Source organism: Diadema antillarum, unplaced genomic scaffold (genome assembly GCF_040938485.1).
Source record: "Diadema antillarum isolate AM-2024a unplaced genomic scaffold, OU_Dant_1.0 scf00000177, whole genome shotgun sequence".
NCBI lineage: Eukaryota > Metazoa > Echinodermata > Echinoidea > Diadematoida > Diadematidae > Diadema > Diadema antillarum.
In genome coordinates this window covers 454,624-714,041 of record NW_027271066.1, presented here as the reverse complement: position 1 = coordinate 714,041, position 259,418 = coordinate 454,624, and the positions used below count along the sequence as shown (strand labels likewise).

General features: G+C 39.4%; 4 protein-coding genes across 4 annotated transcripts; 3 read left to right on the top strand and 1 right to left on the bottom strand.

Moving 5' to 3' along the window:
- The first annotated feature begins 11,077 nt into the window (after positions 1–11,077).
- Positions 11,078–15,001, top strand: LOC139722924 (uncharacterized). Its single transcript, XM_071634207.1, has one exon. It carries the CDS (start codon positions 11,840–11,842, stop codon positions 14,516–14,518), a length of 2,679 nt encoding a protein of 892 aa, XP_071490308.1. The 5' UTR covers positions 11,078–11,839; the 3' UTR covers positions 14,519–15,001.
- A 40-nt stretch (positions 15,002–15,041) lies between these two features.
- LOC139722918 (uncharacterized) lies at positions 15,042–19,436 on the top strand. Its single transcript, XM_071634200.1, has 4 exons — positions 15,042–15,063; positions 15,573–15,854; positions 16,225–16,322; positions 16,483–19,436. The coding sequence occupies exons 1-4, from the start codon at positions 15,042–15,044 to the stop codon at positions 16,702–16,704; spliced, it is 624 nt and encodes a 207-aa protein (XP_071490301.1). The 3' UTR covers positions 16,705–19,436.
- Positions 19,437–55,120: 35,684 nt separating this feature from the next.
- LOC139722917 (pseudouridylate synthase PUS7L-like) lies at positions 55,121–58,554 on the bottom strand. The gene is made up of 4 exons (XM_071634199.1): positions 57,618–58,554; positions 56,049–56,233; positions 55,809–55,819; positions 55,121–55,496 (listed from the first exon to the last, which is right to left on the bottom strand). The coding sequence occupies exons 1-4, from the start codon at positions 58,552–58,554 to the stop codon at positions 55,121–55,123; spliced, it is 1,509 nt and encodes a 502-aa protein (XP_071490300.1).
- A 24,536-nt stretch (positions 58,555–83,090) lies between these two features.
- LOC139722916 (cilia- and flagella-associated protein 54-like) lies at positions 83,091–200,967 on the top strand. The gene is made up of 65 exons (XM_071634198.1): positions 83,091–83,275; positions 104,937–105,042; positions 105,793–105,936; positions 106,281–106,452; positions 106,626–106,684; positions 107,293–107,436; positions 107,863–107,976; positions 108,503–108,601; positions 109,273–109,377; positions 112,578–112,779; positions 113,377–113,588; positions 114,433–114,598; positions 117,108–117,187; positions 117,889–118,023; positions 118,416–118,557; positions 119,287–119,361; positions 120,112–120,335; positions 121,281–121,291; positions 122,452–122,710; positions 123,270–123,425; positions 124,035–124,211; positions 124,762–124,854; positions 125,697–125,879; positions 126,281–126,423; positions 127,301–127,448; positions 127,719–127,874; positions 128,598–128,798; positions 129,382–129,577; positions 131,477–131,569; positions 132,178–132,304; positions 133,876–133,990; positions 134,737–134,889; positions 135,332–135,436; positions 136,064–136,161; positions 137,253–137,476; positions 137,892–138,094; positions 138,497–138,724; positions 139,215–139,435; positions 139,895–140,148; positions 141,751–141,906; positions 142,682–142,873; positions 144,433–144,520; positions 145,287–145,466; positions 145,910–146,177; positions 146,545–146,631; positions 147,195–147,317; positions 147,994–148,047; positions 148,502–148,653; positions 176,995–177,122; positions 181,397–181,488; positions 181,833–181,896; positions 182,444–182,624; positions 189,190–189,395; positions 190,025–190,194; positions 190,772–190,963; positions 191,815–191,993; positions 192,621–192,869; positions 194,665–194,809; positions 195,278–195,554; positions 196,035–196,160; positions 196,209–196,339; positions 197,175–197,700; positions 198,146–198,420; positions 199,870–199,950; positions 200,827–200,967. Exons 1-65 carry the CDS (start codon positions 83,091–83,093, stop codon positions 200,965–200,967), a joined length of 10,371 nt encoding a protein of 3,456 aa, XP_071490299.1.
- The last annotated feature ends 58,451 nt before the right edge of the window (positions 200,968–259,418 follow it).

Here is a 259,418-nt window from a genome sequence, read left to right as displayed (position 1 = left end):
GTATCTTCAGGCAGCATACCGTGACATGTACTTTCCTACTATAGTACTTGCACATGCTTATTTGATAGTATTTATTCCTCGATAATTTTATTTTCCCCATCAAAATCAACAAGTATTAGTCTAGATTGGCACTGTTTTGCTGGCTGCTTATCGAATGTATTATTTCCTGTTCTGAAAACATCTGACGATGATCTAATGTGGTTAGACATAATGGATTTTCATTTCCCTGGAAAGCACCAAGATATGTGAAGTTTACACATGCTTTGGGTTGAATGTGGCTCCCATGTATCTACTGCACACCATATAAAAATCACACTCTTGCCTATGATATGTAGACAAATCACATGTTTTTGCAGAAACATCCACAAAAAAATATACATTCCAACACACACACACACACATGCACGCACATAAGCCCACACAAATATCTTGCCATATATAACTTCACACATATGGTGGAAACATGGACAAGAATTCCTACATTCCTCCTGCATGTATTTGATGTTTAGTGGAAAAATTCCATCAGCAGTTGAGACTTGAGGACTCTTGCCAACTAACCCTCAACTCTGTCATGCCTGATGCTTGCATGAAATGAGCTAATTTCATGGTTCTAATCATGAAGGGGTGCACAGAGCATTATATATCCATCGATTCCTGGAGTTGGTGGAGTTCAATGAGCTAGAAAAGTTTAAACTGCTACATGGTTCCATGCACACAGGTCTGTGTTTGCAGCTGAAAAAAAAAAGGGTTGATGTTTAATACCTGCGCCAATTGGACCAGGACATGCATATAGGCTACTATTGTTGATCTTTCCCAAGATTTGTAAGAAGGGAGCTGGCTTTCCCAGGGCACAGAAAGAAACTTTGCCCCAAATCTGGGGGTAGGAGAGGGGGAACCAAAGATTTGACCTGCATTCTTTGTATTTTTGTGACCAAAATTAGCATTTTGTTAATCCCTGTTTTTTTCGCTGTTCTGAGAAATATTATTTGTTTGTGGGGAGGGGGGATTTTGCTTTTTGAAATTGTTGATACTGATGAAATACAATATAAGCAATGATGATAGTAATTGTTAAAATGGTAATAACGATGATCATCATCATGATAATAGAATGAAAATGGTATTACTAAATAGAATAAGGCTTAAGCTGTACTTCAAAAAATTTGAGAAAGTCAGTGATCTGACATGATGATGCTAATAAGTACTTGGTGAAATTTTTGAAATGGCCATTGTGCTGTGCCCAACTAAAACAAATTTCTCCTATAGTGTATTACTATTTGTTCATTAATGTCCAATTTGCCTGACTTACCTCACAAACAAAAATTTCTTTTTCAGAAAGTTTTTACAAAAGTGAATAAAAAGAATAGATTCACAGTGATGTCATAATGAAAGGTCTCTGATACAGTCATCTTTTGAAAAATGTAAACCTGCAAATGCATGAAGATTACTATGATGCATTTTCTCTTTATAAGCAGCTGAGTTGTTGCTATTTGTGCCATGAGGAAACAGATAACCTGACAGAAATGATGTTCTACTCTACTTGGAATTTGAGCTCAGGTTTATCACCCAGCATGAGGGGTTATTTTTAGCTGCTTTGATGTCCAACAGTGAATGTGCTTCATTGACATTTTGCATGCACGGCAGGTGGAAAAAGATACATGCCCTTCTGTACTTTGGATGTGGTGAAGTGCAGGGGGGTTACAAGTCTACTGTGGGCTGTACTCTGTCATCATGACCCGTGTAATGGGAGAACAATGAAGTTTAAAGTGCAGTGTTACCACAGATGTGTTTCGTAAAAGGAGCACATCAGCAATTATGATGCAACAATGAATTACAAGGTTTCAACACAAAAATCAAATCTCAGAAGAGAAATGTTGAGTTTGCCTGCAGTCTGTACCTTTCTTATGCTTTTGCTCTGCATACAGCATAGAAAAGTTACATTTGTATACTGCAGAGTATGGATGTTCACTTTCCTGTTCAACCTACAAATTTTCTTGGTGTGTATTGCTCCTTACTAAGATTGATTCTATATGTACCACAAGGTGTAGCTATCCTGTTACATCCATGGATGTCTGGATTTTTTGTTTGTTTGTTTATTTGTACAATTATTCAAAATAACAACAGATCATCATCAGATATAATGCCATGGTAACCTATAATAGCAAATAGTAATCTGGATTTTCTATTGGAAATATTAGCGCATTGTCGACTGCCAAGGAGTAAATGTCGTGTGAAGTATGTATCACAATTTATGCATTGACTTGAAATAAGTTTGTTCATATCAAATCTAAGAGATCATGTACATCTAACCATCAGTGTGCGAGTGAGATGTATGACAGCAATGTGATAGAAAACTATAGGTCAAATGTCAGGTTATATCTCCAACGTTTGACTCTGTATTCAAAAGTCACACCCAGATGTTTTTTCATCTCGCTTTGTGCCAACTTGTTAGACACAGGCTTTTAATGACTGCCAGAAGTAGAGGTTAAAGTCTAGAATGTCACTGTTTACCCAATAACTAATAATGAGAAGATTTCAGTATAAGTTTATCAAATGTGATACTTTATGTCATTGATACTTTGATTAGCTTCTAGGCAAAACTAAATGAAAGTTAAGTAGGTAGGTAAATGTTCAATTTGGCTGTGAACATAAAAAGCACATGGCTTTGATGCAATTTCATCTTAAAGATGTTATATCATGCACAATTCAGGTGACCATTTTTAGCTGTTGCTGTAACATACTGTTGAATAGTCCTCTCTAGATCCATCTACTGTATACGCCATATATGTAGAGAGTCTAAATTTTTGCAAATCGGGACTTCCCGACGATTTTGCGAGTGGTTAAATTTGCGATCAGGGAGTACAGTACTGAATAGAGAAATTGTATACATGCACATCACATTCATATCGGGATCAGAGTCAATATTTTTGTGTATCTTTAAATTTGTGAATGGCACCTGACTCACAAAATTTGCAAAAATAAAAACTTGCGCAAATATTTGCTGTACACAGTATATGAATCTATATATCCTTCTCTTTCTCTAAAGTCTTTATGTATTTATAGTATGTAGAATATAGACTATATACATATGAGTATCTGAATATAAGAACGACCCAAGTCCATGGAAGACCATTTCGAGTAAACTTTTAAAAAATTCATATCTTTTTTATTTGTCCAATAATATTCTATTTAACTGTGATGGGAAGGCAACATTGTATATACAAATTAGAACATATATTATTATGACAATTAACATTTACATTAATTGTGGAAAGGCCATTTTGTGTGATGGACTTGGGTCGTTCTTTGAATCATATGGACTTGGGTTGTTCTTTGATTCATATACATGATATTCTGCTATAGAGATGAGAGAAGGACGAGAGAGGGCGCTATAATGTGAATGTAAGAATGATCCAAGTCCTTCATTCTTACTTTCATATAAGATTTAACTCATTCATTTCAGGCACTTCCGGAGGTAATTAGGATTTATCATTTATACACAAGATGAGTCCATGCATAGAAGCTACAATTTCCCATGTCAAACTGAATTTGGTCAAAAATTGGACTTGGGTCGTTCTTATATTCAGGTCTTCATATGTAAGTTTAGATTAAAGTGTATAGATTGTTTCAGAGTCAGTGAATATGGTTCTCACTTCAAAAGTGGAGACAAGAAATGTTTTCCTGCCTAGCAAAATAAGCTCGCCCAATCATGCTAGTCTATCCCGCTGGTCAAGACAGCTAGGCTCCCAACCTAGCGTGGCGGTCAGGCTAATGGGATGCCAATTACGTGTCTGCTTGTCCATCAAGCACATTAGGCCGGTCACTGGTCGTGCCAAGCAGATGTCAAGATTGCCACCTCAGTGACAGTATAAGTGGGAGAGGGCAGCCCAGCGGATTAGAACAGTGATTTGGCTGCAGATTAAAGGGCATGCTCAAGTACCATTTGTTCTATTTGGCCGCACGATCTTTGTTGATCATTTATCTATTCATTACATTTGTCCGGGGGTAGAATTATTCTTGTTGGTGGAAATTTGGTAGAGTTTGAGCTGAAAGGAAGTAGGTACTTCTCATTCAAAAACACAAACAATGTACAAAAAATGAAATAAAACACATCCAGTGAGTGACAAGCCCAGTTTATTAGCAAAGTCATTTAACTTTAGACTCCAGGGGTGTGTGGGTTTTTTTTCTAGCCTGTCCATACTTTACACAGATTATTGATTCTACTCTCTTTAAAGCTGAAGATTAGTAAGTATTCCTCATTGTAAGACATGATCAGTGGGATGGTAGCCCAGTGGATTGGGAAGAATGGTTTGATCACGTGTCTGTTTACTGTTTGCTTTATGTGGGATGCAGCTTATACGGTGATGCAGCCTTATTGCCAGCAAATATGGTGCATACCGTAATATTGCAGTGCACTCATGCAGATACATGTGCACTCTCAATTAGTTAGTATTGATTACTTTGATCAATTACTTCCTCATACAAGTTACTGTACCACTTGCCTTCCTTTAGAAATGGTTGCCAGTACCATACAATATATTCAGGCCTCAGCTTGGATGACACTCGTTAATGTCTGAGGCAGGGGCGGATCCAGGAATTCCGTAAAGGGGAAGCGTCTCTACAAAATTAAAGGGGGTGCATGTGCCCACCCCCATTTTTTTCTTTTTATTTATTTTGTTTTAACTAAAAATAAAGAGGGGGTGCATGCCCGGGGCGCCCCTCCCCCCCCCCCCCCCCCCCTTCAACCGCCACTATGAGGTGTTACATAAAACATATAGTGCATGGTTTTTAGTGAAAGATGAGATGCTCTGTTTAACTTGGCTGTACCTTGTTGAATGTAGTATCTCATCTGCCACCATGAGCAAAATCTTGTTCCATTGCACATGTGACCATGGACAATATATTCATAATATGGTGATACTTCATTTTGGAGTCTAAATTAGGAGAGAACCTGTCTTAGCCTGCCTGGAGAATAAATGAAATAAAACAGTAATAGAATCACTATGGCACAGCAGGTCTTCCCTCTCAACATAAGGGAGAATCCTATGTTGTAGATATCATTGTGCATTCAATGTGAATACCTGGTAATCTAAAGGATAAAAAAAAAGGAATGCAAGGCAGAAGGGATGAACAGTGTGAGCAAAGCACTCTGGGATATCATATTAGAAAAAAAAAAGTTATCCTCAAAATTATTGCAAGCAATACTAGATGACAGAACAATGATAATCTTAATACAATCAGTTGAATTGCTTCATTTTTTTTTCTTTGCATCTTAGACAGTGGTAAAATCTTAGAGTCCAAAGATTTATGAGGCATGGTGAGATGTGATTGAAATAAGCAGCGTGTAATACACTTGGGTGCTCACTGTGCACACAAGAGGTAAAAGCTGCATTATGCATGCTAAGTGACGACGCGAAAAATGGCTGCCATAGAAAGTTCACACAAGTTGAACGCATGTGTTACCCTCTGTGTAGTCTAACATGTCACGACTTTGTTGTCAGGAATGCACAAAATTTCTGTTCTATTATACAGATTTGAAATGTCATTTTGAAAGGTTATGAGTTCTACCCACCTCATCTTGGGATCCATAATCTTCCTTGATAGCATTTCATATCTGTGGGATGGAAAATTCTGTGTTTCCTCCCTCACAAGTTAGCATCTAGATGAAGAGTTTTATGTAAACGAAAAAAAAACCCAAACCACGAATCATCCCTTTTTATCAACTTGAGGTATTTGAGATTGAAGCTGCTGAAAAAACAACAATACACAAAACAAATATGCATAACATCTCCAAAAATATTTCTTGTTATGTAATGTCTGCCTTTTTTTTTTCTCTAATGTAAAACATGATATATTCGTGGCATGAAATTTTCGTGAATTGGTGCCAATGGCCTTTTTCGCGGCATGAAATTTTTGCGAATTGCCCCTGGCATTCAATGCATATAGTGAACACAAGAACTTTCGTGCGCACTTTAATAGCTCGTGCGAAATTTGCAAAATTAAAAAGCACGCAAACATTCCTTGTTCTACAGTATTTGATGATGATCTTATACACAAACTTTGAAAATTGCATTTATCTGTGTTTTACATTCAAACTCTTCACATATTGTATCAATCTGGCAATACTAAATGCTCGTATGATAAGATTACGGCTTTTGAGTGGATGGCTAGAAATGGTTTTGGCTGCTTCCTCAGTGCAAACACAGTGCTCTACGGATGTTTCTGTAGAATGGTTCATTAAAATTTTGCATTCCCATTGCAGTGGCGTTGCACATAGCCTGCGGTCCAGAATGTGCTAATGCACTGAATGTTTATAATACATTGGCAGATTGAAATATGACCAACAGTAATTACGCTTAGTATGTATGGGGCACAGACTGGGGAAGGTAATGAAAATCGCTAAAGATTTGCACCTCGGAAACATTTCCAGACCCTAATGAAGATGTGAATTAAGAGTGTTGTTTGGAATTGATGTACAGTGTAGACGAAAGATTTGTTCAACAAACTCAAATAATGAAAACCTGACAGTAAAACGGAGTTAAGCGTCGCTGGTTATTCTAACTTTTGAAGCCATGGATGACATTTCAGAGTGTTTCTTCGAGTGAAGTCGTGTGTGTATGCTGTAATTTATTTCAGCACTTCATGGGCGATTGCTTGGGTAATCGTGCTTTGTCAAAAGATGTTAAAAATGGCAAAATACCAGTATTAATCTTTGAAGCAATTTCATTATTCACATGACAGAATCCCTTTAATCATTCAAGGGTGTGTCTAATCCTATTGTGCATTCCACCTTGAGTGTCGTAAAACTCTAAAACAAAAAATGGGTTCCTTGTGTTCATGCATGTTGTGTTATAAATCTCAATCCATGATGTATAGGCTTAAACATTTCTCTTGATCTATCAATGGAACACAGTGAGGCATACACTGAAAAACATGAGAAAGAAATAGGATTCTTTTGTGTGCTTGCTTTTCAGATTTCACTCGTAATCTCCTGTTTATATGGGGTAAATACAGATGTAAATACACAAGCCATATTTTTTATCACAGACTTACAATCAGTGAAGTACAACTGTAACATTAATTTGCAAGTAAAGCAGTGAGTTAGACATTTTGATCTGTGTGGTCATTGCCAATGTAAGTGCATCGAAGCTGCAATTAATTTCAAGTTGCAGTCTCTGTTAAGTGTAGCTGTCAGATTTAAAAAAAAAGAAGAGACAAAACATATTTCCAAGAAAGATGAAAAGGAAAGGAAGACGGAAATGTTAATGTACATGTATATAGAAGCAAGTAAGCAAAAAACAACAACAACAAAACACTTTTATCATGAAATATTAAGAATGCTTAGTTTAGATGTAATAACACATCAGAGCACCTGAATGCATATGAAAGACATTTATCTTATTTCTGCGTGTAATGCATTCACTATGAAGGAATAGAACCCAAGGGAGCACATCAATAATGTTCTTCTATTTTCATCACCTCAAACAGCTTTTATTGTAGTATTTTGTGGGGTTTGGGTTCAAGCACACTTATTGTAAAATGGTAACCTCCACTGTAGGTGTTCAACCGTTATGCTGGATTGCGAACACCGCAAGCCTGGAACACTACTCCAATTTTTTTTTTCGTACAGTTACCTTGTAGCCGAAAGTGAAAAGACTGCATATTGAACCTATTTATAGCGTGCCAATCAACAACGTGAAGCCATGGCCAAGCCGGGAGTATTGCATGATGGGATACATTCAGTGAGCGTCCACACCGGAGCACGGTCCTATTAACGTCATGACGATGTGTCGGTCCATGGCTAGCCCTATTGTCAACATGTTGGCTGTATGCTTTACACATTATCATCCTCCGGGCTGATTGTTTACCAGTTCTGTGCAAATTTACACTTTCTACCCATTTCATCTCTCTCTTACTCTCTCTATCTCTTTCTGTCTCTCACCCGGACCCTTAAATATAAAATTGGGGACAGTTTGGTCCCATCGGGGAAGAGAGGGGGTCTGCCTAAAGGTCAATCGATTTGTTTTTCAAACGATTCACAATTTGCAGCAGCGGGTGCATGATTCTCGCTACCTTCTCCCCCTTCCACGGCTGGTGTTTGACAGGTCTTGCTTGATGTGGAAATGGTCACAGTGCTTGCTTCCAAGGTCATTTGATTCTCACGGGGGAAGCAGAAATCACTAAGCCTAGATGTCTTGACTGTCCTGCCATTACAGTGTTTACAGGAATATGAAATGTTACCATGTCCTTTGTCAGAGAACGTGGAACATTAGTTTGATTTTAAAGAAAAAGATCATGATATCTGGCAAAAGAGCATGGGGGTATTACAATTGTTGTGCTTCATTTGTGAAGAAAACTTTGTGGCAAGGAACAAAATTTCAACAAAATGCTTTTCCCTCGTGAAGAATGATCGAGATGTCAAGATTACATTAAATGAATCCCTTTTCTTAGTTCCTTTAAAAAATGTGCCTAGATTTGAATGGTATAGATTTATGTCAGTGAGAATGGTGTTGCAGGAAAGCAAATGTGACTATATATTTCATGGTGAAAATAGGTTTATGTTTACTCCTCAACACCATCTCTTCAGAATCTGACATTTGAATACTGCAAATGTCCATATTTTCACGCGATTACTTTTACATGCTGAGCGCAGCTTAAAAACATATTGACCGGTTCTTGAATTCTCGCTTCATGATTGTCAAACCATTGTGAAGATATTTTTGCAGGTTTTAGAATTCACGCTTGCCAAAAGTGGGGCGAAATGCACGAAAATTAATGCACCACAAAAATTTGTGCGTTTACGGTAAAGCGTAGATGACATGCATACACTGTCAACGTTCAGACAAGTATGAATGTACGTACAAGACACTGCCTTCTGCTCAGTGTCTCAAAGTTGTTGATGTACTACATGCACACTGTGTTTTGTAGTCTGTGGCATCCAATCTTACTACAGCTTCCACGGCTTCTTTTTTCTTTCGTCCTTTTTTTTTTCTTGCTGTGCTGCACTTTTACGACAGGCCTCTTTTTCTATTCCTTTGAAACGGTAATTGTGTTTGCTGGCGAGGCACAATCAGAGTTAACACTCGGAATGCAGTGAGTGAATGGCGGAGTAGACTCAGTCTCCCGTCTCCCATCTCTGATAGAACCTCTTTCTCTCTCCTCTCCTACCCGATGACATCACAACATCGAGATGACATCTCCATGAAATCGAGTCTGCTATGATCATCTGCGCAGCAGCGGGAGAAGTCATTTTGCGCGGTTCAATTTCATGGTCTGCAGACCAAGAGAAGATGCTGGAGAGAGAAGGGGGTGGCGGTAAACGGGAGCGGATCCCCTCTCTTGGTATAAACTTCTGACTCTCACATACCAGATCTTACTGGATATCACAGAATCCTCTATGTGCACCAATATCATGTCATGAATATGGGTGTTTCCATTTATTTGGGGGCCAGTTGTCAATTCATGGGTATGCAGTTTGTAATGGCCCTTTTCCCCTTCTGAACAATTACACACATTTTTAAAATATTTATATCTTTATTAAATACATATGAAGGTATTCCACCCCAAAATTGGAATTAATATAAATCTCGGGATTTTTATTTTTGGCGCCAAATAATCTGTGGTGTCCCATGTTTTTTTTAGGCTTTTTTGTGACATATAGATAATGTCCTTTGTTTTAAGTGCTGTAAAATATTCATATGATATTTGAATTTAATTGTTTTGCTTATAATGTGAAAAAATCACGAATAAACATATATCCTAAGAAGTTGCCTATTTTGCAACCCATCGTTATTGTGCAATCAATGAATCAACGTTGGGGTCGCTACGTAAATTTTCGTGTCCCAAACATTACGTAGGGATTCCCATTTTCCCACGGTCTGTAAATTTTTAAAATAACGATAGCAAGCGGCAAATCAGTTGTTCTTCACGTAGATAAACATAAATTAACTAATGGGTATATTTAGCAAAAACATCCAGCACCGTATGTCGAAAATATTACAACTTTATCGAAAAATACGAACATTCGTGTCCCAACGATTTATTTACGTCGTAAGAATTCGCTTGAGAATGGAGTAGTCCATCGGTCATTTTTATGAATGAACGACCACGTGATTCAACGCCCCGGAAGTGCTTCTTACAACGTACTTCTTGACAACGGTCGCCATTTTCTTCCTATCGACGGAGAACGAAAACAGTTTTCGTGTCCCATCATTTACGATGCCCCTGTGGAACCTTTTTACGGTTGGGATTTGCCTTTAAGCAAGAAATTCGTGAGTAATTTCGTTCTTCCTTTAACTTATGTATCGTATTTTTGTATTTATTGATGCTCTTAATTTGTTAAAAAGTGCCAAAATACGTCGCAAGCGCGTGTTCGTCTGAGAAGCTTCCAAAGGGGCATTGTCGTTGTTGAACAACGTAAATATGGACACGAAAATTTCCGTTTCCCGATTTACGCTGTCATCTTGTAGCCGCCCACTGTTTATCTTAATTGTGCTATTAATTAATGAATGATAAGTTTATGTGTAAGCGGTTAATTTTAATAGTTATATGAAGCGATTTGATGAAAATTGCGACGAATTGAAAGGCGTATTGAAAGGCAAATTGAAAGTTGTAAACCCATCGTAAATTGTGCAAAAGAAAACCAATTAAATCGTGTCCCGATTTACGTTGTGTATAATTTTGTCAATTGTAGCTTCTGGTTACATTTATGATTTATTATTCTGCATGTTCAGATATCTAGATCTAGACTATATACTTTGAGATACTACCAGTCGCATTTAATAAAGGATTTGTGATTAAAATCTCAACAAATTACCGTACATGTGGGACTGGGAGAACTCTGCACCTGTGCCTGTGGTAAACTCGGCCCCCGACAACAACTGGCTCAATAAAACCGGGTTTTTCGTGCTATTTCAATAATAATTCATACATCAACAACTTACTGAAAGCAATTGTAAGCTGTTGATGTATGAATTACAGGGGTGATATTCCTCAGATTTAAATCGGAATTCCGATTTTTAGTTTTTTTATTTTTTTATTTTTTATTTTTTTTTTTTTTGGTACAAGTTATTAACAAGATCTAGATCTATATGATTTCTTGTTTAAATCATAACATGTTTGTCCTGATACAGTAAATCTTAAGCCCAAATTTCCCCTCCAGGTATGCACAAAATTGCACAATTTAAAGTCCCAAAATGCAAAAAGTCCTTACCGTACGAGGGGGACACCCCCTCCCACACCCTCCCCCCTCCTCGGTCGCTCCGCTCCCTCGCGGAAGTAGACTTAGACCCTGTCTATTTTTTTTTTCAAGAGTGAATATCACCCCTGGAATTACTATTGCAATACCAAGAAAAACCTGATTTTATTTAGCCAGTTGTTGTCGGGGGCCGATTTTACGTGTGTATGCGGTGTATGTTAACGTGTGCAGGGCCAAAATATGCACGAAAAATTCCCTCTGTAAACGGGACACCAAAAGTCTTGACGTCCCATTTACACGTGGAACAAAAACCAATTTCAATGGAATATAGGTTTCCTGTGATAAAATTTAATTTGCATGTCTACACATACTTAATGAAGATTGTCAATAGCACAAAATTACTGAATTTGAAAATGCTAACAGCTCCACAACATGTACTAAAAGTTCCCCGTGTAAACGGGACACCAAGGTCTTGGCGTCCCATTTACATGTGGAACAAACACCCAATATACTTAAGTATAGGTCTATCGTATAGCATCTGTCTACGGATGAGGGGAGCTGACCGACGAAAGTCAATATATAAATGAGAAGCCCCCGAATTAGAGACAGATCTTATCGGTCTAATGATTATTAAGCTGTCCAGGAATGGTTCACATATTACTGCAGGCCTATGGTCCATTTTTGTCACAAAGTTTTCACATATTAATGTCAACCAATGTACTTTGCTGTTGTAGGTTTTGCTTGCGGTGCTCCAAAATGCGACCGTACACGGGGAATGGAAAAGCTTCCACAAGCACCACTGCAAATGGCTCGAAAGAAAAGCGTAAGAAAAAAAGGCAGCCACTACCATACACCTTACGAATTAGGTGCGAGCATAGGAATCTAGATGAAGGTACTTCCACTACTCCCTTGCCATCCAAATCAAAGGGAAAAGGAAAAACGCAAAATTGGCGAGACAATCTAAAACAGAAAAACCCTGAGAAGCATGCTGAATTGAAAAAACGTGACAAGACCTACAGTAGGTACTACCGGCTACAATGTGCCACTGCGGAAGAAACTTTGAAAAAAAGAAATCTTTCAAAAGAAGAAAGAGAAGAAGCCGAGATGTGGAAGAAAAGAAAAGAACGTAATAATGAAACTGCAAGAAACAGAATGAGAAAGATGAATGCAAGAAAGAAGGAAGATGAGAAGAATGGAAAAACAAAAAAAGCCATGACTAGAAGAGAGTGTGAGAAGAAAAGAGCATATGAAGCAGAGAGGAAGAGGAAACAACGTGCTAAAAAAAGTGCAGCAGAAATGGCCAAGATAAATCAAAAAAGAAGAGAGAAATATGCGGCAGAGAAATACATGGAGATTCAGAAGATAAACGAAGAAAAGGATCGAAAGTTGAAAGAGATGGAACAGAAGGTAAAAGATGTGGAAGAAAAGTTACGTGAAAAGGAGATTGAGATGCGTGAAAAGAACGCCGAGTTAGGTGAAGACGCTATCGATGTGAGATCTAATACTGCCAGACGAAAGAGCCTTCAACGCGTCAGAAGAGCTTTTCCAAAACAAAGATCGCATTTTGTTTCTACCACAGTTGACCTCGTACAGAAAGCTTCACCACTGAAAGCTGCTGCACTGGAGAAGGCAGGAATAACAGGCAGAAATCCATTGCATGAAGGAGTGATGGAAGCCGTCGCAGATGCCCTTTCAGGACCGAAAAAGTCTGCAAAACGGAAGCAAATGGCCATGTCTCTCGCTGCTATAAAGAAGTATAAACAACAAAGAGCGGCTGGAAGATACTTCGGTTGTAGCCGCAAACTTCTGGGAAATGCAATAAAAAAATCAGCAGGCCGAAGAGCGCTCTCATTGAAAACAATTAAACTCGTCCAAGAATTCTATGAAGCCAACTCAAATACTTTGCCAGATAAAAAACTCGTAAGTAAAAAAACCTACAAACCAAGACATGTAATGGAGTCATCCATAGCAAATCTATACCAGAAGTACACCAAAGCACATCCAGATAACCCAGTAAGTGCAGGGATGTTCTACAGCTACAGACCAAAACATGTAAAAACTAGAGGACAAGCCAAATATATCGGTTGTCTTTGTGAATACTGTGAAAACATAAATTTGAAAATACAAGCGATCAACAGCCTCCACAAAGGAACCTTCAAAGACGGCTATGATGTTGTCAAAGCAACAATGTGCCCGAAACCACCGGGATGGGATTTCAACCATCATTCCTGTATCAGCAGAAAGTGCAAGAAATGTGGCGTGGATATGTTAGACCAACGACTGCAACCTATCCTTGCAGACCTTGACAAGACCATGATTGTAAAGTGGAAACGGTGGACAATCATAAAAACAACATGCCACACCAAAAAGGGAACCAAGGAAGTGAAGAAACGTAAGCCAATAGAGAAACAAGGAACAGTGCAGGATTTGGTAAAGGAGCTTAAGGAGGAGATAGACCCATTCAGTGAACACTTGTTTAACAAGGATTGGCAAGGTAATCAAGAAAAAAATCTCCGAAAGAATCTGCAAATGAATGAGGTATTGGGGGTGTATGATTTTGCTGAAAATTTCAAGTGCGAGCATCAGCGAGAGGTTCAAAGCGCATATTATTCACACGATGCTGCAACAGTCCACCCTGTGGTCACATATTACATCTGTCCGACATGTTTGGAAACTGTGACGGAGAGTATTGTAATGGTTAGTGATGATTTAACCCACGACCACCATCTTGTGCACGAATTCCATCGCAGAGTCACCAAGCATTTAACTGCAACCAGGGGGTTGAACATTACTAAGTTTTACCGTTTCTCTGACGGCTGCAGTAGCCAATATAAAAGCAAGGGACCTATTTTGGACATAAGTTACGGGAGGGAGGATTTTGGACACATCATACATCACAACTATTCGGGGACTAGGCATGGTAAGGGCACCAGTGATGGCGAGAGTGGAGTTGTTAAGAGGAAAGCAAGTGAAGCAGTCAGAGCAGGAACTGCCACAATCAGCACCCCAGATCAACTATATCATTTTCTGAAATCCAATGTTACAAAAGAAGCTACCGAAGACAAATGCTGCTGTCCATTTAGGAGATCGGTTATTTTTGTAAAACATGAAGAAGTTTCGCGAGAGCGGCGAGACGGGAGGGCCCCAAGAACTGTTAAAGGAACAAGGAAGTTACACAGTATCAAGAGCACAAAGGGAGGAACAGTTGGCACAAGGAATCTCTCCTGCTTTTGTTACCCATGTCTCAGAGGTGGTGGTGGCAGATGTGCAAATGCAGCTTATGTACAGCCTTGGAAGCAAGTTCAACTAAGTACAGGTAAATAAACCCGGGGGAGGGGGGAGGGGGCCTCCATTGACAAGTGAATATCATGCGTGTCCAAGAAAACACGTAAAAAGGGTATCTTTTTCAAGGCTGGGCATGTAACGTACGTAACGTGATAAGGGTGTCAAAAACACTAAAATACTGAAAAAATGGTATACTTTTCGCACGGAATCTTACGTGTTAAGGGTTCGATTTGCGAGGGTATTAAAAAACACTATTATACCTAAAAGGGGGAACTTTTTGAGCCAAAACTACGCGTTTAGGGTCCGATTTGCGAGTGAGGTAGGCTTATAAATATAATAAAAAAGGGATCAGCGTGCACTTATAAAATGATGGGGTTGTTAAATTATCGTTGTAACCTACTTGCTTAGGGGGTCAAATTATCGGAATATGTGTTGAGGATACGATTTCGTACAAAATACTTGTTAAGGGTAAAGTTTCACACGCCAATACTTGTTAAGGGGTGCTTTTTCAGAACTGGGAAAATACGTGTTTAGGGTGCTTTTTGAAACCCCATGGACGCGCATGATATCCACCGTCACTGGAGGCGCCCCCCCCCCCCCCCCCCCCCCCCCGGTAAATAAACTTGTTATGCTAGATCAAAAAATGAATACTGTTAACCACTTAATAAAGTCATTTTGGGTAATTGCTTATTGTTCACATCAATTACCAAAGCATGTGGCCAGTAAGGGTAAATTTCAATGTAGATGCTCGAGTCATTGTAGTGAAAGAAATACAACTATTTATGTACTTTTTTGGGGAACAATTTTGTGTCTTAATTTTTACATGAAAAGTTCACTTTTGAAAGCTTGCACTTTATATCCAATGCTATATGTTACAGATGACTTCCTAGAAAGTTTGTTCAAGACATGTCAGAGCAGAGATTCTTAAAACTTACCGGTTTTATGCGGTGGTGGCCTGCGGCTGACATCTATCGACCTTCAATTCAAGACACTTCCAGTACAACCTGTAGGTCTATATTGTATCATGCACTGCTCACAACCTCCTATACACACAATTTATGTTTCTGTACAATTTATTTTGTTGTCATTACAGCAAAGGTGACCACTAGCCATGACGCCCCCAGCCATGACACAGCCAGGCGAGCTAGCCAAGACGTTGGAGCCAAGCAAGATGTCGCCCCCAAACTCCCTGATCATGATGATGCTCCCCATGTCACCCCCAAACTCCCTGATGATGATGAAGCTTCCCATATCAACCCCAAACTCCCTGATCTTGATGATGCTTCCCCATCTGTAGATGACACCGAGTCCGAGAGTAAATGCGACAACAGCGGAGTTGACCAAAGCCAGACCATGGCAGATGACAGTGATAAAGGTAATGTGCGACTAGTATGTATACACAATGTACAATGCTTTATTAGTAAAGATACACAACAAACTGTTAAAAAAATGCATTTTAAAGTGAATTTACTTCTGAAAATGTGGAAATGTCGTTATAGATCTGAAGGAAATGTCACGGTTATGTATGATGGGGTTAATAACTTTGCATCAGTCATTTTTCAGGCGGCATGAAAAATCTTAACAATTTGCTTTAGACCTCAGTTCCAAAGGCAAAATGGTTAGATTTTTCCACAATGCCCTCAAAATAACTGATGCGCAGTTATTAACCTCTAAGTAGTATTTTAGAACAACTTAATACAAATTGTTATTAATCTTGATTCAATTTGGTTGTGTTTATCAAATAGGTGGAGCTACTGATATGGTAAAGGTACATGATTTTGTAGCCGTCAGAGTGGAAAGTGCTGGCAAAAAGAACAAAGGAGATCAGATGCATGTTGCTAAGGTAAGTTCTCTTTAAATCATTGTCAGGACCTAACTCCCTACATCAAGTTACTCAGTATTTCATTGATACAGAGCTTCCATGATCATATTTATACAGCTACACTGTGTTCAGAAAGATTCAAAATTATATTTTACTCTTCATTTTTGTGTCTAAATTACAGGTTGCTTCGGTGCTTGAAGATGGATACAGCCTGTCATATATGGTACAAAGCAGCGGAAATCTTTATACCTGGCCACAAGGAGACGAAGTCTATTTCACCCATCCACAACGCGATATAATATGCAAACTTCCAGGACCAGAATATGTTTGGGTTGGGTCACGCCTTCTAAATAGAATGGACCTAACAGATGCTGAAAGACTTTTTCAAAAAATAGAACAATAGTACAATAGAAAAGTACTGAACTATTTACCAAGACAGCTCTGTGACATTTGTGTGCTTTTGTAGTAGTGCTAGTGCATATTGAAAAATGAAAACCTGTGCGGGTTTTGGTCCCTATTCTGTTATGAGACCATTCATACGCAGGCCTTGAGTTTTAAAAATGGTCTGGTGTGCTAAAAATTCCACTCCTCCAGATATTTAGGTGTGCTGTAGGTATGCATACGTAGCGGTAATAAACTGAATTAATAGGTTTTTAAACTTCTATGCTACTTAAATTGACGACCTCACGTCATGACGTCAAATGAGATGCCTGGGGTTGGAAATTGACCCCGTCTGGGACAACCTCTTGACCTCCCGCAACAAAGGGGGAGGGGACGAGACATCTCATTTGACGTCACCAACTTTGACGTCATCAGAGGTTTCCTAGAAACACTAGCAACAATCAGAGCAGTAACATCCGCTGAAGATGCTGGTTGATCCAGCGAAAACGTTCCAGTGAGTTCGTCAATTTAAGTAGCGTAGAAGTTTAAAAACCTATTAATTTAGTCTCAATATAATTCAAAATTAACTCCATGAAGTGTAAGTATGTTTAAAACTTGATGTTAGTTGAAACTTTTATGCTTGATAAGACTTGATGTTTGTTAATAATTGATGTTTGTTAAAATGTTAACATATTTGAGACTTCATCGGGTTAGTGCAATTGAGTTTTTTGATAAATATAGGAAAATACACACATTTTAAGGGGTGTTACAAGCCTTGAATGTATGCAGTTGTATTTGTATGATGGAAATAAGATGTCAAAAAACAAAGAAGAAGTAAAGAAATTGAAACACAAAATCGCTTCTTTCTCGATAACTATATTGCACTAACCCGACGACTTTCAGCTGACAATCCTATTTCTACCACAAATTTGAAATGTGGACACATGAAACTGAAATTTTTGAGGTAAAGAAATGCCTCTTGCTTACACAATTTTATTTCCATACTGTCAGACAAAATACAACCTGTTGGAAATGGTGTGGATTAACAAATCAGTATGAGACTGAAAGCTTTCTCTTTATTATACTTCATTAAGATACAGCTTTTTATTCGTTTTTCTATATTCACAAGGTGCTATGGTATTTTATTTTTACAGTATTAAGTTAGTAGGTCTATTACACATTATAGTCTGTCGTGTACATCCTAGAACAGTCGTCAACACTTGCAATGGCAAGCGCTGACTGTTCTAGGATGTACCCAAATTGCAAAATCAGGCTATAACAAACCAATATATTAGTATTTGAACTTGTATTTTTTTTCACACAGTACTAAAATATAACCAAGAGAGTGTACTATTGAAGTGCAGTAATCTTTTCTTTGTACAATGTATTAATATGAAATGCAATTTTAGTTTTACTGCTCAATTTAAGAAACTGCAAAACCTTGAATTTCCCCCAGATAGAGAACTGTCCACAGATCTATGTTAAACCTCATGGGCATAAAGAGACATGATGATCAGTGGAAGTTTAAATGGGTTTTACAGTTGATTTCTGAAATGGAATATTGTTATTATACTGAAATGGAATGTTATTATTGTATTGAGCACCATATTTTGTGCAATGGAATATTATTATTAACAATAATAATAGCTGCTGGTTCTTATATAGCGCATTTCAAGCTTGCAAAGAATTTCAATGCGCTTTACATTAGAAGCATAATCTACTTACAAATTACACTGTAAGTAGAAAACTATGATTAATTAAACAATAATCAAACATCAGTTCACACTTTTGAAGTAAAAGTTTTCTGTAAAAAGTGTAAGTTGAACTGCAATGTCCAATGTCCATTGTAAAGTTTCCTTCTGTATAAAGTTAAACTGCAATGTCCATTGTTTCCCATTAACTAAGTAGCACTTTGAGCTTGAAACAATGGTGAGTGCGCTTCATTCACCCAGGTGCTATTACAGCCTATACTAGCTGGGAGGCTAACTTAGTCTTGAGTCAGTTCTTCATGGTGTAGTTGTTTGCCTGAACTCTTGCTAATGGGTCTTGCATGCTAGGCAGGGAGATTAATCTTCTACATCTAATTCTCTCAAATGCTGGACTTCAGTCTTGCAGGACTTCACACTTCAGTCAGGTGCTATACTAGCTGGGAGGCTAACTTAGTCTTGAGTCAGTTCTTCATGGTGTAGTTGTTGCCTGAACTCTTGCTAATGGGTCTTGCATGCTAGGCAGGAAGATTAATCTTCTACATCTAATTCTCTCAAATGCTGGACTTCAGTCTTGCAGGACTTCACACTTCAGTCAGGTGCTATACTAGCTGGGAGGCTAACTTAGTCTTGAGTCAGTTCTTCATGGTGTAGTTGTTGCCTGAACTCTTGCTAATGGGTCTTGCATGCTAGGCAGGGAGATTAGTCTTCGACATCTTCTTCTCTCAAATGCTGGACTTCAGTCTTGTAAAAGTAAAACTATGATTGGGAGAAAAGGGAAAGGGAAAGCAGATCAGATAATTTGTTCTACAGTATAAGATTATGTTACTCAAGCATCTGATTATTAATTTGACCCTGTGAACATTTTCAAATTCAGTAATATTGTGCTATTGACAATCGTATTCAAGTATGTGCAGACGCGCAGATTTAATGTTATGACAGGAAACCTGAATTCCATTGAAATTAGGTGTTTGTTTCACATGTAAAGGGACGCCAAGACCTTGGTGTCACGTTTACACGGGGAACTTTTAGTACATGTTGTGGAGCTGTGAGCATTTTAAAATTCAGTAATTTTGTGCTATTGACAATCTTCATTAAGTATGTGTAGACATGCAAATTAAATTGTATCACAGGAAACCTATATTCCATTGAAATTGGTTTTTGTTCCACGTGTAAATGGGACGTCAAGACTTTTGGTGTCCCGTTTACAGAGGGAACCTTTTGTGCATATTTTGGCCCTATGTGCATTTTCCAATTCAGTAATTTGTGCTCCTGACTACCTAAGATGTATGCTTTCCAGTAGATTTAATTGTATCACAGGAAGCGGAAACTCCATTGAAATTGGGTGTTTGTTCCACGTGTAAATGGGACACCAAAACTTTGGTGTCCCATTTACACGGGGAACTTATTTTTTAATGCTTGATATTTCGCCATGTACATAATGCAATCAGTTGAATGCTTTCAAAATAGTTTGAATACATCCTATACCACAAATTAGAGTGTTCTTTAGTTGGGTATTATTCAGTTTTGGTGTTTAAAAAAATATGTTGAACCAAGATGGGCCACAAAATGACAATGTAAAGGCCTCAATTGTGAAAATGCGGTCGCCCAAATATGGTTTTGGTCGAAACGAACTTTGAAATTCGACCAAATGTCATTAAATTTTAAAAAGACAAACTTAATCGAGTCTGGAAGAAGTATTAATTTGGTGTAAACTTTAATAGTTTTACTTACTTATATATTTATGTATAAAAGACTTTTTTACATTTTGGTGTCCCGTTTACACGGGGAATTTGCCAGACGCGTGCCCATTTGAACTGTTCTTGCTCAGACAAACTTAATCGAATCTGGAAAAATTTACCGGTTTATAAAAATTAACACATTAGACCATCATTAGAAGAATTGTTTGAAAAGATTTAACCATTTTCAAATTTTGCACTCTATGTCACACATTGGTACCTTAATAAATGGAAACACCCATATCTCAGACAGTTAAAACCAATTTTTCATCAAATAATCTGTGAATTCCTCTCAGAACATATGCTATTTAATTCATATTTCATAAGAGGTTTCTCATTACCTAAAAAAAAAGAGAAAATCATCAGAAAACGTTGGAAACCTCTAGGTCCATCACAGCCAAAACTGAACCATCCACCCCAAAAGATAAACTTCAAAAGAAAGAGAAAAATATTCCCTACAGAATGATACAAAAATAACATAAGAAAAAAAGAAGATATGACATTTTCAAATTTCACATTTTGTTCGGAGAACATTTCTTGGCCAGTCCTTACATTCATGAGCGAGTTGGTGATGTCATACTCCCACCATTTTTTTTTTTGTGTGTGTGTGAGCAACCATCTTTGACAAGCTGTCAGGGAGGAGGCCAGAAGGATTTCCATCCATGGCACCTTCTCCCATCCTTTCTGTTGCCGAGGAAAAACGTGTGAAAGACTGGTCTCTAAGAATGAGTGCCATCGGGAAGAACAAAAGCTCAACTCCGAAGTGTAAGAAACAATAAAAATGATGATGATGATAATAATAATAACAATGAATAATTGTAATAATAATAATGATAATGAAAATAATGAGAATAATAATAATAACAATAATAATGAAAAGTAATTAGTTAACATTTGAATCTAATTGTTATACACAAAAAATATGAAAACTTCAATATAGAGTCTACATGACATTTTTGTGCATGTATTCTTTGTTTTTCTATAATCAAACTTTCACTGATGTGTTCTACTAATATTGTTGCATTCACTTGACCCACATGTCTATGAAGGTGAACTTGTCCTTTAACATGAATTAGACCAGATAGTAGAAATGGGTGTCATTACACCGGTGGAAGAACCTACAGATTAAGGGTGGTATTCCGAAAATCTTCCTAAGTTTCTTCCTAAGTTTCTTCCTAAGTCAGAAACTTAGGAAGTGCCTAGGAAAGATAAAATTGGTATTCTGAAATTTCTTCCTCTAGAGGCACTTCTTGATGCAAATTAGGCCATCCTTGTCCCCGCCCATGTCCTTTCCTGAGCCAATACGAAATGTCGTATCATAAGGAACTAACCAATGACAATCGCATATTACTATGACGTAGGGTCAAAAACACGAGTGCACAGCATGTCCCCTTTCTCACGCTCATTTCGCGCATCAAAGTACATGTGCGCGCATCAAAGTACATGTGCGCGCAATGACTGACAAGCGCGCCTATCACGATGCTTGCAGTTTGCTATTCTTAACAACGTACTTAGGACAGGGGTGGAGCTTTCCTAAATATTTTCCTACATATTTTCCTTAAATTCCTTCCTAAGTGCATTCTAGAATACCACCTTCTTCCCAAGTCAGAAATTTGCATATTCCCGCCCCCTCCCTAAGTTTCTTCCTAAGTCTACTTAGGAAGAAACTTAGGAAGATTTTCAGAATACCACTTAGGAAAAAATCCTGACTTTTAATAGGAAGAAATTTCTTCGTAGGAAGGATTTCAGAATACTACCCTAAGTATCCAGTTTGGTTTACACACAAAAACCCAATGGGAGATGGAGAATCTGCTTAGATCCAAGAGAGCTCAATAAAGCTATCAAACGCAGTCACGTGCCTATTCAAACATTGGATGAGGTTAGACATAAATTTATCGGCGCCACAACCTTCTCCACATTAGACGCAAAGCACAGATACTGGTCCGTAAAACTTGATGACGAATCAAGCAAGCTAACTACCTTTAACAGCCCCTTTGGAAGGTATTGCTTTAAGCGATTGCCATTCGGTCTGTGCACATCCCAGGATATCTTCCAGGCCAAGATGACACAGATCCTTGAAGGATGCCCTGGTGTAATCGCGATAGCAAACGACATCGCAGTCATAGGCAAAACTGAGGAAGACATGACGCAAATCTGCACAACCTGATGGAAGTTGCTCCACAGCATGGACTCATTTTCAACTGGGAGAAGTGCCGGATCAAACATGACCGCATACGCTTCTACGGACTTGTCTTTGACAAAGATGGCACCCATCCGGATCCCGAGAGGGTAGCTGCCATGAGAGCTATCGAACCACCTAGAAGCAAGAAAGAACTACAAGAGTTCTTGGGCATCGCCACATACATTTCACCCTTCCTCCCAATCTGTCAGCCCTGATAGCACCCCTACGGAACCAGTGAAGCAAAATAAAAAAAGAAGGAGATTGCTACTGCTACGAAGACAAGTCCAGAAGTACCAGTCACATGTTCTGTATCTCCACCCTCTTCTCCTGCTCCATCACATCCGACAAAATGCTGATATAAAAAGAAGCTTCTAAAATGTCTGCCATCCAAAAGAAAATTAAAAGCAGATGTTCCACATGACACAATCCAACAACAAACACCAATGTCAAGGAATGTAGTTCGTAAAAAAATTGGAATTTTTAGTCCAAGTTGCAGTAAGAAGTTGTCAGTTTGCAATTCCATTGCAACCACCATGGCTACCCTGAAGAAGAGAAGAAACAGTAAAGAAATCCGGAAGAAGCGCATGATCGCCCATGCTATCCTGCTATCAAACAGAGTATGAAAATACTGCGTAAGTGGGTGTATCGAAGAAGATTAAACAAATACTGAAGACCATTGATGAAAATCCTGACTGGGAGGATACCATCGTCAGCAAATAAAAGATGCATTCTCACATGAACACATAAAAACAATTCAGGACTTTTATTGTAGGGGAGACATAAGTGCAGACATTCCCAATGTCGGAAGCGGGATAAAGAAAGGCAATCAAGTCGTCAGAAGGCGAATTATGTCAGTGTCACTGTTGTGTGCCTACAAACAGTTCTGTGAAGAATGCCCTACAGAAAAGGTCAGTTTTTTGAAGTTCAAGAAATTGCAACCAAGGACTGTCCTACCTCACACACAAAATAAGTTCCGTGAGTGCCTGTGCAAGTATTGCGTGAACATAGAACTTAAAGGTGCAATGCATTGTGTATACTACACCAGTCCACGGAGTGGTGAATCTAATAAATCTGCTGGCTTGCCCCACACCATCAGCACGAGTTTTCGCGCTGGACATTGAAAGACCTCAATACAGTCTGCTCCCCAAAACTGCAAAACAAAATCAACATTCACTTTTCGTAACTGCTGGGCACACCCTTGTGAGGGCAGTCTCTGACTTGATTTGTATTGGAGGCACCTCAAAACAAATATCCTTGTTATCTGACGGAAACTTTGAACCAGAAGCTTGCGAACTTGTGGAATGGACATACAATGACATTCAGTGGGTTCAGTGTGAGACACCTAGATGTGCTAAATGGTTTCATTTGTATTGTCTGCAACTGAAAAAGAGTTCCTTCAAAATTTGTCCTGCGTGTAAAAAGGTAACATAATTATCGGTAGTAATTCATGCAGCTGATCATCTGTAAAGGGAACATGAAGTAAAGTTTGTAACCACTGAATTCATGATAATAATTCCAGAAATGTAAACAGTCGGTGAGTAACGAAGGATACGTATGAGAAATGAATGATTTATTTGATGGAAGTTACTCCTGTAAATGATATCAATGTTAGTTTGATATACTGACAGTTTGTTCATAAACTTGTAAGTTGTAAAGTTAACATGATGAGCAGTGAACAATAACCATAGACTTCTATGTACAAGCGCGTAGAAGTTATGATACGAGGCATTGTACGTTCTGACATATGCAATGTCAAAGAGCTTTTGATTGTTATACGTATGTGTTTAGGATAACTGCTGTGTAATGCACATTGTCAGGCAGAGTTATCAGAACGATAAAGTGCTCACAGATGGAAATAAGTTGTGTGTGTTGTGTTGCAAAGGAGGCACATCACAGTTCAGAAAGGGGGAAAATTATGTCAGATTGAGACATGAATGCTACTGTGTGAGCATGGATGACTGGTTGAGTTGAAGCATCACACTGAGTTATAGGGGTATAGTTCGCGTTGTAAATACACGTACAACCCATAATTGCTTATAACACAACTGAAGTTCAAGTTTGTATTGTTATCACATAGAGGGCTAGCATGGATATAAGCTACTACACTTGCAGTTGGTTAATAAATAGAGTCACTGTTGTTGTTTTATCTGTTTTATAGTTATTGTTCATTCATGCACTGGACTATTGTAAATGATAAATGGTAATTACACACTGTAGCAGATTTAGGGGCCTATTTATAGCATGGATGGCTGCATTTGTGTACTGGTAGATGTGATGATAGCAGATGACTGCATGATTGTCACATGATTGTCATGTGATCATACAGTGTTTGGTATAATGTGAAGTAGGCCTACACTAGTGCATATTGGATAACCAAGCATTAATATAATGTTGCTATGGTTACCTTCCACACACACACTCACAGTCGCCTTAAGACAGGTTAAGACAAGAATTCATGCACTCATACTCTCACATGAAATCAATTGTGTATCAGAGTGTTAAACTCACATAAAGATTGCTATTAGTATAAGTGCATACCGGTACTGTGCATCTGTATTGATAAGTAAAAGGTTTGTGTCAAGTGTTATTTTGACAAGTTGTGTATCATTTTCAGTGAACCGCTGATTGGGGAGAACCCAGTGAATAAACAGAGAGGAAAGTTTAAGAAAGGCTGTTGTTCAAATGTCTCCTCATTTGGCGCGTTTACATCAAGTTCACGACTGCTTGCATCTGAGAAGATTCCAGGTAGCAGTCTGCCTGAGGGAGCAGGGTCTGGAACAACGAAGGACGATGTGGAACAGGGTGCGAAGGCGACAAGTCCAGAAGAAAGGGCAGCAGTAACCAGCTCACCAGACGATGTCGAGGTGAGGTCAACTGCGCCGCCAAGGGTTTCCAGAACAAATGTCACTTCAAGTGTGAGACTGCGAGAAGTGCAAGTGAAGTAGAGGCTAGCAAAGCTGAAGTTGGAACAGTTTCAACAAGAACAGAGATTGAGAAAGGAACAATTTGAAATGAAAGAAAAACTGGAAAGACTAAAAATGGAACATGAACTGCAGAATGCCACAGTAGCAACTGAAATGTGGCAAGAAACAGCTGAATGTGGCAAGGTGCATGATGACTGTGATAAACCACCCTTACCACCAGATGATGATATCACACATTAAAGAACTGAAAGGTGGTGTGATAAGGTTAAGGTATAAAAGGTAGAAAATGTTGAAAATAGGTCTGTTCATAATGTATCTGTAACTGTAAGTAGGCCTGTGTATGAGGTTCCACGCATGCATAAGATCTCTCCACAAGCAGACGACGTTAGGCAGTATGTCATACCATAGGTTCTGTAATACGTTCTCAAGCGTACACGTACACCACTCTAGTCCCATGTCTACTTCTTCTTCTTCTTCTTCTTCTTCTTCTAGTCCTGCGTCCTTCATACTCGAAAATTATTACAGGCGTGAATACATACTTCTCACGCGCATTTTAGACATGGATAATCAGTCATGTATTCGCAAAATAGCGACCGAAATGTTTGGTGAAAGTTTTGCTCTCAAAACAAAACAAGCGGAGATTATCGACAGTCTGGCAGGAGGAAGTCACACCTTGGCCATTTTGCCTACCGCATACTGCAAAAGTATCCCGTACATTCTCTTTGGGCCACTCATGGACAAGGCAGCGCCAGTATGTTCTTTATTGTTATAATGTTGTTGATCTTAGCGCCATCTATCGGCAGTTGATACCGAGCCGACTTGAGCCGGGTAATAAAAAACCTCACCACTAAATACCTTGAGTCTTTGGGTGTTTTCCTAGTTAATGGCGTGGTAGCAGCGCTGGGTCGAATCTACAAGCCAATGAAAATAAGCTCATGTAGTGCCGAACCTGAGGAAATCTCGCTCTGTACATAGAGGCCCAGATTTCAGCTGTAATTGGTTGTGATAACGACAGGTATTTATCCTAGGTTTGAAGTTGTGGTTTGGTTAGTCCCGTGCATTCATTATGCCGTATGCGCCAACGAAAAGGTGCAGCCCAAGTCCGCTACCCCGGTGCCGACGAAGTGGCACAAATCGGCCCCACCCATGCAAGGGTTGTTTTCCAGTTCGGAAATCCGTAGTGTCAAGTCTGCTAGTAAGATTGCTAGTACTGATTCTACCCCTTACTTTCTCGGAGAGAAAGATGATCATGTGGTTCACGTGAGTTTGAAAAGCGGTTCACAGTTCAATTTGATAAGCGAGTCAATGGTTGTTGAGCTTGATTGCAACGTGTATGTGGATGAGTATAGTGAACAGGTTGAAGATGAACTAGGATGCAGTGTTTTAGGCCTCACAGAGTTCAGTTTATCTTGCAATGGCCTACAGCTACAGTGTGAAGGTGTTGTTGTGAATCATCTCGAGGGTGACATTGTGGCAGGTATGCCATTCATGGAAACAAATGACATCCTTGTCCGACCAGCAAGAAGGCTTGCCACATTTGGCGATGGCTCCACTTTCCAGTATGGTAGTGGAGTTCCAAATACAGGTACATCATCTGTTGATGTGAACTACCCCCTTCCTGATCATGGTGATCATGCTCATTGTCTCATTTCTGGTGTTAGTGGCAAGAGGTGGAATGATATTGTGAATTTTTCTGATGTTAGTAGCCCAGTGTCAGATAACAGTCATAGCCCTGAGTTAGCCGCAAGTCATTTTGGTTACTTCATTGAACATCCATGTGTGCTTGGTGAGACTTCTGAAGTTAAGGTCCTGAAGTAAGGGTCCAGTCTGTTATCTGTGCACATTCAAAGGAAATCGAAGGTGACTCGTTCTGTTCTTCGAACACGGTGATGGTAGAGTCCAATGGTAGTTCTGGCTGTGAAAGGCTGTGGTGCGTGTCGGCTGAATACGCACATGTAGCAACCTCCCTGAATGGTATTCCAGTTGCCTGTGATCTCCTGACCGAGGATGGTGAGACTTCCCTATTGTAGGTGATGTTGGCTTGCCTCACAGCAACCACAGCGTCAACATCTGTACCACCCCCGTAGTTGACTGCAACATTCCTGCAGATCCTGATAGTCCATCTACCACAGACAGTCATTCATCACCCAAGAATGACTCCCACACAGCCGATGACCCCCTGATCACCAATCGCCGGATCTGTACATATCAACCGCATGGTTTCAACAATGGTCCTGACGTCCTCAGTACTTCCCCCATCTTCTCCAATGATGGGAACCTGATCATCAACGACGACCCCCCTGTTCAAGATGAGGATTCCCAAGTCGATAAAGACAGCTGCCAGTCTGTAGGAGACACCCTCCTGCATGACCGTAAAGATAGCATCAAGACTCCTGGTACCAGAGTGATGTCTGATGACATCAGCATGCTCAGCAACGATCCTGTGCCGTCATGTCACCTGGTTAGCCATGCTGGTGATCGTACCCGTACAGACAAGAGTCTCCTGCTTCTAGAGTCTCCTGGACTTCCTCTCACCGATGATGACCATCCAGTCTATGAGGATCCACCGGTTCCTGAGCACCACCCCGTTGCTCCTGGTGGTCAGCTGATTGTTGATGGTGAGCTCCCACGTGATCATCCCACATCACTGGCCGCTGATTTCTCGGTCAGTGATGATCATGCCCTGGTCGCGGGATACGACACTGCTCCGAGGAATCTCCCACCTCCAGCGCCACCGAATGATGTCCCTGCACCCAATGACCATGAACGACCCCCTCAGCATGACCATGTGCCACGTACTGGTAGTCATTTTCCCTTTGGTCATCTACTGTGTAGCCTAGGCCACATCGATGCTCCTCCTTGCTCTCGTGAGCTTGGTTCTACCATTTCCCCTGGCTAGCACCCCCCCCCCCCCAGTTTTTGGACGTGAACTGATGTGAACTGCCTTTGTTTTGTATCATTTATTTTCCTGTTGTCATTTTTGCTCCACATGCGTAGTTAGGTACTTATCTACATGTACATGCTGTTTTCCTGATTTTGGTTGCACAGATTTACTAGTTGTTAGGTGTGTTTGAGTTCCTTCTGATTTAACTCAGTTAATTTTGTATCCATGTTACAATGTACCTTCCTACAGTGTATGCATTCCTCACATCCGTGGAATACTATATTTTTTTTACAAATATGCACCATGTTCGTTCACGTTGTTGATTGGCTATTGTGCACAGTATATTTACGCTAGAAAAGAAAGGTAAGATTTTTGGCTATTGTGCCCCTATACTTGTGTTTATTAACAGAAAAAGGTCACATTTTTGTTCAGTACATTAGCATACATAGTGGGAAGGACGGATGGTACATTGTAGTTATGCACATTATTTTTGTGTTGTAGTGAAGACGGATGTCAAGGAATCATTTCTTATACAATGTTACTGTATGTAGTGAAAATTGTGCCTTTTTTCATTTAACAAACCAATACAGTGTATATTAGGAAGTGTGTTTTGATGGGCATCAAGGCTTTTATGCAGCATATTATGTGATTGTGTGTCATGACTCATTATGTCTGTCAACATTGAATATCAAAATGTGTGTGGTTTGAGTACACATCATTTTTTGGATATTTATTGTAATATAGTATACACATGTAGTACAATGGTACATAATCAACTTGCATATCATATGTACAGAACATGTTATGTACATGCCATTCTTCTTATATCTTGCTTTGATATTGTAGTAAATCAGGGAACATTCAAGGTTGTTAGCTGATCCGGATTTATGCACCGACAATTTACAGCTCTTTCCAAAACCTGCCAACAAGGTCTTGCAAGAGAATGGACTTGATCCAGCATCAATCCAATCGGCAAACGAGGAGATTTGGAAGAAAGTTGAAGGAGAAGATCCACTGAATCAAACTCTTGGGTCTATGTTGTCTGCAGCTAGTTCCACTAGTGGCGGCAAAGTGAAACCCAAGCATGGTCCATATGGTGTCTATTCCAGCCAGCTTCGTGCGAAGATTGGTGAGGTAAGACTTAATATTATTGGAAAAGCAGTGATGTGTATGATATGTGAAAGTTTATAGAGGTATCACAACTTTTCATGAAGAAAGCACTCTAAAATCAAGAAAACGAAAGCACAACCCTGGTCGCCCACCTAATCCAAAACCTGATGCAACCAGAGAAGAAGTCAAAAGAACAATGCAACTACCAGACAAAGAATAAAGCAGTTTCAAAAATTTAAAAAAGAAGGTATGTATACCAAACTAACATTTAAGCATTAACTGGTGAATCAAGCCCAAATTTTCATCAAGAACGCCCGACCAGAACAAAGTGCCGCCTTGTCATGTGTGGGACTTGCCAGGGGTTTTATAGTTCTCGCTATATGGCAAGACATATGAAAAACTGTGTCAAGGAGTCTTGTCAAAGACAATCAAACATTCCTATAAACCTATAACAGAACTTTGGAGCAGAACATCGAGATGTTTCCTTTGTTGAAAATGTGCTATCTCCATTCAGAAGCGACAATATCGGCAACATCTGTCTTAACGATCCAATGATCTTGACCGTTGGTAAGAGACTGTGGCAGAAGGAAGGACACAAGATTGACAAGACAACAGAAGTAAGAAAAAGTGTGATGGCATCTACGAGGAGGCTAGCTTCTCTCTATGTTCATTTCAAAGAAGCAGAGAGGACCTAGGCCCATATGACATGTCTGAGGAGAATGCAGTTGACATGCTCTCTAGAAGAAATTACATACACTTGGAAGCTGCCATCAACTCCTACTGCAAAAAGTGAAGATGATCTCAAATATGGCCTGAAAAGTGCTTTATGTATATTACCTCATCAAGAAAGCCAGTAAAGTAATGAAAGGTGCATATCTCATTGAAGATAAAGATTCAAAAGCTGATGCCATTGACAAATTTGTTGAGGTGCTAGGTGCAAATCATGACTACCTGTCTGGTGATGCCATGTATGCTGTGAACAAATGTCAAAAAGAAAAACTGCAAAAACCAGAGTGTCTTCTGATTGACAAATATCTACAGCTGGTGCGAGAGTTTTCCATTCATCAAATGGACCACTTGGTGACAAAGGAGAAATATGAGCTGTATGAGAGCAGTAACTTCACTGAGCTACGTGATGTAACAGTTTGCCGGCTTACACTGTACAATATGCCAGAAGGGGAGGGGAACCATGTCGTCTAACACTAAATGAATGGAAGGAGGCAGAAAATGAAACCTGGATCAATTCAAGAGTTGTTCAAGATCTCAATCCATCTGAAAAGGAGCTGATTTAGGACTTCAGAATAACTTATCAAACAGGAAAAGGAAAACACTTAGTGCCAGTACTTATCCCACCAGACTGTCAGGAATCTCTGCGTATTCTTGCAGACAGAGAAACGAGAGCTGCTTCTGATGTTCTAGAAAGCAATGAATACTTGTTTCCATCCACCAAGCAGTCAAAGGAACATGTGTCTGGTTGGCACACAGTGCATAATGTGTGCTCAAGGGTATCCATTGTGGAGAGGGCTGATCTAATCACAGCGACCAAGAACCGGTACCGAGTCAGCACTACTTATGGTGCCATGGACGTCCCACAGTCACAAAGGCACTATTTTTATGCCCATATGGGACATAGTGAGAAGACAAACTCAGAAACATATACTCCGGGTTGGAGATGCACTGAAAAGAATAGATAGTAAGCTATACTTCTTATCATGACTCATTGCAATTGTAACCAAGATTTAGAACAACTTCAGTTCTATCCCATTCTTCTTTATCCCTTTGTCTCTTCATTATAATTGTCTATGTTCCACATTTGAAAGAATGATTACAAATTCAAGTATGGAAATGATTCTTTATCTGTAAAACCATTTATCTTTCATTTTGGGTCTGTTTTTACTGCTATTTGAATTATGAAGAGGACAGAACTTCAAACAAGTTGAAACACTGAACTTTAAAAGAGTTGTGAATTGAAACCTAGCATTCGAATTACTTACCTGAAAATTTGTATTTATGCAAATTACAAAGTGTCCTATATTGTGCATTCATGATGTACACACACTGCACTTACCTGTAATGTAATCTACACTGGACAGCAAAAGAAAGTACTCACTTCTGTCAAAGGCCGCAAACGAATATTCACCCCCTAGAAATAAACAATGTTTGTACACAGGCGTGCTACAATGCCCCTTACTAATCACATGCACATAAGCAAGTGAATGTCTTCATAACAAAGAACTTGACATGCACATCATCTTGGTCACTGAATCAAAAGTCCCACACAAAAGCACTTTCCACAACGCAAAAGTGGCTACTGAATGGACAACATTTTCAAACAATCAACATTGATCCAAGCTCTGCAGGACAAATGGACAGAACTTCCCCAGGACTACACCACACAGCTTGTCCAGAGAATGCGTCAGAGATGCCTGGAATGTGTCCAGGCACGAGGAGGACATACACATTATTGAAAATGGATGTTTGTGACGGCTTTTTTTTTTGTCCTGTGACACTGAGTTTCGCATAAAACTTGTAAGGCTCATTCTGTTTATACATTTTGTGACTTTTGATTCAGTGACCAAGATGCTGTGCATACATGACATTTTTTTCTTTGTAATAGAGATATTTACTTGCTATTGGGTATGTGATTACTAATGGATATTGCAGCATACAAATTGTTTATTTCTAGCTGGTGAATTTTTGTGTGCGGCCTTTGACAGGAGTGGGTACTTTCTTTTGCTGACCAGTGTATCTTCACTTGCTGCTTGCTATACTACATGTATGGGGCCTGACAAATTAGGAAAGGGAATTGTGTAGAATTTTTGGAATTTGAAAAGTACTTACAAAATGTAAATGTTCTACTGAACCAGGAACCAACTCGCAATCTCCTGATGAAAGAGATGCAGCTGAAGATTGTGATGAGGCAACAGCGTTGGGTCCTTGTGATGAAGGTTTGTATTTAACAACTGTTATCACTTCATAAATTGGTTGGTTTTATGTAGGGTTCCAAAATTGGTAGGGCATAAGTTTATTTCTGAACAGCAAATTTGGGTTAGTCTGCCAAAATACCATATGTGAATTCTTGAAATCCTTTTTTTTTTCTTACTTTAATCATCAGAAAAAAAAAATCATTTGGGCTTCATCATGCTTGTTTGGTATCAAAATACAACCTAACTTTTAATTTGACATTTGTAGATCACAGGTTGTTGCTCATGAATTATTTGAAAGTAACTTTTAAAAATGTGGTTTCGGTTTGATAACTTTACTAGAAATATGTCACAGATTTTGATGAAATTCAGTAAGTATTATGGCATTCAACCGACCCTACGTAAAGGTGCTGACGCTCTTTTTATTTATTATTCATTTATCACATTTAGGATCTTGCTGGAAATGCACATTTCTCTGTGATTTAGAGGAACATGCTATGTAAATATTTTTCAAATTTTCATTTCCTCAGATTTAGTAATTGCATCACCAGTACCTGCAAAATACATGATGTTGGTCAATAGTTTTGCTGGTTTTGTTGTGGCAGAGTATACTGGACACTGCTGTCTACCCAAATAAGCCATAGAGCGTGCTCACAGTGTTTCATTATGCTGTATCTTATTATGTAAAAAACAAAACAAAACAAACCAATGACTGACCCTAATTTGTTGGACAACCAAACAGTTTTTTAGGGCTAAGACTGAGCAGGACAAGCTTAGTATTCCGAAGCTCGTATTGGTAATAATTCCATTCCTACTGCAGATCTTTAATCCATTATGGACATTACAACCCAAATTTGTACATCACAACCCAAATTTGTACACTGTAATGAGTCTTGTTATTATTACCCACATGTACGATAAGAGAAAACAAAAACACTTATAGACAATGCATGTGAAACAAATATGATAAATGACATGTCCTCCTATTGGTATGTACAAGTGTATTTAAGACTGACTTTCCATACATGCATGTATAATATTGACCCTTTCCGCCCCTGAAGCCCGACAGATCAAGGGCATGAAATGTAACATTTTCTAAGTTAAAGTGACTGTTGTGGCAGAGCGATTAAAAAAATCTAGAACTGAGAGATCTAAGGTGTACAATTGTCTTTCACCAGGTGAATAAACCCCCAATACAGCAATTTTTTTTTTTTTTGTGGAGAATTATGCCTTAACTGTAAAGATATCTATGAATGAATAATAAACCATCCCCGAGATGGTTAATTCCAACACAGAAGCCTATGTGTAACTGATAATCACTGTACGGAGTTGATTTAAATCTACTTTAAATACCCTCCAGTCTGGGAGGAAGTGAATTTGCATATGAATTTATTCAAGTTGGAGGCATCCCACATACAGGTGTTTGACAGCTATTGTTTCCAAGCATAGTTAAGTTTGCAGCAGCCAGCGTATGTACAGGCAGGCTCACAAGGAGTGAAGCTGCCACACCCTGTCTTGCCACCAGACAGACCAGACGCTGCAGAGCCTTGTCTAGCAGTGATGCCACAACTGGGGTGTCCAAGGCCCAACTACGGCTGTTAAGGGTATAGTGGAGCTTCGTCCAGATAAGCTCACAAAATCGCCGGGTCGAGACTCCACAGGTGTCTCCTGTTCAGCCGCTGCCTGATCCGTTTGCCCGGATTTCCCTCGCCTAGTTCGAGACACACCCCCTCCACAATAACGCCGGTTGCACGGGGCTGGATCCGTCGCCTTCGCTGAACCGCGGTCGGCCGGTCGAAGGACGTCGTTGTCGCCCCGACATACTCTCCTAGCGCTCCGCGTTCGCCGTCTCCAAGGACACAAGGCTGTCGTCATATATATGGAGAACGCTGATTCGCGAAGCAAAGTCAGTATAATAACATTCTCCATTAACTGATAAACCGGAACCACAAGTTTGCACTGAACTGAACTTTGAATGCTGACCGACATTATGGTCAGGGATATGATTTGTTGTGGCAAGCCACATACCCACGCCATCTCATATTGAAGTTGATATTGTGATAAGTGCCATGGCACTTGGTTACTTAGTTTAAAAGTCAAAGGATGAATATTGAGAGTTGTTAGTCCAGGAGTTAGAAGGTTGTTGTATTTGATGTATGGGATAACAGTCATTTAATCCACGTGATATGTTTAAGTTCTGAGCTCAGAAGACTTTTATATTGTACGACCGGATAATATGATTTGAAGACTTGATTACACTTTAATAAATGCACACATAATTTCAACGGTACTTTATCTCTTCTTATATTTCATTTCGGGTGATCAAACTGCCTCATCTAGACTAATAAGCTAGTTCACGTGTAACACACTGTGACAATTTGGGGGCTTGTCCGGGAATTGTTTGATCATAACTTTACCTGAGCTTTGATGTATAATTGAAGGACAATTGTACTGACATATTTCATGTGTAACCATTTTCTAAGTTGCAGTTAGCAGAAGGGCTCTTGCAAGTACAGCTGGCCTAGCGGAACCACAGACACGCCAGTGCACCATCACTGCTAGCATCCGGCATGCACGACAAGCGCAAGCAATTAGCCCACTTCTGTTATTGGTGAGTTACCAAATTACGCAAGAATTGCTAACAATTGCGCTAGTTAACATAGTTTTCCAACACCTGATTGTGGGACACCCAGGGTAAAAAGTGAGATACTGATAATTCAAGCGGTATAAGTGTAATTTGTAGGGTTTATCAATTAATCAATGGGGAATTTCATGATACTGACTTTGCTTCGCGAATCGGCGTTCTCCATATATGTGACGACAGCCTTGCGTCCTTGGAGACAGCGAATGCGAAGCGGTGGAGAATGTGTCGGGGCGACAACGTCGTCCTTCAACCGGTCGACCGCGGTTCAGCGAAGGCGACCGATCCAGCCCCCAATACAGCAATTTTTTTTTTTTGAGAATTATGCCTTAACTGTAAAGATATCTATGAATGAATAATAAACCATCCCGAGATGGTTAATTCCAACACAGAAGCCTATGTGTAACTGATAATCACATTTTCACTTTTCTTTTGTTTTAAACTATCGTTTTAGACCGTTATTTTTTCAGGCTTAACTTTTACACAATATCAGATCTCCTGATAACATACAGGGCCACATATCTCACATTTTTTAAATACACAAATTGTTAGTTTATCACTTAAATAAAAGTCAGAGTTGCATGACCCTAAAACTGTCAGAATAGTCAGAAAGTGCACTATTGGAGTACCATCCATTGTTTTCCTAAGCCATTTTGGGCATTATATTCAAAAGTTAAGCCTGAACTGTATTGTTTGACACCAGGAGCCCTTCCAGAAGCAGGAGCTGAGGAGCTTGAGGGACCACCAAGAAAGCAGTCTGCTTCTGCCTGTAGCTCTGTATGCTCTAAAAAAAGGAAGCCTCAAAAGCACTGCTCTGAACCAAAGACGAAAGGTATACACGTAATTATGTAATCTTGTATTAAAGTTATTTTGGAAAAAAAATATTACAGTATTTTTTTTTATGCCTCCGCCCACCATATGATGCAGGTAGTGCTTGAGGCATTATGCTTTCGGGTCGTCTGTCCGTGCAGTTCTGGCTCTCGTGATAAATTCAGAACCGATTTACAGATCAGCTTCAGACTTGACTCGTATACACATATTGTATGGGAGGGGCAATGAACTGATTAGATTTTATGGTCATGAGGTTGAAGTTCAAGGTCACAGCATTCTTTCTGTAGAAACTGGATGTTTTCATTAATGCCGCATTTTCAAGGAAGATTAATTATTGAGAAGAGAATATACCTTCCTTGAATGGTTTGTAACTTCGGAAAATGATGGCACATGTATATGTGACTGTACATCACAAAACGAACAAAAAGTCGCACCCCTTGATTTTAAGTGAGGACTCAATAAAGGTGAAATGGGTGAACCAAGTCAAAATTAAGTTTTTCATATTTTCTGAAAGAGTTACCTTTCTTCTACATTATTCTTAAGTTTGGGGTCATAAAATGAATGGGAAAGTACATTTTCAGCAGTTTTTCTACAACCTTTTTTGTAGAGTAGTGAGATCAGGTATGTCTTAGCGGCCCCTTTTCATTTCTTGATAATCTTTTGCACACTCTTCACTTTCAAGTCTAATAACTTTTGAAGGGATAATGCAAATGCTTTGAAAGTTGGCATTGATCAAGGACAGAATGTGTTAATAAAGTATGCTCAATTTCAACTTAATCTGATAATCCCCTCATTGTTGTTACTCTATTGGTTTACATCCTGTTTTTTTGTCCAATTCATTGTACAGCAATGCACGGTTTGGTAAAGATTAATCGCTTGAATAGACAGATACACCCTGTACTTCAGAGCCTTTTTTCTCGGTTCACACTTTTCCAGAGTGTGTGCTTTCTTTCCAATATTTAGATAGGTTAGGAGAGTCCATTTCAGTTGAGCTATACATCAACTGTTGTAAAGCTTAGAGTCTGCTCTTTCAGAATCTGCCCTTAAACTAAAAATCCATGTTTGGCGACTTTTTATTGGTTTTGTGACGCAGGGTCACATAATATTTTCTGAATTTCCTGAAACTTGAGTTTATGAGGGTCATTTGATTCATTATTCTCCAATTCCTGCCTTTGATTATAAATACATCTATCAATTTAAAGGACAGTACAACCCAGGCATCAGTGTGCTCTCAGTGAATAAAGATTACCAAGAAGTGTTAATGGTGAAACTTTTAGCAAAATCAAACAATCTGTTCAAGAGTTATGAATCTTTAATACATACATGTAGGTAAATCCTTATTATGGGAATCCTTGCATTGGTAACTTTGTTAGCATCTGTGACATCACCGCAGACAACTCTCATTTCATTTTGTACATAATTCCTCCCCCCCCCCAAAAAAAAAAAAATGGTTTATGTGAAATTTCAAGCGTTGAATCAACAAAGTTCTTCCAAAATGATTGCAAAATTGATATAGCCACATCATACTAAAACAATAAATAAAAACAATTTTTATTTTTCATGAAAATAAAGAAAACAATGAATTCTGTGTACAAAATAAATTGATAGTTGTCCACAATGATGTCACAGATACTAGCAAAGTTGCCAGTTCAAGAATTCCACTAATAAGTGAGTTCGGTATTTCAGCTGCACATGCGTCAGTTACAGGTCATTTGACTTCCCCCGGGGTCTGTAATTGTTTGCGTACAATTCCCTTTTGTGCTTCATGCCCCTGGAACTCTATTCTTCATCCCAAATGACCCTTGAAAACTCCCAGGATTCGTTGCATGCTGGGAGATTGCAAACTGGCTTATAAGGATTTACTTTAATTTCCAAAGTTCACAACTCTTGAACAGAATGTCCGATTGTGCTCAAAGTTTCCATATTAAACATGGAAAATTTGAGCAAAATCAGATATTCCACGTGTGGGCTGGCATCTCAAGACGGGGTGCAACTAAGCTGCTTGTCTTTGACAGGATAATGCGAAAAGAATTTTTCACGGACACGATCTTGGCTCAATACCTTCTTCCATTCATCCGCAAGAAATACCCACAAGGATGCCGCCTAATGATGGATAAAGATCCGAAGCACTTTAGCAACTACGCCCGTGATTTCATGCAACGAAACGGCATCAACTGGAGGAAGACACCGGCAAAGAGTCCTGATGTGAACCCAATAGAGCACCTTTGGGGACATATGAAAGTGTACATCAGACGACGAGTCAAACCCCGCACCAAACAACAACGAGTAGACGGATTTAAAGAATACTGGAGGATGCAGCTCACTCGCGATCACCTGCAGCTCACTCGCAATCACCTGCAGCTCGTCAACTTGACAACATCTACCACAGCATCCCGGAGGTGATTCGACAGGTTGGTGACCGAACGAAATACTAGGAGCCACGCAGACATTGGACATGGTTGAACAATTATGACTGCTGAAAACCCCCCACATGTGAATGGTTTTTATTTGAAGTTGCAATAAATTTCTTGGGCAAAATTATCAAAGACATAAAGACAGCTAAGATACCGTGATGTTGAAAGTGTGTCTTTCTTTTCCGACAGAGCTGCATCACAGTTTAAGCAGCGGTTTCTATCTCATAACATTACTTACTTCGAAGAAGATTATGGTATGAAAGTCAGTTGGAACTTCTTCGCCACATCACATGGTAAAGGTGCTGTTGACGGCATTGGTGGAAATGTCAAACGGCTGGTTTGGAATGCTACGAGGGTTGAGGCATTTGTCAATAATGCACAGTCATTTGCAGTAGAAGCGGCGAATAGGGTACATGGTATTAACATCATCTATGTACCATCAGAGGAGATTATGGCTGAACAACAAATTCTCTCAGAGCGATGGAAAGACACCATAACCCTTCCTGGTACACATGCCATGCACATTGTCATTCCAGTCAAAAAGCACGTGGTGAAATATTCCACATATGCTGACAGTGATCATTACGAAACACATGCCTTCATTGCAGATGTAGATGAGCTGATACCTGTCGCTAATTCGCTGCCGTCTGAGGAGGATACTGTCAAGATTGGAGACTGCATCTTGGTCCAGTATGAAGGAGCACGTCAGAAGTCACTGAAGTATGTGGCACAGGTGATTGATATTCAAGATGGGGAATATCATGTCATATACACTTTCACAAGAGCGATGAAAGAGGAACTCTTTTTGTTGCCAAGGATGTCACAGACAAGTATGGTAGGATTGAAAAAAAAACCAAATTGTGCGAAAGTTGCCGGCACCTGTTATGGATAACAGAGAGCGGTATCATTTTGCGTCGTCAATCCAGGAAGCTAACTAGAAGGACAGATCTTCAACTGTATACACTTGAAGATAGGCATGATGTACAATGTAGATTGTCTGAGATAAAATGAAATCAAACATCCTGCTGGTTTTACGTACAAGAAACATACAAATTAGAGTGTAGCCCTGTAGCATATAGCTTATAGTTTGTATTTTGTTTACGTATACATCTGATAAACGTTCAGAGAAAGTTTATGAAGAATCAGTAATCAGAATACCGTCAGGGCCCGCCGTGTGGCGGTGACGCATAGAGGTAAACACAGAGCCGGCCGATATGGTAGCGACGTCATTTATAATATGCATAAGGTCTATTGTGAAGATTCGAAGATGGCGACATCAGGTCAAGGAAGTAGCACTAAAGCCAGAACCGTGAATTGCTTGGTAGTTGAAAAATTTGTCAAGAAAAGGAAATCTGCCCGAGAGTTTGTGCATGGCTATGTGCTCATAGAAAACACTTCGGAAGTGTATGAAATTTATTTCAATGACATGATCAACATGGAAGACCTGACGAAACTGCAAGAAGTGCACGAAGGTCAATTCATTGGCGTCAAACATGGACTGATAGATAAAGCATATACGAAAATGAGCATCAATCTTGGAAAGGCCAAGATCTATTATGGTGATAAGCACAATCAGGGTATGCAATCATGACTTTCTCACTTTAAAAAATTGTAACTTCTAAAAGAATGCACCAACTGACTTTAAAAATTCACATGCAGCATGCTAAGACATCAGTAATCACATGTGGTAAGACAATAACTAATTTCTTCTCATTTACTGTTAATTATTAAAGATTAATTCCCAAAAAGTCCCCCAAAACCCACGTAATGCGTCAAAAAAAGCATTTTACAACTTACGTAAAATGAAGATTTGAGGTCCATATCTTAAGTCTACCCCTATGTGCTTGGTATCAAATTAATGGACTTTTTCCTGGCATTGCTTGCATGCAATAAAAAACAGTGGTTCTTTCAGCTGGAGAAAGTTATGAGGTCTGAAGTCCCGTGTCTAGGCAAAACTGTATTGTGGACTGGGAGAAAGAGCAAAGTATGATGCCATTAGAGAAAATGATGGTGATCGCATAATCATACTTTAGTGATAGAGCAGCAAGCCAATATTAGAATCACAAGAACTTCACTAATCTGTGTCACCATGCAACAGATTTTTCAGTGAGTGCAGTATGGACATTTTTTGCAACGTCACATGGGAAAAATGTCTGTGATGGAATCAGGGAAAACAGTCAAAAGAGTAACCTCCCATGCTAGCCTGCAACACCCACATGGTGATCAAATCCTTAACTCCAGAGGATATGTTCAAGTTTTGTGATCAACACATACAGAAGGAATTACATTTTTCTTCCTGTCTAGCTCATCCATTGCTGATGTAGGCATCTCACTTCAAGCATGTTTTAAGAACAGCAAAACTGTTCAGGGTTCACGAGACCATCATCAGTTTGTGCCTGTAGACCATCGGACACTTAGAGTCAAACGAGTATCAACAGATGATGAGTCTGTCCTCACAACAGTTAGCAGTGTCTGTCCAGAGGATTCATCAGTGATTCATGATGAGACAGTGTTTTAATGTGGACAATTTCTTGCATGTGTGTATGACAGGAAGTGGTGGATTGGCCTGGTGAAAGAGATCTCCCAAGAATTTCAGGACATTCAAGAGCAGTTTATGCACACACAAGGATCCACAAAGACCAGGGTTCTCCACTAGCGGTTTTACCCGGGGGCTCCGCCCGGGGTAAAATTTGAAAAACCAGTTTAGCGCCCGGACAAAATTTCCCCTCCTGGACAAAAACTTGACGCGCCCGGATATGAAAATTGACATATTTTCACGCACAGACAAAACAGCATCAAATCAAGACCATGCGGCATTGCGCAATCAAGCATCGACTTAAAATAAAACCTTTACTTGCATGATCATGTCGGAAACCTGCAAGAACGCATTATCTCTTTGCATGAACCACGTTGAATTCTCATTGCGATCACGGCCACCTTCTCTGGATCGATCGCAATGAGTTCCGTCTGTGGATCCGCAGTGCACCTGCGTCGCCCACTCATTTGATGAATAAAAAAATGTTGTCTCGATCCCTGTCGATATTGAATTTCTTCTCAAAAGTATGTGATGCTAACGAAGCAGAAGCTGCTACAGCAGGCGATGAAGCCGCTGAGGAAACGCCGTCGACATCGAACCCAAAACGACTTTGTCGCCAGCATCGCTGGATGAGTGGATTCCGGGATGCTTGGTCAGAAAAATACAAGTGGGTTGACTACCAAGAAGGCATTGGTAAGTGAACTTAAAGCACAAAATGTTTAGAACCAACTTGATTTTGTAGATTTTATTGTAATAAACTGAACCTAAACAACATGCTATTGCTGATGTGTTGGCATAAAAATATTGGATTTTGATGTTGGCAAACTTGTCATTAAGAGTTCATATCTTATGAAGATATCATACGCGAGTGCCCTTTTGTGCTACTGCTTTCCAGCGCATGCAGCTCTGTGGCACGCCGGCCGCACCGGGCTCGCTGGCGTGCGAATTGTCGGGCACAGTCCAGTCATCAAGTTCCACGTGGCTGACTGATGTATGGACATTGCAGCATGCATGAATGTTTGTACGAAAGAGCGCAAATGCGCCAAATGTCTTTTTGATTTTAGGCGAAGCTATTTTTGAGTTTGAAACCATAATATATTCAGACTGGGAATAAATTTCTCATGTTGGCAATTTCTAAAGGGAGATCTGAATAGATAGAGATGTGTGAAAGTCTGTGCCAGTGACCAAAAGTGATGATGTCAAGTCTTCGTGAATTAGTTGACTCTGACCTAGAGATTATCTGGATGCCCGGCACCCCCCTCCCACATGTACCTGTAAACAAAGGGCAGATCCAGGGGTGTCCCGTTGTCCTGACCTCCCTTTTTTATCTTTTTATTTTATAAGGTTGTCGATTTTTAAAGGAGATCTATCTGATGGAGATGTGTGAAATTCTGTGCTAATCCTACTCCCCCCCCCTCTTTTTTTTGTTGTTGATAAATCCTGGGTCTGCCCTTGTAAACATCACTGAGTTAACCCATTCAGAGCATGAATTTTACAGCAAATCAAATCACTTTACTCCACAAATAGGAGACAGGAATTTCATTTTTCATTTTCTCATTAGGCCCCTGCTCCCCCTCCACTGCCCCCCCCCCAAAAAAAAAAAAATAAACAAAAATTTGGTCATCCTCCGACCAACACTTTTAAAGTGGCCCAACCAGAAATTTTTTCTTATTTTCATACACATAAAAAAAAAAAAAATCACAGTAAATCAATATTTTGGGCACCACATGTGAAACTTAACCTGAAAAGTCATTTTATAAGGTTTCTTGGCTTTTCTTTGCCTTCTAAGCCTCATTTTCCACATGAAATTTTACAGAAATAATAATAAAATAGGAAAACCCTTTCCGACCAACCAACCCTATTATCCCAAAATGGCACTCATTCAAGGGACACCTAAACTTTTTTTGGGGGGAAAAGAGTGGCTTATTTTGAATAAATGAAATGATTCTACATTAAATGTCTATTCGGCTGTCAGGAATGTGTTTAAAATTCTAAAAGGCAGTCAATATGCATAGAAAGCAATGATTTATGAATGATTATTCTTTTCACAATTTCGGGATTTTCAACCTCTTTAGTGCTTTCTGCCTTTTTTTAAAGAATTCCCTCCAACATCAAATGCAAAATATTTAGCCTGTAATCATTTCCTCTTTCTGCTAATCTATCTGGTAAAAATATGGAAATTACAGCATAATGAAAAGCTTAACAGTGCAGTGTGTTGAACCAGACTTCAGCCTGTTTCATTATAAATTAATCTTATTTCAAAAGGGATGAACTGCAAGCTGTGCATTAGATATGGCCAGCATTCAAAGGCAGTCAAATCCTGGACCCAAATTCCATGTACATCCTATCGTGAAGATCGTCTGCGGGAACACAGCCAGTCACCTCGTTGCCATCGGTCTGGAGGGAGAGAGGGAGGCTGCCAAGAAATCTGGTGGGATAAAAGCAGCCTTTGCCAAAGAAAATTACAGTTCAAGAAACAGTTTTCCTTGGTGCCATGCACTGTATGCATTGGCTGCTGAAGCAGGATGTAGCTTACACCACGAAGTACAAGAGTCTGCTGTCATTGGTGAAGGACTTGGGATGTAGCTCTACTTCAAAGCCCTGAATATAGACAATGTAACCAACTATACATCTGAGCGTACCATGAAGGAAATGGTATGGTGTGTCGGTAGGTACAGTTACACTTACCAGAAATTATTTAAAGTTGAAATAACAAAATACATATTAATTTATTGAAATTCATCCTCATAGACCAGGAAATATAAAAGGGTAATGCAAAAAAAAAAAAAACCCACACCAATATCTTATATTAAAAAAAATTATAAAATATTAAAGTAGTACATTCCAAATATCTCTTTAAAATAAAATAGATCATAGGCCTTATTAATCAATACTCAGTTATGTAATCATACTTGCTTTGTAGGCCACATTGACAAAAACAAATTTTATATTGTAGAATTTTATTTTATGCTTAGTTTTTTATGTTCATGTTACATGAAATTTAATTCAGCTCAAATGTCTTCTTTTATGCATTTCTTTATTCTTATTCTTGTAGAGTGAGAGCTTTTGCCGTTGTTGCTTTTTATTTCTCTAGATAAGATTTCTTGGCAGCTTTCCTGCCCCAAAACAAGTTCACCCCCCCCCCCCCCCAAAAAAAAAGAGAGCAAAAAACAAAACAAAACAAAAAACAGAGCATTTTTAGTGCTTAATATTTTCCATCCCAACTCGCAGGTCAGACAATCAAGGAGGAGCGTCTCCATGCAATAAAATCATCATCTGTCTTTGCCGTGCTTATAGATGAATCAACCGACATTTTCAACTGCGGCCAACTCTGGCGATAGAAAAAAGAGACGCAAAAATTGAAGAACGCATTCCATTGAGAAACGGCTAGCTATAACGTTGTGGCGGCTTGCTACTAATGCCGAGTTTCGCACAATCGGACATATTTTTGGAGTCAGTGAATCTTCTGCATGTGAAATCACTCACGAAATGTGTAGCGTTATCGTCAATGAACTCGGTTCATACGCGATGGCGTTTCAAAAAAACGAGCGTCTGCGTGAAGTCGTCGATGGTTTTGACAAAAACACCGGTTCCCTATGGGGGTGCCATCGATGGGACGCACATCCTGACAATCGCCCATCCTGAATTTCCTTCCGACTATTACAACAGAAAAGGTTGGCACAGCGTTGTGCTACAGGCCGTTTGCGATGATTCGTATAGTGGGCATGATGAAGCAGATCAAGAAGCTGAATATCAGGAGGTGAAGTCCACTCTTGGCATTCTAGGTCTGGATCTTGGCCGTGATGATGAGTCCTCGGATTCAGAAACTGAAGATTTGCAAATGGTTGTGCAAAATGCTATACAATTTAAAACATGTGTTACATTTAATAACTTGGGTAAACATTTGCAGTTTTTTGAACTATAATGATTATATTGATTTATAACTTTATTATAATAAGACGTCACAAGTCTCATTTCATCTATCTTGTTATCTCCCTTTGTTCATATTGTTTTTATATATCATAGTTTAAAGCCAAAGTATAGTTTTGGTAATTTATAAGAAAAATTAATCAACTCCATTACTGGTTTAATTATAGAGCTTTATATGAGCTAGAACAGCCCTGTAAATTATTTTCTAAAAATCTATCAAGTTTTAGGAACATCAGCAAAAATGTTAAATCTCGGGGGTCCCCTAAGATTTTTACCACAGCATTGTGTACACGGCTCCCTCTAGTGGTTGTTCATTTAAGATGATAAATTTGCCATTTACAGTAATTTATGTGTGCATGATTTTTTTCCTGGTCAGGTATCTGTAGTGATACTTCTGTCATTTTCAACAGATTGATGAAAACTTTTTTTCAATCATACCAAAACTATACTTGTGCTTTAAAAAAGTAAGTTTGGTGTTGTCATTTAAAAATAGACTAAGTCTTAATTTGACTTTTGCCCAAATATCTCAAATTTGTACTTTTTTAACATGTTTCCCCGACTAAAAAATTGCCAAGAAGTATAGCGCTGCGCGGACAAAAACAAATGTCAATTTCATGTTGATTTTTTGTAGTAAATATTCTGGATATAAGTCTGGATTGTGTAATTATATATCATTGAGATTTATGTTCCATTTTGCAGTTTGAAAATACCCCTATGTTCATATTATGACATCAAAAAGTACTGTAGACTAGTTCATGTGTTTAGAAATCTAAAGCAGTAGGAATAGGATGTAGACGGCACATCATGACAGGGTCATTGGAGATTGTAGAATTTTTTGCCTGCAGTTCTCCTTCTAAACTTGTGTATTTTTGTATGTCTCACAGTCTGTAGAGAGTGTAATTCTGGTGTCATTTTAAGCCACTAATGGCCCTCCAGAATGCTATTTTCCTTTCAGCTCCCGTCGGGGCGCTTCCCCTGAACCCCGCTGGGGGCTTAGGTGGTTCCCTGGACCCCCAGCCAACTTGGTGACTGCCTGTCTCTCTCTTTCTCTTTCATTAGATGGACGAATTACAGAAACATTATAACTGATGTTCCCACCAGCGACATGAGGGAGGCTGCCTTGAAGAGGCTCCAACCAAGACAAGTAAACAGGGACCTGTGGCCTGCTGCGACCCCTCTCACACTACAAATAGGGGACAAATGCCAACTGATTGGTGTGGACGGTTTGCGGGGCGAAATTGTCACCGTCTACACGAATGACCCTTTCAAAGGAATAGTAAGTTACTGAGGAAATCATGGTCTTGCGAGGGTGATGGTACAATTATAGCTAACATCGCTCATGGTAATCCGGGAGGTGTCCAAGCCGACAACGAATGTTGATAGACAGCTCAAGGATTACAGAGGCGATGTTAGATTGCATCTATTGCGCGAGAAATAGATGATTATTTGCTTTATATCCCACAGTGACAAACTTGGGATTTGACCAAAACGTATTCCATTAAGCACACAGATTTTTATTATTTAATCGTGCTGAATATAACACAGGCGATACAACCACGGTCAGCAGCAGTCGAATGAACGAGACTAATGTTGGATCAAAACGATAAGAAGCGACACATAGCACATAGCCGGGCAACATCTTACATTATTTTCTTTGCCTTTCGCCAAGATAATTACCACAAAGCACAAAGAAAGGGAGTTCAGATACGAACACATCGCTGAGGCACCACTGCGGCCACCATCACCTCAACAGGGTCCAGAACCTCCACCGCAACCAAGGCCACAGTCACCGGCTGTGGCGCCACATCGGGCATCAGCATCTAGAAAGAGGCCTACTACTGTGGGAACAACATCATGCCAGAAACCCAAAAGGACATGCAACGTAAGAAAGAAGGTGGGACATTTTGGTATATCGTAGTATTCTTAGAAACTGCTCATACAAGATTAACCTCATTACACTGAGCAACAAACTCCAAATACTGTATACGCGGTTATTTTCGCGAATTTCGCGAGTTTCGGGCTGATCGCGAAATTAAAAACACGTGAAAATATTACCCCGTCATACCTTATGTACAAATCGATGACAAAATGCATCCAACGCTGGCCAGACCAACACGGCTGTTACACCGGCCAGTACGTACACACACTCCTACTAGTACGTACGCTTTGGCCGTGGGGCTGCGGACTGTAGCATTTAGGATCACGACAGGGTAGAATCGCGTACAAATATCAACTTGATATCAAAAAATTTCTTCAATTTGAAGACTTACCAGTAAAGTTAAAGTATTGACAACAGGGTTCGTGCAACGTTTGGTTCTGCCAATAGTCCCTTTCTGTTCGAATTGATGACTTAATGTGACTCGGTCGAGAGGAACCTGGGAGAGCTTGAGAGCCACGCTGAATTGACAGCCAGCGCATATGCACACATCACATGCGCACAAATTTACAGATTTCTGTGTGAGTATGCGCTGGCCGTCAATTCAGTGTAGCTCTCCCAGGTTCCTCTGGACCGAGTTACATTAAGTCATCAATTCGAACAGAAAGGGACTATTGGCAGGACCAAACGTTGCACGAACCCTGTTTTCAATACTTCACCTTTACAAGTAAGTCTTCAAATTGAAAAGTTTTTCGATTTCAAGTTGATATTTGTCCGCGATATTCCCCTGTCATGATCCTGAATGCTACAGTCCGCGGCCTCATTATACGCTATGCGTACGGGGCTGCTGGTCGCAGTTACGTGCTACGTTTGCCTACGCGAACGAACACCGGCTCGACATGGTTGGGTGAGGCTGCCAAGGGATGCATGTAAAACTTTCGCTAGCGCTAGCGCAGCTCTGAAAATTTGTCATCTACATTTTGTTGCAACATTTGGTAGGTACTTGTGAATGCCGTGTGTGAGTGTCTCATTGCAAGTTCCCGTAATTGTTTCATTTTATAAATCTTCTACTGTGTCTTTTCTATTGTCATGTTTGGGAAGTCACAATGCAAATGGAAAAATGTTACGAGTACGTTGGCAAGTGTTTGAACGTGTTTCTCGGGCTTGGCAGTAGACCCTACTACTAACGCTACTAGTATCAATCGCGAATTTAACAATACGCGAAAATGCCACTGATACCGCGATTCGCGAAAATATCTGTACGCGAAAATATTGGCGTATACAGTAGTCTTGAAACTGGTGTCATCGGAGATGTCGAAGTGCCTTGTCAGACTGATACAAACTGGACAGTGGTAATGATGATGCATTTACTGAGGCAGTGAAAGCAGGCCGGTCAAAAGACGCCCAAGCCCTTGGACGAGCTCGACATGCAGGCGAGAACCTCATCCCGCAAATATTTATTAACATCATGCTTTCAAAACAGTCTACATGAAGAAATATACTTCTCATCAAATAGCGATCTTGAGATGTCTTGAAAATGCTAAGTTATTATTTTTTATGTGATCTTGCACACATTCGAACCAATTTCAGGCAACCCACTTCACAGCCCCCCCGGCCTGAAAGCGGCAAAACATTTTGAGCTTTACATCTATATGGTACGCGTAACACGACCGTCGAGTAAAACACATTGTATGCGCAATCGTTTAGTGGTTTTATTTTTCTTTCTCTCTCTCTTTCTCTTTCATTAGATGGACGAATTACAGAAATATCATATCGGATGTTCCCACCAGTGACATGAGGGAGGCTGCATTGAAGAGGCTCCTCCCCAGACAAGTAAATAGAGACCTGTGGCCTGCTGCGACCCCTTTCACCTTGCAAATAGGGAACAAATGCCAACTCATCGGTGTGGATGGTTCGCGGAGCGAAATTGTCACCGTCTACACGAATGACCCTTTCAAAGGAATTGTAAGTTACTGAGGAAATCATGGTCTCGCGAGGGCGATGGTACAATAGCCAACATCGCTCATGGTAATCCGGGAGGTGTCTATCAGGCCAAGCCCACAACGAGGGTTGATAGACAGCTCAAGGATTACAGAGGCGATGTTAGATTGCATCTATTGCGCGAGAAATAGATGATTATTTGCTTTATATCCCACAGTGACAAACTTGGGATTTGACAAAAACGTATTCCACTAACCACACAGATTTTTATTATATAATCGTGCTGAACATTACAACACAGGCGATACAACCGCGGTCAGCAGCAGTCGAATGAACGAGACTAATGTTGGATCAAAACGATAAGAAGCGACACATAGCACTAAGCCGGGCTACATCTTATATTATTTTCTTTGCCTTTCACCCAGATAATTACCACAGAGCCCAAAGAAAGGGAGTTCAGATATGAACACATCGCTGAGGCCCACTGCGGCCACCATCACCTCAACAGGGTCCAGAACCTCCACAGCCACCGGCGCCACAGCCACCGGCACCACATCAGGCAGTCAGCATCTAGAAAGAGGCCTACTACTGTGGGAACAACATCATGCCAGAAACCCAAGAAGGACATGCAAGGTAAGAAAGAAGGTGGGACATTTTGGTTATATCGTAGTATTGTTTAGAAACTGCTCATACAAGATTAATCTCATTACACTGAGCAACAAAACTCCAAATAGTCAACTGGTGTCATCGGGGATGTTGAAGCGCCTTGTCAGACTGATACAAACTGGACAGTGGTGATGATGATGCACTTACTGAGGCAGTGAAAGCAGGCCGGTCAAAAGACGCCCCAGCCCTTGGACGAGCTCGACATGCAGGCGAGTTCCTCATCCCGCAAACCATTCATTAACATCACGCTTTCAAAACAGTCTACATGAAGGAATATATGTATTTCTCATCAAATAGCGATCTTGAGATGTCTTGACGATGCTAAGTTATTATTTTTTTATATGATCTTGTACACATTCGAACCAATTCAGGCGACCCACTTCACAGCCCCCTCCCCGGCCTGAAAGCGGCAAAATATTTTGAGCTTTACATCTATATGGTACGTGTAACACGGACCGTCAAGTAAAACACATGCGCAATTGTTTGGTGGTTTAATTTTTTTCCTCTCTCTTTCTCTTTCATTAGATGGACGAATTACAGAAACATCATATCGGATGTTCCCACCAGCGACATGAGGGAGGCTGCCTTGAAGAGGATTCTTTCAAGACAAGTAAACAGGGACCTGTGGCCTGCTGCGACCCCTCTCACACTACAAATAGGGGACAAATGCCACCTGATCGGTGTGGACGGTTCGCGGGGCGAAATTGTCACCGTCTACACGAATGACCCTTTCAAAGGAATTGTAAGTTACTAAGCAAGAACCAAGTCCAGAACCTGGCCCGACGTCCATCCTTGACAACACCTCCCACTCCTACCTCCATCCAGCCTCCATCCCGGACAATACTCCGACTACAAGCACCCTGGAACATGTCCTTGTAGCAGGGGAAGCAATCGCTGCTAATAAAGCAAACTGTCTTCCAGGAGATGCTACCGTTTGCTCCCTGCCACAAGGATGTGGCCATGCGGCTCGTGAATTTGCTGTTCCTCAACAGTTTGCTTTCGCCATGTGGATCCTCACACTGGAGTTGCTGCAGACCGCAAGCTGAAGCCTCGTCCGAAGCACCCGACCAAAGTGCATGTTTGGGCGGGGATTTCCAAACGTGGCACCACCGAGCTCATGATCTTAGATGGAATCATGGACTAAGAGTTCTACCAGTCTCTCCTTCAAGACGGCTTGGTCCCATTCATCGCATCAAAGTATCCAGAGGGGCATCGTTTCATGCAAGATAATGATCCCAAGGTAAGTTAGAGCGTTAGTAAACATGCAATAAATGCCAAGTATACAGTATCTTCCATTGTAATATTTCTTCATAAGAACCTAATATCTGAATTCCGAAATCATCTGAACGTAAATTCAGATTTTTTTTTTTTATATACACAATTTGTTTTATTCGTCGTCATGAAATCATAAAATCAATACATGTAAATACACTAGTGGAAATCTAAAAGTTATGTGTAAATACAGCTGTATGTCATAATATGCTTACAGTATACATTTACAGGTAAATCACTATACATGTACTTATTTTTTTTTTGTATCTATTACTGTTTATTTCAGCATACGAGAAGACAGACTAAGGCCTTCATGGAAGCCAACGGCATCAACTGGTGGCCAACCCCTCCTAAGTCCCCCGATCTGAACCCCATAGAACATGTATGGCATGAGATGAAACACTTCCTAAGAAAGGTTAGTAAAGAGTTAGTAAGAAAAAAATCTGGTATCTTTGGCCTCCACATATGTAAATCTCTCGCCTCTTCCGCACATAGAGAAATTATTAAGTCGTTCCTTTTCTTATGTTACATGTATGTAAATTAATCTAGAGTGTCAACAGAAATGTGATATGACAATACTGGTGATGCAGGTAACAGTGCTTTCGTTCTTCTGCACACGTTTGCATTATTTGGACATCCAAATCGAACTATATACACTACTTAAATGCATTGCATTTTGATATTATAATTCTAGCAATAACAGTTGCCTTTTTTCTTTTTTTCGTTCCTTTTGCACACATCTAAACCAAATTTTCTTTTGTTTTACTCTACTTTTGCAGACACACAAACCGAAGACGAAGGACGAGCTGATCGCCGGGCTGAGGCAGTTTCGGAGGGAGCATATGACACCAGAGAAGTGCAGGAAGTACATCGGGAATCTCGCCAGGCCATTCCGAAAGTGATCGAGTGCGAGGGAAGGGCAACCAGCTACTAGCAAGACGCGGGCGATCGGAAACACAGGTTCTGCGTTTTTCCTTCATTCTGTATTATGTTGATTGTGTATACTAGTATATACACATGTACGTATTCATAATTCAAATCCTTGAATTGTGTACTATTCTTTCTAGACACATCAAAACCTATGAAGTACAATCTTCATGTATTTTGTACATATTTTATTAAAATTCAGTTTCATTTGAATTCAAACTGTTCCTGTAATGACTGTTTCATTATTTGACTTTATAATATTCTGATGACTGAGTTAGTAAGCATTTGGCTGCTATGTGCATGCACCTGGCTTGTTTGTATTCCGTGTACGTGTGTTAGTAGATTACTTCAAAAAAGTGATTGTGTACTTTTATGCTATGTCTGTTATGGTGCAAGCATTTTGATGTGGATGCCTGTAAAACCCAACCTGAAGTGTGTGTGTGTGTGTGTGTGTATATATATATATATATTATATATATATATATATATATATATATCAAGTGTGTGTGTGTGAGCCTGTATGGACCGACATGTGGGGGACATTTTTGTTATTTTTAACCCAACAAGTGTGGACACACGCAGAGTGGGGACGTCCCCGCTCGTAATGCACCCTTTTTTCAACCTTTTGAGTGATATGTAATGTAACAAAAATTTTACAAGAAATTGTCCCCAGTTAGTTGTAAAAAGTCAGAAATGAGTGTTTTCCACAAAGGACAATAGCGCCAGCTTGCGATAAGTAGAAACTGTAATAACTGTACATGCGTGACGATACCTGCAGCTCCATCGATCAAGGCCGCGTACATCGAGTTCTCGCCTCGCGCAGCTCGATGAATGAAAGTTCCCGTCTACAGTACTTGTACTCTGTGCAATGGAATACATACTTTTCGGTGTCTGTTTAATTTGATAATTACAGTCCTTTTTTTTTATGTATCCACTTTACACCCCGCATACAGGATCATGTCCCCGGAATGTTAGTGTGTTCAACAGTTCATTTCATTATGTATTATATCCTCAACAGAAGTACAAGGTAACAGTCCGGAGCTGCACACAGACACCATTTCTCATCATGGTTCTAACCAAGAATGCCCGGATAGCAGTGATCATGCGAGGAGTGAGGCTCCAGGTGTCAGAGACGGTTCGTATAATGCAGAATCATAGTTAAAGGGACTGTACAGTACTGGTTAAGGTGGGGATTCATGTTTTGAACATTCCTAAGTGAGATAATGAGAAACCTCTTATGAAATATGAAAGGACATGTAATTTTAAGAAGGATTCAACGTTTATTTGATGAAAATTGGTTTTCAATTTTCAAATTAGCTGAGATATCCAAAAAAGTGATGATAAAAGGCGACAGGCCATAACTTTATTAGGATCTCTTTGTTACCAGAGCTATTTTGAGAGCTTAAAGTCCTGGGGCCATTTGTCCCCCCCCCCCCCCCCCCCCCCCCCCCAGGAGTTTTATAGTTGAGTCTTTTTCAATAATTGTAAAAGTTCTGTAAAATGAGGTGTGTAGAAAGGAGGCATTTTGTTTTGAAATAATGAACTACATACTTTTTGGTGTCAGTCTTATTTGGTAATTACGGTCCTTCTTTTAACAGAAAATGTATCCACTTTACACCCCTAATACAGGATCATGTCCCTGGAATGTTAGTGTGTTCAACAGTTCATTTCATTATATATTATATCCTCAACAGAAGTACAAGGTAACAGTCCCGAGCTGCACACAGACATTTCTCATCATGATTCGAACCAAGCATGCCTAGATAGCAGTGATCACTCAGGGAGTGAGGCTTCAGTTGTCAGAGACGGTTCATATAATGCAGAATCATAGTTTAAACAGCCTTTTATACTGTAAAAATGTTCAATCCTTTTTATTCAGACAGAGTTGTGTGCACTCTTCTAGTGCATGTTTAGTTTGATTTCAACTTATAAAATGAAGTGTAATTTTACAAGGGTGTTCCTACTTTAAAAAAAAGAAGAAGAAGTAATGTCCCCTCCCTTCACATCTCATACAGAATGGTGACTCTGAAGTGTACACTCTCTCAGCATGTGTTTAGGTTGCGCAGGTCTAATTCAGTACACATACTGCAATTGTACTCTGTTCCTACGTTCAAAAAAGGAATCAGGTAGAACATCACGAAATCATTGTAGTTCAAGTCACTAAAACTAAAAAGGGGAAAAGGACATATGATAAGAAATACTATAATTGCTACTACTGTCACAAAGCCAATGCCAAAATAGCAAGGCACCTAAGAAATGTGCATCCAGACAAAACTGAAGTCATTGAGTACTTAAATGAATGTGATCCAAAGAAAAAAGAAAGCAAGCTCACAGTTCTTAGGAATATGGGGAATTACATTCACAATCGAGAGGTAGTCCTAAAAGGCAAGGGTGAATTTATTGTCTCTCACCGTCCTTCAGGAGAGAGTCAGCACAGTGATTACGACTACTGCAAATTTTGCTATGCCACACTTTTGAAAAGTAGTCTCTGGAAACATTCCTGTCCTGTGGGGCCAAGGGCTCAGGGAGAAGAAGAGTGTGCAAGCAAAAAGAAGAAGAGAGTAAGAAAGGCGAGTAAAGTCCTACGCACATACTCTAAGGACATGCAAGATATGTCAGCCTTGTTAGATGGCATGAGACAGATAAATGTGGACAAGAAGCACTAGGAGATGATCTGATCCTCCGTTTTGGTAGCCATTGGTTGGCAAAAGCCGGGGCAGATAAAGAACAGTTTTCAAACGTTAGGGGGAAAATGAGACAATTGGGCAGAATCATGATCTGTGTGAAAGAAAAAGACGCATCTTGTCGCAAGTTGTCAGATTGCATGAAACCAGAAAAGTTTTCAGTTCTTCTTGATGCAGCAAGAGAAATTGCTGGGTTTAACCCAACAACTCATACGTACAAGACACCCAGTCACATTCTAAGATCAGGACAAAACTTAAAGAAAGCAGCCGAAATCCACCTTGCCCATTCGCTAGAAAGTGGAGATGGAACCAAAGCAAGTGAATGCAGTGGCTTAATGAAAATCATAGAAGTGAGATGGCTGGAATTGTCGTCAAATGCACTGAGAAACCTAAACGAGAGAAAGAGGAATGGGGTTGAACTCATTCCACTGACGAAAGACATTGTGAATCTCAATCAGCATATAGATCACAAGATTCAACAGTGCTCTTCGAAATTGGCTGAAGACCCGTTAGATGAAGATGCATTCTTTGGCCTTGAAGAGGTCGTATTGTCGAAGCTCATAACGATCAATAGGAAGAGGCAAGGAGAAGCATCGAAATTGAAGCTCCATGACTGGGAAAAGAAGAAATGTGCCCAAGCATCTGAAGAAGTTCTCGCTTCACTGGATGAATGTGAAAAGCATCTTGTCATCTGTGAAGATAAGAATGCATCCTTCACAGGTGTGACAACTGCCCACTGAGGGAGGCTCCCCTCACACACATTGCAAGAGCGCTCAATAAGGGATTCTGCACTGATGAACTATCATACCGAGTGTGAAACAAATGTGGCTTATCTCTGTGACTGCACTTTTAAAATTTCTAATATCAATGTCTATTATTTCATCACATTTTGTGTTAATTTTTTTTTTCTATCTTGTCGCTCGCAATGAGTTCATGGAGGCTGTTTGATAGTTTGGTAACTTCACAAATATATCATTTACTCTTAAGGACCCCCCCCCCCCCCATCTCAGAGTACAACCTCTCAACTTGCTTTAACTATCATTGCTTGATAAATTTAACAGACGTTTCTTGGATTGCTTACTGTGGAGGACAATGTTATCACAAATAATGGAGGGGGGGGGGGGTGATGAGCAAATTCACTGTTGATTAGCTGCACATCCACCCGTAACACTAATATTGCACACAAGAAGATACGACAATTAAAGATGTTTCGGCACACAGGCATGGGGTTGGAAATGAGAGACAAACACATCAGCTTGCACTAATGTTCTCTAGCCTTTTTAGTCCACCATAGTAGTTTATAGCATTGTGGGAAACATAAAGCTGTCTTTCTCTACACTTTCTCAAGACGAAGATGCTGGCCCCAGTCCTAGATGGACCTGGCTCCTTTTCTTCACTGCAACTCGAGAGGTAACCACAAACCTGGACACATGCTATGCTCCTTGTGATGGCTTCCACCAACGGTGTCTCCTCCTCCAGCAAAGTCTCCCCTCCTTCCACACGTGGCAACCCTTTTTGAACTTGCACGTCCCTCAGCGCGATGTCAAAGTGATTTCCCCACAGCTGCCCGAGATGGATCGGTCCATTCCTCGAATGCACATCTCCTACTTGAAGACCAGCAGGCAGCCTAGTCTCTTCTGTAGAAGCTTGGAAACTAAGTACGAGAAAAGGCATACAAGTATGTGAACTTATCAGTGCTGCAATGATCATAATGGTGAAGCACCAATGTCTGTATACATCTGTATAGAGCTGATATTGGTATACTGTTTGTGTAATGCTACCTAATTGTGCAATAATTATGACTTATAGAATTTCGAACAGAGAATTCTGATTAGCACCAACCAGCAACGCAACACATATCATGAAGCATAGTATGCCTAAAACACCTCTAATGTCATAATACCAGTGAACCAGTGTATCCCATAATTTTACTGCGCACAGATTTGACAGCTAATACACACACATCATGGGTCTCAAGAAGCAGTTTGTTTTCAGAGTTGTCTAGCATTATTTCCAGATGACACTTTGAAAATGTCCTTTCTATTGTAACTGAGAAAGCTTAATCACTCACACAAACAGCTGTATAGTATTGAATTAAAGCAAAAAAGAACTGCTGGGCATAATGTGATGGGCACGGTTAGTATTGTTTTATTTTGTGCTTTCATTTGTGCCCTTGTACATCTTCAATGTGTACAATCACATACCGACTTGCAGGGATCCCTTTCACGCACATAAATTGAGTTGTGACAGCTTTCTTGTCTTTGATGCCTGCGTAGGAAAAGTCTGACGGGTGAAGACCCACTGCTTGACTAAGCTGCTGAATGGCATCCAGCGTCTCTATGTTCGTCTTCCGTAAGCAGAAGCCTGAAGAAGAATAGATCAGAATCATTAGAAACATGCTCACGAAATCAAGTCATACTGATGCACAAAGACATTTAGCAGATTTCCTTTTCAAGTTCATCCTCATAAAATCATTTGTCAGTCTACATATTCACCATTTATGATGCCTTCACAGTACAGTAGAGTGGGATTTTCAATTGTGCACTCAAGGTAATAACCTGTTCATTAATATTCTGGGAAACCATTGCAAATTGCTGACACTGCAGAGAGCAATAAAAATGACGACGAAGGTAGATATTTAATCCATAGTATCTTTAATGCAATATGGGCAAGTTGAGTAGAGAATATTAACGTGCAGAGTTAGAAGTGTAAAATGACTGTATAATGATGGAGGCTGCGAAGAACAGCATGCCACCAATACGATGCACAATATTGGATAGTAATAATTACATAGTTTCCAAAGTGCAAATGCTTACTGTGTCTTCATTCAGCATATTATGTAATATCTTTGAGGTTAGATACCATTAAACACTTGATATGTAAGCCAACCAAATTATTTGTGTCTTGTACTTGCTTGTGACAATGGGAAGAAAGCAACCACACAAATGTATCTCATGAATGTAAAATGACAGACAGAAATACTTCACCTGAACTTGGGGTCTCCTTTTCCACTATTCCCTAAACTTTGATCACCAGGTAAACAGGGATGTTACCAGCTTGCAAACGAACCTTAACTACTTCATGTTACCCATTAGAGCAATGCCTGACAAATTCCTAGTACTATAACTCTAAAACATGTCACTGCCTTTTTATACTCAACAGGATGAAGGACATAAAACCTCACCAATAAAAACGACATAAAAATGGCTTTCATATCAGATCTGAACATTTCCCGAGGAAACACAAAGTGACTGTGTGATTTTGTACTTTTTCATAGCTGAGTTCCAGAACCAACCAAGATTGATAGCCTCATCACCAGACTTTTACTGTGGAAAAAAAGTGGATGCACTTGCCAGCCCGTCCTCATTTTTGCTCTTCTACTAGTATCTGAATACTCCACATGATTTTTTGTTCTTTTTGTTCACGAGATTAAAAATAAGTTTTCAGACCTTTTTGCTCTATTCTGCTTTGTGTAAAAGTAGCTAAAAATTATAATATTCCACTAGCTATGACAAAATACTCAAAGAGCGTATTGACTGCAGATGGTGAACTTCCAAAGACTGCATCTTACTATGACACTATGGCATAGAATTTGATGCAAAATATCAGTACGAAAGCAAATTTATCAAACCTAACATTATTGAAACCTCCCTTCTAAGTTTTATTTTAAAATGCAACAGTCATGTGGATGATGCTTAGTATTAGGACAGATTTTTCACTGATTTCATTCCCCTCATCCAGCAGTTACCTGTAAAAATCACTGCACTGTCGTCCCCATGCTGCTCTCCCCTTTTTCTCTTCTTGCGATCCTTAAACTTCTGCCTGAATCGCACCACAATGTCTTGGTCCTCACCCGACTGACCGTCTCCAAACGTCTTGGTCTCCAGGAAAGAGCCGTAGTGCTTGGCGACCAGACGATGCAAACAGGTTCTTTGATCTTTGGAGTTCACGCTACCAAAAGTGAACGTCTGTTCGCTTTCTCTCGCCTCAACGTATCTGATGAATTCCAGCACTCGCGAGAGGGCAACTCTCGCTTCTTGGAATGCTAGAACTATGGGTTCTTGTGAGATGTGAATTTCTACTTCTCCACCACCAGGCACTTTGTGGTTCACTGTTCGTAGATGCGGGTACAGGTGTCGCACGGACCTGTGAATGATAGTCCGCACATCCTTTCTGGTGAAAGTTCCCAAGTTGAGATCGGCTCGAAGAGGTTTGGGATTCTTCCCATCAGGAAGAACTTTTCCAGCTTTTCCCTCCTGTGCATAAGTGGATTGAAGAATTTCCAGTTCCCTGGCTGCAAATTTTTGGAGCGCTGTCATCACATCTGCCCCAAGAATTTGATATAATTGTTTTTCTTGCTCTTCTGGTGTGTCAGACTGATATAATTTTGGCATTGAACATGAAGCAGATGTATGTGGATTACTTTCATTATCTTCCTCATCAATGCTATCTTCTGTGATTTCTATACTGTTTTGGTCCATGATGGCACAGTCAAAAGCTGGCCGATAGCTGTGTCTTTCTTTCTGCAGACCCACCTCTCGATGCACTTTGTCTTCATCCCTGCTTCCAACACATGCCAATTTTTCATCCTCTGCGATCTCGGTGACAACAAAGTCTTCAGGAAAACTCTTGATCCTACCCATGAAGCCCTCATGGGTGGACATGAAACGTTCAATGCCAAACATGGTTACTCCCCAACTCACCTGGACAACAGCTAGCAGTGAGAATACCAGTAGTAGCAGTGCTTGCAGTTGGAAGTATACCTGCAAGAGAAATTGGTGGTAAAAAAGTGGGCAGTTGCAGGGGCTACACAGTACTAGGAGTTAGGACCTGATTCAAATAGAACGATCATTGAATGTGATTAATACCCCCACCTAAACCTGAGGGAATTAATTCATTCCACAGTATTTTGGTAGGTTTTTTCATTGAACGAAAAAAAAGTGGTTACCATGGAAATGTATCACTCAACATTGAAAAAAAAAGATGTTTTGCTCATCTTACCCATTTCGTATGGGAACCTGGTGGCCTGTGTATTAAGTCTATAGATGGGCATTTTAGAATTTAATATGGAACGGGTTAAAACTGCATAGACCTAGGGCGGTAGGGGTTTGTTCGGGACATCTGTAAGTAGTTCAAGCGCGTATTAAAGGTAAATGACCCTTTTGCTACAAAATACCTGACCTCCTCAAAGAATAACTCATTGGGTACGCTTTCTCAACAAAGTGCTCAAACACTCCAAATCTGGCACAGTTCAGTACGGTACGCTTTAGTTTGTGGGAGCATTCCGTAACCGACTAATGGTTGGGTCAATCACAATGGCTCGTCTTTGTTCCTCATATTTGTTTAACTCTTTATGTGCCACGTTCGCACCTCTGACTCAGTTGATGGCGTGCCCACTTCGCATATTCTGCTCAAAAGCATAAACTCACGCAAACCGATGGATAAATCGCCAAATGTCACGATACAATGAAAGTGTTTCTCAATCGTGACTCCGTTCCTCTCACATACAGTTTGCATCTTATGTGGTGATTTTCCAGAAAGCAGTGTTCCCTGCTGAATTTGCTTGCAAATTTTACGTTTTTGTATTTGTTTTGTGTGCAAAAGTCATGCTTTTGCAATAATGTAGCTGCCGGTCATTTGAAAGAAAAACGATCAAAGAGATGACGTTCAATTTACATCAAACAAAGCTTGGCATTTTTTCTACAACTTTTCTCACAACATATCAAGTTTAAAAGAAATCTATATAAGCAATATAGATTTGAAAAACGGAATGTTTTCCCAAAGCATGACTATACATGTACGTTGGTGTACTCAAAATAATGTAGCACACAGGGGGTTTCCACCATAGCACATTTATAAAGAGTTAATGTGCTTGTAAATATCTGTACTACATCTACATTATAATGTGAATGACAGTCTGCAAGAATCTTCAGCTTATTTAATCTGTTGAAGGAGGCAGGCTTAACCAGAAGAAGTTCAGTTCGCTTTGGTTCGCTTTAGAGCACTCGAATGCACCCCAAGAGATCAGTGATTTCCACCCATACATATATTTATTGTGCTAAAATTTGCCCGATTTCCCAATATAGAAGAGGATACAAGCCTTTTGCTACATCATCAACTTCCAGCTGCGTGACCGCCTCGCCTTGGCAGAAACTAGAGCACACACTTTACTGTATGTAATTCATGAAAACCTTAAAAAACGCTCGGCTTGAACTCCCAATTTCATTGACCCTACCTGCCAAAATATTGAAAATCCATCATAAAATCTACAAAAATTGCCCGATCACTACCAAATTTAATCATCAGTTACTTCGTAAATGTGTTATATCAACGCTTCCTGTAACATTTCATTTAAATCTTCACAACTATTTGACTTATTTTGCACATGGACAAACGCCAAAGAAAACATAACCCCTCCTCGAACTGTGACTGGCCCAAACGCAAAGCATTCGGGCTGCAGAAAATAGGATTCAGGTCTTGTCGGAGTAGTATTGCTGCTAAAGCCCCCGTTCCACTATGCCGTTCTCGCTACGATTTGACAATTTTCTCAGGTCGGGAAGGATCGGGTAAAACCTGAGTCGATCTGGACACAGTACGATGTTAGAACGCTCTAAGTACGCTGCAGTTACGACTACCAAGTGCTTGCTACGCTCTTACTACGATGATCGGGAATTAGACATAGCGATCTCTGCCGCTGCCGGTACGCTTTAGAACGATGTAGCTACGCTGTTAGTGCGATGTTGCCGATGTTATCCGATCAATGCACGCTGTATCTACGCTCTGAACGATCTATACGATCTTATCACGCTCTTACCCCGTTCAGAGAGCTGAAAAGTGCCCGATGTGCCCCGATGTACCCCGATTCGACTGTGGGTCAGCAGTCAGTCAACTTATTAGCATGCAGAACCGAAGAAATATACTGTGGACCTCGAAGATTCATTCTTCTTTTTTTACTTTTGATTTTCAAAGTTGTTGTTGCTTCGTTATTCTCACTACTCTTTCTTCATCAGTGAGCCCGTGCTTCTGTGCCTCCAGTGCCCGGGTTATGACCCACCATTTCCCTCTCCTCTCCCCTCCCCCCCCCCCCCCCCCCCCCTTGTCCACCTCGGACTTACTACCTTCTTCACTACTATATCTTTCTATCCTCTCATCAATTTTTTCCTTACAAGAGAGCCGCCATGTGTTTGTTAATGTGCGTCCGTATGTGTGCATGTATGTGTGTATTACTCTGTCTGTCTTTTTTTTACTACCGCTTAGGGAAATTTGTTGCTGTTGTTTTTTGCAATTATGTATATTTCTCTATGAGGGGACTGCATTCTGATACTACAAGCTCTGCTTTTTAGCAGTCCCCTCCATTTCCAGCAATATTTTGTATGCATTTACCACAGTGACGTAACTGTTATTTGTATCTCTGTTGATGATTTGCCTGTATCTCTTTTACAATGTTATTCTGTTCATCGCATTGTGGTACTGATTTCATGACGTCTGTGTATATGAGTGTTTCTTTGTATTTTTTATTATTTGTTTGTTGGAAGACGTGAAGTGAAATAAATCAACTTGAACTTGAACTTGAAGAGCCTCCTCAACTCACGGTTCTTTTGCAGCAATGCATTGTATAAACAAAGACGTGCTGATTTTTCGAAGGATTTTTCTTGATGTCCTTGCTTTTATAGTCCGTCTTCCTCCAGTTGTAGATGATTTCATATTCTTCAAAATTCTGCTATGTCCTCTTCCTCCTCTTTCAGCATCACATGCAGTCTCTCTTTCTTCGCCTTTTGGGTAGCTGCTTCGCTGCTTTCTTCTCTTCTTTTTCTTCATCTCTTCTTCTTCTTCGAAAATTACAGCTAAAATTGCTTCCCGTTCTTGTGCCGATGTTACTACGCTCAGAAAGACCTTGTTACGCTCTTCCCGCTGCGTTTACGTCGTCATTACGCTCTCCCCGCTGCGTTTACGCTGTCACTACGCTCTCCCCGCTTGCCGTACGATTAAAAATATGTCAATTTTGATCGGGGAGATCGGGAAGAAATTTTGAACCGGTTCAAAATTTCTTCCCGATCTGAAAAACTGCCCGCTCCAACCCCGACCTCCACACGCTGCTGCTACGATGCTTCCGATCCCCGTACGCTTTTGCCGCTCTCTCCCGATCTGCTAGATCGGGACAGATCGGGGTCCAAATCGTGATAGTGGAACGGGGGCTTAAATTTCAACTTATACTTAACAGATGTAGTCCAATTATTTACAACAGGATACGATGACCATGAACAATTGGTTGGAACCGCTAATAGTCCATTTCTGTCCAAACTGACAACTTTAATTTATTAAATGACTCCGTCTTAGAGGAATCTGTGAGGACGACAACAGCTCCGTACAACGGATTGAAACCTGTGCACTTGAGCTGGCCAGTAGCAGTGTAGGGCTCAGATTCTTTTTAGTTCTCTAGCAACTCATCATACCAAAAGCAGACAGGGCAGCACACGTGTTACTTGGAAGGAGTCTCCTGGCTAACTGCCTTGTAGCCATTTTTTCTTCACATAATTTGGCATGGGTTTACATGTAAATTTGAGTTGTAACAAATATTCATACAAAATCATCATAACAAAACATGCAAATGAGGGAACAATGGTTAAGACTAAATATTCATAATATGTAAATGGGTGTGCAGGCTTGGATGATTTGGGCATGTTTTCAGTATTATACGGAAAATGGGTGAAAAGTGAAATGGCGGGAAAATGTCATGTGATGTATGGTGTGTCTGTGATAGGTAGGGTGCATGGATGCATGTGTGGCTGTGATGTACATGGGCTGGTGTGATGGTGTGTAGAGGGGTGGTACATGTAATAACAAGAAGGGGGGATACAGTGGTAATAAATGGTTCAAAATAAATCCCTACAGCAGTATAGCCTTATTGGCCAGGCACTCTTGCAGCGAGACACCGTCGTCCGTGTAGCGCCCAACCGCTCTCTGCTTGCGGACGTATTTCACTCGAACCCTTTCGCTCGCCACTACACAGAGCGCAGAAAATGGACCTTGTTCAAAGGCTAAGAACATAGTGACTCTAAATTCAATTGCTAATGCCTATTCATATCGCCGATGCGCAAAGTGCCACGTGCGCAAAGCAGGTTTCATCCAAAAATGAATGATTGAATGGGAGGTAGAATGGAAATCATGAACTTGTGTTTGTACAGTTGTAGGTTCTAGTCATACTCATACTGGAAAAACATTGTTTCAAGACCAAACAAGGGATGAATCTGAAAATAAGGAAGTGCGCAACTTGTATGAATTAATGTTAGATGTGGTCTATGGAATGTATCGTTTAGCCATTTTCTGGTAAAATAAGACACTTCTACTGGCGCTTAAATTTGTGTTTCTTTTTTCATTGTATGGTTGGACCAACTACTCATCGACCGCCTAATTTTTATTTGCTTGATAACAATATTTAACACTGAAATTCACATAAAAACTTAACCTACAACGCTCCGTGATTGAGAAAATCCAGCATTATCAAATGCCCTTGTTCCCTTTTCAATTCGAAGTTTCAGTGCAAAAATATCGCCGTCGAACTTGCGTGGCCTCTGTTCAGCTCCCCGCGGTGCGGCTCCTATTTTAAATCGACCGCTGTTTTTGCATTGACAATGCACACAAACCGAGTTGTATTGAACATCGTGTTGTACGAAGCTTTTCAGAAAATGCATGCCATTGACATTACATTACGATTCGGTTAAAATATTCATTCAAAATTTTGTCCTTGCATGATTAAAACCATTAAATTTAGGCTAATGAACAGTGAATTTTCGCGTTTTCCCACACATCCTCATCAACGCCCTATTATGGTCAAAGCCAATTCAATTTTATGTGCTCTGCGCGCAGTGCAGTGCGTATTATAAGATGGCTAAGTAATTTCCAGCTTGCTGATTGGTCAAAGCGTACCACGTGATCATTCGCGAAAAGTGTCTATCCCTGCACGCCCGTAGGATTTTCGCGCACCCAAATTGTCTAATGCACGGTTACTGTAAAAGTGGAAATTTTCACGGTGTTCAAATTTTCGCGCATTTCACGCAACCAGAAACTAGCGCGAAAATAAAAGCACGCGAATATTTTTGCTTGTCATATGTGCCTGTGCGTGATGTCTTGATTCCGTGGAATTAAAAACACACGAAACTCTTCCGACCCGGCCAAGCGCGAAAAATTAGTCACGCGAAAACATCCACTTTTACAGTATTCAGCACAAGCTGGGATAATCTCGGAGAAAGCCTACTCTGGACCATTTTCCAACGGTAAGTACAATTTCAAAATCTTTGATATTTGATTTATTTCATTATTTCTTTCTCATACAAGGTATATTCACCTCGCGTTTGAAATTACTTAACTTAGCCATCTTATAAAAGGAAAAACGCATTTTCCCGTCGTTGAACATTCAGCGATATGCAGTGCACTCGAGGTTTCTTCTTCGCATGCACACTCCACACTCGCCTCTGGCTCGTGTGGAGTGCGCATGCTCAGAAGAAACCTCTCCTGCACTGCATACTCGTTAAACAACTCCGCGGCATGCGTTATTCCTATACTAACCGTGTTAAGCATTCTGTAAAATTTATGCGGTCGGTTTCAAAAAGGGTGGTCGATATGTAGAACTCTAGTAAATTTAGACTAGGGCAACCAATTAGGCCAAAAAAAAAATATGTTGTATTGGCGTAACATGAGATTTTAAAATAGGGTTGGGCGGGCGGATTTTTTTTTTATTTATTTATTTATTTTTTCTAATGTTACCTGTATTTTACGTATAAAACCCCATTCGATAGAGAGGGTCTGTTGCATCAAAAGTTTGTTATATCACCGGTTTAAAAGCCGTCACGACATACCGGTCAGAATACGAACGAACAAATTCCTGGGCTAAATCACCCAGCGCCACAGACAAATCGATTCTCCGAATTATATTAAAGATAAAATGGAGTTCCTGTTAAGGTGCATTTCACCGAGTGAAACCATGATTCAAAGTATCAGGATATAACTGCTAGTCAGTATGATGCTTAGGGAGCATTATAACTCATGTTTGATTACTAGAACGTCAATTTAGATGAAAACTGCAATAGTGACTCTCGCAAAATAACGGCTCGTTTAAAACGGAAGGATTTGGTCTCGAGCGCATGATTCACAACGCCCCCTTGCGGTCCCGAGAAGAAAGTCGGTTTTCGGATACTACTGATACTATACTACAGTCAGTCCGCAGCGTGTGCGATAATGAGGCACGAACGACAATTTTATTCAGAATCACGTTTACGCAGTTTGTGCCCTTGAGACTGACGAGATTTCGCGATACTTTGCGAGAGTTTTTGCAGAGGTCGCAATAACAACTTTCATAGCTTTCACAGTGCATTGTTGTACCCAGGATGGTTGGGTAAGTTATAGAGCTGATTATGCTCATTAATTTGATACCTAATTTCCCTATTTTTGATGTCAATATAGTAGTCCATTTTAGCATCAAAGTAAACGATTATTTTGCCAATGTTCAAGAAGCTTTTAGATCATAGTTTGATGTTTTGCTAGTTCCTGACTGGTATTGAAAATAGATCTCCGTAATTTCTTCGATTTCACAATCGTGAAACTTGAGCGAGTATGATCAATTAAAAAACGAAGAGGGGCACCATTTTTAAGGTTGTGAATTTTCCTGTTGAAAACAAGGCAAATTATGTTTTCTTACTGGAAGTGGGGTAGTGAATGAACACGCGTGGAATGTGTTGTTGACACCCAGACAATGGTCGTGGACAATGGCCAGGATTGGAATGTTTCATGAGGAATTCCACTATCGCAGCTAGTCTTTGTTCATTCTGAAATGTGGTGTGTGCAAGCACATGGAAACATGTGCTTACTTCTTTCATGTGCATGCATTTCACCCTGTGTCAAGAATTCAGACTATTAGTGCTCGGGGCAATCCACATGAATAATTGATTAAGCATTCATGTGCCTTGCAGCAGAGCTCGGGACAGGTGGCAGCCAGGTCCATTGTTCAGGGTCATTGTAAGTGCACACTCACATACACATCATTGGTTCCTTTGTAAAGTTCAAGTTTTGTACAGAGAGTGAAAATTCGATCACAATCTGGAACCTAACATTTAAAACTCACAGCATTGAGTCAGCAGCCAATGGATACTACGCAATGCGACACGCCGCGTCTTGCGACAGATTTCGACCAATCACAGACCCGGAATTTCGGTGCGAATGCGAGGATAATCTTTTTAAACTCGACGCTAGACATGTCTCTGAATTTTGCTAGTTCCTGACCCGTATTGAAATGAAGATGGGAAAACGTGCCCTTATTGTGATACTATATACCTTAGCGGACATAGTCTTCACCATATTTTAGAGGGGCATGAAAATTTTCAGGTTAATTTTTTGGCGTCAAACGTGAAGGAATATTTTTGAATGCAATACCGAACTTCGAGAGGGATTTTGATATTCTTTATTCTTCTTTTCCGTTTATTTTGATCATGAGCATATTTGCTTATGTTTTCTCTTTCAGTCGATACTAAAAGTGTCGAAAACTGACGAGAAATACTCGTTCTACACGGATTTATTCATGACCATGTATCTGCTCATTACGTATGCAAGCACCGCTCAGCCGTGCATACGACTTGAATAAATACGTGCGTTTTCGCTCACGCTGCGGACTGACTGACTACTTACAGAAGTCTTGAGAGAGCTCTGTGATATACTACTGAAGTGTACTGTACACAAGCGCGATCGCATCCCAGAGGCTACGATCCGCGATCCGTTTATAGCAGAGCAAGCTGTCGACAACTGCGTACATTGTGTGTATAGCCACTGTGTGCGTTTTATGTCCGACGTCCAGTAGTGTACGATCGAACGATACCCCTGTGCGGTGTATGTTGTGTGTACGTATCATGGGGGCATGGATGGGCCAACCGTATACTGTGCACGTGGGTGGCCATGAGCATGCTATCTAGTACCCATATTGTACACATGCCCCACGCGCTTTCCCCACTCTTTGCCTTCCACCAGGGAGGTGAGACCTCCCTGCTTCCACCAAAAAGTCGATACTCTTTGCTAGTCATGCTTCCACCAAAGAGTGGATTCAGTCCACTGAACAATGTAGTCCGTGGCGATATTGTACTGGCTTCCGTTCGCTATGACAATGCCAATCACTGTACTAGTGGATGGTACATGCGTGGCCATGGCAAGCGAGCTGGCTTCGTTCGTTCGCCCCGTTGCAAGCTACTAACGTATTACACGTATTATGTACTTGGGTACTGTTAGTATTCATACGACCAGCTGCGAGCTGCGTGTTAGTGGACTGTTCTGCAGATCTATATAGAGGCGGTCCGAAATGCATGTTCAATTGCCATGTTTTCATGCTATAATAAACAATAAGATTCTCTCGCCATATTATGTGTTGACAAGAACAGATAAAATAACTGAAACAAACAATCAAAGGTAGCCCTCCCATTTTTCGTGTTTTTGTTATTCTGTCGATAAATGAGCTTCCAAGTAAAAAAAAAAAAAGAGTAAACAATAGTGGGCCTGTACGTTTTGTGAAGGACATGTTTGTTGTTCGTCGGGTGATTTGTTGACAGGCCATGGACCTAATATAGGCCTACTAGTACAAGGACATTCATCGTACACATTTTTGCACACGCATAATACCTTCCCTACAGGATATACCTGTCCTCTACGAATACCGATCCCTTTTTTTTTTCCTTCTTTTTTTTTTGTGCTCTGGAATATGCTACGGAAAAGTGAAATATTGAGATCACAAGTGACAATCATTCTTCCATTATTTCTTTTAAAAACTGCCTGCTTTTCCCTAGCGAAAGTGTTTGCTTTGAGGTATGATTTCCTAACATACACCTCAAGACTGCACATTCACTTCATTTGATTTTTCTGCGTTATTTTCTTCTGCGCATATAGTTTTAGATTTATCGAATCTCCATCTTGTTCTTCTCCCGGCTTGCTTGCGGTGACAATCATGGGATCAAAGCAGTACCCTAAAGCATGCTAAAACTGTCTTTGAGACGCTTTTGAGATGTAGGCCTACAGGTGGCCGTGCATGATTGACACAAAATTTCTCATGATCTCAGGTATTGCTGCTCCTCATCATCTGTATCTATTCAAAGACATTTCTGTCTGAAAAAGGCACATCTGCAAAACAAGACTGAAATGAGGGAAACGATCCTTTTGTTAGTGACGATACATGATCACACAATCAAGTAAAGAAAAAATGCCAAGTAAACCTAAGAAAGAACAACAGCTCTCATGTATTTATTACTGATTATCATCTACACAGCCAAAGTTGCCATGCAGTCGGTAGATGTTGACGCTTCCGCACGTACCACATGCTGTTCATTTCTAATCTTAATTTTTTTTATTTAATCTTTTAGTTGCATAGGCCTGATTGTCAGAGAAAGACATAATCCGAAATCGAAAGGATTTTTGTTTTGCCTTTTTTCTGTTTTTTTTTTTTTTTTACTGATTGTTTGTAATTTTCAAATTAGTGGGGCCTATTGAGATACGTTTTGCGATTGTAGGACATGTTTGTTGTTGGTCAGGTGATTTGTCGAGAGAACTGACAACCAAATTTGCTAATCCTGTTTGTGTTATTGTCGTTTTAGAGTTTTCTTGTTGTTTTTTTTCTTGATTTGTTTGTCCAGCATGGTAGGGCCTACCTGTGTTCTGTGCGTAGTTACTGCGGCCGGCGTGTAATGGCGACAGGGTCTTGTTCAATTTGCCATGGTTTTTACACTATATCATTTATGATGAAAGAAAAGCAATTCTCTCGCCGTAAGTGCTGACAAGCCAAATCAAAAAATCAATAACAATCTTTGCATCGTTTTTGCCAACTCTGTCCATAGCCTAAATGAGCAGTCCAATAAAAAAAAAAATGCACTAAATATCGTCAACTAAACCTACAGAAGTAAAAACAGCTTGATGATCTACACACGGTCAACGTTGCCATAGTTGACGCTTCAGCCTGTATATGCTGAGCATTTCTTTCTTAATTTCATTCCTTTTCTTCTTTTTTTCTCAGCGTACTTTTACTGATTGTTTTTCAAATTAGTTGGGCCTATATGCGTTTTATGGAAGACGTGTTTAATTGTGTTTTCGTTTTGTTTTGTTTTGTTTTGTCAGGCGATCTGTTGACAGAATAATATTGATGACCACTAATCCTGTTTTGATTACTATTAATATTATTTTGGGTTTTGTTGTTTGAAATCAAAAATTGTCTGCACTTTTTTTTCCTTTTTTTGGCCGATTATGTCGATAAATCAGCTGTCAAGTAAAAAAAGAAAACAATCGCCGACTAAACCTAACTAAAACATCAACAACAAACCAACAACAACAAAAACAAACCCAGCTCGGTTGTTACTGATGATCGTCTATACACTATACGTTGCCAGAGTTGGTGCAGTACATGACGCTTGGCACGAAGCATTAATTTTATTCAAATTCATGAAATTCTTCCGTCGAGATGTTTTCATTGCAGCTGATTGACAAATTGCCCTACATCGACGTATATCAGTTGCAACGTAGCATTTATGCTTGACATTTTTCCATTTGTCCATTTTTTCTTAGCGTAAATAGCATAGGTCTGAGTGTCAAAGAATTATATGGATTCCGAAAGGTTCGGGTTATTTATTTTGTTGTTGCTGTTTTACAGATTTAGTAGGGCCTATATGCGTTTTGTGCAGAACGCGACAATGTTTTTTGTTTGAGCAGATGATTTGTCGACAGATTGTACAGAAATGCTAATCCTGTTTAGATTATTATTGTTTTCGGGTTTTTGTTTTCGTTTTTGTTTGTTTTTGCTTCATTGCTCCATTCACGTGGTACCTGTGTACTGTGTGCAGTCAAAGAGTGTGTAACGGAACTGTGCTGCAAGATGGTATACATGTAGCGTTCTTCTAGAATAATGTTCAATTGCCATGTTTATATGCTTATCGAAGAAAAACACTTCTCTCGACATATGTGCTGTCAGGTCAAGATTTAAACAAAAAAATGAAAGAAATTATTTTTTAAAAAAGTCTTCACAGCCTTTTTTTTTGCTCATTCTGACAATGAATGGGCTGTCTAGTCAAAAAGAAAAAAAATCGCTAACTAACATAATATAGAAAATCCGATTGTTAATGACGATTATCTACATGGTCAACGTTGCCATCAGAGTAGGCATAGGCCTATCATGGATATTGACGCTTGGCATGTAGCATCTTATGCCGGACATTTTTTTCTTATTTTTTTTTTCGTAGCGTAGTATGCGAAGGCCTGATTGACCAAGAAAGACGTATTCCGAAATGTTATGTTTTCTAGTTGTTTTACTGACTGTTTGTTTTTACAATTAGTAGGGCCTAATATGCGTTTTATGTATAACATGTTTGCTTGTTGTTTGGGCAGGTGATTTGATGGAATTGATTACCACAGTCATGTGCTGGTTCTGTTTGTATTATTTTTTGTTGTTGTTTTTGCTTAGCGGCCAATTTTGTGGAGAGAATTGGCAGAAAAAAATTAATGTGAAGAGGACTGGTTTGTTTGCTTATCAGGTGATTCTGTGAGACAATTTTGTCAACAACAACAACAAAGCAAATCAAAGACCTCTTCCATCTGTGATTGTGCGACCGTCTTTTCCCTTTTTTCATGATGACAAATGTCATGACAAGAGCATAATCTTATGCAATCTCTTTCACATAACACAATCCCAATGGAGATCGAGGGGGCTTCGTGTTATAGTAAGCTATAATCAGTATAGTGATCGAGGTGGCTTCGTGTTCGACCGGTATAACAAGCAACGGTGGACAGCTCTACACGTATGCCATCAGGTATGTATCACACGTATATATATATATATATATATATATATATATAAGATATATATATTGCATCCTTTCTTTTTTATTTCTTTCTGGTGCCCCACTCGGGATTAATCGGCTGAATAGAAAAAAAAGGCTCCCCCATGCATTTTTTCCCCTTCAGTTTCTCGTGCCACCAATGCCCCCTCGTTATGGGGTTGTTTCCTTCCTAAAAACAAATATCAAAAAATAATATACCCGTGGTCACTGCAGAACCTTGATGATATACATTTTAAAAGAAAAGAGAACTAACTATACCCTATAGGGGGCATGGGGGCAGTTTTCTTTCGTTATAACGAAGTTTCGTTATAACCGAACAAATACAATATTACACGAAAACAAGGAAACCACGCATATAAATTATGATGTTCTGTTTGCTGAATACACTGGAAAGCTATGTAAAATGGAATGGGACCTTTTAAATTTCGTTTGAATATTACAATTAAAAGAGAGCATAAAGTTGTTTGTAATGTCCGAAGGTTCGTCGATCGGAAATTAAAATGATCAGGTTCGTCATTCCAAAGGTTTGTAATTTACTAACTGAGAAAGGATCACTATTCCGAAGGTTCGTTGTTGCGAAGGTTTTTTAATCCGAAAATGTAATAAAGTTTGTCATTCCGTGGAAGGTTTGTTAATTAAAAAAAAAAATGACACAGGTTACGTATTTCGAAGGTTCAGTTTTCTTATAAGACGATTATAAGGTTTGCAATTCCTAAGATTTGTTAGTGGACTTACCTTTTCTTTTCTGGATTAACGAAACGTTTTTTGTTTGTTTGTTTGTTTTTGGGTTTTTTTTTTGTTTTGTTGTTGTTTTAGGTTGTTGTTTTTTTAATGTTCCAATTAATGAATGTTTGGAATTCCTATCATTTTCGGACAAACACACCGTCGTAATAAGAACCATATTTTTGTTTTTTTTTCGGAATAACGAATCTTTGGAATAACGCCAAAATGTTCGTGAACAAACACTGTTTCATTTCCGAACTAACGGACATTTAGGTGTATCAGAATCTTTGTGTTTTGTAATAAGGAACCTTACTCAATTTCAGATTATTGTCAGATTGTTTAACAATAATGCAAGTTCTCCTCGAAAACTTGTGCGTGACGCACGGATCGAAAACGCAGTATTGTGAAGCATTCGCCCACGCAGAGACGCTATAAATGCTTGTTCCGCTACGTATTTTCGGAAGCGATCCGCATTTCGTTAATATAACAGAGCACATTTCTTTTGTTTTTCTTTGTCAGTGGCGCTCGGAAAAGACTTCGTTATAACGAAAATTTCGCTATAAACGTGTTCGTTATAAGCGAATCTTTTTAACACAGACTTTAATGGCGAACATTTTGGGAACAGAAGTTTTGCTTCGTTATTACCGTGTTCGTTGTAACGGGAGTGCAATGTATTGCAAATAAGCCATAAACATCACATCTCATTATTATTGTCATAAATTATCAGAGGATTGTAATTTCCTGTGCACATATCGTTATGTATGTTTTTATATTGTTTTTAACAGATTGAACAACGCTCCGTAAAAACATGACATGCTGTCCCTATATAGCACCAGTAAATGAACGTCACTGGAAACACGTCCTGATGAACTTCAAGATGATGTCAAGTCAAGTCGCATCAATGATCATTGATGTACCGCAAAAAATATGAATAACACATTATCCCTTCCCACACATTGTCATAATAGGAAATTAATCATGGTGACGTTATTTTGTTTTTCTTTAATCCGGAACAACAGAGAAAACGTAAACTTTTCACCTTTGTCACGCTGAGTGAAATAGGTCAGCTTCTAATTATTTTCAGCATCCAGAAATGTACGGTATGACATTAATTTTGGTGAATGTATGTTACTAAAATTTGTAGATTCTTTGCAAAATGGTAACATAAAGGCGATGGAAATGTCCGACCACTATACCCTTTATACCATTGGCTAATGTTTCTTTTGTGTCCATGAGTATACGTATGTATCAAAGAGAGGTCAGTCTTTATGCTCCACTGACATTAATTCGCTCCGCGAGAATGTGCTCCACAACATCACCCCAACGACATCTGCTCCGTCGACAATGATTGCTCCGCCGACGACTGAACCACCAACACTTGCTCCGGTGATGTTTCCTTCGAAGACACCACAATGAATTGTCCCGCGCCCCGGCGACATTTTACTCCAAGGATACGGCAATAACATTGATCTACCATTAGTTCCAGTGGAAATGGCTGCATTTCATTTACCCAAATTCTGCTGGCATGTCCTCATGAACGAGATCCGAAGATATTTCATGACATCTGCTGAACTCAGCTCAATATTGAAATTGTTCTTATAACTCACAATCTCATGTTCGCATTATATCTTGCCACATTCAAAAAATATGCAGGAATTGTTTTGCACAAGACATATAGTTGTTTCTTGAAATACTTGAGGGGTGCTGCCGATTATTTATAGGCAATTATTAATTCGTTTAAATGTTTTATTGGTTATTTAGAAGGCCTAGCTAGTATACATATGCTACGATTGTTTTGGTTTATAGGTAATGTTTAGGCACTAATCTTCAACATATATCCGAAGAGTGTTCTTCGTAAAATAGCATTGCGTAAGCTTGTGATTCTAATTCATCGGAGTATCAAGCCTTTGTACTTCATTGTCGGATATCACCTTCGGAATAAACATTCTACATCCGGCACTGGTGGATGTTTCAGAAAATTATTGTCAGACGGGAGGGGAAATCTTAAAAGCAAAAATGAATGTCATTCTTAGTTTGATATGTTTCCCCTTGGGCAGTGGGAGATATTTGATTGTCTGTTAATAAATGATTCACTGTAAAGTCCCAAGGTAACAATGATACATTTCAACTATAATAACATGGTATTATAACCAAAGGTAAACGTATGGATTGCCCTGCTCGCAACTCGGCATTCATGGTCGTGATGGTCTTCCGAGGAATCCAATTTGACATGAATAATAAAATTGATTGAAACTCCATTTAAAATGAAACTCTTATTATACGCACATAATCTACACATAACGAAATCATAATTATACAAAACAGTATTCGAATACCACCCACGAACAGCCCTCTTCATGTAACATAATCATTTACATTACGTCGGGATACCAGATCACATACATTTTCATAACATCCAGTGCAAAACATAATTATTAATTGCTTTCTTATATAGGAATTACACGATGGTGAGGGTGAGGATATCATCCAAGGTAACAGTATTGCATAGATGCCCCACGATAGGCGAACATGCGTTTATTCTGTTCTTGTTTATTTTGACGTTGTTCATTTCTTTTTCTTTTTCTTTATCGAGCAACGAGAGACAGACCTATACTTCCGAAGTAGGAGCCTTAGTATTGACGGAAGGGGGAATTGGCGGGAAACTAATCTCCCTTTTTGACATCGTTAATTTCTTTGCACGGTATCCATTACTTTGGGGGATAAGTACACGTCATGTATAAGGTTCGTCAATCCGGGTCCCCAAATTCCTGTTCCAGATCCATTTGTTGCTCCGAATATGAAGGCGTTAGTTATAATCCGAACATTTTTATTCTGAAAACGAATTAGGTCCTATACGTGGTACGAAATTTATTTCGTTTCAGGATGAACGAACACCCGTGTTCGAATCAAGGAACCATAAAAATAACGAAAGTGTTTCTCTCTCAGAACAACGAACTTGCAGAGTGACGAACAGTAACATGATTATCCCTTTTTATAATCAAGCACCTCTGAGTCACCGTCAGAAAAGAAAGAATAATGATAGAGAATCTTCCCCCTTTGGAGGGCAGTGGGATATATTTCAGGAAAGATATAAAGAAAATAGAAAAAATGACATTATTTTACGTCAATTGATTGAAAGAAATGTAGAATCAGGTAACGATTGCAATCCTGCCAGTGGTCTTCCCCGGAGTCTTCGACTTGAGCTCGCTTCGAAACATCCTTTTCATTCCCGCAGGCCCCAGACTGTTTATGACCTCAGCAGGAATGCGCCACCGCGCGGATTTGTGGTTTACCCCCCGCCCTCCCCCCTCCCCCTCCCCCTCCCCCTCCCCCTCTTTGCCAAGTCTGTGGCACCTTGCTATCGTGGGATTTTGCTCTTTTCTCTTTTCTCCGCCAACGAAGTGGCCGGAGGCATTGTTTTCGGGGCGTCCGTCCGTCCGTACGTCCGTCCGTACGTCCGTCCCGTTTTGTTTTTGTCAATATCTCAAGAACCGTGAGGTGGTTTTGCATCAAACTTGGTATGAGGGTATATCCTGGGGGATAATACTTTGTTTGGATTTTAGGGTCACGGGGTCAAAGGTCAAAGGTCACAGGTTATTTTCTGAAAAAAGGTTGAAATTTCATGTTTTTCTCCATATCTCGCAAATGGTTCAAGGTATCTTCATGGAACTTAGTATATATATGAACCGATGGGCAGTGATTATCTAGGGAAGTTGGGGATCATGGGTCAAAGGTCAGGGGTCAAAGTTCAAGGTCAACTCCTCAAAATATCACTACTTTTCTTATATTTATGCAATGCCTGGAGGATTTTTTTAACTTGATGTATGCATGTATAACCCAATATATATTCTGCGGGAAGTTTCGTGCCAAAAGTCAAAGGTCAAGTGAAAGTGCTAAATTGCACTTCTTCCTCCATATCTCCAAAGTAACTCAAGGTATTATCATGAAACTTACATATTTATGCATGTTCTACCTAACAGTGATTCTCTTTGGAACTGTGAGGTCAAAGGTCAAAGGCCAGGTTTAGATAATAATATTTTACCATTTGATACTGAATTTATATTTTTTCTCAATACCTTGAAAATTACTCAATGCATAAACTTATAAAAGGGTCAAAAGTCCAGTAAAAATCATCAGTTCCCCCAAATACCTGCACTCTGACGTTTTAATCATTCATCCAATTGATAGTTCTAGGAAAGTGAACATTCAGCACATTTGTGGCAAACCTGTCATTTTAATATCTTGCCAATTGTGTGAAACTGTCATCACACATGGTCAAGACATTGTACTATAGACCTGCATTATTGCGGAGGCATACACCTGTCGCCGTAGCGACATTTTTTATTTTTATTTTTTTTTATTTTTTTTTTATGAAGATGTTCGCACGCAGTGTCTTTTCCCCGTACCACTGCGCGTTCTGTTTCAATTCGTTTGGTTGTAGGTTTTTTTTTCCTTGAATTTTCACTATGCCCTATAAACACGTGGAACACGCACCAGCCATACACCACAGGTAGCTCACCGCAATTTTTGCAGCCAAATACTCGACTTTGTCAACACGAAACCCCCTAAAACAATAAAGAGATGATGGAGTACCTTGTATCGATGCATAAACGAAATACCATTGATGGAGAATAAAATATTCTTTAAAAAAAAATGAAATAGAGTTCAGCCAACATATGAGTTTGTCGTCCCACAAGTTTTACACGTGTTTTTCACAAATTTGATAACACTTATATAGTTAGAACATGCATGTCGCCAATTCTCGAGGATGTCGCACACAATGTTGCAGGCTTCTGTTGTGTCGCACAATATTATTACAGCGACATGCTCATACCCGTGGCTACACTGGCGTCGTAAATAGGTAGTTCATAACTACAATCAAACTGAAGCTTACTAAAGTACTAGTATACCACCCACAAGATCTTGCGATATTCCTCTGAAACTCACAGAACTTGGATTTACTTATGTTACCTCAACCTCGGTATGCGCAGCTTGATTTTCCTCCCTTTGGAGTTGAATGTGGAGGTTTTGTGTTTCTCTGAAGGAAGAAGAGCGTGTTCGAAAGAAAAAAATAATCCGGTAAGTCCATTTTCCTTGAAAATCAATCGATTAATGATTTACACTGTCAATCTGAATATAATCTGTATGTAAAAATAAAAAATAAAAAAACAAACACGTAACTCGGATTATTTTCAGTCTAAAATCATGTTTTGGGGCCAATAGGCCACTTATCATAGGCCTACTATAATGCACCATCTGCATAATGAAAACACCAACGTAACTTTGAAATACAAAAAAAAAAATAAAATAAAATAAATAAATGAATAAATTAGTGCAGGCCGAACTAAAGGCCAAAGAGTGACCTACATATCCTAAGCCCGCCGCACACTATTGGAATACGACTCACGACTATGACTGACCGACTTTGGATTTGAAAAAACAAAACAAAACAAAAAACAACTCGTTTATGCTGAAGCTGCTGTGACTTGTTCAGGATCCAAACTCTGTCAGTCCTATAGTCGTGAGTATGGGATGGGCTTTATTCCATCAAGGAGCTTCAAGCTCTGATTCCATCCTCGACTGTATCATGGAGCTACTGGCACTGTTCTCCACGATTGCGTCATAACGAGGCAGGTTTGTGAAAATGTGTCTTTCCCTCTTCCTCTCTCTCTCTCTCTCTCTCTCTCCCTGCAATCTGATCACTCCATCTCTGGCGTGGTTTCTTCTTCCTCTTTTTTTGTGAGTCTGACCCGACTCAAGGTCAATAAACGTTCGATCTATTTCTGTACCCGTGTCAAGACAGGTGGACTGGAACACTCCCTGGTGTCAGTGTGCTTGTGAGTATGTGTGAGTGTGTGTGTGTGTGTACTGTGTGTGTATGTGAGTGTGTGTATGTGAGTGTGTGTGTGTGTGTGTGTGTGTGTGTGTGTGTGTTGCTGTTCCAAACGTAAACCAGCGCGAGCGGGTATTGCATGCATCTGGTCGGGCTGGGAGCTGGTTGAGGTAATGTCTTCCTTCATGTACAGTACTGAATGAATAGAGAGTTCCCGTCTCCCCGGTAAACCACCTCCCTGGTAAAACGATCGACTGCTGAACAGGGCATGCTAAGGCTGCTTACAAGGTAGATGTCATCTATCTCATAGCAAGTCCGCGTGATAGTCTAGCACTGTGGTGGAGCCTCTAAAATCACGAGAGTTTACCAACATATGAATTCAGACAATATTAAAAATATCTAACTACATTAAAATATCATGTAGGAACTACTGTCTTATTTGGCAGCACAGCAAGTCACTTCTCACCACCGCAGTGTTGTCAAGTTGTGTGCGCGTACAATCTGTATGTATAATCCGTGCTTCGCTGCATAACGAGCCTCGATCTAACCAGGGTGGCCGGTGGTGAGTAAAACGCAGCGCCTAGTAGTATACAAAGTATACTGATGCATATCTGATCGCCTCAAAGTTGCCGCAGCTATACTCGTCTTTTTTTCCCCTCCGGCAGGATTGACCACTGTTTATGGTCTTCGTATTTGTTCTTGTTTCCCTCCTGCAATGGCTGTTCTATGTCAAACCCGTCTTCGTGTACCATACTACTAGTCCTAGTCGTACATCCTCGCCTCATGTACCATAATCTGTGATCACGCATTGTCGGCACTGTACAATATACCGCTCGCATGCATGCACGCATTACCGCATCGCACAAACAGCTTCAGAGGAGTGTTAGCGCTACGGCACTGCCCGGATAACTGGCGGTCACAGAACTCTACACAAGTTCTGTGCTGGCGATCCGGTTCTCACGAGTTACACGCAGAATGATCGTTGAGGGAGCTATATAAAGATTCGAACGATTCGAACGAGCCGTTAGTATTTATTGACGTTGTACAGCGTCGATAATATCCGAAACCATTATTGCATGATTACTAAGATATGAGAGCACTTTGGGGCGAGTAAGTCTCACTGTGTTGGTTATATGAAAGGTACTTTAACCTGAAACACAAACTAAGACAAGGCAATCTCAGGGAAACTTTGTAAAGGTACCAAAACTTCATATTATCTTTAAATGAAATCTTCGAACCGGAGTTGCCGGTCGCCGACACGCTGTACTGCGCGGCCATTTTCCAACACCAGCTGTTGTTGTTTTTGATGATTCGCAAACCCGTATCGCGCCCTCTCTCGGTAAAAACAATGTATTTCCTTTTTTTTCCTGAAAAGTTCAGGGTCGGGGGTTTTTTTTAGGGTCGGGCGGGTTACGCCAATACAACAATTTTTTTTTTGTTGGCCTTGCCATAATACACAATACAGAAATACCACTCTGTTGACTCAGCGCCCAGCTGGCCAGGGCAGGGTGTTCCCACAGTAAATTACTACTATGATAAAGTGACAGTGTCGGATCAGAGTGTGTGAACAGAGCTAGAGAGGTTGAAGCGAAGGGTTCCACCTCCCTTAATAGGGCTATTCACTAAGGCCCAAATGGGTGTAAAATAGGCCCTGGGCCCTGGCCTCCGGTAATGCTGTTACATTCTTTTTAATTTTACGGGTTTCAAGCCCAAATTTACCTTATGTCCTTACCAACTCAACTTGTCAAGTTGTATCATCTTCGAAGTCCGCTGTCGGCGCTGACACTTTCGGCCTTTGGCTGCAAGAGTCTGCTACAGTGCTAGCTTTTGGCAAACTGGATGGGAATTGGAAACCAGTTTACCGTGTTTTATACTGCCTGTACTAAGTAAAATTTAGTCTAGATTGACGAATATCATGACTGTCTAGCTGAGCATGAACGGTCGTCCATGGCATGCGCATGCATATAGTATATGCACGTGTCTGAGGTACGGAGCACCCTGAGGTCCCTGCCCTGGATGGGATGAATGCCTGGCTCATCTGTTGCTTGTTTCAGCTCACACTGTATAGTTGGGGGTACCACGTATCGACACCCTAAGGATCTGTAGCTTGTTTATTCTAAAAATATAATACAAATCCGCCTAATTCTTACCTCAAATATGCCATAAATACTGCAGTTTTGAATGTCGTGACCGTCTCGTTGATTATGAATCTCCGTTTTAAAATAGCGCAATTTTAGTGCGTGCGTTCCGTTTTCTTCGCGCAGCTAAAAAGGGAACCTTGCGATCGACACCCCCTCTCCTCCATAGGTATACACGTGAATTTCACAGCATAGGTATACACGTGAATTTCACAGGCCATAGGTAATACACGTGAATTTCACAGCCATGCGTCGTTACTGATCGGATGTGTAATTTTTAGCTTGGTTTGTTTGAGTTTGATTTTCGTTTCTTCGTTTTTATTGTTTTTATAGCTAATGACACTTAATCCCGCGCGTACTTTTTTGTTCTATACGCAAACAGCCATGATACGCAGGGTGTCGATGGGAAGGTGCCCTGTCGATAGGTGGTGCCCCAGTGCCGTATATTAAGAGAGTCTGGCCAACTCATAAATTGGACGCCATGTCGTTACCCAGCGTACAGTGCGCTTAAGGTTTTAGCGTGTGCGCTTGGGGGTTAGCGTTACGCGCAGGCGTCCCAAAGGCGCAAGGCACTGTGTTGCTTGACTTTTTGTTTTTCATAGAGAGAGAGGGAGAGACACAGAGAGAGAAAGGGTGTAGGTTGGGGGAGGGACATTCTTTCATTCCATCCATGTTGAACAAAGCCAACAATCGCCAATCATTTTTACACATTTAAATAGACCATTGTGGACACAAGCACCCAGGTATAGGGAAGCTGTCTAAAGGACATAATTCTTGAATATAAATATGATAATTTTTTTTTGCTGTAAAAATAAAAGAAGAATTCACAGTATGCCGTGTCATACACTTTCACTAGACTGTATGCTGTATTATATTTAGCAAGCTGTCCAGGGAACAAGAATATTGTACAACAAAATGATAAATAAATTTACAATTCTAGCAGTGCACAGGCAATAGACGAATTCCACAGTTACTACTGTTTTGCACGTAAATAACCATCAATTACCATCCTATTTATAGTACCATATAGTTATGTATGAAACAGACATGAAGGCTTACTATAGTATGTAATCCGAAAGGAATACGCCTAATGTACAATGTACAACATGAAACGTCATCGGCAAGTGCGTATTAAGGTATGTAAAATGATCTCAAATTGCTTAGAAATAGTTTTTAAAAAGACCTGTAATTGAACGAAAGCACAAATACCTGGATATGATGATTAGGGATATCCTCAGTGACATCCGTACCAAATATAAACTATACGATCAGGACCATTTAATATATAGATATGAAATAAGTTAAAAAACAAATAAAATCGTCCAAATGGCTACCGGCATATATCTCAGCCATATTTCATTGTTCTCTTAGCAGGTGTACAGTATGTCCCCCCCCCCCCCCCCCCAAAAAAAAAAAAAAAAAAAAAAAAAAAAATAATAATAATAATAATAAAAAATAAAAAATAAAGAATAAAAAAAATACAATCAGATTTTCGCATTGATAACACCCAATAGGATTAAACTGTTTAAATGCTACTTCAGAGTCTTAAAATACAATATCTTAGCTCTCAATTTGGTAAAGCGGTCACAGAGAAAAGTGGATTGTTGTAAAGCATGTCATGAGTCTGATTCTTCCAAGTTAAGCACTTCGGCGATGCTCTTGTGTGAGAATACAATACACAGAACTTGGAGGGAAGAGATTTCTGACATCCTCTACAAAACCCCTAATTTCTCTTTGACCACTGAAGCAAATCGAATGGGGTTTTCTGTAAATAATGTGGCCAATGAGTTATAGTTTCATACCCTGAATTTGTATTTAGATTGATTGACTATTTTTAAAGATATCAATGCGGAGAGTCTCGTTGTAATTTTTTTTTGGGGGGGGGTATATACGGTAGAGTACGTCTTGACAATGTTACACGTCAGTTTCATATAATTGACAGAAAAAAATGCCATGTTTGTCGTAAGATATAATACGTCGAGTGTTTACTTTCCTTGAACTAGGTGTGAATGGATAACTTTTATTGTTTAAGAGAGCAAGTATTAAGGAATTTGACCATTTTTTACTCATCAGTTGACCTATCTATACTTCATGGCAATACCTTGAGTGGTTATTTTGAAAATATGTGGAAAATCTTGTCATTTTACTATTTTCGCTTGACCTTTGACCATCATGGCCAAAATCTTTCCCTATATATACGCGTAACTGAATAGTAATGGTGGCATGCAAATACCGTGTTTGGTTTTAAGTTTTTACATTAGGTAATCTTCAAGGTACGGAGGAACTGGGTAATAATATTTTAACAATAGATACTAGAATTTTAACATTTTACCTGACATTGATCCTTGACCTTTGGCCCCCTCCCATGACCCCCCCCCCCACCCCACCCCCAATAAATGAATAGATAAATAAATAAACCACAAGAGAATCATAGTCGCCGCAGTAAGTTTTGTCTGGAAATATATATACTCACCTTCAAAAATTGCATGTAGATATATGGGAAATAGTAACATTGTTTTAAGAATTGAACCATTATGTACATGATTTTGACCTTTCACTTTGAGCGTGTTTACACAAAAGTTTATAAGCTATCAAAGACAAAACTTCGTCCACTCACACATGCACCTTAATGTCAAACAGTTTCATTACAAACGGTGTCCAAAAATGATTACGGAATGAAGGACAGACAGAAGGACGGACGGACGACCAAAACAAATGCCTCAGGCTACACTTCGTACGTTATGGCGGTGGCATACAAATGTAAATAAAAACTTGGATAGTCTGAAAGACACCGTGAGGAATCCAAAGAAAACATATCATACAGTTTTCCCGTCGCACACTGATTTCTCACTTTTTGTTCCCTTCGTTTTGGCTCTGTCGGAAAGCGGTGCATCATTACACATGAGTCAGGTGGTTCAAGCAACACCATGCTGGGCAGGAATTTAGGCATGACAAATCTTCAGTTTTTCGCAGAAACATATCAAAATAACTTTAAAATAATATATTATATACCTTCTACTTCAATAAAGCAGACAACGGCAATGACAATTCATCATCCCCGCTGCACCGTGACTGATATTGGGGATTTCCCAAAGGCAAACTAAATTAGCGCGTAGCTGCGCGTAATGAACAATGGGCACTGCGTATGAGCTTTGCTCGCGCCCGCGTGATTGACTTTGGTAACGACATGGCGCCTGTAGATCACGGGACCAGCTTTTGACCAATCACAGGCTTCAAAACACATAAGCCAAAAACCGAGTTGGCCAGACTCTCTTAATATACGGCACTGTGGTGCCCCAATACCTGCAGTCAGTCTCTGCGGTTGCGCATTTTCATTCAGTCAGTATTCAGTCGGTCAGTGTATCTTATCTCCATATGCATAATAGCAGACACTGTGTGCATGTGTGTTATGTGTGGTATGTGTGGATAATTTTGGACGAATACATTTTTACTAGGGATGATTTCTGGTTTTTTTTTAATAGAATTATCAAAATATAGCCATTAACACAGTCAAATTATTAACCAGTTTAAACAAAATAAGCTTTTAACCAACAAACTTAGACATTTTCCGATTTTTTGAAAATATTTGATATTAGTAGAACTAATACTGGTATGGAATATTAGGATTTTCCCCTATATCAGAATGGAGAGGACCCTAGCAACTGAATAGTATCAAGATGGCGCTGATGTTGCAGCACAAAGCGTCTAAATCTGTCGCTCAACCTGCATCAAAATACTACATAGGCGACAAAAATCCTGTCATAAATGCGTTTGAGGAAGACTACAAATTATTCATTCAGTTTATGAAAAAGAGATGCGCTCCTGGATACAAGAAAAAAGATGAAGAGCCGTACGCGAGAGGGTAAGTAACTAAGTAGAGCCTAATTGCCAACCGCACACGCTCAGTCCCATATATTCTTGACTGTGTTTGTCGATCGTTGCTATTCTAATATAAATTCTAACGTTAGACAAGCTATGTCGTGTGTCTAATAATAAATATTAACGAGACATGAAAACTCGTCACATTGAGGACGAGTTAGGTGATACGCTTGTGGTCATCAGATGACAGTCATCTGTGATCGACAAAGAAAAGAATGTGATATAGATCTAGGCACCTTGAAGTTATATTGAGCGTGCATGCGAAACCGTTTCTGTAACCACTCGGCGACGGGTCATCCACAGAAATGGTAAGACAAAAAAAAAAACAATGTATAGATATAACAGGGGGAAAGTCAATGCCCACTCAACTAACGTGGCCGTGTGAACATCTATTGCATTGCTAGACGTAAAAGCGGCCTTGTAACGACTGAGGTCGCTATGACATTTCTGGCAACTTGGGAAAAATACGTCCCGCAGACATAAAGCCTATAATCGGCTGGTTTTGATACCTTGCCTTTAATCACAATTTTCAGTGTAATGACGTCATCAAATTACAAAACAATGACATGGTCTTGAAAGACAATTGTTCAAAGTACAACACCTCAGTCGTCGTCATTACATACTATGATCGGTTTGACAAAGTGAACCTGCAAAATTTTGCTGCAGTCGAAGCAATGTGGTCTCCAACACATAAAAAAGAGGGATATGGCGTGTGTGTGTGTCTGTGTGTGTGTATAGGTGCGTTTATATACGAACGTGATTTCTACATGGACGAATATGTAATACAAAATTGAAGAAAAAAAAAGTAAAATAGCTAAGTATTTTGTTTCGTGATCTAGTGGGGTTCGAACCCGCAACCTCACGTCTCTGAGACGTCGCCTTTAACCACTCGGCCAGACGTCTCGACGAGACAATATGGGGAACGTAAACTTATGTATGTGAAAGATACATGAGGAATCGTTTTGTCCACATTCCATTTTCATATTCAGTTTTTAGCTGCAAAATTGTCAAACTGATGAGGAGATTTCAAAGAATAAAATGCATGATTACTGCAGCTTATTGTCTCAGCTACAACATACTAAAGTTTCAGAGGAAATGAAGCAAAATCAGCTGAGATAAAGGTGCTTAAACGATGTCAAGTCAATGCACATTAAAAAAAAAAAAATCACCTCCCATAGACATAACACGTAAACTTGTCTGATTTTGAGTCTTTACCTTTAATAACAATTTGAAGTATGATGGTAAGTCTTCTCGAACCAAGAGTGTGGAACGGAAGCTTCTACGTGAAAGATGAATCATGACGATCACCCGTGACCGACACATCTTCAAAGGGATCAGTTATTAGAAGTGGAAGCCCTCGTGCCAAGATTATTGTCTCAGCAATTCCAAAGCAATGATACCCTTACCTTTAGGTATACCATAATTTCCCTCTGAAATCATTGGTATTATTCATGTACAATTGCTTGCCTTGTCCATAAACTTTGCTTTACAAACTTTCAGTGAAAGGTGTCATAACATAATTCTGTAACTCCATTAGCAGTGATTGACTACATAAAATAATAAAGATATATCAAATTGAACGCTTAGCGCGTATAACTAAGGGGGATTTTAGCCTGATGCTGTGTTATTCACTGCTCAGATACCAACAACACTCATTACCTACGTCTACGTATAGAGAAACAGCCATGACTAAAATAAGGTTTTCCTTTTCTTTGGCAGATAGACACACAACCCCTTTGAACACACTATAATTGACATGGAGGGACATGAAAAAGTTCATTACTACTACTAAACAGTGATGCTTTCTCCTCATGTGGCACAAGATACCTCTATAGCAACATAAAACCTGTCTACAATTCCATTATTGGGTCAAACAATAACAACCTGGAATTTCAAAGAGACGAGCGAGACGCCATACACCTGGCCTAGAATTAATTTATTCAGTTGCCATTCCTGCTCCAGTTGAGTTATGTAAATTATTTTCCGACCTGTCTTGTGCAGTGTAACAGGAACAAACGTAGAGAAAAGGAAAGAGAAAACGAAAGGTGGCAAGCGGGGCACTGTATACCAAGGGCAATTTACAACATTACGTATGATAAATGAAGCAAATCCAACCTCCAGCCTCCGACAAAAAAAAAAGGAACTTGAGTGACTGTGTGTCGTGGGGTAATGACATCGGAATGAAGCTGAACTGCCACAAAAAAAAAAAAACAAAGAAAGAGAGAGAGAAAAAAATAATAGCGTCCTGCGGGTCCCGAACATCTCGTCCTAAGGTAGTGCATAATGACCATGCAGCGCGCTAAGCGACTATAAAGCCACACGGCTGTCCCGAAGATTGGATATGAAATTCATATCTTTATATCATTTACAACATGAAAAAGTTCATTACTACTACTAAACAGTGATGCCTTCTATTCATGTTGCACAAGATACTTTTATAGCAACATAAAACCTGTCTACAACTCCGTTATTGGGTCAAACAATAATAACCTGGAATTTCAAAGAGATGAGCGAGACGCCATACACCTGGACTAGAGTTAATCAATTCAGCTCCCATTCCTGCCAGTTATTTAAACGTACATGTTCCTACCACCTATCCTGTTACAGTATAACAATAACCAATGAAGAGAAAAGGAAAGAGCAAACGAAAGGTGGTAAGCGGGACACTGCAACAAGGGGCAATTTACAACATTAAGTGTGACAAAATTAATGAAGCAAACCCAATCTCCAAACTCCAATACAAAACAAGGGAAATAGAGCAGCCGTGTTCACGGGTTACGTACACTTTATAAAATAATACGATAAATGACATCGGAGTAAAGCTGAACTGCCGAAAAAAAGAGAAAAAAAGAAAGAACGGATAAAAGTCCTGTGGGAGTCGAACCTCTCGCCTTCCGGTATGGCGTTATGAACACCCAGCGCGCTAACCGATTATGCCACATCGCTGTCCTGAAGATCGAGTGCGAAACTTAAATCTAAATACCATCGTGAGTGTGTTGCCTTGTGATGGCGCTATTCAACTTCCCACAAGTGGCAGCGTTGATTCGATCAATATATAGTTGCAAAGAAAAATTGGGAATCGTTCCGTACAGATTGCATTCTCATTTTCAGTTTTAAACTACAAAATTATCAACCTGATGAGGAGATTTGAAAACATAAAATGCATGATTACTAAAGCTTATTGTCTCAGCTACAACATATTTATGTTTCAGAGGAAATGGAGCAAAATCAGCTGAGATAAAGGTGCTTAAACGTTGTAAAGTCAATGCATGGTTTTTAAAAAAATCACCTCCCATAGACATAACACGTAAACTTGTCCGATTTTGTGTCTTTACTTTTAATCACAATTTAAAGTATGATGACGTCATCAAATTTTAAAACCATGACATGGACTTGAAAGGCAAATGTTCAAAGCAAAACATATCTGAATTTGGGGTAATATTAAGCTTAAACAATAGAGATACGAGCAAATCAATGTCAGAAACAGTACCTCAAAAAAATTAATTCCACTTTTTTGATTTCAGATGATGATATGATGACGTCATGAGTTTTCCTGGCAATATCGGTACTTGAAACGTTATTTCCAATTCATATGCTTTTGTAATATGCAAGAGAAATATAGGGTCAATGGACGATTTAAAGAGCTATGGCGAAATAAACAAAGACATGTTTTTTCACTATATTTGCAGAAAGACGCGCGCGCGGAATTTCAACTTTGACGCCAGTGCATTCCTTTGTTATAGGTCAAAATCGATCGGAAATCAATGAATATTGTTACTCAAAGTATCAAAAATCCAAATCGGTCAAAAAAATTGCATTTTCATGTTAGTTACGCCCTCTGCGCGCGAAATTGCGCGGACGGACAAGCACGCGAGAAAATGTTTGAAACGCTTAAAATTGTCTGAAACTTCGAGATTTCCCATTGGGAAGTCGTTTTGAGCCTTTTAAAATTTTGACGCGTGCGTACGCGCGCGTAATGAAGACCTGGGTAACTAGCGTTAAAAAGTAAGATAGAGCGTGACCTGAACTTTATGTCCACCGAAAATGATACAGAAATGATATCTAGTTATGAAGTTATGATCGATCATGTGACAAGGTCCGAAAATCACAAAATGGCGCCTAGATGACGTCATAGATATGTTACTGTCATGAAAACCTTATTGTGGCTAGATATTGTTATGAGACATGTTGACTGAAAATGTCATGTTATTCCGTAATGTCATTGTTGAGATATTGACGACACAAAATGTGGCAGAAAGAAAGAAGAATAAAAAACGAGACATGAAAACTCGTCACATTGAGGACGAGTTAGGTGATACGCTTGTGGTCATCAGATGACGGTCATCTGCGATCGACAAAGAAAAGAATGTGATATAGGCACCTTGAAAATATATTGAGCGTGCATGCCAAACCGTTTCTGTAACCACTCGGCCACGGGTCATCCACGGAAATGGTAAGACCAAAAAAAAATACACACAACAATGTATAGATATAACAGGGGGAAAGTCAATGCCCACTCAACTATTAAACGTGGCCGTGTGAACATCTATTGCATTGCTAGACGGAAAAGCGGCCTTGTAACGACTGAGGTCGCTATGCCATTTCTGGCAACTTGGGAAAAATACGTCCCGCAGACATAAAACCTATAATCGGCTGGTTTTTGATACCTTGCCTTTAATCACGCACGTGTGCAACCTTACGTCTCTGAGACGTCGCCTTTAACCTCTCAGTCATACGTCTCGACGAGAAAATATGAGGAACGTAAAATTATATGTGAAAGATGACTCAGGAATCGTTTCGTCCATCTTCCATTCTCATTTTCAGTTTTATGCTGCAAAATACTCAACCTGGTGAGAAGATAAAAAAAAAATAAAATGTATGATTACTGCAGCTTATTGTCTCAGCTACAACATACTTACCGTAAGTTTCAGAGGAAATCAAAATCAAGTGAGGTAAAGGTGCTCGAGCGTTATCGAGTCAATGCATGGATAAAAAAACAAAAATCCCCTTTCATAGACATAACGTACAATCTTCGCTGATTTCGATATCTCGCCTTTAACCATACCTTCTAGCATGATGACGTCATCAAATTAGAAAATAACGATATGGACTTGAAAGTTGTTCAATGTATAGCATATTCATCGTACGTTGTCAGTTTGCTATTGACATGACGATCACATGAACATGAGGCAGCTATTAGTACCTGTATGAAATTATTATAGGCATGGTTATCAAATTCCCCTAAAATTTCCTTATAATTGCTTTATTTTTACACACAGTTAAGCTATCCCTTTAAACTCGTCACAGTTTAATTAGAATCATTAACATCATACATTAGTACCATATTCAGTTCCATAGCTGATCACGTTTGCTAATTAATTAAGATTAATTGTCTAGAATGTGTCATATGGCCAACCTGTATACACACGTACACACACACACAATGCTAAATGTATGTATCAAACCTCTGTAACACAACTTTGAACTAACTGTAGGAATTATCGCTGTACTTATCATCTATACTTTTTATCACTATCTGAAACTCCACAAAAACCACTAATTGACAAATAATCATCAATACAGAAGACTGACTTAAAGGAACAATTCAAATACCTTTTTTACAATGTATAGCTTGTTCCATGTATAAATCAGCACAAAGTAACCACGACTACATTGTGTTACTGAATTGATATGAACAAATTTCATTTTATTACAATATTTTTAATCAGTTTGAAAAGCCCAGCCTGCAAAATTTTGCAGCAGTCGAAGTAATGTAGTCTCCAACGCAAAACAAAGGGATACTATGTGAGTGTGTGCGTATAGTTGTGTTTACATGCGGAACATGATTTCTACATGGACGAAGGTGTAGTACTCCATTGAAGAAAAAACAAATTAAAAAAATAATTATTTTCTTTCGTGCTCTTGTGAGGTTCGAACCCGTACGTGTGCAACCTCACGTTTCTGAGACGACGCCTCTAACCACTCGGCCGTACGTCTCGACGAGAAAATTAGAGGAACGTAGATTTATGTACGTGAAAGATGAATCAGGAATCGTTTCGTCCACATTCCATTCTCATTTTCAGTTTTAAATTGCAAAATTGTCAACCTCATGAGGAGATTTCAAAGAATAAAATGCATGATTACTGCAGCTTATTGTCACAGCTACAACATACTTAAGTTTCAGAGGAAATGAAACAAAATCAGCTGAGATAAAGGTGCTTAAACGTTGTTAAGTCAATGTATGGTTTAAAAAAAACTCACCTCCCATAGACAATACACGTAAACTTGTCCGATTTTGCATCTTTACCTTTAATCACAATTTAAGGTATGATGACGTCATCAAATATCAAAAGCATGATATGGACTTAAAAGGCAAATGTTCAAAGTACAACATATCTGAATTTTGGATAATATTGAGCTTAAACAACAGAGATACGAGTAAATGAATGACAGAAACAGTACCTCAAAAAAATTAATTCCACTTTTTTGATTTCAGATGATGATATGATGACGTCATGAGTTTTCCTGGCAATATTGGTACTTGAAACGTTATTTCCAATTCATATGCTTTTGTAATATGCAATAGAAATATAGGGTCAATGGACGATTTAAAGAGCTATGCCGAAATAAACAAAGACATGTTTTTTCACTATATTTGCAGAAAGACGCGCGCGCGGAATTTCAACTTTGACGCCAGTGCATTTCTTTGTTATAGGTCAACATCGATCGGAAATCAATGGATATTGTTACTCAAAGTATCAGGAATCCAAATCAGTCAAAAAAAATGCATTTTCATGTTGCTTACGCCCTCTGCGCGCGAAATTGCGCGGACGGACGCGCACGCGAGAAAATGTTTGAAACGCTTAAAATTGTCTGAAACTTCGAGATTTCCCATTGGGAAGTCGTTTTGAGCCTTTTAAAATTTTGACGCGCGCAAACGCGCGCGTAATGATGACCTGGGTAACTAGCGTTAAAAAGTAAGATAGAGAGTGACCTGAACTTTATGTCCACCGAAAATGATACAGAAATGATATCCAGTTATGAAGTTATGATCGATCATGTGACAAGGTCCGAAAATCACAAAATGGCGCCTAGATGACGTCATAGATATGTTACTGTCATGAAAACCTTATTGTGGCTAGATTTTGTCATGAGACATGTTGACTGAAAATGTCATGTTATTCCGTAATGTCATTGTTGAGATATTGACGACACAAAATGTGGCAGAAAGAAAGAAGAATAAAAACGAGACATGAAAACTCGTCACATTGAGGACGAGTTAGGTGATACGCTTGTGGTCATCAGATGACGGTCATCTGCGATCGACAAAGAAAAGAATGTGATATAGACACCTTGAAAATATATTGAGCGTGCATGCCAAACCGTTTCTGTAACCACTCGGCCACGGGTCATCCACGGAAATGGTAAGACAAAAAAAAATACACACAACAATGTATAGATATAACAGGGGGAAAGTCAATGCCCACTCAACTATTAAACGTGGCCGTGTGAACATCTATTGCATTGCTAGACGGAAAAGCGGCCTTGTAACGACTGAGGTCGCTATGCCATTTCTGGCAACTTGGGAAAAATACGTCCCGCAGACATAAAACCTATAATCGGCTGGTTTTTGATACCTTGCCTTTAATCACGCACGTGTGCAACTTTACGTCTCTGAGACGTCGCCTTTAACCTCTCAGTCATACGTCTCGACGAGAAAATATGAGGAACGTAAACTTATATGTGAAAGATGACTCAGGAATCGTTTCGTCCATCTTCCATTCTCATTTTCAGCTTTATGCTGCAAAATACTCAACCTGGTGAGAAGATTAAAAAAAATAATAAAATGTATGATTACTGCAGCTTATTGTCTCAGCTACAACATACTTAAGTTTCAGAGGAAATCAAAATCAAGTGAGGTAAAGGTGCTCGAGCGTTATCGAGTCAATGCATGGATAAAAAACAAAAATCCCCTTTCATAGACATAACGTACAATCTTCGCTGATTTCGATATCTCGCCTTTAACCATACCTTCTAGCATGATGACGTCATCAAATTAGAAAATAATGATATGGACTTGAAAGTTGTTCAATGTATAACATATTCATCGTACGTTGTCAATTTGCTATTGACATGACGATCGATCACATGAACATGAGGCAGCTATTAGTACCTGTATGAAATTATTATAGGCATGGTTATCAAATTCCCCTAAAATTTCCTTATAATTGCTTTATTTTTACACACAGTTAAGCTATCCCTTTAAACTCGTCACAGTTTAATTAGAATCATTAACATCATACATTAGTACCATATTCAGTTCCATAGCTGATCACGTTTGCTAATTAATTAAGATTAATTGTCTAGAATGTGTCATATGGCCAACCTGTATACACACGTACACACACACACAATGCTAAATGTATGTATCAAACCTCTGTAACACAACTTTGAACTAACTGTAGGAATTATCGCTGTACTTATCATCTATACTTTTTATCACTATCTGAAACTCCACAAAAACCACTAATTGACAAATAATCATCAATACAGAAGACTGACTTAAAGGAACAATTCAAATACCTTTTTTACAATGTATAGCTTGTTCCATGTATAAATCAGCACAAAGTAACCACGACTACATTGTGTTACTGAATTGATATGAACAAATTTCATTGTATTACAATATTTTAAATCAGTTTGAAAAGCCCAGCCTGCAAAATTTTGCAGCAGTCGAAGTAATGCAGTCTCCAACGCAAAACAAAGGGATACTATGTGAGTGTGTGCGTATAGTTGTGTTTACATGCGAACGTGATTTCTACATGGACGAAGGTGTAGTACTCCATTGAAGAAAAAACAAATTAAAAAAATAATTATTTTCTTTCGTGCTCTTGTGAGGTTCGAACCCGTACGTGTGCAACCTCACGTTTCTCAGACGACGCCTCTAACCACTCGGCCATACGTCTCGACGAGAAAATTAGAGGAACGTAGATTTATGTACGTGAAAGATGAATCAGGAATCGTTTCGTCCACATTCCATTCTCATTTTCAGTTTTAAATTGCAAAATTGTCAACCTCATGAGGAGATTTCAAAGAATAAAATGCATGATTACTGCAGCTTATTGTCACAGCTACAACATACTTAAGTTTCAGAGGAAATGAAACAAAATCAGCTGAGATAAAGGTGCTTAAACGTTGTTAAGTCAATGCATGGTTTAAAAAAAACTCACCTCCCATAGACAATACACGTAAACTTGTCCGATTTTGCGTCTTTACCTTTAATCACAATGTAAGGTATGATGACGTCATCAAATATCAAAAGCATGATATGGACTTAAAAGGCAAATGTTCAAAGTACAACATATCTGAATTTGGGATAATATTGAGCTTAAACAACAGAGATACGAGTAAATGAATGACAGAAACAGTACCTCAAAAAAATTAATTCCACTTTTTTGATTTCAGATGATGATATGATGACGTCATGAGTTTTCCTGGCAATATTGGTACTTGAAACGTTATTTCCAATTCATATGCTTTTGTAATATGCAATAGAAATATAGGGTCAATGGACGATTTAAAGAGCTATGCCGAAATAAACAAAGACATGTTTTTTCACTATATTTGCAGAAAGACTCGCGCGCGGAATTTCAACTTTGACGCCAGTGCATTTCTTTGTTATAGGTCAACATCGATCGGAAATCAATGGATATTGTTACTCAAAGTATCAGGAATCCAAATCAGTCAAAAAAAAAATGCATTTTCATGTTGCTTACGCCCTCTGCGCGCGAAATTGCGCGGACGGACGCGCACGCGAGAAAATGTTTGAAACGCTTAAAATTGTCTGAAACTTCGAGATTTCCCATTGGGAAGTCGTTTTGAGCCTTTTAAAATTTTGACGCGCGCAAACGCGCGCGTAATGAAGACCTGGGTAACTAGCGTTAAAAAGTAAGATAGAGCGTGACCTGAACTTTATGTCCACCGAAAATGATACAGAAATGATATCCAGTTATGAAGTTATGATCGATCATGTGACAAGGTCCGAAAATCACAAAATGGCGCCTAGATGACGTCATAGATATGTTACTGTCATGAAAACCTTATTGTGGCTAGATTTTGTCATGAGACATGTTGACTGAAAATGTCATGTTATTCCGTAATGTCATTGTTGAGATATTGACGACACAAAATGTGGCAGAAAGAAAGAAGAATAAAAAACGAGACATGAAACTCGTCACACTGACGAGTTAGGTGATACGCCTGGGGTCATCAGATGTCGGTCATCTGTGATCGACAAAGAAAAGAATGTGATATAGGCACCTTGAAGTTATATTGAGCGTGCATGCAAAACCGTTTCTCTAACCACTCGGCCACGGGACATCCCCGGAAATGGTAAGGCAAAAAAGAAATGTATGGATATTACAGGGGGAAAAAGTCAATGCCCACTCAACAATCGTGGCCGCGTGAACATGTATTGCATTGCTAGACGGAAAAGCGGCCTTCTAACGACTGAGGTCGCTATGCCATTTCTGGCAACTTGGGAAAAATACGTCCCGCAGACATAAAACCTATAATCGGCTGGTTTTGATACCTTGCCTTTAATCACAATTTTCAGTGTAATGACGTCATCAAATTACAAAACAATGACATCGTCTTGAAAGACAATTGTTCAAAGTACAACACCTCATTCGTCGTCATTACATACTATGATCGGTTTGACAAAGTCAACCTGCAAAATTTGCTGCAGTCGAAGCAATGTGGTCTCCAACACACAAAAAAGAGGGATATGGCGTGTGTGTGTGTCTGTGTGTGTGTATAGGTGCGTTTATATACGAACGTGATTTCTACATGGACGAATATGTAATACAAAATTGAAGAAAAAAACAGTGAAGTAGCTAAGTATTTTGTTTCGTGATCTTGTGGGGTTCGAACCCGCAACCTCACGTCTCTGAGACGTCGCCTTTAACTACTAGGCCACACGTCTCGACGAGAAAATATGAGAAAGTTATGGACTTGAAAGACAGTTGTTCAATGTATAACACATTCATCGTACGTTGTCAGTTTGCTCTTGACATGACAATCTATCACATGAATGTGAGGCAGGCATTAGTACCTGTATGAAATTATTATAGGCATGGTTATCAAATTGCCCTAAAATTTCCTTATAATTGCCTTATTTTTACACACAGTTATGCTATCCCTTTAAACTCGTCACAGTTTAATTAGAATCATTAACATCATACATTAGTACCATATTCAATTCCATAGCTGATAACGTTTGCTAATCAATTAAGATTAATTGTCTAGAATGTGTCATATGGCCAACCTGTATACACACGTATATATACACACACAATGCTAAATGTATGTATCAAACATCTGTAACACAACTTTGAACTAACTGTAGGAAGTATCGCTGCACTTATCATCCATACTTTTTATCACTATCTGAAACTCCACAAAAACCACTAATTGACAAATAATCATCAATACAGAAGACTGAATACCTTTTTTACAATGTATAGCATGCCGTCAATCCCTCGTTTGAGGCGAGTCCCCAACCGGGGTGTACCCAAAGTGGGGTGCGTATATTTGTCGTTTGGGAGTTGGGAGTCGAAGTACTTGTCCCAGGGAGGTGGAAGAAACGGCCCTGCTTGTCCATTGCAAATAAACTTTCTGCTCAGGCGTGACAAACCTGGAGGCCAAGCCAGGGTTTGATGACTCCAGCAGCTGTCGTATTACGTAAGAGCATGATAAGGATATCTGCCTGTGGCAGACCATTCAAAGTGAACTCAATTTTCTCTATCCTTTTTAAAGTTTTCAATTTTATATTCTATTGAGAAATTCTATGGTCATCCATTTTACATTTCGAACGAAAAAAATTGACCCGTAAATAACGAAAATACAGGAATAAGAAGGAGAGCATTGCCAGTTTGCCGGTGCTATTTGGCAGTGAGTTACAACGGGGAGGTGAGACTACTCCCTGGTTACAATCAGCCTGCTGACTGGATCGTTGAGAAAGCAGCTGTCGTATTACGTAAGAGCATGATAAGGATATCTGCCTGTGGCAGACCATTCAAAGTGAACTCAATTTTCTCTATCCTTTCTAAAGTTTTCAATTTTATATTCTATTGAGAAATTCTATGGTCATCCATTTTACATTTCGAACGAAAAAAATTGACCCGTAAATAACGAAAATACAGGAATAAGAAGGAGAGCATTGCCAGTTTGCCGGTGCTGACAATGTGCTATTTGGCAGTGAGTTACAACGGGGAGGTGAGACTACCTCCCTGGTTACAATCAGCCTGCTGACTGGATCATTGAGAAAGAGAGAGAGAGGGAGAGAGAGAGAGAGGGAGAGCGAGGGGGAGAGAGGGAGGGAGAGGGGGGAGAGATGGGGGAGGGAGAAGGGGAGAGCAAAATGGAATGACAATAGTTCCGGTCACTACAGTACAGGCATGCTCTGTCTGCATACGCTGAATGTCTACACTCACACACACACACGTACACACACACACGCACCATGGAGCTACATGGGCCATGCCAAAACCAAAACAATCTCCTCCTCTCGCGGTGCCCCCCCCCCCCTCCTGTGGCGCTGTGGCGATGACTGATGCTTAGATTAGGCCAGGGTCAAGAAACAGGTGTTTTATATCTTTGACTTTAAGTCATTGATTGCCAAGATATGCACTGGCATTATTTACTGGGGTGTAGCCTCTTCAAACGAGAGATTTGCGTCATGGCTTGTTACATGTATAAATCAGCACAAAGTAACCACGACTACATTGTGTTACTGAATTGATATGAACAAATTTCATTTTGTTACAATATACTATATCAGTTTTGAAAGCCCAGCCTGCAAAGTTTTGCAGCAGTCGAAGTAATGCAGTCTCCAACGCAAAACAAAGGTATACTGTGTGAGTGTGTGCGTATAGGTGTGTTTACATGCAAACGTGATTTCTACATGGACGAAGGTGTGGTACTCCATTGAAGAAAAAAAGTAAAAATAAAAATTATATTCTTTCGTGCTCTTGTGAGGATCGAACCCGTACGTGTGCAACCTCACGTTTCTAAGACGACGCCTCTAACCACTCGGCCATACGTCTCGACGAGATAATTAGAGGAACGTAAACTTATGTACGTGAAAGATGAATCAGGAATCGTTTGGTCCGCATTCCATTCTCATTTTCAGTTTTAAATTGCAAAATTGTCAACCTCATGAGGAGATTTCAAAGAATAAAGTGCATGATTACTGCAGCTTATTGTCACAGCTACAACATACTTAAGTTTCAAAGGAAATGAAGCAAAATCAGCTGAGATAAAGGTGCTTAAACGTTGTCAAGTCAATGCATGGTTTCTAAAAAAATCACCTCCCATAGACATAACACGTAAACTTGTCCGATTTTGCGTCTTTACCTTTAAACACAATTTAAAGCATGATGACGTCATCAAATTTCAAAACTATGACTTGGACTTGAAAGGCAAATGTTCAAAGTACAACATATCTGAATTTGGGATAATATTGAGCTTAAACAACAGAGATACGAGCAAATGAATCTCAGAAACAGTACCTTAAAAAAATTAATTCCACTTTTTTGATTTCAGATGACGATATGATGACGTCATAATGTTTTATGGAAATAATGATACTTGAAACGTTATGTCCAATTTATATGCTTTTGTAATATGCAATAAAAACATAGGGTAACCAGACGATTTAAAGAGCTATGGCAAAATAAACAAAGACATGTTTTTTCACTATATTTGCACATAGACGCGCAGGCGAAATTTGAACTTTGACGCAAGTGCAATGCTTTGTTATTTGTCAGAATCGATCAGAAATCAATGGATATTGTTACTCAAAGTATCAGGAATCCAAATCAGTCAAAAAAAGTGCATTTTCATGTTACTGACGCGCTGTGCGCGCGAAAACGCGCGGACGGACGCGCGCACGCAAAATCGTTTGAAACGCTTAAAATTGTCTGAAACTTCGAGATTTCCCATTGGAAAGTTGTTTTGAGCCTTTTAAAAGTTTGACGCGCGCTTACGCGTCCTAGATGACGTCCTAGGTAATTAGGATCAGAGAAAGAAAGATAGAACGTGACCTGAACTTTATGTTCACCGAAAATGATACAGAAATGACCTTTAGTTATGAAGTTATGATCGATCATGTAACATGGTCCGAAAATCACAAAATGGCGCCTAGATGACGTCATAGATATGTTACTGTCATGAAAACCTTATTGTGGCTAGATATTGTCATGAGACATGTTCCCTGAAAATGTCATGTTATTCCGTAATGTCATTCTTGAGATATTGATGACACAAAATTGTCCAGAAAGAAAGAAGAATAAAAAGAAATAAAGAGAGATTTTGACAATCACAATAGGTGATACGCTGATAGCGTATCACCTAAAAAGAGAAATTTTGACAATCACAATAGGTGATACGCTGATAGCGTATCACCTAAAAAGAGAAATTTTGACAATCACAATAGGTGATACGCTGATAGCGTATCACGTAATAATAATAATAATAAAATATTAGTGTAACATACAGACCCCTAACGTTAGTATAGACGTAGGTGTCCAACATATCGACACTGTATGGTAGCCCTACTAGTCTACATATCGACCACCTTCTTTTGAACCGACCGCAAATAGATCTAGAAAATTCGCGCACTGAAAGTACGCACTTCTCTGCGCGCACAGCACATAAAATGGATTGGCTTTGAATCAAAGATAGTAGAGATAACAAGATACGAAGGCGCGCGATAACAATGGACACAAAATGGCTACCCTACATGACGATACAAAAGAGAGCTAAGTACAAACTCAGTATACCTAGAAACATCATTCATTTCCAAAGGTAGGGTAACATCCCCAGTATTCGGTCACTTATTGACTTAAGGCAAAAGCTTTTTTGCAATATTTTTCAAACTAAAATAATACATACATACATCATATCTACAGCAATGTATGTGAAATATATCAAATTTCTTTAATCTCAACTTTCATTTTGTTAAATATCTCACAGAATTGCACAAAATCCTGAAATATTTCACCTTGAAAATTCCCCAGTATACGGTCATCGGCTCCAGTATTCGGTCACGCGATGTGCGTGTTCAAAGTCAATGCGTGTTCAAGGCAGCTGAAAAATGCGCGCACGCTCTACCTTGTTGGCGCAAAATTGCTTCGGGGACGTTGCGGCGACCGTTGGTGACCGAATACTGGGGCCTCGGCACTTGCATTCAACCCTTGTACATTGGGACACTGTGTCGGCACGTACGGAAATTTTGTTTTTCTTTTGTGTTTTTGAGGATACCATTACACTCCAAGCTTGCGATAAGCGAAAAATCCCGTGAGAGAACGGCTATTTCTTGATTTTTAGCGCTTTTTCGGCGACCCATACTCTTAAAACTGGGCCTTATCCGCGCGCGCTTTTGGAAAGTAGCGCCGATTCTGCACTTTTGACGGTAAAATTTGGGATTTTGGATGGATTTTTGGAGAGGGCTAAGGGAGTTTCCTGTTGTGAATGAGTGTGCAAGTATGTGAATTAGTGTGATTTGCGTGTGTTGTGACAGTTGAACTTACTGGCTGGTGACTAGTGATAAGTGACCGAATACCGGTGGCTGACCGAATACTGGTGCCCTTACCCTAGTGGTATTTTTATTATCTTAAAAAGATTTAAAAATCATAGTCGTAGCTTTTTTTCGATTAAGGGTATTATTTTGAAGAACGGGATTTTAAAGTAATAAGGATTATTTCGTGGAGGTAAAAATTTGGCAACAACATGATCTCACAATCAAAGACGCTTGATAAACAACAACATCTTCAAAGACAGCGCGTCTCAGGCAAAGGCGCCCATCACCTGAGACGCGCTGTCCCTGAAGCCGCTGCTGTTATTTATCAAGTGTCAATACAGCGTGTCTCAGGTGACGTGCGTAATACGCATGAGGACCGCGCGCTGTCCATTTGTTTTGTACAGGATTAGCGTGCACTTTCGTGTCTTATTAGTTAAGCGTCTTTGCTTTGAATGTAGATGAGGATGGTGTGGGAAAACGCGATAATATACTGTTCATTAATGGTTTTAATCAAGGACAAAATTTCGAATGAATATTTTCACCGAATCGTAATGACAGCACAATGTAATGTCTATGGAAGTTTCTAAAAGGCTTCTAAAAAGCTTCGTACAACACGGTGTTCAATACAACTCGGTTTGCGTGCATTGTCAATGCAAAAACAGTGGTCGATCCTAATAACGCGATTTACCGCGGGGAGCTGAAACGAGGCCACGCAAGTTCGTCGGCGATATTTTTGCACCGAAACTTCGAATCGAAAAGGGAACAACGGCATTTGATAGAGCTGGATTTTCTCAATCACGTAGGTCAAGTTTTTTATGTGAATTTCAGTGTTAAATATTCTTATCAAGCAAATAAACATTAGGCGGTCGATGAGTAGTAGGTCCGACCTTACATTGAAAACAAACCCCTTCTGTTTGCACTATGGTTTGGCTGCCATTTATAGGCCATGTAACGTTACACAGTTGAAGCAGCGCCTCAGTCAACACAGCGCAAGCGCAGATCCCCGACATGCATAATTCATGTCACCCCAGAACCCACCGTGAATGCCTGCCGCTCCACCGCTCAACTCCCGATTGCCTACAGAATATCGTTATCTCGACTATCGGCTGTGCGATCGCAGCAAGGAGAGAGCTAAAAATATCTTGGCCTCTTCTCTCTCGGGCTCTCTCCGCTCTGCGATGCGCTTGCAGGGTCTTACCCCGTTGCTGATTGGCTGAGCCACGACTGCATTGGCCGTGTGTATTGTGTGCATCGTGTCTCGCTTGCTGCATCGCTAGCATGCAAAGTGCGTGTAGTCACTGCACACTATCCCGCTCTCGTAACCCGTTTGTATGTACTCTATAACAGCCTCGCAGCGCACCGCTGGTATCGGGTAGGTCGCTCGCTACGGAAATCTAACATCTTAAACATTGATCTATGCACTTCAAACATCCTCGCACATACATTGCACATACTCGCACGCGGTAAAAGTAGTATCAAAACACAGATAAATCGCTCTAGAATCCATAAAAAAATATCACGAGGATGAAAAAAAATTGCATGTATGACCAAAACTACTCCTTTGATGACATATTCCTGGCACAGATTGCCGGAAAATTCCATATTATAGGGCGAAATTATACGAAAAATTTGCGTTGTTTTCCAATAAGCAACGGAGGTGTACGTGGTATCAACGTAAAGCTTATGAATGGAAGAAAGCGATGATGTCATTTTCGGAAGGCATTGTGGGAGAGCAAGCTGATCAATAAGGGAAAACCTTTCATAGTTGAAAGCGATAGCAAACCGATCATCAACCGATACTAGTTTGCCGTCGTCTGCTATGGTAGGGATCAACGGCATGGTGCGTGCAGTGCGCCGAGCGAGACATGACGTCATTGCTCATGAACGGTGGGAGTCCAAACCGTAGTGGTTTGCTGCATTACACATACAGGACGAACATTCAGTGATTCACCATTCACACACGCGCATTCGTGCACATGAGACTAACAAACGTTAGATTTCTATATCCATGTTTGTATATGGTTGGACCTACATCTGCTCATCAACAACCTTTATTTGTAACCACTAGGGTAAGAGTACCAGTATTCGGTCACCTACTGGTCTTCGGTCACTTACGTTGTATCACTAATCACCAGCCAGTAAGTTCTCCTACTGTCAAAACACACGCAAATCACATCAATTTACATTCGCAGTACAACTAGACTCTACTTGTAATGGGCGCGCTGGGGTCGACTTCACCCGCTTGGCCGAGTTTACTCATAACTACGGTACTTCCACTACCAGTACCACACTCTTTCACAACAGGATATGTCAGGAAACTCCCTAGGCTTAGCCCCCTCCAAAAATCCATCCAAAATCCCATATTTCACCGTCAAAAGTGCAGAATCGGCGCGACTTTTCAAAAGCGTGCGCGGATAGAGCCCAGTTTTAAGAGTACGGGTCGCCGAAAAAGTGCTAAAAATCGAGAAATACATTGTACGCCGTTCTCTTGCGGGATTTTTTGCTTTTCGCAAGCTTGGAGTGTGATGGTATCCTCAAAAACACAAAAGAAAAACAAAATTTCTGTACGTGCCGATGCAGTGTCTCAATGTACAAGGGTTGAATGCAAGTGCCAATTCCCCAGTATTCGGTCACCAGCAACGGACGTCGCAACGTCGCCGATGCAATTTGTGTACCACCAAGTCCAAGGTAGTGCGTGGCGCGTTTTTCAGCTGCCTTGAACACGCATTGACTTTGAATGTGCATATCGCATGACCGAATACTGGTCGCGGTGACCATATTCTGGGGACTTTTCAAAGTGATATATTTTGGGATTTTGTGAAATTCTGTGTGATATTTAAAGATAATAAAAAGTTTTGGTACTTCAAAAGTTTCCTTGAATTTCCTTGTCTTAGTTTGTGTTTCAGGTTAAAGTACCTTTCATATAACTAACACTGTGAGACTTACTCGCCCCAAAGTGCTCTCATTTCTTAGTAATCATGCAATTAACTGCGACCAGCAGCCCCATACGCATAGCGACCAGCAGTCCCATACGCATAGCGTAATCGGGCTTCGCATTGTAGCATTCAGGATCATGACAGATTTAGTATCGCAGGGTAAATGTCAACTTAAAATCCCAAAAATTCTTCAATTTGAAGACTTACCAATTAAGTTGAAGTATTGAAAACAGGCTTCGGGCAACGTTTGGTTCTGCATATAGTCCCTTTCTGTTCGAATTGATGACTGAATGTGACTCGGTCGACAGGACCTTGGGAGAGCTACATACACTGAATACTACAGCCAGTGTATGCGAACACATCACATGCGCACAAATTTCAAATCCATGAACGGATAAGATGTTTGTGTGCGCATGCGCTGGCCATAGTATTCAGTGTATGTAGCTCTCCCAAGGTCCTCTCGACCGAGTCACATTCAGTCATCAATTCGAACAGAAAGGGACTATTGGCAGAACCAAACGTTGTTCGAAGCCTGTTTTCAATACTTCAACTGAATTGGTAAGTCTTCAAATCCAAGAAATTTTTGGATTTTAAGATGACATTTACCCGCGATACTAATTCTGTCATGATCCTGAATGCTACAATGCGAAGCCCCATTACGCTATGCGTATGGGGCTGCTGGTCGCAGTTAGCTACGCGTACAATGGGCTGCACGCTGCTGGTCGCAGTCAGTGGTTTCGTACAATAGTTATCGACGCGGTACCGCGACGGCTCTGGTACGAAACCATTATTGCATGATTACTAAGACATGAGAGCACTTTGGGGCAAGTAATTCTCACAGACAACGTACTTTAACCTGAAACACAAACCAAGACAAGGAAATTCAGGGAAGCTTTTGAGGTATCAAAACTTTTTATTATCTTTAACAATTTAAAAATAGAGATTAAAGAAATTTGATATATTTCACATATATTGCTGTAGATATGATGTATATACGTGTATGTATTATTTTAGTTTGAAAAATATTGCAGAAAAGTTTAAATGACCGAATACTGGGGGTTTTACCCTATTTCACAGAAAATATTCAACAGATTTACCTCAATTTCGTCTCACTTTGGGAGAAAATACCGCAGATCCTTACCCCATGCTCAGATTGTCGCTCCGTATCCTACACACGTAAATCTCTGCGATAAACACACGGGAGGTTTTTTTTCGTGCGCCCGTGGTACAGTAGCTCATTTTTTAAACCGACCGCCCGTTTTCCCATTGAAAAGCACGTAAATCCAGTGTAAGTGAATGGGCAAATATGTGTAAACAATAATTATGTGTATTACTAATGAGGATTTTCTTCAATTCTTTTTCCTCCTGTTCCTCAGGTTATTTACCTCTGTATCCCCCTAATTTTTCTTGATTTGTATCCATGTTCGAATGTTCCAGCGTATTTTTTACTTTATACGCGAGAAAGCCATTGCGCGAGGATGGTTGATCTAAAAATAGGTGGTCGATGAGTAGTAGAGGTTCTAGAATTACTATACACCACGCAGTGATTTGGGCTTTTTGCATTCTTCACTATCATTAGGCCAGGGATGTGACTGTTTAGAGATGTTCAGTTTTCTAGACTTCTACAAAATTAGACTTGTTAGAGGATCTAGAGTAAAACTCCCAGTTTTCGGCCAGCCTTCAGAATCTGGACATTCAGTCACTAATAATACAAGCCAGCAAATTCTACTGTCACAACACATGCACATCACTCAGTTATCACATCGTTTCACATACTGGCATTTGTACACAGCCCAGTCGCTGTATAAATAGTGACAGGGCTGTACCAGAGCGGCCCAAGACACAAAGAGAGCTCAGCAATCGCTTTACGATCGCTTTGAGTTTTGATACTTGACATCACTTTTTGTCACCTCAAACTCATTGAATGTAATCTTCATAAATGACACTACTTGTAGCTACACTGTTATCGATATTGACAAACACATTTCACAACTTACCGAAAATGAAGATTATATGCAGCATGTGCAAACGGTACATCTGATAATCGGGAGTTCATGCGATTGGGAAAATGCACTTTTAAAGGTCACGCTGTTGACCGTGCTGCTACTAAAGAGTGCATGCACGCAATGGATCGCTGCTCTTCCAGCCACGCAGGCGCGCGCATAATTTGCAGATTGGCCAACGCGCAATTTTGAATTCTGCAACGATGAACCCCGACGGTCAGGGATTGCCCTAAAAAGTGTCCTTTTTTTGTTTGTTCCATGGACTTATCGCGAGGGCTCTCTATGGACTTATACCTTCTGTAATATAAGCATGCACTTAACATGAGTAACGTATACATGTTTATAAGTAACATATAAATTGTTATAAGTTGTGTTGTGGTTCCCCGATTTGATGGCGAGGCCCCGTCTGTCTGATGCCGTGCTTTGCACGGCGTCTGGTCGGGCTAATACTGGCACACTCATTCACCACAGGAAAGTGCCTGCTGAGTCACCTCCAAAAATCCATCTAAAATCCCAAATTTTGTTGTCAAAAACGCAGAATCGGCGCAACTTTTCCAAAGTGCGTGCAAATTAGGTCTCATCAGGGTCAGGGTCGCCAAAAAAGCGCTAAAAGTTGAAAAATTACGCTGTTCTGTTCCAAGATTTTTCGCTTATCGCAAGCTCAGAGTGTGATGGTATCCTCAAGAATACAAGAGAAAAAAAAAATCTCTCCACTGTACGTGCTGATGCCAACAAGGTATGGTGCGCTCTTGTTTTTCAGCGGCCTTGTATGCGTATTGACATTGAACACGCACAGTGCATGTCCGAATTTAGGAGAGGCTGTCCGAATTCTAGGGAATTGACAAGGTGATAATATTAAGGGATTTTGTGAACTTTTATGATTTATTTAACAGAATCAATATTTGGAAAAGTAGTTTGATATATTTAACATTCATTGTTATATATAATTTTGAAGAGTATTATTTTAGTTTGACAAATATTGCAGAAAAGCTTAAGTGTCCGAAAACTTGTGGTTTTACTCCAGAAATCTGGAATAAAAACCCCAGTTTTCAGTTTTCTATAGATAATGCTAGTCTGATTCATTTACTCTGATTCATATTGAATCTTTCTTTCCTTTTTCAGGCCCAACACTTTGTTTTCCCTGTGGAACAACTATGAAGCCAGACTACCATCTACTTACTATCAGAGGAAAGTCATTGAGATGGGAGATTTTCTTGTGTCATTGAAGGTAACTTTTATGAAAAGCTCTAGCCTCTACGCTTGACCTTGCAGGATGTCAAATGAAAACTTGCATCATTTCCCTTCATGACCTCAGAAGATGTCTAGTCATTAAATATTTCAATGATCTTAATTCTGATCTAAAATACATACCAACTAGGATCTAGATGACATCCAAAAGCTCTTGATCCATGTATTAACATATTACAATAAGTGTTCACTCTTTCAAATTCATAGATTTCATATGCATAGAACATTGTTGTACTGTTGGATGGTTCAGGGCACCGTTTCATGAAAGTTGTCAGCCCTGGCAAGTTGTCAGTCTCTAGCAATCACCATAATATTGTAGTAACAGTCAGTGACTGAACTTCACAGGCAATCAAAACCAAGGATTTTATGGAAATCATCAGAGCCTGACAGCATGTCAGGGCCGACAACTTTCATGAAATGGTGCCCTGGTGTACAGCTGGCAATCAGTAAAAGCTCATAGAGACATGAAAATGTCAAGCGTTAACACTCTCAGAGTCAAAATCTTTTATGCTGCCGTACACCTACATTTAGACATGTAGCTGTAAATAGTTACACGCTTTGTCTCAGCAATTTGTACATTGGAACCTCCCCAGTAAAAAGGGGGGGGGGGGAATGGATGTTCCTCACTTGATTAAAGACATATGTAATTCAGTGCAAAATGCTGTTGCTTCTGATGCTTCTGTGAAGTGTTTCAGGATAATTTGGATTTTTTTCCCCCTCTGTCATACAGGAGTACAACCTTGCTGTCTGGCAGTGCTATGGCCGTTACCTGGACCAGTTTGGAGACCAGCACATAGAGGACATTGTTGATATCAAGACAGTGAAAGAGATCTTCTTTCCAGATGGTTTGGAGACAGACAATGCGAGCTTGACCGTAAGTAGCTTTATCTCCCTCATACCTCTCAATCCATACTTTTCCTATTTTTGAATAAAAAATAAGAAATATGCTTTCTCAGAAGTGCAGTATTGTACTTATGTGATACGTACAATGCAGAACTTTGTTGGTGCTTCTCAAATTTTGAAAATTGTACATGTCTCAACTTTTTCTTCACTTTTGAATAGAATGAGTGCATGTATGAATGGGCGAGTGCGTTAATCCCAAACAATGTTGTCCTTTGTGCAATTGCTATGTGTCCCAGTCTGCATATCTTAGACATGTGTTTCTTGTGCAGTTTCATTCTGTTGACCAGATACATGTCCGTCATTTTATGTTTGCAGTTTCGGGCGCTGTATGGAAAGAGCATATGCAACTACCAGCTAGTCTTGATGACAGACCCCAAGCTACAGAACACCCAGTCGGTAGGGTTGTGTCTGAAGATCCTGGCCTTTCTCAGACTCATCACCCAGGTGGTCTTGCCTCGAGAGCCCCTCTGCTGGTTGGTCTACAATGGTACGTAGGCTTCCTCTTTTTTTTTTCATAGAAGGGTACTTGACAGTATTTATGGCTCTTAATATTTCTTTTGTCTGAACTGTGAATCAGGATATCTGTTGACTCGCTCATCGCAGTATCACAGGAATATTCAGTTGATAGCCTCATCTCCTGTTTTTCATACTTTCCCACAGGTACCATTCATATCTACAGCGTCTCCAGACATTTGATGACCCTGGGGCACTCAGCACAGGTATTTGTACTCTACGCATCGTAATTTTGACTCTGTTTCTTCACTGTATCAAAAATAAAAGTGTGAAATAGAACTGAAAGTTAAAGCATAACACAGAATATCTGCATTGGTTTGTTTTTGCATCTTATCTTCATATTTGAAGAGACTCCCATTACAATTTTGCTCAAACTTTGCACAAGTGAGTTTTTTTTTTTATTGTTTCTTTTTAAGCCCGTACGTAGATATTGGTACATGACATAAGTGATGAACATTGCAACTTAAATGCATGAAATATATATATATATATATATATATATATATATATATATATATATATATATATATATATATATATATATATATATATATATATATATTTATGTATATATGGGAAGCGTGACAATATCTATTTGTTATTTATGGATGCTTGGATGTTTCGGTTGTCAAGCTAGTATTTGTCTATGAGCATGTGCAAGTATGATCACCTCATAATTCTTACCCTTGCACACTCACAGATTCTAAGGTGATTTTTAACTACATTGCTTGTCTTTATGCAGTAGCAATATAGACAAAAGACAATGCTTGGGTAATACAAATCCTGGAGTGTTAATACTGCTTGGTTTGTGCAGGTTCTGGAATTCCTGCTCTGGGCGTGTATGTGCATGGAAAACTCCATCCCCCTGATGTCTGTGCGCTACCTCCAATGGAGAACCACTCTTTACACAGCTGTCTGCCAGTGCTACTTTGACTGCAAGGCTCCTCAGCAAGCAGAGGTGAGTGATCTTTTTTATCATTAAAACTCTGCAAGACAATTGTTTCGATTCTGCTTAATCTATTCAATCATGGCAGAATAAGAAAATATATTAGCACGTATGTATATTTCTCTTCTAATTATATTTGACTTTTCTGTGTAGTGCTGTGCAGTATTATTAGTATTATATTAGTTGCTGTACGTAATTGACAGATGAGATTTTTTTTTTCTTTAGCTCACCCACCATTTTTATGTAGGGTTGATTTTGTAAGTTTTTATTAATCAACTCTTTTATGTGTGGACCTGATCAGTTTTGTAGTGTTCTTATTCTTGATGGTTCGAAAGGTGTATTTTGTATTGCTGAAAACAATGTTTGTTGGTTGGTAATTTAAATTACATCTTGTTGCTATTCATTTCAATATCCTAAATTCCATTACTATTTGCCCAGAACTTTGCCCGGCGTGCTCTAAGCAAGGTGAATGACCTGAGCCAGTTAGAGAAGATCAGCTCTGCCCAGCCCAGTGTGGAGGTTGAGATGGTTTTCAGGCAAGCCACAGTGAAGGTAAGTGGTTTGTCAGTGATGTTATTGTATTTACCATATCATTCATATCCACTTCTGTAGACTCTAAAATTTTTGTTGTACATATCTTCAATCTGTCAAACATATCTATGATTATACATAAAATTGAATTTCAATTTGGATGTGCAGTTATGTATCATTTATCTGTCTATCTTCTCAGTAAGAATTTGCAAGACTTTTTTTTTGTGGGGGGGGGGGCATCATGGTATGCATCATAATTATTTAATGTTACCCACAGAATGGACATATATAATATTAACAAGAGATGATTATAGAATTCTGACTCAAGTGTCGGTGAATGACAGTAATTGTGGGATAGGTCATTATTGTATGACTGAAATAGACGTGTAAGCTTTACAAGTGTCATACCATTTGGTTTGCAGCTTGTCAACATGATGTACAGATGTACTTTGTTTGATCATTTGCTAGTGATCATCCTGTTTCCGAGAAGTATACTGTGTGGCTGAGAAGAACTTTATACTTGACTGTTTTCACTTCTCATTGGCAGCTTGGCATCATGGTGTACAGACGATCCGTCTTTGATCGGAAACGACCCAAGGGCCTCCTTCGTCCCAAGACCAGGAGCAATGTGAAAGATTCTCAATCGGTAAATGATGCAATTCATGTAAATTCCAGTTGCAGAAGTAGATCACACCACAGCTTACGAGACCTGGGTTGATCTTTATCTTTTGAAGGCTAAAACTAAAACGTATTTTTGTTTTTCCCTGATCGAAAATTCTTATTCTATGTAGTTTTGATATTCATAAGAAATGTCAATAAGAATATTTGATTGCCTCTTTGAAACATTAATAGAAAATTGACAGATGGCTTAGATAGATAGTAATTAGATATGAATAACAGACAGAGCTGTGTCCTATATGGGATGCATGATTCCCCATGGAAAAAAAAAAATCTACCAAAAAGTTTTGTGCAACATAATATTTTGAGTGAAACTTTTATGGAGCCTGATGTTCAAACGCCAGTCCATAAACTGAGAAAGAGGAAATGTACAAGGTGGAAAGAATTCTAATTTATTGTATTATTGTGTTGCATGCTTCAGAGTATTTGACTGCAAGGTTGTTGACCCCTCAAAAACGGCAGTGATTTGCTTGGTCTGGACTATTCCTTTTTCTTCATTATTTGATGTATACTTATCAATATACAGTGAAAGGTAATACGCTATTATGTTCCATGAGATCTTGTGTCAATGGTGAGAGACAAATCAATATAATGTATGGATTGTGAATATGATTTGACCACAAACAATGCACCCCTTAGCCCACGGAGGTACGCACTGTCACCTTGGTTGCCAGTGATGGACGCCTCATTTGGCACAAAACAACCAAACAGCGGCTCGATGACCTTGTTAAGAAACAGGGGAACGTAAGTAGACCGGGTTTCAGAACGCCTACCACTACTCACATCCTCACTGAGTGCTGATTCAAACATGGCTGTTAACATCCACTTCACATCGGTTTGCTGTGAGCGTGATTGTCTCGTGCTTGTCAATATCATGGACTTTTGCTGGTGTAAACTAATTTTGTCATATTGTCAGCTATCTAATCCTTAAGGCATCCCTTGAAATGAAAATATTTTTGTCCATAAACCTTTCAATTTTGTGTTGTTACCTGTATGCATTGTAACTTATATCCACTAAAAACGTAAAATATATTCGAGCAATTAACACTACAGATGAAAACAGTTTACCATCGTGTATTACCAGCATAGTATGTCACAGTTCAGCTAGATATTAATTTCAAACACTATTCTCTTTGTGATGTTGTTGCCTCATTTGAGGTATAACTGCAGAGTGAGAACTTTTTTGTTTGGGGGGGGGGGGGAGGGGTCAGGGTGCACATGCATTGTTTAACATGATTGGCATATAGCATATATTTATATACCCTATATACATCAGAATATATCATGCCTCATCTCAAGTGCTGCATTTAGATTATTGCTCAATATGTGGGAATGATTGTCACATTAGTACAGTAAAGGGATTTTTGGTAGCATCAAGGCAGTTGTCTTTTGTTAGTCAAAAAAACAAAACAAAACAAAACAACCAACAACTTAGAATTCTAACTTACAGTTGTTGCAAGTTGATTTTGTCCCTTATGGATGTACATACATCTCAAGTGAGTATGTGATTTACTCCTGACCATTTTTTTTTCCTTGTCACAATCAACCTTGGAAAACTGAAATTTTAAAGCAAAGAAAGAATATTGAAGGACATATGCCTACTTTAGTAGTCAGAAAAACCATCACATAAGCTTCGTAAAAGACACCTAGCTGACATAAACGATACTTGACTATGGTGCATTTGAGATGGAGCATTATGAACTTCAAGCCTGTCAACCTCAACATGATGTATTCCTTCAGGCCGTCATTAGTGCTTATCTTTCTTTGATTTATGTAATACAAGAAAATTACTGATATATCTGTGCTCTAATGAATTGCTTCGTTTGAGGGAGTATCAATCTGAATTAATACATGTTTGATATCACAGTTGCAAATGTAAACATGCTGGCACTGAAAATGTGACGTGTATTACAGGTGTCATTATTGATTGTAACTCGTAACGACAGTGTGTGTGTCATTAACCACATTCAGTCTTCACCAGTTCACTTATACGTCGTCATTGTCCACAACAGCATGCCATTAATAGTGTGTAAAAATTCACTTTGATATTCCAATCATAAAGAAACTGTGAAACCAATGAGAAATTTTGCACTCATTAAGGCTAATGTATGGCCTTGTTGATGAAGTACATGTGAACACTATCTTATGTGTATATTATAGAATGGGCATATGTAGCAAGACTCCTACAATGTAATTATTGGTCAAAAGCTATGTGTTGATTTTTTACTGGCCGCACACTGAGTCACAGTGGTAAACATGTTATCGCGCACTTGTAGCAAGAGTATGCGCACTTGCAGCAGAGGTCATGCACTATTAAAGCAAGTGTTAGCACACTCAGTATGAGACGTCTATGATTCATCCAGTACTTTTTTTTTCCATGCATAATTTCTGGATACATGATTTTCAGGCTCTTGTCTATGGCAAGCCAAAAGGATCTGCATCCAGTAAATTTGCCATCGGGTAACATGATAGAAAAATGGGTTTTGGGCAAGAAAATTATCCATTCTATAACGTAGATGACGCACATGTCTTTTCATGCGTAAGTGCACGTAATGCAGTAACAATGGAATTTAGCCTCAACCAACTCAGCTTCGCCTTGTGGGTTAAGAATAGTTATTTCATGCACATGATTCTGATTGATGCACTCAGACCTGTGCATCATTTGTATACTGTAAAAGTGGAAATTTTTGCAAAATTTTTCATGTTCATTTGGGTACGTAGGAATGAATTTTTCGTGTTTTCAATTCTACAGAATCAAAAGAATAACATTTTACTTATTACAAGCAAAGACACTTATGCACTTATATTTTCGTGCTGGTTTCATGTTGCACAAAAGTTCCACTTTTACAGTATATTCATTATTTTTTACTTTGATGTTTTCACATTGATGTAGAATTTACACTTTGCTATCAATATTATTGCTTGCCTTGCTTTAAAACATCAACATTCAGCTGCAATGCACATGAGCTTTGCATAACTTTTGAGGTGCTTTTAAACATATCACATAGCTGGTTGGTATTAAAGATAAAGATCAAGCAAAGAGAGAAAGGATGAAGAGGTGTAAGCATATTATGCCTATGCATCACAGACCTGCTTCAGTGTTTTAATTTGCTACTATGATTAATGCAATACACTGAAGAGATGGCAGTTGATATATCTCATACTTGTATATATGCATCATAACTTGCTGGAACTGCTGAGCATTATCAACATTGCCTATGACATACAACACATCTTGAAATTCTGCATTACACTGTAATATAAAATTATGCCTTGCAAATTTGATGCATTACTGATTACGTTTTGTGAGTAAACTACTTGCTCTCAATTCTGATTCTCATTGTTACTCGTCTAATGTTTTGTTTTTTGTTTTTTTTTTTTTGGGGGGTAATGCACTATATTAGCCTTTGTAAGTCTGGAGTGAATAATCAATATGTGCTGATATTCTGACATTTTCTTCCTTGTATCTCTGTATACCAGTGGAGAATCACATTTTAAGTATAGGTGCTGTGCAGTTTGACCAATTAAAGCAGTTTTATCTTTGTCTGTTCTTTACTTCTTTGTATTGCGTGACTTTTGCAATGATACATCGTATGTTGTATGTTTTCTTTTGTGCATTTTTTGTGTGTTTTTGGTACTTTTTTCTTCTCATTTTCCACTCTTGAATGATGTTCACTGTCATGTATGTTAAAGTTTCACATACACTGTATGTTTGACTTTTCAGTGGTGGCACCATGATCCGGACATTTTGGCTTCCATTTTCTTTTTTCTTTTTTCCAAATGAACATTTTGAGAACAATATAAGTGTTTGGTTTGCTCTCTGTATAATTTTGCTATCAAATCTATAGTAGAAAGGAATATCTAATCTTATTGGCTAGGCATATAGCCTTTTAGTGTTTGCTCTCTGAAAATTATGTCAACTTTATTCATCATGCCATCTACAGATTCCCTGGCCCCGAACACCCGTGGAGAAACTTCTGTCCGACATGTTTGAGGGCAGCGCAGCCCAGTTCCTGGCCATCTTGGAGACCCTGGCCGACAGCACCCGCCGGACCCTGCTGACCAGTCCGGCCGCTCCGGACACAGAGGACTACATCCTTGACACCTTCTCTGAGCTCTTCTTTGCTGGAATGGAGATCATTTCTGGTATGATGCAAGTCCAGACTATGTTTTAATGTTGTGGTGTTTGTGTGCATGTACATACGTGTGTCGTGGCTTTGCAAAATTTCTTGAACATTTCTGTTCTCCACAAACCATCACTGCTGTCTTATTTGGAATTGCTATTTGCTACCTGTTCTTGGCTTTGAATTACAATTGTGCAATCAGGGTGACATTTCATCAAGTATTTTGTCAGATATTTTTTTGACAGATTTGCTCTCAGCCAATCAGATGCGAGGATTTCAGTTTAAACAGTCTGTCAGAAAAGAAAAGATAAATGTCTGACAAAACACTTGACAAAATGCCCCTAGTTGTAAATGTCTCAAATTCAAACTTGGTTCAGCCATTGGCATTGTACAATCAATATAGTTTTATACTCAGTTACTAATCATGTATGATAATATATGTTATCCAGTTTTGTAATTTGGTAATGACAGGCAGTTAGGTGAGATAATTAATGTGGCATGGATTCATCACAAAGAAAGTGAAATATTGCCAAGAGTATGGCATCAAGATCGGCTATACATTTAATGAAATAAGTGTCCACTGTGTTTCAAACTTTCATTTGCACATTTGTGCCAAAAGGTGGGGGAGGAAACCGCCCGCGCAACCCTCAGTCGGTCAACGACATCAATCTGTCGGGAGTCGTCCTGGATCGTTCCCTCATCGATCTGGCTGCGGCCGCCGAGGATGGCATCCACATTTCGGCTGTGGTGCGGTTCATTAAGTGGGCCTACAACTACGAGCAGTGGGAGGTGTACGAGGCTCTTGTTCATCCCACAGTGGACTTCTTGAAGGTGGGCAGTCACTGACCTTTTTCTTTTGAGTTACAGGAAAATAAGAAAATCTGTGTAAAAAAAAAATACAGAAGACGAAAAAGTTGCTCTCCTTTGCGTGTATGTGTTTAATTTCATACTTTGAAATTGTCTGAATTTGATGTTCAATTTTGAGAAGATATGTTTCATTGTCATTATTAATGAATATCATAAGCTTTTTTTGATTCATTATAATCTTCTTTTTATTGGGGGGGGGGGTGTGATAATGCAGGACTTTCATGGTGAGCTCTTGTCTGCTTTCCTTCTTGGCTTATTTCAAAGGAAGAGGACATCATCAATAGTTCATATGTAATTGCATCATATTATCACCCCTACTATGCCATGCAGAGCTGCATTGTACATTTGCTTATCTATATTTGATGTTCATACAGGAACACATACCACATGATGTTTGCAAAGATGCACTTGTGTAGCTCACTGTGTCATTGATAGTGTAAGATTAGAAAAGAAAGAAAGGATAAGTTAAAATAATTATACTATATTGTATGACCGTATTTCTATCTTACAGTAAAGTGTGGCAATTGAAGAATAGCAGTCAGGTCTAAAATGTTAAAGTAATGCAGTGTTTTCAAGAGAGGAATGAATGTGTCAAGCAAAAAATATTGCATGTGCATTTTTTTTCCCAATATGAAAATATAAAAGCAACAGAAAATATTAAAGTAAAAACCACCCTGTATTTGGGGGTTCTCTTGAAATAAACAATGAATATTTTCCCTTGGATGTGGTCACTGAATGACACAACGTATTCAAAAGACTTGGTCACAATGCTGTTAATCCCTAAACCTCTGGTTCCCTCTGCCATCAGAGCCAGTCCAACAACCGATACACCCACGAGCTTCTATCCCTGGAGATCCTGCAGGCCATGGAGCCACTCAACCCAAACCGCAAGTCCAAAAAGTCTCACTCGCAGGTTGACGAGACCAGCCAGGGAGAGCACCCAGCCCTGCCACTCCCCCAGGCAGCTGGAGGAGGTGAGATGCAGTGGCGCCCCTCAAGGGGTATCTCACTGAGCTGTGAATGTTTGCAAATGTAGCAAATTTTAGCAAATTTTTGGTTTGTCAGAGTTCATAAACAGTTATAATAAAATTCACAAAAACATTTCATTGTCACAAGGAGTCTTTCTTGTTGTAAAGAGATTTTTAACATGTTCAAAATTTCTTTGTGAAAAGTTGTGACAATAAATCTAGCTGTTTGCGACAATGAAAACTATTTGCCAATTTCATTTCAGCGGTTTACTAAGTTGATTGCAACTGTTAACAAACCCTATCATGACGCAAATCTCTCGTTTGAAGAGGCTACACCCCAGTAAATAATGCCAGTGCATATCTTGGCAATCAATGACTTAAAGTCAAAGATATAAAACACCTGTTTCTTGACCCTGGCCTAATCTAAGCATCAGTCATCGCCACAGCGCCACAGGAGGGGGGGGGGGGCACCGCGAGAGGAGGAGATTGTTTTGGTTTTGGCATGGGCCATGTAGCTTCATGGTGCGTGTGTGTGTGTGTACGTGTGTGTGTGTGAGTGTAGACATTCAGCGTATGCAGACAGAGCATGCCTGTACTGTAGTGACCGGAACTATTGTCATTCCATTTTGCTCTCCCCTTCTCCCTCCCCATCTCTCCCCCCTCTCCCTCCCTCTCTCCCCCTCGCTCTCCCTCTCTCTCTCTCTCCCTCTCTCTCTCTTTCTCAATGATCCAGTCAGCAGGCTGATTGTAACCAGGGAGGTAGTCTCACCTCCCCGTTGTAACTCACTGCCAAATAGCACATTGTCAGCACCGGCAAACTGGCAATGCTCTCCTTCTTATTCCTGTATTTTCGTTATTTACGGGTCAATTTTTTTCGTTCGAAATGTAAAATGGATGAGCATAGAATTTCTCAATAGAATATAAAATTGAAAACTTTAGAAAGGATAGAGAAAATTGAGTTCACTTTGAATGGTCTGCCACAGGCAGATATCCTTATCATGCTCTTACGTAATACGACAGCTGCTTTCTCAACGATCCAGTCAGCAGGCTGATTGTAACCAGGGAGTAGTCTCACCTCCCCGTTGTAACTCACTGCCAAATAGCACCGGCAAACTGGCAATGCTCTCCTTCTTATTCCTGTATTTTCGTTATTTACGGGTCAATTTTTTTCGTTCGAAATGTAAAATGGATGACCATAGAATTTCTCAATAGAATATAAAATTGAAAACTTTAAAAAGGATAGAGAAAATTGAGTTCACTTTGAATGGTCTGCCACAGGCAGATATCCTTATCATGCTCTTACGTAATACGACAGCTGCTGGAGTCATCAAACCCTGGCTTGGCCTCCAGGTTTGTCACGCCTGAGCAGAAAGTTTATTTGCAATGGACAAGCAGGGCCGTTTCTTCCACCTCCCTGGTACAAGTACTTCGACTCCCAACTCCCAAACGACAAATATACGCACCCCACTTTGGGTACACCCCGGTTGGGGACTCGCCTCAAACGAGGGATTGACGGCATGCAAAACCTTAGATTTGCTATGCTTGTAACCATTTGCCACTCAGTGAGATATCGCTTGAGTGTCAGCCTAACTGTGACTGAATGTTGATGTGACAAAATTTGTTAACCCTCTCTGTGCACGGGCACTTTACAGCTAAACTTAATTGCCAAGCTTTTTCATCAGCATTCAGCAATCCATGCAGACTTGACCTATAGTGTATGTGGTAGAGTTGATAAGCCCACTCAGGTGTGGCAATGGGCCCTAGTCCCACTGGAAGGGATGATGACACAGTAGGGATTAAGGGGATTAAGTAATCTCCTTTCAGTCACAATTAGTGTCCAGACACGTGTGCTAATCAGTGAGAAAGCTCTCTAGCATGGATGCCAACTGGCGAACAAAACACAGTAAAGGTTGAGATTACAGCAAGAGGTTCTAGGGCAATTACCCCTGGACGATTACCCCGGACCCTTCCCCTTCCCCTTCCCCTAATCCCAGTCCTGAACCTGATCCTAACCCTAGCCCAAACTCTATCCCTAAACCTCATCCTAACCCTAATCTTTACTCTGACCTTATCACTAATAAAACCAGTATTCAGCTGGGGGTGGGGGGGGGGGGTAATTGCCCTGATATGTAGCAAGAGTAGTGACAAAGGAAAGGCAGAGAATCAAGCAAATTTTTTAATTTTTAAAGGCAAATTATCTTGTAATAGTGTTCTTTTTTACATAATATGGCTTGGTTGTTTTCATACAGATTATTCGCTTTGCTGTTTTTCACATGCATATGTGTGGAACCTCGAACTGACAGTTCATTGATTTTGAGTAATGAATATTTACATGTGTCAGTTTTTGATGGTGGAAGAATTTTGAACTTGCACCAAAGTCATCTTTGAAATGAAGAATTATATGCCAGCAGTGTTGATATTATATGGCATGTGTCAAAGAAATTATTTTCATGCTGTGAAAATGCCTCAACTAGAGACAAGAATGCAACGCTTTTTTTTTCTGCTGATTTGACAGGCCAGGGATCAGTCTCCATGCAAGATCACTGGGTCCATCTGGCTGAGGTCTTACAGTCTTGCTCGAAAGATCTCTTAGCTGTAAGTGAACTCTTGAACTTCTTTGCTTGCTTTCTTAAAAAAAAAAACAAAAAAAAATCGTTATTATGAGATCGTCACAATACCTTGCATGTCTGTTTCGTGTATTTGATACTTTGTGTCAAGTCAATTTGGTCTGGAGAAATGAAAATGTATTATAATTAATGTTATACAAGTATGAAAAGTTTGTCTAAATCAGCACTGGTTTGTATAAACACATAGTGTATTGTGATTGTGTAGTATCAGGTATCAGGCAAGTTTGATGTACATTCCAAGCATGTAACATTTGAAATGTGCGATGAATCAAATACCTTCAGGAATTTCTTCACGCATATATATATATATATATATATATATATATATATATATATATAATATGTGCTAATCAGCGTGTCATATTATGTGCATACTTTGAATTCATACACCCTCACTAGCTTGACCCTTCAGTCTTGTAACCCCTGTGATTATGTATTGCACATTTGTATGAATACTCTAACAAGGAAGAATTTACAGTGCATGTATAAGTTTTGATTTGCTGAAAGAGAACCCATTGTCGTCCAGTCCAAATGATCAGAGCAGCTTTTTATATGACTGTAATAATTGGTGTTTGATCAAGTGATTTGTTCCTTTGTCATCTGCATTTTTTTTTCTCATTCATGTGATAAATGCTGACATTAGCTCTCTGTCCATTTACACTACACCAGGAGTCAGTGGATCTGGACATGGTGGTGGACGCTACCCTCTTCCTGTGGGGGCGGGTCAAGTCCGTCTTCCAGCGAGTCCAGACGGGGGCTTCGGACAGTGGCAAGTACCTACAGAGACTGGACAATCCAAATAAGGTAATTATAGCCACATAAGTTTCTTTTTCATCGTTGGAATAGATATTACATTGATTTATGTTGCAGCTCCACTCCCTTTGTGAAATCATTAGAATTGTGAATTTTGGTTGTTGTTTTGTTTTGTTTTTTTCATATGGGCAGCTAGCTAACAGCAATGGGAAGACCATTTTGGCAGTACAGAATAAAAAGTATATTTGAAGTGCATTTGATGAGTGTAGATTTTTTTTTTAAAGTTATTAATTCATCAAATGTTGCAAAATGGAAGAGTTCATTTTTTTTCTGTTCTTGTTGGTATTGTTTTTTTTTTTTTGTACATTCCACTTTCCTGCAATGAGTAAAGTAACAACCCTCTCTCCCTCCCCCTCCCACCCCCTCCCCCCCCCCCCAACCAGTGGGTTCACATACTGAGTGTCCTACATGAGGTTGTGTACTGGTGCGGCATTGCTGACGTTGATCCTGGACTCACAGCTGAGGTTGGGATCAGATTGGCCCTGGTCTTGGAGAGTCAGGCCACCACGGAGATGAAGGAAAATGGTGAGACTTACAGACAAACATGGACCATTGTAGTTAGGATAAACATTATAACAAAATTAATCATACCCTATGTGGCATATATTTTGCAGTGATGACTGATTGTTGTAAAACTGACATCATGCCAAAATATTTCCTCCCTTACCACGCACAATATATTGCTCATTGTTCATGGTGAGAAATTGCTTGGTTTCTTGTAGAGGGATAAATGAAATATTGCTCATTTTGTCGCCAAGTGTCTTGATCGTTCAGTCAGCAACTACTTGTGAAATCGTCTTACTAGTCCCGATTCATAAAATATCATATCGCACGGACAATAGATGGGAGTTGATATGAGTATGTGAGGCTTTCTGTTTCCAGTGCAATGCCATTTGTAAAGTAAGCATACAAAAGTTAAACTCAATGCATACCTATATGAGCTGTTGTCTATTGCTGGGATAATACATTAAAGCCAGACACTAAAATTCTAGTTACTGCAAATATGTAGAATTGTGTGTTGTAAGGGGAAGGTTTGATAGCCATATGAAGACAGAGGTAGTGAACATGTGTACAGTCATCGTTTTGTCTTTTGTCAGGGTAGCGTGCAGATTGTACTTAATCTGAGTATTTGCATTTCTCTTTTGCTGGGGTTAGATATGAGAGCCAAACCATGGTTGATTTAAGTGTAAAGAGGATTTTTTGTTTTATCTGATAATGAGTTGTCTTTTGTTTCCCCTATACTGTCCACTGTAGCCAAGGCAAGAGGTGTGTCTGCTGAGGAACGTCAGAGTTTGGAGGATGAGGGAGCTATGTCTCCATACCCCAAAGGTGAGATCACTGCAGATTACTCTCTTAGTTAACACCGGGTTTTGTCGAGATCACTGAGAGAAATGGCTAAATTGAATTTGAGGTTACAGTAGCAGATAAGAAAAAATCCACATTCATGACTTTACTGTAGTTTTGATTGAGCAGACAAGTATTTCTTATGATAAGGTTGATGAGAAATTGATTTTGTTCTAGTGCTTTAGAATCATCACCTTCTCACTGAAATGCTTTCTGACGGTCGTTGTGACCATGACACAGTCTAATAGCACACATTTGGATGCTGTTGCTGTAAAAAAAATTAAAATAAACAGTCAGGTCAGGTCTACCCTTTACCCCCCCCCCCCCCCCCCCCGGCATGTAGGGCAGCAACAACGGCTCTCCACCCATCTCTGTTGCTGGCCATCCTCTGGAGAGAAGCCCAGGACTGTCTGTGGTCTGATATTTCAAAATTAGACAGTACCATGGCATGATTAAAGTGTTCTTCTCTTGCTTGACCTGACAAGCCATTTATGGAAAATAGGTTGATGTAGTCATATACTCTGCACATTGCTTTGACTGCTGGTATGGCAACTTCAGTTTGTAGACCATCACCATTTGTTACCATCATCAAGCATTATAAAATCTTGTGAGTCCATGATGTCCAAAAAAAAAAAAAAAAATCCATATTCAAGAGTTAGTAATGATAAGGGCATATGCGAATAGAAATACACTGTTTGACAGCTAAAAGTGCACTGGTATTGACTTTCATCCCAGAATCACCGTACCGGAGTGTGCTTGGGAGTGAGGGGCGGGGCACCCACATGGGGCGAGCCAGCGGCATCACCCTTTACGCCGCCTCCATCCTCCAGCAGGGACCCAGGGAGCAGTTACTCCTGGCCCGCGAGATTCTAGAGAGGGCGCTGCAGGGCGTCTCCTTCGCCAGGACCGCCGTGGCTCTGACCGACGGAAAGTCCATCGCCGATGTCAGTTGGGTCAAGGTACACCTGTTGTCAGTCATTCATTTCCTAATTCTCATAAGTCTCCTTCACTGAAGGTCATCTGATTAACCCGGAGGGCATTTAACTTTTTAGCTCACCTGAGCCAAAGGCTCAAGTGAGCTATTGCGATCGCCCTTCGTCCGGCGTCCGTCGTGCGTCGTCCGTCTTCCGTCGTCCGTCGTCCGTCGTCCGTCGTCCGTCGTGCGTCGTGCGTAAACTTTTTACATTTTCATCTTCTTCTTGAAAACCCCAAGACCGATTTTCATCAAACTTGGCAGGTAGCATCCCTAGGGGGTTAGGAACTCAATTTGTTAAAATGGGCACCATGCCCCACCCAGGGGGCCCCCAGGGGGGCCCAAACCCCCCAAAATTAAGGAATCTGTAAAAATCTTCTTCTCTAGAACCAGAAGTGATAGAGCTAAGTTAATACTATGAGTTAGTACATTGATGACTGTAGTTTCAAGTTTGTTCATGGCAGAATCAGGGGTGCCCCCCTTGGGACCCAGGGGAGGGGGGTGGGGAAGGGTTCAAATGGGGCCTAAATTGTACATTTTCATCTTCTTCTTGAGAACCCCATGACCCATTTTCACCAAACTTGGCAGGTAGCATCCCTAGGGGGTTAGGAACTCAATTTGTTAAAATGGGCACCATGCCCCACCTAGGGGGCCCCCAGGGGGCCCAAACCCCCCAAAATTAAGGAATCCGCAAAAATCTTCTTCTCTAGAACCAGAAGTGATAGAGCTAAGTTAATACTATGAGTTAGTACATTGATGACTGTAGTTTCAAGTTTGTTCATGGCAGAATCAGGGGTGCCCCCCTTGGGACCCAGGGGAGGGGGTGAGGAGGGGTCCTAATGGGGCCTAAATTGTACATTTTTATCTTCTTCTTGAAAACCCCATGACCCATTTTCACCAAACTTGGCAGGTAGCATCCCTAGGGGGTTAGGATCTCAATTTGTTAAAATGGGCACCATGCCCAACCCAGGGGGCCCCCAGGGGTCCCAAACCCCCCCCCCCCCCCCCCAAATGAAGGAATCTTTATAAATCTCTAGAATCAGAAGTTATAGAGCTGAGATAATATCATGAGTGAGTACATTAATGACTGTAGTTTCAAGTTTGTTCATAGGAGATCCAGGGGTGCCCCTCTTGGGTAGGGGGGGGGGGGGGGGGGTGGTTGGAAGGGTCCAAATGGGGGCCTGAATTGTACATTTTCATCTTCTTCCTGAAAACCTCATGATGGATTTTTGTCAAACTTGGCAGGTAGCATCCCTAGGGGGTCAGGATCTCAATTTATCAAAATGGGCACCATGCCCCACCCAGAGGGCCCCAGGGGGCCCCAATCCCCCCAAATTAAGGAATCTTAAAAAAATTGGGCCCTTATTGTACATTTTCATCTTCTACTTGAGAATGCCTGGTCAAATTTTAATTTAGATTAGTGACTGCGTGAAAGGTGAACTTGCGATACTCAGGTGAGCGCTAGACCCGCGGGTCTCTTGTTATGTACAGGCTAAACTGACTCTGGCTCTGTTTTGTCATGGACCTGCACACAATTCATTTTTCCAAGCACAAAAAAAAATGGAAGAAGGCAAGTTTAACCCTTGCCTGTGTAAAGGCTAGAGCTGCAGATTTTCTGCCAACTGTTCAGTCAATTTGACATTTATGCAGTCTTTGTTGGCTCTTACTGTTTAGATCTCTCTATTTTTAAAACTCTACCTCACTTGGTGATGACTATAAACTGAGTTATATTAAAATCTGTGTTATTTTATGATAAGTTTGTGTCTACAGTGCACATATTTGAATTTGGTTTTGGTTTTGAAGCCTTAGATGGCGCAAAATTGCCTTGAGGAAATTCCTTGTACATACAGTAGTGTTGTTTTTTTTCAATGGATTGATGGTAGTAAAAGCAATGATTATCAAAAAGTTTAGAGAGATAAATTTGGAAACAATATTCGGCATGTGAAATGGAGGTTTGTTCTTCGTTGTAGTTTGTTCCATGTAGAGTATTTCAATGCAAGGCATGTCCACTCTTTACAGGATCTTGTGTGTGCTGATGACGGCAAAGACGCAACCACACCCTCAGCCCCCGATGCCACCCAGCCTCCAGCGCCGCCCCCTAGTACTGCCCAGCAGCCAAACGTAGACCCTGCTCCATCCACCGCTGCTGCCGCTGCCCCCTCCAAAGATAAGGAAGAGAATCCCGACGGGGTCCACAATACCATCATGGATCTGCACCTGGAGCTACTGTACATGTACCACAGGGTGTGTCTGAAGCTGGCCGGCACCCTTGGCTCCAGGGAGCGCAAGGGGTCAAGCAAGGGTTCCATCAAGAGCGGCGGGCCTGGCAGTAGGATGTCCGGCTCCAAAATGTCCAAATTGGTGAGTGCCTGGATAGAGTTGGGATCCAGTTGGATGCCTGTAGATGTGCACTCAAAAACGTTGACAAAAAAGATTGTGAAGGACCAACTTTGGCACTTTTTGTATCATCACTCTGCACCATAATTCACAAACTTTGAATGAGAGAATATAATTCTTAAGAAGAAACTTTTTTAGTTGATATACATATAATTCCACTGTTGAAATAATTTTTAGTCTGAAGAAAGAGGCATATACGCACTTCATAATAGTCTGCACGTTAATGAGAAGATTAAATCATTGGAGTAGTAAATGGTTTTGAATACAATGATCAATTGGATATTTTCATCAAGGCTTTGGATTAAATTCTAATTCAAGTTCTTTCTTGTTATGAGGCTAAAATCTGTTGTTACTGTGGTTGAACAAGGTATATTGTGGGAATGCATGTGCCTGTTTTGCGATACTTGTCAAGTTTTTGAGATATTTCTTCTTTCTTTTCATTGGTGCTGTTTTTCTTCTGGAGTGATTGTAGCTCAGATTTCAGGTTCACCTTTTGTGAGTCTTCTATGCCCTTATTTTACAGAATGAGTTTGACAGCATGGCTATAGACACAGTGGAGGAACTGCTGGATTTCTGTGATAAGAATCTGCTGTCCAAGGCTCTCTTCTCCATGCAGCAGGCTCTCCAGGCCACGGACAAAGACACTGACCCCAGCCAGAAACAGAAGCAGCTGCTGCAGGTAAAAGTGAAGCGGCCATATTGCATTGCTCATAGAAACAGGCAAGGTGGTGCTCATTCAGTGAGATTAGGACAAGCAATTACAACAGTCAGTAAATTGCTGTTGGGGTGTGGAATCCTAGCAGTTCCCTGCATTCACCTTGCTAGGGTTGTGAAGTCAAGATTAAAAGAGAAGGCACTTATTTTGTTAATGAGTGAAGAAATATAGTAATGGTTCTTTAATTCTGATCCATAGTATCAGTCAAAGACATCAAAATTCAGGAAGTAGGAATGAACATACAACATGTATGTGTGTATAACCTTCAAAATTAAAACTTTCGTGTGATTAATATTTCGCTTTGGATCAAGATCATTGAGATTTCATGAACAATTTTTGCAGATGAAGGAATATCTATGCATATTTTAATGTCCCTCTAAAATATTCCTATGTTCATGTCTTATGCACTGCATGATGCACAGTAGTAGAGCAAATCATTTCATGCATACAGTATGCAGTCAGAATTACTGAGAATGTTTGTGACAAAAGTTGGATCACATTGCCAACCCAGAGGAGAACTGATGTGATGACATCATAGCTAATATGCATTTGCGTACATTTCCGACATGTCAGGATGCCATGAATTACATCACCAAGGCCCAAGATCAGGAGTTGAAGCTGTACAACAACAATGCTGTGGAGAAGACGGGGCCAGTGAGAGATGGGGGAGTGCCCCCAGCACCGTTACTAGTGTGTCGGACTGACAGTAGCATGGTCTTCAAACCAGCCCCCTTCAACCCCCCTCAAAAGGTAGTCAAGTGCTTCTGTTGATTTGGTCCTTCCTAATGAACCACAATAATTATTGGTGAATAAGGTGTTCATTATGTTTGTCTACCGCCAGGAAACTTTTGAATGTTCCTAAAGTATGTGGGCTATGATCAACATCATAGAAATGCAGAAATACTGTAGTGATGCTACTTTTAGTTTTGATGGACTGTATGTATTCACACAGAATGACAGCAATAGATAGATCAATGCCAGCTTGTCTTATTGCCAGTGCATTCCAAAAATTTATTGGCTCACAAGTTTGAAGTAGAACTAATGACGGGGATGTTATCTGTGATAAAGGTATTTTGCTTTGAAATGAAATTCTAACAAAAATATGTGAAGTGTTGTCTTTTTCATGTATTTGAATTGTCAGAACTGAAAGAGGGCTGTAGTGTATCATGGGTTGCATTGTGTAATGCAATAAAGATAGGTTAGATATTTTTCACATGTGCTTATATCTTGTAAATGAATATATTGTACCGTATTATTTTTCATGTTGTCCCATATATTGACCAATTTTGTATCGTGTCAGGTTGCCTGGTATCGCCTGTTTGCTCGCACGTCATCGGGCAGCAATGTGAAGGTCAGACTGAATGACTATAACCTACCAGGCACAGGGGAAGAGGTTGGTAATCTTTTATACCATCTTACAGAGTGCATTGCACTTATCGATCCTGACACCAAGTGCACTGCAATTTGCCTATATACGTGATGCTCAAGATAATCCCTCTTGCATCTCCATGAAGCTATTCTAGGAGAAACTACACAATACAGCATTGTGGGGAGGTGCTATGGTGATGATCTCTTATATATGGCAAAAGGTTGCGCTGTGCAAGTAAAAGCCAGATACATATTTTAAGAATAAGAGATCCACTAGAAGGCTGCAAAGTTTTGATAATGATCAATGAGGAAAGCATACAAAGCATATGTTGCAAACAATAGCTTGATGGGCCAGATACAGACCAGGGCCCTGTTATATGAAGAGTTATAATTGATTGTAAAGTTGATTTCTATCATAAGTCTATGGCAGCCTGTGTGTTAAGGAAATTTAAAATCGATTATATCTTTTGATAAAACAAGGCCCTGATTAAGTACTTCATGCCTCCCAAAATCATATCTGCTGTGGTAGGCAAGCCACAGTTTATGTACTACACAGAGTATGTTGGTGCTTTGAGTTTCACAAGTTGAATGATACAAAGAGGACTGTGAGGAATGTAGAATTCTGAGTGAATACACTATCACTGTAACAAATGTTCCTGATGAAGTGCCCTTTGGCATTGTTCAATGTTCCATGCTGTTCTATGTCCAGTTTAGAGTTCAAACTCTTTGTTTAATTAGGTCTGTCCTATTCTCTTCATAGAGAAGGGCCACTGAAGTGTATCCTCGAGTTGTACATACAGTGGGATGTTTGTTTGTATCATTAAAATGATGAGCAAATCTTGACGGATGTTGTGCCACATTCTTTAGATTCCGGCCTATGACTGCGAGCTGTGCGTATCTGGTCTGAGGGTTAACCAGCGCTACGTGTTTGCCGTGGCAGCCTACACGGCTGATGGCCAGCTGATCGGGGACTCCATAGGGGACACTAGCCGTCCCATGCTGGCCTCACACCCCTTGCCTGTCCTCATGACTTGGGCCTTCCTCAGTCAGGTCAGAAAACCAGATTTCTTTGATATAATATTTTCTTCTTGTCAGTATTTTTCAATATCTTTGTTGTTCATCACAACAGGAAATTATTTCAAAGTTTCATTGATACAATAAATCTTGTGTTCTAACTGTGATCCTAGTTGTTACACAGTCACATACTCCTTGTTGGAGCAAAAAGACTCAAATGGAATACATTTGACAATCTGTCAATTAGCAACCACACAATGCCGGATCTAAGATCACTTTGACTCCTGAGCAAATAGAATCATTGAAGAAGACTTAAGAACTTAATGTTGCAGTTAAGTTTCTCTTCTATTCTTCAGGTCTCTGCGTCTCTTACCCAGCTAGCTTACTGACTTGCACTATCAGATGAATACTCATCAGTTTATATCTGCCCCTTTCAGGCTGCCTACCAGGTTGGTTGTTATGACATTGGTCTGACGGCCAGCATGGTGCTCTGGGACCATTTTGTGGCCCCCATCCCTCCTCCCCGGTCCGAGATACGCGGCGAGTCGGCCCGAGAGGACTACAAGATTGTCCTCAGACAGTATGTATCACCTAGCACAGTTCTCTTACAATTATAGTTTTTGATCTCGATGGTAGTAGTAGTAGTAGTAGTAGTAGTAGTAGCAGTAGTAGTAGTAGTAGTAGTAGTAGTAGTAGTAGTAGTAGCAGTAGAAGTAGTAGTAGTAGAAGTCGTAGTAGTAGTAGTAGTAGTAGTAGTAGTAGTAGTAGTAGCAGTAGAAGTAGTAGTAGTAGAAGTCGTAGTAGTAGTAGTAGTAGTAGTAGTAGTAGTAGTAGTAGCAGTAGAAGTAGTAGTAGTAGAAGTAGTAGTAGTAGTGGTAGTAGTAGTGGTAGTAGTAGCCATAGTGTTAGTAGTTATGCGTAGTAGTAGTAGTAGCAGTAGAAGTAGTAGTAGTAGAAGTCGTAATAGTAGTAGTAGTTGTGGTAGTAGTAGGAGAAGTAGTAGTAGTAGAAGTAGTAGAAGTAGTAGAAGAAGTAGTACTAGTTGTTGTAGTAGTAGTAGTAGTAGTAATAGTAGTAGTAGTTAGAAGTTAGTAGTAGAGGAAGCTGTAATAGTAATAGTGGTAGTGATGGTAGGTATAGTAGTAATGATAATAATACTAGAGTGGTAGAAGAAGTAGTGGTAGTTTTGGTTGTTGTCTTTTGAATATAGGATGACAAATGGCTGTGTCACAAATTCTTGTATATGTTGTGATGTTAACAATCAAAGAAAGGAGAAATCTACCATCTTCTTATGCAAGGAAAAGCTTCCAAATCACATCAATTTATTATTGAATTATTATTCAGATTACCCATCAGTTATATTTAAAGTTCAAAGAGAGAAGATATTTGATACTTTCCCCCAAGCAGTGAAACACATTTCAAAATCCTTTCAATGGTGACATGTTGCGTTCTTCCAGGCTGAATCCCAAGACGGCCAGCGTCGCCTCTCCGCTGCTTCTCCGCATGTTCCTCAGCAGCATCTTCATCAACGTGGACATCGCCATGAGGGATGGTAGCATCTACTGCACCAAGCTGTGTGACAGCGGGCCGTACTACAAGGGGCAGGTGAGTCCCTTTTCTGCCACGGAATGCCATCTTTGGGATTACCCATGCCCTGTTATGATTATTGGCATCATTTGTATCCTTCAAGTCATATTCCTGCATATATGTTTCATGTTCAAGGAAAGGCATGTGTGTAGAGATGGGATCATCTCAAGATGTAAAGCAAATATGCAGTGGTCTGAATTAGCCTAGTAGATTATTGTCGGAGTTGATGTAAAGTTAACGTAGCATCATTGTTCCATTTGGTTGTTTTTCATTTTCTCCTTCCATCAGACCCAGCGACTAGCCAACTGTGAGCGGATGCTGGTGGCCATCGAGCTGGCCGGCTGGTTGAATGAGACCACCATGGCCCTGCAGGCTGTGGTACAGTGCTACGGCCTTCTGGCTCCTCTCATTCACTATAAGATCCCATCCATACCTGTCGTCCAGGTATGTGGGTTTTGAAATGGTTGTGATTGATTGCTAAATTCTCCTATCTACTCACATTTTGCATTTCAAGTCATCTTACATCAGCGTTTTAGCAGCAACTCCATGTGCAGATTCATAAGATAAACTTTTAAAGCTTTCATGAGTGATACCAAATTTTGTTTGAGCTAATATACTGATTTCTTCACATCTTAAAGGTGCTTTCACAGGTCCCTCTGAATTTTGGAGTATTCCTTGAATGTCATTATTCGTCTTTGAGCATTCAAGCCATGAACTGGATACTTGAATGCTGTGAATGCTATGAATGCTATGAATACTCTTAAAGCATGAATACAGTGAATAGAGTGGTCAGTGACACACTGCTGTTGGAGTAACAAAGGAATGAAGAGAAATATGATGGAGTCTGTATAAAAGTAAGCTTGTGTAATTGCAGGTCCCAAAAATGATTGGATTATCCATGTGGATTCTGTAAGTAAGTTTCATATTCCATCTGAGCCATTTCAAGCCATGGTAATCTTAATACTGTATCATGTAGGTATGATCCTCCACAAATTAAGGCAACTGATTTAAAGTGTTGACTTTCAAACCCCTGCAAGCACTGGTGTTACTGTGAACAACAAAGCACCTGATGTAATGCTCGTGTATGTACACAGAAGGTAAATATGCAGCTGACCGCATTACCCACTTTTGTGTGGTTCGTTCCTCCGACTGTCCTCCGTTCTCCAGGTACTGATGCAGTGCGTTGCCGTGCTGCAGGAGATTCCCAGTAGCATGAGACAGCGTCGGCACCAGTCTGTGTCCGACAGCCTGCACCACATGATCGCCACCATCACCTTCCACCTGGCCAAGGTCCTCCGCACCTGGAAGCAGAAATCCCTCACCAACCACATCATCGACGTTGGCAAGAAGATGCTGGTCGTGGAGAAGGTATCATTTTTGGCATGTGTGGCCAACTTTGACCACTGGCTTCTGGGCTATTGTCTCCTTCAGTTAAACTGCTAACAATAAATAAAGATCAGTATTTTATCCTATCGCATTTGCAAGGAAGTTGTGTAGTTTTGTTGGTTTTTGTTGTTGATGATCATGAAAAGAATATTGCAGTATGGAAGATATGAGAATTAGAAGCTCCTGAGGTACCTTATTTCAGTAAAGTAACATTAAACTCCATGCAACTATGCATTGGAGAGTAAATCACTGGTTAGACAAGGAACATAATGATGCTTTTAATGTCAAGGTTTAGCATATATTAATTTCAAAACTAAGTGAAATATTTGTATACTACTCCTCAACAAACCTTGTCTTCACCAAATTTATATAAGATTCTGTTCCAGCTGTGCATCATAGTTTGATAATAATTTACTTTAATATACTCATCATTTTGTCAGCACCCTTTATTTCATTTATGTGCCTTATAAAGTTTGACAGAGACTTCTGCATAGAAAACTAAATGAGAGCCTAGATCAAAGCAATGTTTTTGTCAGATGAGAGTCTTGACTTTTTGCTTTAATAGGAGCCTGAGAAAGGAGGCAAGGCAGACGGCACCAACATCGACTTCATCGAGGATGGCGAGGGAGGAGCCACAGGCAATGTCCAGCCCAAGAAGAAGCGGGGCAAGCGGGCAGGACAACCGGCCCTCGCTCTTGAAGGCATCAAGAATGAGGAGCTGAGTGCCCTGGAGGCTCACATGCTGCGACTGTCAAGACTGGGTAGGAAAGGAAAATCTGCTCCCCTTTTTTCGCTGAGCAACAATTGCAGTGTACTGTAAAACGAGGAATGTTCGCTTGCATTTTAATTTCGCGAATTTCGCGAGCACTAAGATTTGCGAAATTAAAATGCACACGAAAGTTCCTGTCTACACTATATGCATGAATGCCAGTGGCAATTAGCGAAAATTTCATACCGCAAAAAAGGCAGTCGGCTCAAATTCGCGAAAAATTCATGCCGCGAATATATCATGTTTTACAGTACTTTGTATGCTTGATTCAGTATGGCTGAAGATTGTTTGCTCCTAGCGATTAACTGTTAAAGGAAGATGCCACCTTATTTTTTGTGGTACTTTAAAAAGTTAATGTCTTATAATCATGTAGTTCATCTTTATTTCAGTAAAGATACTGTGGACTCCCGTTATAACAAAGTCCTCCAGACTGGCAGTTTTCTTTCATTATATCGAAATTTCATTGTAACCGAACAATTAAACAATAGAAATACAGTAAACCTCGCATGAGTCGAAGCTCTCGGGACTGACAAAAATGCGTCGACTTAAGTGAAATTCGACTCTCGCGAGAGTCGATTTTTTTTTCGACTCACAGTTATGTACATGTATTATAGTACATTTGCATGCATGTGTGTGTGTGTGTGTGTGTGCGTGTGTGTGTTTGCATTCAAATTTGTCTGTTCTTGAAGATAATGTTCTTATTTTGTTCTAAATTGAACATGGAATTTGTATCAATACTAGTAGAACGTAGTTCTGAGAACGTCTGCGCTAATGTGGCAATGTGCATGTGCTATGTCTATGGTGCAACATAGGTAGCCATCTCTGTCAACCTACCCTGACATAAACACTCTCCCAGGCCCATCCCACCTCCGTCGAACAAAACTATACAGCCAGCCGGGCACGCACAAACAAGCTCCGCCCACTTGGCCTGTCACTAAAATATTAAAGCAGCGATTGGTTGACCAAGGAGTTCTGGCTTGACATGGATTAAGTATGGATGTGCTGTGTGTATGGATAAAGTATATGGATCGATGTGCTGTGTGTATACATGTATACATGTGTATGTATTCGACATGCGTGCAGAGCGGTACGGTGAGTGTGCATGCTTACCTGCAGCAGGGAGGTGAGAGAAATCACCACCCTGCCTGCAGCAAGCCAAGGACAGGGTTCTGCGACATGCCGATTTTTTTTGTTCTCCTCTAAATGTAATGAGAATGCCAGACAAATCTTCTTCGGCTCAAGTGATGTAAACTACGTGTATTTTGTACAAAAGGGACTGAATGTTTTACTTCGACACAGCCGAAATTCGACTCTCGTACTTCGGCTTATCCAAATATTTCTTAGAGAAAATACATAGGGAAAAATCGGGACTTTTTATTTTGCTTCGAGTTAAGTGATTTTCGACTCACTCGACGTCGACTTATCCGAGGTTTACTGTACATGCAACCGGAATTTCGTTATAACCGTGTTCGTTATAACAGGAGCTGTACTGTAGTAAGTGATGAATAATCAGTATCTGGATTCAAGTTTAGATTTAAAGAGTACTTCTCTCTCAGTTTCCTTTAATGTTTTCTTATCTTTAGGGTGATCAAGAAGAAATTAGATAGTTAAGAATGATAATAAGAATAATGACGTGTTGATTAATGTAACTACTATGAATTCAGTTGTCATACAGTCTCTTTAGAAACTCATGAACCCCATTGTGTTGTAACACATCCTGTTGTTTGAGACAAAAAAAAAGTAAAAAGTACACTCCTTGTAACCATTTTTTCAGGTACACACACATGTATGCATTTTTACTTTTTTTTTCTATTCATGATCACACACTTTCTCTGTACGACAAAGCTAAAACTGATGTTAAGATTATTTACATGCTTCCTAATTTTGACAGCCCACAATGCCGATGAGTTGACTGGCTCTGAGGACCCCAACATCCTCCATGCCTTCATCTCAACTCTACCCAGCAGACATGCCTACCGAGAAGGTAAGAGGAAGAATGTCCGCAAATGACTAGAAGGACACTTTAGTCAGATCATAGCCTACTCCCTTCCCCCAATATTAGGAGTGTGATATGCTAGTGAAGACAGTAGGCACAGTAATTATAAGTGTTGATAAACTTCATGGAGCTGGTAGTCACCTGCATCATTTTGAAATTAGCAGACAACATATTAGAGTAGAGTAAGTTGTTCTGATTATTAAACAAAACCAATGATGTTTTGATTTACAGTGGAAGTTGTATCTTTTACATGTGTTCAACTTGGGTTCCCCTAAAAATGGGATGTATCAAAGGGGCTGTTAATTTTAAGACGTGTTACCCAACACAAATACTTGCTTGATCAATTTCACCTGACCAGTAGTTCTGTGATATCTTTGATTGACTAGATGCACTTAATGCTCAGCAGGCAAAGTCTTATTTAGGCTCAAGATATACTTATTCCTACATGAGTGAGTTAGTATTTAGATCATATGGAATTTGTACAGAGCATAAAAGGAAATTCGGGAAAAAATCGCCGGCACTGTAATTTTATCGATCGAAAGGTCTCGGCCTTTAAACTTTTTTTGACGTTGAAGACTGGTCGCCTTTCATTTCAGTGGTGAAGTTTCGCCGCCGTGCTCGCTACTTGGAATTCCTTGTGCAAGTCGTGCAGAAAGCGCTGAGTGAAGGCTTGCCGGACATAGCCATAGAATGGTGTGAGGAAACCACCATGTGGCTCGTAAGGTAAGCCATTCTCACACTCAACATAACAGTTGCTGTGAGGGGTAGGTCACCCGTTTTGCAATTTATTTGCAATAGTTGCAGTAATTGTAGTTACTGCAGCAGCAGCAGTATGATAAACCTCACAGCTGATTGGTTCCCACCTGGTTTCAACCATAGTTAGTGATATCAATTCAACTCTTGATAATCGCTGACATTTCCGCAAAAATGGCCCCTGAACCATTTACACTATTTGGGTATCTTTTGTTTCTGTCTGCAAACAAACATATTACCTCTTCAGCTTCTTCTCTGACATGTTGATTGTATTCTTGCGGTCGGCTACACGTCACTTCCGGTTGACTGGAGTGAAAACAAACAGCGCTAAGCCTGCATAATGCGCATACTGCATGCTGTGCATGTGTGGTGCGACGCGTATAATTTATGTGCAACTCTACTACGCAGACAGTACCGGTACATGGGGACTGTTTTTCATTATTCATTTTGTCATTTGTGCCATCATTCATGAGATACATGCATCATGTCTTGCCAGCAATATTCTAAAAATCTGGATCCTGTCGATCAATCGGTCCCGGCATTTTGCCAAGTTGAAGGCAGCCAGACTGGACCTGTGCCCGTATGAAATCGCGGCAGGACTCTGGATCAACGACCCGACAAAATGGCCAGATGTGCAGTAGAACCTCTTTGAGTAGGCCCTACCCCGATATCTCTACGCTTACTTAGTACCTCATAGAAACTTCAGGTAGGTCTACAGGCCTAACGTTAGTACTGTAGTAGGCTTAGGGTAGGGCCTAATTTAGGGAAGGCCTAGGGCCTAATCCTGCCGCCCGCACAGCTACAGTAGTACAGCTTGCGCTAGCGCTATGCTCGCGGGGCGCCCCGGCAGAAAACACGTATAGCGTTACCACTCCAGGCTCACGCGTCTGTTTGTTTTCACTCCACCGCTATCCATGACCCCGTGACACGCAAAATACCCGGATGTCCGACCATGAGAATACATCTCATCATAGCCATTTGCAAGGATTCTATACAGCATACCAAACAGGTAGCCGAGCAAGCTTCCTCGCACTGCATAGCTTCAGTGCGTTCCTTTTTTTGTGGAGTTTGTTTATACGTTGTCCATTTTACCACACCAATGTATCCTTGGTTGGGGGGGGGGGGGGGGGTATGTTAACGTGCATTTGTCACATGGCAACATCTGGTTTATATTGAAGTTATGGGAGTTACATGACAGAACATTGACTAAAACAGTAATTTCCTCTGCATTCATTGGTTGTTTTCCTGTGATCTCCTTAAATCCAATTCACAGCTGTATCTGTAGTAATCATATCCTTGAAAAAGCCTGGCACATGTATGAATTGTTTATTCTGTGTCTGTCTTTTACTCTGTTGCCCCCATCTTTTCTGCTGCAGCTTTACTACATTACAAATTGAATTGACTTTGGCTCATGTGAACTAGACAAAATGTTGAGTGGGGATAATTTCTTTGGTCTATGATGTGAATGAGTAAAAGAAGAACACATCTTATGAATTAGTTACATCCTTTTCTCCCTGCCCCCCTCCTTCCTACTCCTCCAGACGCAATGAGCAGCTGTCTGCAGTGAAGGCCATCATTACCAAGGGGCCTGAGGCAGCCACAGTGGCTGGGGATGACCCAAAGAAGTATGCTGCCGCTGTGCTGGAGTTCAGCAAGGTGAACCCACACTTTCCTTGTTCCTAGAGTAATTGGTTGTCATAATGTCCATTCATTTGATGTTGGAGTCAAGACAATCGGAGCAGCTTGTTTGCAGGAACGCTTGCACCTCTTAGATTTTCCACCACTATTATTCAAACTGTTATGTCAATCTTCGTCACACACTTTTTAGTTATGAGTGTGTACTTACCTGAAATAATTTTTGATTGGTTTATGTATATATATTTTAATTGATTGTCTCTCTGTATGTTTTAACTGAATTTGTTGAAATAAACTTGAATTTGAATTTGAAAAAAAGAAAATGAAAAAAAAAAATGTGTACACTTAGCAGTCTTAGATATTTGTATATTTTTTTAATCGATTTATATTCATCTAGTCTCTCTTTCCGCATGTTCAGTTTGTCTTCTGCATAAGTGTATGGAATGTCTAATTCTGTAGAGACTTTACCGATGCTGTTCTGCTAACTTGAAGTTGCAGTAATTTTGGGGAATAATGAAGTGAGTTATGTAGTCTTGATTCATAGTTTAGTTTGCCCAAAGAATAACTTGGACAAATTTTGTTTGTTTTTGCTAGCTCACTGAAGCTCTCATTTGAAGAAGAGCAAATGACTGTTCTGGTCATCCGTACTCTGCATTGGTCACCTCAACATCTGCATTATTTTCTAAATATTATGTTTGAATTGGCGAGAAGAAGTCTTTCAGGCTAGGTTCATACTTCATTTCCCCTACTCCTTTACTCCCTGACAGATTGCAAACAGCAGGCAGGTCCAAGGCAAGCAGGCCAACAGTAAGCCCGTCCCCCGCAGGAGAAAGAAGAACTTCCAGCTCCTGGTTCACCTCCGATCCAACCTTCGCCTCTCTGACTCCGCCCGAGAGCAGCAAGAGAACAAGGAACTACTGGTCAGTAGTGTACTCATTTACTCCTCTGTATTCAGCCATTTAAATTCCGATGAGATTTGAAGAGACGTAGAAGTGAGACTCTTTTTTTTTTCATAGAATTAACATATGGTTGACTCTTTCATTACTATCAGCAGCTATCACACATAAGTTGTCATAACAAATATAAGAAATTTAGAGCAGTAGATGACTGGAGTGACTATCCCTGGGATATGATAATTGTAGATAGCAGATGAGTACTTAAAATGCATAGAGCAGGTGAATCAACATATCTGTTCAAAGTCTACGGGGCATGAGTCTATTCAAAATTTTCTTTCTTAAACCTTAGAATGAATATGACTGTGTTTTGGTCTTAGCATTGGAGGTGTGCGGGGATGTGAGCTGTCAGATGATACTTCTTTTCTTAACTAATAAAACAGAAATGTTTCTCTTTCTTTCTGAGCAGGCCTTTGACAAGCTGGAGATGCTGTTACCAGATTTCTACCGTGTGAACCGGAAGAAGCAGAGATTGAGAAGGATCTGTAATGATGAGATGCCGTGGAGAGCCCAGGTAATCTTAACCCTTTGAAGACGAGTCCCAAGAATGCTTGGGCAGGTGTCTATGTTAAAATGTGTGCAAAATCAGTCCATCCCCAAATGATTAACTGTGTCAGGTTGTGTAATATATGTCCGTATTTTACAAGGAGATGAAATGATGAGTCAATGTAGTGCGTAAGTAAACGTTATTAGTTAAGATCAGCAAGCTTCAATTGTTTGAATATCAATACTGATTTGTTCAAGATGTTATACATCATTATTATGACTTTCCATTAGAGTGGGAATTATTTGGTAGAGATTATGGATGTGGATTCTCCAATGTTTGTATGTTTCACTATGTCTGATTTTTGCATAAGACAATAAGGATGATTTATCGAGTAAGAATGTCATTTTCACACAGTTGATGTTTTTATCAAAGCTGTGCTAATGTATCTACATATCATTGGCTCATGTCATAGTTGAGACACAAAATATTTTATCAGTGGGTAGAGAATCTGTAAAAGATTACTCCAGTAGTTGTCTGACATTGTAATTGTGATGCGGTTATGATGTCACTTTGTTGCCATTCTGCAGTCAGTATTGCCAGGTAAAGGTATTGAGGCTGATTTACAATTTTCCCTTGTGTCCTTTTCTTCTGTAGATGAATATTCTTCAAGGTCTGTGCCACTTTGGCCAGTTCCTGGGCAAGGTGGAAAAGAGAAATAAGCTCCTTGGGCCATCGGTTGGGGACATTTACAGGTGAGAGCAGCACTGCACCACCAACATCATCATCGTTATCATCATCATCATCATCATCATCATCATCATCATCATCATCATCATCATCATCATCCTCATAACGATCATCAGTACCATCACCTTTCCACAATCACCACAAACACCATACATATGGCATACTATGTTTCAAAGATAATTGCTTACCAGCTACCTTTAAAAAAACAGTTTGACTCAAAGCAAGGGAGGTATAATAAGTTTTAATGTCAATATGGCAACCGTACTCAGTGTAATTCACTGTGATCAAAATATCAGGGACAGTATCCTCTACAAATGTAACAATAGAAGAGGTCACTGCTCTAAACCAAGAACCCCTTCTGCTCTTGGCTCCAATGTTTTGCTTGTGTCAGTATTGAATAGTATAGTAACATATAATATATAATGTTTGTAATACAATCGATCTTGGTACCATATACCGTACTACGCTATACTATTGTATTGTTATGTAATATATGACAAAAACAATGCTATGATGAAAAGCCTCACCATCTGTTTTTGATTGGGCACTTACCATATGTGTTCCTATGACCATCTTATCAGAACATAGCTTTTCATATGTGTACATGATACATGTGATTGAATTTATCTTTTGATCATACCCACCTTATCCGCTTTTCCTAGAATCTTCTCTTACAATGCAAGTGTTCATCTTAGGCTAAGTTCTCATCTGACATTGCCATGCTTCATCACTTGTGTAGTGGTAGGGTGCAAGTGCAAATTTAATGTTGATTTCACATATGTGCCTGAATATGCATTTTAGTGTGTGTTCAGAATTTCTGCGCATCTCTATAAGGCGAACATTCCTCCATGTTCCTCCAACACCATTCTTCACTGTGAGCACTTCCCCAAAACCACTGAAATTGGTGAGAGATTATTGACGGAATATTTCAATGATTTTGATGATGATGATGATGATGATGATGATGATGATGATGACGATGATGATGATGATGATGATGATGATGATGATGATGATGATGATGATGAGGAGGAGGAGGAGGAGGAGGAGGAGGAGAAGTACTTAAGTATATTGAAATTATCCATCTTATGCATAGATCTTCCTACCTTGACAACGAATGGTTCACGTTTGAGACTGCCGGCACCCTGGTGGTAGGATGGGATGGGGGTGCTTCCCGGACTGTGACCCGACAGGGAGACACCCACGCCTCTCAGAGTGACCCGGTCATCCAGCAGCTCCAGCAGTTGGACTTGTACGACGTGAACCCCTACATCACTGGTCAGCCCTCGGGCATAGAGGCTGCTGCCCTTGCCACCGTCGGTAAGACCTGCAGTGATAACTCATGTGAGGCATACTTGCAGAACATCATACAAATGTATGTTGATGCAATGTCTTGCTATTTGCAATACAGAGGAATGTGATATAATGTTGATTTTCTTTTTGCTTTACTACGCGAATACACAGAAGTGACATTTATCTCTTTTATATGGATGGATATACAAGAGAACCATTCTACTTGACATATAACTTGTTATCTTATAGTATAGTCATCCAATATGAGTGATTCAAATCAATGCCAACAATAATTGCAGCACTGTTACATTTGGCTCTGAACAGTCTCTCTTAAAAATGATCAATGAAATATGATGTGGGAGATGACAAGATAAAAGGGATAAAAAAGGGAAACCTTTGACATCCAGGCTCATACAAACAACTTTTTTCATCTCTACTTCAGGTGAGCCAGTGCCTATCCTTCCTGCTCCTCCTGATGACAAGGAGTCCGACACCATGAAGACGTACCGGTCCTCAGAGACAGAGCGTTCCGGGGGCGGGCTCAACGTGGCCCCAGCCCAGCCCACTGTGGATGTCAGTGGGTTCACCATGCAGGCCACAATTGAGAGCATCAAGAAGACTTTTGATCACCTCAAAAAAGCTGTGGCAAGTTGTTTTGTTTTGTTTTGTTTTGTCAGTGTGACTGCGGCTTTTACCTACCAACAAACCCCAAATGATTGGCTGATTGTACCAGCAGCTATCCAAGGGGAAAGAAACTGATGCTCTCACTCTAAAGCATCCGGCTTCTTTTAGAGACTTAGGATGGGGTTCTGGTTATGATCATATTCCTGTTTAGGTTTATTTTTCCGTCTACAAAACTTAAATTTTCTATACAAACTTAAAGTTTGTAAAATGAAATTGTAGATTTAAGGCTTTGTAGTTAATATAATAGTAGAGAAGATGTTAAAAACGTGGTGTATTCCTAACTTTCTATCAAAGTTACTACACATGTGGTTTTATATTTTTGTTTTACATGTGATGTCTGAATGTTTTTGTTGGCGCCCTCAGGTCCTGGCCCATCGCGGCCACCACTGGGCCCTTCTCCAGAATGCCTGCCGCAACATGTGGAACTGTGCCCACACGGCCATCCTTTACTGCTTCTCAGGAGGCCATGGCTCGGGCCTGCTGACTGTGGACGCCCTGAGGGGAGTGGTGTGGCACCCTTTCTTCTTAGCTGTGGACTGCCTCCTGGACATGATGGTGCACCTACAGGATGAGGCAGACAAGAATAAGAAGGTACATGCACCAGTCTTTTTCCCTGTCTGTATAGGTCAGTGTCTCTTGCAAAGCTTAATTCCCATCCTTTTTTGTGTGTGATTGGCCCTTTAAGATGATGACATCTGTGTTGTCAAGTGTACAAACTGTATGTTAAGTATCTTCGATTGTATCCACATTTGTACGTATATGCTGAATGCTCTAATTTGGTGGATTTATTGGTGCTGATGAGGGGAGAAGGACATCTAAGATGTTACAGTTTGGTAAAACACACTATTCTGGCAATACTCATTCCTGCTGTAGAAATAGCACAAAAGGATTGTCTTTCTGCAGAGACATGAATACATAGCACTTTATTGCAATACATTTTGAAAAGGCTGTTGTAAACAGGACTAAAGTCCATACAAGAATGTAAAAGTTTTATGTCCAACATCATTGCAAATGATTTTCATGTGTGAATGTTGGCAACCCTGATAATACACAACATTTCTCCTACTGGTCACAGGCAAAGAAAGGGTCTCCGTCTGAGGTGCTGACCAACACATGGGTGGGCACGGTGGCCGACGAGAAGGGCGGGGCCAGCCTCAAGTTTGAGTCCCACCTGGACGACGTCAGCTGCTTCGACTCTCGCTGGATCCGGCGCATGGTGCTGCGGGTGCTGGAGATGCTCTACTACGAGCAGAAGTGGGAGAAGCTGGCTGATGTGGCCATGAGGTTCAACGTCCTCACCCAGTAAGCATAATCCTTGCTGTTCTCTTTCCTGTCTGTTCCCTAGATGCATTCCATAAGAGTGATTTACTGTGTTGATTGGCACCATACTGTCTTGGTGCCCTACTGTTAGATTGTTACGCTCTCTTTTGGTATGAAATTTGACTGGTCTTGATTTGCGCTGAACACTAGATACAAACAGACTTGTGAGTCAGAGATTCCAGTCTCAATTTCTGATTGATTTGTTAGTTGTGAATGAATGAGCAAACTGAAAAGAGCAACATTGTCACATCTCGATCCAAAGTTATTGGCTTGAGAAATTCTTTATAACAAGACACTGATAGTGCTCCAACGAAGTCTATGTGAATCATTTTTAAAGTAAGTAGATGGTAGACCTTGGAAAGGCAAGGGAAATTCTAAATTTTGCTCATTGTTATCCTCTTGTTCTGTTTTTGTTTTTTCTCCTGCCCATTAATTCTTTAGGGAACGCTACTCAGAGGTGGTCAGCCCCCTGCTGGTCCAGGCCCAGCGCAAGCTGGTCTCTAGGATCCAGGCCTACGGCGGCGAGCCTCCGGTCCAGGCCCACTTCAAGATGGCTGCCGAGAGCCACGGGGTGGACAAGGTCACCGCAAGCAACTACATGGATGTCCAGCTGAGAGTAGCCTTTGACCCCACCCAGATGAAACCCCTGGACATGGGAGGGAGGATTGACCCCGAGGGACACGATGTGTATGGAGGTAGGTCTATAGATCTTCTTCTTCTCGAGTCACTACACGCCACCCATCCAGTACTCCACACAGGTTCTAGCCCGGTTGTTGAAGCATCTAGGTCTTTTTGGGGTAATCTGTTCAGGGCAAGAGGGGCAAGCCAAGAGAAGACTCATCATATGTATCTCTCTGCAGTCACAGGTAGTTGGGCCAGCCTTGTATTCCCACTTATACAGAAGGTCCTTGCAGCGTCCACTTGCAGATTGAAGGCGGTTGAGGAAAGACCAAAAAGACCAGGACTCGTTGGAACCTGATGGTAGGAATTCCTTTGGACGGAGAGAGGAATTGTGCGGGGTATTCTCCAGGTGGCTGGACCACAAGCCCAGTCTCTTGCTATGAAGGCTGTCGTTGGTTCTTAGTTGAATAGAGGATGGAGGGATTTGTCTCTTGTCTATGGATTAAGTGCAGTGACTGAAACTCGGTTCCATTTGTATAGCCATAAACTATATGTCTCCTCTTGAGTTTGTATGAAAACTTTCATTGTGGCATGTGCATTCAAAGACTAGATATTTCACCCACTATGTCCCTCCCTACTCAGATGTGTAAATGGGTACCAGCAATGCTGGGGTAACAATAATGACATGGCCTAAAGAGGTGTCCCGTGGTTAATAAATCACCAACAAGAATTTGCACACTGGACTACATAGAACCCTGTGTTTGAAATATAGTACACCTTCCGGTATATATGTCAAGCGTTATGGAAAAGCATTTGTGCTAGTTTCTCTCATGTGTTGGCATCATCATCATCTCCTAGATAGTCTCCACTAATGAAGGAGCCAATTTCTCACTATATTGTTTCCATAACACATGCTGCCTAATTCCACATTCAATGCACTTTGTAGAGCAGGAAGTCCTCAATACATTAGATGATAACTGGCGGGGGAGGGAACATACCGAATGTTCCACCCGAAGGGTTTGAAATGCTATTGAGGGACTTACAGCCTTCCGAAATAGCATTTCAAACCCTGAGGGTGGAACGTTTGGTACATGTTCCCGACAACAAAAGTCATCATCTGTTATATTGTATGGGTTAGTCAAATACGTTAAATACGTAAACGTCAACCATCAGCTCAACGCACTTGATCGCTCGCTCGTGCAGAACCAAATTCACTGTGCACGCGCGGTCCTAGGCCTTCTGTCATTTGTTACGTGAAAATGTTTTCCCATGGGAGAACATACAAAACTGTTCGCCCATGGATGAACATAATGAATGTGCCTCCATCACGTGACTGTGTTTAGCCAATTACTAACCAGTATTTGACTAACCCACTTAATATTGTATACTGTATATGCCATATATTTCGCAAGTCTAAATTTCCGCGAATCAGGAATTCCCGGCGATTTCACGAGTGGTTATAAATTCGCGATCGTGGAGTCTGTACTGAATGAAGAAATGTACACGCGTATGTCACATCCACGTCCATCAGGATCAGAGTCAATATGTTCGTGAGTCTTTAATTTCGCGAATAGCACATGGCTCCGAAATTCGCGAAAATAAAAACCTCACAAAATATTTGGCGTATACAGTATACTAATGTACTCTGACTGTTTGTATGTTATGTAACTCCCCAGGAGAGTCTGACGCCTTCAGAGTGGCCAGTGTCCCCCTGGATGTCGACCACAGCCTAGACGGCTTCCGCCACGCCCTGGAAAAGTCCAACTACACGGCGAGGGCACTGCAGCACAGCAGGAAACTCCTAGTCCTCTATCTGGCTGCCCAGCAGAATGGTAATGATTTGGAGGAGTCTGTGGGATGATAGAATAAAAAGCACCTTGTGGCTGTTGCCTGTACAATATGGAGCAAACTGTCCTGTAGGGAGGAAGTCTTGTGTAGAATTGATGATTTGGTCTATGTTATAGGACATTATTATTACCATCCATTAAACAAGGGGAATCATTTTTTGTTTTTTTGTTTTTTGTTTTTTTTTTGCCATCCAGTAATTCATTTGTCAGTAAGCCATATATCTGTGTACTGTAGTTGTTAGTATATTAGAGTAGTTGGCTTGTTCAAAATACCAAGGGCTTTGGTCTGATTATACATACATGTTACATAGAGAGTGGAATAGAAGATAAGCTGGTGTTGGTTCATACATACAATTTATCCAAAAAGGTGATTGTATTTTATGATTATTCATAATCATATCTTTTTTACCAAATCACTCTAATAGCCTCAAGTCACTAGAGTTACAGTTACCTAGAACACAGATGCACCATCATGAAGCCAGCAATAGCTTGCCAATCTGAATTCTGACCCTTGAACTTTCTTGCATTTCTTGCAATATTCTCTCACAGTTGTCCATGACTGAGGGTTGCATTATTTGATTGAAGTTGACTGAATCTTTGAATAGACAGGAAACTCTTGATGCAAATACAAACACACAAATTTCAGTTCCTTGTGCATCTGGACTACTGTGTGTAATTCTCCCTAGGTCAGTTATGTCATACACTGTAGTTATCAGTTGATTTTATGTTTATTATAATTTACAACCCCCCCCCCCCCCAGCTCCAGCTAGTGGTCCGAGTCGTCAAAGCCTCCACAGCCGCGTCGGCTTCTCCGAGACTGATGACAATCCCCAGGTCCCCGTGCCCCCTGACCTCAGGAGGTCAGAGTTCAAGGCCGTGACTGAGGTAGAGACGGCAGCGCTCCCCGTGTCCCAGCTCGCTGTGGTGGTGTCCTCCTATGACAAGACAATAGGTATGCTGCTTTGAAGGGAACCTTGCTTCTTATATCCTATGTTTAACCATTGTGCTACTAAAAGACATCACACACTTAAGTCATTTATTCAGTGAATCCGTCAGCTGCATGCTAAGCCAAGCAGTTGGAAAAAAAAGAACGAAAAATAACAACAGAACCGTAATTGCTGTACAAAACTCCCCTAGTCGTCATACATAGAGTGGTCAGAATAATGGGTTTGTAGATACTTGTGGCTGTTACTATTATTGTCCCCGCCGAACGGTTCGAGCAGGGGACTATGAAACGGGCTCCGTACGTGTGTGTGTCCGTGTGTCCGTCCGTCCGTCCGTCTGTGCGTCCGTGTGTGATCAAAATGTTCAATTTGCTACTTCTCTGTCATTTATGAGCCAATTTTGATTCTGTTTGCTTTATATGATAGCACTACATGGGAGCTTTGAAACTTCTACACAGAATTTCTGTTGTGACCTTTGACCTTGACCTTTGACCTATATTATACATTTTGCTTCAAAATGCTACTCCTTCGCCATTTCTAACCCGATTTCGATTCCGTTTGCTTTATGTGATGGCACTAGGTGAGGGCTTCAAAACTTTTACACAGAATTTTGACCTTTGACTTCTTTGACCTTTGACCTTGATTTTTGACCTATATTGTACATTTTGCTACAAAATGCTACTCCTTCGCCATTTCTAACCCGATTTCGATTCTGTTTGCTTTATGTGATGGCACTAGGTATGGGCTTCAAAACTTCTACACAGAATTTTGACCTTTGACCTTGATTTTTGACCTGTACCGTACATTGGGTACAAAATGCTACTCCTTCGCCATTTCTAACCCGATTTCGATTCCGTTTGCTTTATGTGATGGCACTAGGTGAGGGCTTCAAAGCTTCTACACAGAATTTTGACCTTTGACTTCTTTGACCTTTGACCTTGATTTTTGACCTATATTGTACATTTTGCTACAAAATGCTACTCCTTCGCCATTTCTAACCCGATTTCGATTCCCTTTGCTTTATGTGATGGCACTAGGTGAGGGCTTCAAAACTTCTACACAGAATTTTGACCTTTGACTTCTTTGACCTTTGACCTTGATTTTTGACCTGTATTTTTTACCTACATTGTACGTTTTGCTACTAAATGCTACTTCCGGCGGGGACATATATTACGCACCGCGTAATTTCTACTTTTCCTTGTGAAAGATAAGGGGCTGTGTTAAGCAGTTACATAGTTGAATGGTTTTTGGTAGAGAAAACAAATGCTCTTTCAAAGTTATCACATGATTCCAGAGTAAATTTGCATGTTTCTACTATTTGTACCTGCTTTAAGGGATATTCCCTCGAAAGGAAATGAGTAATAAATCCTAGAAACTATGCAATTTGGACAGGTATGTCACTCAGATGGAGTTAATCTTTCTTTCAAGACATGAATTATGACAAGTATTGGTATATCAAGTTTCCCAGGTAGCATACATACTGTATAAGCAAAGATTTATAGCAGAGATGTTATGATAGAGGTTACCAATCCTCATCTTTTTCTCTTCTCTATCAACGCCCCATCAGAAATGCTGATGGCTCGGAAGCAGAGTGGTCTTGCTGCTCAGGCCATGCATGAATTAGGAAACATCCAGTACCATGCATCCAACATCAAGTAAGTAACTGCCATTTATCCTCTTTTTGGCATTTTATTTTTCTGACTCTAGATAACAGGTTGTTGGTGATTAAGGGAGAATTTTGGAGTCATCTCTTTTTCTACATTATTTCCAGTCATTCAGCAGTTGTAGCTTCTCATTATTGTGATTTTTGTTGTATGCACCTAAATTGCATTTGTTTTTTATATAGTTTGGCTGTGATAGAAAGCCATATACATTGTGTGTGTTTGTGTGTCACACTTAAAAATCAAAAACTCTAAGTTATGCGTGCATGTATGCTATTGGTGTATGTCAGTGTTCCGTGATGGTACAAGATTTGAATTGTGTGGTGAAATAAAGATATAGATTATTGAAACATTTGAGGTAATGTTTGCTTCTTTTTATAGCCTTACATTTTCATGATACACTGAGTCCTCTTGAGAGCACCTCTGGGCTGCAGTTGCTACAACCTAGTATACCTTGAATGGAAATGTATATACTGTATACGGCATTTATTCAGGGATTCTAATTTCTTGTGAATTAGGACTTACCAACTATTTCGCGAATGGTAAAATTCACGATTTGAAGTACAGTAATGAACGGAGAAAGGTGTGCATACACTTCACATTATGGTCAGGATCAGAGTCAAGAATATATTTGCGTGTTCTTTAATTCATAAATATCACCAGACTCACAAAATACAATGGCACATACAGTCATATATCAGCCATTTCTCAGTGCCTGGCTATCCTTTGAAATAGTGATTACGATTTTCTGTCCCCACAGGGCTGCCTACAAGTGGTGGAATGATGCCCTGGACCTCATCCTGGGCACCACGGACACCCTGAAGACCTGGCGGCGGCTACTGAGTGACCAGCAGGCCAAGGACGTTAGCTCCCAGCTGCTTGACCGGTGTGGGATGTGGGGCTGCCTCCTTGGGGCCATGCTGGCTGCCAAGATTGCTCAGTAAGTCAGATGATGTCATCTCTTTTGTTACAGGAAATAATTGCAAATCATTTGTAAATAATTTGATTATATTTGTGATATGATTCAATAAAACATACAATTAAAAAAGAAAAAGAAAAAAGTCTGGAGTTGAGCTTCGTGAAGCACTTTGAATTGAATTAACATATTTTTTTTGTTTTGTTTCAAGTGCCAAGCAATTTTTGCTATGCTTTAGAAGTGCCAGCCTATTTAAGACATTTGAATATGTTTGATTTTAGTTCTGTGTGTTGATATGATTGTGAAGATGATGAGAAAATGTCCCTTATCAGAACTATACCAACAAGGAAAGTGTTTGCATTTATCAACATGATATAGTCATAATGTAATGTCAACTGAAACCTGCCATCCAACATCAAGTTCATGGTTCCTCACTTGTAACATATCAATTTTCTTCTTCATTCTAGATATGTCTTGACCTCTGACCTCGGCATGAGACTGGAGGCCTGCTTCCTGTCCGCCTTCCTCTTCAAGGCCCTGTTCCGCACCACCCTGCCCCACCCCACTGCTGACAGGGATTACGCCCTCTACGAGATTGGCGAGGGCTGTGAGGTCCAGTACCTGGTCCCCGGGGTGGACCTTCTTTCGGACAGGTTTCGCTGCGATGGACGCACCCTGATAGCCACCTTGCGCTGGGTCTCTGAGGAACTGTCCAGGGCCAAGCACAACCTTCTGGTACATGAGTTCACAAAACTGCTGGAATCTGCGGAAATTATCAGTGTGTTGTCAAATCCAGACTTTTATATTTATTAGTACAAGATGAATATGGTGGAATGCAATGAACACTTACAGAGATTCAGAGAAGGAGGAAAATCTAGTCACAGAGCTTTCTCAGGCACACACAACATGTGAAATTGTGCATGCTAAGTTTGATCCAGATTTTTCTAATAGCTCTTTTATGTTATGTGTTATGATTTTAAATGCATGCAGCTGTTCCAGTTGTGCTCAACTCACAACAGATTACAGACTTTACATGTTTCATAACCCGACAGTGAAACAAGTGTGTGAGTAAAATGTCATTATGTGTCTGTGTTTCTGACAGGTTCTGCCACTGCTGACCCTGTACCAGTACATCACAACATTCCTGTGCAGGGATCTGCAGCGGGCTGTTGATGGCAGAATTCTCAAGGTACCTCTCACTTGTTTACTACTGACTTCTAAAAGCCCTTGAATCAATCCAGTCTCATGATCCATAAAAGAAATGTCCTCTGTATTTCAAGTCGATATGTTACTAAAAGCGCCTCCCCCTTCAACAAAAAAAAGACAAAAAAGACTAATGCATTTTTTTTTCTTATATTTGTGTTATCTTGATGGGTAGCCATATGCTGAGGTAACGCTGACTGATATATTTTCTAAGGTTGACAAAAAATGCAACGTTACTAATTTTGCATATCCAGTGCATCATTTTTTTAAAAAAAAAGTTTTAAAACTTTGCCAGCCATTATGCCTTGACTGGACTGTGACTGATGTCTGCCTCATGCGCATACCTTGGAAGTCCACAAAAACTATTCTTCAGTCAGTATGTTGTGTCAGAATGCCATTACCAATTATTGCATATTGCATACTCACCAGACCTAGTGGATGATATTCCTTGAATGGTCATCATCAAAATTTCAAAGAAGAGATTATGCGACATAGAGCAGACCTTGTACAATTCTTTTTGGCCTGACACTCTTTGTGTCTCCCCCACAGCTGAGGATCCTGACAGACTTGGGACTATACAGCGAGGCCTACACAGTGCTGGGCAGACTTCTCCATGGAGAGAGACTGCCCCAGACCGCCGACAAAAACTTCCGACAGGTGGAGACAAAGATGGTAAGCACAGACGCTTTGTCTCCATTGTTACCCAGATGTTGGCGTGGAATATATTAGCATGGATTTTCACAATTGGGACACAGTAGTATGATATGCAGGAATGTATGTAACAATGGTTTTAATTTAAGTAATGCTTCTGTATTACTGGTTTGCAATGTTAAATACATGATCTGCCACCTTGTGTATTTGGAAAAGTGAATTTTGAGATATGTGTATCACAGCAGTGTCGAAAGAAATCTCCTTATCTCCTTTTTTGAGTGTGGGGTGTGCTTTTTTTTTCTTATTTCTTTGTTCAATAATCTTGATTGTCTTTAAGCTGAGTCAATACATTTCATACATGAACATGCTTTATACAGAAAAGATTTGTCTGAAAGTGTCACTCATTTTTTCTCTCTTTTTTTTGGAAATTGGTTCTTCATTGGATTTCAATGTAAAAAAAAAAAAAATCAATATATTGATGAGGATGGATCAGTTCCTGCTTATCAACAAAGACAAAATTTGGAGTAGATGCTCTCAATTACTCAGCTGACCTTTGATATAGATTTTTGAAAATCTGTTGAGGCTTCTGTTAGATGATACCTTAGCCGCTGAATAAAATTGATAGGCATTGTAAAATACTAGATACTAGCTGTTTGATGTACTAATTGTTCTTTGAATTATTCATCCTGTTTTGCAGCTGACACAGAAGTTTGATACGGGCAAGCCACTGACTGAACCTTCCAACCTGAAGGTAAACACTATATATATTCAAATGTTAAACCCCCCCCCCCTTCCCACACACACACACTGCCCCTTCATTCCTCTCTCTTTTAGCTACCAAAGACCCAGTTGTAATACATCTGCTATGCATGTGAATTTTATATAGAAGATTCTATTTTCAGCCACCAAATACTCAGTTGTGATGCATTTAGTTTTCTTGTGAATTTTATAAAGCATTTATTTGCTCCTGAAGAATGTAGTATATCTTGAGATTGATAAAAATTGCAAAATGTTTTCAGAGGAACAGGTCAATCACAGTCACATTGGGTAAGTGCATTTTTTAACCCTGTTATTTTCGTAATCTTCAATCAAATTTGACTTGTACATTGGTTGCAATTTGATACCAATCACACCCCACCACCTTTTCAAGTGTTGGACATGTTTAGTGTCTATAACAGTGGAGTATTTTCGTGCATTATCCTCAGATGCTGGAATATCTGATGGAGAAGCGGGTGTCGCCCTCGCTGGCGATCCTGTATGGTCCACACCTAACATGCCACCTGTCACTGGCCCAGGCTCACCTCATGGTGGCGCTAGCATCCACCATCCAGGTCATACCCGAGAGAGACAGTCTGAGGTTGGTAGCCGAGACTCAACACTCACCATGATGTTACAGTAGTGTAGGATGAGAACGCAAAGCAGTTTATTCACATGTCTCATCTATCTGTCTGTCTGTTTGTCTGTTTGTCTGTCCGTCTGTCTTCCCTATGTGTCTGTCTTTCTCGTCTCTTTATCCTCAATCTATTCTTTCCCTTATCTTTTCTCTGCTCCTGTATTTTATGCTGTCTACCAATCTTGTCGTATTGTTGTCACTTAGAAGATTTGCAGTTTAGTCTATCACAAGACTTACAGTGCTGATCACGTTAAACTTACCTACGCGTTACCCCAAAAACGCGTCGGTACGTGTACTTCCGCGTTGCGTTTCGCCATACGCGATCGCAACGCGTACACATTGTACAGCAAAATATTCCCTTCCCTTTCACTATTGTGGAATAGCGCCATCTCGCGGGCAACATTTCATTATCTGTACTTGTGTTCGCGCCCGCGCTCCCACCGCAATGCGATCCATATCGGGCCGCGCCATGATATTGACTCAAAGTGAAAGAGCTTTATAACTGACTGTGAATTGAAGAAAAAGAAGAAAACATGTGTGCTTTTATAGTTTTTATGTGTCACTGAGAAGGGGTGATGTATTCAAAAATGAATAAACACGTATTTTCGGCGTTGACTTGCTCATTTTTACCTGTCGGTACTGAATATTGCTTTAGCTTGAGTTTCATTTTTATGGCATGCTTGCTCTTCATGTTGATGTTTCTTTCATTCCTTGGTGGTTGGTGTTGTTTTTTTTTTCTGTGAGGTGACCTACTAAGTATCTTGTTTTAGTGTACGGGCTGAAATTTTCGCGGTGGATTTATTTTCGCGAATTCCGCGAATTTCGCGAATCGCCTTTGAACCGCGAAAATAACAACACGCGAAAATAACAACGCGCGAATAACTAAGTTTAGTTTACTTAGGCCCTCGCAACCGCGAAATTAATAACACGCGAAAACGTCCCCCCAAATAGCAATTTGCAAAAATATCTGTACGCGAAAATTTCAGCTCGTACAGTAATTCCTATCGTTCCGAACGCATACAATCGCGTTAAATCACAAAAAAAAAAAACGTAATGAATAAACACGTATTTTCGGCACTGGCTTGCTCATTTTTGCCTGTCGGTGCTGAATTTCGTTAGCTTGATTTTCTTTTTCATGGCATGCTTGTTCTTCATGTTGATGTCTCTTTCATTCCTTGGGGGTTGGTGTTTTGTTTTTGTTTTTTCGTGTGAGGTGACCTATTTTGTTTTAATTCTTATCGTTCCGAACGCATAAAACCGCGTTAAATTAAGAAAAAAAAACACGTAATGAATAAACACGTTTTCACGGCGCTGCCTTGCTCAGAGTCATTTTTGCCTGTCGATGCTGAATTTCTTCAGCTTTAGTTTCATCTTTATGGCATTCTTGTTCTTCATGTTGATGTCTATTTCATTCCTTGGGGATTCGTGTTTTGTTTTTTAATTCTTATCGTTCCGAACGCACACAACCGCGTTAAATCACAAAAACGTAACGAACAAACACGTTTTCACGGCGCTGACTTGCCCTTCTTTTGCCTGTCGGTGCTGAATTTCTTTAGCTTGAGTTTCATTTTTATGGTATGCTTGTTCTTCATGTTGATGTTTCTTTCATTCCTTTGGGGTTGTCGATTTTCTTTTCTTTTTTTTTTTTTCGTGTGAGGCGACCCATTTTGTTTTAATTCCGCCTGTCGTTCCGAACGCATACAACCGCGTTAAATCACAAAAACGTAACGAATAAACACGTTTTCACGGCGCTGCCTTGCTCAGAGTCATTTTGCCTGTCGGTGCTGAATTTCTTCAGCTTGAGTTTCATTTTTATGGTATGCTTGTTCTTCATGCTGATGTTTCTTTCATTCCTTGGGGGTTGATGATTTTTTTATTTTTTTTTCGTGTGAGTTGACCTATTTTGTTTTAATTCTTATCGTTCCGAACGCATACAACCGCGTTAAATCACAAAAACGTAACGAACAAACACGTTTTCACGGCGCTGACTTGCCATTCTTTTGCCTGTCGGTGCTGAATTTCTTTAGCTTGAGTTTCATTTTTATGGTATGCTTGTTCTTCATGTTGATGTCTATTTCATTCCTTGGGGATTCGTGTTTTGTTTTTTAATTCTTATCGTTCCGAACGCATACAACCGCGTTAAATCACAAAAACGTAACGAACAAACACGTTTTCACGGCGCTGACTTGCCCTTCTTTTGCCTGTCGGTGCTGAATTTCTTTAGCTTGAGTTTCATTTTTATGGTATGCTTGTTCTTCATGTTGATGTTTCTTTCATTCCTTTGGGGCTGTCGATTTTCTTTTTCTTTCTTTTTTTTCGTGTGAGGCGACCCATTTTGTTTTAATTCCGCCTGTCGTTCCGAACGCATACAACCGCGTTAAATCACAAAAACGTAATGAATAAACACGTTTTCACGGCGCTGCCTTGCTCAGAGTCATTTTGCCTGTCGGTGCTGAATTTCTTCAGCTTGAGTTTCATTTTTATGGTATGCTTGTTCTTCATGTTGATGTTTCTTTCATTCCTTGGGGGTTGATGATTTTTTTATTTTTTTTTCGTGTGAGTTGACCTATTTTGTTTTAATTCTTATCGTTCCGAACGCATACAACCGCGTTAAATCACAAAAACGTAACGAACAAACACGTTTTCACGGCGCTGACTTGCCATTCTTTTGCCTGTCGGTGCTGAATTTCTTTAGCTTGAGTTTCATTTTTATGGTATGCTTGTTCTTCATGTTGATGTCTATTTCATTCCTTGGGGATTCGTGTTTTGTTTTTTAATTCTTATCGTTCCGAACGCATACAACCGCGTTAAATCACAAAAACGTAACGAACAAACACGTTTTCACGGCGCTGACTTGCCCTTCTTTTGCCTGTCGGTGCTGAATTTCTTTAGCTTGAGTTTCATTTTTATGGTATGCTTGTTCTTCATGTTGATGTTTCTTTCATTCCTTTGGGGCTGTCGATTTTCTTTTTCTTTCTTTTTTTTCGTGTGAGGCGACCCATTTTGTTTTAATTCCGCCTGTCGTTCCGAACGCATACAACCGCGTTAAATCACAAAAACGTAATGAATAAACACGTTTTCACGGCGCTGCCTTGCTCAGAGTCATTTTGCCTGTCGGTGCTGAATTTCTTCAGCTTGAGTTTCATTTTTATGGTATGCTTGTTCTTCATGTTGATGTTTCTTTCATTCCTTGGGGGTTGATGATTTTTTTATTTTTTTTTCGTGTGAGTTGACCTATTTTGTTTTAATTCTTATCGTTCCGAACGCATACAACCGCGTTAAATCACAAAAACGTAACGAACAAACACGTTTTCACGGCGCTGACTTGCCCTTCTTTTGCCTGTCGGTGCTGAATTTCTTTAGCTTGAGTTTCATTTTTATGGTATGCTTGTTCTTCATGTTGATGTTTCTTTCATTCCTTTGGGGCTGTCGATTTTCTTTTTCTTTCTTTTTTTTCGTGTGAGGCGACCCATTTTGTTTTAATTCCGCCTGTCGTTCCGAACGCATACAACCGCGTTAAATCACAAAAACGTAATGAATAAACACGTTTTCACGGCGCTGCCTTGCTCAGAGTCATTTTGCCTGTCGGTGCTGAATTTCTTCAGCTTGAGTTTCATTTTTATGGTATGCTTGTTCTTCATGTTGATGTTTCTTTCATTCCTTGGGGGTTGATGATTTTTTTATTTTTTTTTTCGTGTGAGTTGACCTATTTTGTTTTAATTCTTATCGTTCCGAACGCATACAGCCGCGTTAAATCACAAAAACGTAACGAACAAACACGCTTTCACGGCGCTGACTTGCCATTCTTTTTCCTGTCGGTGCTGAATTTCTTTAGCTTGAGATTCATTTTTATGGTATGCTTGTTCTTCATGTTGATTTTTCTTTCATTCCTTTGGGGTTGGTGATTTTTTTTTCCGTGTGAGGTGACATCTTTTGTTTTAATTCCTACTCGTTCCGAACGCATACAACCACGTTAAATAAATAAAAAAAAAAAAACCGAACAAACAACATAATGAATAAACACGTATTTTCGGCGTTGACTTGCTCATTTTTACTTGTCGGTGCTGAATTTCTTCAGCTTGAGTTTCATTTTTATGGCATGCTTGTTCTTCATGTTGATGTTTCTTTCATTCCATGGAGGTTGGTGATTCTTTTTGTTGTTTGTGTGAGGTGACCTACATGTATTTTGTTTGAATTCTTATCGTTCCAAACGCATACAACCGCGTAAAATCACACACAAAAAAACAAAACACGTACCAGGGGTAATGAATAAACACGTATTTTTGGCGTTGACCTGCTCATTTTTACCTGTCGGTGCTGAATTTCTTTAGCTTAAGTTTCATTTTTATGGCATGCTAATTCTACATGTTGATGTTTCTTTCATTCCTTGAGGGTTTGTGATTTTTTTTTTTTGTGTGTGTGTGAGGTGACCTTTTTTGTTTTAATCTCTATCATTCCGAACGCATACAACCGCGTTAAATCACAAAAACGTAACGAACTTTACACGTTTCCACGGCGCTGACTTGTCCTTCTTTTGCCTGTCGGTGCTGAATTTCTTCAGCTTGAGTTTCATTTTTATGGCATGCTTGTTCTTCATGTTGATGTTTCTTTCATTCCTCGGGGGTTGGTGATTTTTTTTTCGTGTGTGTGTGTGTGTGTGTGTGTGTGTGTTAATTAGGTGATCTACCAATACTAGTATTTAGTTTTAATTTCTATTGTTCCGGACGCTATGTCCAGAGCGTCTATACACATTGGAACTCGGGGACTTTTTGTAGCAGAATACTAGTATCCGATGCGCGTACCGAAGTTTGGATACGAAATCGCGGTAGAGTGCATTCTTCTTCACAAATTTTCACCACAGCCAGTTTTACAAAATGTACGCATCTTAACACGTAACGCTATATCATGAATATCATGGAGTATGTTTATATGACAGAAATAAATCGAAGTGATAACATTAGAGTACACGAAATATGTTCCGTTTCGGGAAATAAAATAAGATTTACAGAGACTCCAACCCCAAGCACCTTCTGATCTGGAGATTCTCCCGCCCGAAACCCCTAACAAACGGGAGACTCCAAGTTGATGTGTGCGAAGCACGAAGTTCCTAGGATTTTAGATGTTTTCTGGTGCTATCTAAAGGCTTATTTTTTCAACATACATACGACCATACGATAGCAATAAGTAAGAAATCCTTTCCACCGGGAGACACAGAGCCAGGGCGGGAGAAATCAAATCTCAAACGGGAGAACGGGAGATTTTGCGAAAATGGGCTTTCGGCGGGAGATCTCCCGTCGAAAAAGGGAGGGTTGGAGTCTCTGGATTTACTTTCTGAGATTGCATCATCGAAGGATTAATCGTGAAAAAGCTTTTTATTCCCTTTCGACAAAATAAATGCAGGAGACTAAAGCTGTGATTGTTGTTTTATGAACTGTGTACTAGTATTGGCATTCAGTGCTTGTGCAGCAGTGAAACAAAAATTTTATTCCAACCCATTTGTTCACACATCTTTGCCATATGCCACACGCAATTTATCGAAGCGTCCACATCGTCCTCTGATAGCGGAAATGGGCTCCGGGACATTCCATTCAATGACGGGGTTTTTATTTTGCAACGTTGTCAACTAACTCTCGTGTAAGCAAGTTCTTGCTACGGCTAATCTATTTTATGATGCATCATAATCTATTTATGCTTAGATAACCTAAATTTGCAGAGACATAGAAAAAGATTTGACATTCAATCGTGATACGTTTAACTACTCATTCACCCTGTACTGTAATCCGCATGAGATTGTCTGCTCCGCACGTGTTTTCGCTATAACTAAAAGTTCGATCGCGATGGTACGCTGTGTGTGTGTACCATAGAGCTGTATTACCGATTCTCTACGGTGTGTACTGACTGTGAAGGGTGTACGTAGTATACTGTATGTACGGCGCAGCACGTGACTTTTAATGGTACCAAGGCACAAACAAATTGGACATACGAAGTCGTACATTCAAGAGCTAAAACAAACAAATGGCGAAATCAAACTCCACCACTGAAATGGTATTGACACTTTAATGTAATGAGTATATTCCACGCTCATGTTTGACCGAGTTTTGAGAAGAAATTCTATACTTTGTAAGTTTTCCTCGCATGAGATAAGGAATGTGATCGGTGAGATAGCTACCCATACAACAGTAGTGTGTATGTGTACTGCACGCATGAAGAACGGTCCCTTACCCTATAATATCCCATACATACCAAAGAGTACTGCAGTATACCAAAATGAGGCAAGAACGTTAGGAATGCACCATGGTGTGCTGCAGATTCTTGGGCGAAATTTGCCTTTATTAAAGCCCTTCTGGTATTTTATATTTTATATTCTATATTTCATATTTAATTCTTATTCTTCATAAAATCACAAATAAAACTACTTCATACATTTACAATATATTTTGTGTTTCTTTTTTTTTTTCAGTCTAAGAAATCTGGTTTCGGATTAAAAAAAAATAATATGTACAGTTCTTGACTCAAGTCTAAATTCCATGCACCTTCTTGCAGTTACCCATGGATAAGATGCATTTACGTAATCAGCTGTTACGGAGTTGTTATATAGGCCTACGGTACTACGGTACCTACAGCCCCTGCATGTTAGACTGTAATTGTGACTGTCATTTTATCGGTGGCGTTTATGATTTTATAATCTTACCCGTTCAAAAAAAAAAGAAAAAAAGAAGAGGCAAATTCGAACATTATGGAATGGAGTAAGTTTTTGTCAGAATTCCTTATCAATATCAATTGTTTCCATGACAGTTTTCAGATTTCACTTGCTTCATTATCAAAGCTGTTGTACATCTTGGTTGCTTCATAAGAAATCACCTTTGATTTATGATTTTACAAACGAATTTTCATCGTTCACCTATTTTTTCTTAATTTCATGTTATAATATTTCACGATGGTATGTGCATGCAGGGCTGCCAACTCTCACTCATTTTGGTCCTTTCTCACTCTATAACTTTATTTCATTTGCATCTCACTCATTTTGACTCCTGTCCTAAATTATAGCATTGGCCTATGGGAGTCCCACTCTCAACTAGTTTCCAATGTTGGCAGCCCTGTATGTGTTGTCTTCCCATGGCAAGATATGGCTTTTTTTTTCATCCAGGCTCAAAGAAGAAACCGACAGGAAGGAAATGAAAAAGGATAGAATGAAACACCAGCTCAGCAGGCTCTTTTTATCGATATGACACAAATAGTGAACGTACGTAGCTGCATTAGAAATTCGATAAAGTTCTGAATAGTGTGATATTAGTGGAAAAATGAGCAACAAATTTGGGGGATTCCATCGGTTCGAGATCAAGAACTAAATAGAAACTAAGTACATTACAGCAGTCTGGACTTGATGCAAACCTACTGTCTAGCTATGATTATAGTATTATGGTCTATAGACTCTATCTAACGTTAGATAATTCTCTAACATAAAGATGTAATGAACTGAGAACACGTGGATCATTGACGTGCGTGACATCGAAGATCCTATGTTACGATCTGTATTAGACTAGTTGTGCGTTGACCTCTAAGCTAGCTGGATATGAGCACGGATGATGAGCCGCAACCACAAAAGTGGCCGCAACACACAGACACATACACATACTGCGTTCATCTGCAGCACACTGGGCATTTTGCCTGAAATGGTAATGGTATGGTAGGAGACTCTGCTGTTTTGGTAGGGGTAGGTGCGCGCGCTACCTATCACGCCTACATAATCATACGGTGTATGTACACACACCATAGAGCTAGCTGTACGTATAATACAGTACACACACGTCACACTTGCTTTTCCCCCCACGATGAGATGAGCGAGCATGCTGCATGCTGCTAGCTAGCATGCTGCATGAAAACTGGCGGGTAGCTCGCGGCGCGGTACGGTACGCAACAGTTACTTTGTATAGCGTGTTAGGCTATGTCGCCGGTAATGTACATGAACAACAGCAGGTCTACTACATACTGGTACTCGTATACTACAATGTAGTAGTACGTCGGTGTCCAAGACTGCATGCATTGTAACCAAAGTCACTGGCGAAAATCTCTTTGATTGTAACGTTTATAACCGACACCCCATTACTACCAAGCTATAAATAGATCAAAGAGATTTTTGTCCTCCCCACCACTGCAGTGTAGCATTGGGGGTACCACCTATCGTCACCCTAAGGATCTGTAGCTTGTTTATTCTAAAAATTAATATAACACAAATTCGCCTAATTCGTACCTCAAATATGCCATAAATAGTGCAGTTTTGAATGTCGTGACCGTCTCGTTGATTATGAATCTCCGTTTTAAAATAGCGCAATTTTAGTGCGTGCGTTCCGTTTTCTTAGCGCAGCTTAAAAGGGTACCTAGCGATCGGCACCACTGTACCCCCTCCCCTCCATAGGTAATACTCAGTACACGTGAATTTCACAGCCATGCGTCGTTACTGAGCGGATGTGTATTGAAACGTTTAGTTTGGTTTGTTGGTTTGTTTTTGAGTTTGATTTTCGTTTCTTCATTTTTATTGTTTTTATAGCTCATGACACTAAGGAGACTACTAGAGGTTATGACGTATGAGTGGACTACAGTATAAAGAAAATATGAAAGGAATTTCACAAAAATTCACTTTTCTAGCAAAATGAAAGAGAACTTGACTAAACTGCTTTCAGAAAGCAGGGGGAATAAGCGCTAACCCTAACATATGTCAGTATCAAGTTGATGGAATGTGTAATTTTCATGAAAAATGAATTTTTATTGAATTTCCTTTATATTTTCTTTATATTGTAGTCCACTCATACGTCAGAACCTCTAGTAGACTCCTTACCCAGCAGTTCCAACACCAAAACTTCAAAAATTCATAACTTTTGCATCGATTGCCCTATTTTCCTCAAACTTTCACTGATATGTGTTCTACTAATGTTCCTGCTTTCACTCAATCCACAGTGTTCTTTGGGTTTACATTCCCTTTAAGAACTGATCACTAGTCGGTCTTAAGTCCTTCTTAACTTTAAGAACGGCTTTGTGACACCCTCCCCCCCCCCCCCCCCCCCCCCCCCCGGCCCCCAGGCCACGCGTCGACCATGGCCATCGACTTGACGTGCGTTTTGCGCATGCTCAGAACATGTTATTTCCCCTAGCCAGCTAGCTCTGAGCGTCCCCGTCGCGAAAATCATAACGGCGCAACTGACTGCATCGAAATATTAACCCACGGGTATGCGCTCGAAGCAGTTATATTCGAGTTATAATGCCGTAAAATAGCAAAATTCTTTTTTTTTTTTTTTTTTTTTTTTTACTTGTGAGCATTATTTTTGTTTGCTGTTGGTTTTATGAATAAATTGACTTAAGCATGTTGAAAAATAATGTATTTATCATTCTGGATAGTCACCATAATTTTATATGTTTCAATGACAATACAGACTGTAGGGCCTATACTGCCTTAAGGTGTTTGGTTCAGAGGTAATTTTGTTCAACAGATTCTAAGCTGTTGACATTACAAAGATACATTTTACCTATCTTTCTAAATGATGTGAAAAGTGCCTGTCAGTTATGCATGTTAGTCATTTTTTAGAGTAATTAGTAAAAGATTAAAAAGACAATAGTTCATGATGTTAAAATATGACTATTTTGCAAAACTTCATTGATTTATCTATCATAGCTGTAACTTTCATACATTAGCGCTTTTTCTTCTTCTTTTTTTAGTTCTTACAAGGTTGTCTTCGCGAATACTTCCATTCTTTCATAATGGATGGTTCCCAGTTTGCTTTACATTGTTATTCGGACTAATCACTACCAGGTTTTTACAGTTTTGTTGAGACAACGCAGTTTGTGTTTCCCAGCTGAAGAAAGCAGCGTTAAGCTTTTCTGTGAACTTGAAGGGAAAATTTTGTTTACAGGTGTTTTGTCCGATAATTTTCCAAATCAATTTCACAGAAGGTCCCGGACACAAATTGGTCTCAAATAACCCTATAAGGGACCGAAACTGGAAAAGAAATTTAAGAAAGGAAATTCTTTACTTGAAATTTGGGCGGTAATAACCACATTCTGTGTAAACACCAAATTAAAATTCAATGGGGATAGAACTGCAAAATTAATCGTGCTTTCGAATTTTTCCTTTTCCAGTACTGGGGACTTAAAGTTCCTCTGTTTACTTACTTTGGTTGTTCTTGTTACATTTCGCGTAGTTTTTCTCTTTATGATGTTGTAATGTATGGTCCATTATAGTTTGCTTCATATTGCAATTCGTACTAAATCACTACCAGTTTTTTAAAGTTTTGTTGAGACAACGCAGTTTGTGTTTCCCAGCTGAAGAAAGCAGCGTTAAGCTTTTCTGTGAACCTGAAGGGAAAATTTTGTTTACAGGTGTTTTGTTCGATAATTTTCCACATCAATTTCACAGAAGGTCCCGGACACAAATTAGTCTCAAATAACCCTATAAGGGACCGAAACTGGAAAAGGAAATTTAAGAAAGGAAATTCTTTACTTGAAATGTGAGCGGTAATAACGACATTCTGTGTACACACCTAATCAAAATTCATTGGGGATAGAACTGCAAATCATGCTTTCGAATTTTTCCTTTTCCAGTACTGGGGACTTAAAGTTCCTCTGTTTACTTACTTTAGTTGTTATTGCTACATTTCGCTTAGTTTTTCTCTTTATGATAGTGTATGGTCCATAGTTTGCTTTATATTGCAATTCGTACTAAATCACTACTAGTTTTTTACAGTTTTGTTGAGACAAGGCAGTTTGTGTTTCCCAGCTGAAGAGAGCAGCGTTAAGCTTTTCTGTGTGAACTTGAAGGGAAAATTTTGTTTACAGGTGTTTTGTTCGATAATTTTCCCAATCGATGATTTCACAGAAGGTCCCGGACACAAATTGGTCGCAAATAACCCTATAAAACAAGGGACCGAAACTGGAAAAAAAATTAAGAAAGGAAATTATTTCCTTGACATTTGAGCGCTGATAACCACATTATGTGTAAACCCCTTATCATAATGAATGGGGATTGAACTGCAAATAATGTTCTTGAATTTTTCCTTTTCCAGTACTGGGGACTTAAAGTTCCTCTGTTTACTTACTTTAGTTGGTGTTGTTACATTTCGCGTAGTTTTTCTTATAGCAGTTTGCTTTATATTGCAATTCGTACTAAATCACTACCAGTTTTTTACAGTTTTGTTGAGACAACGCAGTTTGTGTTTCCCAGCTGAAGAAAGCAGCGTTAAGCTTTTCTGTGAACTTGAAGGGAAAATTTTGTTTACAGGTGTTTTGTTCGATAATTTTCCAAATCAATTTCACAGAAGGTCCCGGACACAAATTAGTCTCAAATAACCCTATAAGGGACCGAAACTGGAAAAGAAATTTAAGAAAGGAAATTCTTTACTTGAAATTTGGGCGGTAATAACCACATTCTGTGTAAACACCAAATTAAAATTCAATGGGGATAGAACTGCAAAATTAATCGTGCTTTCGAATTTTTCCTTTTCCAGTACTGGGGACTTAAAGTTCCTCTGTTTACTTACTTTGGTTATTGTTACATTTCGCGTAGTTTTTCTCTTTCATGATAATGCATGCTTCATAATTTGCTTTACATTGCAATTAAATTGCAAGTCGATATGAGAAGAAGGATGGGGCCTCATGGGGCCCATGTCTCCCGCCACGCGAGCCAGAGAGTCATCATGCAGTCTTCTATACAAGAAAAACTAGCGGAGGAGGTATCACTGGGAGCCGGCAAGCGATATTATCTGTTTTAATTCCTGAAGCAGTCACTATACGAGTCAACGGGCTCCACAGGAGTGAAGAAGATTACTGTAAAAATAACCTCGAAGCTCGAAGACTTCCGTATATACCATAATCTACAACCTGTGAGGTCCTTTTAACGACGAGCTCTGAGTAGGGACATTCAACTTGCCACAGGCTATACCATCTTGATCTATGGACGCGTCTTGCTCTATACCATCAGGCGGGGTGCAGGCAAGGCCTAGGCTGGGCCCCTGAAACAACGGCTCTTTTTAGAGCCACCAGAGATTCAAGAAAGAACAAAGAGATATGCTCTCATGATTGAACATAATATCACTTTCTCAACTTTCTTCCCTATCTTTTCCTACCCTATATTTATACGAATAGCATGCTCCCTATATAATTGCATGCATATGAAACTGTTTTTCATCCCTCTTTTCCCTTGCCTCCAATGTAAGAAATGACTATTAGAGTGATTGTGTGCTATTGACAATGTTATTACATCATTTCTCTGCAAGTGGGAGGTGAGTTTCTGTTCGTGTGTTGATGTGCACTGCAGTTGAAAAGCGTTCGAAATTCCTTTCCCGTGTATCGTGGAAACTCGATAGATCTAGGCCTACTACAGGAGATCTCATATACAAGGAATACATACATCAAAATATTTTTTCCGTTCCCAATGAATTCACTTCCTTTTTTTTTTTTTTTTTTGGTCGTTTATTGACAGTTGATTCCATAAGAATGTTGTGGCCTATATGTTTAAGTTACCAAATAATTCTTTATATTATGTTCACAAATTCACTCTAATAGTTTGCAATTATACTGTCGATCAGGGACACTTCCCATTCCAGTAACTATGGACGGCGTGTATCAAGCCAGAAACAGATAGGTCCAGTATTATTATATATCATTCCCTGTTGACCAGGTTATATTTACATTGGTATATATACATCCGAACACAAACAGGCTTTCTATGATAGCGGTTATATAAGACAAGCATATACGCATGTATTCATTGTCTTTTGCTGTTGTAAACCGAATGTCTGCCTTTTGAAATGAATATGCAAGTAGTATGCCTTAGAGTGAATTTGTCAACATTATAAAACATTTTTGGTAACTATATAGGGCACATACACCCCCCCCCCCCCCCCCCGCCTCACCGAGGGACATTTCCCATTCCCGTTACTTCGGCGATGTCATTTCTATTGAGCATGTGTATCTACACGTTTGGTGGTTATTACGCATAAAAATGCGTTCATTCGATACCTTTACTTGCAATAATGCGAATCTACACGTTCTATACGTATACACGTTTCAAACACAGGAGGGCGGTTTTTTGATGCACAAAATATCGTGCGTACTAAGGACTTTCACGATTTTATAGAGACTATTAAAGCTCACATTATCCTAATGAATCATGTAAACATTTAAGACATCAAGCCAGATACAGATAGGTCCAGTAGGTCTATCATTCCCTGCAGACCAGGTTTATTTACATCGGTATATACATCCGAACACAAACGGGCTTTCTAGCGGTTATTGAAGAGAAGCGTATACGCATTTATTCATTGTCTTTTGCTGTTCTAAACCGAATGTCTGCCTTTAGAAATGAATATGCAAGTATTCCATTACAAAAGGGATCTGCCACATTAATTTCTTTCTAACCCTAACCCTAACCCTAGTCCTAATCCTAACCCTAACCCTAGCCCTTTTCAACAGCAAAAAGTAAGGATAATAAATGCGTATGCATTACAGTGAATTTGTCAACACTATAATGCATTTTTGGTAACAATATAGGCCACATATACACCCTCCCCCCCTCCCCCCCCCCCCCCGCCTCGCCCAAGGACACTTCCCATTCCTGTTACTTCGGCGATGTCATTTCTATTGAGCATGTGTATCTACACGTTTGGTGGTTACGCATACAAATGCGTTCATTCGATGATTTACTTGCAATAACGCGAATCTACACGTTCTATACGTATACATGTATCTAAACACAGGAGGGTGGCTCTTTGATGCACAAAATCGTGCGTACTAAGGACTTTCACGATTTTTTAGAGACTATAAAAGCTCACATTATCCTAATGAATCATGTAAACATTTAAGACATCAAGCCAGATACAGATAGGTCCAGTAGGTCTATCATTCCCTGTTGACCTGGTTTATTTACATCGGTATATACATCTGAACACAAACGGGCTTTCTAGCGGTTATATAAGAGAAGCATATTGTAATATTATATACGCATTTATTCATTGTTTTTTGCTGTTGTAAAACGAATGTCTGCTTTTTGAAATGAATATGCAAGTATTCCATTACAAAAGGGATCTGCCACATTAATTTCTTTCTAACCCTAACCCTAACCCTAACCCTAGCCCTAACTCTAACCCTTTTCAACAGCAAAAAGTAAAGATAGATAATGCGTATGCTTTAGAGTGAATTTGTCAACACTAGAATGCATATTTGGTAACAATATAGGCCACATATACACCCTCCCCCCCTCCCCCGCCTCGCCCAGGGACACTTCCCATTCCTGTTACTTCGGCGATGTCATTTCTATTGAGCATGTGTATCTACACGTTTGGTGGTTATTACGCATACAAATGCGTTCATTCGATAATTTACTTGCAATAACGCGAATCTACACGTTCTATACCTATACATGTATTTAAACACAGAAGGGTGGTTTTTTTTTTTTGATGCACAAATATCGTGCGTACTAAGGACTTTCACGATTTTTTAGAGACTATAAAAGCTCACATTATCCTAATGAATCATGCAAGCATCAAGACATCAAACCAGATACAGATATGTCCAGTATAGGTCTATCTATCCCTGTTGACGAGGTTTATTTACATTGGTATGAAAGCAAACAGACTTTCTAGCGGTTATGAAGCATACGCATTTATTCATTATCTTTTGCTGTTTTAAAACGAATATCTGCCTGTATTATGCAAGTATTCCATTACAAAAGGGATTTGCTACATTAATATCTTTCTAACCCAAACCCTAGCCCTAACCCTAATCCTTTATACAACAGCAAAGTATAATAAATGGGCTCTATGAGTTAAGTTACCAAATAATGCTTTTTAGTGTTGACAAATTCACTCTAATATAATTTATGGCAATTATATTTCAATCATTACTAATCCAAGGACATCTTCCATTCCTGTAACTTCGGCGATGTCATTTCTATTGATCATGTGTATCTCCACGTTATGATTGTAACTACGCATATTTATGCGTTCATTTGATACCTTTACTTGCGATAATGCGAATCTACACGTTCTGTATACATGTATTTAGACACAAGAGGGCGGTTATTTATTTATTTTTTAAGCACAAAAATAATCATCTATCGTGCGTACTATAGATCTTTCGCCATTTTTTAGAGACTATAAAAGCTCACATTATCCTAATGAATCATGTAAACATTTAAGACATCAAGCCAGATACAGATAGGTCCAGTAGGTCTATCATTCCCTGCAGACCAGGTTTATTTACATCGGTATATACATCCGAACACAAACGGGCTTTCTAGCGGTTATTGAAGAGAAGCGTATACGCATTTATTCATTGTCTTTTGCTGTTCTAAACCGAATGTCTGCCTTTAGAAATGAATATGCAAGTATTCCATTACAAAAGGGATCTGCCACATTAATTTCTTTCTAACCCTAACCCTAACCCTAGTCCTAATCCTAACCCTAACCCTAGCCCTTTTCAACAGCAAAAAGTAAGGATAATAAATGCGTATGCATTACAGTGAATTTGTCAACACTATAATGCATTTTTGGTAACAATATAGGCCACATATACACCCTCCCCCCCCTCCCCCCCCCCCCCCCCCCCCCCCCCGCCTCGCCCAAGGACACTTCCCATTCCTGTTACTTCGGCGATGTCATTTCTATTGAGCATGTGTATCTACACGTTTGGTGGTTATTACGCATACAAATGCGTTCATTCGATGATTTACTTGCAATAACGCGAATCTACACGTTCTATACCTATACATGTATCTAAACACAGGAGGGTGGCTTTTTGATGCACAAAATCGTGCGTACTAAGGACTTTCACGATTTTTTAGAGACTATAAAAGCTCACATTATCCTAATGAATCATGTAAACATTTAAGACATCAAGCCAGATACAGATAGGTCCAGTAGGTCTATCATTCCCTGTTGACCTGGTTTATTTACATCGGTATATACATCTGAACACAAACGGGCTTTCTAGCGGTTATATAAGAGAAGCATATTATATACGCATTTATTCATTGTTTTTTGCTGTTGTAAAACGAATGTCTGCTTTTTGAAATGAATATGCAAGTATTCCATTACAAAAGGGATCTGCCACATTAATTTCTTTCTAACACCTAACCCTAACCCTAGCCCTAACTCTAACCCTTTTCAACAGCAAAAAGTAAAGATAGATAATGCGTATGCTTTAGAGTGAATTTGTCAACACTATAATGCATTTTTGGTAACAATATAGGCCACATATACACCCTCCCCCCCCCCCCCCCCCCCCCGCCTCGCCCAGGGACACTTCCCATTCCTGTTACTTCGGCGATGTCATTTCTATTGAGCATGTGTATCTACACGTTTGGTGGTTATTACGCATACAAATGCGTTCATTCGATAATTTACTTGCAATAACGCGAATCTACACGTTCTATACCTATACATGTATTTAAACACAGAAGGGTGGTTTTTTTTTTTTTTTTTTTGATGCACAAATATCGTGCGTACTAAGGACTTTCACGATTTTTTAGAGACTATAAAAGCTCACATTATCCTAATGAATCATGCAAGCATCAAGACATCAAACCAGATACAGATATGTCCAGTATAGGTCTATCTATCCCTGTTGACGAGGTTTATTTACATTGGTATATTCATCCGAAAGCAAACAGACTTTCTAGCGGTTATGAAGCATACGCATTTATTCATTATCTTTTGCTGTTTTAAAACGAATATCTGCCTGTATTATGCAAGTATTCCATTACAAAAGGGATTTGCTACATTAATATCTTTCTAACCCAAACCCTAGCCCTAACCCTAATCCTTTATACAACAGCAAAGTATAATAAATGGGCTCTATGAGTTAAGTTACCAAATAATGCTTTTTAGTGTTGACAAATTCACTCTAATATAATTTATGGCAATTATATTTCAATCATTACTAATCCAAGGACATCTTCCATTCCTGTAACTTCGGCGATGTCATTTCTATTGATCATGTGTATCTCCACGTTATGATTGTAACTACGCATATTTATGCGTTCATTTGATACCTTTACTTGCGATAATGCGAATCTACACGTTCTGTATACATGTATTTAGACACAAGAGGGCGGTTATTTATTTATTTTTTTATGCACAAAAATAATCATCTATCGTGCGTACTATAGATCTTTCGCCATTTCTTAGAGACTATAAAAGCTCACATCCTAATGAATCATGTAAGCATTTGAGACATCAAGCCAGATACAGAAAGGTCCAGTAGGTCTATCATTCCCTGTTGACCTGGCTTATTTACATCGGTATATACATCCGAACACAAACGGGCTTTCTAGCGGTTATGATAAAGAGAAGCATATTATATACGCATTTATTCATTGTTTTTTTGCTGTTGTAAACCGAATGTCTCCCTTTTGACACGAATATGCAAGTATTCCATTACAAAAGAGATCCGCCACATTAATTTCTTTGTAACCCTAACCCTAACCCTAGCCCTAACCCTAACCCTAACCCTAACCCTTTTCAACAGCAAAAAGTAAAGATAGTTAATGCGTATGCTTTAGAGTGAATTTGTCAACACTATAATGCATTTTTGGTAACAATATAGGCCACATATACACCCTCCGCCCCCGCCTCGCACAGGGACACTTCCCATTCCTGTTACTTCGGCGATGTCATTTCTATTGAGCATGTGTATCTACACGTTTTGTGGTTATTACGCATACAAATGCGTTCATTCGATAATTTACTTGCAATAACGCGAATCTACACGTTCTATACATATACATGTATTTAAACACAGGAGGGTGGCTTTTTGATGCACAAAATCGTGCGTACTAAGGACTTTCACGATTTTTTAGAGACTATAAAAGCTCACATTATCCTAATGAATCATGTAAACATTTAAGACATCAAGCCAGATACAGATAGGTCCAGTAGGTCTATCATTCCCTGTTGACCTGGTTTATTTACATCGGTGTATACATCCGAACACAAACGGGCTTTCTAGCGGTTATAAGAAAGAGAAGCATATTATATACGCATTTATTCACTGTTTTTGCTGTTGTAAACCGAATGTTTGCCTTTTGAAATGAATATGCAAGTATTCCATTACAAAAGGGATCCGCCACATTAATTTCTTTCTAACCCTAATCCTAACCCTAACCCTAGCCTAACCCTAACCCTAACCCTAACCCTAGCCCTTTTCAACAGCAAAAAGTAAAGATAGATAATGCGTATGCTTTAGAGTGAATTTGTCAACACTATAATGCATTTTTGGTAACAATATAGGCCACATATACACCCTCCGCTACCCCCCCCCCCCCCCCGCCTCGCCCAGGGACACTTCCCATTCCTGTTACTTCGGCGATGTCATTTCTATCGAGCATGTGTACTTACACGTTTGGTGGTTATTACGCATACAAATGCGTTCATTCGATAAGTTACTTGCAATAACGCGAATCTACACGTTCTATACGTATACATGTATTTAAACACAGGAGGGTGTTTTTTTTTTTCTGATGCACAAATATCGTGCGTACTAAGGACTTTCACGATTTTTTAGAGACTATAAAAGCTCACATTATCCTAAAAAATCATGCAAGCATCAAGACATCAAACCAGATACAGATCCAGTATAGGTCTATCTATCCCTGTTGACGAGGTTTATTTACATTGGTATATTCATTCGAACACAAACAGACTTTCTAGCAGTTATGAAGCATACGCATCTATTCATTATCTTTTGCTGTTTTAAAACGAATATCTGCCTGTATTATGCAAGTATTCCATTACAAAAGGGATTTGCTACATTAATATCTTTCTAACCCAAACCCTAGCCCTAACCCTAATCCTTAACAACAGCAAAGTATAATAAATGGGCTCTATGAGTTAAGTTACCAAATAATGCTTTTTAGTGTTGACAAATTCACTCTAATATAATTTATGGCAATTATATTTCAATCATTACTAATCCAAGGACATCTTCCATTCCTGTAACTTCGGCGATGTCATTTCTATTGATCATGTGTATCTCCACGTTATGATTGTAACTACGCATATTTATGCGTTCATTTGATACCTTTACTTGCAATAATGCGAATCTACACGTTCTGTACATGTATTTAGACACAAGAGGGCGGTTATTTATTTATTTATTTTTTTGATGCACAAAAATAATCATCTGTCGTGCGTACTATAGATCTTTCGCCATTTTGTAGAGACTATAAAAGCTCACATCCTAATGAATCATGTAAGCATTTGAGACATCAAGCCAGATACAGAAAGGTCCAGTAGGTCTATCATTCCCTGCAGAGAAGGTTTATATACATCGGTATACATCCGAACACAAACGGGCTTTCTAGCGGTTATAAGAGAAGCATAGTATACGCATTTATTCATTGTCTTTTGCTATTGTAAACCGAATGTCTGCCTTTTGACATGAATATGCAAGTATTCCATTACAAAAGGGATCTGCCACATTAATTTACTTCTGAACCCTAACCCTAGCCCTAACCCTAACCCTTTTCAACACCAAATGATAATACAGTAAATGCGTATGCTTTAGAGTGAATTTGTCAACACTACAAGTATAAAGCATTTTTGGTAACTATATAGGCCACATACACCCTCCCCCCCCCCCCCCCCCCCCCCGACTCGACCAGGGACACTTCCTATTCCTGTTACTTCGGCGATGTCATTTCTATTGAGCATGTGTATCTACACGTTTGGTGGTTATTACGCATAAATATTTAATATGCGTTCATTCGCAAGCCAGACAAAGATAGGTCCAGTATAGGTCTATCATTCCCTGTTAGGTTTATTTACATCGGTATATTCATCCGAACACAAACAGGCTATCTAGCGGCTATAAGATACAGTAAGAGAAGTACAGCTGTATATGCATTAATTCATTATCTGATGCTGCTATAAACCGAATGTGCGCCTTTTAAAATGTATATACAAGAGTATTCTATTACGGGTTCTGCCCAGCATGCAGTTTCCAGTTCATAGTGGTACAAAAACAGATGTCATAAATTAAGTATTGCCACATTAATTTCTTTCAGTGGCCTATTCTGAGAATCAATCTTAACACAATCATATTTCGCTCAGCAAAAATCATTCCAGAAGTAGGTTATTGAGGGACCAAAATGCTCTTGTTCGTATTAGGAGGGGGGGGGGGGGTGTTTGTGGCCTATGAATTCAGTTACCAAAAATGCTTTATATTGTTGGCAAATTCACTCTGATAGATGGGAATTATATTTCAATCATTTAGTACTGAACAAGGAAAACTTCCCATTCCTTTTACTACTGCGATGTCATTTCTATTGAGCATGTCTACCCACACGTTTTGGTGGTTATTACGCATACAAAATAAAATGCGTTCATTCGATACCTTAACTTGCAATAATGCGAATCTACGCGTTCTACGTATACATGTATTTAGACACAAGAGGGGCGGTTATTTATTTATTTTTTTTTTTTGCACAAATAATAATGTATCGTGCTAACTATAGTCTTCAAGATATTTTAGAGACTATAGAAAAAGTTCACATTATCCTAATGAATCATTAAACATTTAAGACGTCAAGCCAGGTACAGGAAGGTCTACTAGGTCTATTATTCACTGCTGACCAGGTTTATTCACATTGGTACATGTATATTTATCAGAACACAAACATGGCTTTCTAGTGGTTATAAGAGATATCATGATTATTCAATATCTTTTGCTGCTGTAAACCGTATGTCCGCCTTTTGAAATGTATATTCCATTACGAAAGGATTCTGCCCCGGCAGTTTCTATTGAAAGTGGTAGAAAAACATGTTATCAAGAGATTATTGCCTCATTAATGTCTCTCAGTGGCCTATTCTGAGCATCAATCTCGACACAATATTATTTCGCTCAGCAAAAATTATTCCACAGGTAGCTTATTTAGGGACTGGAATGTTCTTGTCTGTGTCAAGGGAGGGAGGGAGTTGTTGCGGCCTTTGTGTTATAAGTTAGCAAATAATGCGTTATATTGTTGACAAATTCACTCTAATAGATGGCAATAATCTTTCAATCACATTAACTACTGAATTAGGAATACTTCCCATTTCTGTACTACTGCGATGTTATTTCTGTCGAGTATGTTAATTCACACGTTTTGGTGGTTAATAAGCATATTGGTTCATTCGATACCTTTACTGGAAATAATGCGAATGTACGCGTTTTGCGTATATTTAAACAGAAGATGGCGCTTATTCGATGCGCAGATAATCAATTAGGTGTACTACAGATCTTTCATGATTCTGTAGAGAGTATAAAGGGTCACATTAATGTTTACAAGATTATTAGGACTATGTGAGCCTTTAAAATGCTTCAAAATCTCCCGCTACAGAACGATAGCGAGCTGCTGTTTTTTTTTTTTCATTCTATACAGTGCGTACATTGTATAAGAGCCATTTTCATTGGTATAAATTTTATATTAAGGTTAGCAACTAATGCTTTATAGTGTTTACAAATTTACTCTAATAGCTGGCAATTATCCTTCACTCATTTATTACTGAATCAGAGACCCTTCCCATCCCTATTACTATAACTGCGATGTCAGTTCTATTGAGCATATGTATCTACACGTTTTGGTGTTTTATCACGCATATATACGCGTTCATTCGATACCTTTGATGGTTACAATGCGAATGTATGCGTTTTACGTACGTTCTAACAAAAGTGGGTGGTTCTTCGACGAACAAAATAACCTATAAAACGTGCAAATAATGGAACTTTCATGATTGTCTTAATAGTAATATTTGCCTAAATAATCGTAACCGATTTCATGAACACTTTAGACATCAAGCCAGACACACGTAGGCCCAGTAGGTGTTTCACACTCAGTTGAGCATATTTATTCACATTTTGTCCATTCAAACTCTGTGGCTGGCTTTACAACGGAAATATATTCATTTTTTATTACCTTTTCTGGTTATGATGCGAATATACGGGCTTCACCTACATAATCTATATTAAACACAAGTGGCCGTTTATTCAATTGTAGACGTTTTTTTTTTTAAGTTTAACGTCATACGATAGATTTTTTCACGATCGTTTATAACGAGGGAAAAAAACATATAGGCCGATAGAATCATAATGGAACTTAGGAACTTAGAAGTCACGCAAGGCACAGATAGACCGAGTCCGTCTTGCACTATGAAGCATGTTTGTTCATGTTTATGCACACTTTGTGTTGGTTGTAATCCAAATATACGCATTAATTCACGTCGTTATGATGATTACAGCGAGAATGCATGCGTCTGAAATGCATAAGAACCAATACAAGATTCGTAGGTGATATCCAACGTTATGTTTAGACCAATCTAAAATAATTGTCAACATAATAACAAACACTACCATCCATGATTGATTTTTCACGTCGCTACCCTGCTTTGGACTTTCCAGGTATCCTTAGATATATAATTATCAGTATACCTGGGGATGGACTCGTCAAACCATCATTGTTGGTACTAATGTGACGTAGATATACACAGCGCGATTAAATGAAATGCCTAAAATATATATGTACACGAGGTACTTTATCTTATTATCACTTTATGTTGACTTATATGTTTCAGTTTAAATGTGGACACCTTCATGCAAATTATTATATGATCGTACTGAAAATATTCACCCTGTAACCATATTATCATACATTTTACATGATATCATAGGTACACTGTGTAATAATTACGAATACATGTATCTATCATGTTACACCGATAATGATTTCTCAATTACTCTTAATCATATCATGGAAGCTGGAAATATGCAGATGTCAGTTGAATCAGTACTGTCAAAAGAAACCAGTTAAATGGAAGAAGTGACAGATAAGCATTGAACCAAAATCATTCATAACGCAGTCATAATTATGCCTCATTCACTTTGTCAAAACGTCGGGAAGAACCTCAATCAACATTAAGCACTTCAAATTCTGTCATTCAGAAGTTGTGCATAACTTTATGAACAGTTTAAAGAAAAATACTTGGTATCCCGGATTACGTAGTCTCCGTTTTATAAAGGGCTAGTTGTAACATATACCTTTAAAGGTACGTATAAAATGCAATATAGTCATGACCGTAATTTCATGTTCACCTGTCTGCTGATAATAAACGCTTAGTTGCAATAAGCATATCTAACAACGCAAAGGATTACATGGAACTTAATAATAAACGCGTACGGCAGGCTGTCATACGAGATGTATACATGGATACTTTAGCCATAATTCTTTTAAATAAAATTTCATAGAGCAATTGAAATATCAAAAAAAGCTGAAACAATACGAAAAGTATTCAGTGATACAAGTGGTATATTATCAACGCCTTTTCAGCTGCATGAGGATTCATAGCCTTTCTAATTGTTCTTGAATTTCTAATGTATAGGCTAAGTAAAATGTGGAAAGGTTACAAATTCGAAAAGGAATTACTTGACTAGGGGCAAAACAATCGAAACACATAATAGAAACTAATATTCACTATCTATTTCATCTCAGAAAAGGTAGGACTCTGACAGGAAACAGATTATAGATTGTGGTCATCAGAAATACGTAAGTTGCTTATCGCACATTTCCAGCTATGAGGGGAAAAAATACATCACCACTATCAGAATGGACAGTTGGTTTTCTTATAAACATGACCACTTAGACATACTAAGTGTGTATACATTAACAGACATTCACCAGGAGAAAATATGCAATAAAATACAGTCTGTCAAAAGATAAAAAAATAAAAAAACCACAGAAAGACACCGTTGCAAGGTAATTGGGTTTTCTGAACCAGGACGGGAACTTTCCTGGACACAGGGTTTGAGAACATGTGAATAGTAATAATGATAATACGTTCTGTACTAAACCCAATCGAATTCTCCAATGAAAGTTGTAAAACTACTGCACCCATGTCCCTGTTTTCATGACATCATTTACACGAAATAGCTTTGAACAAAAATTGTCGACAATTGCAAGTATTTGTATGAGATTGGGTGTGTATGCTCTATTGGTTTCCGTTGTTCACAGACCCGCTGGCCGGAACGTTCCCCCTCTGTTTTTAAAAGTCCGTAAAAAACAAGCGTGGAATTCTTGTTGTTGCGCATGCCAGTGTAGCAGACGTTTGTGCCAGTGTCAGTAAGTATGTCGAGTGAGGGTCTCGAATGTGGACACCAAAAGCCTGGAAGATAACTGAAAGAGAAACGGTGAGAATATGAACGGGTTTTTTTTTTTTCTAATAACGCATAGTAATGACGAAAATAAACTGCCACTTTGGGCTCGCTGCACGAGTACTCGACTCTGAGATCAACCCGATTTTGATAAACCTAACCTGACCAAGCAAAATAAGTGAAAAATTAATCACACTTGAAAGAAAGGTCATGGACTTTTAATTTCTCTATAATATTTGGAAATTTTGATTTGTATTCTGCAAATGAGTGAGACTCAGTAAGCTAATGACGACATAAATCTACTTTTTTTTTTTGTTATTAAAGTGAATTGAATCGGAAACATTTCAAGTCTTTTAGACGTACATGAATAATTGCAAAATGTACATAAGATAAGCTACAGTGAACCGAGATATAAAAATTTATTACAATAATGGTTTATGTCTACATTTCTATTGACAGCTGAATAATATTTAAACGAACATTACGTTAAAAACAATTCAATTTCGTTGTAGTCATATCAAACGGTTGAATGTAAAGAAGGTATAAATTCCTATTCATAAAATTAACAGCACTACAAAAGTTTTGCATTTCTTTATATAGCTGATTTTAGAGAGCTTAACATAATTAGAACAAGAAAAAACAAAACAATATAACAAAGACATCCATGCTTAACTTTATTTGAAATAGATTTGAATAGATAATTACAGAGTACTACGTTTTACACTAACAAATCATCAGTTGCTGGAATGGGCGCAACCCAAATGAAACAGCGTTGTCATATCAAGGCGGAAAAAATATCAGAATATACGAAATGTGCAATTTCAAATATCTACATGACACTAAAAAAATAAGTATTCCAAGTAACACAAACACAAATTCAGTAAAGTATAGAATTCAAAACCAACGGAAAATTATTATTTGAATAATAAATTTCGAACAGTAAAAACAATGTAAAAAAAACAACTTACGTGTATAAGTACATAACGGGTACAAGTTCGGCCGTAACAGGAACAGTGACAGCAACTGCTCATGGCATCACAAATTAATAGCAAAACAAAAACCAAACCAAACAAAAATAAAACAAGATTTTATAAAATAATCTGACGAACGAAAAAAAACAAACAAAATGCCACAAGCGTCAAGAGTTGACAGAGGCGCCAATTTAATGCTTGCCCCTGCGTAAAACATTTGAACGTGCACTCCTGGATAGCTGTTGCCCCGGCGTCAGAATTTCGAAGGCGTTCGCTTTCAGCGCTTTCTCCGGGTATTGTTTTTTCGCTTTCAGTTCGTTATTCCGAGTGTTCGTTACTTCAAAGGTTCTCCGAATGCTCGTTGTTTCAAAGGTTCGCTTATTCCGGCTATTCATTAGTCGGAAAATAAGGGAAGGTTTGTTAATCTAGAATAACGAAACTCCAACGAAACGACTAACGAAACGACAATCGACCTTCGGAATAACAAACGCCACATACTAAAATTGTGTTTGAATGAAGCAAGCTTTCCCATTTTCGACCTAAGGAATATAACTATCGGTATTCGCAATTTGCTTGTTTCGGAATAACGAACCCTCGGAAATATAAACCTTTCGAAACTAACATCATCCGGAAACAGAGATCAATGAGATAATTTAAAAAAAAAGAATGACTGATCGCATAATTATCGTAACACGATAGTTATCGTAACACGATAAAAATCAGATAAACGTCAACACCATTTGTTGAAAAAAGTAAACGAGATAAATTTCACCTCAACGTGTTCAAAACAAAAATACAACGAATTTCACCGCCATGTTATGTTAATAAACTAGGAAGTTATAGCTAAGTGATAAATCATTTCACTTGGCTAATATTTTTTACGACCAGCCTTATTTATTTTTTTTTCACTGTTGACTTTTTTTTTTAGTCGGGAAGATGTTCATCATCGTGGTAGAAACTGAAGGAAATAAAGCTGATCTGCTGTCTCACGAAGTGAGGTAAACACGAAAAAATAAATACTACTTTGCCAGACAAAGGCGAGACGAAGGCGTAAAACGTTTGAACGTGTCATGCACTCCTGGATAGCTGTTGCCTTGGCATCAAAAGTCAAGGCGTTCGCTTTCAGCGCTTTCTCCGGGTACTGTTTTTCCGCTTTCAGTTCGTTATTCCGAATGTTCGTTATTTCAAAGGTTCGCTTATTCCGGATATTCATTAGTCGGAAAATTAGGGAAGGTTTGTTAATGTAGAATATCGAAACTCCAACGAAACGACTAACGAAACGACAATCGACCTTCGGAATAACAAACGCCACAAACTAAAATTGTGTTCGAATGAAGCAAGCCTTTTCCATTTTCGAACGAATGAATATAAATAACGGTATTCGCAATTTGTGTTTCGGAATAACGAACCCTCGGAATAATAAACCTTTCGAAACTAACATCACCCGGAAACAGAGATTAACGAGATTATTAAAAAAAAATGATTAATCGCATCATTGTCGTAACACGACAAAAATCAGATAAACGTCAACACCATTTGTTAAAAAGAAAACGAGATATATTTCAACTCAACGCGTTCAAAGCAAAACTACAACGAATTCGAACGTCATATTAGGTTAATAAACTAAGAAGTAAGTTATAGCCAAGAGATAAATCATTTCACATGGATAACATTTCACGACCAGCCTTTTTTTTTTCATTGTTGACTTTTTTTTTAGTCGGGAAGGTGTCCATCATCGTGTAGAAACTGAAGGAATTAAAGCTGATCTCCTGTCTCACGAAGCGAGGTAAAAAAAAAAAAAAAAAAAAAAAATGAATAGTACTTTGCCAGCCGACGGCTATCTATAGCAGACTTCGCGGCCGAAACGTCGTATTAATTTTGTCGCGTTTACCTCGCTTCGTGAGACAGAAGATCAGCTTTATTTCCTTCAAACTTTTTTTTTTGTATGAAAAGGAGGTGCCGCAATTTAGTTTCAATGTTTGAGAAATAATGTATCAGCGGAAAAATAAGCAAAGAAAATGGGATTCTATCGTGATAGCGTCCGATTTTCTGTGCTCATTTACCACTGATAAAATATATCAATTTCTGGGCAGTTTCGTTCTGTTTGCGTTTTAGAAAAAAAAAATACAGATGTGTAACGATTTACTGACGGACATAATAAAACAGTTCTGACACCTCATTTTCATAACTTTGAGAATCATTAATGAAGGATAAATTCGGTAGATCGTTTGGAACAGCAATATAAAGGGCTAATTAACGAGTGCAAAACGTCTTTAAATCGAGATAGACCAACAACGAATCAACAGGTCATTAAAATGAAAGTCCCGACTATCTGTATTACCAGACACTTATTTTCTGTTGCCGTGAATTCCGTCCTCAGAGGCTGAAAAGCGAGCGAAAAGAAAAGGCACCAATTATTCACAAAGATCTTAACATTACGAGTGTAAAGAACTAAGTGAATCACTCTCTTCTGTTCCGCTGCAAAATATACAAATACATCGTATTGTGTTTCAATGCGACATTTTGCGCGGCGCAAAATCGCATTGCAGCTACGCGCGATACTTTCACTTAGGCGCCGTAGATGGCGCTAGACACTTTGACCGGCGGAGCTCCGTCGGTCGATGCGTTCGCGTTGAAACGTGTTTGTGAACGCGTTACCGATGCGCGGTTCTACGCGTAGTAAGTTTAACGCGATCAGCACTGTAGCATTTATTTTTTTATGCCCTTGCTGTTTCCATCTAGCCTCTTTGACATTGTGAGCTACATCATCACATCACTTACGTTGTTGAAACAAATTAAAATTTAATCAGACTAAAGCTCTTTCTTCACAGCAATTGCTATTACAATAATACTCTTCTGTTACATTAACTTCATTGTTATACTCAATCAGAACTGCAAGGCTGTTGTTTGCTTTGATTGTTTATTTGTTTAGTTGTTTTGCATCCTTATGTAATCGTTGATAAATGTATGTCCTACTAGACCTCCACCAGAGCCCATATGATTAATGGTCAATGTTGAACTATTATATTGTTTTCAAAAGGACAGTGCTGTCTTGGTTGGGACTTGAACCCACAACCTTGTGGTCATGATTCCGGGCATGTAAGCACATAACCCAAGACCATGACACAACTGGTATTTGAATGGTATGAAATTCCTTTCCTTCCAGGGTCTCCTCCCCTGCCCAGCGGCCAGTGTCTCCCGTCACGGTGAGTTCGATCAGCAAGCCGGCCAAGTCTACGGTCAGCAAGAAGGAGGTCAAAGCTCCCGGCCAGAAGATTGTGGTTGACGATGCTGGTAAACCTCCACCGCCATCTAATCTCAATTTAATTTCTTTTGTATTTCCACTTGATTTCACAGGACATCCATGCATTTGCATATTAATCTTTTTAACTCTTTGCAACATGTCCATCGATGAATTCATCATTGCTTTTGACGAGCTCGCTAATACCTTAACCTTCATGTTAATACTTTTTGTGTCATTTACATATATGCTAACACCACAATAATAACTCATAGTACTTTCATTAACAAGAAATAACTCATTATTGACTAATTATTCATCAGCATCAAAATTCCTGCTAGCTTCGTTGTCTCCCCCCCCCTTTTTCAGAGTACATACAAGCCCAGACTAAAGCTACATCTCTAGATTGTAGTTTTGACTATGTCTAAATGGAGGGCTAAATAGTATTTCCCCTTCAAGTTGCTTCCCTAGTCTCCATCTCCCCAACTCTATTCAGCCCCCACCCTTCTCTGCTTCTCCACCCACCCCCCCCCCTCCTCCCCCTAAAAAAATTGCATGATATTCATATCTCCAAGAAACATATCCATTGTTTAGTATAATTGTAGCTATATAAAAACCAGATTGCTGACTCTCTATGTCGTGTGTAGATTTCACTCAGCGTCAGTATGTAAAGCAATCTTGGCATATATTGCTTTGGATTATTAAAAATCCTTTATGCGTGTAGCTCCTTTGTGCAGTGAGGGTATCATCCAGTTCAAAGTATATTTTTGTTTCATTTTGATGTTAAAAAATGATAATCTAACCTTCTGATCAGTGATCCTCATATGATATTTTTCCCATCTGTAAATTTGTAGAGTGACATGTACACTTGTACCTGTAAAGCCTAACCTTTCTGGTCCACAATACCCTTCAATGATGCGAAACATCATTAAAAAAACAAACAAAACGAAAAACAAGAAGAAACAGGCCAATATCCAAACTGCAAAGCTGTGTGACATCATTACAAAGCTCAACTCACATAGAATTGACAGGAGACTGTCTTCTGTAAATTAGTAGTTTATTGGGTGCTGCAGTATTCAATGCATTGTCACTGGCACTCAGTGAAAAATAAAGTACCTGTTGTGCCAGTGATAATGTGTTGCATACCATGCAAAGCAACTTCATTGTTTTGAAAGATTTGGTTTGCTTCCCCACCCTACCTTGTTTCCTCTGTACACAATACAATTAAGATTACTTTGTACATGGTACATGTACCTGAATTGGATTGGTTTGGTCCAATTTCGATATTAAAGATCAGGATGGCATTTCATGTAGCATTTTGGTCGGATATTTTTCTGACAAACTGTTACAAGCTACTGAAATCCTTGCATCTGATTGGCTGAGAGCAAATCTGTCCGACAACTTTGTCTGACCAAATGCTTCATGAAATGCCCCTCAGAGAACATACGAGTAATGTATTGTAGTGATATATCACTACCCTGGTATAAGGATGCCGTGGCTTCTATGCTAGTAGTTTAATAAACTGCATACAAGTCCTATAAGTCTGATGTTAGAAAGCTCTTTAACTGTTTGCTATTTATCATAGCACAGTCAATTATGTCATGAAGTTAAAACAGATGAGTGTTGAAGACCTGCAAAAACTTTGAAGCTCTTGTCCAGCTATTTCTGTTATGTATTTTTCTGCAGGTATGTTAAGATGTCATGCCCATGATTATGTTGCATTATGCACAAATCATAACTGTTCTCCCTGCTCACAATATGTAGCCCTACTCAGTGATTGTCCAGTAAAATATGCCATCACCACTGTGTCAGCATATATCCCATGCACCCACCGTCTAACCCTCTGACATGCAATGTACACACACTCTTCACCGTCTTGTTGTACAGGCACCACGTCACAAGCGTCGCAGCCTGCCTCCGAGCACAAGTTCAGATTTGGTAGGCACGAAGTAGAGTCAGACACGGTCAAAACCTTTTGACCATTCTCCCTTTTTTTTAGTCCTCTTTGATGTACACATAGCGGAGAAATGTGTGGTTGGTAGCCAGTTCGACGAGACCCCTCCCTATTTCTCATAATGTTGTCATTTGTGTGTTGTATAAGGTTAAATTCATTATTATCACATCATCTCATCTACTCGCATTCCACCATAACCCAGCAACATGCTAAAACATGCATAGATGTGTATATATTTGTGTTATTTATTTATTCTAGGATATACTTGAGTACATGGGGATACCTTTTTCCCTGCATTTTAGACATGCTATGAAGTTGCGTATTCATTGGTTGCATTAAAAATATATATATTGATTTCATGGGTGATCATCTTATCTGGAAATATAAATAGGTCCATAGGTGGTCATTTTACCTGTCATCATCAATTCATGTAACATCATGTAACTGCATAAGTGACCCTGCACCACAAAACACACAAAAAGTCGCCAGACATGACATTTTAGTTAAGAGCATATTCTGAAAGAACAGACTTTAAGTTTTAAAATGATGTATTACTCAAGTCAAATGAACTCTCCTAACCTATCTAAATATTGGAAAGAAAGCACACACTCAGGAAAAGTGTGAACTGAGAAAAGAGGCTCTGAAGTACAGTGTCTATTCAAGCGCTTAATCTTTACCAAACCATGCGGGTTGTGCAATGAATGGGAGAAAAAAAAACAGGATGTAAACCACCGGGTTAACAACAATAAAGGGATTACAAATCATATTAAACTGAAATTATGCATGCTTTATTAATACATTCTGTCCTTACTTAATGCCAACTTTCAAAGTAATAGCATCATCCTTTCAAAAGTTATAGGAGTTGAAAGTGAAAAGTGTGTACAAGGTTTTCAAGAAATGAAAAGGGGACTCTAAAGAAACACTTACGCTTTTCTGCAAAAACAAATGTTCAATATAAACTGCTAAAAACACACTTTCCTGTCCATTTCATGATCTCAAATTTCAGCATAATGTAGAAGAAGACTTGCTCTTTCAGAAAATATGAAAAACTCAAGATCGACTCGGTTGACCCATTTCACCTAGTTCCAGTCCTCATACAAAATCAGTGTGTGCGACTTTTTGTTCGTTTTGTGGTGCACGGTCACATATATTCTCAGTAGTGCAAAGATAAGATGGCTGTATGGTTGTGGTGTATGTTGAATGTTGTATTGTGGCAACAGATACCGGTATAGCTTGCACATAATTATGTTTTTGATTAGAAGATAGTGCTGTATACATTGCATTTGCTGAGTACATTCTGCAAAATGTCATTTTGCATTCCATATGAGTTTTGTCCTATCTAGTATATGTGTTATAAATAGTTAGTGCATTATGTCATCCCTTAGCCATACACTTGATTGGGTCATGCAATACAACCTAGAACTATTGCCTTTAAAGTTATTTCAGCTCCTTTTAGGAGTTACTTGTCTGTTACAGATGTTTCTTCTCGTAATCATTCCATTCAATGACTCTGTGATTGCTTTGTCAACATTAGGTAGTTGTGTAGGCCAGGCAAAAAACCCTGATAGAAGTTTTCACCTATTTTGTGCTCATGCACATAAATGTACATATTTGCTACCTCCCCTTCCTCCTCCCCCCCCCTCCCCCCTCCCCCTCCCCTCCCCCTCCCCTCCCCCTCCCCTCCCCCTCCCCTCCCCCTCCCCTCCCCCTCCCCTCCCCTCCCCTCTCCCCTCCCCCTCCCCTCCCCCTCCCCTCCCCCTCCCCTCCCCCTCCCCTCCCCCTCCCCTCCCCCTCCCCTCCCCCTCCCCTCCCCCTCCCCTCCCCCTCCCCTCCCCCTCCCCTCCCCCTCCCCCCCCCCCCCCCCCCCCCCGGCTTGACTAGAAAGTAAGTTGGATCCAACTCACCCAAAGCATAATTATGCCACAGTCCAAAAGGAAGGCCAAGGGGATACAATTAAGCGATAACCTAATGGGTACTCATCAAGCATTAAGTGTAGGACATCTGTGCCAAATAAGGTCAAGATAGCAGACATGCCATTGTGCTCCTTTGCACAGTGAGGGTTAGGGTTTGATTTAGAATGGTCTTGCGAGGCTGGGTGATTTGTTTTATGTAGCTCAGGACTCAGAAAGCAAATGGATCTCCTTTAAAAATATTTGGTAAGTGATACTTGTGTGTTGGCATTTGTCATTGAATGTCAACATTCTAAAGGCCACCAGGATAAACTCACTGTGTGAAATGGTCGTTCAAAGACACTTTTAAGTCCAAAATTCATGGTTTTATGTTTTGTTTTGTTTTCAAGCTATCACACATTTTAGTTCCATAGTGTAAGTTATCTCCAGCCTAATTCTAACTTTCTCTGTTGTCACTGTGCAGATGATAACTCTTTCCACAGCATCCCACTGTCTGAAGTGACTATGAGGAAGTTTACCAATGAGGCCAATATGCTCACTGTGGAGAGAATCAAGGTATGTGATAATATTGAGTTTTCCCAGCTAGTCATTTTGTAGACCACTTCCTCTCTCCTATATTCCTTATCTTTTGGAGACATATCTGGTATTTGTGCTTGAAGTACACATTGAATTGAACTGTTGGAGTGACAGTAAATGAAATTACTACAGTTTTTAACATTTAATTGATTTTCCCTTCCCCCCCCCCCCCATGATAGTGGTTTATTAGCATATTAACACAGTGACACCATATCTTTGACATTGTACATAACTGATGCAATCACACATGTCTGTTGATGTGAAATATCTGCAAATATAGATATGTGCATAACACAAACTTTCTGATCTCTCCCGCACCACAGGGCACACTACTAGATACAGCTGATGAAGTCCTCAAACTCATGGTTGAAGTCCTTCAGGAACACTGTAAGTTCCAGCAATCGCACACGCTACTGCAGTACTCGCATCATGATGACTATTAAGAACTCCCTTTGATTCACTTGCTTAAATTATACTCATTATTTTGATTTCTTCTGAAGCCTACATAGCTCACTGTAGAGATTTGATTCTGAATGTTGCTTTGGATTTTTTTTTTTCTCTCTCTCTCTCTCTCTCTCTTTTTTTTTTTTTTTTTTTGCTTTACAGATGCAGTATTTACATATTTTGCCATCTTCATAAGGCAACCAGATAAAGTTGTTTCAAATTATGATTGTAATGTGTCTGTGTTGTTCACGTGGCATGATGTTAGAGTACACAAATCTGACTGTAGAATGCTTATTGCTGATCATGCTACTTTTGAAGCGACTACAAATGAAGCAGCTGAGATTGTGAAATAGCAAAATCATTTGCCATGTCTTGTAAATTCCAAGAAAGTTTGTTTCACACACATCTGATGATGATTACATTCTGCTAGCACATGGCCACCAAGATCTGTTTTAATACCGTATTCTGTGATGACCTTGATCCTCGACAGATGCAAGAAGCCTGTCAGCCTCTGAGCTGGAGCTGGTGGTGCTAGCCAAGCTGGAGCAGGCAGCCATCTTGAGGGAGTACCACCTGCCGCTGACAGGGTCAAAGGTCGTCCTCTCGGCTCTCAGTGACATCCAGTCCAGCCCCATCTTCAAGGAGACCAGGAAATCCATCTCGCCACGCAGGTAAGAAACTCAAGTGGTTTCAGTCCTGACACAGATACCAACAAATCTTCTGAGACTAAAAACTGTCCTCTACTTTCAGATTTATAAAATGAGTACCCAGTATAAAAGAAGCTGAGCATTACTTTGATTCGGTTGAGCATATGTACACTGAGAAAAGTAGTGCAAGATGCCTGGCATGTTCCCCAGGGAGTGACACAAGTGCACTGACGATGAATTTCATTCCAGTGACCAGCAAAATAATAGATTGTAAAGCACTCAGAGCATCACAAGATTAACACAGTCACTATTATTATCATCATCTGAAATCAAGCTTATCCCTTCAACTGTTTTCCATGATTAAAGTGATGAATGCAGGTGGAATAAAACAGACCACTTCAAATTGCTTTTGGCTATCAGATGACAGTCTCAGCACAGCTATCAATGACTCAATGTGATTAGCTCGTCTATGCTATTTGGGAAAGATTGTAATTCTTATGTGTCTAACACAGTGAGAGAAAAGGCTGATTTAGCTAATCTTGTGGAATGATTCCACATATCTGTCATAAATGATTACCTTTATTACCTCCGCCAAGGGAGGAGGTTATGTTTTCATTACTGTTGGTTTGTTCGTTAATTAGTTAGTTAGTTAGTTAGTTAGTTAGTTTGTCCGTGTGCAAGATAACTAAAAAAATAGTTAACGGATTGGGATGAAACTTGCAGGAAAGGTTGAGAATGACACAAGTAACAAACGATTAACTTTTGATAGTGATCCGAGAATTTTGGGGGAATTTATAAAGGATTTTTGATATTTTGGCAGGTAGGGTCACCCCTTACAAAAAAGAACCATGGTTTTACCATGGTAATACCATGGTATGGTAATGAACCATGGAAACCTAGTAATTTTGCCCTGGTAAAACCATGGTACATTACCATGGTATTACCATGGCAAAATACCATGGTTTTACTGCTCTTACCATGTACCATGGTATATTACCATGGTATTACTGTGCTTACCAAATACCATGGTACCGGTACCATGGTACAATACCATGGTATTTCTGAGGTGATTTTACCATGGTATTACCATGGTATTACCGTGGTATTACCATGGTATTTACAATTTGAAAAGAAAAATAACATTAATGGTCGTGTATTTACAGCATGCAGTACTAGTATGTTATCTACATAACCGGGCCTCGAATCACATACACCTGTTTCTACACTATAGTACAAGACCTACATCCTAATCTATACAGGTCTACCTATCTGTATACCTAGAGTATACATCCTATTCCTAGATACATTGCTAGTGTATCAGTTCTTTATATATGGGCTGATATCTGAAAAGGTTTAAGGCATGGTTACTAACTACATGTCATGCATAATATTAGTCCTATCAAAATATGAATATGCATTGTTATAACACAAGTTAAAATAGTTGGTAACAAAAGAGGAATTTCCCAACATACTTCAAAGTTGAAACCCAGAATATATACTTTGGGTTTTTATGTCTTTTATCTATTTTATCTATTTTCTCACCTTTTGCATGTTAGATGCTCTCTCATGAATATTCATGAGCGATACAGAAACCAAGTCAAAACATGGTTCGTGCAACTTGAATCAACTTGTGTTACATTTTCCAGTTGGGTTAATGAGGTTTAAACTGCATGGGAAGAAGTCAGTTCTTGGTACCATGGATATATTAGTACTAACCGGGTGTTTGCACTCACCCACACCCCCCCCCCCACACACACACAAGCACACACATACACACATACACACACTACACACATTCACACATATACTAAATACAGGCTGTAGTACATTTATTACATGAACATACCGGTATAATATTTTGGGTCGTACTTGGAATTTGTATGAGATAACACACAATGTGAATTAGTTCCAAAACTTTGCTTATCTTTAACGGGCCAGGCTTATTTGGCTATAAATGCTAAAAATTGCATTTTGGGAGGGAATTTCGCCTCCCCCCCCCCCCTCCACAAGATCTCGACCATTAGTATTACGATCGTAGCGAAATTTGGCCCAAGTTACAACCACATTGTAATCTACAAAATTATGTGTTATATATCTTATAATATTTTTTTTTATTGTCAATTTCTAATTTTAATTCATCAATTAATTATTTGTGCAAATTAGGCCCATCATCTTATTTTAGCCTAATTAAAAGCATTAAGAGTCTATTTTTTAATCATTTGTAAGTCTGTTTTTACATGTTTAAAGACCATGCATCAGACATTAAAGGACTTCCAAAAGCCAATTTATTATGTATATGATTTTTTTTTTGAGTTTCAAATGTATTTCTTTGTTTTTTTATTGTTTCCTTTGTTTTCTTATGAGATTCTCATTGACCACTTTTATACCATAATTAGCATAAGATCAATCAATCGCAGTGATTAATGTTACAGCAGTGATAGCTCCAGGGGGCCCCTTCTTTAATTTTTGAAAAGATAAAAATAAATAAATAAAAAGAAAACAAAATGAAAATGGGCGTGTCTGCCCCCTTTAATTGCGGAAGTGGCACCATGACAGATCCCTCCCCCATCCCCACCCCCACCCCATTTACGGAATTCCTGGATCTGCTCCGATAAAGAATAGTCAGATTTTTAAAGAGTTTCTTTGTTGCTGTTTTCAATCAATCTTTGCGTCGATTTTTTTTTCAATCGGAGAAGGGACCGTACTTCACAAGCTTTGTCTTTTTAGTGGGTCCCTGCTTTTTTCACACAATGCATATTTCATTTATTTCACTTTTGTTACCTCAGCAACCACTGCATTGTACCCCTACTTTAGGTTTTCAATTATTGCTCTCTCTGTACAAATTACATGCATTCTACTTTCATTGAAGAAAGCGAGATTTATGTTCACCAAATAGATTATTTTGCTGTGGAAAAAACAACAATGAATTTGAAGTTGAACTTGAAAAAAAGTCAGGAAAATGTCTCATGACAGGGTCTCTTCCATCGCAGACTCGAAACATCGAGGGTGGATTCCGCCCTTCCCTCTCCTGCCACGTCCCTTAGAGTTTAAGGGGTTTACCTTTATCGGTTGATATATATTTTGATTTTTCCCATTCGTTGCAAGTATACTCATAATGGTCCAATAGTTTTGACTGTAATGTATTGGTACGTTTATAATCGTTTAGAAAGTGGAATCAATTGGTAAAACTGCCAGATTTGATGAACTGGTATAAACTTCCCCAGTCATGCCAGTTTGATACATTACCCGGCTGGGTTCTACTAACTGTTACAGCCTAAACTTTATCAAAGTGCATGTAGGTTAAATCTGCATTGCTTTGAAGTTGAATAAATCTATCAGTTGTGTCAAGTCATTTGCAACAGGTATACAAGAGCCTGGTTCAAAAAAGTTGAATCTGCTGGAATCATGGAGTTGATGTTTTAGTATGCCAGTTCTTACTGGTAAATCTGCCAGTTGTGTCCAGTCGATTCAACCTGCACCAAATTGGTCCAATTTTTTCGGGGTCATCCCACAAGTCATACGGCCCACAAGCTCGACATTGCATCATGGGGCTTATTGTAAAAGTGTCGTGGGCCTTATTTACCTAGTGTCGCAGTCATGTGGGCCTTGTTCGCTAGGTGTCAAATTCATGGGTTGTTTGATTTGTTGGCTGTATGATTTGTGGGTGTCGAACTCGAATGTGCACTCATTGTTTCTACTGTAATCAACTGGTTGTTGTATGCCATTTCACACAATTTCTTTCAAGTGGATCATCAACTGAAAAATCTGCTTGTTGTGTCCAGTTGATCCCACTTTGTCTAAGGGCATACTTTGGTCTATTTCTTCCTACTGGAATCAACCAATAGGCTTTAATGTTCCAGTTTACACAATAGATCTATTTTTTTTAATCTGTCATTTTCATTAGAACAGTTCAACTGTTAGTGGTATGGCAGGGCCCTGTGGTATAGAGCAGCGACAACACTGGAGAGGCTCTCCTGGATAAGACCTTATTATTATTATTATTATTATTATTATTATTATTATTATTATTATTATTGTTATTATTATTATCATCATCATTATTATCACCAGTACCACTATGCTACTACTAGTAGGTATGTTGTTATTACACACATGTAACTCACTCATCACAGTTTGATCCATTTGTTCAAACTGGAGTCATCTATGTTTTCTCAGTGTACCAGTCCATTCCATCGCTTTCAAGTGGAATCAACTGGTAAATCTGCCAGTTGTGTCTAGTCAAGTTCAATACAATTATTGTATCTATACAGGAATCGGGTAGTTGATATTTCAGTATGACACTTTATTCCGTTTCTTGCAATTGGAATCCAGCGGTGAATCTGTAGGTTATGTCAATGAATTCTAATTGGTAGACAATTGCCTAGTTTATTTCATTTGTTTCAGTCTGTCAGTTGGAATGAAATGTTAGTTTGGAGTCAACTTGTCTAAGTGGAGTCAACTAGTGAGTCTGCCAGTTGAACGACATGTTTTCCAGTTGGTACAAATAAAACTTCATAATCAATGATTTAGAGCCAGGCCATAATATTCAGCTGGAATTGATTGGGTTTTTTTTTCAGAGTGTGCCAGCTCATTCAATTTAGTGTCAGCTGGAATGGCGTGAGTTGGTATTAATTTTCATCTTTAATTGTATGGTAATTCACACCATGGTAATGTGAACGAGTATCGGCCTACTTCCAGTTTGCAACTATTTGAACAAGTTGGGTCAAACGGATAGCTATAATGGGACCATTTTTTCCTTGTGATACCAGTAGAGAATGTACCTTTTTTCGTCATTATTTGACATTTAAAAGGAGTATACAGCACTGGATGAGATGAGGATTCAGCTTGTAACATTTTGCGAGATATTTAGAAACCACTCTTTGAAATAAAGAGCAGAAGAGGACTCAAACGTTTATTTAATGAAAACAGGCTGAGACTATGACTGAGATATCTAAAAACAAATTAAAACAAAGAGCTCCTAATGAAAGATGGGGCCTGTCAATTTCATTTTGATTTTTTTTTTTTTGGGGGGGGGGGGTTGGTAATCTCAGCCATTTCAAGACGAATTTTCTTCAAAACGTTGAATCCTTCTTGAAATTACAGCTGTATATGCTCTTTCATACACTTTATTTCATGAGAGGTTTATCATCTAACAGAAAAAAATAAGTTGTAAATCTGAATCCTCATCTCAACCAGTACCTACTGTACAGTCCCTTTCAGCTATAAGAATATCATAATTGATATATTGTTGTTGAACCATGGTATCACCATGGCTATTTTTGTGTACCCTTAGAAATACAGAAGATGACAAAAAGACTATGGTTATATATGCTGCGGTACGATTAAAGACCCTGTGGTTGTAGTACATGGTATGATGGTTATCATATGGTATCTCCGTGGTTATTCTATGGTACAAGTAGGCCTAGTAGTGCCAGAACCGTGCCATGGTATGATGGTTATTACATGGTATATCCATGGTTAATTAGTGCAGCGATACTGGGGAAATTCCTTATATACCATGGTTATTTTATGGTACAAGTGGTAATACCGTGGTGATGCCATGGTATGATGGCCATAACCTGGCATCACCATAGTTATTTTATTGTACCTGTATAGTTATACCAGGCAAATACAGTAGATGGCATGGTTTTTCCATGGTACTGGTAGTAATACCATGGTAGTGCTATGGTATAAAAATTATAACATACTATTACCATGGTTATTTTGTGTCGCCTATGGTAAAACCATGGAAATACCATAGACTTCACAGTTATTCTATAATATACGTATCAGTACCATGGTCGTGTCATGGTATTGATAGTTTACCATGGTTTTTCTGTGGTATCACCGTGCATCACCATGGTTTTTCTGTGGTACTCGTAGCAATACCATTGATACCATGGTTTTACTATGGCAATTGAGGTTTTACCATGGTTTTTCTGTGGTATCACCATGCATCACCATGGTTTTTCTGTGGTACTCGTAGTAATACCATCGATACCATGGTTTTACTATGGCAATTGAGGTTTTACCATGGTAATACCGTAAATTTCATGGTTATTTTTTGTAAGGGACTGAACTTGGGAGTTCAGGCTGGACGTATATGAGGTTTGCATGCGCGCACTAAAGTGCGTGCTCTAGTTTCTGCTAGGGCGAGGTGTGCTGTGCAGCTGAGAGTTTATGACGTAACAAAGGTTTCTATATTGGGAAATTAGGCGACTTTCAGCGCACAATGCTATAAGTACGTATGGGTGGAAATCACTGATCCGCTATGACAGAACAATATCAGTGGTGGTGGAAATGAGCTGAATGCTTGGCGGAGGTCTGCCCTCTCAGAGTGCTTCTCTAGTTTTTACTGCTTCACATTCATGAAGGTCCAAAATGACTTCTTTTTGTTTTGTTTTTTCTCTCTCCTATAGGATGCACATTAGAATGATAAATAGAAGGTGAATTGACATATAGTGAATGCAACATTTATGAAAGTGCAAAGAGTAGTTAAAATCATACTAAGAGTGAACTCTACAGCCTACTGTGATACTTTAATAAATCTTCCTCATTGATTTCTCTCCCCCTTCGTAATCCACTACAGACCATCTTCCATGAAGGGTAGTCGGATGAAGCTGTCCTCCACCCTCTTCCACTCCCAGATGGATGCCAGCTGCGACGCCCCCACCCAGTACCAGTACCAAAACTTCCAGAGCCGGTCCCGGCTGGACGCCCGGCTGTGGCTGGACTGCCGCCTTGCCCTGGTCAAGTGCCTCATGGGCCAGATCAGGGGCATGGGAGTCCTTCCAGGTCAGTGCATGTTAGACTGTGGCAGTTTGTTGTTACAGTTTGAATTATGATGGTGGTGAAGATGTTGATAATGACAAAAATGTTGGTGGAGTCGATGACAACTTACATTAATTAAGATGATAATAAGTGATCAGATACTAACTTCTACTGATGATAATTCTAAAGCCATAGTAATGATGTATTAATATCTATGCAAATAATAACAAAATACCAATGATAGTAATTTTATGATAATAACATGGCAAAAAGTAAATGATAATGATTCGATAAAGACAAAAGCAAAGACGAAGGAGAAGGAAATTAATGATAAAATGAAAAGGATGATAATCATCATCAACAGTGTCATATAAAAATGTATAGGCCCTATGTAAATATAATACAATTAATATGATTAGATAAATATATACACTGTATGCAAGGTCTAGATTGAAAGTTTGATCTTTTTATATGTGCGAGGAAAAAAGGAGGGAAGATATACAACAAAGGTTAGGGGTAAGTGGCTGGTGGTAAATTTATTAATCTTGTGCATTATTTATGAGGGCACCTGCCTGTAAATTTACCAACCTACTGCGCCAGCCAGCAATGTCAATCGCTGCTTACCTCTCACTCTCTCGTTTTCATCCACACAGGAGCCAGTGGTGCAGGGGAAGTTGGTGAGTGCCGCCAGTACTGCATGCAGGGCCTGATGGAGGCCGAGGCCTGCGGGGACGTTGAGATGCAGGCAGAGTTCCTGATGCAGGGAGCCCTGCTGGACCTACAGGAGGGACGCTCACTGGACGACGTCCAGCACACCCTCAAGGTAACCAGCAGCCTAGGGGAGAGGGTGCTTTGTTACTCCTGCAATACACCATTCATCAGCACTGCAGCCTCATCACTTGCATCAATGGCATTCATTCTTTGCTTTTTTAATCTTGCAAAATATTTGCATGGTATCACTAGATTTATGAATATAATTTTGTAATCATAATGCATTGCTTTATTTGATCATCAGAGATGAATCTTCACTTTAAATATCAATTGTATTTAAGAAATGTCATTGCTTTGGAAGAAAAAAAAAAGAGAATCGCTTTGAAATTGTGATTTGTAGATGCTTTGAGCAATAACAACTTGCCTTGTTTCATTGTTGCTGCTGAAGTGCACTTTTGGAACATGGTTTTCACAAGAGTATGTTTGCTGATCTCTTTAAAAAAAAGGAAAGGATCAGAGAGAAGACGCCCAAAATGTGTCATAATTGGACTCCATAGTACTCCGGCATGTCTTAGACACTTCACACAGAGAAGAGAATAATGGTTAGCACTGCACTGGCAACACCACAGAAGCTTTCTGGCATTTCCATTAATCATCATCTTTTTTTTCTGTCCCCGTGTCCTCACCAGGAATTGGTGTCCCTGCTGAGTGGTCAGCAGACGCTGTCGCCCCCGGCCAGCCTCCTGGTCATCCTGGCCAAAGTGCAGCTGACCGACCTGGAGGCCCTGACTGCCCAGAGCTTCCAGCAGAAGCACGGCCAACCCATCACCGGTCATCTCCTGCAGTCCTACATGGAGACACAGGGGCTACTCCTACACCAGGTCAGTGACCATTACTAGTACAGGACACTAGTCATCAGTATAGGGATGACACCCAGGGTGTTTGTGTTTTAGTGTCAGACGTGTGTCTGCCAATGGAGTCGTCACATTCTGTCAGTGTACCTCATCAACTGACTCTGCTTTTGCAACTGCAAAAGTTATGGGCAGTTTCGATATTACATGTATGGCATCAAACAAATTGTACATCTGTAATGTTTACCTGTACTATTGCATTTTCTGTATGTTTGTGCCTATTGTTGCAAGTACTCTTGCAGAGTCACTACTTAGATAGTAGAGCGAACGTTTTTTATCATATTTGAATGGGGGATGTTAGTATGGACGCAATGGAGCCCACTTCATGCCACAATAATTTGTGCCTTTATACAAATACACCTCACAAATTTTGTGGAAATAAGTTTGAATCACTATTTTTTGTCTTTTCATGAAATATAAAACTCTGACCTGTACCCAGAATATGAATATATATGTCATCATTAAACTGTTGACTAGGGGAAAAATACACAGAACTGTGCATGGTGTTTGGTATTGTGCAATGCAGCATTTTGATTTTGCAAAATTCATGTATTGTTTAAAAGTGGTTATTGAAATGCTAGAAGAAGACGGGGATGGGAGAGAGAAAAAAAAAAAATTCTGTTGTGCCTGTCTCTCCTAACATCTTCCCATCTTGTATTCAATTTCTTTCTATCTGTATCTTCAAAGGGGTCAGACTTGACCGGCATTCATGATTTTTTTCTGGTTGCTGTTTTCTTTTCTTTTCTCTCTGAGTATGACTGTAAACATATACAATGATTATCATCGCATTCATTGATAAATTGTTTCATTCATTCATTCAGATCAAGCTGCTGGGTGATTCCGTCTCTCGGCACACCATCTACCCAGAGCTCTCTGCCCCCACCGCACCCCTGCAGAACCTCTACCTTCCCCACCTCCTCTACTTGGCCAAGATCAAGCTCAGGATCGGACACGCCCTAGCCAGGCTGGCTACGCAGGCAGGAGAGGCCAAACCCAAAAAGTAATGTCAAAACCAAAACTGAACCTCACTTTTTGTATTACATGTATCATTTTTTCACACCAGAGCTTAGAGTGTGTCTCTTTAGCTTTGTTGTGTGAGGTGGTAATACGTTGTAGCTGGCATACTATATGCTTTCAGCATGGACTCTTTCATAAGGATTTCTTAACTTGTAACTTGGTAATTTTTTGGATTAAGTGGAACTCTAATGAAAGCATTTAAAGATGAGTTTAATTCACCATTGCACATTGATTACCAAAGTCCCATTTCCTCTTTCTTTTCAGAGCATTGGAAAAACCATAAAAACAATTTAATTTTTGTCACGTAAAATGCAGATTCTTGTGCACCACCATTTGCAACAGTAATAGATTGCACTCCCTTTATAACGAACGTGATTGTAACGAATCTCTTGTTAAAATAAAGTAAAAATTCAGGTCCAAGAATTATATTTCTCTGAATACTTTATCATTCAGCTCTAATGAAATTTCAGTATAACAACTTTTGTTACAGTATCAAGAACTTTTGATAATTTATATTGGAAGGTGCCTGTAGATAGGAGAAGAGTGTAGTATCAATTACCGATTATCATTTCAATTACTGTTTTATCACTTCTTACTGTGTGTACCCCAGGAATATTCCAAAGGAGGACCCCCTGAAGGCGTGGGCCGTGGTCGCCGGCGTGCTGGGTACGGCCCTGGAGCTGTGCCGCGTCTGCGTGGTCAGAGAGGGCGCCGTGACGGCCGAGATACTCCTGCAGCTGGGCAAGGTCCAGAGGCAGTTGCACCGGCGAGGAGGGGCCCGGGACTGCCCCGCTAGAACCGTGGGAGCAACCCTGATGGAGGCCATTACTACCAGCATGGCAGCCAATCAAGATCTTGGGTGAGTCACAGTGTATATTCACCTATAAATAGTGATAGTGTCTGTTCTTTTGTTAGCTCTTTACAATTTTAGGTATGTACACTATGGCCTGAATTCACAAAGGTGGTACAATCTTGTCCATAGTTTAAACCATGGACAAAGACTGTATTCTTTTATGGGGCACCAAGTGTCGCATGACCTATTTTGTTACGAAATCAGTCATTTCGTCAACAAAACGTCAATTTTGTTAACAAAATGATAATTTCATTTACAAAATGACTGATTTCGTAACAAAATAGGCCATGCGACACTTTGCGCCTCATAAAAAAACTATATAATGATCTTTGTCCATGGTTTAAACCATGGACAAGATTGTGCCACCTTCATGAATTCAGGCCCATGCATTTATGTTTATTTTTATCCCAGACTGGTATTATACGCCTTTTGTTAGACTTATTATTTAAGTGAGTGTATACATATTTTGTTGTGTTATTTCATTAATGTTTCTGTATGATTGAACTTACGCTTGCCACTTAATTCATTTTTTAATTTTTTTTTAATTATCATTTATTTCTTTATTTTTTTATTTTTGTTTGTTTGCTGTGCTTCCATTCTTTAATGAGGATTGTGCTCAAGTTGGCATACACATCCAAACTATTAAATCTGTGTTGCATAGAGGTACAAGAAAAGAACTCGTGCACACTGTTCACTCACAAAGAATTATGTGGTTCATAAACTGTAGTGCTTATTATACCCCCGCCAAACGAAGTTTGAAGGGGGTATATAGGAATCAGCGGACGGTCGGGCGGTCGGGCGGGCGGGCGGTCGGGCGGTCGGTCCGTTGCAAATCTTGTGTCGCGAACTACTTCCTCAGTTTTCAACCGATTCCCATAAAACTTGGCACGGATGTGTGCCTTGGGTTGTAGATGTGCAAGACATATTTTTTGACAGTACCCAAAAGTATGTTGCCATGGTAACGGCATATTATGGGCAAAAATGGGTACAAATCTTGCGTCGCGAACTCCTCCCACAGTTTTTGATCAATTTTTATGAAATTAGGTACAGATGTTCATCTGAATATGTTAATGTGCAAGACACATATTTCCGCAGTGGCAAAAAGTGCGTTGCCATGGTAACGGCATGTTATTGGTAAAATATAGGGCAAAATGCTTCATGGCAAAACTGCTTCATCAGTGTTCTTCCAATTCTCATGGAATTCATATTGAATGTTTGTCTTAGGATATAGGTCAGCATGACACATTTCTTGACAGTGATAAAAAGTATGTTGCCATGGTAACAGCTCACATATTATGAGCCAAAATGATGGAAAATTTTGTGTTGCAAACTACTTCCTCAGTTTTTGCCCAATTTCCATGAAACTTGGTACAGATGTGTGCCTTTGGTTGTAGATGTGCAAGACGCATTTTTCGACAGTACCCGAAAGTACGTTGCCATGGTAACGGCATATTAATGGCAGAAGATCAAGGAAAGATCTTGCGGATTTAACTACTTCCTCAGTTTTTTGACCAAAGCTTATGAAATGTTGTTTTGACCAAAGCTTATGAAATGTTGTTTGGCGGGGGTATAACCAGTTGCTGTAGCGACATTTCTAGTTTAATCTTATTGTATCTCGTCAGAAACTCCATTTCCCTTTAGGGCAGTTTTAGAATTTCCTAGATTTGATTGGAAATAACTGTGTTATGTGTTATTCATTTGTTTAAAATGACAAACTGAAGGTGTTATTGTATGCATACAGGAAGAGAGAGAGCATGCACACTTGATTTTCACTGTGTGTTCGATTCCTTCTGACCCCCAGACTCATTCGGCAGGCATATGTTGAAATGGCCATGGTGTACCTGGCCAGCAGCCAGCAGCCTGAGCCACCCATGCCTCCCCCAGAGCCACCCCAGGAGAAGGGCCCGAGTCTCTCCAAGCCCTCCAGCACCAAGAAGAAAGTCAGGGTGAGAATTGGCCGACAAGCCTGTTAAAAAAAAAAATGGCCAAGTTTAATGTGCTTACAAAATGACCCAATGAAGCAAGTAAATACCAGCATTGATCTCAATAGCATTCAACATCAACATCAACACCAGCCAAAACATTGATGTCTTCATTAACCCGTGGAAGATTAATCACGAGTATACTCGGGCAAGATGAGTCACGAGTATACTCGGGCAGGTGTCTATGGGAAATGCATGTTGTAGCAAAATCTGCCTGTCTTTAGCGGGTTAATAGTACTATCAATAATGTTTTTAGTGCTATATTAGGCTCAATACTCAACCTTATCTCTTGATATTTGCTTTAATCCAAGTTTACATTCTATTTTTAATTTTTTGTCATTATTATTAATTTGGGGTTTTTTTTTTGCACTGCAAGTCATAATTAACTCTTGAAACAGTGTCACTGTGAATGTATTTTTTCGCCGATTCCAGACTCCATCCTCAGCCAAGAAGTCTACCCTGGGCACGGCCGCTGCCAGCAAGACTCCGTCCAAGCGGGAGGAGGAGCGGCTGAACTTCATCAAGGATCGACAGAGCGAGAGACAGGCGGCCTGGTTCGCTCTCCGGTGCGCCACGGCCATCGCCCTGGCTCAGCGCACACAGGCTCTGCTGATTGGCGACCCAAGTCTGACCTCCCTCACCTTGACGGATAAGGTTAAGGGTCAGCTGACTGCTTGCATCAAGCAAGACCTGTTTGGAGATTTGGGGGGTATGTAGATGAGTAATCGACAGTGGTGATACCTTTGGTCTAAACCTTTGCTAAAGATGCAATTAATCAGTGTCTTTTCACATTATATTGCTGTTCTGTAGACCTCGCATTCCATTTTTGAACATTACTCAGTATGAAACAACTCTCAATAATCTTCATCAGTTACTGCACTGGATTAAAAAAAAAATGTCAATCAGGATATTCAGTATGTGGTATTTGATTGTAGCTTTTACATGATCTTCACAAACATCTTAAAAGGATTTTTAAAGAAAATGTGACATAACTATGAAGCATTACAGTTATTCAGTGCTATAAAAAACTTATGGTTTCAATTTATCTCTTGAGAATTAATACATGTTATTTGTGACTCACTGCTCATGTATTCTGTGATGCAAGAGGGAGAAAAAGAGAAAAGTCCGTCACCAGTCTCATTCGATCACCATTGAAACATTTACGTCTGGCTTTGATTCCGACCTGCAGGTGAGGGTATGGCTGCAATTACACCCCCTCCTGCAACCTCCTTCACCAGCAACCAGGCTCTGGAGCCAGTGGAAGAAGTGGTGGATGCAGACAGGCAGAGCCAGGGCGGTGCCAGTGATACCGCTGGTGGTGCTGGTGGCGGTGGTGGTGGTGGTAGCACCCTTGGTGTGGGAGGGGTCAACAAGGAACCCCAGGATGCCAAGATCTCCCTGACATGGGTCCATCTCCTGGCCTACACAGCCATCCTGCAGAGGATGTGTAACTTGGATTCCCTGGCCCTGGGAGACAGTGGGATTGCATCACCGGTAGGTTTAATCTATCTGTTTTGTTTCCTCTGAAAAATGAATTTCAGCAGCAAAACATTAGTACTCCTCAGCATAATATGTTCGTTTCTGGTACACAATTTCTGTAAGTGAAAGACTTGTGTGTAGCATAATTTGAGTTCAGTAACATGTGATTTGCTTTCATTTGCTAGACCGTTATTGCTGTTGTTTGCATTTCTCTAGTGGAGTACTGCTCTGTCATCAGTTTTGTTTGTATTTTGTTACGATGATCACAATGTATTGAAATACAGTCAAACCTGTCTATAGCGACCAGCCAAGAGAGACGAAGGGTGGCTGTAATAGACAGGTGGCTGCTATAGACAGGTTATCCAATTTGTGTGTGCATTGCCTACATGTACATGTATCATCGTTGTATACATCCATAAGTACTTACACGTAGGCCTATATGTGTGTGTATACGTATGCACGGTGTGTTTCATGCATTGAACAATGCCGGTGTTTATCAAATTATTGCACAGTAGCATGTGTACAGTCGTGAAGAAAGTTTAACACTAGTGCATTGCATTTGTATTATGACTGAATGAGTGATGAATGCAGCAGTGGCGATTACTGAATGTTGCCAATGAATGACTGGCACGGCTACAAAGCAGAAAAACATGCTGAATGTATCGGCTCGGCTACAGCTCTATCGAGTCTGTGGCCGTTATAGACAGGTTAAAATGTACCGTGGGAAATAAAATTTGTGGCCGGTGGCTGCGTTAGACAGGTGACCGCTAAGGCAGGTTTGACTGTACAAGCATAGTTCATGACTCCATTTGAGTTCTTTCCTACACCACCTATGCTTTGTTCCCATAAGGTGAATGCTGGCAACCTTGCAGCCAACTTTGACCTTGGCTTTGTGGACCACAGCGGCATGGACACGGGCTCCAACCTGGAGATTGTACGCACACCCTTCCTGAGCAGCCACGCCTCGCTGCGCCTGCAGGCCATGATGACCTTCCTCACCGACAACCTACCGGTGTTTGCCACCTCCTGCCTGGCCATCTCCCCTCCCACCAGCATCCTCCAACCCCTCTCCTCCTCCTCCTCCTCCTCCTCCGTCCCATCTAAAGATGGGGCACTGGTAATCCCAACAGTGGTGTACACAGAGAACACGTACACCCTGCCGATCATCGCAGAGCCCACGGGGCAGGCAGTGCAGGGGCGGAACGCGGAGAAACTTCTGGTGGGGGCCAAGGAGAGGGAGCTGTGCCTCCAGTGGTACCAGCCCTGCTACGATGACATCAGGGTGGGGGCAGCGGACGGTGACAAGGGGAAGGGGGTGGTCTTGCTCTACTCCGTCAGCCAGCCCACTGGAAAGGAGGGGACCAAGGCAAAGACAGGTAAGAATCTCACTTTATTAAAAGATACCCAGTTATTGAGACCTTAATGTGCTATGCCTTTGAAACCTTTAAGGAATAATTAGCCTATGAAGGACTCCAGTGTCAACCTAAGCAAACATGATGCTTTTCTTCTCCCTGACATCAAATTCGTCAAAACACGTTAAATTTTCTGCTTTGTTCAATATTTGGCATTTTTGTGCATGTGCTGTGAAATAAATTGTCAGTGAGCAGAGATCCCTTTCTTTCCAATTGTATTTCAATGGCCTAGTACTTAAGACCATTTTATTGTTTTGTTTTTTGTTTTTGTTTTGTTTGTTTGTTTGTTTGTTTTTGTAGGGAGAAAATTAGATGAAAGTTGATGAAAAAGCTTGGCAAGTTGTAGCTCAATGCACAAACACATAAAGTGATAGATGACCATTCTATATGGTGATCTCTTGTTTCACAGGTCAGCTTCAGGCTCCGGTCATCGGTCAGACCACCGTCTCCCTCTCCCAGCTCACCGAGCTCCATGACAAGCTGGCCGTGGTGCGGCAGCGGGCCGAGATCTCCCTGACTGACCAGCCCAAGCCCCCCAGCACCCCTGTGGGCAGTGCTCAGGGCACCCCTGGCTCCCCCGGCACCCCGGGAGGAGGGGGCAGCAAACCCGGCAGCAGGAAGTCCAAGCGGACGCATCGCATCGCCCAGCTCTCGGCCAAGGTCAAAAAGGACGAAGACTTGGAGGTAGGCGGCAATCACTGCAGTATTTTCTAGATGATGCTTTAAAGTTAGGTAGACTCTGTTCCTCTACTGATAATTATAGTTTGGTTTACAATACTTTGGTGCATTGTTTTTAATTACGGTATTGCACTGCAACTGGCATTCATAGTGTAATAAATCTTTGGACGTGAAGTCAATATAAAATGTAAAAAATAAGTATTCTTAATGTGTAAGAGTGATGCATAGTCTTTGATATAAATCAATATTCCAATGGAAAGGCACAGTGAGAATTTATTATTTTGTCCATCTTCGTGGCATAACAGATTATATCATACTAGCCTGTCATCATGAAAAATTGAAATTAGATGCACCATACCTTTTTCCACAGGAAACCCCTGAATTTGTCATGTGCATGAGGTGCTGTAATTCTCGCTATCGCCAATGACGTAAAAAGTACCCGGATGTGGCTTTCTCGTCAAGATTTAGTTCACTTGGTAGCAAGGGCACTTCCGGCGCGGGGCATAATTTGCACAACGCTAGCGTGCGCGTACGTGTACCTTACCTATAGCGCAGCGCCGACCACGGATACTAGTACAGTAGGCCGCTGTACTGCCCGAGCCAGCGAGTGGCCAGGCCTGTCATGCATACTCGTACACTGTAGTCCCCGCCGCCGGCGGCCGGCCTTTCTTGCTAGCATGCACCACTCACGTGCACGCAGCGCATAAGCTAACACATACCGGTACGGCGTACATCACAGATCAGTCATCTCTGCATACGCTGAAAATATGCTGGAAAATATTCACCCACCTGGATATACAGTATATCGTCATGGAATGCCCATCTTTTTTCTTTATTTGTTCTCTGTCGAAATGTCGCGAACACAATCGGGAACGAACAGTGATCTCGAACTTATCCTGTCTCCAAAGCAATTTCTTCCAAGTAAGTACACGTACGTACAATGTACGTAGGCACTGTACTAGGACTACTACTAGTACCTAGTGCTACTACCACTACTAGTAAGTCGCGCGTGCACGTACTGCGCTGTGGAGTCACCCGCAAACTTCACCCACGCTGCCACGTCACGTCTCGCATGCCAGTAAGGGTCCTATTTCTGCAGATTTTTTTCATTTATTGTAGTGCGAACAACACATGGCAGCTTCACAGCAACAACCAATAGTTGTAGTAACAGCAATTTCTTAAGAATGGAGAAATTTCAAATCATATTAAAGCTGTAATTCAAGTCGAGAAAACCGGAAGTACACGTAGAATACAGTCGGTTGTGTGTGTAAATCGCATTAGTCACGTATCACGCGCGTACGAACGGAAGTGATTTTGCTACCGGACTATCCCATAATGCACCATAAATGACGCTTAAATCAACATCCGGGTACTTTTTACGTCATTGGCGATAGCGAGAATTGATGGGTTTCAGCTGTTAATAACACATCTCTGTGTTTTTGTGCACTTTTGAAGGCTCTACTGAAGCAATGCTGTCTGACGATAGAACAACTTCTTCTGGGAAAAGAGGACTTTGAACCTAAACCAGGCTACAATGTAAGTATCTCCCATGATTACAGGGCTACTGAGTTCTTTTAAGGTGGGCATGTTTTGCAGTATGAACATTTTTCTGCTTTTTACAAGACAGTACACAAGCGTGGAAATTATAGGGTGGAAATTTGTTTGCATGTAATATGCAACAATACTTTATGCTTTGACTTTTTGCCGCATTAAAAACATTCCAAATTCACTCTACCCTACTGAGGGAAAAAGAAAAAGAAAAAAATATCACTCATGTGAACATGATGTTATTGCACCGTATTCAGCTGAAAAATAAGAAAAAAAAGAAAGATCAGAGAATGACCTCTTCCTTATTTTTCCACAATTTTCTTCATTCCTCATAACATGTACATACCCATTCTGAGAAGAATTACATGTAGTCAACGATTCGTCTTAGTGTGTGTGCTGCATTTTAATGTAGTCACATATTCCGTAAGTATGCCTATTGCCACTGTTTTGTATCAGAAGTGATGGATTATAAATTCTGTTACTGATATAAACTTGTAGTTGCACAGTTTTTAGCAGACATGTTTGAGATTGCATTTTCTGGTTTTGTAAGCAAAGTGCTTCAAGAGGATTGACTGATATTGTCAAGTAGATTACTTTCCTTACATGAATTTGCAATTCCAGCTTCTTTCTATACCAGCAGTAGTTGTTGGTCAACCATGTAGTGAACGTTGCAGTCAATTGGGCCCATCGTTGTACACAGTCTGTGTAGTCTACCTGTACATATATGTTACATGGCAGCTTATGTCTTTGTTATTTCTCTCCAGTTTTATTCAAATTCTTGAATATTAGAAATATATCAGCCTCTCTAACTTTGTGTTTCCTTATTTTTCTTTTATTGTTATTTCTATTTTTCTGATAAACCAGATTCCATTTGAGGTGAGGCTGGCCAACATCCACTGCATAGAGCAGCTCTTTGATCCTAGCTACGGGGACTGGATCAAGGAGGGCAAGATCCTCGCCTGGCTGCTGGCGTTCCTGGAACCAGAGAAAACTGATGAAGCCTGACCTTGACATGTAGCATGAAACCACAGACACACACACACACACAAGGTCACACAAGCACACTGAAATTTGGACTCATATATTGCATAGGCTGTTATTTCTGCGAGGGTTTAATTTTTGCAAATGTCAGTGAATCACTGTTTGACCACGAATGCAGCACACAAAATGTCACCACACCCTAGGGTAATATTGCACTTACATTAAGCTTCAGTGTCAGTTCGCAAAAATAACATCTTGCAAAAATGTCCATGACCTCCTTATTTGCTACAATATCTGTATGCAAAAATAACAGCTTATGCAGTAGTCAATAGTACATATGAATACACACCCACACATAAACACACACACAAAAAAACAAACACATACACAACCACATAAAAGGAGAAAATCAGACGCACAGACATATGGACTAGACATAAATGCACACATACAGACAGTAGCATTAGTATTTGTATTTGCACCTCCCATTTGTGCACAAACTACCAATGTAATGGTCTTTCAACAGACTTGTGGACTACATACAACATGTAGGTCTTTGGGTATGTGGTTACTTACTTGTGTATTTGTTCTGCTCCAGTCACCTGTCAAAATTGTCAAAATGGCCTGAGAGTTGGAAATGTTGGAAAGATGAACACCCTCATGCAGCTATTGCTGCCATTTAGAAATAAAAGTGAGTTGCAACAATATTAAATTGCTGAATGGTTATGGAAAGGTTTCCACCCTTCCCTTCCTACTCTCAGCTATATCGACCAGAAGTGTTACCACTGCTCTGATATATATGAATGCTGCTACATTGTGTATCTAGAATGGCAATATTTTCAGTTGAACACAACATAGCTGTCTTATTGTTGATTACCCTGTAACAAATGTTTGGATTTTCCACAATGTCCTTTAGATTGGTAACAGTTGTATCCTAGTATAAGCTACCTTGCACTGGCGGCAGCCAGATGAAGCATGGTAATGAGATCGTATCCGGGCAATTACCCCCAGAGGGCAATTACCCCCCGGCTGAATACTGGTTAGTGGTAAGGTAAGAGTTAACATTAGGGTTAGGGTTAGGTTTAGGGTTAGGGGTTTGGGTTAGGCATAGGATTAGGTTCAGGATTAGGATTAGGATTAGGGCCAGGAGAACGGTCCGGGGTAATTGCCGAGGGGGTAATTGCCCTAGACCCAATGAGATATAAACACTCCTGTGTTATATGATTTCCCAGAAAGGAAATCACCTGTCTTGACAGATTAGGGAAGGCTGATAGCAGAGGTGACTTTTATTTTGATGTACTTGTAAGCATGAATTCAATGGTGAGTGCTTGCACCACAAACTCTCCTGGTAACAAAAAAAGAAGAAGCAGTTTTATGAAGGGCATTAGTGTCTCAGCGATAGATGTATGTACCGGTACACAAGAACAGCCACTTCCCGAGTAAAGTACGCAGGTGGGTATATGGGACGTGTTTTATTGGAAGAGAGCATTGTCAAAGATATGAGACAGGAAGAGGCACGCCTGTTTTAGCTGGAAATGATGTCTTTTGAGGCAAACAGTACACTCAACACAAGATTTATGTGAAATTTAGTTGACAGTTATGGGGGCAGTTGAATATTATAACGGTTATGTTGAGATGCCGTAAACTGTTAAACGAAATATAGCAGGATTTATGACCTGCCCTGTCACATAAATTTCAGTCAAAAAGTTGCACACACTTTTGTAATACTAAGCTGACCTATGTAGATTGTGGTGTTGAAGTTGATGTAACTTGCAGCAGTTCAAAAAGAAAGACCAAACAAAAATGAAATAAATGACTAAAAATGTTGTTTTCTAAGTAGCACGTCTTGAAAGCAAGCAAAGAAACAAACAACACAAAATAGCGATGACAACCGTTGTGGCACGATAAAGATATAAAAGTTATGTGTTTACGAAATCCAGTGGGTAATGATACGTATTTGCTAGTACATAATACAATTAATCATTTTCACCTAGTAGCCCACGCAGGATGAAGGCTCTCTGTGCCTTATTAGCTCATCACTTATTGCACAATGTTGTCAGTAGGAAATCTGATAGTCACTAAATTCTGAGATGTTATAGGATGTCACTAACCTTCTGGCTTCCAACTGATAATATTTTACTCTCTTCTCTTCCGTCCAAGCGATGTCGACCGACAGAAATTGGAACTGTTACTTACTAATGTGATTGGTTGGATAGTTTTATCCTTGATGAGCAAAGTTGATAATAAGTTGTGTTTGGTCTGCTTGAATGAAATGATATGCCTAGTCACTTAGATAATAAGAGGAAGTCCTCTGTGGGTGATACCTTGTTATATCTTTCAGGATATCTGTAAAGTCTTGACGACATAACTTATAGTTAGTATGTGTCTTATTGGGAGAAAGATGAAAATTGATATATAATTTTTTAATCTTATCAAGAAGTACGTTTTATTTAATGTGGAATTGAGTTGTGGAGTAAGTGAAAATCTATATCTTTCAAGCCACTCTAGTATCAGATTTCATTTTATTGTGTATATTATGGCACAAAAGAAGGATGACCTTCTGACTCTGTAAAATGTTATGCTCTTTAACTTTCCGTCCAAATCACATACCTGTCGCAAAAAATGTATATTCGAATGAAATTTCATGTATTAGTTTATATCCATTTCATGGCACAGTGAAGTCAAATGTCATTGTATTCACCAATGTTTAGTACCAATGATGAATAAAAGAGACTTTGTTCTTCAATTACCTCCATTTGAATGTGATTCAAATTCCAGTACTTATGTGGTTTTGAGAAGATTTGGTGTGAAAGGAATGATATTTATATGAGAATACAGTGTACATTGTATCTTAGCGATAGATAAGCAGTGGTATGGTTGTGCATCTTCTGAAAATTTCTTTCAGTGCAATAGTTCTTCAAAGGATTTAACCATTATCTGCACACACACATACACTATAAAACACACACTCAACACTCACTTCCAACAGACAAAGGAACAGAGACTGGGCTTTGGATCATTAAGCCCCCTTTCTTTTTTTTCTTTTTTTCTTTTTTAAACCAACAAAGAGCACAATTTGAAGATTAATAAAAAAGGTTTGTGTCGTGTTCAGAAGACTGTGTTTTTGGTTTGTTTGTTTGTTTGTTTGTTGTTGTTTTTTTGGTGCTTCCAACAATGCTCTTTTACCCAGATAAAATAACACTTATACAGTCGATTCCCGTTATAATGAAGTCCTCAGGTTTTTAGACATTTTGTTATAAATGAACAAATGAACAATAAAAAACACAGAGCAGATATTGTTGGGGCCTGAATTCTTACATCGTTGTAACTGGAATTTCGTCATAACCACGTTCGCTATAACGGGAGTGAACTGCACAGGTAATACAGTAGAATAATGGTTGTAGTCTTATCTATCCAGGGTAGCCTCTTCAGTGTTAGCGCTATTCATCCAGCGGGCCTTGCAATTATCATTACCCCCCGGCCAGCATTGCTACAGATGTACCCATTTATGCACATTGCTTGAGGGGGACACCATCCGGCCCTCACACCTATAGGCCTACCTCGTCCAAGGACGTGAAGCTCTTGGCAAGGCTTGAACTTCAGACCTCTAGCTGTTTGCAAAGTCACTCGTGCTTCTTCCCCTATACCACAGCGCTTTATGTGTGTAACAAATGCATATGCGTTTAATACACAAACTCACACAGACAAAAACACAAACATACACACACACACACACACACAAACACACACACACACACATACACACACACACACACACAAACTATTCCTTCCCTCAGTCCCCTTCCTTCCCTCTGTCCCTCCCCCATTTGTCTCACGCCACCCCCCCCCCCCCCCTTCTCTCTCCCATGCAAGACTGAGTCATTTATACCTGTAGGCCTACCTGCTACTCATGAATATGGCCGGACTACACTCTTCATCCCACAAGTAGAACTAGAAACCCTCGGGTCTTGATATTCTCATTCACTCCCAGATAAAGTGTATCCTTGACCTTATAAGTCTCGCATCCAGCCGAAATCGTCATCAAGCATGCAAATAGACCCTGATTTATGCAAATTCAGTGTAGACTGATATTTGTGTCCCCCGAGGACCTCATAACGAGCTGGATGTTTTAACTAGTTCCCACTGAATACATTCCAATGGATAGAGTTCAGTTTTGCCCGCATTTTAATGGGCAAGCCTCGGATATATTTTCCGGAACAAAATTAAAGGAGGCAGACCACAACAAACGGCATCGAGGATCTCTTCCCACCTTGCTCGTTGATCGCATGGTCGAACACCGGCGCGCGTGTCTGCGCCGTAATGCTTGTCAAAACGGTAAATATTAACCTTCAAAACTCTTTTCCGATACCTTGCTATCTGCCTATTCCTTGTGTACGCTTCAGGGATGCTTACGTACCGTAAATGTGTTTGTATCTGCAAGTCATTCCATGTGCGGAAAAAAAAATCAAATTGTTAGCGTGTCATGAGCTGACTTACTTTCAAACTGCGTCTTTATCTTCTTCCAAACTAGCATCGCCCATCCCAACCATTTGTCAAACAAGCCAACAAAGCAAAACAACAACAAGCATACGCCTACAAACATATACACACCCACGCACACAATCACACGCGCACCGACAAGTGCTTATAAAAGAATACATGCCGGAAACATCGCAACTGTCTCAGTTATGGTTGAAACTGGAAAAGCGCCGAGAGTTTGATGGATCTAGTTTTGACAAGTACACTATTTTGGCAATTGGTCTAATGGGTTTCGACCTTCTGGTCTACAGCCTTTCGATAAGTTACTAAAAGCGGTCAAATCATTCAAGAAGACTATAAAGAAACCTGCCGGCAAAAAGATATATGATGGTCCTGTCGCGTATTGGCGTTGTCTTTAGAGTGTAACCAAAATCATTGGACTTCATTACAACGGAAATGTCTGAAATATGGATGGAAGAGTCATAACTCGTGGAATGAAATACAGGTAATTAGGGATAGAGAGAAGACGCGGTAATAGCACCCTGCCCGGAAGTGCAGAACTAGATCTCGACTCGACGGAATGCTTTCATAGCTGCCGCCAAAGCCCGTGGTGCTGTTACATGCCTAACGCTGGCTGCAGCACCAGAAAAAAAAAAAGTGGTGTTTCAAACAGGTACATATGTCAGAGATGTAGATTTTGAATCAGTGAAACTCTGCCAGAATCTTTTTTAAACAGAGCGACGGCAGGTCAATTTACTTGGACGTGAAATAAAAGAGTTACATAAAAAATATGCACAAAGGGAGAAAAAAAAATGGTGAACAGAAGGTACTCTGTATAGCCCTAGGTTAATGGCATTGATGTTAGCCCCACCTTGGCCTCCTTTAGTCTTTAGTATTTTGTGTGGGGCTGTGCATGTGAGGGTATGTGAGTGTGTGTGTGCGTGTGTGTGTGTGTGTGTGTGTGTGTGTGTGTGTGTGTGTGTGTGTGTGTGTGTGTGTGTGTGTGTGTGTGTGTGTGTGTGTGTGTGTGTGTGTGTGTGTGTGTGTGTGTGTATTACACTTACCTAGTTCTCCGTTGGCGTGATATTACCACTGATGCCAAAGTCTATTGCAGTCCATCATATTGTCTAAAGGAGATTATGATTACAAAACAAGATATACTTCTTAAAACTCTCATGTCTGAGATTGACAACGTTGTTATCCATTTCACACCGAGATGTATACTACAGTCCATAAATAATCATTCTTTTGGGCTTCTATTTACGCAGCGAAACATAAATCAAGTCTCGCTAATTACGTTAAAACGCATTCGTATTCCGCAGCAGCCTAAAACCTTTTCAATTTGCCATCTAAGCGAAGGATTAGAACACACGTTCACTGGGGGGGGGGGGGGGGGGGGGGGGTGGGTGGGGGGGGGGGAGGGGGAGGGGGGAGGGGGAGGGGGAGGGATGTCTTTATGATTGACTGACCCGTTTCTCATCTTCGATAGTCTTATGACGTCATCATCAGACCCCCAAAATCAATCTGTTTCCAATGCACATATCTCTTTTGTTGCTTTTAAAGCGGGGTTCCCACTATCGTGCGATCCATTGCGAACGCCACGATTGGACATTCGTAACTGATCGTGGAAAATTTGTTCAACTCGTCTGAAATTTCACGTTTGGATATGAGGTTATGCGAGTCAATACGTGTTGGTTCGCTGGGATGCGATATGGTCACGATTGGTCTATTTCAAGCAATACGATCTGTCACGATGTGGTCTCCGATTCAAATATGACCCGATAGGATTGTCCCGATTGAGTCTACGATTGGTTTCGATCTAACACGATCATTACGATCGAGATCCCCGATCTGGTGCGTGCAGCTGTGTTCTGATACGTTCCAGTACGAATACCGCGAAGCAATGCGGGCTGTTGAGATAAGATACGATATCTTTCACGATCGGGATCAAAAGCGACTCGATTTAAGGCGCGATTGGACCCGAATGGGAATATTATAGTCCGACTGACAATGTCTTTCATTATTTCTCTAACTACTGTATTGGTTGAGATGAGAATTGGGCTTTAAAATTTTCGTGAGATAACAAGAAAACACTTATGATATAGCACAGAACATATCATTTTAAGAGGAATTCAAAGTTTAGTCGATGAAAATCGGGTTTGGAATAACTGAAACATCCAAAAACAAAGTAAAACAAAGCGATCGTTACAAAGTGTGGGTCCCACACTTTATTAGAATAGCTCTTTTTGGCTATCTCAGCCATTTCAAAACCAATTTTCATCAAATAAACGTTGAATTCCTCATAGAATTACATGCTATTTCATATTTCATATGAGATTTCTCATCATGTCACCTAAAAATGTTAGAAACCTGAAATTAGGTCTCAACCAGAACTGTACAATCCCTTTAAGAGTGATTAGGCCTATTTATCCACAACCATTGATGATGGCAAGGGTTGACTGAGGATGACGACAACGTGACCTTTGCAATATTACGAATGACAATTGGATCATCAGAGAGAAAGCAGCGCCTAGGCCAGCCACAACGTCAGAAATTCCCTTTTCTAATTCAACCTTAAGATTATTGAATCGACATGCTCGGCCTCAGCACCCCCTCCCCTAAAAAAACCCAAAACAACTGCATACGCAAGATCAAATCATTGCCCCCTCCCCCCCCCCCCCCCCCCCCCCCCCCCAAAATAGAAAAAAAGAAAAAAAGATAAAGACAAATGTTTTTGCCTTCCTTTGAAACACATGAAGAAAATATGATGAAATGGAAGCTTAAAAAGAGGATTGGATCTTTTTGAATGCTGATATTATTATGTGTTATAGGCTCAGTATAAGAAAGTTGACCGAACTTAGTATTGTTTATGTGTTTGATTTCATATTCGCATAGTACGTATATACGCCTTTCTATTTCAAAATGTCGTTATCTCATGGGGTATTGAAAGTTTGGTGGGTTTAGCTTGATAAATAGTTTTTTTCAACAGTGTTTAACAAAACCGATATACACACAACAGAAGAGTAACTCCCCTAATGTCACTTTTTAACACAAAATAAGTTTGAAGCAAAATTATTTCGCAGGGGTATTGTTACACGTCTTATCAACTAACCTCTATGTGAAAAATGACAGTGATCTTTATAGTCAGTATGAGTGACAATGGTCACTTTTCAAAAGTCACAAAAGTTTTCGTGGGGTATGAGAAACATTCTGCTTTCAATGGTGTTATTTTAGGATTCATTGTGCCAGCCCTCCCCTATTCAATATCAAAAGTACAGTTTTGCAGTTTTTGCTCCATCTTTAAAGTGTACATGCTTACTCAATGACGACACAACTACTCTTTCTTATGCTCACTTGACATGGGCTGCTAGATCTTGGCTGCATCATCTGACAACAATCCTTAACTAAATGGATTTTGCAGTTTAATAAGATAAGACACAGCTATTTTCCTCTAAAAACCAAACCAAAAAACAAAACAAAACATGAAAATTGTAACAATAGATGTGAAGGGGTCAAATGATGGATGATGAAACAACAACAGCGATTGATAACACAAGAAACAATACTTTACCCCCCCCCCCAAAAAAAAAACAAACAAAAACAAACAAACAAACAAACAACCCAACAACAACAATTACTGTAGTATAGTTCTAAATAGTAATCAAATTTGCCTTTGATGTGTGCTCACTCATGCACGATTCAGGAAATCATTCTCATTTTTATACTGACCTCAGTCAATACGTGCAGACATACCACAGTCATTTTAGTTTTGCTATTTTTTTTTTGTTAAAAAATTGTCCCAAATTGATTACGGGGAACTCCGTTTTTGTGCGTCTGTGTTATGGTAAAACAATGTATAGTGATAATAATGATATGTATAAAAATATATAATACAAAATATGTACGATCTTGGAGCAAAATAAGGGCAAATATAAAAAAAGAAGAATAAATATATGTATATAAGTAGGAGGGAGGTGAAAAAGTCGATCCCGATCAACACGATTAAGAAGTACGATTAGATGAGATTTGCTGCGTTTTGATACGATCCAAGACAACCTGATGCGACGATCACGATCAACAATTAATCGTGTTAATCGTAGAAAATTTTTGAACCGTCCAAAATTTTTCTACGATTAATGCGATTGCCACGACTGACGTCAAGATCTGATAAGATCGCCACGATTCCTTCACGATTAAGACCACGATTTCAATCGTGGCGCCAATCGTTATAGTGGGAACCCCGCTTTACACAACGCTCAATAACATGCAGTGTGCCACCGTGAGTGAACTTTATTACCCATCAAAAATTCCGCAAGGTTGAACATCCATACAAATAGGCCTGCAGACACAGGCATGTAAGACATAATTAATTCGTTCTACACTGTTGTCCGAACAGACGTAGACAGCGCTGAGTCAATATCAAAAGCTTTTAACAATATAGATGCACTTAGTTTGCATCGCAGATGAAAGCTCCATCTCATGAATATCAACATTTTGTAGATAAACGTCAAATCTGCCTCAAAAGAAATCTGGACAGTAAGTTTCCTTCCTTTCTTTCTTTTTTCTTCATCCGGTTATCGATTATTATTCCATACACGACGTCTAAAGATCACGAATTCACAAACTTTGAATATTTTGATATTTCTGAGACTGACAGGATGGAAGATCAGGAACTGTAATCCAGCAAAACTACTCACGCCGTCTTGCGTAAATTCCACCGACCGCTTCTGAAGAGGCGTTGGTGGACTCCGATATCTGTTTACTTATTGTTTTTACTTATTTTTCATGTACATTTTCATAATGAATTCGTCAAGCATTACCAATCAACAGTTGTTCTTTGACTGTGGCGACGTGTTATTCCGAGAGGCCCTGATCGCTCATTGCCTCCTGACGGCCGCAGCCATAGCCGTTGGGGGATTCACGTTGATTGTGATCGTATTGAACAGGAACCTTAGGAAACAACACAACATCTTCCCTTTCAACATCGTGTTGGCCGACCTTCTTGCCGTCGCCACTTTGGTGCCTCGTTACATTCGGTCGTCGGGTTTGGTTGAGGTAAGACCGGGTATTTCTCTTATGCATCGTTCATCACGATACCAAACAGATGGTCATGTAAACAGGTGAAGACGGCCTGATGTGCATTAAAACGGCAGCTTGCTACAATTAAAGTGCCGTCCCCCCTCTTTTTTTCCCTTCAGGAAGAAAAGACACCATTGCGCCTTCGCGAGTTTGTATTAAGTCACTTTTGTGCCTTTTCGTCCTGATCAAGGTATCTAGAACCGCTTACACACTTTTCGTTTTGTTTATTAATTTCGTAAGATATTTACGTTTGCTTGATTGAAAAAGACTTCCATGTTTAAAATTGATAGAACGGGTCTAAGCTATTCTACAGGGGAAAAATGAAATAAATTTCTCTGTTTTTTCGCTTTATAGACTTCAAAATGCAAAATTGGTAACAACCAGACCCGATCTCCTCGTCAGTTACTTGTAGCAAATATGTAAATACTACTTTCCCCTTGGAGATTTCTCAAAGCAACATTGTTGTGCGAGGCAAATCGGGCTCATCCCACCCACGAGTCATACAGCCCACGAGTTAGACATTGGAAAAAAAAAAGTCCATACGTCGTAAAGCCCGCGAGTAAAACAGCCCATGATTTCGACACTAGGCAAATACAACCCGACTTTCAATCGGAGGTCCTGGATGAGTTCGATAACCACAATATATACTGGGTTGGGGGTGGAGGGGAGGGGTCTTCCGTGGTGATTTTATGGACAGGGTGTACTGAACCACTGTTTATTGATGACCGTCTCCTCCACTTGCACCTCGAAATATTTTGTTAAGTTTACACGTATAATAATTATGATACATTATTTCTTTTATTTACCGGTATACTTGCATGGCTATGTAACATGTTGTGAGTAAGATTAGCTATCACTGATTTTGTCATATGAATAGTTAAATTGTCTTTGATAATTCAACTTGTTTATTCATACAAGTGGGAAACTAATCAAACTGAAAGAAAAAACCTCGAGTCTTGCAGCAAAGCAGGTAATTGCAATGTTTGTCCCATTACATTTCAATGAGTGGTTTGCATCTTATTGCTTTCATCGACAGATGCAGCGCGGCCAGGTGTATTTCTTTCTCCTAGCCACCTTGCAGATTTCGGCTCTCTTGACGTCAGTTTTGAGTATCCTCCTGGCATCGGTCTACCAGTACATCACCATTAGGGTGGATCCATTCGGTGTCCGCCGTATCGTGACCACGCCCAGATGCATAGCCGCATGCGTGGGTAGCTGGTCTATCGCCCTTCTGGCGTCCCTCGCGCTGTATTTTGCCGCATCGAAGTCGATGTATGTAATACTGATCGAACTATTGCTCCTAGCGATGGTAGTCATCACCGGGCTCTGCTACCTGTTCGTCTTCAGGTCCGTTTCCAAGTCGGCGGGAATGAGCGCGCGGGAAAAAGAGAACAAACGTCTGATGCGTACCTACTGCATAATCTACGTCACCACTGTAGTGCTTGTCGGGACCGAGATAATAACTAAACTGCTCTTCCATTTCGGCTTCTTGGCAAGTTTGGTCACGACGCCGTGTTTCACCAACGTGTTGTTTGCGATAGTTGAAATAAACCCCCTTGCGAACTCGTTCGTCTATTGGTGGCGACTAAAAGAATTCCAGCGCATTCTGCCCCCTATCCATGCTATCAGATGCTGTAAGAAGCAGAGGACGCACCCTATCACTTGTGGTGGCCCAGAAATGAATTTGAACTGATTTCTCGACGCTGAAAACGATTGCACCTCTCTTGGGGTGTATGGTATTAATTCCCACTTTCCTCTAAAAACGAGGAAGCTATATGATTAACGTTTTAATTCAGTTTAATCTGAACTCTTTTGGGGGGAACTATTGTCTTTTTATATTTTTTGTCTGAGTATGTGTCGAGAGTTAAAGAACCCATGCAATTGGAATGACATCCTTTAGTAATGTCTTTTGAAAAAAAAAAAAACATAACGTTGGAGCAGATTTTATTCAAAATTACCTGCCTCAACGTTAAAGGGGATGGCTAGTAACTGATCAGTGGGAATCAGCGGGAATGCTGGGGGATGATTGTTCCAATCCTTGTGGGATTCATTTAAGAGTATACATTACATCTATTTGTTGTGTGAAGATTATTTGCTTCCGAATGGTCTCATATTCAAGTAATGTGCAGTTTAATTTTCCCAGGTTGGCATGCCTGTACAGTGTCGGGGCATTGAACAGCACATTACTTGAATATGAAACCGTTCTGAAGCAAATAATTTTCGCACAACAATATACAGTATAATATACTCTTAACAGTGTTAAATGAATCCCACAAGAATTGGAACAATCATCCCCCAGCATTCCCACTGATTCCCACTGATCAGTTACTAGCAATCCCCTTTGAGAATATTTGCAGAAATACTCTCGAAGTATTCATTTGTACACTGATTAATTAATGTGATCTCTTCGACTTGCTGACCAGTGCATTTCGTCTTTACGCACTGATACGTTAGACTTGTTCAAATATATGGTTATTGTATTATAGCTGAACAAATGTAATATGGTCAAAGAGAGTTTTAAGATATAAGAACAAAGATTTAAATCATGCGTTTAATTAAAGTGAAACTGTTTGACCTCTGTCAATTTTTGATCTTTATTTTGGATATCTTGCTAGTTTATTGACGCTAAAAAGTGTCATCGTATCCATGTTTGTATTCAATTGGCAAGGGAAGAGTGGCCGTGAACGCATTTCGGAAATCCGTTATGTACTTCAAATTTGTGATCTAACAGACGTTGCAATGGACTCTTCCTTTTGTTTCTTTTTAAGTTTAGCATATTGTGTAAGAGTATTAATCAGTAACCTTGCTTTGTTGTGTGTTTGACTTTGTTCAAAGTGTGTGGCAACACAGAAAGTTCGCTCTGCCCTGAGTGGCACATTCGACGCAACAGCTCACTTTCGCTGAAATCGATGAATAATTTAATGCAAAATTATAGGGATGATAAAGTATTGGCTGAGATGAGGATTGAGTTTTTAACTTTTGGAGAGTTACTGAGAAACCATATGAAATGATACATGGCATACAATTCTAATATGAATTCAAAGTTTATTTGATGAAAATCGGTTATGAACTAGCTGAGATATCTAAAAACAAAGTAAAACAAAGAGATCCTAATAAAAGATGGGACCCATCTGATAACTGAATGTCAGTATTCCAACTGTATTTCATATACCTTTTTTTTTCTATGTGCTGTTTCCAAGTGGTTAACATTTGACTGTGTAAGGAGCTGGAGTGGGCTGAGTATTTTACTTTTGTTTTTGTAGTTGTTGTTGCTGTTGTTTTTGCTTGCTTGTGTGCTTGACAATCAATGAGATCAACTGATGATCACTGAAATTATTCGACTGCCGGGGCAAAGAATTCTAAAGTTCAGCATCGCACACTGTCCATCCACAATCACATAGACTTAAGTTAATTTCGTTTTCTTGGTCTCTCGAACCCCTGCGGGCGCCCTCGAATCGGCATCTGCCATCTTCCTCCAGGAATCCCAACCACGAAAAAAAAAAAAAAAAACAACAACAACCTCAGTATAACAATTCGTTTTATCCGGATCACCTCATAAAGCAATTCTATAACTAAGTGCACTATGCAATCTAGGTTTCATTTTTTCTTGTTGTTGTTGTTTAATGTTGTTTATAAGTTTTTGTCTTAATTTACAGTGATTCAGTAAATTTTACTCAAACAACTTGATCTATAAAAATGTTTAAACTTATATTCTTTACGCAGGCTACGGACATTAACAAACCTCAAGCAGCAATGAGTAGTGTTGTAATATAGTGACATATATGGTTTTTTTAAATCATTCAGTTGAAATCCCGAAGTTAACCTTCATAAGGTGCATGGACAAAACAAGACCATTCATATCAGATAAAACAATAATTATACGCTATTTCATAATATGACCTATTTCAAATTTGTTTTATCATACTCATCGCTTCAGTTTTCACGACAATGTTAATATTACTATAACTTCAACAATTATAGTATACTCTTTTCATTTTTGCATTGTTTTGCTTATAAAACATTAAATTCTCTTGCCAAAGAAAGTGAACTATGAATGTCTTTGCAGAAAAATGAAATAGAATTTGAGTTGAATAACATATTTTATATAAATACAAGCAGTGCATTCTGTCTCATTTAAATGCAGGGTACTAGTAGTCCAATTTAGAGCCACAAATGTCTGCTTTTCAAGGGAGCCATGTGTTAATGTACAATAATGATGCACAGGACAGAGTGAGTCGGTGAGAATTGGATGCGCGATTTTAACTTTAGAACTGTATAAACCCATGAGCGCAGCGAGTGGGTTTTAGACTGTTCCAAAGTTAAACGAGAGCATCCAATTCTCACTGATCGACGAAATGGGCCTGTGCATCATTTGCGCTATAAAATGGACCCGTAAAATCATATTATACAACCATTTTCCCCATCATGCCTCCGGAATACCTACAACTTACACTATACATGACTTAAGCCATGAGTTTGGATTTTACTGGACTCACGGCTCAGTGTTGATCAGTAAAAATCAATACATGACAATTGACCAACCAGATTGCAGAGATTCTAAAGCCAATTTTATAACATCTTTTTATGTACAAAGTACATGATTATGCATTTACATATATTTGGGTATACGCACGCACATACATAATAATACATAATACAAACATATTGATATAGGCCTTATCCACATATGCATGTATACGCACACATATACATGCATATACACCTAAATTATGCATATTATATACACATACAATAGACCTATACATATACAAAGTTTGCACTATCAAACACAAAAACCAAAAACCCGAATATAATCTTGATACAGTTAATAAGCAATCGACATGAACTTCGACCTTACAATGTATAGACACTATAGTTGATGTCAGATTCACACTGTCTAGTATAGCTTAACACTTCGTCATTTATAGCATCCTGGCAAATGCTGTCATCAATCAACCGTTTACATAAACTCGATTACATTTTAGGAATAAATGATTCAAATGCTTACTCCGTACAAGGTCCCTACAAGTTGTTCAATTCTGTGTGTCCTTAAAGTATGTGTTGTTAATCTCAGCAACTCTCCTTGTTGGCGAGCACGCAGTGAACTAAGGCCCTGGTCAGTCGTAATTAAGCAAAGACTGGTCGCCGTTCATTCTACGATATCCGTAATTGGTTGTCTCAGGTCGTAAAAGGGCTCTTTAGAAGTCTGCAAATGGTTACCCACCGCTCGGCGACCGGCTTTGGTCCGCTAAAGATTTGTGATGCTGCATCGAAAGTCTTTTGCAGACTAAATTGGTTGACAAAACGTTATTTTAGTCATTAATTGGTCGTGGAAATGTCGGTAACCAGTGGCCGATTGGTCGCCAATCTCTATAGAACTGGTCGCCAGTGATTTCTTGTCCTTGGAACGGAGATCCGACCAATCAAAGACTAATGGCTGACCATTTTTAGTCGGCGACCAGATTCACAAATATAACAATTGCTATCAAACTATTACCATTAATTACTATTAAAATACTATTCTATGCCGCGTGAGAGTGTAAATGTCAGGTTTGATGCGGTCAACATTCATTCATGCATCCTTTCGTGATCACACAGAACGATCATGCTTCTTCTTTCTCATGAGCAAACACCATAATCATCGTGACTATAAATCTGTGATCTGGACTTCTACCAGCAGAACCATGTTGACTCCTTATAGACAGGTAGCGGGACATCGAAACAGTCCTACCCATTTGGAACAATTATTGTTTGCCAAGTTCTAGACAGAAATCACCAACCATTTGGCTACCAATTTCTTGTGGCCTTCATAAAGTCACCGACCAGTTGCCGAACATGCATTTGCAAATCTACTCGGTGGTCAAATTGGTGGTTTGCAAATAGTGGGCAACCGATCGGTAACCGCGGTCGACGTCCATGCAGTCGTCGAATAAACAGTTGTGTGGTTTGGTCACAGATAAATTGTCTGAGGTCGCAAGAAATTATTGGTTGTTGGAGGTCGGCGACCAGTCTTTGGCTGTATATGACCTGGGTACCTATAGCCCTAAGCATTTTCAATGTGATGGAAGGACCCTTATCATGATTGTGCACTGCTTGATCACCTTGGACATAGCAATGAAACAAAGAACTTCATCGTATGTGTATGCACACACAAACACTCACTAAGTATTATCTGCTATGACATGAAAATGGTTGTTTCTTATATGCTTTATATATTCCCCCATGTACAGAGAACTATACGTTCACTGTAGCTTAATGGGAACTTACACTTGCTTTGCTTTTATTTCCTAAAGAAGCAAAAACTTCTGTCAAGGTATTTTTAATGTTGGATAATTATGATTAAAACAAGTTAACGTGAGTTTGAAAGTAATTCAGGTACGGAGGAAAGTTCGAGCCTTTTCCAACCATTGCGATCAGAGTGGAATTAGTCTTCCATAGCGAGTATTTTCATTGCTTTGTAAACAACTTTATGACGAAGGTTAAACAATTACCACCACAATGAAACCATTCATCCATTCATTAATTAATTGATTAATCAAGTGATTTATTAATTCATTCATTCATTCACCATTCATTCATTCATTCATTCATTCATTCATTCATTCATTCATTCATTCATTTACCATTCATTCATTCATTCATTCATTTACCATTCTTTCTTTCTTTCATTCATTCATTCATTCATTCATTCGTTCATTCATTCACCATTCATTTATTTATTCATTCATTCATTCATTCATTCATTCAAACATTCATTCATTGATTCAATTTCAATTTGAACGTCTAACGATGTTAGCATCAATTATATTTTCTTTCTAATTCCATTTTTCACTTTTCACAAATTCGTCGAAGGCACATCGACAACAGGGCAACTTGCAAAGAGCAACCTTGTGTTATACCGAGGTATATTATGACACGCATTCTTCACGCCTTTAGTTCTGACATTGATCTACATTTAAGTTGAAAGATTTTTACCGCTCTAAATTACATTAACAAAGATAATCTTGCCAAATTGTGAGCACACTACATTTGTATGTTGGTATGTTGTTTTATTCTGCTGATTGAATAGATACTTGAATTTGAATGTCGAAAATAAAAGTTGCACCCCAATGCATTAAAGGGACTGTACAGTACTGGTTGAGGTGGGGATTCATGTTTTAAACATTCCCAATACGTGAGATAATGAGAAACCTCTTATGAAATATGAAAGAGCATGTAATTTTAAGAAGGATTCAACGTTTATTTGATGAAAATTGGTTTTCAAATGGCTGAGATTTCCAACAAAAAAGTGACAATAATAAATGGCGACAGGCCACGCCTTTTATTAGGATCTCTTTGTTTCACATTGTTTTTGGATATCTCAGCCATTTCAAAACCGATTTTCATCAAATAAACTTTTGATATCCCTTAGAATTGCATGCTCTTTGATATCTCATAGAGTGGTTTCTGAATATCTCGCAAAACGTTAAAAGCTAAATCCTCACCTCGACCAGAACTGTACACACCCTTTAACGTCGCTGTACAAGATTTAGGAAGATTACTGCTTTTCACATTGTTTCGCACGTGAAGTAATGTATAGATGTGAGCTTTAATTTCTCCTTGTTTTTTTTAGCCGATAGAAAAAGAAGAAGAATGAAATGTACATTTGAATTTGATTTTCAGTTTGAGGAAATGCGGTTAGAAGTTGAACAAAAGGTTGTTAGAAGACATCGAAATTCTTTCAGTCGCCAAAAGTAAACCATTGAGTTGGTGATGGGGTTGACCAACAAGAAGCCGTTCCAAGTGTTCTCGATACACTCAAGCTTCACGAGAGTTAAACTTTTGTCAAATATGAAAACAAGTTTCCCCACCATCACCACTAGAGCAACGAGAAATGTGGTCATATAAATCATAAGAAAAGTTATCAAAAGTCTCTTGCTTTCTTCTTTTCGCATGCCTGCATTTGTAGATTTCGCCACTGTTCTGTAAACTATCAGATACAGAATACCGGTAAATATCGTAATCGCAACTATGAACAGTTCTACAAATAATGTTACGCTATCACCATAGCGGAAGAGGCCGAAAGTCAGCGGTATTACGAGAGAGACACACCAGGATAATACACATGCGGCTACACATCTCGGTGTCGTGATGATAAGTCGAACACCAAACGGATCGATCCTGATGCTGATGAAGTGGACTACGGCGATCAGAAGAATACTCAGAACGGACGTGCACACCCCGGCATACTGAACTGCGCCTAGAACGAATCGGCAGTTCCATCCACATAGCTGCATCCTCAAACACAGACACAGGCACATACACAGAGACAGACGTGGACATCAGACACGGACACGCACACGAACACAGACATAGACACAGATGTGGACACGGACACGGGTATGGACACAGAAACATTCGCGGACAATGACACAAACACAGACACACACATGGACCCAGACACAAACACGGACGCAAACACAGACGCAGTTATGGATACAGGCACATGCACGGTAGACACGGAAACAGACGCGAACACGGACGCCGATAAGGGCACGGATGCAAGTACAGACGTGGACACAGATACAGACACGGACACCGACACAGATGACACGGACACGGACACAGACACGGACACAGAAACAGATAAGGACATGGGCATGGACACAAACACAGAAGCAGACACGGGGCACGAACACAGACACAAGCGATGGCACAGACACAATAATTTTGCACGGACATAGACACATTCAGATTGATACAAACAAAGGGACAGAAATGTAAAGAAAAAGAAAAGACAGAAAAAGAAAAACACTTTAAATTCCACAAACAAAATAGAATTTGATATCCGTTTTATTCAATTATCCCTTGATCGGTTAACACTTTATATGAGTTACATCTCACAGTAGGCGACATAGTTACCCGCGACAAGCCGAAGGAAATATTCATGGTTGTGTGAATGCCAAATAATAATCTCCTCTTCAGACACGATGAGCTTGAAATAAGAGAGCATGATAAACATCGCGACAGATTTTAGCAGCATGTTTTTAGCAGCATAGTTTAAGCAGCATGACCAAATTGTAAACTGTATAGTCAGTTTATGAGTACACAGGACCCTTAACGATCGTTCACAAATGCTCTCTTTTTGTTGAACCTTATTTCATTATGTTTTTACTTAATCGCAACCTGACTTTAAGATCCAGTGGGAGATCCGATACTTCATTTAATATATTCTACAGAATATCTGAAGCTATATTGCATAGGAGAATTGAAGAATAACACCTTATTTGTTATTTGGAGCGAACAACTTAAATATGATGTATGTTTTTTTTTTATATTAATGCAGTATTCATTTTTACACTGCATTCAAAAACTTGACGATCTTGCTGTGCGATACATGACCATGACATAACATACACGCTGACATAATGCTGGTATGTGTTCATAAGTCTCCTTAACCTCGATATTACTGAGCCTTTATCTATTCTACATTGTATGTGTGTTTGTGTGTAAACGTATGTGTGTGTGTGTGTGTGTCACTGTGTGTGTGTGTGTGTGTGTGTGTGTGTGTGTGTGTGTGTGTGTGTGTGTGTGTGTGTGTGTTTTTTCTTACCTCGTTCAAGTCGGTGTCCCGAAGTAAATGGAAAATTACTGTCGCAGTAGACACTAGATCGGCCAGTGCGATATTGAACGGAAAGATGTAGTGCTGTTTTCTCAGGTTTCGGTGACTCAAAATGACCGCCATTATGGTGAGGACCATGGCTAACGCAACGACAATCATAATAGAGTATATAATCCGGGTAATTTCGAATGGGAAAGCTCGACATGATGAAACTTGACTGATGTAGCTGGCATTGCTCGACTGGTTCAAATCAATTACAGATTCATTCATTATGAGCCATTGTGGTGATCATTCTCGTCGTTTGGAACATGAAATAAGTGAAATATTTTTGCGTTATTCGGGTATGGGATAGGGAATTAGCGAAAGCGGAAGAAAGAATTCAAAGAGTTCTGTGTGAAAACAGCCTCCAGTCTGATGAACCATGATTGTCGCTGGTGTCTTTTTATACTTAAATTTGTGTGCAAATGAAAAACCTAAAAGCAGCCTTCAGATGATGCAAGCACTTTGTCAATATCAGTTTCCTTTCAGAAGTGATAATCATCTTACGTAATATCTGCGCCTAATGGGGTTGAACATACTCAGTCACATAAGACCAATCTAGGGCTAATGACACAATAAAAACACTTTTTTTTTCTTCTAGGGCAAACATGAGCATTAGGTAAACCACCTTTTAAAAGCGTCTTTTGAGTCTATAGATATGTCTACATTCCGCTAGTCAGCAAGGTATTGCTTATTTACTCGTGAGGACTTTTTTTTATAGTTTTTCCATTTTTGTACTGTTTGATTTTCGTCAACCAAAAAAAAAAAAGAAAATCTACGTCACAAAATAAATTGTGTTCCTGTTTGCAGTGACAACATTTTAATGGCTAAAGAACATCTTCTGGCCATTAGTTAGACGACAGATCACCGGTCTTATTCCATAAACCACTGAACATAATCTTGTTAAAATTCGTCGACACAGTTTCCCTGTAAGTTCACCCTGGCGACTGATTGGGGTCTGCAAACAGTATTATCCTTTCAGATGACGCTTTGTGAAGGAAACAAAGTATAGTGTGATGAAGATTAGATTAATGCCAGTGTCCTTTTTTAAAAGACTGCATCTATAACGAATCTATATCTGTACTGGACTTAGTGGTTACAATAACGTTAGATGTCAAGATGTTTGATTTGTCTTCAGAGAACACCTTTTCCACGTAAGCACTAGAAAAAAAAAATATGTATATATACATATATATATATATATATATATATATATATGTATATATATATATGTATAGATAGATAGATAGATATTTATCAATTCAATTCTATTCAACTTTATTTTATACTTTCCTTTATATATATATATATATATATATATACAATGTGTGTATATATATATATATTTATCAATTCAATTCTATTCAACTTTATTTTATACTTTCCTTTATATATATGTATGTATATATATAAATATATATATATATATATATATATATATATATATATATGTGTGTGTGTGTGTGTGTGTGTGTGTGAAATATGAGAAAGGGAGGAGAAATCGGTGCATAGCTTTGACATCGTTATTCCTCTTACTGTGTTCCTCCTTTTTTGGGAAAAAATGTATATACAAAATACATATATAAAAACATATATTGCGCATATACATACAAATATCATATATGTTGCTGTTGTGCACAATGTCCTTACCAAAGATATTGCAATGAACTGAAAAGAAAATGCAAGGGAAATACTCGCAGTAAGTTGGTGTGTGTTTTTTTTTTTTTTGGCATACTATTTTGACATGTTTGATAATTCGAATTGTCTATAAAGATGTATCTAATACGAAGCTCAGAAACTCTCATCTCATAATCTCAAGACACTGTTGTTGTTTTTTGCGTTCTTGTTCAATATTGGAATTTTTTGGGTGAAAGAGAGCGTATATAGTCCAATATTTTCGAACCCTTGTGCAGGAGCTGAGCAAATGACGGCAAGTTGTAAATCCAGTAACCGAATCGAAACAAGTTAATTACCTCGGAGACTGACCAGCAACATTACCATGGTCGGCGCAGCCGTAGGGCCGTGGAGCCCCACACTTTTTGTGCACCATACAGAGGAATACATAAGGTGTCATCACTTTGGGCCCCCACACTTTTTTTAACCCGGAAGTACGTAAATGGCACTAAAATAGAAATAGATAGAGATCTTGAAGTACTGAGCTGAGGACCTTTTTTATTTTATTTTTTATTTTTTTTGCTCGTCAGCTGAAGAAACCTGGAAGTGGACGGGGAGAAGAGATGAGCCGACGTTTTTTTTTGTTTGTTTTTTGTTTGTTTTTGTTTTTGTTTTTGCTTGTTAGCTCATGAAACCCGTCTTCTCAGAGGCCATATCTACTGTTGTAACTGAGCTAATTCAGATTCGTACTCTTAGCTTGAAGGAAATGAATATGCCCTCGTATTGCCGAGAACCTCGTGACACTTCGAACAAAACCATACGGCCAGGACATTATGCAGGATTTCATTAACGAATAAACCATGTATTGTTTTGATGAACCAATGACAATCCACGTGAATTGGTCCAGAATGATACATATTACATGGCGTACATGCTTCAAGATAAATAAGAAAAATAAAATGAAATGAAAATGAAATGAGAATATTCAGAGACTCTAGCATCCAGAGAGAAAATGGCATTGCGTTGAATGCTCGGGAGGAGAAAGTGACTGATAGAGAGAGAAAAAGGAAGAGAAGAACGAGAGGGAGGGAGGTACATCATGTCTTATTTACTGCCTACCTCAACGACAGATCAAGGATTCCGTGCAGGAAAAGTGAAAACGATATCACGCACACGCATAAGTCCCTTCAGATGACACGGTTCCGCTAGCGTAATCAGAAAATTAAAGGGCCTTAGATTTCGGCGTGCAGAACAATTCACGTTAGATGAAAGGTAAAGATCCAGTAAGTATAATGGTATGGGGGGGGGGGTAGTTTTGGCTAAACAAAAATGATAAAGTTATGCGTTGGTGCGATCGTGACAGTCAAAGCTGAAAGTAACTTTTTTAATGATAATCAGGAGCAGAATTTATTTTAGCCAGCCGTGTCCCGGATGAGGTCATCGCAATAATCATGATGTTCATTTTGAAACAAGAATGTTGGAATGTCGTAATTATGACACGTATAGCATTGGCGTGTACAGATGGTATACATTTCCGCTATCCTCTTATGTCTTTTGGAAAGCATTCCCTCAAAGCAGATATGATTCAAAACTACTAGGCTCATGTGTGAGAATTTATTTGCAGAAATACTCTCAAAAGTCAGGTTCGGTCGTATTTCTTCGTACACTGATTAATTACTGTAATCTCTTCGACTTACTGACCAGTGCATTTCGTCTTTATGTCGTAACAATTATTAGGTCAAAGAGAGTTTCAAGGTTTCAAAACGAAGATTTGAATCATGCGTGTGATTAGAGTGAAAACGTTCGACTTCAGTCACGGATTTCCGATCTTGATTTTGGATGTCTTCTTAGTTTATTAACGCTAGAAGTGTCATCCTATATCAGGTCTTGTATTCAATTGGCAAGAGAAGAGTGACCGCGAACGCATTTCGGGAAGTCGATCTGTAGTACTTTAAATTTGTGATCTTACATGTCTTACAGACGTTGCAATGGAATCTTCCTTTTGTTTGTTTGTTTTTGGTAAGTTTAGCGTATATTGTGTAAGAGTTTCAATCAGTATATGTCTTGTTTTGTTGTGTGTTTGACTTTGTCTAAAGTTCAAGTTCAAGTTCAAGTTCAAATTTATTTCATATTCAATTTTCTCAATGATGAGATTACAAAATTATTGACAATAAAACAAGAATACAAAATATATACGATCATATCTTTTGATTGAAGAAGAAGAAAAAAAAACATACTTGACACAAATATACATGGTCATATCGTATGAAGATGTCACAAGTAAGTATAAGAAATATGATGGGGCCTACATAACAGCTTTAACGCTTGTAAAACTGTAGGTTCCCGAATTCATATAGATATAGTTTAGATTTCTTCACGCAGGTTATGGACAATACCGTAAGCAGCAATGAGCAGTGCTGTAATATTTTGACTTATAAGTTTCTTACCATTCCTCGTGTCCTCTCGTACACGATTTATCTACAGTTGAAATCCCGAAGTCAACCTTTACATGGTGCATGGACAAGACTATTCACATCAGATAAAACAATGATTGTTATACGCTACTTTATATGCTTTATTTCATATTTGTTTATTTCATTTTCATTGCTTCAGTTTTCACGACAATGTTAATTTACTAAACCTTCAACAATTACAGTATACTCTTTACATTTTGCATTGCTTTGCTTTTAAACATTAAATTCAGTTATCAAAGAAAGTAAAATATGTATGTTCTTGTCGGAAATGAAATAGATCACATTTTACATAAATGCAAGCATTCATTCAGTCTCATTTAAATGTATACTCTACGTGTAGGGCAGTCCAATTTAGAGCCACAAAGGCCTGTTTTTCATAGGAGGCCTGTGTTAATATCTACAATATATATGTACAAGTACATTATGCATTTACATACATTTGTGTATACGCACGCATTTACATACATATATATTACATCCATATTGATATAGAGCCTACATAAGATATGCGAATACGCACACATACTATATACATACAATATGCACCTACATTACATAATTATTATACACACAAAGTGAGTACTACCAAAAACAAAAACAAAAAACATAATTATGATACAGTTAATAAGCAATTAATATGAACTTCGATCTCACAATAATAGACTCTATAGTTTATGTCAGATTCACACTGTACACACTATCAGATCAGTTTATTTTCGAAAGAGTCCTACCCATTTGGAGCAATATTGTTTGCCAAGTTCTAGACAGAAATCACCAACCATTCGGCCACCAATTTCTTGTGGCCTTCATAAAGTCACCGACCAGTTGCCGAACATGTATTTGCAAATCTTTCTGCAAGTATAAGTTGCCCATCTATCATTAGGTCTTTTGTTGCCAGCAAAACGCTTGCAAAACGTTCACTAATCGGTGTCAAAATGGTTTGCAAATAGTGGGCAACCGATCGGTAACCGCGGGCAACTTCTAGTCGTCGAATAAACAGTAGTGTGGTTTGGTCGCAGATAAGTTGCCTGAGGTCACAGGAAATCTTTGGTTGTTGGAGGTCGACGACCAGTCTTTGGCTATATAATGACCTGGGTACCTGGCCCTAAGCATTTTCAATGTGATGGACGGACCCTTATTAAAATTGTGCACTGCTTGATCACCTTTGACATAGCAATGAAACAAAGAACTTCATCGTATGTGTATGCACACACAAACACACTTGTCTCAAGCCTTTGGCTTTCTTAGTGAACTCCCCGACTGGCCCGACAAATTTCACTATTATATTTCTATTTTTATGATTATCAATAAAGTGAATTGAATTGAATTGAATTGAACATTTCATTTAATTTTCATTTCATTTATTTCATTCTTTCTTTCTTTTCGGCAAACATAACACGAAATGAATCAGAAGATATAACATAGGCATGTATTCGTCTAGATAATAGTTAACAAATACGAAATTTTGCATGCATACTGGCAAAATACAAAGTTATGTCTGGAGGAAAAAAAACACTCACAAAGTATTTTCTGCTTATATAAAAATCCTTTGTTTCTCGTGTGCTTTATTACACTATATCCCCAGGTACAGGTAACTATGTGTTCACAGTAGCCTGATGAGAATTTACACTTGCTTTGCTTTTGTTTCGGTTAGCGAAAGCAGAACTCTTCTTCAAGGAATTTTTTTAAATATGGATAAGTCTATGATTAAGACGAGTTAACGTGAATTTGAATATAATTCAGGCCCGGTAGAAAAGTTCGAATCTTTTCCCACCTTGTCATTCACTTTCAATTTGAACGCCACTGCGTTAGCATCAATTATACTTTTTTTTTTCCGTTTCCATTTTTCGCTTTTTACAAACTCATCGAAGGCACATCGACAACACGGCAACTTGCAAAGAACAATCTTATGATATACCGAGGCTTATTATGCAATACGTCCTCCATGCCTTTATTTCTGATATCGCTAAATGTTTAGAAGAAAGATCTTTATCACGCTAAAGTACGAGTTGTGGACTCACTGCATTTGTATGCTAGCATAGTGTTTTATTCTGCTGATTGTTCGTAACAGATTTGAATTTGAATGTGAATAATAAAAGGTGCGCCCCAAACTCATAGGCTATGCGGAAGTATCATGAAAGGAGGCTAAAGGAACCTTTCACATGTTTAATGACGTGGTAATAAGATTGAGGAAAATATACCGGCTTTTCACAATGTTTCGTACGTGAAGTAATGTTTTAATATGAGCTGTGATTAGTTTTTCTTTGCTGTTTTTGCCAATAAAAGAAGGAGAACGAAATACTGTGCATTGAAATTGATTTTCAACTAAGGGGAAATGCGGTTAGCAGGTGAACAACAGGCTGTCAAAAGACATCGGAATTCTTTTAGTCGCCAGAAGTAAACCATTGAGTTCGCGATGGGGTTCATTAACAAGAGGCATTTCCACGTGTTCCCGATACACGCAAGCTTCACGAGAGTATTACTTTTGTCAAATATGAAAACAAGTTTTGACACTATCATCACTAAAGCAACGAGAAATGTGCTCATATAAATCATGAGAAAAGTTATCAAAAGTCGCTTGCTTTCCTCTTTTCGCATGCCGGCCTTTGTAGACTTCGCCACTGTTCTGTAAACCATCAGATACAGGACACCGGTAAATGTAGCAGTCACTACTATGAAAACTTCTGCTAATATTGTTATGTTTTCACCAAAGTAGAAGTAGCCAAGAACCAGCGGTATCATGAGAGAGACACACCAGGATAACACACATGCGGTTACACATCTCGGTGTCGTGACGATGTGTCGAACACCAAACGGATCGATCCTGATGCTGATGAAGTGGACTACGGCGATCAGAAGAATACTAAAAATGGACGTGGACACTCCGGCATACTGAACTGCGCCTAGAACGAATCGGCAGTTCCATTTACATAGCTGCATCCTCAAACACAGACACAGGCACATACACAGAGACAGATGTGGGCACAGATACGGACAAACACATGAACACAGACATAGACACAGATGTGGACACGGACACGGGTGTGGACACAGAAACATTCGCGGACAATGACACAAACACAGACACAATCATGGACCCAGACGCAGACACGGACACGAACGCAGACACAGGTACGGACACATGCACATGCACGGTAGACACGGAAACAGACGCGGACACGGACGCAGATAAGGAGGGCACAGACACAATCACAGACATGGACACAGACACAGACACAGACACGGACACGGACACAGACACAGACACAGACACAGACACGGACACAGACACAGACACAGACACAGACACAGACACGGACACAGACACAGACACAGACACAGACACGGACACAATCACAGACATGGACACAGACACAGACACAGACACGGACACGGACACAGACACGGACACAGACACGGACACGGACACGGACACGGACACGGACAATGACAGGGACAGGGCCACGTATACACACACATGCAGATATGGTCAAGGGCGCATACACAGCAATAGACAAGGATAAGGGCACCAACACAGACACAAGCGATGACACAGACACAGACATTAATTGCACGGACATAGACACATGCAGATTGGTACAAACAAAGAGACAGCCATGCAAAGAAAAGGAAAGACAGAAAAGAAAAACACTTTAAATTTCACAAACAAGGCAAATGTTGATTATCTGTTCTATTCAATTATCTCTTGATTATGGGAGAAAGAGACAATTGATAGGAACGCATTGTGATATGAGTTACAATCTGGCAGTAGGCCATATAGTTATCGATGACAAGCCTAATGAAATATTCATGGTTATGATAATGCTAAATACCTCCTCTTTAGGCACGATGACCATGAAATAAGAGATAACATGATATACATAGCAACAGATTATGGTTTTAGCAGTATGACTAATTTGTAAACCGTTGTCAGTTCATGAATACACAAGACCCTTAGGGTCCTACTCATAAACGATCATTGACAATTAATGATCTTTTTTGTTGAACCTTATTTTATTATATTTTTACTTACTCGCAAGGTAACTTTGAGTTTCAACGGGGAGATCTGATATTTCATTTGCTATATTCTACAGAATATCTGAAGCGATATTGCAAAGGAGAGTTAAAGAATAACACCGTGCTAAGAAATATTTGATATTTGGAGCAAAAAATAGATATTCTTTAATATAGTATGTTTTTAGCATTAAGGCAGGATTCAGATTTACACTGCATTCAAAAACTTGACGATCTTGCTGTGCGATACATGACACAACATGACATAACATAACGCTGATGTGTATTTATATGGCTGCTTAACCTAGACATTATTGAGCCTATATCTATTCTACATGTATGTGTGTATGTGTGATGTGTGTGTGTGTGTGTGTGTGTTTTCTTACCTCGCCAAAGTCGGTGTCCCGAAGTAAATATAAAAGCACTGTCGCAGTAGACACGAGATCGGCCAGTGCGATATTGAACGGAAAGATGTAGTGCTGTTTTCTCAGGTTTCGGTGACTCAAAATGACCGCCATTATGGTGAGGACCATGGCTAACGCGACGGCAGTCATTATAGAGAATATAATCCTGGTAGATTCGACTGGGAAAGCTGGACATGTTGAAACTTGACTGATGTTGTTGGTATTGCTCGACTGGTTCAAATCAATGGCAGATTCATTCATTATGAACCGATTTGGCGATCTATACTATTCTTGTCGTTTGGAACATAAAAAAAAATATTCACCGTTTTTTCGCGTATGAGATAGGGCATTAGCGACAGCGGAAGAAAGAATTCAAGTCGTTCTGTGTGAATGCAGACCCCAGTCTGATGAATTATGATTGTCGCTGGTGTCTTTTTATACTTAGATTTTCTTGTAAATCAAAGTCCTAAAAATAGCCCCTAGCTGATAGGGGCACTCTGTCAATATCGATTTCCTTTCAGAAGTAATAACCATAATCAATATCTACGCCTAATGAGGTTGAACATACTCAGTCACATGAAACCAAATCTACGACTAATAAAACATAGCACCTTTTTTATTTTCTTTCAGAGCAATTATCAAACATGAACATTAGGTAAACCAACTTTCAAAAGCGTCTCTTGGGTCTATGGATATGTCTAGATTCCAATTCCGATTCTGGCCATTAGTTTAAAAGACAGCAAGGTCTTGGTATTTCTGTCTCGTTTCTCACCGGTCGTATTCTAAAAACCACTGAACATAATCATGTTAAAATTCGTTGACACAGTTTCCCTGAAAGTTCACCCTGGCGACTAATGAGGGTCTGCAAACAATAGTATCCGTTCAGATTATGCTTTGTGAAAAAAACAATATAGTGTGATAAAGATAACATTAATACCAGTGTCCAACAAATTCTATTCCTGTTTACAGTGGCAACATTAAATTGCTGAAGAACATCTTTTTGCACTCAGTTTAAAAGACAGCAAGGTCTTGGTATTTCTGTCTCGTTTCTCACCGGTCGTATTCTAAAAACCACTGAACATAATCATGTTAAAATTCGTTGACACAGTTTCCCTGAAAGTTCACCCTGGCGACTAATGAGGGTCTGCAAACAAAAGTATCCGTTCAGATTATGCTTTGTGAAAAAAACAATATAGTGTGATAAAGATAACATTAATACCAGTGTCCAACAAATTCTATTCCTGTTTACAGTGGCAACATTAAATTGCTGAAGAACATCTTTTTGCACTCAGTTTAAAAGACAGCAAGGTCTTGGTATTTCTGTCTCGTTTCTCACCGGTCGTATTCTAAAAACCACTGAACATAATCATGTTAAAATTCGTTGACACAGTTTCCCTGAAAGTTCACCCTGGCGACTAATGAGGGTCTGCAAACAAAAGTATCCGTTCAGATTATGCTTTGTGAAAAAAACAATATAGTGTGATAAAGATAACATTAATACCAGTGTCCAACAAATTCTATTCCTGTTTACAGTGGCAACATTAAGTTGCTGAAGAACATCTTTTTGCACTCAGTTTAAACGACAGCAAGGTCTTGGTATTTCTGTCTCGTTTCTCACCAGTCTTATTCTAAAAACCTATGAACATAATCATGTTAAAATTCGTTGACACAGTTTTCCTGAAAGTTCACCTGGCGACTAATGAGGGTCTGCACACAGTAGTATCCTTTCAGATTAAGCTTTGTGAGGGAAAAAGTATAGTGTGATGAAGATTAAATCAATACCAGTGTCCAATAAACTGCGTTCCTGTTTACAGTAACAACATTAAATTGCTGAAGGACATCTTTTTGCAATCAGTTTAAACGACAGTATAATGTCTTGGCATTTCTGTCTTGTTTCTCACCGGCCTTATCTTAAAACCCTGTTTGTCGCTGCTGTCTTTTTATACTTAAATTTTCTTGGAAATGAAAATCCTAAAAATAGTCTTTAGCTGATTAGGGCACTTTGTCATTATCGATTTCCTTTCAGAAGTGATAATCATAATCAATATCTACGCCTTATGAACATACTCCGTCACATGAAACCAAATCTATGACTAATAAAACATGGCACCTTTTTATTTTCTTCTAGGGCAATTATCAAACATGAAAATTAGGTAAACCAACTTTCAAAAGCGTCTCTCGAGTCTATGAATATATCTAGATTCCGTTAATCAGCAAGGGATTGCTTACTTCCTGGTGAGGACTTTTTTTTTTAGTTTTTCCATGTTTGTATTGTTTGATTTTCGCCAACCGTAAAAAAAATGTATATCGCAAAATAAATTGTATTCCTGTTTAAAGTGACAACATTAATTGCTAAAGAACATCCTCTGGCCATTAGTTTAAACGACAGCAAGGTCTTGGCATTTCTGTCTCGTTTCTCACCGGTCGTATTCTAAAAACCACTGAACATAATCATGTTAGAATTCGTTGACACAGTTTCCCTTAAAGTTCACCCTGGCGACTATAATGAGAGTCTGCAAACAGGACTAGTATCCTTTCAGATTATGCTTTGTGAGGAAAAAAAAAGTATAGTGTGATAAAGATAAGATTAATACCAGTGTTCAATAACCTGTATTCCTGTTTACAGTGACTACATTAAATCGCTGAAGAACATACTTTTGCAATCAGTTTAAACGACAGCAATGTCTTGGTATTTCTGTCTCGTTTCTCACTGGTCGTATTCTAAAAACCAGTGAACATAATCATATTAAAATTCGTTGACACAGTTTCCCTGAAAGTTCACCCTGGCGACTAATGAGGGTCTGCAAACAGTAGTATCCTGTCAGCTTACGCTTTGTGAGGAAAAAAGTAGGCCTATAGTGTGATGAAGATAATATTAATACTAGTGTTCAATAAATTGTATTCCTGTTTACAGTAACAACATTAAATTGCTGAAGAACATCTTTTTGCAAGGTCTTGGCATTTCTGTCTTGTTTCTCACCGGCCTTATTTCAAAACCCTGCTTGTCGCTGGTGTCTTTTTATACTTAAATTTTCTTGGAAATGAAAGTCCTAAAAATAGCCTTTAGCTGATGGGGGCACTTTGTCATTATCGATTTCCTTTCAGAAGTGATAATCATAATCAATATCTACGCCTAATGGGGTTGAACATACTCAGTCACATGGAACCAAATCTACAACTAATAAAACATAGCACCTTTTTATTTTCTTCTAGAGCAATTTCTTGGGGGAAAGAATGCGTATAGTCTAATATATTAGAAGTTCCAAGGCTCGACACTAACGGTGGCCCGGTGGACCGGGGCCACCAAAAATGAAAGCCGGGCCACCAAATTTAAAAAAAGGTAAATTTGTTGACCCGCCTCGGGTCACCAAAATTTTTGAAAAGTATGTCAATAAATTCATAACTTTTTGCGCCGGAAATTAGCAGTTAAATTTGTTTAAAGGATGGATGAAAAGGACTGAATGAGTGCTTGAGAGTGAGTGTTGCGATTTTGTTGAGGTTTATCTATGAGTAGATATGTCCAACTTCCAATTCTTACAATGATAAAACTTGAATATTTGACTCATTAAAAAAAACAGGACTTTTAATGTTTTTATTGTTTTTTCGGGCCACCAAATTTTTCTCTCGGGCCACCAAAACTTTGAAATTGAGGATTTTGGTGGCCCCATCGGGCCACCAAACAAAAAAGTTAGTGTGGAGCCCTGTTAGAACTCTTGTACAGGCATGGCAGGGCTCGAGCAGATGACGGCAAGTTGTAAATCCAGTGACCGAATCGAAACAAGTTGATTACCTCGGAGACTGACCAGCAACAATACCAAATGTTGAATGTGAATGACTCTGTTATGTCACTCGAGATCTCAAATCCGGTCCTTAATCATCTTCTCTGCGGCCATATCTACTGTTTGTAACTGAGCTAATACCGATTCGTATACTCTTAGCTTGAAGGAAATGAATATGCCCTCGTATTGCCGAGAATTTCGTGACCATTCAAAAAAACTCATACGAACAGGACATTATGTATGGTTTCATTAATGAATATAAACCATGTATTATTTGGGTGAGTCAGTTATGATCAACGTAAACTGGTCCAGAATGATGCCTATTACATGGTATACATAAATGAAAGAAAGATATTATTCAGAGGGGTGAAGGTTCAGGTGTAAGATTCTTCAGTTTGTCTCCCTCTACAAATAAAATTTGTTAAGATCGCAACTGCTGATCTGTAAATTAACAAACATGTCAGAAAAAGGAACCAGTGGAACTCCAACCTGTCATCTACTGCTTTCCGGGCAGCGATACTACCCCCAAGCTGTATGCCTGGTTGACGGGGCAGTGACACGATGAACATGGAACAAATATCCAAGCTCCGAAACTCTGACATTGTTATGTTAAGTAGTCCAAGGCGGACAAGGCATAGGATAAATGAAAGAAAGATATTATTCAGAGGGGTGAAGGTTCAGGTGTAAGTTTCTTCAGTTTGTTTCCCTCTACAAATTAAATTTGTTGAGATCACAACAGCGGATCTGTAAATTAACAAACATGTCAGAAAAAGGAACCACTTACACCTGTACATGGTATACATGTTTAAAAATAAAAAGAAATGAAATAAAATGAAATGAAAATGAAATGAAAATATCAAGAGATTGTTATTACAGTCTACTTAAACGACAGATCATTGACGGATTCCGTGCAGGAAAAGTGAAAATTATGTCACGCACACACTAAAGTCCCTTCAGATGACATCATACGGTTCCACCGGCGTAATCGGAAAAGGGCCTTATTCGGCTTGCGGAACAATTCACGTTAGATGTAGGGTAAAGATTCTGTTAAGTATGATTGGGGGGGGGGGGGGGGGAGGGGAGAAAAAGTTTTGGCTGAACAAATAAAGTTATACGTTGATGCGATCGTGACAGCCGAAGCTGAAAATGACTTTAAATGATACTCATGAGCAGAATCCATCCCGCCAGTCATGTCCCGGATGAGGTCATCGCAATAATCATGATGTTCATTTTGAAACAAGAATGTAGATTATATGAATAGACTGATTTCCTACGGGTTATTTTCTTTTGAGCACCATAGTCTCGCTCTCTTTTCTGTTTTGTTATTTTAGTTTTCTTTCCTGCAGGCGCGATCGGCGATGACATTGAACGATCTGTTTGATGAAGTTACGACAAATGCAATTACATGCTTGGAGAAGACGTCGAGATAGAGACTTATGGTGGAGAATAAAAAAAGATTTTGTAGCTCATGGGACGATAATGTGTGAGTACTCGATGCGTAAGGAGCGGTCAATACGCTCTCGGGTCAGCTGAGGGGCTATATTTGGCTTCGGATTCAGCAGGAACGCGAGTGTAAAGGAATACTGATTGAAGAGGGTACCGTAACAATCTTGCAGACTTTATTCGGGTCAGGTAAAGCGAGAAGCATCGCATCTCTGTAAACAAGATGAATCCTAGTCCCCCTCCTGTACAAATCCCATTCCTTCCCCCATTACGCATACATTGCACACGACTTCGTTTTGATTCGATTGAAATACTGACCAATTTGGACGGTCAAGCCCATCTCAGTGTGAAATGTCACCGAAGATGAATCCAGCATCGGTGGCTATAATTATTATCATAAGGTGGGCCGTATACCTCATCTTAGCAAATTTGACAGATTCGTGATAAGCTACCAACAATTAGATCGTACTCATACCTGTTTATTTCGGCATTTTTGACATGTTTGTTTTGTTTGTTTATACATGTAGTTTTTGTGGGATGTAGATTAAATTTTTGAACCCTTCTCATTTGATCTGTCATGCTGCAACATGCGTGCTCGGCAAGGCTTTTTCGCGCGCAGGATGATTTCGCGAGAATGTTCGCCCGAAATCATACTCGGGCGTTCAAGTCTTGCACGTCCCGTATGCATATCATATGGATCGATCTTTTCTATTCTTCAGCTGAAACTAATACCGTAATTTGCAGCTTTTCGTACTCGCCTCAGTCACGTTCTAGATTCTTTTATAAGCATTTGAGGAACGCTTCTCTCTGACATCCTCTCAGCTAGAGAAGTGGCAGGCCATCGGAGAAATCGTAGACGTAATGAGCATCGATGTCATAGATCAGGTGGGACTTTCACTAGGAATTGGGTGTGAGAAGTGGATGAAAAGGGGCGAGTAAGGAAAGTGCAACAGTGGTTATCTCTGAAAAAAAAAAACGCTTTTGGACTGTTGCGCGCTCTGCTCAGGGTCCACTCCAAAATTTCCTTCAATATTTCATTCACCAGCATTATGATTTCTCCAAGAGAGAGAGAGAGAGAAGGGGGATATCGAGGGCCCACAGTGGGTGAGAGAGAGAGAGAGAGAAAAAAAAAGAAAAAGGGGAGAAAGGAAAGGTACTATGAAATAGCCTTGCGGCAAGAGATAAGCGGATGAGTTACTTTTGATTAAGATGGCGAAGAGGTGGTTTCGTGAATGACGTCTAAAGCATTCGGAGATGCTACTGATAATGGTGGTGGTGATGATGATGATGATAGTAATAAAAATAATAATAATAATAATAATAATAATAATAATAATAATAATAATAATGATGATGATAATAATAATAATAATAATAATAATAATAATGATAATAATAACACCACTTTGGGCAAGAATTGAAGAGAAATGTCGCTCATGCCATTCTAACTTCAATTGACACTTTAATTGAAATTAGAAGAAACGGAAACATATTGCACTACCTGTTCGGTATCTCTAATTCTGACTGTACTCAAAGCCCATCGTCTGCTTGGCTAATCATTGATGTTGTATCCAAATTTTTGCTTCTCAACGTCAAGATTACCCTATGAAAATCTATGCGACACTCCTCCATTTCCCCTTCGGTTATCATTGATTATTGAACCACAAGAACTATACTTCATTACAGATTGAACGCTTAACGCATTTGTGGATCTTTTCTTGATTGGAAGGCGACCCAATCGTCCGTCCCATTTACCTGAAGTGTGTCTTTTAGAAAGTTAATTGAATACAAAGTGTGACATTGACATTCTATGCAATATTCGGTAACTATCAAAGCTGCTTGCATGACTGTTCTTATGTAGTCGACGCGCCATTATACAATAGTCAGAAGAAGGATGATTGCCTCTTCAAACACACTGCGCGTAGCGCTCAGAGTTGTGAATCCATCAAAAATTCTCCTCTTAATAATTATCTAGTTATATTTTGCGCCAGCTATACGCAACACATTATACCTGCCATGTCGTGATTAAACTACACGCGCGTGACCGGGAACCCAAGAAAGACGAGTGAAAATACATGTATTATCTTTCACTTGCCCCCCGTTCTCGTTTACACTATATCGAGGAAACAGATGGCGACAGTAACTCATGCAAACGTCTTCCAAGACAATTAATTTTCTACTCTTTAACCATCTCATGACCAAACATACATGTAGAAATTGGCATGAAAGCTGGCCATGATAGTGAAAGAGTTAACTTCCACGTAACGCCTAGTGCTCCGACATTGTTGTAAATTATTCAGTAAAACTTATCAAGTGTATAGCCAGCGCTTCGTCTCGTGACATTCGAAGTTATAATGGAATCGTTGTGGCGGGATCAGCATTATTTCACGACACGTTCAAATATTGCTTACTTGTTCTCTCTTTGTGAGATAGAATAATTGCGCATTCTGACAAAACTACGTGATAAGACATAATAAAGTACTAACCCAAGTATGGAAACATGGTTATTTCCTTATTTGTCTTCTCTTGGATGAAAGATCATGCCGCGACTTCATTGTTTTCAATCAGATCTTCCATTTTGAGAACGAACCATTCCTTTCATTCTATTCAAAACCAGACGTGATTTCATTCCATGCCAAATCGTCCCATGTCCTTAGAGATTCCTTTGATTTATGAATGCTTTTCTTTGTATTATTTACAACATTTATAAGTTTTCAAAATAGATATTTCACAAAATATTTCAAACAATTTACGAAACAAGCATGACGCTCTGGCTCAGATTCACAAGTATTACAAAGTCCACTCAGGTTGAAAGAGAACTTTCAGTTCAATTCAATCAAGTTCAATCCAATCCTGTCTGATGCCGAAAGTAAACAAATGAACAGCAACAAATAATGTGTTCTGGGTTATACTATATATATATACATAATATGTGTGTGTGTGTGTGTGTGTGTGCGTGTGTGTTTGTTTGTGTGTGTGTGTGCGCGCGTGTATGCGTGTATGCGTGTATCAATTGACATTCTTAATTTTGTACAATGTTTTTGTATGATGTATTTTGTCTTTGTATAATGTTTTGTTTTTGTGAATGTTAATGTGAATTTTGTGGTATCGAACGAAATTCGAATAAAGAATTGAATCTAAGTTTTATTTTGATACCTTACAGCAAAACAGAGAGGGGAATTAAGGGTTGGCCCATAGCCTTATTTATGTGACTACCCTTATGTGGTGTCTTATTAGAAAAAACCCAAATAAACAACCAAACAGACCAAACAAAATAAAACACGGAAGATTATTCGTCTCTCAATAGACATTGATTAGAGTTATTATGTAGTAAAAGTATTATCATTTAAACTTGAAACAATGAATGACGGTATCAACACGACATGAAACAACAACATCAACAACACAACATCAATCATGTGTGATTGTTTACTTGTCTGCACATTTTTTTTCTTTCCCTCTTCCCCCTTTCCCCTTTTCTAACATTTTCACTTTCTCTTCTTCCTCTTTCTACGCTGAACGATCTATATTCCATTATCAAAGGCATAACCAATAAGTTCTTCAAGTTTCACCCCCACTCTAATCCCTACATTTTCTTTTTCCGGATGACATTTGGAAGACATATAAGGAATAGGTCAAGTCTCGGTACCCACGCACTAGTCGGGAAGCACGGTTATAGATCATACCGCCTCCATGTTTAGCAATAAGCAAGAGCAAGATCAGCAGGGTCCCCTTGTACAAAAATCGTGCTTAAATTCGAATCTTGTATCTATCTTTTTAGTCAAAATCCTCGATTCAAATTTCTGCCACATTATATCTAAAGAAAGGAGCTTTTTTGTCTTGATAGCACTTACGTGAATGTATTATTAAGACAAAAATTTTCCTATAACGATTAATTCCGAAGTAATCTACTTTTTTTTTTTTGACTAATGACAGGCATACTTCAAGCATGGTGCTAAAATTTCTACATTTTTCATGCATTGTTTCATCCTTCTTCTTTTTTTTTCAGGGAAAGAAACTGTTTAGTATTTCCACTTGGTAATTATCTGCAGGATGAAAACAACATCAATCGAATAAAAGTAAATCAAGTATGAGGAACAACCTAAGTATCAAGTAATTTTCCGTGAATGGATTATACCGTTGCTTTACCGTTGCTTTAAGTGCGAAAAATGGAGGGACCCACTAAAAAGACAGAGCTTGTAGTATGTAGTATAGTATTGTAGTGCGTAAAATTATACACAATCAACCAAATTTTGACATGCATACCTGGAAAACATAATTATCATCATGTATCAGCTTTATTGGCAAAGAAACAGACGATGTACAGGTACTATGCTCCGTTTCAGCACCAAGCAATCATATTAAGAATATAAGGCTGACATAAAGTGAAATTATTCAGGATAGGTATTCTTTAAAAACTCATAACAGGAGATGACCAAGATGGATGAAAATATGATGCCATCATCCATTACTGCTCATGACAACTGACGTTGACTTCAGGACACTCCACTTCATCTTTCCGAAAGGGGGAGGGTGGGGGAGGGGGGGGGGTGGTGGAGTTCATCACCTTCGACAGGTGCTCGGTTGAACCAACAATGTTAGAAACTGCAATCATTTCCCCTTCTTCCTCCATGCCCTTTCAGAGATAAGTCACTGGAATACCCTTCCAAACCAACCACCATACAAAACAAAGCACACACACACACACACACACACACACACACACACACACACACACACGCACACACAAACATAGGCGCACAAACAAAAGTGGAAGAGAAAAGCAGAGAGATGGCGGAAAAGGGATGACACAGCGGTTGCAGCCCACCTTGTTTATAGGGATAAATACGGTCATCCGGGGGCGCCTTCTGTACAGTCCCACTCCGCTATAATCTCATTACTTTGCATTTTCGCTCAAATACTGACCAGCCTGAAATATTAAAGTATGTGTGCACTGGTTGAAATGGATCCATATAACTCTTTTTTTCCTGCCTTCCTGGCGTCTTTACATTGGCCTTTCGTCGACAGCTGCTTGTGTTTTGCTGTTGTTAGCAAAGCTAAAGAATGACAACATGAATAATATACATATATGATAAAAAAAAACAAACAAAATGACATAAAACGCTTCATCCTGACAGAGAAGAAGAGAAGAAGTTTAAAGAAACAAAGGACCTAAGGAATGAGTCTGTAGCTGTTGCTTATGGCGAATATACGTCCGAAAACGAGGTATCTTAAAGGGGAAATCCAGTCCAAATATAAGTTAGTCTGATAAGAAAGAATAAAATATTTTGAGTTTAACGGTGTAATTTTGCTTGAAATCGGATGCAAAACAAGAAAGTTATGACATGCTCTTTTGGGGGGAAACAGTTCTTGAACGGTCAATACTAATATGCAAATGGCAAAGTGAACATGTCATCTCCTCACAATATGCATATATTGTGTGCATAAAACCTAGAAATTTTCAATTTTTCATTCAAACGCAATTATGCCCGAGGCTCAAATCCTCGTATATCTAATTGATCACTATTCTGAAGTTATTCAACCAGGCATAACATCATGTTTCAGACTCCAAAGACAGAAACATTGAATTTTCGCCATTTTTTTTTATTGCACACGATCAATGGAAAATTGTGACGTTATGACATGGTTAGCTCACTCATTTTGCATATTCATATCTACTGTACAAGAACTGTTTTGCAGAAATTAGCAAAAGTTCAAAATGTCATAACTTCCTTATTTTTTTTCCGATTTCAGTCAAATTTTTGCCGTTGAACTAATAAGATTTTACTCTTTTTTATCAGACTAACCTATATTTGAACTGGATTTCCCCTTAAAGGGGAATTCGCTCCAAAGGGAAAATTTTTGCTTCCCCTTATAAAGGTTTTGACAATGTTTTTCAATGCCTTATCATTGATCTGGGACCTAAGGACTATACTCCACAGTAGGACCTAGATGGCGTAGTGTGTGTAGATTGAGGACTGTACCATCAATACAATTTAGGGGAGATTGTCAGCGATGCAAAAAAAAAAAATGGGTGTATATATTGGATGTGCATAGATTACGGGTTATTGGGGGAATGTAGGTATGTCTGCTTTTTCTCAAAAAAGTTGTATTTTCTCATCAACAAACAGAATCTAATGGTATAAGATGCATTTTGTGCTCTTGTCATTTCAATGCTTCATTGAGCCCATATTAACGCATAATAATTTTTTCCAAAAGGGGCAATATTTGCATTTTTTCTGAATATTATCATGCTTTTTATCGAAATATCGCCAAACTATCATTCATTCCGCATTTCCCCTTCTGGGTGGAAAGACAAATATAACTATATATATATATATATATATATATATATATATATAAGGTTATAGGGCCTACATAGTCATGACAGGAAGTAAGATCCAGAGGACGATGCAGTCGTTCCCTTCATGCCTAATGATACCGAGATTTTGACCTTTTTACGTTCTTGATCGTGGCATTGGACATGAACATGACAAAAAGCAACTAATTTGCATTAAAACTTAAACGGAAGCAAAAAGGAACAGCATTACAATGTACGTATCGTGGCCAAGGCAATTTCACATTATTATACATTAGATTCATATATATATATATATATATATATATATATATATATATATATATATATATATATATATATATGTATATATATATATATATATATATATATATATATATATCTTGGAACTTTCCACGTGTTGGACTTCGAATGTTGTAATTATTAGAAGAAAGAGTCTCAAGTACGCCATGGATCCAACGAGAAGTTTTTTTATCACAAAATTTTCGGTCTGCCGCAGACCGTCGTCAGTGCAAAGACAATGATGGAAAATGATAAACATGATTGTCTTTGCACTGACGAAGGTCTGAAGCAGACCGAAAATTTTGTGATAAAAAAAAAAAAAAACTTCTCGTTGGATCCATGGCGTACTTGAGACTCTTTCTTCTAATATATATATATATATATATATATATATATATATATATATATGTATATATATATATATATGTATATATATATATATATGTATATATATATATATATATATATATATATATATGTATATATATATATATATATATATATATATATATATATATATATATGTATATGTATATATGCATGCAACGGGGCTTACCCGGGGTATAGCCTCTTAAGTGCTGACAAGTGGTATCTGCCTCATTATTATTACCTAGCATTTGCAGGTATCAATACATGTAATATTTAATACACCTTGGTGAAGAGGGAAATTGTGGGGGAAAAAAAATATTGTCCAAGGATAAACGCATCGGGTAGAGGATTATATGCCCGGTATGCATTATATAATATATCATATACAATTATGAGAAAGATAAAGCTAGATATGAACAGTCATGTATTCGACTTAAGTGGGCTTGCTTCCTAATATTTTTTTTAGCACCATTTCTTATTTTTGTAAATATCTATGACAGTGTTTAGTACTCTGATAAGGTAGAAGACCACTTGATTATCTTGAAAGTATCAACAGACGACGTGGGAAGTAGATTCAACTAAGTGATATAGAGCTTCTAGCATTCATCCTTACTAGCCTTCAAACTTTGTTAGGCATTAGAAAAAGTACCACGGGATAAGCCTTTAACAAGGTCATTTTTGTTGTTCTGAACGAAAACTAAAGCCATTGCCTACACATGGAGATCATGTTGAGCTGTCGATTGCGCTGATGGGAGCCATTTTCACAACCGTCTAAGCATGCTTATCGTTAAATTCGGCCTTGGAATGCATTTTCCTCCTTCACAACCAATCCACTATATTAGTTAAACACAAACATGGTCAGGGTTCATATAGATGTGAATACAAACATGACAAATGACAACTGGGTAAAAGTCCATGCCAATTTCGTGTGAGAAGCTTACTATTCTTTCATTGATTTCATTGATTTCATTTCGAATACAATAAGTATATACACAAATCAATGCAGAATCGTAATCAAGGAAAATACTATGAACTGAAATGCAATGAACGTGTTATGTCTTTTATGTCAATGACAAAATCAATACTGCTTGGAAATGGAGAGGACTGCTAAAAAGCAGAGGCCTGTAGTTTCCAGTCTCCTCATACACAATAACCAATAACTAATTCCTGAAGTAACAGAACTCTGCAAAATAGCTATTACCTTTTGTAACATCGCCAGGTAGAAGAGTGAGGATGTAAAAAAGATACATTCAAAGAAAAATAAACAAACAAACAAACAAACAAACGGAGATTTCGAGAAGTATCAGGTAACTGTCACAAAACCTGACGTACTGTATGTACACGCGGGAGTCCTCAACGATCGTTTTTCAGCTCGTCATTATCACAACCTTCAGTTCCTTTATCTGGGGATCTTGTCCTTCATTGGTCTTTATTTCCTACTTTATAACTTTCTGAACTTCCATGATATTTTAGGTTTTTATGATCACTTCTCCCGCTTCTTCTTTCTTATTCTGGTTTTTTCCTCATCCTCTGGGTTACGTTCTTTTTCTTCATGTATTTTCAACAGTTTGATATTCAAATAATCATAAGGCCTCGAGAAGTGCGTTTGCAGCTGTGATATTTTTGGGCTGTTTGCATCAGCTTTGAGATGTGGTTTAGTGGAACGTGTCAGGGAAGCCAGTGTATTAAATTTCTACGTCTTCTTTTTATTTGCTTTCATGAGACATGTTTTACAAATTGGCATAGGGTTTTCCGAACGTATCTTCCCGGCGCGAAAGCGAGGGAATCTGATATTGGTTATTCATAAAGCAAGGGGGGTCAAACAAGTAAAGTACACATACTTGGAATAGAAATACACTTCAATTCATTTAGACATCCTCTTTTTCATGAAGGGTAAAGACAGAATGGCACGTGATATAGAATTCATACAGTGCGTCACATATTATAAGCGAAACACATTTCCTGCGATAAATTTACTTCCAACAGGATATGTACATCTGAAGGAAACTTCCCAGCGTTGACTTTTCAATAAGAGACACTTATTATATTGAGTTCCGAGTCAAACATACTTCCATCGGGGAGGGCCGTACAGGGAAGTCTGTTATACGTTTGTTTGTTGTTGTTTTTTGCCAAATACACAAGTACAGGTATTTCATTCTTATCACAATCGTTATGAAGGCCCAATGATATCTATTGTTATGTACGTTTCAACGGAAGATTAGACATAGAGACTATAATTCAAAGACCCTGTGAAAACAGCTTATTCGAACCTAAGCACCGATTCTCTTAAATTAGGTGTGTGATCTTTTCACCACGTGTAAGAATTGTACTAACATGAAATAGTTATATAAAAGTAATCCACAATTGTAACAAAAAAAAAAATCAAAGTTATTTTCCATTTGCAAATCACCCCACTAAACACGATGCTCGCAACGTGTTTAGTGGGATGATTTGGCATGAAAATGGGCTTCCGTTATTTCAGTTTTTAATGCTTCCGTTTAATTTCCGTGGACTTCGTGTCATCACGTTCTTCAGCATAGTATACTGGCACGCTTAATTTCTCGCCATAGGGCATTCTTTTGAATACATGTAGAGAATCCATCCATCCTCCTAGAATATCTATCCATCTATCTGTTCTAAAGCCGTTTATTCATCAAGCAAAATTTCCATTTGATTTATCTACCTTATCAACCTTTTCTCTCCCTGTTTATAGATTTACTTGTCATCAACTCTCTGGCATGGATGTATAAAGATTCATTCCTAATAATCAGACGATGATCCATCCTTTTTTAAACCACATAATATTCTACACACTTTTTGTTCATTCAACTGTCTCCTAAGTAGTCGTCGTCATCAAGATTATTTTGATTTTAACTTAAAGAATATTTTTTTCTTCTTCTTCGAAAGAGATCGAGACGTATGAATTCATACACTGTTGAAATACTTAAGTGAGGAATTTGCACTTTAGACAGGTTTAGTGAGCATAATGATTGTTATATGAAATTCTTTTAAACAGAAAATCAATTGATCCCCTCATATTCCACATTATTGTATCCTGAATTCAGGATTTTAATTATGATATACAATTTTTAAAGAGCGCAAATTACATTTAAGTCTTTAAGCGCTTTTTAGAAACGAGAAAAGACTGACACATGTATACAGGAACACACAAAAACAAGGAAAATGCATATCAACATAAAAAACACATCATTAAAATTGCTTTACACACATATGAGACTTCAATACAGATTTGAACTGATCTAGTGACGACATTCTTTGATATCAGTAGGGAGCTAATTCCACAGAAATGAGGCATTGAATATTGAAAAGATAGTTGATCAGGTGATTTAGTTATTACATTGTACGGTGTTAATAATTGTTTAATGCTAGATCGAAGTGGTCTCGAAGGTTCTCTGGGCGAGCTGTTGGAAATGGCTTGTGCCGAAAGGGTGGGTTGGGTGGTGGCGCGTCGTGTTAATGGGAACACCACCCTTCGTCCAAAGCCCCCCCCCCCCCCCCCCCAGTTTTGCCGAAAGGGTGCGTTGGTACTTTTTCTCTTTTTCTCATGTAACCCTATAAAGCCCAAGCTATTTCGATGTTATTGTTTGATGTTTCATCGTCACATTTGGCACATGGGTAGAGCAACTCATAGTCTACATGACCGCATACTTGATTTTTTTTCATGGTGACACATAGAGGGCGCTATTTACCAAAATATAAAGAAATACATAGGAAATATGCTAAAAACATGATTTTTCTGTATAATTTCTTTATCCCCAGTATGTCTTATCATAGACCAATATTCTTCATATTTGCCACAAATGATCTGCAAGTCAAAGCTCATTATTTTTTTATGGTTGAAATTTCTCAAGGTCACTACATGGGGGCGCTATTCATAACAAAATAAAGAAATACATTATGAGACCTGTGATGTATTGTTAGGGATAGGTACATGCATAGTTATCATATTTCATATTCCAACAATATCGGAATTTAAAGTCTGCAGATTGATAATGTGATAAACAAATGATATTAGAGGTATAACTTGGGTGGAGGAATCAAAATGACACAAAATAGAATGGCAATCTTTGGAAAATACTGTTATTTTCAAGTATCTCTATTATATCTACTGTTTTATGGCATTGTCACAGAAAAACAAAGGAAATAATAGGAAAAACATTTCAGGGCAATAATTACTTCACATTTTGCTCCTTCAGCAAATTTCAGCCAAGAAACGCCCATTTTATACGTTATAATATGGTTAATTGGAATTGGAACAGAAGAATATGCAAAATTGTTTTTTTTTTTTTTTTATTTTTTTTTTTTTTTTTTGGTGGTTGCGCGCGCCCGGTGGCTGCCCGCCAGCAGAGCTCTTAATTCTTCGCTTATTTCTCCTGTTGTAAGTTTTTCATTGAGTGTGTATTGTATTCTATCTTTGAATGTTTGTCTTCAAGCACTTGCTGGACAAATTGTAGTGATTTCTGTACTGTTTTTGCGCATTTACAGTGGATTGATTTTTCAGTACAGCTACAGTGTATACAGTGCAGACAACCACAGCCATTTTATACCTGTTATAGCATAGGCTTCACTGCACTTGATTCTGTGTGGTTCACTCTCACTGACACAATGTTACCATTGGCATTGCATTCTTTTGTATTTGTTGCCCTTCTTTTGTGTAATAGCACTCAGCTATCACAGACCTATTGTCGTATGTGTGCTACCCAGCCTGGTATGTCCCATGGCTCTGCTGTACAACCAAAGGGCAAGTACATTGGGAGCCCCATACTGTACTACTCCAATACTGTATCAACTTATCGTGTAAAGTTGCTTATGTGTGGGGACATTAACCCGAATCCAGGCCCTTCTGAAGATGTGTCTGATTTTATAACTTTTGGCACACGCAATTCTAGGGTTCGATATTCTAGTGAGCTTCTTCACTCATACAACTGTAGCAGTAAATCCCCAAAATGGCGTGAAGAAAACAAGGAAGTATGGAGGAGTATTCTGTCCCTGGGTATCGGTCGGAGGTCGAAGACACATCGAGGGAAAAGAGGAGGTTATGACAAATTTAGTGATCATCTTAGATTCTGTACAATCAATGCCCGATCCCTTTGTAATAAGTCAACAATTTTTCAAGATTTTGTTGTTGATAACAAGTTTGATGTAGTTGCAGTGACTGAGACTTGGCTGACTCCATTAGATGATGCAGCCATCACAGATCTCACTCCACCCGGTTTTGTATTTCTGCACCAGCCCCGAGCCTCCAGGCGTGGTGGAGGTGTTGGGTTCTTGTACAGGGACAATCTCTCTGTAGTTCTCAATCCATCAGATCACCATTTAAGTTTTGAATCTATGTCAGCCGTGGTCTCTAACAGCACTACTAGTCTTGAGATTGTAGTTATGTACAGACCACCAGGATATCGTTCTTTTTCATCTTTTATTGATGAGTTCTCGGATTTGTTAGATGAAAAGTTGTATAAGTTATCTTCTCTCGTAATCACAGGAGATCTTAATATACACTTAGATAAGCTCTCATCCCAGTACACGCAGAAGTTCAACGACCTCGTCGATGGCCATGGACTCCGCCAGTTGGTGACTACACCTACACATGATCATGGCCATATTCTCGACGTCATCTTGATACGGCAATCTGACAGACTGCTATTTTCCAACACACGAGTTATTCCCGGCATCTCCGACCATTCCGCCGTAACCTGCTTGTTTCGTTTTAACAAGCCAGAGAGGAATGATGCTACGTTCTCATCTCGCAACATAAAAGGCATCAACAGGACTGATTTCGCCAACGACGTATCTGACAGTAACATTTCGTCCTTGTCAACAGCCGACGTTGATGATGCTGTGAACCGCTACAATTCAGAACTTAGCAGGTTACTGGACATTCACGCACCAGCCAAGACTCGGAAAGTGAAGTCTCATCAGTACAGTCCATGGTATGACTCTGGTATCTCTGAAGCAAAGAAAGAGCGGCGGCGACTTGAGAGGAGATGGCGCAACAATGGAAAGCTGCAGACAGACAGAAAGTTGTTCTGTGATCAGAGAGACCGAGTAAACTACCTTGTGTCCAGAGCCAAACGCATCTATCACACCAGACTCATCGAAAACTGCGGAGATGATCATAAGAAGCTTTTCAACGTCGCCAATCGACTTTTGAACCGCAAACAGTCATCTCCATTGCCTAAACATGTCGATGGCTGTGCCATGGCTGAAATTTTTAGTCAGTTTTTTCATTCGAAAGTTGAAAAAATCCGAGATAATTTCAATTGTAATGTTGTACTATCTGAATCTGAACCTGTTACCTCTTCCACACTGGAAACCTTCCAACATACAACTACTGATGAAATACTTCTCCTTCTTCGTAAATTGCCTCCTAAATCCTGTCCATTGGATCCGGTTCCAACCATTCTCTTAAAGGACTGCGCACCCACGTTTGCCCCGATTATTTCTCAAATTGTTAACCTCAGTATCGAGCAAGCTACCGTACCCTTATCTTTAAAGAAAGCTCTGATCCGTCCTTTGCTGAAAAAACCTTCATTGGATAAGGAATCATTGACAAGTTATCGTCCTGTATGCAATCTTTCATTTTTGTTCAAGATTTTAGAGAGAGTTGTGTTCTCGAGACTCTCAGACTATATGCTGGAACATGGTCTATTCGATCCTTTACAGTCGGCTTATCGCCCTCACCATAGTGTGGAGACCCTTTTGATAAATGTTTCTAGTTATATTTTAAGGGAAATGGATTCCGGATCCGTCACAGCAATGGTTTTGTTGGATCTGTCTTCGGCCTTCGACACTGTAGATCACAGAATTCTTGTCAATACACTTAGAAGTTTGGGTATCCAGGGACAAGCTCTCGAATGGTTTAAATCATACCTATCACACCATTCACAGTCTGTTCTTTTGAATGGTGTCACATCGTCTTCAAAGCCATTAGGCTGTGGTGTACCTCAAGGCTCTGTTGGCGGGCCCACCCTTTTTTCTATCTATTTGATCGGTCTGCGGAAAATATTTCAAAGGCATTCTGTTCGGTATCATCTATATGCAGACGACATACAAGTTTTTGTATCTTTTCCACCACATCAAATCCAAGCATCTCATGCACTGCGCTGTCTAGAAAATTGCATCATTGATATTGATGCTTGGATGAGGTCTAACTCATTGTTTCTAAACCACAGCAAGTGTGAATTTATCCTTTTTGGTTCTAAATCTCACTTGAATAAGTTGGATATTAATTGTATTTCGATTGTAGGTAATGATATTCCTCTGTCAAAGTCATGTCGCAATCTGGGTGTTATGTTTGACTCTCACATGGCTATGTCCGATCAAATCACCAACATTTCTAAATCAGTCCGTTATCAATTGCGCAATATTGGTTTTATTCGCAAGTATTTGACTCGCTCTGCCACGGAAAAACTTGTTCATGCACTTATTTCTTCACGCCTTGATTTCGGTAATGGTTTGTTTTTCAATCTACCAAACTCGCAAATTGCCCAATTACAAAAGCTACAAAATGCCGCTGCACGTATTGTTTCTTTGTCAAGTAAACGCAGTCATATCACACCTATCCTGAAGAGTCTTCATTGGTTGCCTGTACAGGAGCGTATTCGGTTTAAGATACTTCTTTTGGTTTATCATGTTATTGAGGGAACAGCTCCTGATTACAATGTTTGTTTGTTTCGTCAATACCAACCTTCACGAACTCTTCGATCCTCAACTTCAGGTCTCTTACATATTCCGTTTTCTAGGAAATCTTGGGGGGAACGAGCTTTCGCTCACGCTGGACCAACACTGTGGAATTCACTTCCTCGTGAGCTGAAAGACTCGAGCTCTATAACATCTTTCAGGAGTAATTTAAAATCCTATCTGTTTAGCAGTGCATTTTGAAGACCAGTGTCTTTTGAAGACAGACTTTCATGTCTTTTTTTTCTGCTTCTTCATCCTTCTTCTATTACTGTGATGTACTTGTATTTTCAATCTGTTTGCTTTGATGTACAATTGTAAAGCGCCTTGAGCATTTAATCAAAGTGGAGAACGGCGCTATAGAAATTGTATGTATTATTATTATTATTATTAAAATCTGACTGACATGGTTGTCAGTTTTATTGTTGCCATGGCAACCAGCAATATCAAATATAGCTAAATTATATATCAAAATGTTTGGAATAAGATATTTGGAAAAGTCACCAAATTGGGTTAAAACTGGATTAAGGGCGAAGGAGTGGCGAATGAAAATCTGGTAGGGGGCACAATGTGCCCCCCTTAGGCTTTATAGGGTTAAAAGACGAGTTTTGAATTCATATTTAACCAACTGATATTAAACAACAAATAGCAATTAGACCAAACAGTAATTGGACGAAATGATGACTAGACCAACTGGTATATATATTAGACCAACTGATATTAAACAGTCTATTAGACCAACTGATATTAAACAGTCTATTAGACCAACTGGCTGTAGACCAAGTTGTAATAGAGTGTAAACCGATCCGGACGATAGCCTCTTTGAAATGGTTGTTTGAAGGTTAAATATAAATTCAAAACTCGTCTTTTAATATTACATGAGAAAAAGTACCAACGCACCCTTTCGGCAAAACCGGGGGGGGGGGGGGGGGGGGGGCTTTGGACGAAGGGTGGGGTTCCAGTCAACGCGACGCGACCCAACGCTCCCAACGTACCCTTTCGGCAAAACCGGGGGGGGGGGGGGGGCTTTACCACCCAACCCACCCTTTCGGCGCAAGCCGTTGGAAATAACGAGGAGCTAACTGATGTTGGCATTTGTATGCAATTAAAAGTAGTTTACAAACTAATCTATCTTTGACTTGCAGCCAATGCAATGTGTGTAGTATTGTAGAAATAGACTCATGTGGGCGAGCTCGAGTAACAAGTTTTGCAGCCGAGTTTTGAATTCGCTGCAGTCTATCCAGCATTGAATCTGACAAACCATATAACAATCCATTACAATTATCATAATCATATTAATTAATATCATAATTTTGTACTGTAATTATATTCTTTGTCGATGAAAACCAGATTTGATGCCGAGAGCAACTGAGAACGAGAACATTCCAGTATAATTAACATGAATCATCTTCGTACGCTGCCAGAGACTGGAATACTAAAATCCACAGAGATCTAATCTGATAAATATCATAATGTTCCTAATTGCGTCTCCTGGGTAATGGGGCTGTCATTATCATTTTTTCAATAAATTTTATTCATTTGGAAACCGCTGAATGTCTACACCCATTCACGAGTTGAGTAGGTTTCCGCAGTAATTATCTGAAGTTCATAAGGATATTTTGTTTGTTTGTTTCTTTGAAAGTTTGTTTGTTTAATTACTTCTCGTATTTCACTTTGATATAGACCATAATTATACAAACAAACAAATACTTGTACGCAATAATTTACAATAACAAAGTCCAACGTAAAAAAGAGATATGGCTATGTAGGGTAGATACTTGTATGATAGTCACCCGTCTGTGCAGGTAGGACCCCATACAAGGTCCGCGAAGATAATTGCGTGTCCCTTTCAACACCACATTCAAGGGCACAAGTTAGTGCCTCTGGAAAACAACAGCCGGGGACCTCCTAATGTCCCTTCAAATACCAAAGCCAACAAGGAAGAGAAAGCTGATGGAAAAAAAAACAAAAAAAAAAAAACAGAAGAGCTGCAGAAAGATCCCCAAAGCGGGTACTAGTATTCCCCTTACCACTGATCATGTGGGTATAGGATGGTCCAGTCTATACGGACTCGTTCTTACCGCTCGTGTGGTGATCAATACGTACTCCGCTAATTATCGAACGGTCCCATTGATATTCCAACGAGCGCCATCTTTGAAATCGATACTTGTTCTTTTCTTCGCGACTGTGAACACCAGCTACTTTTCTGTGTGAACAAGTTTCCACTGAGGTCGTTATAACGTTGTTGTGTACACTTTAACTACCTGGCTGGCAGATGGAACCGCACTTGAGGTAAATAGTTATTTTTTAACCGTTTAATACTGGTTAACATGAATGTAAGATTATTAAGACAATTTCTGGTCACAATTCGTCGCTTTGATACCATAGCTGGGGCATAGGAGATACCATGTACAGTGAGTACATGTGAGTACTGTGAACTTCGCATAGGATTGTCGTTATGTTCAAACAGAAATTCGCGAGTGCGTTTCCTAACAAACAAACAGTAAAATGTATGTCGTAACTTTCTGTCTTACGCAGAGAACATGGCACATTGTTACGTTGCTCTTTGTTCATTTGAGTCACATCAAAATGATGACAGTGGTCATGTTCTTTTCATAAAAAAAGCAAAATTTGTTAATGTGGAACTCTCGGTGACTTTTCAAAATGCATTGAGTGTCAGAGCGGTATAGTGCAGACTTAGCTATTCTCAGGTGAAAGCTTTATTTCAATGAAAGAGACATCGATTCATAGTCACAAGTGCATGCGTTTGCAGTCTTTTCCTAACAACATTCAAGATTTTGTATTGAGCTTTACTTTCTCTTGGCACTTTTCGATCATCGACCTAAATACTGTAGTGGTGTGAGCATTATGTTTGATACATTGCCTGCCTGTATTGATGTAATAAAGACACAGTGCATGGTCCCAGCACTGTTGCATAAAAAGACGAAATCAAACATAAATCAGAAAATCAAACATAAGTATTTCATCAACCAATCACAATTGAGTGTTAAAAGACTTTTGTTTGATTTTCTGACTTATGTCTGATCTCAATTTTTATTTGATAGGACCCAAATGACATTAATTCCCTTTTGACGCAAGAGGCATGAGCTTTTTGCGCATGCGCAGACAAATGCAAACAGTATCTATGGTCTTCAAGTGAAAGACACAAAAAGTCTGTGCCTTGCATGAAGGCTATCATACCTAGAATAATTTTCTTTATCGTTCGCTGAACTATCCATATAAATCCACCCCAGATTGTGTCTTAAACCATCACCGTTCTAATGACTGGCCTGAGGCGTTTTCTTTTAATACCATCCCACTCTCCTCACATCGGGTGTTTCCACCCTCCTGAAAGATTAACCTGTAAGCTAAATCGAAGATTTGAAGAAAACAAAATAACAAGGTACGGCACAGTGTAGCCAGGAAAATACGTCACATCTGATGTAAGCTGCAATAGGGGAAGTGTATTTTGTTATTTTCTTTGTGAGGGGATGTAGTTTTTATCATCACGAAGGTGCAGAATTCCGCCACTTTAATACGAATAATCCACAGTGAGTGCCTCTGGTATTGGGCAAGCGTTGACCAGTTTGTGTACGGATTTAACCCGATTGCGCCAGGAATCAACACGAGTATAGTGGGCAGCAGGTGGCGCCTTGTTGTTTCTGCATTAGCCTCTTGGGGGTTTCCGCCGCGTAGCTTTCTGAGGAATGACAGGAACGGCACCTTGCAGGCTTATTATTGACCTACCGTTTTTCAGTGTGGCTTACTTCTGACACAAAATAGTTACTTGGTTGATTTGTTTTGAAAATGAGCAAAGTGCATCGGTTACTTGTGTATTTCTACCTATGGACGATATACATTATGTATATTGATTATCGTTGTAATCATTGGCATCTTCGTTTGAGTAATTATGAGGTAACATTTTAGTATGGGAGACATACATATGTATATATATATATATATATATCATATATACATTATATACTATATATATATATATGATATATGCACTTATGCATGAGATCATTAGCAAATCTTTAATTTCATCCCTTTTCAATTATCTTCCACATTTTAGACGAAAAATGGCGTCGTTTACAAGACGGGCCATTGTCGCGCTACTTTTGATTTCCCTCCTTGCGTTCGTTGGAGACAAATTTTTAAGGACTCATTCATCGGTTGCTGTGGAAACGCCACGAGATGATGCCGTCCAGAAGAGAATGGATGTGGCTCATTCCAAACCCGTCGTGGACGAAGCGGCTGACAAATCGATAATAGACATACAACGGAATTTAACCATCCCGGAGAGACCAACGGCAGCTCCAAAGGTAGAGAAGAAGAGGACGGAAGCGCCAAAGGTCCGGGAGGATCCGCGGCCGGAGTCCCCGAAACCCAAACCAGCTTCCTTTTCCGACGGTGTATCTGGACCAAAGGTGTCTGGTGAAAGAAGGGTGCTGGACGCTGCAAAGGTTGCCGATAAGGTGGCAGAGGTACGCGAAGGACTGTTTGCTCATCCCAGATTCGAGCACGCCAAGCTAAAGCTAATGATGCTGGATCATCCCAAGAAGTGGGAGAACAATACACTCATGCAGAAACTAAAAACCGGTTTGAGGATAGTAGAGAGTGGCAAGAATGATTCCTGCCTGATACGCATCATGCAGTTCTGCGGCACCTTCTGCGAGCACGTGCAGGGCGGTATAGTGAGCGAATGGACCGACTACCCTTGCTCGAGCTTGACGGTCTGCAGGATCCAGTTCAAGATCAGTGTCAGCTTGCGAGACTTCCTCACGAGCGATGTGGTCATTTTCATGCCGGGATTGTTCAAATGGCAAATTTTGACTCAGAAGCGCCCCCAGGGTCAATTGTGGGTTTTCCATTCTAAGGAGAGTCCGGGTCACTGGGCCAACTATTCACCTCCACCAGAACTTGGAAATCCTTTCGATATTTCCATCACGTACATGACCGATACGGATATCGTGTTACCCTACCAGCACTACAACCCCATTGCAAAAAGTCAAAACATCTCGGAAATCCCAAAGAGGTCAAAGTTGATGTCATGGATGGCGACAAATTGCTACAAAACTAGCTGGAACAGGATTGGTTTGGTTCAAAAGCTGCAGAAGTATCTGCCCATTGATACCTACGGAAGGTGCGGGGATCTCGTTTGCTTGCGAAATGATTCGTCGTGCGCAGACCTTCCGTCGCGCTACAAATTCCATCTTGCACTTGAGAACAGCCAGTGTTCCGAATACATCACGGAGAAGTTCTGGAGCAGTGCACTGATGCAAACGACCGTGCCCATCGTGTACGGAGCACCGAAAGAAGACTACCTCCGCCTGGCTCCTCCAAACTCTTTCATCCATCTCGACGACTTCAGTTCCATCGAGGAGTTTGCTGAATACATAAAGAAGCTGGACAACAACGACACGCTTTATAACGAATACTTCAAGTGGCGCGATACGGGATCTGTTGTAAAGGGACTTACCCTGTTATCGACTAGAAAGCTCACCAATGCCCACGTATGCTACATCATTAGTTTGCTCCTGGATAGATCGTACAACCCGTCCAAATACTCGTGGCAACGTGACCACCCAGTCTTTCACCACTGGTGGGGTGGAATGTGTCGTGAGAAGCAAAGTGTCTTAGGTCTGGATATATCGTTTTTGCCACATCAGTCACTAGAAAGGACCTAATGGCACTAGCATTATCATTGATGAACCATAACTTCGTTTTGTTGCGCGATGTATTGATGACCTGGATCGACACACTACAATGAACCGTCTACTAGACGGCAATCATAGAGAAAATTACTTTAACACTTGCACGTGAAATATTTTTCGCCTGTCCATACATGGTACGTCTTCCAATGAATTGTTATCCAGGTTTCTTTGCAGTGGTGTATAAGTGAAGATATACCGGAAATGTAGGTGCAGATGAAGTCAAACAGTGTTTCATTATTTCCCTACGTGAAGATCTAAAGCTGGTTTTGGGATTTCGAGGCTAATTGAGTAAAACGTGACAACATCTTGAAAAAATAATCATATCATTCTTGAACTTGTCATGACAATTATTATTTTGTTTTTCTCCAACAACATTCAAGGAAGCATTTTAAGCTTTCTCAGAGCCAGAACGCCCGAAAATATCTGGCATGTATGTTTTAACGATGACAAATTAAGCTAGCCAGATACTGTGCAATGGTGAAAACGGGAAATACAATCTATTTTAGGATGGATCTGATATGGCCCTAACGGACATACTGCGATGATCTTGCGAATTTCCGCAAAACGCTGTGATTCCAGCAAGGTGGCGTTGGACGTGAGGGCCAAGATTTGATGAGAATCACAGAAGATGCCCGAAGCATCCAAGGACGTATACAGAAGTTGTTGGTTTGCTGTTTAAATGATAATTTCAAATCATCATGGCGATTTCGACCTGAAAGAATAGCAGTTTTACACCTCCTTTCCCTGCACTAATTGCACTCCGGAGGTGAAATTCATCAAGAACAACCGCCTTGCTCATTCAAACAGCTGCCCAAAACTCATCAAACCTCCTATCAGAGTTGTGTGTATCTATTATATTTCTAACCAAGAGTTCACACAAATTTGATTGTAGAGAGCTTCTCTTTCCTATTACATAGAATTCGAATTTATTTGTCGTCAGTTTCGTGTCCTTCATTTTGTTTAAGGGTCGTATTTCGTGAGAATGTGTTATTTGTTCATATTTCTTTTCCATTGCCAATTGTAGGATTTGTTTTCAAACTGTTGACACGCGTGATTTTTGTTTGTTTGTTAGAAAATACATCATTCAACGCTATGCCGTCAGAAGCAGAGACGTGATACGTCTTCTCTTTATTCCTTGTATAATTCAACCATAAACAATAAAGCAGTGTGCATCTAATTAGTATGATTGTTGAAATGCTTTGCATGTAACCATCGATCGTTTGGTCTAGTTTGTTTGTGTTTTTTATGATAACTTTTCCTGCAACCCTTGAATTTTCGTAGACTCCCTATAGGGGAAATCTAGTCCAAATATATGTAAGTCTGATAAGAAAGAGTAAAATATTACGAGTTCAACGGTATAATTTTGATCGAAATCGGATGAAATATAAGGAAGTTATGGCATTTTGAAATTTTGCTATTTTTGGGGAAAACGTCCTTGAACAATCAATATGAATATGCAAAAGGCAAAGTGAGCATGTCATTCCCTCACAACTTACCATTATATTTTGTGCATAAAATTGTGAAATTTCCAGTTTTTCATTCAAACGCAATGCCCGAAGCTCAAATCCTCGTATATCTATTTGATCATTTTCTGAAATTATCCAACCAGGAATAACATTATAATGTTATTTCACATTTCAATGACAGAAACACTGAATTTTCGTCATTTTGTTGTACATGATCAATGGAACATTGTGAGGGTATGACATTCTTAGCTCACTCATTTGCATATTCATGTCCACTGTGAAAGAACCGCAAAACTTCAAAATGTCATAATTTTCTTATTTTTCATCCGATTTCAGTCAAATTTTTAATGTTGTACTCTTACGATTTTACTCTTTTTTATCAGACTAACTTACATTTGGACTGAATTCTTTTTAAGCTTAATGTTTACTCTTTTTTGTAACATATTTGCTGAATATGCCTACCTCCAAAGTCGCTCCACACAGTGTTGAGTAGCGACACAGTCATGTTCTACGCATTATGTGCGCACATCCCGTTCGTGTGTCCTTGTATACATATTGTGTGTGTGTGTGTGTGTGTTTGTGTGTAAAAAAGATCTTTTTATTAAACCGAGTAAGTGTACATTGATAAGAAAATATAGAGAATTTCAATTTATGATGTTACGTGGCGTAGTTTACACTAAGGAGCGTTTAATGAAGCTTGGTTTTGTAACAGACAGCCTTTGTTCCTTCTGCCAACATGAGCCTGAAACTTATCTGCACTTATTTTTACACTGTGTTAAAGTGAAACCGTTATGGGAATTCATAATTAATCATTTTGATATAGATGAGTTAAGGAATATGGATTGGAGAGATATATTTGGGGGAATCTCTGGTTATTCAAGTAGATCAAAATGTGTAAATACTTTGATTATTTTAATAAAATACATCATTTTGAAATCTAGAACGGGAAATAAGTTACCCACTGGAAAAAAGATGCAAAAGATTATTGTTGAATTGATAAATGAGGAAAAAATCCTTGCGACCAAGGCTGGGAAGCTACATGTACATTTACAAAAATGGGATTATTTTGAGACTTCGTTGAATAAACCAGTCTGAAGCTACGTGCAACGTCTGTGACTTTTATGAAAATAATAATGTTTCCATAGTATTCCACTCTTTCTTTTCTTCATTTTTTTTCCTTTCCGTCATTCCTCCTCCTCTTCTTCTTCTTCTTTTTTTTTCTCTTGTGTTGTGTTGTATTTTCTCCCCCTCCTTTCCCATGCGTTCCTGTCAGCCTGTTGGCGGGCTGATTATATAACTATATTTACTATATTGTGATGTGTAGGCAAGAGCAGTTAACCAAATTAGGTGCATGTGTATGTGTGTGTGTGTATGGGTGTGTTTGTGTGTGTTTGTGTGTTGCATGTGTACAGATAGGGGTGGGGGAGGAAACAGGAAGGGAGGGAACTGGTGGGGGTGGTCATAGGGACTCAGTAAGGGATATGAGTTAGTAGGTGGGCGGGTATTGGTTGATAAATAATATGGTTCCATTATTTATTACTGTATAATTTTGCTGCATAATTCATTTGGATGATTATTAAGATTAATGATAGAAGAATTGAATTATCACTGTTAAATTTAAGCAATTTTTTGAGAGCATAGGAGAAGTGACTGTATGTAAATTGATAATTGTTCATGAAAATGTAATTTTTGTTATGTCATTATGTACAGCAATAGCAAATTTGCTATTATGATCACAAATGTATATTTTCGTCATTTCAATTGTAGCAAATGAAAATTGTTATTTTTTCTATTACTTTGAATGGAACAGAATAAACATCGTTGAAAAACAAAAAAATAGTGTGTCTATGTCTGTGTGTGTCTGAGTGTTATCATTCATTTTGTGTACAGAAAGCAAAGATATCTTTAGGTGATTACAGTGTCAAATGAAGAAAAGATATTAGTGTGTAAATGCTTTGAACTGGCATCTTTAACCTCCCGGTGATTTTCAGATTTTTACATTTGAACGACTATGAATTAGTTATACTGAGGACAGAGTTTCAGAATTTGTGATAATTGGATTAAAAAAATAAGAATATTTTCAAAATTTAGAAGAACTTGCAGTGAACAAGGATGATGACATGGCAGAGTCACCATAAGAATGCATGAGTTGGGGCTCGAGGAAGCAGAGCAAAAGAAGAAGGCATGCATATAGATTATACACAGGTGAACTCGCAAGCAAGCTGTATTGTAATGGAATTACACTGCTACATTTCTGAAATATGTGAACCTCCTATGTCATCATGCTTGTTCAGTGTAATTTGTTTCAGGTTTTTCAAAGTATTGTTTCTCAGCTTAAGAACCACAATAAATTCCACAAATCTATACATGGAGTTGTCGATTTATGTACTACATGATGTGAAATTATGAAAATCTTCTGGAATTCCCCTTTAAGTCCAGAACAGGAAATAATCTATACCTTCAAAGGAAAGGATACGGAAAATCATATCGGACTTTGAAGAGGAGGAAAAAGACATTGGTAAGAAGAGCAGTCAACCTGTGGTCAAGGAACAGATTACACGGAGTTAAACATCCGGTAATTTCAGAACATTTTCTTGTCTAAAGGTTGCTATATATAGTGACTGTGCCTTAGTCTCTGATGGTTCCATGATCATACTATACATGTAGTAGCCTTTTGTGTGTTTGGCAACCGGCCCTTCTTTGTATAATTTTTTTTTCCTTAATGGACAAGATATTTTATGATAACGGTAATAATAATAATTTTGTTTGTTTTGTTTTTTGTTTTTGTTTTTTGTTTTTTGTTTTTTGTTAAATTTGTTTCTGATTATGTTAAGATCAATGGTATCAATTTAAACCAGGTAGACAGTATCAAGTTCTGATTATGTTAAGATCAATGGTATCAATTTAAACCAGGTATAGACAGTATCAAGTTTCTGGGACTTTACATTGATAGTGATCTATCCTGGAAAACCCATATTAACTATTTAAGTAGAATTTTGTCCAGAAATTTTAAACAAGCTGAAATATAATTTCCCCATACATATATTACAAATTATATATTCAACAATGATTTCCCCTTACCTCAACTATGGAATTCTAGCATGGGGTAATTCGTCCAAATTTTTGCTTGATTCGCTATTCCTTCTTCAAAAACGCGCCATCAGAATTATCAATAACGCCGGATATTTATCTCATACAAATGAATTTTTTCACAAGAATAAAATTTTGAAATTGATTGATTTGTTTGATTACAATCTAGGTATTTTCGTGTATAAGTACTCAACGAATGATCTTCCTGATGTTTTTCTTCACATGTTCAAAAGAAACTACTCAGTTCACAATTATCCCACCCGCCAACGGGACGCTTATCACCTTCCACGTACTCGCACAATTTTCGCGATGAAAACAATTATGTATGCGGGACCGAAATACTGGAATGACCTCCCCCCTGAACTTAAAGGTTGTTTATCACTATCATCCTTCAAATGCATATTAAGACAGTATTTATTGAATAATTACGCTACATCAGCTCATTGAAATTCTGTTTTGTGCTGTCCAGGACTATCCCGTTATACTGTACTCCAGGGTTGTTGTCATGTTAAACCAGACTTTAAGAGCCCAGCTGTTTGCGCCCTTAAATTCTATCACTGGTATTTCACATTCTCACTGCACTGCAACTGGTTGTTCGATGTCTTTTT

Bases quoted from the DNA above. Each gene is read 5' to 3' on its own strand.
- LOC139722924 (XM_071634207.1), top strand. From the start codon at position 11,840: ATGGTTCACATATTACTGCAGGCCTATGGTCCATTTTTGTCACAAAGT.
- LOC139722918 (XM_071634200.1), top strand. From the start codon at position 15,042: ATGATATCCACCGTCACTGGAG. The intron at 15,064-15,572 runs GCGCCCCCCCCC...TTGTCATTACAG, and splicing joins GATATCCACCGTCACTGGAG to CAAAGGTGACCACTAGCCAT. The intron at 16,323-16,482 runs GTAAGTTCTCTT...TCTAAATTACAG, and splicing joins ATCAGATGCATGTTGCTAAG to GTTGCTTCGGTGCTTGAAGA.
- LOC139722917 (XM_071634199.1), bottom strand. From the start codon at position 58,554: ATGTTTGGCATTGAACGTTTCATGTCCACCCATGAGGGCTTCATGGGT. The intron at 56,234-57,617 runs GTAACTGCTGGA...ATTCTTCTTCAG, and splicing joins CAGTGCAGTGATTTTTACAG to GCTTCTGCTTACGGAAGACG.
- LOC139722916 (XM_071634198.1), top strand. From the start codon at position 83,091: ATGGCGCTGATGTTGCAGCACAAAGCGTCTAAATCTGTCGCTCAACCT. The intron at 147,318-147,993 runs GTAAGCACAGAC...CCTGTTTTGCAG, and splicing joins GACAGGTGGAGACAAAGATG to CTGACACAGAAGTTTGATAC. The intron at 196,161-196,208 runs GTGGTGCTGGTG...TTGGTGTGGGAG, and splicing joins CGGTGCCAGTGATACCGCTG to GGGTCAACAAGGAACCCCAG.